The sequence below is a fragment of the Oncorhynchus nerka genome, linkage group LG28 (genome assembly GCF_034236695.1).
Source record: "Oncorhynchus nerka isolate Pitt River linkage group LG28, Oner_Uvic_2.0, whole genome shotgun sequence".
Lineage (NCBI taxonomy): Eukaryota > Metazoa > Chordata > Actinopteri > Salmoniformes > Salmonidae > Oncorhynchus > Oncorhynchus nerka.
Genome location: NC_088423.1, coordinates 60375102 through 60663459, shown reverse-complemented (window position 1 = coordinate 60663459; position 288358 = coordinate 60375102). Strand labels below are relative to the sequence as shown.

The 288358-nt window shown below is 45.2% G+C and overlaps 1 protein-coding gene, 1 long non-coding RNA gene and 1 pseudogene across 2 annotated transcripts; 1 reads left to right on the top strand and 2 right to left on the bottom strand.

Annotated features, from left to right (window-relative positions):
- Positions 1 to 133615: 133615 nt before the first annotated feature.
- On the top strand, positions 133616 to 278210 carry LOC115113458 (neuron navigator 2-like; annotated as a pseudogene).
- On the bottom strand, positions 176993 to 182807 carry LOC115113460 (uncharacterized). Its single transcript, XR_003861112.2, has 4 exons — positions 182740 to 182807; positions 182096 to 182195; positions 181597 to 181778; positions 176993 to 180040 (listed from the first exon to the last, which is right to left on the bottom strand). It is a non-coding gene; the product is annotated as an uncharacterized LOC115113460 (long non-coding RNA).
- Positions 278196 to 282566, bottom strand: LOC115113459 (homeobox protein DBX1-A-like). Its single transcript, XM_029641139.2, has 4 exons — positions 281825 to 282566; positions 281561 to 281668; positions 279718 to 279920; positions 278196 to 279538 (listed from the first exon to the last, which is right to left on the bottom strand). The coding sequence occupies exons 1-4, from the start codon at positions 282192 to 282194 to the stop codon at positions 279203 to 279205; spliced, it is 1017 nt and encodes a 338-aa protein (XP_029496999.1). The 5' UTR covers positions 282195 to 282566; the 3' UTR covers positions 278196 to 279202.
- Positions 282567 to 288358: the final 5792 nt, after the last annotated feature.

The following is a 288358-nucleotide window of genomic DNA, read 5'->3' as shown; positions in this document are numbered from 1 at the left end:
CCTAAGGCTTAAGAGAGTGTGAATGATGCTGAATGGGTATAGACTAGAGGTCGACCGATTAGGATTTTTCAACCCCGATACCGATTATTGGAGGACCAAAAAAAGCCGATACAGATTAATCGGACGTTTAAAAAAAATTATATATATTTTGTAATAATGACAATTACAACAATACTGAATGAACACTTTTATTTTAACTTAATATAATACATAAATAAAATCAATTTCGTCTCAAATAAATAATGAAACATGTTCAATTTGGTTTAAATAATGCAAAACACAGTTTATTTACCTTTATTTAGCTAGGCAAGTCAGTTAAGAACAAATTCTTATTTTCAATGACGGCCTAGGAACAGTGGGTTAACTGCCTGTTCAGGGGCAGAACGGCAGATTTGTACCTTGTCAGCTCGGGGATTTGAACTTGCAACCTTTCGGTTACTAGTCCAACACTCTAAGAAAGTAAAAGTGCAATATGTGCCATGTAAAAAAGCTAACGTTTAAGTTCCTTGCTCAGAACATGAGAACATATGAAAGCTGGTGGTTCCTTTTAACATGTGCCTTCAATATTCCCAGTTAAGAAGTTTTAGGTTGTAGTTATTATAGGAATTACAGGACTATTTCTCTCTATACCATTTGTATTTCATTTACCTTTTGACTATTGGATGTTCTTATAGGCACTATAGTATTGCCAGCCTTATCTCGGGAGTTGATAGGCTTGAAGTAATAAACAGCGCTGTGCTTCAAGCATTGCGAAGAGCTGCTGGAAACCGCAGGAAAGTGCTGTTTCAATGAATGCTTACGAGCCTACTTTTGCCTACCACAGCTCAGTCAGACTACTCTATCAAATATCAAATCATAGACTTAATAAAATTATAATAAACAAACAGAAATACGAGCCTTAGGTCATTAATATGGTCAAATCCGTAAACTATCATTTCGAAAACAAAACGTTTATTCTTTCAGTGAAATACGGAACCGTGGCCCAAACTGCTGCATATACCCTGACTCTGCTTAAACAGAACGCAAGAGAAGTGACACAATTTCCCTAGTTAATATTGCCTGCTAACATGAATTTATTTGAACTAAATATGCAGGTTTAAAAATATATACTTGTGTATTGATTTTAAGAAAGGCATTGATGTTTATGGTTAGGTTCACATTGGTGCAACGATAGTGCTTTTTTCGCGAATGCGCTTGTTAAATCATCACCCGTTTGGCGAAGTAGGCTGTGATTCGATGATAAATTAACAGGCACCGCATTGATTATATGCAACGCACGACAAGCTAGTTAACTTCTTGCGTCGAGCCATCCCGGATCCGGTATCGTGACTACAGCCTCAAGCTCATTACCATAACGCAACGTTAACTATTCATGAAAATCGCAAATGAAATGAAATTAATCTATTTGCTCTCAAGCTTAGCCTTTTGTTAACAACACTGTCATCTCAGATTTTCAAAATATGCTTCTCAACCATTGCAAAACAAGCATTCGTGTAACAGTATTGATAGCTAACGTAGCATTTAGCGTTAGCATTCAGCAGGCAACATTTTCACAAAAACCAGAAAAGCATTCAAATAAAATCATTTACCTTGTAGATGTTTTCAATGAGGAGACTCTCAGATAGCAAATGTTCAGTTTTTCCTGAAAGATTATTTGTTTAGGACAAATCGCTCCGTTTTCTGCTTCACGTTTAGCTACGAAAAAAAACCTGTATCCAGGATTGTGTAAATCTATCCGCAAGCTCATTAGCATAACACAACGTTAACTATTAATGGAAATCGCAAATGAAATGAAATGAATCTATTTGCTCTCAAGCTTAGCCTTTTGTTAACAACACTGTCATCTCAGATTTTCAAAATATGCATTTGAACCATAGCTAAACAAGCATTTGTGTAACAGTATTGATAGCCTAGCATAGGATTATGCCTCTCTTTCAGCATGCAACATTTTCACAAAAACCAGAAAAGAATTCAAATAAAATCATTTACCTTTGAAGAACTTCAGATGTTTTCAATGAGGAGACTCTCAGTTAGATAGCAAATGTTCCGTTTTTACAAAAAATATTATTTGTGTCGACTAATCGCTCCGTTTTGTTCATCACGTTTGGGTAAGGAAAAAAAAAAATATATATATATATTAAGTCATTAAAACGTGAACTTTTTCCCAAATTAACTCCATAATATCGACAGAAACATGGCAAACCGATGTTTAGAATCAATCCTCAAGGTGTTTTTCACATATCTATCGACGATAAAATCCTTCGTGGCAGTTGACTTTCTCTTCTGAAGAAATGGAACGCGCATGGACCTACAGATTACGCAATAATTTCGACACAGGACACCGGGCGGGACACCAGGTAAATGTAGTCTCTTATGGTCAATCTTCCAATGATATGCCCACAAACACGTCACAATGCTGCAGACACCTTGGGGAAACGACAGAAAGGGCAGGCTCATTCCTGGCGCATTCACAGCCATATAAGGAGACATTGGAACACAGCGCCTTCAGAATCTGGGGCATTTCCTGTATGAAACTTCATCTTGGTTTCGCCTGTAGCATTAGTTCTGGGGCACTCACAGATAATATCTTTGCAGTTTTGGAAACGTCAGAGTTTTGTCTTTCCAAGGCTGTCAATTCCATGCATAGTCGAGCATCTTTTCGTGACAAAATATTGCGCTTAAAACGGGCACGTCTTTTTATCCAATAATGACATAGCGCCCCCATAGGTTGAAGAGGTTAAACTAGTAATATCATCAACCATGTGTTGTTAACTAGTGATTATGTTAAGATTGATTGTTTTTTATAAGATAAGTTTAATGCTAGCTAACAACTTACCTTGGCTCCTTGCTGAACTCGCGTAACAGTTGGTCAGGCCTGCCACACAGTCTCCTCGTGGAGTGCAATGTAATCGGCCATGATCGGTGTCCAAAAATGCTGATTACTGATTGTTATGAAAACTTGAAATCGTTCCTAATTAATCGGCCATTGGTCGACCTCTAGTATAGCCAAAGAACAACTCTCCAGTAGGTGCACCAAAATATTCAAGGGCCATTTTCTCAAAAGTGGGGTTACAAGTTCATCCATTTTCAAAGCAGAATTACTTTCCCATTGTTCCTCAACTACAGTGTATGATTTACCATTTTCTATCTCTGAGTCTCTACTTTTATCCAATGTAAAAAAACACAATTTCTAATCTTGCTACATAGACCGAAATTGAGGCGGCCGGTCACATATGAAGACTTTCCCTACAGGCCTAAAACTTTGATGGAGAAATGGGCTAGGGATTAACATGTTGTGACAACCTTAACAAAATAGTACATTGCATGGGACTCGTGTTTAAAAAAAAATATATATATCAGGAAGCAGCTCTATATGTATTGTGATTAGTGATATTTACCATTTCTTATGCTTTTTGAGGTGGAATGACCCATCATGCTTGTGTATGTAAAATGCTGGTATCCAAGAAAACTAGGGTTGTGCACTGCAGAATGAAGTGTGTGTGTGTGTGTGTGTGTGTGTGTGTGTGTGTGTGTGTGTGTGTGTGTGTGTGTGTGTGTGTGTGTGTGTGTGTGTGTGGTCTTAAGAGTGTAGAGAAGGGGTCAGGCTAGTAGTAGACTGACATGCCATGAGACCTAGAGGAGGGGAGAGAGCTGATACACTAACATGTCAAGCCACACACACACACACACACACACACACACACACACACACACACACACACACACACACGCACACTTAATTTAGATGTAGACCATACCAGCAGTCCTGTCTTGTTTAATCCCCTACAGCTGAGGTCACCAGACATGTATGTGATCCATGCCAGAGCTGGCGTTGTATGTCCCTCTGCTTTCCTGTAGTATACATACTGTCGTCTATATTTGTATGCTTGCGTGTATGGGACAGTTTAATATACTGATTAATATTGTATTTTGTACTCCCCTCCCACATATTCTCATCCCCCATTTAGGATATAGTTTAATTCAGACTGTGTAAAACAGGCAGTTTGGAATATTAATGGCGACATTTACACCCAGCATTTATCAGCCTCTGTTTTGTGGTCTGTGCCTCTCTCTGACCAAAAATAATCGTGAAAATGTTGGGAAAAATAGGAGGGGAGATGTAAAGACTGCAGAGACATGAAGAGTGTCTGCTCACAATTGATTTCTGCCTCTGCTCTTTAACTAATTTACTGTGCCCTGGGAATAGCTTATGTGAACCCTAAGAAGTGTGTGTGTGTGTTTGTGCGTGTGTTTGCTTTGTATCTCATTACTAAGAAACCCTGAATATAGTAATTATCTTGGGCCATCCCTACTGTCCTGCATAGTAGTGTGTTTTTGGTGTGTGTAGACAATGTGTTCATATGTGGGTGTGCGTAGGTTTTCCAGTTGTGTGTTAATTTGCTAGACAGGGAAATCAGTCATAACTCCACCTTGATGGTATCTCCTCTTAGCTCATAATTGCCTTTCTTCTCTGTGGTGGGTATAAGGGTAGGTGTGTACAGTACCAGTCAAAAGTTTGGACACACCTACTCATTCAAAGGTTTTTCTTTAGTTTTACTATTTTCTACATTGTAGAATAATAGTTAAGACATCACAACTATGAAATAACACATATGGAATCATGTAGTAACCAAAAACAAGTGTTAAACAAAGCAAAATATATTTTATATTTGAGATTCCTCAAAGTAGCCACCCTTTGTCTTGATTTCAGCTTTGCGCACTTTCGGCATTCTCTCAACCTACTTCACCTGGAATGCTATTTCAATAGCAATAGCAATAGTCTTGAAGGAGTTCCCACATACTGTATGCTGAGCACTTGATGGCTGCTTTTCCTTCACTCTGCGGTCCAACTCATGCCAAACCATCTCAATTGGATTGAGGCTAGGGGATTGTGGAGGCCAGGGCATCTGATGCAGCACTCCATCACTCTCCTTCTTGGTCAAATAGCCCTTACACAGCCTGGAGGTGTGTTGGGTCATTGTCCCGTTGAAAAACAAATGAAAGTTCCACTAAGCTCAAACCAGATGGGATGGCGTATTGCTGCAGAATGCTGTGGTAGCCATGCTGGTTAAGTGTTCCTTGAATTCTAAATAAATCACTGACAGTGTCACCAGCAAGCACCCCCACACCATCACACCTCACCACCTCCATGTGTCACGGTGGGACCTACATATGCAGAGATCATCTGTTCACCTACTCTGCGTCTCACAAAGACACGGCGGTTGGAAACAAAAATCTCACATTTGGACTCCAAACCTAAGGACATATTTCCACCTGTCTAATGTCCATTGCTCATGTTTCTTGGCCCAAGCAAGTATCTTCTTATTATTGGTGTCCTTTAGTGGTGGTTTCTTTACAACAATTAGACTGTGAAGACCTGATTCACAAAGTCTCCTCTGAACAGTTGATGTTAAATGTGTCTGTTACTTGAACTCTGTGAAGCATTTATTTGGGCTGCAATTTCTGAGGCTGGTAACTCTACTGAACTTATCCTCTGCAGCAGAGGTATCTCAGGGTCTTCCATTCCTGTGGCGGTCCTCATGAGAGCCAGTTTCATCATATCGATTGATGGTTTTTGCGACTGCACTTGAAGAAACTTTCAAATTTCTTGAAATTTTACGATTGACTGACCTGCAGCCCGTCTGGTGTTCAACCTTCCCAAGTTCTCTCACGTCACCCCGCTCCTCCGCTCTCTCCACTGGCTTCCAGTTGAAGCTCGCATCCGCTACAAGACCATGGTGCTTGCCTACGGAGCTGTGAGGGGAACGGCACCTCAGTACCTCCAGGCTCTGATCAGGCCCTACACCCAAACAAGGGCACTGCGTTCATCCACCTCTGGCCTGCTCGCCTCCCTACCACTGAGGAAGTACAGTTCCCGCTCAGCCCAGTCAAAACTGTTCGCTGCTCTGGCCCCCCAATGGTGGAACAAACTCCCTCACGACGCCAGGACAGCGGAGTCAATCACCACCTTCCGGAGACACCTGAAACCCCACCTCTTTCAGGAATACCTAGGATAGGATAAAGTAATCCTTCTCACCCCCCCTTAAAAGATTTAGATGCACTATTGTAAAGTGGCTGTTCCACTGGATGTCTTAAGGTGAACGCACCAATTTGTAAGTCGCTCTGGATAAGAGCGTCTGCTAAATGACTTAAATGTAAATGTTAAAGTAATGATGGACTGTTGTTTCTCTTTGCTTATTTGAGCTGTTCTTGACCTAATATGGACTTGGACTTTTACCAAATAGGGCTATCTTCTGTATACCACCCCTACCTTCTCACAACACAACTGATTGGCTCAAACGCATTAAGAAGGAAAGAAATTCCACAAATGAACTTTTAACAAGGCACATCTGTTAATCGAAATGCATTCCAGGAGTACTACCTCATAAAGCTAGTTGAGAGAATGCCTAGAGTGTGTAAAGCTGTCATCAAGACAAAGGGTGGCTACTTTGAAGAATCTCAAGTATAAAGTATATTTTGATTTGTGTTATGTCATATTTTTGATGTATTCACTATTATTGTATTCACTATGTATTCACTATTATTCTACAATGTACAGTCATGGCCAAAAGTTTTGAGAATGACACAAATATAAATTTTCACAAAGTCTGCTGCTTTAGCTTGTATGATGGCAATTTACATATACTCCAGAATGTTATGAAGAGTGATCAGATGAATTGCAATTAATCGCAACGTCCCTCTTTGTCATGCAAGTTAACTGAATCCCACTGGTGGTGCTTGGAATCATTGTTCTTCCTCTGTCAACCATGGTTACCTGCAAGGAAACACATGCCGTCATCATTGCTTTGCACAAAAAGGGCTTCACAGGCAAGGATATTGCTGCCAGTAAGATTGCACCTAAATCAACCATTTATCGGATCATCAAGAACTTCAAAGAGAGCGGTTCAATTGTTGTGAAGAAGGCTTCAGGGCGCCCAGGAAAGTCCAGCAAGCGCCAGGACCGTCTCCTAAAGTTGATTCAGCTGAGGGATCGGGGCACCACCAGTACAGAGCTTGCTCAGGAATGGCAGCAGGCAGGTGTGAGTGCATCTGCACGCACAGTGAGGTGAAGACTTTTGGAGGATGGCCTGGTGACAAGAAGGGCAGCAAAGAAGCCACTTCTCTCCAGGAAAAACATCAGGGACAGACTGATATTATACAAAAGGTACAGGGATTGGACTGCTGAGTACTGGGGTAAAGTAATTTCCTCTGATGAATCACCTTTCCGATTGTTTGGGGCATCCGGAGACGGCTTGTCCGGAGAAGACAAGGTGAGCGTTCCCATCAACCCTGTGTCATGCCAACAGTAAAGCATCCTGAGACCATTCATGTGTGGGGTTGCTTCTCAGCCAACGGAGTGGGCTCACTCACAATTTTGCCGAAGAACACAGCCATGAATAAAGATTGGTACCAACACATCCTCCGAGAGCAACTTCGCCCCAACCATCCAGGAACAGTTTGATGACGAACAATGCCTTTTCCAGCGTGATAGAGCACCTTGCCATAAGGCAAAAGTGATAACTAAGTGGTCGGGGAACAAAACATCGATTTTTTTTGGGGTCCATGGTCAGGAAACTCCCCAGACCTTAATCCCATTGAGAACTTGTGGTCAATCCTCAAGAGGCGGGTGGACAAACAAAAACCCACAAATTCTGACAAACTCCAAGCATTGATTATGCAAGAATGGGCTGCCATTAGTCAGGATGTGGCCCAGAAGTTAATTGACAGCATGCCAGGGCGTATTGCAGAGGTCTTGAAAAAGAAGGGTCAACACTGCAAATATTGACTCTTTGTATCAACTTCATGTAATTGTCAATAACAGCCTTTGACACGTATGAAATGCTTGTAATTATACTTCAGTATTCCATAGTAACATCTGACAAAAAATATCTAAAGACACTGAAGCAGCAAACTTTGTGGAAATTAATATTTGTGTCCTCAACTTTTGGCCACGACTGTATATTTCGATTTGTGTTATGTCATAGTTTTGATGTATTCACTATTATTCTACAATGTAGAAAATGGCAAAAATAAAGAACATGAGAATGAGTTCATGTGTCCAAACTTTTTAGTGGTACTGTACATGTATGCATGCGAGCATTTGTTGTTGTGTTTAATTGACTACGCACTGTAAATCCTGAGTTAGGTTTACTCAAATGGTTTAAGGAAACCGAATGCATTGAACCAAATGAATTATTTGAGTATGCTGTACTGCCAATGTTTGAGTAAGCACAATAAGTGTTCTTGTTAATTGTACTTGTATAAACAATGTAAATATAAAATTATAGAGTGAAGATTGTACTTGAATAAATGACTGAAGTGTACTTAAATTATGTTGTCGACTTTACTTAAATATACTATGTTATTGTAAGTTGACTTACACGCAAATGAGTTAATCTTACTTAAACATGAACAACCTGCTACTCAAGTGGATTAAGGAAACTGAATATATAAATCCTATTAAAAAAGTTGTTTTTTTACAAACATGGACAACATTCTTAAAACAAAGTGATTATATGTCAATGAATCAGTAATCATGAAAATGATCTAAAAAGTAAAGTTGACTCCCACAGTAAGACGTCAGTGGTCATCAAGATAATAGATTCTGTGCAGAATAAAATATCATGGTGACATGCTCCTATTGTTCTACAGAAGCTTGCATAGAATCTGTGCAATAAGAACGCAGCCAATATTCATTGGGAGAATCTCAATTGCATTTCCTTGATTCCTCGCAGCCTCTCTCCTTGATTCCTCACGTCCTCCAATGGGTTTTGAGAAGGAAGTAAGGAGAGAGGACACAAGGAATCAAGGAAATCCAATTGAGATTCTGCCATTGGCAAAGAACGGGTTATTACAAAGCAAAGAAATATGTTCTATCCTCTGAATCCCAAATCAACTTCTTTCTCAAAACCTATTGGATGAGATGGTGAGAGGTCTCCCCTCTGACATTCTCATCCAATGGGTTTTGAGAAAAAGACACAAGAAGATAAGAAAATGAAATTGAGTTTCTCCTCCCTGTAGGTACTCATAAAAATATAGGTGTAAGCATTCATTCACGGGGTGGCATATAGCCTAGCTTTTAAGTGTGTTGGTTCGATATCCCCGAGCCGACTAGGTGAAAAAAATCTGTTGATGTGCCTTTGAAAGTCCCTCTGAATAAGAGTGTCTGCTAAATTATTCAAATGTAAATGTCTATTTATGACAAAGACTTCATTTAATTTAAAAAATCATTTTTTTTACAGGAAGCCAGAGGCACAGTTCAACACTCAGACAAAATTCACAAACGAAGCATTTGTGTTTAGTGAGTCTGCCAGATCAGAGGCAGTAGGGATGACCAGGGATGTTCTCTTAATAACTGTGTGAATTAGGCAATTTTTCTGTCTTGCTAAGCATTCAAAATGTAACGAGTACTTTTGGTTGTCAGGGAAAATGTAAGGAGTAAAAAGTACATTATTTTCTTTAGGAATGTAGTGGAGTAAAAGTAGTCAAAAATATAAATACCCCAAAAAACTACTCAAGTTTAAAGTATTTTTACTTAAGTACTTTACACCACTGCTACTCGGGACAGAGAATATTATGGCGCACAGAGTGAGTTGATAGAGAAAGACCATCATCTACTGGTGTACATGATGTGTTCTTGAAGTTCTGAGTGTCACGGGGAGAAAAGCAATTGCATTTCCTTGATTCCTCGCATCCTCTCTCCTCACTTCCGTCTAAAATTCCATTTGATAAGAAGGTCAGAATGGAGGGACCTCTTACCTTCTCGTCCAATGGGTTTTGAGAAGGAGGCGAGGAGAGAGGATGTGAGGAACCAAGGAAATCCTCCCCTGTACAACAGTTCTGACTAGGAGGAATACAGCTACGACTGGAACTGACTTTTTCATGGCAGGTTAGGATAATTAATGCAGCAGGTTAGGAGAATTAACGTAGAAGGTTAGGAGAATTAGGTTAAGGTTTGGAAAAGGGGTAGAGTTAGCTCAAATGCTCTCCTAACCTGCTACGAAAGGAACTTCCCTTTGAAAAATCAATGTCACAACAGGGCATTATTTTGTGCATCTCAGATATTTAATCCAAAACATACATTTAATTGGTAGCATGAAGTTTAGATGAGCACCAACATCCTTCCGTCCAGCCTGTAGAGAGAAAATATAAATATAACGAGCACTGAGATGCAGTGCCTTAGACCACTGCGCCACTCAGGAGCAATACCCCATAATGACAAAGCATAGGCAGTTTTTTTTAAATGTTTGCAAATTTATTACAGATAAAAACCTGAAATATCACATTTGAAGCACCTTTGGCAGTGATCACAAGGCAGGGGTCAAGGCAGGCAGGGGTCAGAAAACCAGACGTGGGGCAACAGTACCGGGCGGCAGGCAGGCTCAGGGTAAGGCAGAGGTTGGTAGTCCAGAGGGAGGCAAAGGTACAGGTCGGCAGGCAGGCTCAGGAGCAGGCAGAGTGGTCAGACAGGTGGGCTCGGAGTCAAGACAGGCAAAGGTTAAAACCAGGAGGGCGAGAAAAGAGAAACTGGAAAAAGCAGGAGCTGAGACACAAAACGCTGGTTGCCTTGAACAAACAAGACGAACTGGCAACAGACAAACAGAGAACACAGGTCTAAATACACAGGGGATAATGGGGAAGATGGGCGACACCTGGAGGGGGCTGGAGACAATCACAAAGACAGGTGAAACAGATCCGGGTGTGACATATTTAGATTGATGAGGAAAACAATTTATTTAATTCATTTCAGAATAAGGCCGTAACGTAACAAAATGTGGACAAAGTCAAGGGGTCTGAATAGGCACTCTAGATAACATCAGACGTAATCAAGGTCTACTACCCAAATTGTACACAGTAATTGGTTCTAACAAATTACACTCAATCAGAGTACAATCCACAAGAATGAATATTTGAGGAATAACTACTGAGGTAAGAAAGTTTAACTTTTAGTAACCTTTGAGTGAATTGTACTTAATTTATTTAGCAAGATATACAGTTATGTGTTACAGTGCAGTAATGCATTACATTACAGTAAAATAAGGCCTGCAGGGATGAGGTGAGATAGATGAGTAAAAGAGGAATGTAGATGGAGGGGCCAGCAGGTAGCCAGCAGACAAAAGGGGGTGAAAAGAAAAACAAAGTGGGTCAAAGACCAGAGAAGAAAACAGTAAAGGAGGGATACAAGATAGAGACTAAAGTGGGCCAGAGCAGGGTGGCCACTCCCTGTGTGATTGAGTGTGGCAGGAGCACAGCAGGAAGTGCAATGCATGGTGGGAGAAAGGATGCCACCCTGTCAATATTAAGCTAGTGAGAGACCGCACGGACGCACACACAAACACACGAGAAAAGAAAAACAAAGTGGGTCAAAGACCAGAGAAGAAGACTGTAAAGGAGAGAGAGAGAGAGAGAGAGAGAGAGAGAGAGAGAGACTCTAAAGTGGGCCAGAGCAGGGTGGCCACTTCCTGTGTGATTGAGTGTGGCAGGAGCACAGCAGGAAGTCCAATGCATGGTGGGAGAAAGGATGCCACCCGGTCAGTATTAAGGTAGTAAGTCCGCACAAACACACACACTGAGTTTGGGCGATATACCGTTTATACCATATACCGGATGTATGATTTTCAATACTGTTTAAAAAATAAAAAAAGTATTGGGGGGGGGTGTGCTACGCCACTTCTTCTATAAGTTAACTAAGTTAAGTATAACTGTAGGAAATCAAAGATGTGTCTAGTAAATGAAATCCAAGTCAGGGCTCCAGCTATGCATATGTTTTGCTGACTTGCTAGCTAAGTGGCTAGATGTCATGATCAAGCTTCTTGGTTACAGCAGAGACATTCAATCCCCGCCTGGATCAACATCCCTGATGACTAAATTGTTTTGTGCGTCAAAACAGAAATAGCGCCCCCTGTGTGCACTTCCAGTAACACCGTATAACCTGGTATGGTACAGAAACGGTATGACAATCGGGATTCCTGGCCAACCCTAACACACACCCTCTTTAACCATACACACATCATCAGACAACACACACCCTTGTCTAAGAAAGGAGACCCACTGTTCATTCCATTTGGAGATGATACACACACTCCAGGTGAGAGAGTGGTGATACACACTGTATTTGATTGTCTCCTTGCAGTTACAACCGTCTCCCTTATTTATCCTAATATCTCAGTGCAGAACTCGTTCACTATCCACACCCTCTATGTAGCCTGCAATAACACCCGGAGTGTGTTACCATGGTAAAATCCCTCCCATGTCATTTTGATTCTTACACAAACTTAATAGATACAGTGGCTCAATGGAGAGCTATATTGGTTTTACTATTCCACTGTTCCGACCAGCAAAATAAAGTTCTGAACTGGTTAGAACAAAAAAATACAGGTTTATATTGTTCTTTTCTGTTCCTTTTTTAACCTCTGACATATACAGTTGAAGTCGTAAGTTTACATACACCTAAGCCAAATACATTTCAACTCAGTTTTTCACAATTACTGACATTTAATCAGAGTAAAATTTCCCTGTCTTAGGTCAGTTAGGATCACCACTTGATTTTAACAATGCAAAATGTCAGAATAATAGTAGAGAGAATAATTTATTTCAGCTTGTATTTCTTTCATCACATTCCCAGTGGGTCAGAAGTTTGCATACACTCAATTAGTTTTTGGTAGCATTACCTTTAAATTGTTTAAGTTGGGTCAAACGTTTTGGGTAGCCTTCCACGAGCTTCCCACAATAAGTTGGGTGAATTTTGGCCCATTCCTCCTGACAGAGCTGGTGTAACTGAGTCAGGTTTGTAGGCCTCCTTGCTCGCACACACTTTTTCAGTTCTGCCCACACATTTTCTATAGGATTGAGGTCAAGGCTTTGTGATGGCCACTCCAATACCTTGACGTTGTTGTCCTTAAGCCATTTTGACACAACTTTGGAAGTATGCCTCGGGTCATTGTCCATTTGGAAGACCCATTTGCGACCAAGCTTTAACTTCCTGACGGATGTTTTGAGATGTTGCTTCAGTATATCCACGTAATTTTCCTCCTTCATGATGCCATCTATTTTGTGAAGTGCACCAGTCCCTGCTGTAGCAAAGCACCCCCACAACATGATGCTGCCACCCCTGTGGTTCACGGTTAGGATGGTGTTCTTCGGCTTGCAAGCCTCCTGCTTTTTCCTCCAAACATAACGATGGTCATTATGGCCAAACAGTTCTATTTTTGTTTCAGACCAGAGGACATTTCTCCAAAAAGTAAGATCTTTGTCCCCATGTGCAGTTGCAAACCGTAGTCTGGCTCTTTTATGGCGGTTTTGGAGCAGTGGCTTCTTCCTTGCTGAGCTGCTTTTCAGGTTATGTCAATATTTTACTCGTTTTACTGTGGATATAGATACTTTTGTACCCGTCTCCTCCAGCATCTGCACAAGGTCCTTTGCTGTTGATCTGGGATTGATTTGTACTTTTCGCACCAAAGTACGTTCATCTCTAGGAGACAGATATGACGGCTGCATGGTCCCATGGTGTTTAAACTTGCGTACTATTGTTTGTACAGATGAACGTGGTACCTTCAGGCATTTGGAAATTGCTCCCAAGGATGAACCAGACTTGTGGAGGTCTACAATTTATTTCTGAGGCTGATTTCTTTTGATTTTCCCATGATGTCAAGCAAAGAGGCACTGACTTTGAAGGTAAGCCTTGAATTACATCCACAGGTACACCTCCAATTGACTCAAATGATGTCAATTAGCCTATCAGAAGCTTCTAAAGCCATGACATAATTTTCTGGAATTTTCAAAGCTGTTTAAAGGCACAGTCAACTTAGTGTATGTAAACTTCTGACCCACTGGAATTGTGATACAGTGAATTATAAGTGAAATAATCTGTCTGTAAACAATTGTTGGAAAAATGACTTGTGTCATGCACAAAGTAGATGTTCTAAACGACTTGCCAAAACTATTTTTGTGGAGTGGTTGAAAAACGAGGTCTAATGACTCCAACTTAAGTGTATGTAAACTTCCGACTTCAACTGTATTTATGCTTCGGGCATTCTTATCAGGAACATTAGCTCTGCTCGAGGATATAAAAAACAGTGCACGTTTGAGTGCTTGGCCTTGGTGGATGTGTGTGCGTTGGTTGTCAGTGTTATCGGAGTGTGTAACCGGTGTTGATTGCCTCTGCGTTGTGTTTTGGTCGGCTTACATATGACCAGGGATGGTGTCGATCTTTTATTCTCTGATAAGGACAGGAAAAATGTTCATTAACAAATGCTGTGCTGCCCTTATCTGCCAACTCCTCTGCAAAATACAACTGAACGACGAAACGGGGCATGAATAGCCATGCTAATGATGACATATACAGACAAAAGCACATTAACTAGCTACTATGTACAGCATTCACAAAACAACAGATACAAAGTGAATGAATGACTGAAATGGTTACATATCACAATATATTGGTCGGAGACCATTATAACATAATGTAAGTGACCATATAAACGAAATATCAGAGTATTTACACATAGGATTGATTATGATTTTCATGGGACTGTTTTACTGTAATCTACCTCTTCCCCATGGGTACAGTAGAAAGTGAAGAGGTAAGGGGGGGGGGAGCAGGGGATGTTTATGAGGGGGCATGCAGAAGGAGAATGAAATGTGCGATATTAAAAAGGGCAATTACAACAACAAAAGGAATGTACACCCAATATCAGGGATGGCGACTATTCAGATTTTGTGCAATTATTCATCACGAAACTCAATACTTGTTACATGTGTATGGGATGTTACTGTATCTGTGTGTGCGTGTATGTGTGTGTACCAAGATATGTGTTGTGTGTGTGTGTGTGTGTATGTCAGTGTGTGTGCACCGGTATGTGTTGTGTGTGTGTGTGTGTAATGCGTAGGTGCGTGCTAATGTGCATGCGCTTTTGCCTAGCTGTGTGTGAATGTGCCTGTGTATGCCTCATCTCAATCCTGAGCGGTGGGCCTCTCCCTTGGCAACACATTCACCTGAAGACTATAACTGCACCTGCATCCATTAGCAGAAAGCAATCCCCCCAGCTGCAATCTGTGAAGCCCTTGGCGGCCCCTGTGGCCTTATCTACGTATTTAGGTATACACTCTAGCTGCTGTACTTATACATTCGGATGTGTACATGCCTTGGCTGGGAAATGATGACTTCACATTGAGGGGACCGTTGGGGCTTATGAATTGAAATGTGTTGAAATTCTTTATGTATTAGATAGGCTTGCTCAGCCCAGTGGGAGAGAGGGAGAGGGGAGAAAGGAGAGAACGAGGACAGGTAAAGAGCAACGGCGAAGTGAGTATCATAAGGCGAGGAACGAGGAAGACAGAAGTGGAGAGAGAACTAGCATGTATGACACAGAGGTGTATGCATGGGAGTGTTTGGGAGAGAAACAGGGAGGGAGGGAGGGAGATAGATAGGTAATACAGTGGAATCTTCAAATAGACTTTCTACACCTGGAGTGAAACACAGAGGGCCACCCTGTCAGAATGCCATTCCCTTCTCATCCCATCTCATCTATCCCTTACCCCTCGTTTAACTTCCAATCCCATCCTTCAATCCCTCTATCCTCCTCTCCCCCCTGTAGCCTCCTCTCCAAATCTGATCATGGCCTCTCTATCCTCATTAACAAAGATAAAGACTGCGACACACAGAGGTTGGGACACTTTTGGGGGAAATAGGGAGCGAGGGAGGAAGAAGGAAGAGGAGGAATGGTGAAGGGGCAGTAGAGAGGAGAGGAGGAGAGGTCAAGGAGGCAGAGAAGGAGAGGGGGGGGGGGGGGTGTCAAGAGAATACATTTTGGATGAACACAACAACTACCGCCCCCACTACCCATCTGACATGACAACAGAGAAGTGGGGGAAGAAGAAGAAAAGGAGTGACGAGGAGGAAGGGTTTGAGGGAGAAAGTGGTCCTCATTGGTAGGCCACGGCTTAGGGCTCAAAGCGTTCATTAGCAACCATGGCTCAAGCCAATCCGTTCTGCAAATACTACATCCTTATATACTCGCCCACTCTCGCACACACACACACACACTCACTCTGATACCCTGATAGATGAGTATTTAGGGAGGGGAAGAATAATGAGAAACACACAAAACAGAAAGAGTGAGCGTGTCAGGGTTTCCTTTAATTTACCGGTCATTTGAGAAATGTACAGGACCCACATGCATTGGGTGCATAACCCATTAGTGTGTCCACTCACGGTGCTCAGAATGATGGTAATTTTAGATTATTTATCAAAACATGCAACTCATGTAATGAAGCAGCCAATAAAACGTCATTTTTGCCAAATATTTGCCAAAATGCATTTCGCGGGAAAACATCATTCTAAACTGCGCTCCTGGGGAAAGTACCATTCTAAACCGTGCTCCTGGGGGAAGTACCATTCTAAACTGTGCTCCTGGGGGAAGTACCATTCTAAACAGCGCTCCTGGGGGAAGTACCATTCTAAACCGCGCTCCTGGGGGAAGTACCATTCTAAACTGTGCTCCTGGGGGAAGTACCATTCTAAACAGCGCTCCTGGGGGAAGTACCATTCTAAACAGCGCTCCTGGGGGAAGTACCATTCTAAACCGCGCTCCTGGGGGAAGTACCATTCTAAACCATGCTCCTGGGGGAAGTACCATTCTAAACAGAGCTCCTGGGGGAAGTACCATTCTAAACAACGCTCCTGGGGGAAGTACCATTCTAAACAACGCTCCTGGGGGAAGTACCATTCTAAACAACGCTCCTGGGGGAAGTACCATTCTAAACAGCGCTCCTGGGGAAGTACCATTCTAAACAGTGCTCCTGGGGAAGTACCATTCTAAACAGCGCTCCTGGGAAGTACCATTCTAAACCGCGCTCCTGGGCGAAGTACCATTCTAAACCATGCTCCTGAGGGAAGTACCATTCTAAACCGTGCTCCTGGGGGAAGTACCATTCTAAACAACGCTCCTGGGGGAAGTACCATTCTAAACAACGCTCCTGGGGGAAGTACCATTCTAAACAGCGCTCCTGGGGGAAGTACCATTCTAAACAGCGCTCCTGGGGGAAGTACCATTCTAAACCGCGCTCCTGGGGGAAGTACCATTCTAAACCATGCTCCTGGGGGAAGTACCATTCTAAACAGAGCTCCTGGGGGAAGTACCATTCTAAACAACGCTCCTGGGGGAAGTACCATTCTAAACAACGCTCCTGGGGGAAGTACCATTCTAAACAACGCTCCTGGGGGAAGTACCATTCTAAACAGCGCTCCTGGGGGAAGTACCATTCTAAACAGTGCTCCTGGGGGAAGTACCATTCTAAACAGCGCTCCTGGGGGAAGTACCATTCTAAACCGCGCTCCTGGGCGAAGTACCATTCTAAACCATGCTCCTGAGGGAAGTACCATTCTAAACCGTGCTCCTGGGGGAAGTACCATTCTAAACAACGCTCCTGGGGGAAGTACCATTCTAAACCATGCTCCTGGGGGAAGTACCATTCTAAACAGCGCTCCTGGGGGAAGTACCATTCTAAACAGCGCTCCTGGGGGAAGTACCATTCTAAACAGCGCTCCTGGGGGAAGTACCATTCTAAACCGCGCTCCTGGGGGAAGTACCATTCTAAACCATGCTCCTGGGGGACGTACCATTCTAAACAGCGCTCCTGGGGGAAGTACCATTCTAAACCGCGCTCCTGGGGGAAGTACCATTCTAAACCATGCTCCTGGGGGAAGTACCATTCTAAACAGAGCTCCTGGGGGAAGTACCATTCTAAACAACGCTCCTGGGGGAAGTACCATTCTAAACAACGCTCCTGGGGGAAGTACCATTCTAAACAACGTTCCTGGGGGACGTACCATTCTAAACCGTGCTCCTGGGGGAAGTACCATTCTAAACAGCGCTCCTGGGGGAAGTACCATTCTAAACCGCGCTCCTTTTAGTGGTTCCATATGTGACAGAGATGAACATCTCCGTTAGAAACTTAGAAAGAGGGGGAATCTAAAAATGCATCAAGTAGGATGGGTTGCTAATATGACTAAGATTGTTCATATGAAAGAAATCAAATTGATATGAAAATCAATAGAACAGGAGAGAAATTGCATAGCGGTGTGTCCAATAGAGAGGTGAATGGAAATACATTTGCCAAAATTATATAATTACTCACGTCTGAACAGAAATAAATAAAATAATTCTAAATACTTCACCAGAAATGATGACTTAGCGTTGAATTGTGTTTCAAATCATTTGCTCGTAGGCCTATGATTTTGGGATCATAGGCCTATGGCTCCGGTACCGCTTGCCATGCGGTAGCAGAGAGAACATCAATTGCCCATTACATAATATTTAGCCGCCAATTAATCCCTGTCATTTGGTTACATTCATTTCTGTTAATGCATGTATTAATTACAGTCATTTACCGTTCTCTTCAAACAATTTAGTAGGTTTTCAAAATGCATACTGCCTCCAGCTCACATTGTAAAGTGGTGGGTGACACCCTGATAGCCTGTTGCCTGCACTTGAATGTTGAATGGGAGGCGCGCTTCAGTTACCAGTTGAGAAATAAAAATAGTAGCTCTTTTTAAAAACTGTTTTTAACACACGATTGTATTCGGAATTGTTGCACAATGAATGGGCGTATAAAAGCACATGTTTTACTTCACCAGAAACCAGTAGAGGAGCTGCAGGAGAAATCCCTGCACAAAATATTCTCTGTATGCTGTCTGCAGGTGATAGTTGTGTTGGATAAATAAGATACATGGTGACTAACAAAAATATACACAGGCCAATTTAATTCCATTAAATTATGGAAATAAACCTATAGAACGATAATCATTACAGTCAAATGTATTTACATTGACTGGTATTTCCATCAATATTTAAAAATAATTGATTTGCATTACTTTTTGGTTGGCAACAGTATTATTTATCAGCTAGCGGAAACCCTGGTGTGTGTGTGTGTGTGTGTGTGTACACATGGGAGAGTGTTTGCGTGCGTGTGTGCATGCATGCCAGCGTATGATTAGCAAATACAACTGCAATTTGTTGTTGTTTAAAGCCCTCGACACGCAGCTGAATAATGGCTAGTCTTTAGCTCTACTCACAAGGAATACCAAAAGAAAGGGAGAAAACGAGAGAGATAAAGAAAGATAGAAAGAAAAAAGCGTTAAAACTCTGTAATCCTATTGCCGCCTCCCTGGGTGTGTGTTTTAATGGCTGGGATGTGTTTGGCCGGGCAAGGCGAGAGGGAGGGCCGGTGATCAACGATAAACAACGGATCTGAACAACAGAATCAATACCACTTAGCTGACCTGACCCCTATACAGCTAGATACCAGCTGAACAAAACCTATGTACAACACTAATAAAGGGCTAATCAGGGAGACACAGGGTACAGGAAGAGGAGATGGTGCAGGTGTAAGGGAGGAGGAAAAAGGGAGGGGAAAGAGGGGATGGAGGGATCGAGGTCTCTCTTACTATACAGCACGCGTTCCCTCTCTCTCGCCACCTCGCCACCTCTCTTTCTCATTTCCTCTTTGTCTCTACCCCCTCTGACCTTCTCTGCATCTCTCTATGTTCATCTGAAATCTTCTACCACCCTCTTCCTTTCAGTGAGATAATATCGACAGTGGGGTTGACATTCAGCAGAGGTTGCACTGCTTGGGCCTTGCTGTCTGGCTGTGCAGGATTACTCTGGAGAGAGAGAGAGAGAGAGAGAGAGAGAGTGACAGCCAGGGAAGAGAAGAAGATGGCGTATGTGTGTTCCTTCCTGTAGCTTGTGTATTTCTACGAGTATGGATTTACTATTTGTTATTGCGCGCGCACAGATTTCATTTGTGAAAGAGTAAATATAATGTACGCAAACAAATGGTGAGCACTTTGCAGTGCACTGTGTACTTATCTTACACAACTGAGTGTTTACTTTACTGGACAAGTAGTTTTAACATTACCCCAGGGTTAACCTATTCAAAGCCCAATGAGGCTCAACGAGACCAAAGCTGACGGGAGGACCATTCACTGGTGCTGGAACAATGGTTGAACCTTCACTTCTTCTCCAACAGAGACAGACAGAGTTTCAACATGAAACAGACCACTTTACCCTACAACGGGAGTCCTTTGATGACATAGAGAAATAGTATTTTAGTGTGTGTGTGTTTGTTCATGCATGTGGATGTGTGTGTGTGTGTCTGTGTGTGTGTGTATGTGTGTGTGCATGCTGTTTGTGCGTGTGTGTGTACACGTGGATGTGCATGTATGCTTCACACAACCCTCGATGCTGTGGTTTATTTAAGCCAGAGGAGGTCTGGCCATGATGAATACCCATCACAGGTGTATCAATCTGCTCCATGCCATGTCGCTATTAGGGGTCCACTACAGTGAACCAGGGGGGGGCACAGCCATTATGTTATTACTGGGAAAGTAAAGCAACCCAGTGGGTGGGGGACTGGAGTGTCTCTCACTGCCAGGGGGTCATGGGAAACCGATATGAGAAGAGAAGGAAACCTCTTCAGAGAAGGCTAGAGAAGTAAGACAGAGCAGAGAGAGAAAATGAGAGAGAGGGACAGAAAAGGAGAATATAACAAAGGGGGATAAGAGACGTGGGAAGAAGTTACAGGTCTGTGAGAGCCATAAATCTGGCTTGTTTGTAGGTGACCAAATACTTATTTTCCACCATAATTTGCAAAAAAATTCATTAAAAATCCTACAATGTGATTTGTAGGATGTAGTTGAAGTGTACCTATGATGAAAATTACAGGTCTCTCTCATTTTTGTAAGTGGGAGAACTTGCACAATTGGTGGCTGACTAAATACTTTTTTGCCCCACTGTATGTGACTACATCCAGTGCAATCGAAAAAATAAAAAATAAAATTGATTGCACCATAATGACAAAGCAAAAACAGTTTTTTAGAAATGTTTTCACATTTATTAAAAATAACTTACTTGGTACTTTGTTGAAACACATTTGGCAGCGATCACAGCCTCGAGTCTTCTTGGGTATGATGCTACAAGCTTGGCACACCTGTATTTGGGGAGTTTCTCCCATTCTTCTCTTCAGATCCTCTCAAGCTCTGTCAGGTTGGATGGGGAGCGTCGCTGCACAGCTATTTTCAGGTCCCAACAGAGATGTTTGATCCGGGTTCTGGCTGGGCCACTCAGAAACATTTCCCGAAGCCACTCCTGCGCTGTCTTGGCTGTGTGCTTGTGGTCATTGTCCTTTGGAAGGTGAACCTTTGTCCCAGAGGTCCTGAGTACAGGTTTTCATCAAGGATCTCGCTGTACTTTGCTCCATTCATCTTTCCCTATCTGCTGACTAGTCTCCCAGTCCCTGCTGCTGAAAAACATGCCAATAGCATCATGCTGCCACCACCACCATGCTTCACCGTAGGGATGGTATTGGCCGGGTGATGAGCGGTGCCTGGTTTCTTCCAGACGTGACACTTGGCATTCAAGCCAAAGAGTTCAATCTTGATTTCATCAGACCCGAGATTCTTGTTTCTCATGGTCTGAGAATCTTTTAGGTGCCTTTTGGCAAACTCCAAGCGGGCTGTCGTGTGCCTTTTACTGAGGAGTGGCTTCCATCTGGCCACTCCACCAATCAGGCCTTTATGGTAGAGTGCTGCAGAGGTGGTAGTCCTTCTGGAAGGTTCTCCCATCTCCACAGAGGGACTCTGGAGCTCTGTCAGAGTGACCATCAGGTTCTTGGTCACCTCCCTGACCAAGGGCATTTTCCCCCGATTGCTCAGTTTGGCCGGGCGGCCAGCTCTAGGAAGAGTCTTGGTGTTTTCAACCTTCTTCCATTTAATAATGATGGAAGCCACTGTGTTCTTGGGGACTTTCAATGCTGCAGACATTTTTTGGTACCCATCCCCAGATCTGTGCCTCAACACAATCCTGTCTCGGAGCTCTACGGACAATTCCTTTGACCTCATAGCTTGGTTTTTGCTCTGACATGCACTGTCAACTGTGGGACCTTATATAGACAGGTGTGTGGCTTTCCGAATCATGCCCAATCAATTGAATATACCACAGGTGGACTCCAAGTTGTAGAAACATCTCAATAGAAACAGGATGCACCTGAGCTCAATTTCGAGTCTCAATGCAAAGGGTCTGAATCCTTATGTAAATAAGGTCTTTTTAAATTTTTTATTTAGTTTTTATTTGCAAACATTTTTTAAAACCTGTGTTCACTTTGTCACTATGGGATATTGTGTGCAGATTTCTGTGGGGGGAGTTTTTTTTTGAATAAGGCTGTTACGTAACAAAATGTGGAAACTGTGAAGGGGTCTGGATACTTTCCGAATGCACTGTATGCAAGCATACTTTAGGAATGCTACTGATAACAGTACAGGCAAAAACACAGATCTATACACACACACACATGCACACACTTATCCTACACATCAGGGGCTGCCTATCGTTGTAATGAAATCAAAGGGAGACAGTAAGCTCCACATTCCATATCAAAAGCCTTTTGTTCACTTATAAACAAGGATGGAGAGAGCAATCAAAAGACTGACACACTAACATGCTCCTCTCTCTGCTTTGTTAATACACTGCTGCTATCCACCTCCCATCTCTGTGTCTGGGAATAGCTCTGAGACACCCCAGAACATTTACATTCATTTACATTCTCTCTCCATCACACTGAACAGAGGGGTGAAAAGATGAGAAAGAAAAGAGAGAGGGGGGGGGGGGTGAGAAAGAGACACGTGTGGGGGGTAGAGATGGAGAAAGAGCGAGAGAGATAACGAAGAGAAAGAAAGAAGGTGCAAAAAGAGAGGTGAGTAAGAGCGAGAGAAAGAGAGAGAGAGAGAAAAAGAGAAAAGGGGAAGGAGTGCTCCAGCATTGCGTAGGGGTACAGTGCAAGCACCACATCGAAAGCAAGCTCCTTGTCAGTCAGCTCTGTGGCGTCACCAATAAAGACACCTGCTTCTGAATACAACACACACACACACACAGTCAATTACAGGGAGAAAACACAGCAAGGGGTACACCATGCCGGCGGGATCTAGCCAGGGGTGGAACGGAGTGAGAGTGTAGAGTGTCAGGAAGAGGGAGAGTGAAAGAGAGTGAAGTGCTTTAGAAAATGCCACATGCGAAAATAATATGAATACTGAGACTTCGAGAGAGTGAGGGGTGCAATAAAAACAGAGCGTGTGAACCGAGTGGGTGTCAGTGGGGGACAGGAAGAGAAGGGGAGGAAGGCCCATACGGACGTTGTTATGATTCATAAGAGCAGAGGAGCAAATGCAAAGCTCCTAGTGGGTTCATCATAACCACATGGCTTTGACCTGGACATCCCACACACACCACTAACACACACACACAGCTATGTCTTACTATACTTGTGATGACTTTTTGAGGACCCAACTATTGATTCTCATTCAAAATCCTATTTTCCATAACCACAACTTTAACCCTAACTCCTAACCTTCAATTTAACCCCTAACCCATAATTCTAACCCTAACCCTGAAACTACCCCTAAGTCTAATAGCCTTTTTAACGAGTGGCAAAATGTCCTCACTTCTCTGAGTTTTAGTTGGTTTACTATTCCTGTGAGGACTTCTGTTACTCACAAGTATAGTAAAATGTGTCCACACACACACACACACACTATAACATCCTCAATCAGTGGACTGGCTTATCACCGGGCGGATTAGTTTTCTTTGATCTGTCCTGTAAAAATGTCCAGCAGACACTGTTGCTCGTTTGTCCTGCTCTGTCTGACTATTGATTTGTGGGTCAGAGAGGTGGATGAGGCTGATAAAATATTAGGCCCTAAAACAAGATTACGTGAGGTATCAAACCCCAGGTTTTATCACCCCTATGGAGGGACGGAATTTATTTGAGAGAAGGGTTTGGAGGTGGAAAGAGGTAGGAACTGACACTCACACGAACGAACACCCGGACGCACACACACACACACACACGCTATGAACTCTGGGTCTGAAGCGCTGTGTGTGTGTGTGTGTGTGTGTGTGTGTGTCTCTGAGAATAAATGTGCTTGCTTTTGGGAGTCCAGCCAACAGTGTTTAAATCCAGGAAACCTCATTATCTTTCTGAATAATAAAACAAGCTTTCGTCCTGCTATCAAAGTCGTATAATATATGCCATTTAGCAGACATTTTTATCCAAAGCGACTTACAGTCATGGTTGCATACATTTTACGTATGGGTGGTCCCGGGAAACGAACCCATTAGCCTGGCATTACAAGTGCCAATCTCTACCAACTGAGCTACAATTTACTAATTTTCTTTTAATCTTTGTAAAATGTTGAGGTGATTCGACGTCGCCAGGAGACAATGGAACATGCATTTGTCTTTTTTCAATTACTTCCTGCTCATCGCAACATGTTGCTAAAAATGTGTTTTGTTGGGATCAGACCTGGGATCAAATACTATTTCAGATATCTCAATCACTTTCGTATACATTTGAAATAAGTACTTAGATATGTTTTATTTGAAAAGACAATTAGTTGAGTATTTGAAAGTATTTGAAAATAGTCAAATACATTAACTCAAATACACTCCCATGCATTTAACCCAGATTTGAAAACAGTATTTGAAATAACTATTTGAAAATACTCTCAAAAACAATTTGTATTTGAAAATACTCAAATACACAGGAAAAAAGTATTTTAAATTCCAGATACTAAAATACACATGTATTTGAATCCAGGTCAGGATGGGAATGTCTCTTTAACCAAACATTTGGTAGAGTGTGATACAGGGGAACAAATCCGAAAACTGGAAAAGAATGACATATTTCAAGGAACCGAATCAGAACCGGGAACGAAAGTGATCTATATTGTTCTATACTGTTTAAAAGCATGGGAACAGGTTAATAATGTTATTTCACTTTCCAGGCATTTTTTCCAGTCCCACAAAAAAACGTAATAAAGTGCATATTCAAAGCCCTTCCTTAGTCAACCAGAAACCTCTTCCAGTGTCTTCCTGCCAGCTGAAAATCTTGGCCAGTGTGTGTGAGTCTATAGGCTACCTGCCCCTCCCCACGGAAGCATAGACTACTGTAGCCTACTGACGTTACAAGCGTGATTCAGAAAATAGGGAGAGATATTTTTAATTACAGAATAATGGATTAACTTTTTCAATACTAGTTAGGGATACTCTTACAGTTCATGTGGGTCTTATTCAGATAACGCATATCATCACAAGATGCCAATCCTCCTCCTCCACCCTCTCTCGCTCTCTACCCACCCGCAAAATTTCATCACGTTGCACCGCGCGCCCTAGACCTACACTTGTCTTTCCACCACGAATGTAACCAACAATAGCTCGCCCGCTACATAGCAAGCTGCTCTATCCGCACTGATTGGTGAAGTCATTTAATGTCGAACTAAATGTAAAAAACAACAACGACAGAACGAGATAAACCGGTACTTTTTGGGGGTGAGAACCGGTTCAGAATTTTATTCTTCTGGTCAGAACAGTGGAACGGAACGGGAAAAAAAAGATGGTTCTGTTCCAAAACGAAACGATTGGAGAGAAAAAAGCGGTTCCAACCCCTGGTGCAATCTTTTGATTGAGAATGTCCCTTTTTAAAAGTTCACATTTCACATAAGTCTACGTGGCTGTTTATGAGCTATGGCTGTGGCCATTGGCTGTCACACCATTGTATTAATATCTTTATTGAACGTGTCACCCCGTCAATGGACATCATCATCTCCTCCTTTATGTTCACATTTAGCATCATTGGCATTGTGGTTTTGACCTTTCTGTCACCGCACACAGACACACGCACACACACAGCTCTTTTTCTCATCCCGGAGAAGAGCAAAAGACACAGGGAAACTTTACAATTCTGCAGACTGAGATACAACGATTAGAGAGGGGGAGAAAGCGAGATAGACAGAGAAAAGGAGAGCGATAGGATAAAGAGATAAACCCAGAGCCTGTAGAGAGGGATCACACGGACCTCCTGACATTTGAGAGGTGAAGGATTGAAGGATGGAGGGGGGGGGGGGGGGGGGTTTAGAGAATAATAAAAGATGGCGACAATGAAAAGGAGAAAAAAAAAGCGAATAGGTGTAAAAGTGAGCCGATCTCTTTTCTGCGGGTTGCAGAGTGCTACAATAGAGGGAGAAGAGAGCTAAACAGGCGGTGAAATGTCAAACTGTGTGATGGTCAGGTTGCCTGGGCATGCCATTGCCGTTTAGTGTGTGTGAAATGCAGGGGTTATCATCAGTGTGTGTGTGTCTGTTTTGTCCCTGTGTGTTTTTGTCTTTGTGTATGTGAAAGGGAGCCTAAGCACACTGGGGCAGACCCCATTTAGTCGACTATTCCATTGTTTGGTCGATAAGCTGTTGGTCGACCAATACTTTTTTAGTCGAGCAGTGGCAAATACAGTGCGTCCGGAAAGTATTCAGACCTCTTCCACATTTTGTTACGTTACAGCCTAATCCAAAAATCCTCATCAATCTACACACACAAGATTCGCGTACTCGAGATTGAGCTCAGGTGCATCCTGTTTCCATTGGTCATCCGTGAGATGTTTCTACAACTTGATTGAAGTCCGCCTGTGGTAAATTAAATTGGTTGGACATGATTTGGAAAGGCACACACCTCTTTATATGAGGTCCCACAGTTGACAGTGCATGTCAGAGCAAAAACCAAGCAATGAGGTTGAAGGAATTGTCCGTAGAGCTCCGAGACAGGATTGTGTCGAGGCACAGATCTGGGGAAGGGGTACCAAAAAATGTCTGCAGCATTGAAAGTCCCCGAAAACACAGTGGCCTCCATCATTCTTAAATGGAAGACATTTGGAACCACCAAGACTCTTCCTAGAGCTGGCCACCTGGCTAAACTGAGCAATCGGGGGAGAAGGCCCTTGGTCAGGGAAGTGACCAATAACCCTATGGTCACTCTGACAGAGTTCTAGAGTTCTTCTGTGGAGATGGGAGAATCTTCCAGAAAGATAACCATCTCTGCAGCACTCCACCAATCAGGCCTTTATGGTAGAGTGGCCAGACAGAAGTCACTTCTCAGTAAAAGGCACATAACAGCCCGCTTGGATTTTGCCAAAAGGCACCTAAAGACTCTCAGACCATGAGAAACAAGGTTCTGGCACCACCCCTACGGCGAAGCATGGTGGTGGCAGAATTATGCTGTGGGGATATTTTTCGGCAGGGACTGGGAGACTAGTCAGGATCGAGGCAAAGATGAATGGAGCAAAGTACAGAGAGATCCTTGATGAAAACCTGTTCCAGAGTGCTCAGGATCTCAGACTGGGATGAAGGTTCACCTTCCACCTGGACAAATACCCGAAGCACACAGCCAAGACAACGCAGGATTGGCTTCGGGACAAGTCTCTGAATGTTCTTGAGTGGCCCAGTCAGAGCCCGGACTTGAACCCAATCAAACATCTCTGGAGAGACCAGAAAATAGCTGTGCAGTGACGGTCCCCATCAAACCTGACAGAGCTTGAGAGGATCTGCAGAACAGAAAGCGGAGAAACTCCCAAAATACAGGTGTGCCAAGCTTGTAGCATCATACCCAAGAAGACTCGAGGCTGTAATCACTGCCAGAGGTGCTTCAACAAAGTTTACAAACAGAGTACTTATGTAAATGTGATATTTCTGTTTTAAAATTTAATACATTTGCAAAAATGTCTAAAAACATGTTTTTGCTTTGCGATATTGTATGTAGATTGAGGGGGAAAAATAGAATAGAATAAGGCTGTAATGTAACAAAAGTGTTGAAAAAGTCAAGGGGTCTGAATACTTTCCGAATGCACTTGTAAACATAAAAAAAAGTATGGCACTCGAGACACCTGTCAGATTCACGCCTGTCTGTGTGGACTAATCCATTGTGGAGGCCGCGGGGATGGCACACCAGTATCAACAGTCGTACATTTATCGTTAATTCCCATAATTTCTCATCTACGTTTGTTTGGTTACAGTAATTTTTGTTAATTCATTAAATTATTATTATTACAGTCTTACCGTTGTCATTGTAGGAGTGGACATTCTGTTTGCAGAGCGCACAACCTAGGGTACACTTGTGAGAAGAAAGTTTTGGTTTATTTTCTTTTGTTTGGAGCTCTCCTGTCAGTGTTGAGTAAGGACACGCACTTGATTACACATTTAACTAGGCTTAGGCTACCTGGCCTGTGCGCAAATGTAGGCTTATAAATGTGCCAATTTGGGGATCTGGTACTATTTCTGATTGTTTTAAATCACCGTCACTGTGGAGCTTCTCAAATAATTTTTTTCTTTGCCACAAACAGTAAGACAACAAAGTCTGTTTTTACATCCATTGAGAATGACAATAGTTCCTGAATGTAGCCTATTTGAAACATCTTTCAAGCTCTCTCCTTTTCAATAACCAATCAGGATGAGCGGGGAAAATAATATCATGCTCTGGTTGGGTGGAAACGTCGTAAAAGAGGCCTACCTGATTACTTCTTATCCCTTGGGCAAATAGCCTACAGCTGTGTCTATCTGTCCAGAGTTCACTGGCACAGGAATCTCTGAGTGCCCAGAATAATTTATACAATGTTGCAATTTTGCTAACACCATCTTCTGGCTGACCAAGTTAATAGTTGATACAATGTTTCAAGTTCCTTGCAGACAGGCCATGCATAGCCAATGTGATAGGATATATTTTTTTTTATCAGGATATGTTCTACCTGCTGGCTGCAATGTTTTTATTTGTCGGCTTTATGTAGGCTATTTTTATACATTGGCAATGGCAATAGAAGTAACTTTTAGATTTGTATCGTTTTCATTTAGATCGAGTTTTGATTAACCACATGACATTGATTTTGAGGTATAAGGACCTTATTATAAATGAAATGGAACTGTTCCACAAAAATTGCATATGAAACTGATAACTGGCACGCAAATCAGTAGAAATGGGACGATGACTTAGCACTCCAAATGTAAAAAGGTTGCCTCCCACTGGTGTAGCCTATTACTGACAACTTCAGGAGCTTAATAGCAGAATCTGCAAAGACCAGCAGCAGTTTGCATTGGAAGGAGGAGGGTCGGGAACAGGTTATTTTCTTCTGGTTAGGCAATATTGATCTCTGACTCCCTCTTTAGTCATTTGTGTGTCTTCATTTTGAATCGCAGTGCTTAAAGCATCAGACAAGCATCCGGTAGCCTACATATAGTTGATTTTATTCAAACATAGGGTGTGTCAAAAAATTTGAACAGACGACTCTCGGTCGACCGGCACTAGCAGATTGCTAAGGAGTGTTGGTAGTTGTACTAACCTCAGGTCAGGGAGATGGGGTGTGTATGTTTCTGCAGTGTCCCACTAAGCGATCCTAGTGAATATGTGTGCCCTCCTGCACACATACATCTATGGGTTTAACTCGTGCTGCAGGAAGGCTTTGTCACACACACACACACACACACACACACACACACACACACACACACACACACACACACACACACACACCTCCTTCTGCCCCTTTCTCTCTCCTTTACATCCCCTCCTTTTGTCAAGTGAATAGGCTGTTTTCATGACGGCGAGAGAGTCAAATCTCACCGACCAGCTGTGGTGTGGCGTGTGTGTTTAACACCTTACGCGGTAATGTTTAAGTGGCTTTGCTTGTGTGCTTGAGTGTGTGTGTGTGTGAGTGCACTAATGTGTGAGTATCTGTATGTGTGTTGATGTGCTGCTAATGCTGTCGCCTTGGGCTTTACTGTACAGTCTTGTTGTCAAACTATGAGCGTGGCTCCTGTATTTTCTATGTGTTGTGTGCCTGGTGCATGGTGTGTGACTGTGTATGTGTGTATTTGTCTGTATGTGTGTGTGTCTCAACTGCAGACAGAGGCAGGTGGCTCACCTCAGGGAATGACAATTCATGTCATATTGTGTGTCCTGCCGTTGGGACAATGACGGAACACAACACATTATAACCTTTGTATGGTCTAGGAACTAAATATACACGCACACACACATGCACACGCACACACACACACACACACACACACACACACACACACACACACACACACACACACACACACACACACACACACAGTACATACACACAATACATGACATCCTCTCTTTCCCCTCCATAGTATGCCTTGTTTTAAGGGCAGAAAATACACCAGCCTCTTAACTGTCTTTCGCATTCTTCCATCCTAACACAGAAAGCGTCATTTAAATTTGGCAGAGGAGAGATTGCAGTTGACACACTCGGCACAGAGAGAGAGAAAGAGGAAGGGAGATGGGTGCTAAATATTTCCTTTCTGTGATTTAAGAGAGAGTCCCAGGCCACACTGTCAGTGTTTAATCTACAGTCTAAACAGTCTGCACCTCCACTAAGCAGCTTTACAATAGCACTGCCATCTCTGCTAATGGGACACATTATTCCACCCACATTCTCTTTTATTTCTCTCTCTCTCTCTCTCTCTCTCTCTCTCTCTGTGTCTCTCTCTCTCTCTGTCTCTTTCTCTCTCTCTCTCTCTCTCTCTGTCTCTCTTTCTCTGTCTCTCTCTCTAGAGATGTTTGTCTATTGGTACATCAGTACGTCAGGCACGCTCTATCAGAGATACTCTGTGGACCGTAGATGGTCTATTCTCTGACTATGGCATCCTTAATTTATCATCCTTCATCAGTATTGGGATGGGCTGTCATGGGCTGACATAGCAACACTCCCTCTCTCTCTCCCCCCTCTCCCATTCCCTCTCTGGTATCATGTTTTGTTACGGGTGGATCCTATAACCTATCCCTGGTGAGGGCTTGTTAGACATGAGGATAGGGAGAGAGTGTTGAAGAGAAAGAAGGGAGTGGAAGTAGAATAGAGGGGGAAGATAGGGAGGAGGTGGAGAGCAATGGAAGCCCCTAATAGCAACACACACACACACACACACAAAGAGAATGGCGAGGTAAACAGATGCAGGTTGTCAGTCTTCCATCACACAGATAAGACCGTCTCGGCAACCCTCCCCCTCATCGGCTAGCTTTTGCTGTAGCCTATGTCAATGAGGGTTAGCGTTAGGGGGCCTACACACTCATCCACAGGCCAGGGGTATACACACACACACACACGGTTGTGATCAATTCTGTAGTTCAGATGTGAAAGGCTCTCTGCTTTGAGGACTGCTGTGATTCTGCTGTAAGGGGTTGCTGACATCACAGGCTAAACTACACCACATATCGACCGCGTCTTTGATCGGCTCCACCTCAAATCAACCGCGTGTCATGGCGGCTGAGGAGAAGTGTGTGCGCCTGTGTGTGTGCGCCTGTGTGTGCCTGTGGCCCGTGTGTTTCGTGGGAGATGGTCTCTTTTCCCATGTTTCTCACTGTTCTTCAGTGTATAACACTGGAAATCCTGACAGCGAGGCTTGGTTTCTCCATGTACCCGCTTTTGGTCTGATGTTTGGTGCTTGTTATCAAGGATTTCGCAGTGATCTTGTGACACCTGGAACCTAATCTACATCGTCTCGCCCATTGTGAGAGTGAGATGTATTTATTTGGTGTGTGGTGTGCATTACAGTATCCAATATATTTTTGTCAGCACCACAAAGACTAACATTGGACAGTGTCTAGTTCTCGGAGCGAGGAAGGGAGAGGAAGAGGGAGAGAAGAAGAGAGAGAGAGAGAGAGAGAGAGGGGGGGGGGGGGGGGGAGGGGGGTGAGGAGGGAAAGACAAAACAAGCCAACCCAGCAAACCAAAATTGTCTTTGTTAAAGTTCCCAGAATATTCGTTAGGTCTTAGCAAATGTTCTCACAAAAACTGTCCAGTCTTGCTGATATAGCAAGAACGTTCCTAGAACACATTTAATCTGTTCTTTAAAGGTTCCCAGAATGTTTCATTCGGTTGTTGGAACAGTCTGAGGAGGACATAGTGGGGACGTCACAACATATATGTCCCTAAAACTGACCCGTTGTGCATATGATTCTACAATGTTTCTTTTAGGGTGCAAGAAACATTCACCTTATGTTACAAGAACCTTCCCAGAATACATTTTGTCTGTTCTTTAAAAGGTTCCCAGAATGTTTCTTTAGGTTCGGGGAAATTGAGGGGATATGAAAAGAGAGAGATTCCCAAAACACAAAAACTTTCCAGTTGCACTGACATTCAGATAAATTGTGTATCAGTGTGCACAAAACATTCCTTTTGTGGTTGCGAGAATGTTGACAGAACAGCCTTTCGGAGTTCTTTAAAGGCTCCCAGAACATTTCATGAAGGTGTGAGTACGTCACAAGAGAGAGTTTCCTAAAACACAAAATATCCTCAATTGTGATGACATTCATGTAATGTTTAAGTTAGGTTGCTCAGGACATTCCTATAACGTTGACAAAACACCTGGTCAAAGTTCCTCAAATTCGTATCTGATAAGTTCCTTATATCCATATTTGATAAGTGCTTACATCTGTCCTTTTTCACACTCTCCCTGGGAGTGGGGTCAGAGCCAGGGGTCAGCCATGATTTTGACAGCAACCCTGGAGCAATTACAGTTAAGTGCTTTGCTCAAGGACACAATGGTAGATTTTTCACCTAGTCGGCTCAGGGGTTTGAACCAGCAACCTTTCGGTTTCCTCGACCAACACTCCCAACCGCTAGGCTTACATGCTGTCCTTTGAAGGTGGTGTAGAGACACATGGCATTTTAATTGAATTCATAGGACATTTGAACAGAATTTAATCATACAAACATAACCATATATTTTACACTTTACATATTGACAATCTGCACATTATTTAGTTCATAGGACATTTTGAACAGCGTATAATCACACAAACAACCATATTTTTTACACTACATATTATGGATGTGACATTGACCATTTTTGGTCACGTTCATGCGGACATTTCTGTATCAGTTTTCTGCTAAAACAACAAGAATATTTAAAGCAATTCCACATGAAATCATATTGCATGGTATGACCGCTAGGGGGCACACAAACAAAACGCTAGACAAGCTACATTCCTTGCCAAATTATGACAGCTTGATCACAAATTCAAAATGGACGGGTTGATTTAAATAAACACGGGTTGATTTATAATAAAATAGTCAGTTTCCCTTTATGATGATGATCGGGGACCTGTTGGTGGTAGTTTTGGGATAACTGCGCTGTGAAAGAAATTTGGTGGAGGAATTATATATATATTTTTTCGGTTCTGGATTTCATTTTGTTTAAACGTTTTTATGTTCACACCCAGTACTTCTTATGTTGACAGTCTGCACATGAGGTTTGTATCTGCAATGTTTGGTTCCCAAGCCAAGTCTTTTATCCTCTGCGTCACCAGGGAAGCTCGCTTGCGTCTTCTTTTTTCAGTATATACCCATGGCAGTATGGTCAATCAGGAATTCCATGCTTCCATTTAAGCCTTCTTAGATATAACTAACCAAGGGAATTACTGGTAACTGGGTTATTCACCATTACCAAATCCATCCTCTTCATATGCTGGGTACTTCGGGTGAGTTTTGCTGAACAGTCCATTTTTACACAGTGATTTATTTTTTACAGTCTAAATTCTGCATTTCGGACTCGATTTAAACATCTATATAAAGACGTCCTCTCTTTTCGTAGATTGTACCTGAGCCACGATTTAGAAACAGAGAAACATGGTTAAAGAACATGTGGGATTGAACCTGCGAGCTTCAACTTTGCAGTTAGATCATTAACCCTCTGCACCACCAGGGGATAACTGTTGTATTGCAGAGACACAGTCTCTTAAAATCTTCTCATCTGTTTCATATGCACAATAATATTCTTGCAATAATAAGGGAATGTTCGGTGCCACACAGGGCCGCGGAGGTCACAATATTTCACCCTAAATGCATCCTAAAAAAATCGATGCCTTTTGCCGACATTGTCCATTGTGCGTGGTCCGAAGCACCTCTCACTCACACGCCTCTACAACACATTATCAGATCTTTCTCATGGGGACACACAACTGCGCGCGTCCGTATCCAATTCTGAGGTGCATATTGAAGATATTTTGAAAAACTGTCCCCATTTGCTTTTCGTCAGCCAACAAGATGAGTAGAACTAATGAGCCGCAAAAGCACACTAGCCTATGTCAATCTAGTGTCCCCCATAGTACAAAAGTGGACCTATTCTATTCTGTGGGAGAAATAAATATTCCAAACTTAGTCTGGGACAATTGTGGGATGCGATCGATGAATTTCATCACAACTGAGCCTATTTTGTGTTTTGGGACCATATCTCTTGTAATTTATCTACACTGTTCCCACGACCTGCAAACCTTTTTAAAGAACTCAAATGCGGTTCTGTCAACATTCTTGTGTTTTGGGAACATTCTTGCAACATCAAGTGAATGTTTTATACAAACATCATATAACCATCAGCATGACTGGACAGTTTTTGTGTTACGAGAACAATTGCCGCGACCTAACAAATGTTCTGGGAACTCTCACAGAACCAGTTTTGGTTTGCTGGGGAAACATTACTGGTACATTGTGTTAACACATTACCTGGAAACCTAATGAGAACTTTTGGGGAATGTTCTGTGGTGATTGTTACAGATGTTGAGCACATCATTTTCATGAATGTTAGGAGGACAAGGATATTTCGTTTAAAACAAATGAATGTTTCTGGGATGTTATCATCCTGTTAGATAAAACAGATAATACTTCAATGGAATCTTATAGCTAATGTTCTGGGAATGTTCCCGGTTTGCTGGGCAGGTGTTTAGGCTTATTAAACCTTACACAGGTTAATTTGTCTGAAGGGAACATTCCAAGTCAGAGAGTTTAGACTAGAGCCCACCTACATTGAGTTTCCCCTTAGACAAATCACATCCACTCGGTGCCTGTTTTTAATTACCAAACTGAACGAGGTTGCATGGAAAGTATCAGAGTGGGCAGTTTACGCTGTGTAGGCTGTCTACGGGAGCAGGTGGGGAGAAAGGTGTGTTTGTGCGCGTGTGATATGCGTTTGCTATGAGGAGGTCGACACACAAACACACACAGCCATATGTGTTTAACACATGCTTAAAGCTATATCTGTCTCTATAAGTAGAGACAGATTGTAGAAATACCTGTGAAGCTCTACGAAGGCTCTGATGCTGCTGTGTCCCTGTATCTGAGGAGTGCTGCTTTCTTACACGGAACCCAAACCGGCTGCGCTCGTGCTCCAAATCAAATGTATTTATATAGCACTTCTTAAAGTGCTGTACAGAAACCCAGCCTAAAACCCCAAACAGCAAGCAATGCAGGTGTAGAAGCACGGTGACTAGGAACAACTCCCTAGAAAGGCCAAAACCTAGGAAGAAACCTAGAGCGGAACCAGGCTATGAGGGGTGGTCAGTCCTCTTCTGGCTGTGCCAGGTGGAGATTATAACTGTAGCGATTGTTGTCGGGAGAATGAGAAGAGGACCAAAGTGCAGCGTGGTACGTCTTCATAATCCTTTTAATAAAGATGAATACTATAACAAAAACAACAAACCGACAAACGAACAGTTCTGCAAAGTGCAACAAAACACTAAACAGAAAATAACTACCCACAAATCATAGTGGGAAAACAGGCTGCCTAAGTATGGTTCTCAATCAGAGACAACGATCGACAGCTGCCTCTGATTGGGAACCATACCAGGCCAAACACAGAAATACAAACAAAAACATAGAATTCCCACCCCAACTCACGCCCTGACCAAACTAAAACAGAGACATAAATAAGGAACTAAGGTCAGGACGTGACAGTACCCCCCCCGCTCCCACTTAAGTGGCACCCTCGCCGCCGACCTCGGACTGAGGACCCTTGCAGCGGACCCTGAATAGACGGGAGACTCTGGCAGCGCCGGAGTGAAGGGCGACTCTGGCAGCGCCAGAGTGAAGGGCGACTCTGGCAGCGCCGGAGTGAAGGGCGACTCTGGCAGCCCGGAGTGACGGGCGGCTCTGGCAGCTCCTGACTGACGGGCGGCTCTGGCAGCTCCTGACTGACGGGCGGCTCTGGCAGCTCCTGACTGACGGGCGGCTCTGGCAGCTCCTGACTGACGGGCGGCTCTGGCAGCGCCTGACTGACGGGCGGCTCTGGAGGCGCCTGACTGACGGAGACTCTGGCAGCTCCTGACAGGAGGAATACTCTGGAAAGCGCCAGACAGGAGGGAGACTCTGGAGGGAGGAGACGGAGAGACATCCTGGTCTTCGTAGGAGGCACAGGATAGACCGGGCCGTGGAGGCGCACAGGAGGTCTCGAACTGTGACAATAACAGAACATGGCCAAGATGTTCAAATGTTCATAAATGACCAGCATGGTCAAATAATAATAATCACAGTAGTTGTCGAGTGTGCAACAAGTCAGCACCTCAGGAGTAAATGTCAGTTGGCTTTTCATAGCCGATCATTAAGAGTATCTCTACCGCTCCTGCTGTCTATAGAGTATCTCTATACCGATTCCGATTATTGGAGGACCAAAAAAAGCCGATACCGATTAATTGGCCAATGTTTTTACATTTTATTTGTAATAATGACAATTACAACAATACTGAATGAACACTTTTCTTTTACCTTAATATAATACATCAATAAAATCAATTTAGCCTCAAATAAATAATGAAACATGTTCAATTTGGTTTAAATAATGCAAAAACAAAGTGTTGGAGAAGAAAGTAGAAGTGCAATATGTGCCATGTAAAAAAGCTAACGTTTAAGTTCCTTGCTCCGAACATGAGAACATATGAAAGCTGGTGGTTCCTTTTAACATGAGTCTTCAATATTCCAAGGTAAGAAGTTTTAGGTTGTAGTTATTATAGGAATTATAGGACTATTTCTCTCTATTATACCATTTTTATTTCATATACCTTTGACTATTGGATGTTCTTATAGGCACTTTAGTATTGCCAGTGTAACAGTATAGCTTCCGTCCCTCTCCTCGCCTCTACCTGGGCACGAAGCAGAAACACATCGACAACAGCCACCCTCGAAGCATCATTACCCATCGCTCCACAAAAGCCGCAGCCCTTGCAGAGCAAGGGGAACAACTACTCCAAGTCTCAGCGCAAGTGACGTCACCGATTGAAATGCTATTAGCGCGCACCCCACTAACTAGCTAGCCATTTCACATCGGTTACACCAGCCTAATCTCGGGAGTTGATAGGCTTGAAGTCATAAACAGCTCAATGCTTGAAGCACAGCGAAGAGCTGCTGTCAAACGCACGAAAGTGCTGTTTGAATGAATGCTTACGAGCCTGCTGCTGCCTACCATCGCTCAGTCAGACTGCTCTATCAGATATCAAATCATAGATATAACATAACACACAGAAATACGAGCCTTTGGTCATTGATATGGTCGAATCCGGAAACTATCATTTCGAAAACAAAACGTTTATTCTTTCAGTGAAATATGGAACCGTTCCGTATTTCATCTAACGGGTGGCATCCCTAAGTCTAAATATTGCTGTTACATTGTACAACCTTCAATGTTATGTCATAATTATGTACAATTCTGGCAAATTAATTGCGGTCTTTGTTAGGAATAAATGGACGGCCCAAACTGCTGCATATACCCTGACTGCTTTCACGGAACGCAAGAGAAGTGACACACTTTCCCAAATTATAAGAAATTCATGTTAGCAGGCAATATTAACTAAATATGCAGGTCTAAAAATATATACTTGTGTATTGATTTTAAAGAAAGGCATTGATGTTTATGGATAGGTTTGGTGCAACGACAGTGCTAAATCAAGTAGGCTGTGATTCGATAAGAAATTAACAGGCACCGCATCGATTATATGCAACGCAGGACAAGCTAGATAAACTAGTAATATCATCAACCATGTGTAGTTAACTAGTGATTATGTTAAGATTGATTGTTTTTTTACAAGATAAGTTTAATGCTAGCTAGCAACTTACCTTGGCTTCTTGCTGCCCTCGCATAACAGGTAGTCAGCCTGCAGGCTCCTCATGGAGTGCAATGTAAGGCAGGTGGTTAGAGCGCTGGACTAGTTGTTAAGCAAGCGTACCCCGAACGCCGGGATGGCCGGCTAACTTGGCAGAGTGAGCCCACTGAAGAACGGCCAGACGAGTAGGAACGGGAACGAAAAGAAGGTTCCTAGGACAAGCGCGCGGCGACGGAGTGTGAGTGAGTGCTTGCTTTACCTGCCTCTCAATTCCCCAGACAGTCAACCAGACAACACGCCCCTCAGGGAGAATCCCCTCGGGGTCGGTGGAGGCTACTGAAGAACTGAAGAGACGGGACAAAGCATCAGGCTTGGTGTTCTTTGAGCCCGGACGATAAGAAATAACGAACTCGAAACGAGCGAAAAACAGCGCCCAACGAGCCTGACGCGCATTAAGTCGTTTGGCAGAACGGATGTACTCAAGGTTCTTATGGTCAGTCCAAACGACAAAAGGAACGGTCGCCCCCTCCAACCACTGTCGCCATACGCCTAGGGCTAAGCGGATGGCGAGCAGTTCGCGGTTTCCCACATCATAGTTACGTTCCGACGGCGACAGGCGATGAGAAAAATACGCGCAAGGATGGACCTTATCGTCAGAATGGGAGCGCTGGGACAGAATGGCTCCCACGCCCACCTCTGACGCGTCAACCTCGACAATGAACTGTCTAGAGACGTCAGGTGTAACAAGGATAGGAGCGGATGTAAAACGCTTCTTGAGGAGATCAAAAGCTCCCTGGGCGGAAACGGACCACTTAAAGCACGTCTTGACAGAAGTAAGGGCTGTGAGAGGAGCTGCCACCTGACCGAAATTACGAATGAAACGACGATAGAAATTCGCGAAACCGAGAAAGCGCTGCAGCTCGACACGTGACTTAGGGACGGGCCAATCACTGACAGCTTGGACCTTAGCGGAATCCATCTGAATGCCTTCAGCGGAAATAACAGAACCGAGAAATGTGACGGAGGAGACATGAAAAGCGCACTTCTCAGCCTTCACATAAAGACAATTCTCTAAAAGGCGCTGGAGGACACGTCGAACGTGCTGAACATGAATCTGGAGTGACGGTGAAAAAATCAGGATATCGTCAAGGTAAACGAAAACAAAGATGTTCAGCATGTCTCTCAGTACATCATTCACTAATGCCTGAAAGACAGCTGGAGCGTTAGCGAGAACGAACGGCAGAACCCGGTATTCAAAATGCCCTAACGGAGTGTTAAAGGCCGTTTTCCACTCGTCCCCCTCCCTGATGCGCACGAGATGGTAAGCGTTACGAAGGTCCAACTTAGTGAAAAACCTGGCTCCCTGCAGGATCTCGAAGGCTGAAGAGATAAGGGGAAGCGGATAACGATTCTTAACCGTTATGTCATTCAGCCCTCGATAATCCACGCAGGGGCGCAGGGTCCCGTCCTTTTTCTTAACAAAAAAACCCCTGCTCCGGCGGGAGAGGAGGAAGGGACTACGGTACCGGCGTCGAGAGCTACAGACAAATAATCTTCGAGAGCCTTACGTTCGGGAGCCGACAGAGAGTATAGTCTACCCCGTCTACCCCGGGGGGGAGTGGTACCCGGAAGGAGATCTATACTACAATCATACGACCGGTGAGGAGGAAGGGAGGTGGCCCTGGACCGACTGAAGACCGTGCGCAGATCATGATATTCTTCCGGCACCCCTGTCAAATCACCAGGCTCCTCCTGTGAAGAGGGGGCAGAAGAAACAGGAGGGATAGCAGACATTAAACATTTCACATGACAAGAGACGTTCCAGGAGAGGATAGAATTACTTGACCAATTAATAGGTCAAGAGGTCAACAAGGATTATGACACACTAGCCAGGGATGACCCAAAACAACAGGTGTAAAAGGTGAACGAAAAATCAAAAAAGAAATGGTTTCGCTATGATTACCAGAGACAGTGAGGGTTAAAGGTAGCGTTTCACACTGAATACTGGGGAGAGGACTACCATCCAAGGCGAACATGGCCGTGGGCTCCCCTAACTGTCTGAGAGGAATGTCATGTTCCCGAGCCCAGGCTTCGTCCATAAAACAGCCCTCCGCCCCAGAGTCTATCAAGGCACTGCAGGAAGCTGCCGAACCGGTCCAGCGTAGATGGACCGACAAGGTAGTACAGGATCTTGAAGGAGAGACCTGAGTAGTAGCGCTTACCAGTAGCCCTCCGCTTACTGATGAGCTCTGGCTTTTACTGGACATGAAATGACAAAATGACCAGCGGAACCGCAATAGAGACAGAGGCGGTTGGTGATTCTCCGTTCCCTCTCCTTAGTCGAGATGCGAATACCCCCCAGCTGCATGGGCTCAGCACCTGAGCCACTGGAGGAAGATGGTAGTGATGCGGAGAGGGGGGAAACGGATAACGCGAGCTCTCTTCCACGAGCTCGGTGACGAAGATCTACCCGTCGTTCTATACGAATAGCGAGTTCAATCAAAGAATCCACGCTGGAAGGAACCTCCCGGGAGAGAATCTCATCCTTTACCTCCGCGTGGAGACCCTCCAGAAAACGAGCGAGCAACGCCGGCTCGTTCCAGTCACTGGAGGCAGCAAGAGTGCGAAACTCTATAGAGTAGTCCGTTATGGATCGATTCCCTTGACATAGGGAAGACAGGGCCCTGGAAGCTTCTTTCCCAAAAACTGAACGATCAAAAACCCGTATCATCTCCTCCTTAAAGTTCTGATACTGGTTAGTACACTCAGCCCTTGCCTCCCAGATTGCCGTGCCCTACTCACGAGCCCGTCCAGTAAGGAGAGATATGACGTAGGCGATACGAGCTGTACCCCTGGAGTACGTGTTGGGCTGGAGAGAGAACACAATATCACACTGGGTGAGGAACGAGCGGCATTCAGTGGGCTCCCCAGAGTAACACGGTGGGTTATTAATTCTGGGCTCCGGAGACTCGGAAGCCCTGGAAGTAGCCGGTGGATCGAGTCGGTGATTGTAAATATGTTTCGAGAGGTCGGAGACTTGGGCGGCTAGGGTCTCAACGGCATGTCGAGCAGCAGACAATTCCTGCTCGTGTCTGCCTAGCATCGCTCCCTGGATCTCGACGGCTGAGTAGAGAGGATCCGAAGTCGCTGGGTCCATTCTTGGTCGGATTCTTCTGTTATGCAGATGAGTGAGGACCCAACAGCGATTCAACAGAAACAGAGTCTTTTAATGTCCAAACAGGGAAAACATAAATCCTCAATCTTTACAGGAGATGTCCAAACGGGGAAAACATAAATCCTCTATCTTTGCAGGAGAGTCCTCCTTCTAGTAGTAGAGGAGAATTGCAGGGCTAGCGGCAACAGACTGCAGGTCCCTCTGGGTAGGCGCGGGCCGTAGAGGACAGAGACACCTGCTCACACGCAGCATCTGATGAAGAGGCAGATTACGACAGGACGGGACAAGGGCAAAGCAAACAAGAATCCGACAAGGACAGAAGCAGAAACAGAGAGAGAAATAGAGACTTAATCAGAGGGCAAAAGAGGGGACAGGTGTGAGAGAGTAAACGAGGTCGTTAGGAGAATGAGGAACAGCTGGGAGCAGGAACGGAACGATAGAGAGAGAGAGAGTAACCTAATACGACCAGCAGGGGGAAACGAAGAGAAGGGAAAGCACAGGGACAAGACATAACATGACACTAGTAACCGGAAGGTTGCAAAAACAAATCCCCAGGCTGACAAGGTAAAAAATCGGTTGTTCTTCCCCTGAACAAGGCAGTTAACCCACCATTCCTAGGTCGCCATTGAAAATAAGAATGTGTTCTTAACTGACTTGCCTAGTTAAATAAAGGTGTAAAATAAATATTAAAAAATGTAAGAAAAATCGGTGTCCAAAAATGCAGATTTCCGATTGTTATGAAAACTTGAAATCAGCCCTACTAATTGATCGGCCATTCCGATTAATCGGTCGACCTCTACTCTAGAGAGTTGAAAACAACAGGTCTGGGACAGGTAGCACATCCGGTGAACAGGTCAGGGTTCCATAGCCGCAGGCAGAACAGTTGAAACTGAAGCAGCAGCACGGCCAGGTGGACTGGGGACAGCAAGGAGTCATCATGCCAGCCAGGTAGTCCTAAGGCATGGTCCTAGGGCTCAGGTCCTCCGAGAGAAAAAAAAGAAAGCGAGAAAGAGAGAATTAAGGTTCTCCGTCGTGCATACATTTATTTTGTCCCCCAACACCAAACGTGATCACGACACACAGGTTAAAATATCAAAACAAACTCTGAACCAATTACATTAATTTGGGAACAGGTCGAGAAACATTAAATATTTATGGCAATTTAGCTAGTTAGCTTGCACTTGCTAGGTAATTTGTCCTATTTAGCCAGCTTGCTGTTGCTAGCTAATTTGTCCTGGGATATAAACATTGAGTTGTTATTTTACCTGAAATGCACAAGGTCCTCTACTCCGACAATTAATCCACACATAAAACAGTTATCGTTTCTAGTCATCTCTCCTCCTTCCAGGCTTTTTCATCTTTCAACTTATATGGTGATTGGCATCTAAACTTTCATAGTATTACCACGGCAGTTAGTCTTTCAATCACCCACGTGGGTATAACCAATGAGGAGATGGCATGTGGGTACCTACTTCTATAAACCAATGAGGAGATTGGAGAGGCAGGACTTTCAGCGCGATCTGCGTCGGAAATAGAAAGGAGTTCTATTTTAGCCCTTGGCAACACAGACGCTCGTTGGCGCCGCGCGAGCATTGTGGGTGAAATAATAGAATAACATAGATTTCAAAATGTATTTTGCAACGCTCACGCACGCGATGCGAGCGGTGTGGTCAGCCTATTTCTTTCTAACTGCTTCCAGCCTCACACAGATGATAGTAACACATTCATATGTGGATAGCGTGGAATTGTTAGTCGACTTTGTCCCAAGTTTACCACTGCTGTGTGTGTGTGTGTGTGTGTTTGTGTGTGTGTTTGTGTGTATGTATCAGCGTCAGGAATATCTTAACTAAACTCTGTGTGGCATTTGCCCCCTTGAATGTTCTCTCCTGTTTGTATCATGCTCCTTCCCATGTGAAAGTCAAACACTGTCAAACCTAGAGTTTACCCCCAACTCCCACCTCTGTTCAGCCAGCCCACACAAAGTGAAGTGCAAACAGTCCCTCTCAGACATAAATGCCAAAGAGAATGGATTTTACACAGTGTGTGTGGAGGTGTTTCTATGTGAGCTCAAGTGGGTCTCTCTCTCTCATCTGTATGTATCTCTATCTCCCTCTCTGTATGGTCAGATGTCTGTTTAAAACAGTGAGATGAGTGTCCTTTGCTTTCTCAGATCCTTTCTCTTGGCCTGTTGGTTTCTGTTTATCAATGTTGATGTTTTGCAGCTACTTCTGGTCCCGGGACATCTGTGTGTAGTTTTACAGTGAATTACTGGCAACTAGTTGCAGTAAATATACAGTAAATATTATATAGTAGTCTTACTATAATCATAATACAACAATTTACTGTATTTTACAGTTTAATTATCTGCATAATTGCTATGAAATAACAGTATCTTGTTGTATTCTAATTACAACAAAACCCTTGTAATGTATTGTATTTACTGTATTTTTATTGCAATTCAGTTGCCAGTGAATAACTGTAATTTCACAGTGCACAGTTTGACTATGCTACTGATATTGCCTGGGTTTTTTAATGAAAAATTACTTGTAGATCAATGACTGTCACAGTTTTAAGCTTAGTTCGACACTGGGGGAGAGGTCACGTCAGTTGTCACAAAATATTAGGTATTTTTGGAAAGTAGAATGTAGAGGTCGACCGATTACGATTTTTCAACGCCGATACCGATTATTGGAGGACCAAAAAAAGGCAGATATGTTTTTATTTTATTTATTTATTTGTAATAATGACAATTACATCAATACTGAATGAACACTTATTTTAACTTAATATAATCAATCAAATCTATTTAGCCTCATAGTGAAACATGTTCAATTTGGTTTAAATAATGCAAAAAAGTTTTGAAGAAGAAAGTAAAAGTGCAATATGTGCCATGTAAAAAAGCTAACGTTTAAGTTCCTTGCTCAGAACATGAGAACATATGAAAGCTGGTGGTTCCTTAGACCGCTGCTCCACTCGGGAGGCCCATTTCTAATCCTTCTTGAATATGTGCCTTCAAGTGATGAACAACAGAGGTTAAGGTGTCACACCTGACTGCACAAGACTGAACCACACATATTAAGGGAGTGTCACATTGTTGGTGACAATCTCTCAGCACAGACCCATCAGCTTTATTATTTCTATACATATGTGCTTTAAGAGCAGTGAATTTACGGTATGTTCGCGAGCGTTCAGGCACCCCACGTTTATAGTTAAAATGACATGTGTTACCGTGCAGCTTTATGTGCGGAGTGAACTCAAAACCAGTAACAGACACATGGTCACAGGTATTACATTTGCAGTGGAACATTTTGACCAAATGGCTGAGGTAAACAAAAAAACAGAAATAAGACCGGTAGGCAGCAGACAGAACCACTACTAATACTACACCCAAGACTCCCACAACCAATGAAAATTGGCAGCCACTCAGAGCAAGCACACAAAACGTCCTCTTTTTGACCTTTTGTAGTTCAACTTTGGTATTGCTTAGTTGCTTAAACACGAATGTTTCTAAGATTATGTTAGCGAACTAATTATGTTACTTGCTGAAGCATTTACCTAGATAAAACACACCACGTGTCACAGGCACCTAGGCCAATCTTGGCGACGTTACCCAACGTTAGCCTCTCTAACGCCCAACTGCTACAACCCCGTTACACCTTTTTGATAACCACAACTACTCGAATAAAGCCATGTATGTTCAAACGTGAAAACATAACGTCAGCTAGGCTAAGTCATTGTGTCCTGATGAAAGAACTTGTCCGAAACGAGTCTGCAATAAAATCATATTTGAAGGGGGTTTGTTGCAAGCTTGTAAAGTTAGCCTATAACGTTAAGTAATCCAAGCCTTCACTTCTCTTGAATTCAAAATTGGTTTCTGGCTGGCAGTGGCGATCCTTCTTCGATTAGTCATATTTACATAATGCTAAAACAATTACCCAACAGGCATTGCCGTTCACAATAAAACCATGGATACAGTACAATATTGTGAAATGTTATCGTAAAATCACAGCTATTTTGAACAGTGTACACGCATCAATGGTCGCACAAAAACACATACTTACACAAACACAACCACACACACACCACCAGACCCTAGACCCCAGCCACACAGCTGAGCCCAACAGCTGGTGTCTGTACCCCAGGGTGGTGTGTGCGTGTGTGTGACTGTGTTTGTGACTGTCTGTGTGTGTGTCGGGGTGGGGGGGTTTATCTGTCTGGGCTAGAGATGGTTAGCTAGGCAGCCATGTGGATTAAGGGATCAGGGCTGGTGTCAGACAAAAAGTGGATTACTGCTGTAAAGCTGCCCTCTCTGGCCCGGGCCTGAAACTGAGACCAGAGGCTCGCCAAGAGGCCTCCCCCACCGCCTTGCATCCATCCTGGGCCACCTGACTTATTAAGGCCCTGGATTAGCACACAAAGGAGCAGGACATTGGAAGACCCCGGGCCTCTTGGTCTGTAATAACAGTGGTAATTGAGTGTGTTACTGCAGCTTTGCCCATGAATGCTAATCATGCAGGATTGCGTGTGTGTGTGTGTGCGTGTATGCGGTGGGCGTACGTGTGCACGGGTTTGTGTGTGTTTGCATGTCAAGTCATTCATGTTGACAGTATGCTTATGACTATGTGGGCACTGATTGTTTAGTGTGTGTATGTATTTGCACTCTGTATGCCTACTCGTGTGTGTGTGTGTGTGTGTGTGTGTGTGTGTGTTACATCTTGTGTTTCCCTCTCCCCTTCCCCAGAGCTATGGCTGGAGGTCTTATGTAACATGTTTGTTCAAGTGCCCTCCGAGATGCCAAGTCACTGTCACACAGCCCAGCCTGCAGGATAGGAGAGGAGGAGAGAGAGGGATGGGGGCTCTTTCCTCTCATGTCTGTCTTCTGCTCTGTCATTTCCATTAGCCCACCTCCAAGCCTTAGGCAGCAGTAGGGAGGGGGTTGGATGGGTGGGTGGGACACACACACACACACATTCACGCACATATTGTACGAACACCCCCCCTCTCCCCCTATTATTGGATGAACGTGTGTGTGAGTGTGTCTGTCGGGAGGACGCAGCTTCTTATCATAATCCTCCTTACTAAAGAAACGGAGCGGAGCAGAATGAGCCCTCTGTCCCTGACTGTGACTGTGTGGAGCTGCTGGTGTAGGAGAGAGGCAGGAGTGGAGCACTGAGCAGATGTAACAGGGCCTGTTTCTCACTGTAGAGGAGCCACTGACGAGAAGAGATGACATTTAAACTGGACAAACTGTACAGGCTGTTTCACATGCACAGAGAGGCGCTGGATGGTGTGAGCAGGACACGGACATAGAGATGTGGTAAGTGGTTTGAAATTGTAAGAATTGGTCACCTTGCATTGAGTGAATATGATAGTTGTATCGATTGTGTTATCTACTTGTAGTGAGTGAATAGGATATTTTGACTGTATTCGTTCATTTTGAGCTGCGTGATTTGACTGTGGGGTGTTTATAGTGCTGATACGGAGGTTCATTTGCTCTGTAAAACAAAGGGGGATATCTTGGCTGTGGTAGTCTTGGCTGACTCTGGCATGGGCCGTTGGTAGAGTAATTTAGATTTGGCTGTAGTTGGGCGATTTGGCTGTGCTCCATTTTGGCTATGGCTCTGTAATTTAGCTTTGACACTGTCATGTGTCTATAGAGCTGCAATGAGGTTCTGGCAGGTGATTAACAGCCTGCAGAGTTGGTGATGTTTTGGTGATATTAGGTTGACAGCAGAGCAGCTGTCCCAGTGACAGCTGTCAGCACTGGGAATGACACAGTTGCTAATGGCTAGCTGGGTGGCTAGGGAAGTCGCTTACATAGGCTAATGCAGGCGAATTCATATTTGTGCTAAAACAGCTTTGTGCTGAACATTGTTGTCATATCAATTGTGGTGTAATTGTTTATTTGCTCTCCCCTGTCTGAGTTTCATATGGGCCTACACCTGAGTTATTGCAACAGGAGGTTTGTTTATAACCCAAAAACAGTTGGACTATCATCCATCGTATTTACACTTCAGTTAAAGCAAGGCATGCAAAGAAAGTGCTCTTGCTACCCCATCACTTTGCTCTCTTTCGTTCCTTGGCAATCTTTGGTCGGAAATATGAGAGATGGCTGCTCTCCCTACATGTTAGTGAGAACTATCACCCAGCGGCTCACAAATAGCACCATACTAATCCATATTCATCAATCTCATCATCATAATCAGACTGATACGGGCCGTCGCATAAAAGGTGTCGTAAGTGGCAGAGCGGCGCGAGCATAGACCTTACATGTGTCATCACTGTATGATTGGCTGAGTCTTTACAGCACTGAACTTTACAGCACACACTGTGGGGCTTGTACTGTAGCTATGAATCACAATGTTGTGCTGTCAGATTTATACACGAGTCAATTCAGAGGGAAGTGCGAGATAAAGAGAGAGGAGGAAAGAGATAGAAAGAGAAAAGGAAGACCGAAGTAGAGAGGAAGGGAGAGATGGAGAGAAACGGTTTGAAACAATCTTTGTTTTCTGTCTTTTTCACTTCGAACCGTATCTCTCTGTGAATTCGGCTCATTAGCGATGGAATAGGAGGCGAGAAAAGGGAAGAGAAGGGCAAATTAGGAAAGAGGAAGCAACCAGGAATGAGGAAATGTACAGTAAGTCGCTGTCATACAGATGCTGTAACGTAGACGCTGGGAGTCGGAAAGCAAGTGCAGGTGGTGAGTTTAATAATAAACGGAACATGGAACAATATAACAAACACGAGTAGCTTATATATATATATATATATATATATGAAACACATACTAGAGGTCGACCGATTAATCGGAATGGCCGATTAATTTGGGCCGATTTTGCAGAATTTGGTTTTTTTACACCTTTATTTAACTAGGCGAGTCAGTTAAGAACACATTCTTATTTTCAATGACGGCCTAGGAACGGTGAGTTAACTGCCTTGTTCAGGGGCAGAATGACAGATGTTTACCTTGTCAGCTCAGGGCTTCAATCTTGCAACCTTACGGTTAACTAGTCCAACGCTCTAACCACCTGCCTCACGAGGAGCCTGCCTGGCCTATGCCGTCCAGTAGAGATCTGACTGCATAGGCCAGACCCCCCTCAATGTCCGGGGGGGCAGCACCAGGAACCACCGGCCTGAGAAAGGAGACATGAAAAGAAGATTAGATACGATAGTCACTGGGAAGCTGTACCCTATACATCACCTCGTTGAGCCGCCGGAGAACCTTGAATGGCCCCACAAACCGGGGGCTCAGCTTCTTGCAAGGCAGGCAGAGTGGGAGGTTCCTGGTAGAAAGCCAGACACGATCCCCAAGCTGGTACACGGGGGTCTCCCTGCAGTGGCGGTCTGTCTGCTCCTTTTGATGGAGGATGGCACGCTGGAGTCTCACGTGAGCATCGCTCCACATTTCTTCTGCACGCCTGAACCACTCATCAACCGCAGGTGCTTCGGTCTGGACAGGGGTCCACAGAGCCAGGGCGGGCTGAAAACCCAGAACCCACTGGAAGGTGTCAACCCAGTAGAGGAGTGACGTACCGTGTTCTGGGCGTACTCCACCCATGGAAGGAATCGAGCCCACTCTCCCTGCCGGTCCTGACAGTGACTCCTCAGGAACCTCCCCAACACCTAGTTCATCCTCCTGCCCATTGGACTGAGGCCTATACCCGGAAGTGAGGCTGACCGTGACCCCAAGCTTCTCCATAAAGGCTCTCCATACCCGTGATGTGAATTGGGGGCCCCGGTCAGAGATGATGTCCTCCGTAAGGCCATAATGTCCCTGAACACCTTAATGAATGCCTAGAACAGTGACAGAGCATTTGCTAAACCAAATGGCATCACCAAGTACTCGTAGTGATCAGTCATCGACACCATTCATCATCCTCCCGGATACGGATGAGATTGTATGCACTTCGCCAGTGCAGTTTGGTAAAAAACAGGCCCGGTGGAGCTGTTCTATGGCTGCCGGCACCAACGGGGAGAGGGTAACGGTACTTGGTGGTGATTTCATTGAGTCCTCTGTAATCTAAACGTAACCCTCCATCTTTCTTGGCCACAAAGAGGAAACCAGCCGATGCAGGAGAAGTGGACGTGCAGATGAAATCTCGTTGGAGCGCCTCTTGGATGTAATCCTCCATGGCCTGGAACTCAGCTACCGACAGAGGGTAGATGCGTGAGGCGCAGACCCTGGCACTGTCCCAGGGGCGATGAGGAGGAAGAGAGGTGGCGTGGTTCTTGGAGAATACCTCCCGCAGCTTCTGTATTTCTTGGAGTCCCCAATGTTTTTAATATGATACTGTAGTCAGTTGTGAGTCTGAAACTGCACATGCGCACGCACACACACACGCACACGCACACACAGACAGACACACACAGACAGCTTCATGTTAAACCAGTAGCCTGTGGAGCCTTAATATGAATCTGGTCACTCAGCCATAACAGCTCTGGCTCTGGGTTGAGAATGGTTGTCTTTCAATAGGGCCTGATATGGGACACCAATTTCAGGTCTATTGTTGGCATGGACAGATACAATGTTGTCAACAGCAAGCGCCGCTCTCATGGAAGTTCTGATTTTGATTAATATGTAGACAGGAGCCACCAGATTATATTTAGGTGGGAACAGGGGACGTGGGATAGAGGGATTTACTTGAGAAGGCCTGTGTGTGCCTGTATTCCCGCTTGTGTGTGCGTGTGTCTATAAGCTTGTCCCTCTGTGCGTTCCAACACGCTAATTAGTGTGTCAACTTATCTGCTGTCATCCCCCAAAATGAGCTTGGCTGTTAAAACAATATGCTTGTCTTTGTCTCCACTCGAAATCCTCTGTAATCCAGCAACGAAGAGCAGCTGAATGATAGCAGCAGCAGCCTCTGAGCCAAGCGTCTGTATACCCTACCCACAATCCTCAGCATGTCGTCTGTGCCTCCGATTCACTGGGTTACACTCTCCCTCCTTTGACACCTTCCTCGAAAGCGAAACAAGCAGCGGTGAATAAAGGAAACATTCTTTCATATCCTATTCATGTTTGAAGCCGCAAGCTCTCTCTGAGCTTTCTCTCAGAGTTCTCTCTTTTTATCATTTTGCACATTTGTTGTTTTTTCAAGTTCAGTACCCCTCACTGTGCTTGGGAGGCTACAGCTGTTGTTGCCAGCTCTGCGGTTTCTAGGGTAACACAGGTTTGACAGCTGTTGTTCCTTCAAATCAAATCAAATGTTATTGGTCACATACACATGGTTAGCAGATGTTATTGCGAGTGTAGCGAAATGCTTATACTTTGGTTTTTCATAACGTTGAGCTGCGAGGGGATTGCCGGTAATAGGATGTCAAGAAAGTTTTGGCAAGAAGAGTCGCTTTGGATCAAGACCAGACTTTAAATGAGTGAGACCATCTCAGAAACATGGCTAACACTATCCAGTGTTAGCATGCAGTTAGCATTCTGAGGAGAAGTGCTAATTTGAAAGTATTTGCTCCTGGAGAGTGGTGTTAGCTTCAAACCCAAGCTCTTTAGCTGCACACAGGGTGAAATGTCAATGTTCTGACGCAATTCCAAAGCCTGCTAAATGAACATTTGTGCTAATTGGAACTGACCAGTGTTGGCATGCTGTTAGCATTCTTTGGCAAAGACAAGTACTAATTAATTAATATACCTAGGATAGGATAAAGTAATCCTTCTCACCCCCCTTAAAAGATTTAGATGCACTATTGTAAAGTGGCTGTTCCACTGGATGTCTTAAGGTGAACGCACCAATTTGTAAGTCGCTCTGGATAAGAGCGTCTGCTAAATGACTTAAATGTAAATGTAAATGTAATTTGAGGCTCCTGTAGTAGAGCTGTGAAGTCTAAATGTAGACTATGGGAGTGCACAGGGTGAAATGTTGAAGCTGGCTAATAAATGGTGAATACCATTTGAATCCTAATGGTTAACTGAAAAGTTAGTTTGAATCGTTTGGTATTAACGATAGCATTCCGAAGTGCTAATTTCAAGGATTCAACTTAACCTTTTCACGTGTAAGTTCCAAATATCTCTAACGGTCGCCCCCAGCATGAGTTTTTGTATGCACATGATGTCAGAATGCACTCACTGTTCCAAAATGTGATTGTTACGCAACAGGACAGTTGGCACGCGCTGCCCTCAAACCAAGGCTGGAACTGGATACCATACATCCTGAGGCTGCATTACTGTAGCTGGTGATTTTAACAAAGCTAACCTAAGTACCATACTTCCTAAATTCGAATGCGCGACAAGAGCTGGTAGCTTTCTGGATTATTGCTACTCGATCTTCCGCGATGCATACAAAGCCCTCCCCCGCCCTGCCATCGGCAAATCTGACCATGACTCCATTTTGTTGCTCCCAGCCTATAGACAGAAACTAAAACAGGAAACGCCCATGCTCAGGTCAATACAACGCTGGTCTAACCAATCGGATTCCACGCTTCAAGATTGCTTCGATCACGTGGACTGGGATATGTTCCAGATAGCCTCAGACAATAACATTGATGTATACGCTGACTCGGTGAGCAGGTTTATTAGCAAGTGCATCGGAGATGTCATACCCTCTGTGACTATTTAAACCTTCCCTGACCAGAAATCGTGGATTGATTGCAGCATTGCGCAGAACTGAAAGTGCGAACCACCGCTTAAAATCATGGCAAGGTGACCGGAAACACGACCAAATAGAAGAGGACGGGCCACCCCTCATAGCCTGGTTCCTCTCTAGGTTTCTTTCTAGGTTCTGTCCTTTCTAGGGAGTTTTTCCTAGCCACCGGGCTTCTACACCTGCATTGCTTGCTGTTTGGGGTTTTAGGCTGGGTTTCTGTACAGCACTTTGTGAAATCAGCTGATGTAAGAGGGGCTTTATAAATACATTTGATTGAAATTGACACATTTCAGCTATTCCTTCCTCAAGGCAATTAAACAAGCAATGCATCAGTATAGGGACAAAGTAGAGTCGCAATTCAACGGCTCAAACACGAGACGTATGTGGCAGGGTCTACAGTCAGTCACGGATTACAAAAAGATAACCAGATCCGTCGCGGACATCGACGTCTTGCTCCCAGACAAACTAAACAACTTCTTTGCTCGCTTTCAGGACAATACAGTGCCACTGACACGGCCTGCTACCAAATCCTGTGGGCTCTCCTTCTCCGTGGCCAAAGTGAGTAAAACATTTAAACGTGTTACCCCTCGCAAGATGGCCCAGACGGCATCTCTAGCCTCGTCCTCAGAGCATTTGCAGACCAACTGGCTGGTGTGTTTACGGACATATTCAAGCAATCCATATCCCAGTCTGTTGTCCCCACATACTTCAAGATGGCCACCATTGTTCCTGTTCCTAAGAAAGCTAAGGTACCTGAACAAAATGACTATCGCTCCATTGCACTAACTTCTGACATCATGAAGTGCTTTGAGAGACTGGTCAAGGACCATATCACCTCCACCCTACTTGATACCCTAGACCCACTCCAATTTGCTTAATGCCCCAACAGGTCCAGCATTTTACACCATAGTACCCTCCAAACTTGTCATTAAGCACAAGACCCTGGGTCTCGACACCGCCCTGTGCAACTGGGTCCTGGACTTTCTGACGGGCCGCCCCCAGGTGGTGAAGGTAGGAAACAACATCTCCACTTTGCTGATCCTCAACACTGGGGCCCCACAAGGGTGCGTTCTCAGCCTGTTAAACAGCCATCACTAACATAGAGAGGCTTCTGCCAACAAACAGACTCAAATCTCTGGCCACTTAAATAAACAGACTTAATAAAGGTATCACTAGTCACTTTAAATAACGCCACTTTAATAATGTTTTCTTAGAGGTATCACTAGCCACTTTAAATAACGCCACTTAAAATTGTTTACATATTGACTGTATGTTTGTTTTACTCCATGTGTAAATGTTGAACTTTACTTTATCTTGGCCTACATAAATGAGAACTTGTTCTCAACTTGCTTACCTGGTTAAATAAAGGTGAAATAAAAAAATAAATAAATAAATAAATAAAATTCTACACCAGCTACTGCATCTTGCCTATGCCATTTTGTGCCATCACTCATTCATATATTTATATGTACATATTCTTATACATCCCTTTACATTTGTGTGCATTTGTGTGTATAAGGTAGTTGTTGTGAATTTGTTAGATTACTTGTTAGATATTACTGCACGGTCGGAACGAGAAGCACAAGCATTTCGCTATACTCGCATTATCTGCTAACCATGTGTATGTGACCAATAAAATGTGATTTGATTTGAAGGCACGCTGCCTGCTAATTATCTATAGACCATGTTTCAACTTGTCAATTTCAAATCATTTTCTAACAAGTTTTATTTTCTAATAGTTTGAATTGAGGAGTGTTCCGCCTCATTAATTCACTTAAGAAGTAGCCCATTTCACCGTTGCGGACAATTTATGTTCGAGGCTTTACTGAGCCAGACAAACTTCTCTCGTCAACGAGAGCCTAAGCACTTCCCCAGATCACGTATGAAGACATTGCGCATCTCTAGTTAAAACAGGCCTTGCACAAACCTTTTCCCCATGTCACATTTTCTGGCTGGCGTCCACATTGCCTTCATCGTTGTTTTCTTTACAAATAATAACTTTGGACATGTGTACGTTCCTATCAAAGTAAGTGCCTTATTTTCTGTATATTGTGTTGTCGTTTCTACTGTAGCATACCGTATGTATGCGTGTATGGAGCATAATGTATTTACTGTTTTATTCACGTTTGCAAGTACTGGTTACAAATCATGCATTCCGATTCTTGCATAGATTGTAATGGACACATGATGTGTGTAAAATACTTTTTAAAAAGGTTTTTACTGATTATCATGAGCTAATCTTAAGCTATTTTCCAGCTATGTGTGGTGCCATGTTTGTTGACATCATACAATGCATTCTGGTTGTCACGTAAAGTGTTTGTTAGACCACAGATGTTATAAGAAGGGATAGTTCACTCGACTGAGTTATGGTGCTTTCAAGACAACTGGGAACTCGGAAAAATACGAAGTCAAATCATGACGTCAGTGATCTTCAGGTCGGAAGGTTTGAGCTCGAGAAAGAGGCCCAAGTTCCCGAGTTGTAATTCCGAGTTGGTTGACCGTTTAAAATGATTTTCCCCAGCTGGCGCTAGTTTTTTCCCAGTTGTCTTTAACGCATTGAAGTGGAACGCGGCATTAGATCGTTAGAACTATGGTGTGCCAGAGCCCCCTTTCCAAGGGTTTAATAGTTTTTTTGCATATATATTTCTCCTGTGTTTGCCCCCCACTTATTGATAAATCCCTCATCCCCACAATACCTTAACCCCCCCACAAACCCCCCTTAAATGGTTTCATCTCTGTTTAGCTACCGCACTACGGTTACGCTAAGGCAGTAGGCTTATATAACATTTTATTTGCTTTGTGATTTGTCAAAAACGGTCAACAACTTGTCAAGTCATGTGCTCCGGTTCTTCTATACACTGTAACAAGTACATCAACGATTTGTAATATGCTGAAAAGGTAATGGAATCAGTCATCTTTGACTTTGACTTTGTTAATTTGCTTCTTATAGTGGATGGCATTCTGGGATTAGGAAGTTTCCGCTTGTCAAACATAAACAAACAACATAAACAAACAACTGAAGTTGGAGACTTATATCTTCCTCACTAACTTTAAGCGTCAGCTGTCAGAGCAGCTTACCGATCGCTGCAGCTGTACACAGCCCATCTGTAAATAGCCCATCCAACCAACTATCTACCTCATCCCCATATTTGTTTTTCTGTCTTTTGCACACCAGCATTTCTACCTGCACATTCTCGTCTGCACATACAGTGGGGAGAACAAGTATTTGATACACTGCCAATTTTGCAGGTTTTCCTACTTACAAAGCATGTAGAGGTCTGTAATTTTTATAATAGGTACACTTCAACTGTATATCCCCACTGTATATCACTCCAGTGTAAATTGCTAAATTGTAATTACGTTGCCACTATTGGCCTATTTATTGCCTTACCTCCTTCATTTGCACACACTGTCTACAGATTTTTCTATTGTGTTATTGACTGTACGATTGTTTATCCCATGTGTAACTCTGTGTTGTTTTTGTCGCACTGCTTTGCTTTATCTTGGCCAGGTCGCAGTTGTAAATGACAACTTGTTCTCAACTGGCCTACCTGGTTAAATAAAGGTGAAATAAAAATTTTAAAAAATCCTGACGTCATAAAGAATTTAGCTGCTGTTAGCTTTAGCTGCTGTTAGCTGACACCCATCTCTTTTCTAAACAATATTACATTTCTCCCTTGTGCTCAACAGAGATGTGGTACAGTGTAAAGAACTCTAGCTGTTAGATCGCTAACTTATGTTTAGTGTTTTGTCAGCGCAACCTTTAGGGAATGAGTTTGGCTGTGGATGTGTTCCGTGTGATGTTTGCATGATGTTTATTAATGACACACACACACACTCACATCTCCTTCACCCCAGAGCACATTGGTTGGATAAACACTACACATGTTGTCAAATGGTTCAGCTAAACAGCCTCTACTACAGCCAATAAATAGTGTAGGTAGTGCAGGGTCACTAAAACACACCTCCTTCACAGCCACCCCCTGCCCCCCTTTACACGGTCTCTTCAGTATGGCAGAGAGACGGTGTGGGCTCTCCAAAATAGTTTTCCGAAATGCATTGCACACACACATACACACACACAGCTGCTAGGGAACCAAGTAATGAGTAGGTATGGCAACTGACTTATTCTGAGTGAATAACACAACAAGATCCAAACATATGAAAACATCCAAGCAAGCAGGACAATACACCCACACAGCTACAGAAAGAGACCTGTATTTTAAACAGTCATTTAGTTATGCATTTATTTGTTATTTAAAAACAAAACAAATGGAAGTCCTTTAGTATATTGGTGTTTGGTAGTTGCAGCATATTATTTGTTCAATTGATATGTAACTTTATTGCAATACTTACCGATGGTGAAGTCGATGGCCTAAACACTTCAACCTCGTCCATCCATTTAGGTTAGTGGCTTTCACGACGTTTGCCCCACTGTCCGTTGTGATGCACACCTGCTTCTCCTTTGGCTGATCCCAGGCTGCTAGCGAGTCAAGCAGCCCCTGGGCTTTTACCTCCCCAGTGTGGTCCTCTGGAAAGTAGGAGTTCTGCAAGCAGCTGCTGCACAGCTTCCAGTCGGCATCGATGTAGTACAGCATCATGCTGCGGGGATGTTTTTCAGCGACAGGGACTGGGAGACTAGTAAGGATCGAGGCAAAGATGAATGGAGCAAAGTACGGAGAGATCCTTGATGAGAAACCTGCTCCAGAGCACTCAGGGCCTCAGACTGGGGCGAAGGTTCACCTTCCAACAGGACGATGACCCTAAGCACACAGCCAAGACAACGCAGGAGTGGCTTCGGGACAAGTCTCTGAATATCCTTGAGTGGTCCAGCCAGAGCCTGGACTTGAAACTGATCAAACATCTCTGGAGAGACCTGAAAATAGCTGTGCAGCGACGCTCCTCATCCAACCTGACAGAGCTTGAGAAGAATGGGAGAAACTCCCCAAATACAGGTGTGCCAAGCTTATAGCATCATACCCAAGAAGCCTCAAGGCTATAATCGCCAAAAAATCTTCAACAAAGTACTGAGTAAAGGGTCTGAATACATATGTGAATTTGATATTTCAGTTATAGTTTTTTTTAATCATAAATTTGCTAAACTTTCTAAAAAAACATTTTTGCTTTGTCATTATGGGGTATTGTGTGTAGATTGATGAGGAAACCAAATGTAATCCATTTTAGAATAAGGCTGTAACGTGACAAAATGTGGAAAAAGTCAATGGGTCTGAATACTTTCCGATTGCACTGTATGTACATGTAGGTAGGGGTAAAGTGACTATGCATAGATAATAATTCAGTGCCTTTGTGAAAGGCTGTAACGTAACAAAATGTGGAAAAAGTCAAGGGGTCTGAATACTTTCCGAAGGCACTGTATATATAACAATAAGGGGGGGGGTATGCAAATAGTCTGGGTAGCCATTTAATGAATTGTTCAACGGTCTTATGGCTTGGGGGTAGAAGCTGTTAACGAGCCCTTTGGAGTTATGAATTTGACCTCCTGGTGGTGAAATTCACAGACACATCTCTGAAGCCCCCCAAGCAGAGTTGTCCACAGGGCCGGCATTGGACAATTCTCTATCAGTGACAATACATAAGGAAGCCTGTGTTAGGAAGACCCCTGCTGGTCACCATTTCACAGCACTCTCAAGCAGCTCACCCACCTACCCATCCCCCACACCCGAAACAAGTAGGGATGAACTCTGGCTCTCTCTCTCTGGAACTTTCCTTAACTTCTTGTGTGCGATTGGTTGCCAAGATCACAACTTGGGACTTGACACTGTGTACTCTCTTTGTTACAATATGCAATGACAATTTGATGGCCAAATATTAGAACAAAGTTTCTGTTCATGAATAGTTTAAAGTCTATATTTAAAGGCCTACAGTTATAGTCCAGGAAAAGGTTGGCTAGCCAGCTATATATAGCCAAGTTATTGTTACTCATTGTGTATTTATTACTACTTTTCTATTATTTAGCCTTTTTTTCTCTCTGCATTGTTGGGAAGGACCCGTAAGTAAGCATTTCACTGTTAAACTACACCTGTTGTTTTATGAGTCATGTGACGAATAAAACATAAATGGGGCAAGTCTCTTGTGTTTATCGAATGGGATCAAATGTCAAAACAAAACTCTTTCTTTCTCTACCTAGCACTTTTCTCTTTCCCTTACATTACTAACATTCTCTTAAACTGTCTTTATTCTCTCCTAACCTCCTTCTTTCACTTTTTCCCTTCTCTCTCTCTCCCTCCATCTCTTCCATTCTCTTCCTCTCTCCCATTATCTTCCTCTCCATCCTCTCTCTCTCCCTCTCCCTCCCTCCCTCCCCCTTCCATTCTATTCCTCTTTCCCGTTATCTTCCTCTCCATCCTCTCTTCCTCTCTCTTTACAGGCTGATGATAAGCTTTAGGTCTCTGTCTAACAGAGAAAGGGAAGCATGGGGGTAGAATGGGTGTTCTATGGTACTTCCTTCTCCCTGGCCTACCTGTTCCAATTAGTTGGCTTTAATTCTATTAGCCTGCAATTCTGAGGGGTGCTCTCAGAAGAGAGCTGCAGAGGAGGAGGAGGAGATAGAGAAACAGAACAGGGGGGGCGGGTGGAATCCCTGTCTCTCATTGTGAAACATTCTCATATCTGTATCCATTAACGTGAATTTGTCATTAATTTCCCTATTGTAATCTTCAGGCAGATGTAATGGGCTGGCCTAAGCCTGTTTGGGGCAAATTTGTACACTATCAATACCACAAATGGAATCAATTAGCCTTTAATGAAGTCTTCAATGAGATCTTTTGTCTAGTCGTGACTGCTGCATTATAGTAAACGAACTGTATGGAGAATTGTGAAGGCGCCATTTGAAATGTGTGATAATATTGCGGGCGTACAAATACATGTGTGTGTGAGAAAGCGAGAGACAGAGAGAGACACTTAATAAGCATGTGATTATTTAATTAAAATACATTTATATTAAATAAGGGGAAATCAGCGGCATATCTTTGAATTACGAAGGGAACCAATACAGATTGGCTGGCTGCCTTTGACAAAGACACACAGAAGAATGTACATTTGGCTCCACAGTGCCATATCTGTTCAGTATGCAGTGACAGCGAGTGTGGGCGGCAGTGATGAAAAACTCACAATATTGCCATCAGCAAAATGGCGTTATGAAATAGCGAGTGCAGATAAGTCGGTGTGTATCGCAGTCCTTGTTTTCATATTGTGAGAGGCCCGAAGAGAGAGTGGCAAAAAGGAGAGTAGAATATGAATGAGAGAAGGATGAGGTAGAGAGGCAGAGATAGATGAGGTTTGCTAAGAGCTCCTCTGCTTCCCTCAGCTCGCCATGTATTTGAGCAACACTGCCACTCGACATGGAGTGCAGGCATTCATGTATTCATACGGGCTAGTCATGGTATTCATGCATGCTCTTTCTGTCTCCACAGGTATCTGTTCCTATGAGATTTCCGTGTATTCATGTGTGCTCGGCCCTCTTCCCTCTTCTATGGGATATGCATTCATTCGTACTCCAGGTGTCGCTTGTCTCATGTTTGTGCGCTGAGTTAGTGATGCAAGAGGGCCACTTCTTATTCAGGCAAGCTTGCTGTCTGACTGTTGAAGCACTCTGGGGGTCCAGAGATGATGCGGCCCTACTTGTGTTCTCCCATCTACTGGTCTGTGAGTACACAGGAGGATCTGCGTGTGCTTACATGTACACACGCACACACGCACACAGCAGGGCTGGGGTCAATTCCATTTAAAATCCAGTCAATTCAGAAAGTAAACCATATTCGAATTTGACTGACACACACACACACACACACACACACAGAGGGCGATGCCTTCTTTCCTCCTCTCTTAGCTGACTGGAGTAATGAAAGATCAGAAGTTAACCGGGAGTAAGTGACTGAGCTGGTGAAGTTGGCACACATCAACACATTTTCACTGTCACCCCCCCGCTCTCTCCTCTGCCCAAAGACCTTGTTGTCTTGTTTTCTGTTTGGTTTTTATTGCCTGGATTTTATGGCCTGATGTCATCCTGCACTCTATCTATCATCGTCCTATTTAATATTTAACGCCCAGCTACGCTAGCAGAATGGTACAGCACTGTAGGTACTTACAGTAGACAGACAGCAAACAATGTCAAGAGCTATCAGGAAACAAGGGTTAGAGATTAGAAACGTGGGTTCAAAGTTGAAATCAGTACCTGACGTGGATTGGTTGATTCATGAACGTTTAATTTCAAGCTGTGTCTGAGGTTGATGACCGGACTGATGAGGTGATCCCTGTGCAGTTGAGGTAGACCGTACCTCTCCATTCTGCACCGAAGTATCTCGACCACAGCAGCCATTGGACTCGTAGGAGAATTTCAGAAGATAGGTAGCTATGCAGATTATTCTACCATGTCTTCGTTGATGACTACGTTCTGATTGGTACAGGTGACCATAACGGGTGGCTTCAGTCCATTCTCTGTCCTGTTACCACCACTGTTTCTTCTGTTGCTCGTTTTGTTAGAGCATGGCGCTTGCAACGCCAGCCCAGGATAGTGGGTTTGAATCCCGGGACCACCCATAGGCAAAACATTTATGCATGCATAACTGTGAGTGGCTTTGGATGAAGAGCATATATATTATTATTATTATTATTTGTGAGTATAAATCAGAGAAGGCTTTGCCTAAGCAATAACTGTAGTTCCTACTTAACTAAGTCTCATGAGAACAGAGCCATGTTTGAAAGACCTTATAACTGCTGTGACCCAGTCCATGTGATTCTCCGGGGGTGTTTATTGTTGTGGTTGTAAGGAAAAAGATGTGTGTGTGTGTGTGTGTGTGTGTCTGTCCCGGCTCTACCAGTGTGGAGTATAGCGTGTACCTGGACCCCCGTGGTCATGCACTGTGTCCCTCACATAATTGAATTATGTGTCACAGACACGGCACTGACACCCCAGGGAACGGAGGGGGGGAGGCAGGGAAAGAGAAATGGAGGACCAGGTAAGATGGAGAAAGACGAGGGAACGTAAAAGTGTAAAAGATTGGGACAGAAAACGAGGGTAATTGAACCAACGGTTTGAGGGTCCACTCGTCTGCCCTCGCAAAAGAGTCCTCTTCTTAAGCTCAACAGACAGATAAACCCGGTGCAGCTACTGTAGTGTTGAAGGACATTTTATTGCCACCGCTTCGTAGGTGCAGTAGTAGTGACTGAAATGAGTAAAAAAAAAAAAAAATGCTTCTACAAAATCATAGCAAGAAGGATGGAGTTTGATAACGTCCACAGCTCCACAGTGTAACTTTCACCATTTTGGAATTTAACAATTCTTCTTCTATAGGATTTAGCACATTAAACGAACAACACACATCAACACAGGACAGTGGTCCCCAAGTGGTCAACAATGGAATTACACAATAGCCTAAAGGAACTCAAACCCAACTACAGGGGCCAGAACATTCATAGTTCATGCAGCATAACAGGGATGGATAGAAAGAGAGCGAGAGAGAGAGAGAGCAATTAGACTTCTATCTGACCTTATTGGACATGTCCGAGCTGATATCTTCTCCTCGAGGGAAAGGGAGAGAACAGAGGGAAGAGTCGGAAGGAGAGGGAAATGAACAAAAGCAGTGGTGTGAGAGGAGGAAGAATAAAGCAAGGTGAGGTGATCAATGGGATGAAGACAGCCTTTTATTGTGAAGCGAAGCCTTTACTCTGCTGTCATAACTGATCCGGGAGGGAGGGAGGGAAGAGGGAGGGAGGGTAGGTAGGTAGAGGTGAAGAAGTGGTGCGAGGGGATAGGAGGTGATAGAGATAGGGAAGCAAGTTGTAGAGAAGGAGATGGAGACATTGGAGAGGAGAGAGCGTATGTACAGAAACGTGGGCAAGGTAGAGAGGATAGGGAGGAGAGAGAGGTGAATTCCTAGAGGAGGGAAATACTCTTTTTAAGGGGGATTCGTGAGGGAATGTTGGGTGAGATTGGCAACTTGTTTTATATTTTAGCATCTTCAAAGTAGCCACCCTTTGCCTTGATTACTGCTTTGCACACTCTTGGCATTCTCTCAACCAGCATTCATGAGGAATGCTTTATGATTCATGAGGAATGATTGTCCTGTTGAAAAACAATTGATAGTCCCACCAAGCCAAAACAGATGTATCACTGCAGAATGCTGTGGTAGCAATGCTGGTTAAGTGTGCCTTGAATTCAAAATAAATCACTGACAGTGTCACCAGCAAAGCACCATCACACCTCACTCCTCCATGCTTCATGGTGGGAACCACACATGCGATTTCCACCTGTCTTAATGTCCATTGCTTGTGTTTCTTGGCCCAAGTAAGTCTTTCTTATGTCGTGGAAATTCATACTGATAGAGACTTTGTCATTTCTTCAAACAATCATCTTTATTTAATGTTGATGAATTATTGCAATAATGAAGCTAGTCAACCCAACATTCTTGACTGTTGGGTCGAGCAGCCTAACCTTTACAGAAAATGCTGTTTCTTATATGGCTGACACTAAGAACACTTAGTCGTGGCTGGTTTCACCCCTCCCATGCAGATCGGGGGGCACCACGAGTCATTCTGGGTTCATCTCCTGGTTATCTGCCTCTGGTGTTGTTTTAACCCCACCTCGGCTTAGTTTCCCAGATGCCAGGATGATTTTGAGACAATGAAGGATTATGTTCTACTCATCCAGGCTATCCCTATCTCGATTACACCCACCACATCTTATCTCTGGAATGCAGTCTTTAACTCATTTGTCAGCTCAAGCCATCTCTAGTGACCATACGCCCATATTAGCTGCAGGGAGTGAAAACCATCCCTTTACAGAAACAAAGCATTAGTAGAACAGAAATGTCTTACTATTTGTTAAGCATTAATTGTTAACTACTAATATTGAACAAATCAGGTAAATACGTACTTTTTCTTTCACACTTCTTATTGGTGTCCTTTAGTAGATGTTTCTTTGCATCAATTTGACCATTGAAGGCCTGATTCACGCAGTCTCATCTGAACAGTTGATGTTGAGATGTGTCTGTTACTTGAACTCTGTGAAGCATTTATTTGGGCTGCAATCTGAGGTGCAGTTACAGTAACTCAAATGAACTCTGCAGCAGAGGTAACTCTGGGTCTTCCTTTCCTGTGGTGGTCCTCTTGACAGCCAGTTTCATCAATGCGCTTGATGGTTTTTGTGACTGCACTTGAAGAAACTTTCAAAGTTCTTGAAATGTTGATTTCTTTAACACTTTTTTGGTTCCTACATGATTCCATATGTCTCCACTATTATTCTACAATGTAGAAAATAGTCAAATAAAGAAAAACCCTGGAATGAATAGGTGTGCCCAGACTTTTGACTGGTATTATATATATTTACAAATAACTGTCCTTTTTCTGGCCCGCAAATCAATTTTGACAAACAAATCAGTCATTAAAAAAAATCTGTGTGCCCCTCCATTGAAATTCGATGTGGCCCTCTAGCCCAAACGTTTCAGTAATGGGATATTTTTGTTGTTGCTTTAACCTTATATTAATATTCAAGATTTCAGTATTGGTCGTTGTAGGCCATTAATCTGGCCACTGATGGCGCTTGAGGGGACGGCTGCCGTCTTATCGGTTCTTTACCAAACATGCCATTTTGTTTGTTATTTCGCGTTGTTCGTAACTTGTTTTGTACATAATGTTGCTGCTACCGTCTCTTATGAACGGGAAGAGCTTCTTGACATGAAAACTGCGATTACTCACCTCAGATTAGACAAAGAGTTTTTCTTCAAGGAGTCGGTCTGGAGGGATTTACTACAGACACCCGATCAGGCCCAGATCCCAGGCATTCGCTGGAGAAGGAAACAGAGATTTCTCAGAAAAAGATCAGGGTGCCTTCTGAGGATCAGGTGACAAGTGGCTAATCTGCCTTTGCCTTCCGTCCTGCTAGCTAACGTTCAATTGCTGGAAAATAAATAGGACGAATTGAAAGCACTTATATCCTACCAACAGGACATTCAAAACTGTAATATCTTATATTTCACCGAGTCGTGGCTGAACAACGACATTAAGAACATACAGCTGGCGGGTTATACACTCAATCGGCAGGATAGGACAGCAGCCGGGGCCTATGCATATATGAAAACAACAGCTGGTGCATGATATCTAAGGTAGTGTTGAGGTTTTGCTGGCCTGAGGTAGAGAATCTCACGATAAGCTGTAGACCACACTATCTACCTAGAGAGTTTTCATCAGTATTTTTCGTAGCTGTCTACACAGACCAATGCTGGCACTAAAACCGCACTCAATGAGCTGTATACCGCCATAAGCAGTAATCAGCTGCTCACAAGCAAAAATGAAAGCAGGAAGCACCAGTGACTCAGCCTATTTTTAAAAATTTAACTAGGCAAGTCAGTTAAGAAAAAATTCTTATTTTCAATGACGGCCTAGGAACAGTGGGTTAACTGCCTGTTCAGGGGCAGAACGACAGATTTTTACCTTGTCAGCACGGGGGCTTGAACTGGCAACCTTCCGGTTTCTAGTCCAACGCTCTAACCACTAGGCTACACTTCAGATGAAAAATTTGTTCTAGGATTCTTCCGATTGCATTGAGGAGTACACCACATCAGTCACTGACTGGCTTTATCAATAAGTATATCGAGGACGTCGTCCCCACAGTGACTGTACGTACATACCCCAACCAGAAGCCATGGATTACAGGCAACATTCTCAATAAATAACTTCTATGCTCACTTCTAGGCAAGTAACACTGAAAGATACATGAGAGAGTCAGCTGTTCCGGACGACTGTGTGATCACTCTCTCCGCAGCCAATGTGATTAAGACCTTTAAACAGGTCAACATTCACAAGGCCGCAGGACCAGACGGTTTACCAGGACGTGTACTCCGAGAATTAGCTGACCAAGTGTCCTCACTGCCATTTTAAACCTCTCCCTGTCTGAGTCTTTAATACCAACATGTTTCAAGCAAAACACCATAGTCTCTGTCCCCAAGAACACCAAGGTAACCTGCCTAAATGACTGCCGACCCGTAGCAGTCACGTCTGTACCCATGAAATTGTTTGAAAGGCTGGTCATGGCTCACATGAACACCATTATCCCAGACACCCTAGACCCACTCCAATTTGCATACCGCAACAACAGATCCACAGATGATGGAATTTCTACTGCACTCCACACTGCCCTTTCACACCTGGACAAAAGGAACACCTATGTGAGAATGCTATTCATTGACTATAGCTCAGCGTTCAACACCATAGTGTCCTCAAAGCTCATCACTAAGCTAACGACCCTGGGACTAAACACCTTCCTCTGCAACTGGATCCTGGACTTCCTGACAGGCTGCCCCCAGGTGGTAAGGTAACAACACATCCGCCACACTGATCCTCAACACCAGGGCCTCTCAGGGGTGCGTGCTTAGTCCCCCCCTGTACTCCCTGTTCACTCATGACTGCATGGCCAGGCACGACTCCAACACCATCATTAAGTTTGCTGATGACAACAGTGGTAGGCCTGATCACTGACAATGACGAGATAGCCTATGGGGAGGTCAGAGACCTGACCGTGTGGTGCAAGGACAACAACCTCTCCCTCAAGATGATCAAGACAAAGGAGATGATTGTGGACTACAGGAAAAGGAGCACTGCGCACGCCCCCATTGTCATTGACAGGGCTGTAGTGGAGCAGGTTGAGAGCTTCAAGTTCCTTGGCGTCCACATCACCAACAAACTAACATGGTCCAAGCACACCAAGACAGTCGTGAAGAGGGCACAACAATACCTATTCCCCCTCAGGAGACTGAAAAGATTTGGCATGGGTCCTCAGATCCTCAAAAGGTTTTACAGCTGCACCATCGAGAGCATCCTGACTGGTTGCATCACTGCCTGGTATGACAACTGCTCGGCCTCTGACCCCAAGGCACTACAGAGGGATGTACGTACGGCCCAGTACATCACCGGGGCCAAGCTTCCTGCCATCCAGGACCTCTTTACCAGGCGGTGTCAGAGGAAGGCCCTAAAAATGGTCAAACACTCCAGCCACCCTTGTCATAGACTGTTCTCTCTGCTACCGCACGGCAAGCGGTTCCCGGAGCACCAAGTCTAAGTCCAAGAGGCTTCTAAACATCTTCTACCCCCAAACCATAAGACTCCTGAACAGCTAATCAAATGGCTACAAACTATTTGCATTGCCCCCCCCCCCCCCTTCTAGAATGCGGCTACTCTCTGTTAATATCTATGAATAGTCATTTTAATAACTCTACCTACATTTACATATTACCTTGACACCGGTGCACCCGCACATTGACCATCACTGTATTCGGCGCATGTGACCAATACCATTTGATTTGTACTTCAGGGCAGTTTAACAATGACCAAAATGTGGGCAAATTGAATACTAGCGACTAACATGAAATTCTGTTATATACCACATGTTTTGTTTTGGTCAGGATCAATAAATGTCAATCTAAATGATGACAGGGGCCATGACAGGACCCTGGAGGAGGTGTCTGTACAGCTGCCTGTCAGAAATAGACTGTTGTCTCTGGCTGTTCTCGAGCCATTGTGTACATAAGGATATGTGAGGGTTCCTGTGCGTCTGTACTGTACCATCTAATTGCAGACCAGTGACATGTCTGTCAGTCTGTCAGTCTGTCAGCTCAGGATCTGGAACCAGAAGAAAAGCCCTCAGAGAGACAGATAGGCTAAACAAAAAGCTTGGCTAAACGCTAACTGCTAAAAGCGTTGTGTTTGTCTCTGTAGCGTGCAGTCGTTCAATGAGATGTTTACCTTTTAGCACTAGCGCCAAGCGCTATCACCTGCCTCCTGAGTCTAATTGCAGATACACCATTATCTTTTAGTAAACTTTTGACTGGAAACAAGCTGGTTGTTTTTGTGATAGAGGAGGAATATTGTAATAAAGAGTGGACACAGTATATACTGGTGGTCTGTTTCCTTACACAGCAAGGACAGGGTGTTTTTTTCTCTTGAGGGTTTAGGGTAAATTATAGTGCCCGTGATATTTTTTGTGCACAAATACGGCCGCATCATCTCTGGACCCCAGAGTGCTTCAACAATCAGACATCAAGCTTGCCTGAATAAGAAGTGGCCCTCTTGCATCACTAACTCAGCGCACATACAAGTCCAGAGGTGCCTGTCTCTATAGTTACCAGGGCTCAAGCCGTAGCACGGCTGGTTTATGTTGTTTTGTGTTTGTGTGTGTGTGTGTTAGTTTCAATGTGTGTGGGTGCACAGTCTTTCCACGGTTGCGTGTTGTGCAGGGATACTGTAATGATAGAGGTAGATATGTATATGGGTAAGGTGACTAGGCATCAGGATATATGATAAACAGAGTATCAGCAGTGTACTGTAATATGATGATTGTATGTAGTGGGTGGGCATGTGTGTAGAGTCAGTATAAATGTACTGTATGTGCGAGCATATTATGAAGTGAGTGTTTGCGCGTGTGTTGGAGTGTCAGTGTGTGTGAGTGTGTAGGGCCCTGTGAACGTGCATAGAGACAGTGCACAAATAAAATACAAGTAGATAGTCCGTGTAGCCATTTTCTTAGCTACACTTACATGACCAAAAGTATGTGGACACTTGCTTGTCGAACATCTCATTCCAAAATCATGGCCATTAATATGGAGTTGGTTCCCCCTTTGCTGCTATATCAGCCTCCACTCTTCTGGGAAGGCTTTCCACTAGATGTTGGAATATTGCTGCGGGGACTCAGTCACAAGATCATTAGTGAGGACGGGCACCGATGTTGGGCGATTAGGCCTGGCACGCAGTCGGCGTTACGATTCATCCCAAATATGTTCGATGGGGTTGAGGTCAGGGCTCTGTGCAGGCCAGTCAAGTTCATCTACACCAATCTCAACAAACCACTTCTGTATGGACCTCACTTTGTGCACGGGGGCATTGTCATGCTGAAACGGGAAAGGGCCTTCCCCAAACTGTTGCCACAAAGTTGGAAGCACAGACACGTTTAGAATGTCATTGTATGCTGTAGCGTTAAGATTTCCCTTCACTGGAACTAAGGGGCCTAGCCCATTATTCCTATTCCACCAAACTTTACAGTTGGCACTATCCATTGGGGCAGGTAGCATTCTCCTCGTGTTCGCCAAACACAGATTTGTCCATCGGACTGCCAGATGGGGAAGCGTGATTCATCACGCCAGAGTCCAATGGCGGTGAGCTTTACTCGACTCCAGCTGATGCTTGGCATTGCGCATGGTGATCTTAGGCTTGTGTGCAGCTGCTCAGCCATGGAAACCCATTTCATGAAGCTACCGACAAACAGGTATTGTGCTGATGTTGCTTCTGGGGGCAGGTTGGAACACGGTAGTGAGTGTAGCAATCGAGGACAGAGGATTTTTACGCGCTACAGCACTCGGCGGTACCATTCTGTGAGCTTGGTTCCTACCACTTCACGGTTGAGCCGTTGCTGCTCCTCGAAGTTTCCACTTCACAATAACAGCACTTACAGTTGACCGGGGCAGCTCTAGCAGGGCAGACATTTGACGAGCAGAAAACTGACTTATTGGAAAGGTGGCATCATATGCACGGTGCCACGTTGAAAGTCACTGAGCTCTTCAGTACGGCCATTCTACTGCCAATGTTTGTCTATGGAGATTGCTGTGTGCTCGATTTCATACACCTCTCCGCAACGGGTGTGGCTGAAATAGTCGATTCCACTCATTTGGAGGGGTGTCCACATTTTTATATATATATATTGTATTTAGTTAGCTATTTAGTTTTCTTATGGCTTGGGGATATAAGATGTTCCGAAGCCTGTTGGTGTCAGACTTGATGCACCGGTACCGCTTGCCGTGCGGAAGCAGAGAGAACAGTCTATGGCTTGGATGCTTGGAGCCTTTAAAGATGTTTCTTGGCCTTCCTTTCACACCGCCTGATATAGAGGTCCTGGATGGCAGGGAGCTCAGCCCCAGTGATGTACTGGGCTGTCCACACCGCCCTGTGTAGCACCATGCGATCGAGGGCGCTGCTGTTGCCATACCAAGCAGTGATGCAGCCAGCCAAGATGCTCTCAATGGCGCAGCTGTAGAACATTTTGGGGGTATGAGAGCTTATGCCAAACCTTTTCAACCTCCTGAGGGGGGAAGAGGCGCCGCCGCGCCTTCTCTACAACTGTGCGCGTTTGTGTGGAGCATTTTAACTCGTTAGTGACCGAGGAGCTTGATGCTCTCGACCCACTCCAACTGCAGCCATGTCGATGTGCGCGGTAACGGTTTTGTATTTAATGAGGTCGGTGTCCTCTCTCCAGGGGATCGTAGTTAATTATAAACCCTTGTGATTATAACCTTCCTGCCCCAGGCTAGAGTACAGCAGCAAATTCAAATGTATGAATGTTGTTGTTTATGGACGATTTTAAGAAGTATTTATTTGGTTTTATTTGCCTGTCAGAGCATATTTTAACACTCATAGTGTGAAATTGGCAATTTCTGCTCCAGCCACGGGGCGTATGAGTTTTTATTGAAAAGAGCAGACCTGGACAAATGGAACATGATACAGTATAATGATATTGGATTACATTTGAATATAGCACCGTACATGAAAGGACCGCAAAGCTCCTTCCATATTCAATAGCTCTTCACATAGGCAGTCCAGTCCTATGTGTGCATACATATGTTCTCTCTTTGAATGGACATCATTTACTTAACCGTGGATTGGTGGGAGACTGCGTTCTAGGATAAGGAATGTATGGCAGCTATCTTTGAGAGTTAATTAGGCACCTATAAGGTCTGACAAGGAGGCTGCAGTTTAATTACCGCTTGCCGAGTGCACAGACACCCTCTGTATCTGACAAACCAATTCTCACCCGTGTGCCTATGTGTTAATCAAACACATAACAGCTCCATGGGCTTCTCTATGCAGAGGAGCTGGTGGGAAGAGCTGTTCTAACGATAGGTCTGCAGCTGCTGTTTTAGAGATACCTCCACTAGGGAGACTCATACTCTACCACTGTTTGGGAGGGTGTGGTATTTTGAAGTTTGTGCTTTGCTATATTTAAGAGGATCTTTGAGACTTGAAGCTGCAGAGTGCCAGACTGGTCTTTGCTTTGCTCTGCTTTGTGTGTGTGCGACGTTGCCCGTGTTTGTGAGTGTGTGTGTGTGTGCGACGTTGCCCGTGTGTGTGTGTCAAGAAGCATTTAATCTGTGCATGGTGGACAACAGCAACCAGATCTCATCTCTGCCTAATAGAAATGCAGGCGGCCTACCATGAAGGGAAAAACTCATCACATGACAAGCCGTGTTCTTCTGCACCAGTGAATATGAATATCACAGACCTCTGGAGGGATGAGGGAAGACAGGGAGTGTGTCTCCAAAGGAATGTTCACTCAGTTGTTTGTGTCAGACTGTGTCTATAACAAACAGTTGGCAGGAAACAACACTGGTATCAGTCTTAGTCTGTGGTTTGGTTCCTCAGTAGGGATTGTTTGGCTTCCATGGTCAAATAGATCCCCAAAGCCCCCCTCCCCAATTTTGAGTAAATTTCTGGACCCTGCCTATATGAATGAGTTCTATTTGCCATAGCAATTGCCTCCAACACCCTCCATCCCTTTAAAAGAGTGGTTTAGTCTGCCCTAATGATTGTCTCCATAGCCGTTTCAACCATGTTAAGTGAAAGGTTTAGTCTTGTGGAGATGTTGTCTTGAGGCAGCAGGCCCAGGCAGGGACTCTGTGTCACAGAGCTGTAATAATGGGGCAGGACTCCTTACTGGGAACAGAGAGAGACAGATGCTAAGCAGGGAGGATTCAACATGCACCCTCAGGGGGTACAGGGTCTCTCTCCTTTACTCTTTCTCTCTCTCTTACTCTCTCTCTAACTCTCTCTCTGCCTCTCTCTCTCTCTCTCTCTCTCTCTCTCTCCCTGTCTCTCTCCCTGTCTCTCTCCCTCTCTCTCTCTCTCTCTCACACACATTATGAGAGAGTGAAATTGAGGGAGCAAGAAAGAGAGAAATTAAGATAGAACGTAGGGAGAAGGGGGAAGAGTGTGTAATGAGAGTGTTCGACTCCCCCTCACACTGCTGCTGTCAGCCAGGCAGGTGATTTATCAGTCCTAGGGGAGGTGACTCCCGGCCCGGGGAGCCTATCACTGCGCTTCTCCTCTTTGTAAAAATGTAATTTACCTGTACTGTATATAAGAATATTAATATGTATAAATAGTATTTTTGTTGTCTCTGTGTCTTTCCATCACTTATTTTTTGTATATTTTTTAAACTGTTCTGTACTTTGTCATGTATTTGTAGCCCAGGAAGAGTAGCTGCTGCATGTGCTAATAAACTAATCTCTAGTCCTAGGCTTCAACCGTGATGGAAGCCGCCGCAGCCTCTCTTGACAGGCTCTCTCCCTGAGGATGTCTTCTCTGCTCCCCCCGAGTTGTGAGTTATCACTAGGGGCCAAGGCTCAGCTCGACACATCTCGTCTCATTTCAGACCAAGCGCTGAATTATGAGCCAATTTTCCCTGTCGTCACTGTGTCTCCATTCCAGAAGAGCCCCTTCAATAGGCTTACAGATGTCCTGATTCTTAGTACAATACTTTGTGTACGGTTCCTCCCACTAGATTGCTTTTGCCATGAACCAAATTGGTTCTCATCATTGTGTGTTGAAGGTTCATTTGGTTTTCACCTTTTTAGATCACAATGAATAGGATTATGTGGACAGGTTGTCGGGCGTTTCAAACGGGGCAGTTCAAGTGGGTACTACGAAATGAATGTCAAAACGTTGTTTTCTTTGCCCTATTTCATTATAAATGGCATAGAATTAATCATTACATTGTTCTCTACAATATTATAATCTTAATAGACTTGTACTTGTCAGTGTTTATGAAATAAGAACGTTCATTTTCTGTGACCGTTGCTAGTTTAGATCGCGCCATTCACCATATTTGGTGTTATGAGGTTGTACCATTCTGAGGTTTTCGCTGGTTGGACCAATCAAAACCAACTTACCTTCATCATTTTCACCTCCAGATCCTTGGTTTTCATTACCTAAAACCCGCAAACAATCTACGTTGAGAGGGGCCGTTTCTATGGCGTTTTAAGGGGGAAAGACTCAGAAATACACAATGAAAACTGGGACAGATTGACTTCGCGGAGGGTGGATACTGAAATTCAGTCTGTTAGCTTGGTAAATAAATCTATATTTTGTCCCTATTTAGTTTTGTATTCGGCAATTTCATTTAGAAAAATCCCATGTTTTCACTCACGAACCCGCAGCCACTAGGTAGCTCGGGAGTTGATTTTCGAAGTCGGCTCCGTTCTGCCACGGAGCAGCGCCACAGAGTTCTACGTAGCAGTAACCACTTGTTGATCATGCCTGTGACATTCCATTCACTCTAAACATGCTCAATTCTCAGAGTAAACCATATATGGTAGAGACGTGGAGTTTGGACTATTGTTTTTCTGACTGATTTTCTATTGAATGGACCTGTTTGTATAAACCTTAAATTAATTAAGAATTTTATGGGTGAACAACCTAGATTTTGGTATCTGATCCTAGATCAGCACTCACACTTGAGTTGCTTTGTGGGTATGGGCCCTTGCCATTATTGTCTGTTGGTAGCCCTAACATCACCAACGTAGAGCCACAGCAAATACTGGGAAGTGGCACTGTGTATGCTTTCAGACTGATTCATTCTTTCAGCCACAGGCTTGAGTCCTGTGTGAAGTGAGAAAGAACTGGAGAGAAAATAACCAGCTAAATCTAGCACCATAATCGATCCCAACTCTTCTCAAAACGCCTCGTGTCCCGCCACCCATTTTCATAAACGTTACCGTAGTAATGGGCTACAGAGGGTAATATCTAACAGTACTCCCTCCCTCCTCTCTCCTCCTTCCCTCTTCTCATCGCTCTCTCGCTCCCACACATGCCAATTGGGACTTGATGCGATGTGACACTAAATAATATGTGACAAGATTCAATATGAGCTGCCGCTCTTGAAGACGAGGCTTGCAAGGCTAAATCCGAGAGCTTACATAGTCACCTTTTCTCCTCAGAGAGAGCAAGGGTACACAAAGTACAGTGCCATAATGTGTTTCTAAGGTCAGGTTTATTCTTCCGCAGAGCTCCTCTGCAGTGCAGACTTTTTGCCTGTTTGGGATGTGCAAGCTAAATCTCCTTGCTTGTGGTCCCTGGTTGATGTTCATTAATCGGTATATTTTTGGGGGATGCATTGATGTCAACTTTTACGGAGGGTGAGTAGCCCCTCTAAAGATAACTGTCATGCTCTCTCTCTCTCACTCCCCCTTCCCCCCCTCTCATTCCCTCTCTCTCTCTCTATTCGTATACCCCCCCCCTCTCTCTTTCAATTCAAAGGTCTTTATTGGCATGGGATACATGTATACATTGCCAAAGCAAGTGGAATTAGATAATAATCAGAAATGAACAGTTAACATTGCACTCTCAACAGTTCCATTTAAAATGTTATATTATGGCCATGTGAAATAGTATGGAAGGGAAAATAAATAGACCGATAAGTATAGTTTGTATTTACAATGATGCTGGTGCTTCACTGGTTGCTTTTTTTCTTGTGGCAACAGGTCACAAATATTATTGCTGTTATGGCACATGTGGTATTTCTCCTAATAGATATGGAAGTTCATCAAATTCTTTGTGGGTCTGTGTGTATAATCTGAGGGAAATATGTGTCTCTAATATGGTCATACATTTGGCAGAAGGTTAGGAAGTGCTTCTCAGTTTCCACCTCATTTTGTGGGCAGTGGGCCCATAGCCTGTCTTCCCTCGAGAGCCAGGTTGTCATGTACGTGTGTAGAGACGGACCAAGGCGCAGCGGCTGTTGAGTTCCACACAATTTATTAATAGTGAAACTTAGCAAGAACAAAACAATAAACTAACACCGAACCGTGACCACAGCAGTGCTACGTGCACTAACTCAAAACAATATCCCACAAAACACAGCTGGAAAAAGGCTACCTAAATATGATCCCCAATCAGAGACAACGATTACCAGCTGCCTCTAATTGGGAGTCATACAAGTCACCAACGTAGAACTATGAAAACTAGAACACAACATAGATATAGAAACACTAAATCACCCCCTAGTCACGCCCTGACCTACTACACCATAGAGAAACAATGGTTCCCTATGATCAGGGCGTGACACAGGTCTGCCTACGGTGGCCTCTCTCAATAGCTAGGCTATACTCACTGATTCGGTACATAGTCAAACCTTTCCTTCATTTTGGGTCAGGTATTCTGACACTATTTACTCTCTGTTTAGGGCCAAATAGCACTCCAGTTTGTTTTGTATTTTGGCTAGATCTTTCCAATGTGTCGAGTAATTAAGGCTGACCCCATTTGGAACTGGTCGATTGTTTGGTCAATAGGCTGTTGGTCGACCAAGATTGTTTTAGTCGAGCAGTGGCATATATATATTTTTTTAAATTATGGCACAAGAAACACTTGTCCAGTGGTGATTTTAGCATGTACATCTTGGTGGAGCAAAGCCACAACACAACACTAAACAATACATGAATTGCACTATAACAGTGACAAACGGTACCACAAACTGTTAGGGCCTACATAAAGCTGTCCCAATAGCAGAGCTTTCTTTTCAGCACCGTGGAGTGAATCTTTACCACCTGGCTGTCAGGGGAGCCTTGTCTGGCAGCGAAACAGTTCATTCAGCCTCATTTACTGCCTTAAAAAAAAGATAGCTGATATGGCTGACTTGCTTCAACTTATGTAAAGTTAGACGAAATTAAGAGGTGAAAATCGACCAAAGTATTAGGGTGAGGCACATGGGCTACTAACAGCTTACTACACAACATACACTTAGTATTACTTTCTTAGATACAGTATACATATCTCCCTGGCATATTACATCATCATACATTTTTGGACTCACCTTGATGTACTGTGATCACTTGAACAGGAAGGTGGCTCTGCGGTTGTGATGGGCAAGTTTTGTCATCAAAGTCTGTCATTCTCTGGATGTATGGTACTTTCAAGACAACTGGGAACTTGGGAAAAAACAAGGTAGAATCATGACGTCAGTGATCTTCAGGTCTGAGCTCTAGAAAGAGGCCCGAGTTCCCGACCTGGAATTCCGAGTTGGATGACCGTTCCAAATATTTTTTTCCCAGTAGGAGCTAGTTTTTTTTCTCCCGAGTTCTCAGTTGTCTGAAGTCAGAGATTTCCCAGTTCCGAGTTTCCAGTTGTTTTGAACACAGCAGAAGTCATGCTGGATTGACAGCATGGCCAATGTATTCAACCTTCTCTGGCACATGGTGTTGAATGTTGGTCTCTTTTCCAAGTTTAAAAGGACACTTAAACATAGACTTGGACCACACACCCACTCCACTGAATAGCAGGCTAGTGTGATTGCATTGCAACGCTTGCAGCTAGCCACCGATTCCTTCCAAACCACTCATTGTTGAATTTGAGATTTCTTACTCGTTGTGTAATGTTTATGTCCAATGGTCGATGCGCACCTATACGTTTTATCTAAAAATGTATCTTCATATGACAAGGATTGAAAAGGATTTGCCAGTAGATTGTCGACATGATTCATGATGGTGACTGCTTGTCTAGCTTGTGACAGAACACTAAGCCAATCACAGCGCAACTAGAGAACATTACCAACCCCTATGCTCCGTATTTTCCGCTGGCTGCCCCACCACCACAGAAAGTACTGAGCTAGGCTGAAACACATGCATTTTTGGAGCTGCTTTACTCAAGAAAGCAAAAAAAAGAGACCATGTTTGTATGCAGCTTTATTAACTCAAAGTTATTTTTTATCAAAATAAAAAAAACTATATATATAATTAAATTTTTTAGGTAAACAGGTGGGGCCCTGAGTGACAGGTCGCCACTGCACCTTGTGGACTAATCCATTGTGGAGGCCCCGGGCTGGCATACCAGTATCACCAGTAGTTACTGTTAATTACCATTATTTTGAATCTTCAATGTTTGGTTGGGGTCATTTCTATTTATGCATTCAATGTACAGAATTATTACAGTCTTACTGTTGTCATTGTAAGAGTGGACACGTTGTTTGCAACCTAGGCTACACTTGTGAGATCTTGAGTAAGGACACGTACATGATTACGCATTTAACTAGGCTTAGGCTACATGGCCTGCGCGCAAATGTAGGCTTATAAATGTGCCAATTTGGGGATCTGGTACTATTTCTGATTGTTTTAAATCACCGTCACTGTGGAGCTTCTCAAAGAACATGTATCTTCGCCTCAAAAAGCAAGCAAACCAAATGTTTTTGTTTTTGTTTTTTTTACATCCATTGAGAATGACAATAGTTCCTCAACATTGCATATTTGAAAATCTTTCCATCTCTCACCTTTTCGATAACCGCTCAGCATGACAGGGGAAAAAATGTCATGCTCTGATTCGGTGGGAATGTCATAAAAAGGGACTCCCTGATTACTTGTCCCTAGTGCAAATAGCCAACACAATCTCACACTCAATTCGCACGAATATGTACAAAAGTATTTCAGCAGATTTCGTGGGGTTTTGTGTGGCATAATTTGTGTGTAAATACACATTTGCGTGACTTAATTAATAGGAAAATACACATTTTTGTGCGACTTCATTGGAAAATACATTTTTTGGGGGAAAACTTCGGAACAATTATTTGAACATTATTAGAGCAATGCATGATGGGCAAAGGTGTTCTACGCTACGTTTTTTGTGTCCCACATTTATATTAAAAAAAACATGTTAACAACCTAATATTGTTAATCAACAAGGTTGTCACCAAAATAAGTAAAATATAATAGTAGCACATTTGTTTTTTTATGCCACTACTGTTTTCTATCCTTGTTTTCGCTTAATACTTTGGGATACTGGTGCCCCTGTAGTCAGAAAGGCCTTTTTCTCATGTATGCAACAGTACGCCTACACAATTTTCTCATAACACGTTTCATATTTCTTGGAGCCTACATTACACCATTTTCTTCATAATACATTTTATACAAGGCTATGTCGAATTTTATGAGGGTTGCCAGATTGGAGAAAAAGATGCCGATGTTTCATATATATATATATATATATATATTGGTATTGATGAAGGTGTTTGATTTGGGAATGGGGATACATTTTTATGATGGGAAAATATAATACACACCATAATGCACACACATGCACACAAACAGTTACACACATATACACACACTCACTTTGTTTGTACTTCTGTTACAGCAAACTCTTGACTTTTGCCTGAATTATTTTGAATCCAATATTTGTATCTAGTTGCCATGTATTCATTATTTATTAACTTGTTAAGTGTAGTAGTTCATCCCTGCTTGATTTAGCTTTTGGTATATTTGGCATTTTTACACATGTCCTGTATTTCCACTGAAGAAAGCGATAATTAATCTACACACTACTGTAAATAATTGGACACTACCTGTTATAAAACGAAAATTGCTCTCCGTAAATAAAGGGTGAGAAATGTTTAGTCTGAAGCCATTCGGCTATAGATTTCACAGGCCTATAATAATGATAGCTTAAAAAGGGGTTTATTTCCAACCTATGGGGTATAGGTGGTATCGGATTGGGAAGAGTGGTATAGGAGAGTCTGAAATGAAATAAATACCCTGACGTTAAGCTATGTTCAATGTCAGAGGCAATTGCCAGTGAGAAATGCTCAGTCTGAAGCCATCCGGCTATGGGTTGCACAGCCCTGTAATAATGATACAAGTTATATCACCTTAACCTTTCCACAAGTGAGTTCCAAATATGTCTAACGGTCGCTCCCAGCGCGAGTTGTTTTACGCACGTGATGTCAGAAGGCACTCACGGTTCCAAAATGTGATTGTTTACGCAACAGTATAGTCAACACGCGCTGCCTGCTAATTATCTATAGGCTATGTTCCACTTTTCTAACACGTTTTATTTTCTAACAGCAGTTAGAATTGAGGTGTGTACGCCTACTCATGAATTCACGTAGAAGTAGCCCATTTTAGTGTTGTGGACATTTTTATGTTTGAGGCTTTACTGAGCCGGACAAACGTCTCTCTTCGAGGAGAGCCCAAGCACTTCCCCAGTGTTTCCACAGATCAACTATGCAGACATTTGCGTAGTTTACACGAACTGTCACATTTCCTGTCTGGCGCCCGCATTGCCTTCATTGTTGTTTTCCTTACAAATTATAACTTTGAACATGTGTACGTTCCTATCGAAGTAAGTACCTTCTTTTCTGTATAACCTGTTGTTGTTTCTACCTTAGCATACAATGTGTATGCTATATGTGTTCAAGTGGCGGTGACAAATAATGCATTGCGATTAGATTGTAGTGGACACCTATGATGTGTGTAAAATACGTGAAGGTTGTACTGATTATAATGAGCGAATGCTAAGTTATTTGCAAGCTCTGTATGGCGACATGTTTGTTAACATTATACAAGGCATTCTGGGTGTTACGTAAATGTCTGTCAGACCAAAGATGTTATAATGGGGTGAAGGGATGGTTCAGTGATCTTTCATCTGAACCTCCAGAAGTGAATGAAGGGAAGTGAATGATCGTAGGCGACACACCCTCTTCAACGTGCATACGGCAAACAGACCAAACTCTTCTTGTCTCCTCCTCTTTGGTTGACGTGAAAAAGCGGCGTGCACAAACTACCCATCGTCGGATTACTTTTGATTTCTAGAAAGTGTTTTGCTCAATTATTTCGATCCATGGTGAGCTCACCTGTGATGTGATGAATTATAAAAAATAATTGCTATTAGCTAATTCACATTGTGGTTTCTGTCAGCCAAAGGTTCTCTAAATATGACAGCTTGTGTTATGTAAATCTTTCCTCAGTAAGCGCTAGGACTAATGTAGCCTATATTTTCCGGTTTGGATGATTGTGTTATGCTGTCATACTTCTGTGAATGGCTGAACATTGCCATCCAAAAATAAACTGGTCACATTTAGGACATAACTTTGTAAGGACTGTGTTCTTGCAAAATGTTTCTGTGAAAAAAAACAGCGTGGCTCGCTCAAATGCTGACTGTTGCATCAATCTAAACTACGTTCTAAATAAGCGCTGTAATGATTTTCCTCCTCTTCTGATGAGGAGTATGAAGGATCGGACCAATGCGCAGCGTGGTAAGTGTTCATGTTATTTTTATTTAAACTGAACACAAAACAAAATAACAAAGAGAATTAACGAAAACGAAACAGAAAACAACTACCCACAAATCATAGTGGGAAAACAGGCTGCCTAAGTATGGTTCTCAATCAGAGACAACGATAAACAGCTGCCTCTGATTGGGAACCATACCAGGCCAAACACAGAAGTACAAAAACATAGAACAACACATAGAATGCCCACCCCAAACTCACGCCCTGTCCAAACTAAAATAGAGACATAAAAAAATAACTAAGGTCAGGACGTGACAAGCGCTCTAATCACACCAGTTTGAGCGTACGTACGCTGCGGGGACCACTGTAGAATGATCACACCGGTTTGAGCGTACGCTGCGGGGACCACTGTAGAATGATCACACCGGTTTGAGCGTATGCTGCGGGGACCACTGTAGAATTGTCACACCCTGGTCTAAGTATTTTGTGTTTTTCTTCGTGTATTGAGTCAGGCCAGGGTGTGGCATGGGGTTTTTGTATTGTGGTGTGTTTTGTCTTGGGGTTTTGGGTGTGTATGTATTGGAATTGTAGCTAGTGGGGTTATCTAGCAAAGTCTATGGCTGTCTGGAGTGGTTCTCAGTCAGAGGTAGGTGTTTATCGTTGTCTCTGATTGGGAACCATATTTAGGCAGCCATATTCTTTGAGTTTGTCGTGGGTGATTGTCCTTAGTGTCTTTGTTCCTGTCGCTGTGTTAGTTGACAAGTATAGGCTGTTTCGGTTTTCGTTATGTTTATTGTTTTGTAATGTTTGTGTTATTTCGTGTTTACGTTTGTTTGATTAAACATGGATCGCAATCTACACGCTGCGTTTTGGTCCGACTCTCCTTCACCACACCTAGAAAACCGTTACAAGAATGATCACACCGGTTTGAGCGTACGCTGCGGGGACCACTGTAGAATGACCACACACGTTTGAGTGTACAGGGTGTGGCATGGGGTTTTGTATTGTGGTGTGTTTTGGGGACCACTGTAGAATGATCACACCCGTTTGAGTGTACGCTGTTTTGTAGGGGACCACTGTAGAATGACCACACACGTTTGAGTGTACGCTGCGGGGACCACTGTAGAATGATCACACCCGTTTGAGTGTACGCTGCGGGGACCACTGTAGAATGATCACACCGGTTTGAGCGTACGCTGCGGGGACCACTGTAGAATGATCACACCGGTTTGAGCGTACGCTGCGGGGACCACTGTAGAATGATCACACCGGTTTTGAGCGCTGCTGCGGGGACCACTGTAGAATGATCACACACGTTTGAGTGTACGCTGCAGGGACCACTGTAGAATGATCACACCGGTTTGAGCGTACGCTGCGGGGACCACTGTAGAATGATCACACCGGTTTGAGCGTACGCTGCGGGGACCACTGTAGAATGATCACACCCGTTTGAGCGTACGCTGCGGGGACCACTGTAGAATGAATGCGGGGACCACTGTAGAATGACACACGTTTGAGCGTACGCTGCGGGGACCACTGTAGAATGACCACACACGTTTGAGCGTACGCTGCAGGGACCACTGTAGAATGATCACACCCGTTTGAGCGTACGCTGCGGGGACCACTGTAGAATGATCACACACGTTTGAGTGTACGCTGCGGGGACCACTGTAGAATGATCACACCGGTTTGAGCGTACGCTGCGGGGACCACTGTAGAATGATCACACCGGTTTGAGCGTACGCTGCGGGGACCACTGTAGAATGATCACACCGGTTTGAGCGTACGCTGCGGGGACCACTGTAGAATGATCACACACGTTTGAGTGTACGCTGCAGGGACCACTGTAGAATGATCACACCGGTTTGAGCGTACGCTGCGGGGACCACTGTAGAATGATCACACCGGTTTGAGCGTACGCTGCGGGGACCACTGTAGAATGATCACACCGGTTTGAGCGTACGCTGCGGGGACCACTGTAGAATGATCACACCGGTTTGAGCGTACGCTGCGGGGACCACTGTAGAATGACCACACACGTTTGAGTGTACGCTGCGGGGACCACTGTAGAATGATCACACACGTTTGAGTGTACGCTGCAGGGACCACTGTAGAATGATCACACCGGTTTGAGCGTACGCTGCGGGGACCACTGTAGAATGATCACACCCGTTTGAGCGTACGCTGCGGGGACCACTGTAGAATGATCACACCCGTTTGTTGGTATGTGTGAAAAGGTTAAAAGGGATTATATTTACAACCTCTGGGGTATAACATGTTGGGCAAGGTGGTAGAGGAGAGACATATAACCTCTAACTTGAGTTCAGTCGTCGCCATTGAGAACCTAGATTGGCCTAGCTTCGTCCTGCAGGACTGGAAAAGACCTGGATTCTAGGAAATCCTACATCCATCTCATTAGGTCAGAACAGGATGGATCAACAGTGATTCATATTACTGGTTTGCATCCTAAAAAAAGGATAGTTGTGTTTTGCTGCACAACACACTTACATTATTTGTCGACCCATATGATGTGGATCATTGTCTATTTGATATATAAGCTTCAGTAACAACAGAACACCATGGTTGTAATAACACTTTAAGCAGGTCGTTTGTAAGTGTGTAGAGTGTGTTTGCTTTGTATCCACACTGTTAAGTTAACCTAGGTGTCTGGTTAGACTGGTTAGACTGTAAACACTCCTTCCAGACTCTCCTTCCAGACATTAAACATCTCCAATCCAAAATTAAATCTAGAATCGGCTTCCTATATCGCAACAAAGCATCCTTCACTCATGCTGCCAAACATACCCTCGTAAAACTGACCATCCTACCGATCCTCGACTTTGGTGATGTCATCTATAAAATAACCTCAAACACTCTACTCAACTGGATGCAGTCTATCACAGTGCCACCCACTTTGTCACCAAAGCCCCATACACTACCCTCTCGTTGGTTGGCCCTTGCTTCACATTCATCGCCAAACCCACTGGCTACAGGTTATCTACAAGTCTCTGCTAGGTAATGCCCTGCCTTATCTCAGCTCACTGGTCACCATAGCAGCACCCACTCGTAGTACGCGCTCCAGCAGGTATGTCTCACTAGTCACCCCCAAAGCCAATTCCTCATTTGGTCGTCTTTCCTTCCAGTTCTCTGCTGCCAATGACTGGAACAAACTGCAAAAATCTCTGAAGCTGGAGACTCACATCTCCCTCACTACCTTTAAGCACCAGCTGTCAGAGCAGCTCACAGATCACTGCACCTGCACATAGCCCATCTGTAAACAGCCCATCTATCTACATACCTCATCCCCATACTGTATTTATGTATTTATCTTGCTCCTTTGCGCCCCAGTATCTCTACTTGCACATTCATCTTTTGCACATCTACCATTCCAGTGTTTAATTGCTATATTGTAATTACTTCGCCACCATGGCCTATTGTCTTAACCTCATTTGTTCTACTGTATTATTGACTATGTTTTGTTTATTCCATGTGTAACTCTGTGTTGTTGTATGTGTCGAATTGCTATGCTTTATCTTGGCGAGGTCTCAGTTGCAAATGAAAACTTGTTCTCAACTAGCCTACCTGGTTAAATAAAGGTTAAATAAATAAATAAAAGTACGCCACAGTTCATTACCTCAGACCAACCCTGAGCATAGGTGCCCCCCCCCACCCCTGTAATGACCTCTTCCATCCCCATTATGTCCACTTCATTACCCTCCACCTGCGCCCCTGCCAAACCCCCAGTGGCTAGGATGAGAGGGGCAGGGCAAACCAGGCCAGAACATTTCATGTGACTCCGTGTCCACAACTTTCGCGCTCTCTTTCTCTGCTCTTTTTTGTCTCGTTACCTTTTTCTAGCGCTCTCTGTCCCTCTCATTCTTTTACACTTCTCTCTCTTTCTCTACCCACTATCTTTCCATCTATATACAGATACCCTCTGTCTTTTCACCCTCTCCCCATGTGTCCCCTGCTCTCCAATCCCTCTCTCCCTTCCTCCCTCTCCTTCCCTCTCTCTCCCTCCATGTCTTGGGGCAGGGTTATACACAGTAGCAGGAGTCAGTGGGGTGGTTGTGTAGGAGCCCCATTTATTAGCTACTCATGTCGTTAAAGGGCGAGAGAGGAGCGAGGGGGGGAGAGGGGGCGGTGGCTAGATCAATCTTCTGTATTAACGTCGGCTCGCTGTCAGCAAGCCTGAGACTGGACAGGGGAGAGAAGGGAGGGGGATGCGGAGGGAGGGGTTGAGGGCGTGCCCTGTCATCCGGAAAAATGTTATTTTATCGGGATGAATCGACGGAGCATTGCGGAATATCAGGAGAGAATAGCTGTCGCCTAGCTGTAGATAAATGACCAAATTGGAGGTGGAAAGAATGGCATTCCAGGCTCATTTCATTCGAAAAGAACAGCCAAAAATTGATTCATGAGATGAAGGTTTTATTCCTGGCCTGGGCCTGGCATCTGTTGTAATTCCTGTTTGGAATGGTAGGCTGATTTAGGGAAATCCCTGCCTGGCACACGCTGGAAGGGGAGAGAGAGAGAGAGAGCGTAAGAGAGAGAAAAGAGAGAGAAAGAGAGGGAGAGCAGTAGGAAGAGCAGGCGGTGCTGAAGAAATGGAAGGAGAGAGGGAAAGAGAGAGAGACTGACATAGCCTGGAGCAGGACACTGTTTTATTTTGTTACCAGGCTATCGGAACCAGAGTGGAACCTCAGGCGTTGCAGCCCCTCCACAGTTAGGGCAATAAACAGTGTGTGTGTGTGTCTGTGCGTAGCTCTGTCTGAGTACATCAGTCTATGTGTGTGTGGCCTACCCTCTATAGTGGTCCCTATCCCTGAGGAGCGTCTATTGTCGGTAAAACCTTGTGTCTCTCCTCTACTGTGATAAATAATGAATGAAGGCTTGAGACCAATCCTGACAAGACAAGGGCAGGGATGGAGAGATGTGAGAGAGGAGAGAGGAAAGAGAACAGAACAGGGAGAAGAGATAGTGGTGGAAGGACACAGGTGAGACAAAAGACAAGAGGGAAAGAGAAGGGTTGAAGAAATTGCATAGACAGAGAGAGAGAGAGAGAGGAGAGGAAGAGTGGACGGATGAGGGAGGAGGATGCTGGTACAGTCCTGAAACCATAAACCCAGGAAAAGGAGAATGCCCCAGAGCCTCACAGACGAAGAACGATGAGCAGTGTGTGCGTGTGTGTGCACCACTGGCACAGAACTGGATATCTGGTTGCAGACTGAGACAGGAGCCAGATGGAGGGGGAGGAAATGTCTCCGGGAACACCTGACAGCAAGAACCGACAAATTCTTATTTACTGCATCTGATTTATTTACAGTCTGCTGCTCACTTACAGCAAAATTGTAATCTGGCAACCCTAGGCCTAATCTCACTCTATAAATACAATGTTGCCAGATTGACTGCTTTCTCTTACAGCCTAAGTTAACCAGCTGTGGGAGTGGGAGATTCAGATTCAATCTAGCAACCATATTAACTCAATATATCTCAATCACAGACTTGATAAATCTGTCTTTCAACATGACTTGTCTTCTAGTCAAGGCTTTCAACCGTCGATATCCCCATATTAGCTTTATCTTGATAGCATTAGCCCAGACTCATTCCCATTCTGTGTAGGTTCTCAAGGCATGTGGAGAAAATAGCATCAGAGCCAAAGATCAATGTCAGGCTTTGAAGCAGTGTGGGTAAATGCTGCACCCTGAGCATGTTAATCTAACTTCACTGGGCTGTGTGTGTGTGTGTGTGTGTGTGTGTGTGTGTGTGTGTGTGTGTGTGTGTGGTGTGCGTTTGTGCAATTCATGTGTTTCAGCTGATAATCCTGAAGTTTTAGATGCAATAAAAGGCTGGGGTGTAGAGGAGAGGTGATGGAGAGAGGAAGAGGGACAGAGCAGAGATGGGAGTTGGAAGAGGAGATGTCAAGAGAAGGGATAGGAGGTAGAGAGAGAGACGGTAGGAAGAAGAGAGGGCAGTAAAGTGATACCATTAAACCATGATTTAGATTGCTCCTTATCCTATGGCTTGCACTGGTGTGTGTCTGAGGTGCAGTAAAGCTTCATTATCCCTGTGTGTGTGTGTGTGTGTGTGTGTGTGTGTGTGTGTGTGAGATAGTCCGTGTCGCTCTTCCCCTTCTCTTCATCACCCAGAGGCCATTAGTGGTCTCATTAGGTCGATCCCCTCCCACCACCTATACCCTGGGGTCATTTAACCCACAGCCATCACCCTGTACCGTAGGTTTTTCCGGCATCTTGGACATATTCCCTTTGGTTAGTACCCGTTTTAAGTCTAAATCCCAGCATCGTTTACCCCTCCCCTCTGTAACCATCCTTCTCCGTCACTCCACCCATTATTCTCTCTCTGAAGACTGCTGGAGTGAGACGAGGCCCTTTAGCTCTGTACACCACCAAACCCCATAGACCATTTCTCCCCTTATTTATGTTTCCAAGGCTACCCTGCATCTCCCTCTCTCCCTCTCCCTCTCCCTCTCTGTCTCTTACTAGCTCACTCTCACTCTCTCTCTCTCTCTCGCTCTCTCACTCTCTTTCTCTTGCTCAACCAGCCAACCGTATCGGTGCTAAAACATCACTGGAGTATTTTAATTGGGTCCACCCTCCTCCTCAACTCCCTCCTACCTTCTTTTCCTTTGCCCCGTAGCGGGAAGAATAAAACCCTGCCTGCCCGTGTGGAGAAAGAAAAGGCGGGATTGAATTGCACTGCGAGCAGGAGGCTGATGTAATGTCATGTTGCGGGACCCTTCTGCTGGGCCCTTACTTCTTGTTGAAGTTCTACAGGGGTACAATACTTCCTTTTACATGGAGACCCCTCATCTCCCCCTACTGCATTTGAAAAGGTGCTTCACCGAGTGTGTGTGTGTGTGTGTGCGTGTGCGTGTGCTATAAACTATTTTGGAGAGCCCACACCATCTCTCTGCCACATTGAAGAGACCGTGTAAAGGGGGGCAGGGGTTGGCTGTGAGGGAGGTGGGTTTTAGGGACCCTGCACTACCTGCACTATTTATTGGCTGTCGTAGAGGCTGTTTATCTGAACCATTTGACTACATGCGTCGTGTTTATCCAACCAATGTGCTCTGTGGTGAAGGAGGAAGCACATCTCTCTCTCCGTTACTTGTTCTCCCTCCTGCGCGATCCCCCCCCTCTGTCTCTCTATCACATTCCCTCTGTATCAATTGCCAGACCAAATCACCAAATCTCCTTTCACCTGTGACCGTTGTCTGCTTTTCTCTGTAACACTGACCCAGAAACAGTTTCTAGAGTCGTCATTCCTCCCAAAGTAGACCAACGTTATGTGTAACCTGCTCATTGGTTTATGACCATTATCTGTTGTCTACTGCCGCCATGTGGTAGATAGTGGTAACTGGTAATTATACCTCAGATGCATTTATAAGCTCTATTTCAGCTGGCGCATTTTGGTATAACAACATCAACCCATTAGAAATCCAGTTGACCCTCAGCAGGAGATTTTTCATTCACAACTTCCAGTCAAGGTTAATCTAATGTGAGGTCAGCCATGTGTTTTGACAGGATTGTGATGGAATTGGGAACACAGGACTTGGTATAGCTACATTTTACATTCACTGGGCAAAGACGTCAGTTGAGCGTCTAATTTTGATTTGCATTTGATCGAGTTGTTGAAATGTTTGGAGCTCTGAGTTACTGAGATGAAGTTTCACAACACCAGATAGCACTATGTCTCCAAATAGCCCATTGTAGAAGGGCAATTCCATTGTAACAGCATGACAAGTATGGAAATATATATAAAACACAGGTAATCAATTTTTTTTATGCACAGGGCCTTTAAAATGTAGTGCCTTCAGAAAGTATTCACACCCCTTTTCCCACATTTTGTTGTGTTACAGCTTGAATTTAAAATGGATTCAATTGAGATTTTGTGTCACTGACCTACACACAATACCCCATAATGTCACATTGGATTTTTTTTAAATAAATGTGTACAAAGTAATTAAAAATGAAAAGCTGAAATGTCTTGAATCAATAAGTATTCGACCCCTTTTGTTATGGCAAGCCTAAATAAGTTCAGGAGTAAAAATGTTGCTTAACAAGTCACATAAGTTGCAAGGACTCTGTGTGCAATAATAGTGTTGAGCATGATTTTTGAATGGCTACTCCAGTTCTGCACCCCACACAATTATCTGTAAGGTCCCGCAGTCGAGTAGTGAATTTGAACCACAGATTCGACCACAAAGGCCAGGGAGGTTTTCCAATGCATCACAAAGAAGGGCACCTAATCGGTAGATGGGTAAAAATGTTTAAAAAAGCAGACATTGAATATCCCTTTGAGCATGGTGAAGTTATCAATTACCCTTTGGATGGTGTATCAATACACCCAGTCACTACAAAGATACAAGCGTCCTTCCTAAGTTGCCGGAGAGGAAGTACACCGCTCGGGGAGTTCACCACGAGTCCAATTTTAAAACAGTTACAGAGTTTATTATTGGCTGTGATAGGAGGAAAACTGAGGATGAATCAACAAGATTGTAGTTACTCCACAATACTAACCTACATGGCAGAGTGAAATAAGGAAGCCTGTACAGAAGTAAAATATCCCAAAACATGTATCTTGTTTGCTATAAGGCACTGTAAAAAAAAAATGTAGCAAAGAAATCTTTTTTTTTGTCTGAATACAAAGCGTTATGGTTGGGGCAAATCCAACACATCACCGAGTACCACTTGTCATATGTTCAAGCGTGGTGGTGGCTGCAACATGTTATGATTAAGCTTGTCATTGGCAAGAACTAGAGAGTCTTAGGATAAAAATAAATGTAATAGAGCTAAACACAGGCAATATCCTAGAGGAAAATCTGGTTCAGTCTGCTTTCCAACAGACACTAGGAGATAAATTCACCTTTCAGCAAGACACTAAACTAAAACACGAGGCCAAATATACGCTGAAGCTGCTTACCAAGACAATATTGAATGTTCCTGAGCGGCCTGGTTAGTTTTTACTTAAATCTACTTGAAAATCCATGACAAGACTTGAAAATTGTTGTCTAGCAATGATCAACAGCCAACTTGACAGAGCTTGAAGAATTTTTGAAAGAATAATGTGCAAATATTGTACTGTCCGGGTGTGCAAAGCTCTTAGATATTTACCCAGAAAGACTCACAGCTGTAATCACTGCCGAAGGTGATTCTAACATGTATTGACTCAGGGGTTGAATACTTATCTAATCAAGATATATTTGTGTTTTATTTTCCATTAATTAAAAAGAATATACAAAACGTTCTTCCACTTTGACATTACAGGTTATTGTGTGTCGATCGTTGAAATAAAAGACAATTAAATCCAGAGCTTGAGAGGATCTGCAGAGAAGAATGGGAGAAACTCCCCAAATACAGGTGTGCCAAGCTTGTAGCGTCAAACCCAGGAAGACTGAGTAAAGGGTCTGAATACTTATGCAAATGTAATATTTCTTTTTAAATTTTATTATCAATTTGCAACAACAAAAAATGGACATGTTTTTGCTTTGTCATTATGGGAGCATTGTGTGTAGATGGAAGAGAATACTTTCCGAATGTGCTTCTGATGACCATAACACTTTCTCAAGTTGCTGTAAAAACTCCAAACGATTTTTAAATACAGTTGTATTCACCCATGATGCATCATCACCGGGGCGGCAGCGTAGCCTAGTGGTTAGAGCGTTGGACTAGTAACTGGAAGGTTGCGAGTTCAAACCCCCGAGCTGACAAGGTACAAATCTGTCGTTCTGCCCCTGAACAGGCAGTTAACCCACTGTTCCCAGGCCGTCATTGAAAATAAGAATGTGTTCTTAACTGACTTGCCTGGTTAAATAAAGGTAAAATAAAAAAAAAAAAAAAAAATCTAGTGTAGGGTTTTCCAAACTTGGTTCTAGCCCCCCGGGTGCACATTTTGGTTTTTGATTCTAGCACTACACAGTTGATTCAAATAATCAAAGGTTGATGAGAAGTTGGTTATTTGAATCAGCTGATTACGATCTGCATTTATCTATTTCATAATTGTTGTTTTGTTTATTGATCATTTAACCAGAATTTCCACAGCAAGGGTCTTAACCTCAACATTGATGTGTTTTTGTTGGATTTCTCATACCGTTTAAGACTTTTTCTGGTAGATGTTTTCTAAGACTCTTTTTCCATCTGTTTGACCAGAAATCAAAGCCGTTGCTTTTTCCCTAATTTCAGAATAGAAAATGGTGGGGAAAAAATGTATTATTGCCTTAATAAAAAATATAAAAAATAGACTCTTAGCTTTCATTTGACACCAAATTTGACACGCTACTATGAACTTCACATGTTGGTGCCTTTTAGATGGAAATGGCTAAAACCTGACTTTGTAGCCCTCAGTCTATCCTACCGATGCTTCTCTTGTACAGTATCACTATATAAAGCTATAGCAGATCCAGCGCAATATTCCCCTCTATTCCAATACGGTCCTGTTGAATATTATTCTGGTCTATTCCTATACAATCCTGTTGAATATTCCCCTCTATTCCAATACAGTCCTATTAAATATTCCCCTCTATTCCAATACAGTCCTGTTGAATATTCCCCTCTATTCCAATGCAGTCCTGTTGAATATTCCCCTCTATTCCAATGCAGTCCTGTTGAATATTCCCCTCTATTCCAATGCAGTCCTGTTGAATATTATTCTCGTCTATTCCAATGCAGTCCTGTTGAATATTATTCTCGTCTATTCCAGTGCAGTCCTGTTGAATATTATTCTCCTCTATTCCAATGCAGTCCTGTTGAATATTATTCTCGTCTATTCCAGTACAGTCCTGTTGAATATTATTCTCGTCTATTCCAGTACAGTCCTGTTGAATATTATTCCCCTCTATTCCAATGCAGTCCTGTTGAATATTATTCCCCTCTATTCCAATGCAGTCCTGTTGAATATTATTCCCCTCTATTCCAATGCAGTCCTGTTGAATATTATTCTCCTCTATTCCAATGCAGTCCTGTTGAATATTATTCTCGTCTATTCCAGTACAGTCCTGTTGAATATTATTCTCGTCTATTCCAGTACAGTCCTGTTGAATATTATTCCCCTCTATTCCAATGCAGTCCTGTTGAATATTATTCCCCTCTATTCCAATGCAGTCCTGTTGAATATTATTCTTGTCTATTCCAGTACAGTCCTGTTGAATATTATTCTCGTCTATTCCAGTACAGTCCTGTTGAATATTATTCTCGTCTATTCCAGTACAGTCCTGTTGAATATTATTCTCGTCTATTCCAAGAAAGTCCTGTTGAATATTCCTTTTCATCTGAGACTGAATAAGAAGAATTTAATCCTGCTTTTGTGGCAAAAACAATGAGTATGAAATGATATCATGCCCGGATGTCTTCAGGCACACTATAATCACATTATACATGCTTAGGGGGGAGACTGCGTGTGTGTGTATCTTTGTGCGTGTGTGTCTGTGCAAGCGTCTGTGCACTTGTGTGCATGCATATGTGTGTGTGTGACGCTGAAGGGGATTTCCATAAATTCCAGGTTTATAATAATAATTAAGACAGACTGTACATGCAAATCAGACTGTATTTTTCGTATTTTTTTTCCATGAGGGATTTCCTATCTTTTTCTTTCTTACGCTATCTAATCTCTTATCATGTTTAAGCATATTTCTGGGACTTTCTTAGAGTAACGGATTCCATCGGGTTTCCAGGAAGAAGTGGAGTTAATGACATTAAAACCGCCACCCTCGACCAGAAGCGCTTTCCACTTTGTGTTGGGTGTGATTGGAATTAATAGGAAAATACGTTACGTCTGTTAGCATTAGCGCTAACAGCCATCTTCTGTTGCATTCAGAGAAAGTGTGTTTGGTTATTAATGAGATCTGTGTGATTAGAATACAGTGACTCCACCCCGCCTCTACTTCCCTGAAACACATGACACATCTAAGGCAGCTTATAGTGATCAGTGTGTTAGCTACACCACCCAAGACACTAAAACAAAATATGTGTTAGTATTGGCTGCAAGAAGCTTTCATATTCAGGTTGTGGAACCAACCAAGTCAGGGCTGTGTCAGGGCTTAATACTGCCTGTTAGAGTTTATGTTTGAGCTTGTTGATTTTGATAGATTACGTATGTAAAAAAAAAACAAAGCAAAGAGGCCCTGCATTTGAAGGTAGGCCTTGAAATACATCCACAGGTACACCTCCAATTGACTCAAATGATGTCAACTAGCCTATCAGAAGCTTCTAAAGCCATGACATCATTTTCTGGATTTTTCCAAGCTGTTTAAAGGCACAGTCAACTTAGCGTATGTAAACTTCTGACCCACTGGAATTGTGATACAGTCAAATAATCTGTCTGTAAACAATTGTTGGAAAAATGACTTGTGTCATGCACAAAGTAGATGTCCCAACCGACTTTGCCAAAACTATAGTTTGTATATATATATATATATTTTACATTTAGCTCAACATTTAATTACTTCACCAATCAGTGCGGATAGAGCAGCTTGCTGTGGAGCAGGTAAGTGGTTTAATCTGTATAGGAAAGTCGTTAACAGCAAATTGTATTTTGCCGTAACAGCATGGTTTAATCATAATGACAGACAAACACACATACACTGTGCTGCCATTCAAAGTGTAGGACTCAAGATGCAACTGAAATGTTTAGGGTGAGGAGAGAGCGAGAGAGGATGGAGGAATTTAGCTTTGAGGCGCTGGGAATCTTGTCATGTCCTGCATTATCTGAATTAGGCCCACATTTATTATACCTCCCGAGGAGCAGCTTCTATGGAGGAACATTTAATGTCTTTGAACTTCCGAGTTGGTTTAATGTTGGACCAGAGCAGACGTTAGCGAGCTAGCTAGCTAACAAGTTTGTGTGTGCAGAGCAGCACTAGAATTAAAAACAGTGTAGAGCGTGAGATGAAACTGAAATTTTGAGGGTGTGGAGAGGACAAGAATTAAAAACAAGAATTATTCAATAAAAATAAACATTAAAAAAAATAAAAAACACATTTTACCACTGGCAAAGATTTCCAACTGGCATGCAGACACTGGAATATGTTTCTGAGTTACAGAGCTAGGGCTTTGCATAGGTGCTTAGTTGCTGTGGAACCCCAAAAAAATATAATGCCAGAACGTACAATAACATTATTAACCGGTTCCCATGCTTTTAAAATAACAGTTCTGTTCTGGAACAGTATGGATCACTTTCATTTTCGGTTGGGGTTCTGTTCCTCAAATAATTTTGTTATTTTCTTCGTGGTTTTTGGTTCTGTTCCCTGAACCAGTTCCAACCCTTGGTTGTGGGACTGAAAAAAATGCCTGGAACGTAAAATAACATTATTAACCGGTTCCCATGCTTTTAAAATAATGGTTCTGTTCCGGAACAGTATGGATCACTGTCGTTCCAGGTTCCGTTTCTGTTCCTTACAAAGGCCATTTTTTTTTTGTGCACCAGCAGTGCATTGCGTTGCAGATGCAGTTGCAGTGCGTTCTGCGTGGTGCATGCGAACGTATGCGTCAAACTGATGGCTTGACATAAATGGTAGCAGAAGATGAATGTTCAACTTTTGTTGTACACATATCATGATGATACTGTGTAACATTTTGCGCAATGACGCCGTGTGTGATCAAGGCAGTAGTCTGTTGAATATCCATATAGTGGAGCTGTGTAATGTACCTGTAGTTGCATTGTCTGACAACTAGGTGTAGCTGTAGCCCCTCCCTGTCAGATGGTAGACTGCTGATGTGATCTGAATGAAAAATGACCTCAGTAATTGTCCTTGACTTTCATTGTCTCTCCCAGATACCTGTCTCCGTGTGTGGGTTAGAGAGGGAAATGGAAGGGGGAGATGGAGAGAGATGGAGACGTTTTTCTCTTAGAGAGAGGAAGTGTGTGTGTGTCTAATGCATTTAGGAAATGATAGAGTGAGAGGGAGTGTGTATGTGTTTCAGTGACAGGGGCACAGCAGAAGTGTGTGTGTGCGTTAATGCGGGCGGGCGGGCGGGCATGTGTGTATGTGTGTGTGAGAGAACAGGTGTGAAGGTTTGCTATTTTCAGGAGTCAATCCCTGGTGTTTCTCAGGTTAATAATCTGCATTTTCTGTACATTGTGTGCCTGCGTGCGTGTGTTTTCGCTCACAGGAATATTTGGCTCTTGATATTTTTGCTTCCCAATGACCAATAACCTTAATTTGGCATTCACTTTAGACACCATGTTTTCTCATAAAGACCACCCACATGGTGAACTAAAGTGAATTCAACTTGAAATCAACAAAACATTTCATCATGTCATTGGATTTAGGTAAAAAAATAAAAAATAAAAATCCCTTACATTGATTACTTTTTGTAAATCACATTGCATTTGTTTGTTGAAACGACGTGGAAACAACGTCGACTCAACCCGTTTTTGCCCACCGGGCAGTTCTGCTTGACCATTTTACCGGTAGCATCCATTGTTTACAGATAAGGCCTTGCTCGTTTCTAGCATAAACTTAGCACTCCCAGTAGAGACAGATAACTACATGTTTCTCTCTGAGCTGAGCTAGCATACTACAGTAGGTACCGGTGGGAAGTCTGTTTAGCCCAGAATCGATTTAAAAAGTTTAGGAAACGTCTTAGACTTCTCAGTCCTGTGAGTGTTTAGAAATAGCCTACCGATAAGGTGCTTCGGTAGGTGGTTGTCTAATTGGTTGAATAGTTTTGGAACAATAGTTTCTAGAACACACAAGGTAGGGTGCTCTATTCATATGCCAATGCAATATTTATTAGGTGTCCAGGGCTTTAAATACTGGAGTTGACAGAAAAAAGTGATGTCCTTCAGAGTTTTTTACTCTTGAATGGTTTCCTCACCTTTGTCTCCTACCTGACTATGTCAATCACCTGACTGAAACCCCCGTGTCACTTCCACCATTTAGCTTTTTCTCTGAAACTGTAGCGTATACTCATATCGAGGTGAGATGCTGTTGACTGGTTATTCAAATATTGTTCAACTTGGTACACAGGACATGACACGAAATCTGTTTTTCTATTTTTACCCTCTCCTCTGCTTCTGTCCAATCTTTCCTCTGCTGCCGTGGGCCTTCCTGAAACAGGTAAGGGTGATTTGTCTATTTTGTCATTTCTTTTAATGGGTAGCTGCATCCATTTCCTCCCGAATCTAAAAACCGCTGCTGATGAAAGCTAGCTACTTTTCTTCTTACGTCATAACTTTACTCTAGACACGCAGAGAAAGGGTGTGTGCATCTGTGCCCTCATGTGCCATGTGGGAGTGTGACCTCTGAAGTCTCCAATAAAAGCAACCTTTTATCTAAACGTGGTACCTCGCAGTAAAGCCTCTGTTGTAGTAATGCCCGATTTACCGTAACACTGACCAGGTCTAGACACCTCCCGTCTGTCTTTTTTGTTGTTGTAACACAACGACATCATGGAATTGAGAATGAATGAAAGGAATTGTTTTTTTCTATCTTAAGAGCTGGAGGAATTTGCTAAATAGTTATTTTCATTTCCATGCAGCGCAGGTGAAAACACAGCCTCTAATATTGATCCATATGTCACATGTAGCACACTATATGACAAGAGTAGCCTATGCAGAATACATTCAATTCTCCTGACATGGGACTGTACTACATACGAAGACACATTTCAGTTGAATGCATTCAGTTGTACAACTGACTAGGTATCCCCCTTTCCCTTTCCCTTATACTGTTGTCATATACACTACATGGCCAAAGGTATGTGGACACCCCTTCAAATTAGTGGATTTGTCTTTTTCAGCCACCCCGCAGGGCTTACAGATGTCTAAAATTAAGCACACCGCCATGCAATCTCCATAGGAAAATATTGGCAGTAGAATAACCCGTACTGAAAAGCTCAGTGACTTTCAACATGGCACAGTCATAAGATGCATGCTTCCCAACAAGCCAGTTAGTAGAATTTCTGCCCTACTAGAGCTGTCCCAGTCAACTGTACGTGCTGTTATTGTGAAGTGGAAACATCTAGGAGTAACAACGGCTCAGTCGCGAAGTGGTAGGCCACGCAAGCTCACAGAACAGGACCGCTGAAGCGAGTAGCGCATAAAAATCGCCTGTCCTCAGTTGCAACACTCACTACAGAGTTCCAAACTGTCTCTGGAAGCAACGTCAACACAATAACTGTTTGTAGGGAGTTTCATGAAATGGGTTTCCATGGCCGAGCAGCCGCACACAGGCCTAAGATCACCATGCGCAATGCCAAGTGTCGGCGGGAGTGGTGTAAAGCTCGACGCCATTGGACTCCGGAGCAGTGGAAACACGTTCTCTGGAGTGATGAATCACAATTCTCCATCTGGTCGTCTGACGGACGAATCTGGGTTTGGCGGATGCCAGGAGAACGCTACCTGCCCGAATGCATAGTACCAACGGTAAAGTTTGGTGGAGGAGGAATAATGGTCTGGGGCTGTTTTTCATGGTTCGGGCCAGGCCTTAGTTCCAGTGAAGGGAAATCTTAATCCAACAGCATACAATGACATTCTAGACGATTATGTGCTTCCAACTTTGTGGCAATAGTTCGAGGAAGGCCTTTTCCTATTTCAGCATGACAATAACCCTGTGAACAAAGTGAGGTCCATACAGAAATGGTTTGTCGAGATCGGTGTGGAAGAACTTGACTGGCCTGCACAGAGCCCTGACCACAACCCCATCGAACACCTTTGAGATGAATTGGAACACAGACTGCGAGCCAGGTCTAATCGCCCAACATCAGTGCCCGGACCTCACTAATGCTCTTGTGGCTGAATGGAGGCAAGTCCTCGCAGCAATGTTCCAACGTCTAGTGGAAAGCCTTCCCAGAAGAGTGGAGGCTGTTATAGCAGCAAACGGGGGACCAACTCCATATTAATGCCCATGGTTTTGGAATGAGTGCAGCTGTCCACATGTCTTTAGATTGCTGCTGTCAAGTTTTAAGGAAGTGAAGCATGGCTAATGGTTGGACCATGAGCTCCAAGCCATGGGAGCTAATTGCTTGTCAAGGGAACGGCGAGGTTGGTGGGGATGCTGAACAACAACACCATTGATTGACAGACGAAGAATTGCTATAGAAACGAGGGGGATTCCTTTGCTCTGCCTGTCGACCTTGCTCAGGTGTCGCTGTGAGAAAGCCTTGTCTTGTTTTCTAGGGTGTCTGTGTTCCTCTGTGGGTCTATGACCTGAATGTGCTATCGGCTATCACCTTATTCACAAGTGATACACACACACACACACACACACATGCTTGCAGTGGGAGCTCTAAAGATACAGTTTTATAGGCAGAGCTGGGTTTTTTGTCTCTCTCCTCCGTATATTTAGTCTCGGCTATAATGCTTCCTTGCCCTCTATAACCACTCTCTTTTTTCTCCATCTTTCCTTGTCTCCATATTTTTCCCCTTTCTCCCTCTCCATTTTTGAATCTCTTTTATCTTCTCCTCCCTCCCCTTTCACTCGCTCGCTCTCTCTCTCCATCTTCACCTCTGCGTGTTAACCCATTCCTTTTTCCTTACTGCGTTGCTTCTTCCTTCACCCCCCATGGTTCAGTGGACTGGAGTAGACTTGTGTTAATATCTAAGGAGGATGTCACTGCCAGCCCTCTCCAGTACCTTAGTGTTGTCTCCGCTGGTGGTCTTGTCTCCTGCCATGGGGGGGGGAGTCTGTCGCCATGGGTCTGTGTTACAGGTCGACCGATTATGATTTAACCGATTATAACGCCGGTACCAATACCGATTATTGGAGGACCAAATAAAACAACTGAACAATACTGAATGAACAATTAACACTTTTATTTTAACTTAATATAATACATCAATACAATCAAAGTGTTGAAGAAAGTAAAAGTGCAATATGTGCCATGTAAAAAAGCTAACGTTTAAGTTCCTTGCTCAGAACATGAGAACATATGAAAGCTGGTTGTTCCTTTTAACATGAGTCTTTAATATTCCCAGGTAAGTTTTAGGTTGTAGTTATTATAGGACTATTTCTCTCTATACCATTTGTATTTCATATACCTTTGACTATTGGATGTTCTTATAGGCACTTTAGTATTGTGTAACAGTATAGCTTCCGTCCCTCTCCTCGCCCCTACCTGGGCTCGAACCAGGAACACATTGACAACAGCCACCCTCGAAGCATCATTACCCATCGCTCCACAAAAGCCACGGCCCTTGCAGAGCAAGGGGAACAACTACTTCAAGGTCTCAGAGCGAGTGACATCACTGATTGAAACGCTATTAGCGCGCACCCCGCTAACTAGCTAGCCATTTCACATCGGTTACACCAGCCTAATCTCTGGAGTTGATAGGCTTGAAGTCATACATTGCGAAAAGCTACTTGCAAACGCAGGAAAGTGCTGTTTGAATGAATGCTTACGAGCCTGCTGGTGCCTACCATCGCTCAGTCAGACTGCTCTATCAAATCAAAGACTTAATTATAATATAATAACACACAGAAATACGAGCCTTAGGTCATTAATATGATCAAGTCCGGAAACTATCATTTCAAAAACAAAACGTCTATTCTTTCAGTGAAATACGGAACCGTTACGTATTTTATCTAACAGGTGGCATCCGTAAGTCTAAATATTGCTGTTACATTGCACAACCTTCAATGTTATGTCATAATTACGTAAAATTCTGGCAAATTAGTTCGCAACGAGCCAGGCGGCTCAAACTGTTGCATATACCCTGACTCTGTGTGAAATGAACGCAAGAGAAGTGACACAATTTCCCTAGTTTAATATTGCCTGCTAACATTATTTATTTTAACTAAATATGCAGGTTTAAAAAAATATACTTCTGTGTATTGATTTTAAGAAAGGCATTGATGTTTATGGTTAGGTACATTCGTGCAACGATTGTGCTTTTTTCGCAAATGCGCTTTTGTTAAATCATCCCCCGTTTGGCGAAGTTGGCTGTCTTTGTTAGTAAGAAATGGTCTTCACACAGTTTGCAACGAGCAAGGCGGCCCAAACTGCTGCATATACCCTGACTCTGCTTGCACAGAACGCAGGAGAAGTGGCACAATTTCCCTAGTTAAAAGAAATTCATGTTAGCAGGCAATATTAACTAAATATGCAGGTTTAAAAATATATGTTTGTGTATTGATTTTAAGAAAGGCGTTGATGTTTATGGTTAGGTACACATTGGTGCAACGACAGTGGTTTTTTTGCGAATGCGCTTGTTAAATCACCCGTTTGGCGAAGTAGGCTGTGATTCAATGATAAATTAACAGCCGCCGCATCGATTAAATGCACCGCAGGACACGCTAGATAAACAAGTAATATCATCAACCATGTGTAGTTAACTAGTGATTATGTTAAGACTGATTGTTTTTTATATGATACGTTTAATGCTAGCTAGCAACTTACCTTGGCTCCTTGCTGCACTCGCATAACAGGTGGTCAGCCTGCCACGCAGTCTCCTCATGGAGTGCAATGTAATCGGCCATGATCGGTGTCCAAAAATGACGATTACCGATTGTTTTGAAAACTTGAAATCAGCCCCAATTAATCGGCCATTCCGATTAATAGGTCGACCTCTAGTCCCGTGTTTATCAAATTTTGTTCAACTGATGCCTGGCAGGCCGGCAAACGAGGTTAGTATTTATATAACATCACACACACACTCCCTCTTCCCAGCCCTAACATATTAGGCACTGGCAGGGTTTAAAACAACGAGGTGAAACATTGAAATGATGCATCCAGTTTGCCCTGGCGTTTGTTTGCCCTGTCTGGTTTCGCAAACCATCTTAGACTCCGTAGCCTTGGCTTAGTGCTTTTATTGGCCACTGAGGCATAAACCAGAACATCCAAATACGTCCGTCCCCGGCCTGGCCGCTGGGTGTGCAGAAGTGACCGAGCGGTCGGCGTTACAATGTGAAAATAGATATTCTCTATGTTCTCTATTGCTTTAGCGAAGACTTGTTTGGCCTGTAAAGAGACAGAGTGGGTGCTGATCGGGTTGTGTGTGTGTGTGTGTTTGAGGGAACCCACCCCCCATCTCTCCCCCAACCCCAGCCCCACCCATGCCACCAGGAACACCCTCATTGCCCCTCTGTCTATTTTTACCCTCATGTTAGACGTCACTCCCCCTGGCTCTGGTTGAAGATTTCCTGGCAGGGCCCTCTGAGCCGTACCAGTCCAGGAAAAGAAATGCTCGCGTCAGGCCCAGCCATCCTGTAGCGGATAGACTCTGGAAGCGATGGTCTTGAATTCTGAACTGTGTAGTCTGTTTCCTATATATATGTTATGTCATGATGAACTCACTCGTTACACGACTTACAGCAGGACTGCCTGGGTGAAGTCTGTCACGACAATTCAAACGTGCCACTATAATGGGGCCTTGTTGGCGTCGGGGGTGAACTCTTTTGGAGTACACACTAGCAGAGGAGTGGAGGGAAGAGGAAATGAAGGGATCCGTCCCCGCTGTCAGAGCGACAATTAGGGTAGATGGCAAAGGGGGCAGAGGATGGCGGAGAATGGAGGGAGAGTAGGAGGTGGCAGAGGGAGGACGAGGGTGGGGGGTTGAGTAGAAGGTGGAGGAGGGTTGAGGGCTGGTAGGGAAGAGGGTAAGTGGGCTATGGGCAGAGGGAGGAAGGAGAAGAGAGGTGGAAGGAGCGTGAGGCTAGAGGGTGAGAGCCAGATGTTTTGTCATGGGATGTGTAGCTGTAGCAGCAGCTGTAGCAGCAGCTGTAGCAGAGCTGCTGTGTGTAAAATGGAAAATAAGAGGAGCTAAACATGTGAGGCTGGCTAAGTCCCTTTATGTGGTCCCTTCACCCCGCCTCCCACTCTTTCATTAAGGATTTTAGGGCCATTATGGTGGAAATTGGGACTTTCTAAATCGTCGTTGGCTGCTTGCTTGTGTGGCAATGTGTATGTGTGTGAGGTTGGGGACAAAGTTGACTGGTTGCATCCGAGGCTGATAAAAAAGATAGGCATACAGACAGAAATATACGGACAGAAAGAAACTGTCTCCGTTGGGTCAAAGGGCAATGACGCCATTGCTAATCTGTCCAATCAGAGTGTCTATTGACTGAGTGAGTGGATAAGTGGTGGTGCGTGTCCGGACACCGATCTGCCAAGACTACTTATTGCTCTACTACACTAAGACTCTCATAGTGGGTGAACACACAACCTGTGAGCACCGTACCTGCGCCATGTCTGTCTCTGTGGTAAGAGGATTACTGCCCTCAAATGTGAGGAGCAGCTGGCGTGTGCATGCGCGTGTGTGTGCTTGCCTGTTCGTTAAGGAAAGTGTTGCCTTGAAATATCTATGGGTCATCCACTCTTAAGAGCTAAAAAGGTATCTCATCCTTTGAACTGTATCTTGTTCTGTCCTCTTAATCTGTTCTGTCCTGCTGTTTCCTCTCTACTCCCCCCCCCCCCCCCTCTCCCTTTGTGCTTTGTCTACTTTCATTGAGTCTGTGATGGTGTGACTTTTTGTCATATTCACTAAGCTGAGGTGTGCGTGAGTGGAGGGGGTCTTCTGAACTCTTGTGAACCCTCACAGCAGTCAAGCATCACTGTCTGCTGTCGCCTAGCAGCCTTAATAGCATTAGGGGATGCCCTGAAAAATTTGGTTCAGCTGGACAACCCTCTCTCTCTCTGCTCTTTTTCTTTCTCTGACCTCCCAATGCCCTCTCTTTCTTGCCTTCTCTCGCTGCCCTCGTCTCTCTCTTTCTGATGTTCAGCCTCTTTCTCTGTCTCTCTCTGTTCCTACCCCAAAATTAGGCTCAGCTGGACAACCCTCCCTTTCCTCTCTTTTTCTCTCCATGCCCTCTCTCTCTCTCTCTTTCTCTGCCATATTCTCTCATCTCTCTCTGGCCTTTCACTCTGTCTCCACAAATCTCAGTGGACAGGTTGGAGCTTCAGAGCTAACAGGTCTGGAGTGCTTCTCACAGAATGAATAGCAATGGTAGCTACCGGTGTAGTAATAATTCAACACTTTCCCACTTCTTAAAACAGACCGCTCTCCCAGACCAGATGTGATTGTGAACCCATCTGCAACTCATTAGCCTCTTGGATAACTCTTGGTTCTATCTCTCTCTCTCTCTCACTCACTCACTCACTCACACACACACACACACACACACACACACACACACACACTGCTCTCAGCTGTCGTGACCCCTTGCGGTTACTGTACATTAGGGCTGTCACTGACTAAAGAAAATCTTGGTCCATACGAAAGTCTTCTGTTCTTTCGACCAATTGATTGGTCTAAATGTTTAAACGTGTATACTATTTTTCCATATATAGACACACCCTATGTGTTTTAATAAAATCAACTATATGCATTGAGCTTGTCTGATGCTTTAAATGGACTGTTTCATCAAATAAGACACAAATGACTCAAGAGGAAGCCAGAGATCTAGATATAATAAAATTGAATAAACTTCTGCTCCTGCTGGCTTTCGCAGATTCTGCCATTTACTCTACTGAAGTTGCCGGTAAAAGGCTACACGAGGAGTCGGCAACCTTTCCCATGTGGAATGCCAATTTATCTTTCAATTTCTACCGATCTGCTTGCCAGTTCTGGTTTTCGTATGCATATTTCTGTGAAACATTTTAATTTATAATAACATTCTTCATATCTCTAAATCATTGTCATGTGGTTAATACAAATTATATCCAAATCTAAATGAAAATTATACAAACCTAAAACAGTTACCTCTATTGCCATTGCCAACTATGTAAAAATAGACTACATAAAGCCAACAAACAAAAACATTGCAGACTGCAGGTACAGTGGGTCAAAAAAGTATTTAGTCAGCCACCAATTGTGCAAGTTCTCCCACTTAAAAAGATGAGAGGTCTGTAATTTTCATCATAGGTACACTTCAACTATGACAGACAAAATGAGAAGAAAAAAATCCAGACAATCACATTGTAGGATTTTTAATTAATTAATTTGCAAATTATGGTGGAAAATAAGTATTTGGTCACCTACAAACAAGCAAGATTTCTGGCTCTCACAGACCTGTAACTTCTTCTTTAAGAGGCTCCTCTGTCCTCCACTCGTTACCTGTATTAATGGCACCTGTTTGAACTTGTTATCAGTATAAAAGACACCTGTCCACAACCTCAAACAGTCACACTCCAAACTCCACTATGGCCAAAACCAAAGAGCTGTCAAAGGACACCAGAAACAAAATTGTAGACCTGCACCAGGCTGGGAAGACTGAATCTGCAATAGGTAAGCAGCTTGGTTTGAAGAAATCAACTGTGGGAGCAATTATTAGGAAATGAAAGACATACAAGACCACTGATAATCTCCCTCAATCTGGGGCTCCACGCAAGATCTCACCCCGTGGGGTCAAAATGATCACAAGAACGGCGAGCAAAAATTGTGTGGGGGGACCTAGTGAATGACCTGCAGAGAGCTGGGACCAAAGTAACAAAGTCTACCATCAGTAACACACTACGCCGCCAGGGACTCAAATCCTGCAGTGCCAGACGTATCCCACTGCTTAAGCCAGTGCATGTCCAGGCCCATCTGAATTTCGCTAGAGAGCATTTGGATGATCCAGAAGAAGATTGGGAGAATGTCATATGGTCAGATGAAACCAAAATATAACTTTTTGGTAAAAAGGACAAAGAATGCTGAGTTGCATCCAAAGAACACCATACCTACTGTGAAGCATGGGGGTGGAAACATAATGCTTTGGGGCTGTTTTTCTGCAAAGGGACCAGGACGTCTGATCCGTGTAAAGGAAAGAATGAATGGGGCCATATATCGTGAGATTTTGAGTGAAAACCTCCTTTCATCAGCAAGGGCAGTGAAGATGAAACGTGGTTGGGTCTTTCAGCATGACAATGATCCCAAACACACCGCCCGGGCAACGAAGGAGTGGCTTCGTAAGAAGCATTTCAAGGTCCTGGAGTGGCCTAGCCAGTCTCCTGATCTCAACCCCATAGAAAATCTTTGGAGGGAGTTGAAAGTCCGTGTTGCCCAGCAACAGCCCCAAAACATCACTGCTCTAGAGGAGATGTGCATGGAGGAATGGGCCAAAATACCAGCAACAGTGTGTGAAAACCTTGTGAAGACTTACAGAAAACGTTTGACCTCTGTCATTGTCAACAAAGGGTATATAACAAAGTATTGAGAAACTTTTGTTATTGACCAAATACTTATTTTCCACCATAATTTGCAAATAAATTCATTAAAAGTCCTACAATGTGATTTTCTGGATTTTTTTTCTCATTTTGTCTGTCATAGTTGAAGTGTACCTATGATGAAAATTACAGGCCTCTCTCATATTTTTAAGTGGGAGAACTTGCACAATTGGTGGCTGACTAAATACTTTTTTGCCCCACTGTAGATGATCCGTATAAGAGAAAAAAAATCATTTTAATCACGGTGGCTACTCATGGTCTGTCTGCAATGAACTTGAAACATTGTATCAACTATTAACTTGGGTCAGGCCTGAAGCTTGCTAGTGAATTTGCAACATTGTATCAAATATTCTGGGCCCAGTGAAAAGTATGCAGACAAAACAGGCCTTTCGCAATATTGTAAATACAATCGCAGGAAACCAAATGGCTCCTGCAGAAAAGAGTCTAATCTGTCTGCTGTAGGCGAACTAAATATTTGATCAACTTCCAGTGAGTGAGTTATAAGCTTTAGGCTCGAACGCATCGGCCATCACCGGTGAGTAAGAGAAACTGGATGGCAGTTTTAGGACTATAATTTCCTCCTCATATTGTCGCATATTGTCTCCGCACACCTTGGCCTATGCCATTGGTGGATTCAATGTTGTTTTTATTGATCTCAGATCCTCAGTTTGTCAGTGTCAAAGTACCCTGTCATTTCGATCATTTGTGCGCTATAAAAAATGATAATTCTGCCAGTCTCCAGCCGTGTACAATGATGTACAATTGCATGAAATGCGTTTATAAAAGGCCACATTTTTTCCTGAACCCTAGGTTACTAAAATGTTCCTCAAGTGTTCATCTTCTGTAGTCTCTACTCCAATGCTCTGTACCACTATGCAAATGAGATGATATACATGCAATGCTTTATTTTACAGGTGCTAGTCCTTACTCAACATTGACAGGAGTATTACAAGCAAAAGATGACTAAATTGATGACTAAATTACTAAATTGAATTGACAAAACTGTTAAATGGAATGAAATAAACCAAAACGTATTTCTCACAAGTGTAGCATAGGTTGGGTGCTCTGCAAACAACGTGTCTACTTCGACAATGAGAACGGTAAGACTGGAATAATAATACATCGAAAGTATTAACAGAAATGACCAAAACCAACAAACCTTGTAGATTAGAAATGATATGAATGAACTGTAAATGTACTACTGGTGATATATGTAATGGCGAAGTGATATACACGAACAATCAAACACAAACAATTCACACAATGAAATGATGAAAAATGTATGTGCACAAATTGGCAGGAGAGAAGCGCATTCTGGAGAGAGAAGTGCATTGTGAATCTAGGCGCTGCATGGTCAATCTGACGTCTGCATTGGCCATGCAGCATTTACGGCCTCTGCAGAAGCCAGGGCATTCATACTTCTTTTGCAGAGCAGTTGTGAAGGAAGTTATCTAGGAAGTGAGTTTGTGTTTATACAGGATGCATCGCCCCCACCTACCGTCAACCAGTCATATCAATGCGGAGCTATACAGAGCCAAATCAAATCAAATCAAATTTTATTTGTCACATACACATGGTTAGCAGATGTTAATGCGAGTGTAGCGAAATGCTTGTGCTTCTAGTTCCGACAATGCAGTGATAACCAACAAGTAATCTAACTAACAATTCCAAAACTACTGTCTTATACACAGTGTAAGGGGATAAAGAATATGTACATAAGGATATATGAATGAGTGATGGTACAGAGCAGCATACAGTAGATGGTATCGAGTACAGTATATACATATGAGATGAGTATGTAGACAAAGTAAACAAAGTGGCATAGTTAAAGTGGCTAGTGATACATGTATTACATAAGGATGCAGTCGATGATGTAGAGTACAGTATATACGTATGCATATGAGATGAATAATGTAGGGTAAGTAACATTATATAAGGTAGCATTGTTTAAAGTGGCTAGTGATATATTTACATCATTTCCCATCAATTCCCATTATTAAAGTGGCTGGAGTTGGGTCAGTGTCAATGACAGTGTGTTGGCAGCAGCCACTCAATGTTAGTGGTGGCTGTTTACCAGTCTGATGGCCTTGAGATAGAAGCTGTTTTTCAGTCTCTCGGTCCCAGCTTTGATGCACCTGTATTGACCTCGCCTTCTGGATGATAGCGGGGTGAACAGGCAGTGGTTCGGGTGGTTGATGTCCTTGATGATCTTTATGGCCTTCCTGTAACATCGGGTGGTGTAGGTGTCCTGGAGGGCAGGTAGTTTGCCCCCGGTGATGCGTTGTGCAGACCTCACTACCCTCTGGAGAGCCTTACGGTTGAGGGCGGAGCAATTGCCGTACCAGGCGGTGATACAGCCCGCCAGGATGCTCTCGATTGTGCATCTGTAGAAGTTGAGTGTGTGAGTGCTTTTGGTGACAAGCCAAATTTCTTCAGCCTCCTGAGATTGAAGAGGCGCTGCTGCGCCTTCTTCACGACGCTGTCAGTGTGAGTGGACCAATTCAGTTTGTCTGTGATGTGTATGCCGAGGAACTTAAAACTTGCTACCCTCTCCACTACTGTTCAATCGATGTGGATAGGGGGGTGCTCCCTCTGCTGTTTCCTGAAGTCCACAATCATCTCCTTAGTTTTGTTGACGTTGAGTGTGAGGTTATTTTCCTGACACCACACTCCGAGGGCCCTCACCTCCTCCCTGTAGGCCGTCTCGTCGTTGTTGGTAATCAAGCCTACCACTGTTGTGTCGTCCGCAAACTTGATGATTGAGTTGGAGGCGTGCGTGGCCACTCAGTCGTGGGTGAACAGGGAGTACAGGAGAGTCAGGAAGTCCAGTACCCAGTTGCACAGGGCGGGGTCGAGACCCAGGGTCTCGAGCTTGATGACGAGCTTGGAGGGTACTATGGTGTTGAATGCCGAGCTGTAGTCGATGAACAGCATTCTCACATAGGTATTCCTCTTGTCCAGGTGGGTTAGGGCAGTGTGGTTGAGATTGCATCGTCTGTGGACCTATTTGGGCGGTAAGCAAATTGGAGTGGGTCTAGGGTGTCAGGTAGGGTGGAGGTGATATGGTCCTTGACTAGTCTCTCAAAGCACTTCATGAATATGTCCGTAAACACACCGGCCAGCTGGTCTGCGCATGCTCTGAGGGCGCGGCTGGGGATGCCGTCTGGGCCTGCAGCCTTGCGAGGGTTAACACGTTTAAATGTCTTACTCACCTAGGCTGCAGTGAAGGAGAGACCGCATGTTTTCATTGCAGGCCGTGTCAGTGGCACTGTATTGTCCTCAAAGCGGGCAAAAAAGTTATTTAGTCTGCCTGGGAGCAAGACATCCTGGTCCGTGACTGGGCTGGGTTTCTTCTTGTAGTCCGTGATTGACTGTAAACCCTGCCACATGCCTCTTGTGTCTGAGCCGTTGAATTGAGATTCTACTTTGTCTCTGTACTGACGCTTAGCTTGTTTAATAGCCTTGCGGAGGGAATAGCTGCACTGTTTGTATTCGGTCATGTTGCCAGACACCTTGCCCTGATTAAAAGCAGTGGTTCGCGCTTTCAGTTTCACGCGAATGCTGCCATCAATCCACGGTTTCTGGTTAGGGAATGTTTTTATCGTTGCTATGGGAACGACATCTTCAACGCACGTTCTAATGAACTCGCACACCGAATCAGCGTATTCGTCAATATTTTTATCTGACGCAATACGAAACATGTCCCAGTCCACGTGATGGAAGCAGTCTTGGAGTGTGGAGTCAGCTTGGTCTGACCAGCGTTGGACAGACCTCAGCATGGGAGCCTCTTGTTTAAGTTTCTGCCTGTAGGCAGGGATCAACAAAATGGAGTCGTGGTCAGCTTTTCCGAAAGGGGGGGGGCAGGGCCTTATATGCGTCGCGGAAGTTAGAGTAACAATGATCCAAGGTTTTACCACCCCTGGTTGCGCAATCGATATGCTGATAAAATTTAGGGAGTCTTGTTTTCAGATTAGCTTTGTTAAAATCCCCAGCTACAATGAATGCAGCCTCCGGATAAATGGTTTCCAGTTTGCAAAGAGTTAAATAAAGTTCGTTCAGAGCCATCGATGTGTCTGCTTGGGGGGATATATACGGCTGTGATTATAGTCGAAGAGAATTCTCTTGGAAGATAATGCGGTCTACATTTGATTGTGAGGAATTCTAAATCAGGTGAACAGAAGGATTTGAGTTCCTGTATGTTTCCTTCATCACACCATGTCTTGTTAGTCATGAGGCATACGCCCCCGCCACTCTTCTTACCAGAAAGATGTTTGTTTCTGTCGGCGCGATGCGTGGAGAAACCCGTTGGCTGCACCGCATCGGATAGCGTCTTCCCAGTAAGCCATGTTTCCGTGAAGCAGAGAACGTTGCAGTCTCTGATGTCCCTCTGGAATGCTACCCTTGCTCGGATTTCATCAACCTTGTTGTCAAGAGACTGGACATTGGCAAGAAGAATGCTGGGGAGTGGTGCGCGATGTGCCCTTGTCCGGAGTCTGACCAGAAGACCGCTACGTTTCCCTCTTTTTCGGAGTCGTTTTCTGGGGTCGCTGCATGCGATCCATTCCGTTGTCCTGTTTGTAAGGCAGAACACAGGATCCGCGTCACGGAAAACATATTCTTGGTCGTACTGATGGTGAGTTGACGCTGATCTTATATTCAGTAGTTCTTCTCGACTGTATATAATGAAACCTAAGATGACCTGGGGTACTAATGTAAGAAATAACACGAAAAAAAAAAAAAAAACTGCATAGTTTCCTAGGAACGCGAAGCGAGGCGGCCATCTCTGTCGGCGCCGGAAATGTCCTCTAGTGCCCGGAAATGTCCTCTAGCCCTGAGTATTGTTGCGGTACGGAGCACGATTTGGCCTCTGCGTGCCTCAATAGGCTCAGTAAGTCCTACACACTCTTTATATGAACCCTTTAACTTGGCTTTTCGTCTAGGCCTCCGCGATGGATGAGTCAACTGAGATGGACGCAAATTTATATCACAGGATGTTGGTGGCACCTGAATTGGGCTCGTGGTAATGGCTGGAGCAGAATTGGTGGTTTGGTATCAAATACGTCAAGCACATGGTTTCCATGTGTTTATGCCATTCCATTTGCTCCGTTCCGGCCATTATTATGAGCCGTTCTTCCCTCAGCAGCCTTCACTGATATATATATATATACTGTATATATATATATATACAAAAAAATCTTGGTCAACCAACTGCCTATTGACCAAACAATCGACCATTTGACTAATTGGGGTCAGCCCTACTCTACATACTGTATATAGGTCAGTGTGTAACCTTGTCTCCAGGCTGTTGCGCACAGTGCCTGTAACATTACATTTACATTTAAGTCATTTAGCAGACGCTCTTATCCAGAGCGACTTACAAATTGGTGCATTCACCTTATGACATCCAGTGGAACAGTAGTGCATCTAAATCTTTTAAGGGGGGGGGGTGAGAGGGATTACTTTATCCTATCCTAGGTATTCCTTAAAGAGGTGGGGTTTCAGGTGTCTCCGGAAGGTGGTGATTGACTCCGCTGTCCTGGCGTCGTGAGGGAGTTTGTTCCACCATTGGGGGGCCAGAGCAGCGAACAGTTTTGACTGGGCTGAGCGGGAACTGTACATCCTCAGTGGTAGGGAGGCGAGCAGGCCAGAGGTGGATGAACGCAGTGCCCTTGTTTGGGTGTAGGGCCTGATCAGAGCCTGGAGGTACTGAGGTGCCGTTCCCCTCACAGCTCCGTAGGCAAGCACCATGGTCTTGTAGCGGATGCGAGCTTCAACTGGAAGCCAGTGGAGAGAGCGGAGGAGCGGGGTGACGTGAGAGAACTTGGGAAGGTTGAACACCAGACGGGCTGCGGCGTTCTGGATGAGTTGTAGGGGTTTAATGGCACAGGCAGGGAGCCCAGCCAACAGCGAGTTGCAGTAATCCAGACGGGAGATGACGAGTGCCTGGATTAGGACCTGCGCCGCTTCCTGTGTGAGGCAGGGTCGTACTCTGCGGATGTTGTAGAGCATGAACCTACAGGAACGGGCCACCGCCTTGATGTTAGTTGAGAACGACAGGGTGTTGTCCAGGATCACGCCAAGGTTCTTAGCGCTCTGGGAGGAGGACACAATGGAGTTGTCAACCGTGATGGCGAGATCATGGAACGGGCAGTCCTTCCCCGGGAGGAAGAGCAGCTCCGTCTTGCCGAGGTTCAGCTTGAGGTGGTGATCCGTCATCCACACTGATATGTCTGCCAGACATGCAGAGATGCGATTCGCCACCTGGTCATCAGAAGGGGGAAAGGAGAAGATTAATTGTGTGTCGTCTGCATAGCAATGATAGGAGAGACCATGTGAGGTTATGACAGAGCCAAGTGACTTGGTGTATAGCGAGAATAGGAGAGGGCCTAGAACAGAGCCCTGGGGGACACCAGTGGTGAGAGCACGTGGTGTGGAGACGGATTCTCGCCACGCCACCTGGTAGGAGCGACCTGTCAGGCAGGTAGGACGCAATCCAAGCGTGGGCCGCGCCGGAGATGCCCAACTCGGAGAGGGTGGAGAGGAGGATCTGATGGTTCACAGTATCGAAGGCAGCCGATAGGTCTAGAAGGATGAGAGCAGAGGAGAGGGAGTTAGCTTTAGCAGTGCGGAGCGCCTCCGTGATACAGAGAAGAGCAGTCTCAGTTGAATGACTAGTCTTGAAACCTGACTGATTTGGATCAAGAAGGTCATTCTGAGAGAGATAGCGGGAGAGCTGGCCAAGGACGGCACGTTCAAGAGTTTTGGAGAGAAAAGAAAGAAGGGATACTGGTCTGTAGTTGTTGACATCGGAGGGATCGAGTGTAGGTTTTTTCAGAAGGGGTGCAACTCTCGCTCTCTTGAAGACTGAAGGGACGTAGCCAGCGGTCAGGGATGAGTTGATGAGCGAGGTGAGTTAAGGGAGAAGGTCTCCGGAAATGGTCTGGAGAAGAGAGGAGGGGATAGGGTCAAGCGGGCAGGTTGTTGGGCGGCCGGCCGTCACAAGACGCAAGATTTCATCTGGAGAGAGGGGGGAGAAAGAGGTCAGAGCACAGGGTAGGGCAGTGTGAGCAGAACCAGCGGTGTCGTTTGACTTAGCAAACGAGGATCGGATGTCGTCGACCTTCTTTTCAAAATGGTTGACGAAGTCATCTGCAGAGAGGGAGGAGGGGGAGGGGGAGGAGGATTCAGGAGGGAGGAGAAGGTTGCAAAGAGCTTCCTAGGGTTAGAGGCAGATGCTTGGAATTTAGAGTGGTAGAAAGAGGCTTTAGCAGCAGAGAGAGAAGAGGAAAATGTAGAGAGGAGGGAGTGAAAGGATGTCAGGTCCGCAGGGAGGCGAGTTTTCCTCCATTTCCGCTCGGCTGCCCGGAGCCCTGTTCTGTGAGCTCGCAATGAGTCGTTGAGCCACGGAGCGGGAGGGGAGGACCGAGCCGGCCTGGAGGATAGGGGACATAGAGAGTCAAAGGATGCAGAAAGGGAGGAAAGGAGGGTTGAGGAGGCAGAATCAGGAGATAGGTTGGAGAAGGTTTGAGCAGAGGGAAGAGATGATAGGATGGAAGAGGAGAGAGTAGCGGGGAGAGAGAGCGAAGGTTGGGACGGCGCGATACCATCCGAGTAGGGGCAGTGTGGGAAGTGTTGGATGAGAGCGAGAGGGAGAAGGATACAAGGTAGTGGTCGGAGACTTGGAGGGGAGTTGCAATGAGGTTAGTGGAAGAACAGCATCTAGTAAAGATGAGGTCGAGCGTATTTCCTGCCTTGTGAGTAGGGGGAAGGTGAGAGGGTGAGGTCAAAAGAGGAGAGGAGTGGAAAGAAGGAGGCAGAGAGGAATGAGTCAAAGGTAGACGTGGGGAGGTTAAAGTCGCCCAGAACTGTGAGAGGTGAGCCGTCCTCAGGAAAGGAGCTTATCAAGGCATCAAGCTCATTGATGAACTCTCCGAGGGAACCTGGAGGGCGATAAATGATAAGGATGTTAAGCTTGAAAGGGCTGGTAACTGTGACAGCATGGAATTCAAAGGAGGCGATAGACAGATGGGTAAGGGGAGAAAGAGAGAATGACCACTTGGGAGAGATGAGGATCCCGGTGCCACCACCCCGCTGACCAGAAGCTCTCGGGGTGTGCGAGAACACGTGGGCAGACGAAGAGAGAGCAGTAGGAGTAGCAGTGTTGTCTGTGGTGATCCATGTTTCCGTCAGTGCCAAGAAGTCGAGGGACTGGAGCGTGGGACATCAACTAATCTAAATTGGCCTTAGTGGGAGTGTCCATATAATTCTATGGGAGTAACCTTACTCAGTAAAGTAATTGTCATTATTTAATTTTAGCAAATCAAATGAATATGAGACGTGGCTCAGGAACGTGGTAAGCTAGCAAAAACATTCCCCCTGGCCTCAAAGGGAGAAAAAAGCCCTACATTCCAACTAGCTAATTAGCAAAGGACGTTGCTAGCTAGCAAAATCAAATCAGATTTTATTAGTCACGTGCCGAATACAACAGTTGAAATGCTTACTTACTACAAGCCCTTAACCAGCAATGCGGTTTTAAGAAAATACCTTAAAAAAAAGGTAAGAGGTAAGAAAAACAAATAATTAAAGAGCAGCTAATAACAATAGTGGGGCTATATACAGGGGGTACCGGTACAGAGTCAATGTGCGGGGGAACTGGTGTCGAGGTGCAGCTGTAAAACCTTTTGAGGATCTGAGGACCCATGACAAATCTTTTCAGTCCCCTGATGGGGAATAGGTATTGTTGTGCCCTCTTGCGACTGTCTCGGTGTGCTTGGACCATGTTAGTTTGTTGGTGAAGTGGACGCCACGGAACTTGAAGCTCTCAACCTGCGCCACTACAGCCCCGTCAATAACAATGGGGGTGTGCTCGGTCCTCCTTTTCCTGTAGTCCACAATCATCTCCTTTGTCTTGGTCACGTTGAGCAAGAGGTTGTTGTCCTGGCACCACATGGTCAGATCTCTGAACTCCTCCCTATAGGCTGTCTAATTGTTGTCGGTGATCAGGCCTACCACTGTTGTGTCATTGGCAAACTTAATGATGGTGTTGGAGTTGTGCCTGGCCGTGCAGTCATGAGTGAACAGGGTGTAAAGGAGGGGACTGAATACTCACCCCTGAGGGGCCCCGGTGTTGAGGATAAGCATGGTGGCCCGCCACCTGGGGGTGGCCCGTCAGGAAGTCCAGGATCCAGTTAGGAGGGCCCTATGGTGTTGAACGCTGAGCTGTAGTCAATGAAAAGCATTCTCACATAGGTGTTCCTTTTGTCCATGTGTGAAAGGGCAGTGTGGAGTCCAGTAGAGATTGCATCATCTGTGGATCTGTTGGTGCGGTATGCAAATTGGAGTGGGTCTAGGGTTTCTGTGATAATGGTGTTGATGTTGCCTTGCCTTTCAAAGCATTTCATGGCCACAGATGTGAGTGCTACAGGTCGGTAATCATTTAGACAGGGTACCTTAGTGTTCTTGGGCACAGGGACTATGGTGATCTGCTTGAAACATGTTGGTATTACAGACAGGGAGAGGTTGATGCTGATGCTCATGCTTGTTTCAGTGTTGCTTGCCTCAAAGCGAGCAATAAAGTTATTTAGCTCGTCTGGTAGACTCGTGTCACTGGGCAGCTCTCGGCTGTGCTTTCCTTTGTAGTCTGTAATAGTTTGCAAGCCCTACCACATCTGACAAGCGTCGGAGCCGGTGTAGTACGATTCGATCTTAGTCCAGGGCATAGCGGGATTTCTTATACGCTTCCAGGTTAGATTCCCGTCCCGTGAAAGTGGCAGCTCTACCCTTTAGCTCAGTGCGAATGTTGCCTGTAATCCATGGCTTCTGGTTGGGGTATGTATGTACAGTCACTGTGGGGACGCCGTCCTCGATGCAATTATTGATAAAGCCAGTGACTGATGTGGTGTGCTCCTCAATGCAATTGGAAGAATCCGGGGACATATTCCAGTCTGTGATAGCAAAACAGTCCTGTAGTTTAGCATCTGCTTCATCTGACCACTTTTTTATAGGCTGAGTCACTGGTGCTTCCTGCTTTAATTTTTGCTTGTAAGCAGGAATTAGGAGGATAGAATTATGGTCAGATTTGCCAAATGGAGGGCGAGGGAGAGCTTTGTACACGTCTCTCTGTGTGGAGTAAAGGTGGCCCTCTGGTTGCACATTCAACATGCTGATAGAAATGAGTTAAAACAAATTTAAGTTTCCTGCATTAAAGTCCCTGACCACTAGGAGCGCCGCCTCTGGATGAACATTTTCCTGTTGGTTTATGGCAGTATCCAGCCCATTGATTGTGGTTTTAGTGCCAGCATCGGTCTGTGGTGGTATGTAGACAGCTGCGAAAATACAGATGATAACTCTCTAGGTAGATAGTGTGGTCTACAGCTTATCATGAGATTCTCTACCTCAGGCGAGCAAAACCAAGAGACTTCCTTAGATATCGTGCACCAGCTGTTGTTTACATATATGCATAGGCCCCCCCTGTGTCTTACCAGAGGCTGCTGTTCTATCCTGCCGATAAAGTGTATAACCCGCCAGCTGTATGTTCAGAAACTCCTCGGTGTAACACAAGATTACAGTTTTGAATGTCCTGTTGGTAGGATATATGTGCTTTCAGTTCGTCCCATTTATTTTCCAGCGATTGTACGTTAGCTAGCAGGACGGAAGGAACATTGATCTTTTTCTGCAAAATCTCCATTTCCTTCCATATCCCTCCCATTTGACTCATTGAAGAAAAACTCTTTGTCTAATCTGAGGTGAGTAATCGCAGTTCTGATGTTCAGAAGGTCTTTTCGGTCATAAGAGATGGTAGCAGCAACATTATGTACAAAACAAGTTACGACCAATGCAAAAAAATAAATAAAATAAGAGCCGATAAGACTGTAGCCATCCCCTCTGGCACCATCATACATACTGTTTTTTTTTGTGAATTTTACCCTCTTTTTCTCCCCAATTTCGTGGTATCCAATTGTTAATAGCTACTATCTTGTCACATCGCTACAACTTCCGTACGGGCTCGGGAGAGACGAAGGTTGAAAGTAATGCATCCTCCGATACACAACCAACCAAGCCACACTGCTTCTTAACACTGCGCGCATCCAACCCGGAAGCCAGCAACCTTGGTTAGCGTGCACTGCGCCCGGGCCGCCACGGGAGTCGCTGGAGCCTGATGAGACAAGGATATCCCATCATTACATACTGTTATGGCTTCACAGAGAAGAAAAAAGACTTCACTATCGACTATCTGTGGTCGATGAGTGTCGCTCTTGTTGGGAAAACGATCCCAATTAGAGTTACAAAGACAATCGCTTCATTGCCAAGAGGTCTGACCGTTCACCAGACTCTCCCCGCATTTGGGTGAAAGTGAGTCTGTGAATGAGTGTGACCTTTGACATCAATGTCTGACCCAAACAGGATGAAGCGATAAGGGGGTTGGGGGGGGGGGGGGGGGTCAACAGTAGCTTAGACAGACGGTGAACACCCACCCATCGGTCCCACGTGTGTTACTCTCTCTAACCATATTAAAAACACAGTGACCACTGGCTGTCACTCCTTTTCTCCTCTCTTTTTTTTTACCTCTTTCTCGCCCACACAGAACAGCGCAATAGCAGGTTTATGAGGAAAAGCCCTTAAGAGGAAAAAGGAAGAGTGTACTGTGTGTGTGTGTGTGTGTGTGTGTGTTGAGAGAGAGTGTAACATTGTTACCAGTTAATCTATACAGTATAGGTTTACACTGAGTTTGCAAAACATTAGGAACACCTTCCTAATATTGAGTTGAACCCCCTCTTTTGCCCTCAGAACAGCTTCAATCCATTGGGGCATGGACTCCACAAGTTGTCAAAGGTGTTTCACAGGGACGCTGGCCCATGTTGACTCCAATGCTTCCTAGAGTTGTGTCAAGTTGGCTGGATGTCCTTTGGGTGGTGGACCATACTTGATACCCACGGGAAACTGTTGAGCGTGAAAAATCCAGCAGCTTTGCAGTTCTTCACACAAACCGGTGCGCCTGACAACTACTGCCATACCCTGTTCAAAGGCACTTAAATATTTTTTCTTGCCACTTCACCCTCTGAATGTCACACATAAACAATCCACTTCTCAATTGTCTCAAGGCTGGGGCTGTGGCGGTCGACAATCTATATCGTCTGGATTTACTGTGTATGACCTTGACTGTTTGGACTTACCTGTTGACGTTTGGACCTGGACCTACCGAGAACCCGATTAGTGTACCGAACCCTGCTATCCTTGAACACGCTTGCGGCCTGGGCGGACCAGGATGGAGAAACCAACATACATGTACTGTCCTGTTTGAAAGAACTCTCATTCTGGGGTGATATTGGTGACGGTCTCCTGCTTAATTTGTAACAAATTCTCCTAACCTTGAAGAGGTTTGTCACAATGTTTGGATTTTTAATACATTCTAAGACTACATAAGGATGATTTGAAAAAAGTTGCATGAAAGGCATGACACCTTCTTCGTTTTTTGAGCAGGCTGTACACACTTCATCAGTCTCTCATTCACAATTTGATTAGCACTTGATAATGCCTGGAATTTCCTGACATTATTTCCCCCTAAAAAAATTCACGTAATTTGCGGCCAGTGGTCATTGTGCCCTTGGGCTGAATATAATAATTATAATTCCCTTCTCCCGGCTGCGTGCTCTGAAGCACCTCTCACTCACATGGCTCTCCCACTCACATGGCTCTCCATCACGTGATCGGATCTTTCTTACAGGCTACAAGTGAAGACAGACACATCGGGGATGCATCCTTATCCAATTCCGAGGCGCATATTGGAGATATTGGAAGAACTGTCCACATTTACTTTTCGTCAGCCAACAAGATGAGTAGGCCTAACTAACAGCAAAATCACTAGCCTATGTCAATCTACAATCCCCATAGTACAAAAGTTAACCTATTTTATTCTGTGTGAGAAATAAATATTACAGTAGGCTATACATTTACATTTAAGTCATTTAGCAGACGCTCTTATCCAGAGCGACTTACAAATTGGTGCGTTCACCTTATGACATCCAGTGGAACTGCCACTTTACAAATATAAGCGCAAGTGTTCCATTAGCGGGGGAAAACATTCTCAAAGGTGACAGCAAATGCGATTATGTAATTATTTTATTATAAAGGTGCATTTTTATGGTGACAATTATCTTCCCCAAACTTGAAAGTCACGCGTAAGTACGTATGCTAGTTAGGTTACTGTGCTTAATTTTAAGAAGTTATTTGGCCACTTTAGTTGTGAAACAAACCTTATCAAAACATACTGTATGGGCTAGCCTACATGAGGTGTGCGACTATGATTTGAAATATTTGAGGAGAAAAAGGCATGCGCTGTTTCTTACTTTAAGCTGGGCATCATTCACAAGTGATAATATATCATTCTAATAATATTGTCACCCATCAGACTATTCTTTATTTAACCTTTACGTTCACTAAATAATATGTGTGAAATTTGTTTCGATTTAGAATGGACCATTATCATGCGACTGTCTCGGAACAGGGGCAGAGGGAAAATAAGACGTGTAATCTATGCACTTAAATAGTGAATGGAGGACGCTTTTCCCCGTGGTTCATTTTCATGCCAGCTAGGTAGGCTATACTCCTGTTGTAAAGAGAAGCAATGTGCTTAATATTAGGGAAGTTGAGAAATAAATATAGTAGGGCTAGCCTATAGAAAGCTGATGGGATCCTCCTCTTTTTAATAGAGGCCATCACTCTGTTTTCTCAATTGCATAGCCTATAGAAATGTTGCTCAACATGAGCACATGGGCTCTCAAGAAGTGTTTTGATTAGATTTTTGATTACATTTGCGTTGATGTCAGAGTGATTCGAGGGACAATAGAGTGCTGAGTTTGGGAGGCTGCTAATGACCAGCAGCAGCATCAGAGCGTGGAGAAGCCTAATCACCGTGACTAAACGGTCGCACGGAATTTGACTGCCGTAACAGCCCTACTCAAGCCTTAAAAATCCTTCTTTAATCTGTCTCCTCCCCTTCATCTACACTGATTTAAAGGGGGATTTAACAAGTGACATCAATAAGGGATCATACTGTAGCTTTCACCAGGACTGTCTATGTCATGGCTTTCACCTGGACAGTCTATGTCATGGAAAGAGCAGGTGTTCGTATTGTATTGGACACTCAGTGTAGATATACCACGTGGAATATTATTGTCTGGAGCTCTGGGTTCTCCATCTCCAGCCTCCCTCGCACTTCTCAATTGGCCTGTTCTGTTGACTGTATGAATGAAATATAGCTGCTGGTTGGTATGGAGATGTATGGACTCAATAAGAGAAACTAGGTTGTGTGGGATGCAGTATGTCCACTAAAGCTGCATCTGTTGAATACAGAGAGACTCATTACTATGGCTGTATGTAATGTGATTCGATAATAGCATATAGTTCTCAGATACAATATAGACTCGGTTTGAGCTGTTTTCCTCCAATATGTAGGCCCTTTTCTTTCCTAGGAAGGGAGATTTCTGCTCTGCTTCTTGAAGGAACTTTGTGGTGTTGGAGAGTGTGTGTGTTCAGTGTGTGCCCACAGCACAATGTTAGAGGGATGGGCCTACGGCACAAGTGTGTACAGTATTCGAGGTAGTTGAGTTCTAAAGACATCTGTGCATGAAGTCATTAAGACTCTCGACAGCATTCACACTGCCTGACTAATGACCAGAAATAGCTGTTTTCAAGTTTTTCTGCTTTTTACATTCGTACGCCGAGGATTATGGTGGCTCGTTGCCATGGAAACTGCAGACGAAAATAGCGAGAGTAGATGTACTCTATACGAGTGGGAGAGCGAGTTCTCGCTTGTGTATAACAATGTTGTGTGTGTGTGTGTGTGTGTGTGTGTGTGTGTGTACATGTGTCTCAATGTGTGTATCGACTCACTATTGAACGCGGGTGAAAGTTTTTTGGTCACCCTTGCGTAGTCCCTCACCCAGCAGTACCTGCTTCTATAAAACATATTTAAACTCATACAATATTAATGGTGTGTGTGTTTGGCCTTGGCGTTTTATGTATACAATATAATATAAACATACGAACAACAACATACGGACACTCACAAGCATCCACAACATCAACCCCTGCCCATAACCAGCTGCTCACACCCCAATCTCCAGCATCCGCATCATTCTCCGCACATGGCCTCAAACGTCACCATTTTGTTTCTCTCTGTTTCCATTGTGTTAAAAATGGAGGATTGGTTGTTTTCCAGTTTGTATAAGTGTATGTTTTTTCAAGATGATGAGAAAAGTATCGTCCGACCCCATCGGGTATCTCACTGCACCCTCATATGTCACCTCTTGAAATATGCAGACAGACTGATTTAAAGGTACATTTATATTGTAACACTTCTGACAGCCAACTTTCTAACTCCGCTCATAACTTTTGGACTTTATAGATTTCCCAGAAGGCATGGATTATTACGTCCTTGTTAGTTTTACATTTTAAGAGAATTTGTGAAATTTTGGCTCTTATGTAATACATTCTTATACAACGGTTTATACTGGATTAAGCATACATTTTCCTTAACGGTAATTTAGTTAGTTAGATTCCAACATTCCGTCCATCTTGTGCCAATATCAGATTTGTGTTTTATAATAACACACGGGGTCAGAAGTGCTGTACATCTGGAGAATTGCATGACAGGGCAAGCCACCTGTCAGTTTTATTGTCCTGTTTGACGTTTCCAAAGGGCGCCCTGGTTAAGAGGCATGGCAGCCTGTACCCTTTATGACAGCAGTGTTGCTGGAGAGTGAACGTGTTCTCTTCCTCTGACATCACACACTCACACACACACACACACACACACACACACACCTCTAAATCTATCTGAGAGTGGAGTGGCTAGGGATGAGCTTCGCTATGGGAACCTGTGATGGACCTTTGACTGAAATTATGCAGGCCTGCTCTGCTTATATGTTAAGTTTCCTCTCTTGATGTTGAAATCTATGTGTTTAAATGAACTATCACTCTAGAGATGGTCGATTCGTGTATACTTACACACATATTGGAAGTATGACAGAGTATGGCTTTGAACGAAGTCTTTATGCACTTTCAGGGCCTCGATCAAGGAATTCCAGAAACCGTCCAGAATGAAAATCAATATCTACCCTGAGAGATCAAGCACTTTCCATCTTCACGACTTCCTCTCACCACACCCAATCACGAGCTACAGCATCTCCCATAGTCATGCTATTGAAGGGTTGAAATGTCACAGGCAGAATCCGAAATAGTATTTGTATGTCTGATTTTACTGGACCAGCCCTGATTTATAGCGTCATTAGGATTATTATTGCCTCCCAGTAAATCAAGTGATCAGATACGGAGTGCTAGGCTTACTAATGATTGAGCCCAAGGTCTTGATAAAGAACACAGCCGCAGAGAAATACGAGTTTCAGACCAATGTGGTGAAATGTGTGTAGATAACAGTAATTACTGTATTGGTGGTTTCACGGACAAAGAATGTTCCTCAAAGCCTTTTATGACCCAGTAGTGAAGGCAACTGTAGGCCGTTAGTACACCACTATTCGCTTCAGTAAGTCTTCTACTAGATGGGTTTTCAAGTGAAACCCAGGCTTTTAAAATCTTTAACACTACACTAAACAAAAGGTGCTGTCTAGAACCGTAAAGGGTTCTTTGGCTGTCCCCATAGGAGAACCATTTGAAGAACCAAAGCCTTGATTTCTGGTTCACCGGTCTCTACACTCTTAGAAAAAGGGTTCCAAAAGGGTTCTTCATCTGTCCCCATTAGAAAAACCTTCAGTTCCAGGTAGAACCCTTTTTGGGTTCCATGTAGAGATCGGTGAACCAGATATCAAGACGAATATAACCCTTTTTTATCTAGTGTGTGACAGAATAACTATACTTCAAACTGATTGGGCTCGGAGTTTGATTGCTCTCCCTATTCAGGCTTAGCGGTGTCTCTGGTGCGTGTAATCATCCTGGCACTGCAACCATCTCTCCAAATCACAACTACAGTGGCTGAGCTGTACCCCTCTGAGTGCAGGAGGGATGAGTGCTCCAAGAGAGAGGCTCATTTACACTTCAGGCTGCTCTTAAAGAGGAGCGATGGAGCCCCACCTGAACTCCTGGCACGCTCTGTCCCATCCCAGAGAGACAGTTGGTGGATGGAATCAGAATGCATGACGCCACACTCAGTCACACACACCAACTCAACCGTGTCAGAATGCCAGTACCTTCTACGAGAAAATTAGGATTAATTTCCTGTAGACACAATATGCTATTTTGAGTAGTGAAACTGACAAACTGTGTTTGCCGTGATTAATGAAATTGTCTTGATGTCGAGAGAGAGAGAGAGAGCTGTGTTGATTTGATTTAATGGCGGAAATCTTATCAGGCGCCATGATTTATACTTTACAGATTACCGTGACAACCAGCTGTGAGCACGGTGACATCTGTATTGAGGAGCGCGTCTGATTTCATGCAGATTTTCTTATCCAGGTCGCCCTAATTCAATTTCCTCAACGTTTCTGAATCAAAGATCTGTTGCAATGAATAAATCAGGTTTGGAGAGAGTCACAGGCCAGGTTGCGCGGAGGAACGGAGAAAAGAGGTACAGTATTCAACTGTAATCAACATAAGATCAAGGGAAGTAGGGCACAGGACAAGTATCCAACTCACAGATTGACACTGCATGGTTCGTCACTGCAATGAATTAACCTAGGAACGAAACAGCATCATAATCTGAAACCAGGTCACACAAAGGGTATTTATCCAACATTTTGAGACGTTGACAAAGTAAGTAAGTAATGACATCAATAGGAGACATTTCAATTTTGTGGTTTTAAGGAAGTCTCAACATAACCACAGACTCCACTAGTAAACCTCTATTAAAGTCAAAGGAAGAGCTGTGTTTGACTCCGGCTTCTGGCTTGATGTCAGTTTGTCGAATCCCTGGACACCAGTCGATACTCTGTGAGAGGCAGCGCAGATTAAAAACAGTGTTCAGTCTTTCGAAAGCTTTAGCGCTGAACTCTTTACCCTCTCCCTACCTCGGTGTCCCCACTCTGTTGTGAGTAGAACTTGAGGCAGCCGGGGAGAACCAGCAGAACATTGCCAGCTGAAGAGATCTTGTCTTGGGTTCGAGCCAGGACAGTCTGGGATGGATTCCAGAGCTGGGCATCAGACCTGCTTAGACCCATATGGAGCCGCCGTCCTCGTAATCTGCACTGTCCTCCTTTCCCTGTGGAGAGTCCAAAACACACACACACACACACACACACGCGCGTGGTAGTACGGAAAAATGAGCACACACACACACATAAACAAACACACTTAATTGGACTACTGTGACCGACAGCAGATCTATCCTTTCCAGAGATATTGAACTCAGAGTAATCTTCCCTTCTTGCTAGAGAGCAGTATGTGATTTGCTGTGATCTTTAGTCCGATGCTCTCGTTCTTTGAGACTTCTCTTTGATTGGTTCCCGCTTATCCAAGCATCACCAACCATCCCCTAGAGCACACTGGATTGGAGGTGAGCAAGTTCACAAATCCATTGTCCCCCTTCCCCATTTACTCTCTTTCCCTATCCATCTCCACTACCTCTCCACTTCGACCTCTCTGCTACTATACCTCTGCCCCGCTCAGCAGATCCAGAGGTGACGGTGGTTATGGTGTGACCCTAACTCGGAGTCAGGGCTAATGAAGAGGGACGATGGTGGTCCTCCAGGCTGCAGTAATATCCTGGCGGTGTGTCTGACTGACAGACTGACTGACTGAGTGGAGTCCCACAGCAAGGGGTTTACGGAGACAGCCTAACTTACTTTATGACCCAATAGACCTGTTATCGCTCTCCCCGTAGGCTTCCGCCCATTTGGGTGACTTGAGATTGTGTGGTGTAAACCGTCAGTTGATGTCAATGGGGGTTAAAGGCTAGCTAGCCCGTGGGTCGTTCTGACTTACGATTCTTATAACCAGCCCTGTTTTTGCAAGTTTCCCTTAAACGTAATGGCAGCTTGGTAGGGATTATATCTGCCCAGCTCAGATGTTAACCATCACAAGATCAACAGACCAATTGATTTGAAAGTCTGAGCACAGTCAATGAGTTGGCCATAGCTAACTCTGACACGGGAATGGAATATAGTGCCACCTTATGTTCACCAAACACTGGATCCACCCCCCCCCCCCCCAAATGACAACATGATTCCATTGTATATTTGAGGTCATTTGAATTAAAATGGAGATATTTTCCCCTCCATTTGTTGCATATTCAACCGTTTCAGTTCCAATCAGCTCTCAATTTCCCTGACTTTAAATTGTTTTAATCCTCTTTTGCCATTTTAATTCATGTCCGTTGCACTAAAAGTCTTCAGGGTGGTAAGTCGCCGTCCAAACGTTGGAGCAAAATCTACAACTCCCCCTTTTCTCCATTCTTAATAGGAATAGGAAGACATAGAGGGAAACAGGAAGAGGGAGAGAGAAACTAATGTTTTCCAGCCTGTTGTTCAGTAAACATTGATTTGGTAGCCAGGGTAATATCACCCTTTCTTTTCACTGGCTTTGCTTCCTCAACTTATTTTGTGAGACTTGATGACATTTGAAAGTTTAGTGAGAATTAATGAGAGTGGCTTCAGCATTGGTCTTATAGTTCTCTACTGTTGGGTAGATAATGGAAGTCTACTTTCTCTCTCTCTCTCTCTCTCTCTCTCTCTCTCTCTCTCTCTCTCAATTCAATTCAAGGGGCTTTATTGGCATGGGAAACATGTGTTAACATTGCCAAAGCAAGTGAGGTAGATAATATATAAAGTGAAATAAACAATAAAAATTAACAGAAGTTTCAAAACAATAAAGACATTACAAATGTCATATTATATATACAGTGTTTTAACAATGTACAAATGGTAAAGGACACAAGATAAAATAAATAAGCATAAATATGGGTTGTATTTACAATGGTGTGTGTTCTTCACTGGTTGCCCTTTTCTCGTGGCAACAGGTCACAAATCTTGCTGCTGTGATGGCACACTGTGGAATTTCACCCAGTAGATATGGGAGTTTTTCAAAATTGGATTTGTTTTCGAATTCTTTGTGGATCTGTGTAATCTGAGGGAAATATGTTTCTCTAATATGGTCATACATTGGGCAGGAGGTTAGGAAGTGCAGCTCAGTTTCCACCTCATTTTGTGGCAGTGTGCATATAGCCTGTCTTCTCTTGAGAGCCATGTCTGCCTACGGCGGCCTTTCTCAATAGGAAGGCTATGCTCACTGAGTCTGTACATAGTCAAAGCTTTCCTTAATTTTGGGTCAGGTATTCTGCCGCTGTGTACTCTCTGGGTAGGGCCAAATAGCATTCTAGTTTGCTCTGTTTTTTTGTTAATTCTTTCCAATGTGTCAAGTAATTATCTTTTTGTTTTCTCATGATTTGGTTGGGTCTAATTGTGCTACTGTCCTGGGGCTCTGTAGGGTGTGTTTTTGTTTGTGAACAGAGCCCCAGGACCAGCTAGCTTAGGGGACTCTTCTCTAGGTTAATCTCTCTGTAGGTGATGGCTTTGTTGTGGAAGGTTTGGGAATCGCTTCCTTTTAGGTGGTTATAGAATTTAACGGCTCTTTTCTGGATTTTGATAATTAGTGGGTATCGGCCTAATTCTGCTCTGCATGCATTATTTGGTGTTCTACGTTGTACAAGGAGGATATTTTTGCAGAATTCTGCGTGCAGAGTCTCAATTTGGTGTTTGTCCCATTTTGTGAAGTCTTGGTTGGTGAGCGGACCCCAGACCTCACAACCATAAAGGGCAATGGGCTCTATGACTGATTCAAGTATTTTTAGCCAAATCCTAATTGGTATGTTGAAATTTATGTTCCTTTTGATGGCATAGAATGCCCTTCTTGCCTTGGATCTCAGATCGTTCACAGCTTTGTGGAAGTTACCTGTGGCGCTGATGTTTAGGCCAAGGTACTGTATGTGTAGTTTTTTGTGTGCCCTAGGGCAACAGTGTCTAGATGGAATTTGTATTTGTGGTCCTGGTGACTGGACCTTTTTTGGAACACCATTATTTTGGTCTTACTGAGATTTACTGTCAGGGCCCATGTCTGACAGAATCTGTGCATAAGATCTAGGTGCTGCTGTAGGCCCTCCTTGGTTGGTGACAGAAGCACCAGATCATCAGCAAACAGCAGACATTTGACTTCGGATTCTAGTAGGGTGAGGCCGGGTGCTGCAGACTTTTATAGTGCCCGCGCCAATTCGTTGATATACATGTTGAAGAGGGTGGGGCTTAAGCTGCATCCCTGTCTAACCCCACGACCCTGTGTGAAGAAATGTGTGTGTTTTTTTGCCAATTTTAACCGCACACTTGTTGTTTGTGTAAATGGATTTTATAATGTCGTATGTTTTACCCCCAACACCACTTTCCATCAGTTTGTATAGCAGACCCTCATGTCAAATTGAGTCGAAGGCTTTTTTGAAATCAACAAAGCATGAGAAGACTTTGCCTTTGTTTTGGTTTGTTTGGTTGTCAATTAGGGTGTGCAGGGTGAATACATGGTCTGTTGTACGGTAATTTGGTAAAAAGCCAATTTGACATTTGCTCAATACATTGTTTTCATTGAGGAAATGTACGAGTCTGTTGTTAATAATAATGCAGAGGATTTTCCCAAGGTTACTGTTGACGCACATTCCACGGTAGTTATTGGGGTCAAATTTGTCTCCACTTTTGTGGATTGGGGTGATCAGTCCTTGGTTCCAAATATTGGGGAAGATGCCAGAGCTAAGTATGATGTTAAAGAGTTTTAGTATAGCCAATTGGAATTTGTTGTCTGTATATTTGATCATTTCATTGAGGATACCATCAACACCACAGGCCTTTTTGGGTTGGAGGGTTTTTATTTTGTCCTGTAACTCATTCAATGTAATTGGAGAATCCAGTGGGTTCTGGTAGTCTTTAATAGTTGATTCTAAGATCTGTATTTGATCATGTATATGTTTTTGCTCTTTATTCTTTGTTATAGAGCCAAAAAGATTGGAGAAGTGGTTTACCCATACATCTCCATTTTGGATAGATAATTCTTCGTGTTGTTGTTTGTTTAGTGTTTTCCAATTTTCCCAGAAGTGGTTAGAGTCTATGGATTCTTCAATTACATTGAGCTGATTTCTGACATGCTGTTCCTTCTTTTTCCGTAGTGTATTTGTGTATTGTTTTAGTGATTCACCATAGTGAAGGCGTAGACTCAGGTTTTCCGGGTCTCTATGTTTTTGGTTGGACAGGTTTCTCAATTTCTTTCTTAGATTTTTGCATTCTTCATCAAACCATTTGTCATTATTGTTAATTTTCTTCGGTTTTCTATTTGAGATTTTTAGATTTGATAGGGAAGCTGAGAGGTCAAATATACTGTTAAGATTTTCTACTGCCAAGTTTACACCTTCACTATTACAGTGGAATGCTTTACCCAGGAAATTGTCTAAAGGGGATTGAATTTGTTGTTGCCTAATTGTTTTTTGGTAGGTTTCCAAACTGCATTCCTTCCATCTATAGCATTTCTTAATGTTACTCAGTTCCTTTGGCTTTGATGCCTCATGATTGAGTATTGCTCTGTTTAAGTAGACTGTGATTTTGCTGTGGTCTGATAGGGGTGTCAGTGGGCTGACTGTGAACGCTCTGAGAGACTCTGAGTTGAGGTCAGTGATAAAGTAGTCTACAGTACTACTGCCAAGAGATGAGCTATAGGTGTACCTACCATAGGAGTCCCCTCGAAGCCTACCGTTGACTATGTACATACCCAGCGTGCGACAGAGCTGCAGGAGTTGTGACCCGTTTTTGTTGGTTATGTTGTCATAGTTGTGCCTAGGGGGGCATATGTGGGAGGGAATTATGTTGTTTGTCCCCCTGTGTGCTGAGGGTGTCAGGTTATCTCTCTCTCTCTCTCTCTCTCTCTCTCTCTCTCTCTCTCTCTCTCTCTCAGTATACTATTGTCCTCTCTCATATATCTCTTCTGTAGCCCAGAGGGAGTCTGTCTGTCAGAGCCACCATGGCCCCTCCAATACAGTGCTCCAATACGTCATGCTCCACAACAAACGTTACACTACCCCTTGCTGCCGCTCTGCCTGGTGGACTTGTTCACCGGTGATACAGGGGCGTTAGGATCCGGAGGAAGGGGCAGGGATGGCGAGCAGTAGGGGGAATTGAGTTTTCATGGTAAGCTGTAGCTGTGTGATTGGGCCCACGGGGTGGGGGGTAAGGAGGGACAGGAGGGAGGCTGAGTTTGGGTTCAAGGAGTGTGTGTATGTGCCATCGTATTATGAAGACTTTCTTAAGGAGATTGGCTCTCGGTAAAGCAGCCTTAACCCTCTCTGTCTCCCGGGGGGACACAGGCTTTGCTGTCGCCTCTGTGGCTGTGTGTGTTTGTGTCCACATGCGTGCATCTGTGTGGGTGTGTGTTTATGTTTGTATGCGTGCGTTTATGTGTGTGTATGTGCTTGGATGCTGGCAAGGACACTGATGTGATCTGACATGGTTGAGGCTTCCAGAGGATGCTGCAGGGCTTCTGTGGCTCCCAGCACAAACAGCACAATCCCCCCCCCCATTTCGTGGCGGTTTTTTAAAATGGGTGCCTTTCCTATGTCACCTGTGTCTCTCTCGTTCTTTCTTTTTCTCTACCTCTCCCTCTCTCATTTTTCTTTCTCCCTCCGTCCCTCTCGCTCTTCCTCTTTCCGTCTCTCTCCTCAGCCTCCCGTGAGCGTCGTCAGTGCCATACGGGCGTGACAGTCGGAAGTGTAGTGAAACGAGTCACCCGTGTTGGGGGTGACGGGACTGTCTCTTTCGACCTATTGCTGAAACCGGGGACATTCCAAACATTGAAATGTTTGGTATTCCCACAAATGTAAATACGTATTGTGATAAACATGAATGAATCATGTTTGCCTGTAAAAATGTGAATGTAAATGGAAGACAAGCGTAATGTTAGAAATTCCGACATTAAAGCGTGATCATTTGGATGACATCGCAGCCCCTGGAGCGTGTGTGTGCGGTGCTAGTGACTCGTCTTGTACCCTATCGCCCCCGAGACTCATCCCTTTGCCCTCTCTACACATAAACACACTTGTCATTTGTCTTTCTCCTCTTCCTTACACTGAACTTGGGCTGCATGTGGTGGTGCGAGCTACGGATGACACACACACACACACACGCACACCACTCTCTCCACGGAACAGGATTAGTCCTAAGACAAGCGTGCGGAAAGGGGGCGAGAACTGACTTACTGACCCACCGTAGCGTTAAGACTCCTGCCACGGCTGCCCGTCCGCCTCCCTAAGCTCTTTAAGGGATTGCTAGACTGACTGAGCACTCGTAATCTGATCACAGGCTTGCTGCTAAGCGATCAGTTGGGCTACTGTCGTCTTACTGACTGTTGCATCTGGTGCAGAGAGACTGAGAGTAAGTTCTGGTTAGTTATTTAGTTAGTCAGTCAGTTAGTTAGTTAGTTTGAGCTGGGAGGAGATTGTTATGGGGCCTGGGTGGTTTTGTTGTTTTGATCTGTCGTTCCACGAGACAAGGACACAGTGGTAGCTAATCTTTAAGCTTTGAGCGTACACCTGGCAACCATGGGAGCCTTCTCCTCCAACTTTATCATAGGATAGTTTAAAACAGAGGTAGCCAACCTGGCAACTGGATTATTTGAAATACTCTATGGTCTTTCAGATTGACAGACTAAGACACTAGTGCCAATGAGTGCTCTCTAGGAGTGTGAGAACAGGATGAAACATTCATCCACAAGGTTGTATTCTCTCCCCCTTCCATGACTGTATTCCTGGCAACCTATCGGCTAAAACCAAATTCACGGTTGCCAGATTGGCCTATGCAGAGTTGAGGCAAGAATTAGAGAATGGTTTCTGCCATTGACCTGAATTGTGTTTTGGTCTTGGCGGGGTGGATTTCCGCTTGTTTTTTGCCCCTTTGTTTTGGCTGGGTTTCTGCCAATCTGGCAACCCTGATGTTCACAGGAAAGGCCTCTGTTTTCTCACTAGTGATTCTCTATTAGAGCTGGGAGCCAGGACACGTTTGGACGCACTGTGGGGTCCCTGTTAGAACAGGATGCACGCGCACACATTCTCACTCAACCTTATACCCATTCAAACTCAAACCAATCTTTAATTTGATTCATTACTTTCATAAAAAAAGGCCAATCAACAACGTAAACCTTTCAAGTGTCTGGGGAGGCTATTGCTCTAGTTTTAATACGAACTCTTCCTGGGTTTGACTGGTGGAGTGGGCTGAGTAGAACCATCCTGGCGAGCGTGGGGCCAAATCTGACGGTTTAATTGTTGTTCCGTTTTGTGGCTGCGATTCAGTGTGTTTTTTTTCGATTTCATTCATCCCAAACCGTTTGAAATTGATCATTCTCAGAGCCCTGCGTTCAAACTTTATGGCTTTAATACATTTGATCAAGCAGCGTTCGCCAGTACAGAGCTGGCATCAAAGACCCAGGGCAGGAAATGAGGCTAATAACAATGCCTCAGAAGATTTCCTTTCTGGTTAACTGGTGTGTGTGTGTGTGTGTGTGTGTCGTCTGCCCTTTTGCTTCCGTCTCATTTCATTTTTACCTCGTACGTCCCACAATAAAGGATGTGTCTATTCAACCCCTTCTCCCATAGTGCTTTACACATTAGGTAAACATCACAATAATGCATAACCAGGCATTATATTCGCACGGCATGCTAAACAGGTGTGTAAACAGTTCCCGTGGCGTTTATTTCCCACGTCATAAAAGCGTTTAATTGGTAATACATCGCCATGCAAAAGCACTATTACCTGACGAATGGAAGCTATGAGTAAGAGCTATAAAACAGGAGGCCATAATGGAGGGTTTGGGTGGGCTTTAGTTGGCAGTACGTCTCTGAGGGTTGGCACCTGGCGGGTGTGAGCGGGTCATAAATGTGATTAGATCTCTCACCTGAATGACCTCAGCTAAAGGGGAGTTGGCTCACTGGGCGAGGGCGAATAAGGTTTCCTTTCATTTTCTCCTGAAAGTATATAATCGGGGTAAGCTGTATGACAATTACCACACTTTTTTATTTGTTGTTGACTTAACTAGGCAAGTCAGTTAAGAACAAATTCTTATTTACAATGACTTCCTACGCCGGCCCAAACCCGGGACGGCGCTGGGCCAATTGTGCGCCGCCCTATGGGACTCCCAATCACGGGCCGGTTGTGATACAGCCGGGAATCGAACCAGGGTCTGTAGTAATGCCTCTAGCACTGAGATGCAGTGCCTTAGGGAAAAGAACCACACTCTCGAGTGGAATGTTGATCCTCTTGCTTTCCCCACTCTCTGTAGCCGCGGCTGTCCTATCAAAGAGACCACGTTGATTTGGTTATTGAAACGTTGTTCGTTCCTCACGTTCTTGGTTTATTGTGAACATTTTCAGTTCAGGCCATGACTAACTAACTGACCAATCTGTTTTCTCTCTCTTTTTTTTCTCTCTCCTACTTCTTGGTCAATCCTTTCCTCTGATGCTGTGGGCCTTTATATAACAGGTAAGCACATTTGATTTGATTTTTTTAATCTACTTTCTTCTATCTGCATCCATTTCCTCCTGAAGCTGAAATCTGAGGATGATGATGAAAGCTACCCTACAAGCATTTAATTGACAACCGCAGACAGTTGCGGTCGTTAATGGTTTGTGTGTGTGTGTGTGTGTGTCCTCTCCTGTGAATGCTCTTGATAACGCCATGCCTTTGATTCGATGTGAGAATTCTTGTGACGGCTTTGGGTCAGCACTGCCATCCACAGAGTGGGGTCTCTCTCATCTCTCTGCAGTGGCTCACACACACATCCGTTTGCCATGATGGGGGTGCCGAAAGGACGCTGGTTCGAATCCCTGAGCCGACTAGGTGAAAAATCTGTCGATGAGCCCTTGAGCAAGGCACTTAGCCCTAATTGCTCCTGTAAGTCGCTCTGGATAGGAGTGTCTGCTAAATGACTAACATGTAATGTGTGTGTGTACACTTCTATGTATGTGTGTGTGTGTGTGTGCATCTATGTGTGTGTGGCTGACCCTGGGAGGAGCTTAAGCAGGTTTCACCTCACAGCAGGTTTGTGGTCTCACCTCAGTTCCACTGATACATGGAGGCACACTCACATGCACACACATCAGTACGCCATTCTTCCAAACTACCTAGTAAACCAGGTTTATTCTTTCATATTCTTGACAGTTCTGTCATAAACGGCAGTGTGTGAATGCATGGTTTCTATAATTAGCTCAGTGTGTGTGAGTGTATGTATTCCCTTGTGGTATTGCTCTAACATGTGACAGGGGACCGTCTTTCTGAGGTCCTTTGAAGGATGCATCTGTGCTGGTAGAGAATGGAATGTTTACCTTCGTTAGGCTGCCGCTCTATCACCCTTCTCTACGGTATTTTTTTTATCCCTCATGCCTTCTCTTCTCTTTCTCTCTCTCGTCTCTTTCCACCTCTCTCTCTACGGTGTTTTTTTATCCCTCATGCCTTCTCTCCTCTTTCTCTCTCTCTCGTCTCTTTCCACCTCTCTCTCTATCTCTTTCTACCTAATTTCCTCATTTTCAATCACATTTTCGTTCTGTCTCATTCTGTCTCACAAAGACAAATGGAATGACTGACTGTGACATTGGTTGAGGGTAATAGGCTTATAGCTACTCTAGCTTACGGGCTGCGGTTACTGGCTAGATGGTGTATTTTGTGGCTAATAGGTTCTTCATTATCATTCTCAGGAGAACAGTGTCCCCCCCCCCTTTTTATTTCAATTAATGCACTTTTGAAAGGATAGTGTAATTAGAAAGTGTGTGTGTGTGTTCATGTGTGTGTGTGTGTGTTTGCATGTGGATATTAGATGAGGTAATGCAGTCCTTATCAATTATGCCAGTTTCATTAACACCTAATATGGAGCAGTCTCTCTCTCTGCAAGTGGACATTCCGTTTTTTAACGTTTTCCACATAAGAAAACAGATACACACACACACACACACACACACACACAGCGGGGAGTCCTATGTCCCCCGCTTGGCCTCCTTGTGGTTATTGGATGTGATGTGTTGTTTAGGTGCTGCTGGGAGTGTTGTCTGTGTTTATGCCGCCGTGTGGTTTGTGTGTGTGTGTGTGTGCCCGGGGTTGGGGGCTTGTTTGGAAAGAGAAAACACACCCCAGAGTGATGACCTTCATAGGCGACATGTGACAGGAAGGGACTGGACTCCCCATTGCTCTCTGTCTAGCCCCCCCTCCCACACACACACACAGCTATATCCAGACCGATACACACACTTTCCCTTAGTGGCCTGTTTTCTCTGTGGCCTCAGTTGATTTTCTAGGTCATCTCCCTCTAAGTGTGAGTGAACAATCAAATGTCAATTTTTTTTCTTCCTTATTATCTCAAAAGAATCCTAGACCTTCGCTGTGGGGATGTGATATGGCTGTGTGTTGTGACAGTGAGCTACAGTGGGGAGAACAAGTATTTGATACACTGACGATTTTGCAGGTTTTCCTACTTACAAAGCATGTAGAGGTCTGTATTTTTTTGTTGCTTTTCTGATGTATCAAATACTTATGTCATGCAATAAAATGCAAATTAATTACTTAAAAATCATACAATGTGATTTTCTGGATCTTTGTTTTAGATTCCGTCTCTCACAGTTGAAATGTACCTATGATAAAAATTACAGACCTCTAGATGCTTTGTAGGTAGGAAAACCTGCAAAATCGGCAGTGTATCAAATACTTGTTCTAGTATGTTCAGTGCGACACCCAGAGACAGAGCCATGCTTGACATTTTCACTGTGGTGCTGGTGAATCTACAGCTCGACCCAGCCCAACCGATCTATTCACTCACCAACCCAGGACAGATGGAGAGTATCACGCGGGCGCGCACACACACACACACACACACTTGCTACACACACACTTGCTACGATTAAAAAGGTCTGCCACTCGGATTAAGAAAACAACATGGAAGTGTGTGTGTGTGTGTGTGTGTGTGTGTGTGTGTGTGTGTGTGTCTTCTTTTGAGAAGATGGCTTGCACTTTTCAGTTGACCGAATCATCAGAGAAGTCCATGTTTGGATAAGGGTTTAATGTAAGCCAACACACTGGTTTAACTCAACAAATACCCCGCCTTTTATCTTCCGACACACACAATTGTAGGCTATATGAATAGGGAGGTAAATAGATACATAGTAAATATATTCACATTGGTGTCATTGTATCTCTATGGCTGTACTAAGGGGTGTTCGTTATTACATTGGAAATAACATATTTTACAGTAGGCTTGATGTATTATCAGAATGTATTATTAGAATGCACTGGACTGTCATCCAGCTAACTTCAAAGATGAAATCACATAAAGACAGTGGGTTTTTTTCTTTCTTCTTCTCTCATTTCCTCCGGAGAGTTTTTCCAGAGCTTGGCTGTGACACATGTTGGTTGCTAGGAGTCGTGGGGAAATCATGGAATAGTGGAACATTCCGTTGTTATGGTGACACTTTCTTTAGCGGCACACCTTACATTGTCAGCGTCACACACGCTTGGGCTGTCACGGTCATGGAATTTTGTATGATGGGTTATTGGTCAGCCGAGTGGCTGCGGTCAACGTAATATCCATTCAAATACCAACAACAACAACAAATGACCTCCGCTCCTGTCTGCATCTGCTGGTGCTGCTGCAGGGAGGGGACGTTGCCTTGGCAACCGAAGACATCTTTCAGCAAGGAACATTTTTGCAACGCTTTGACCATAGAGATAGACACACACACACACACTCATAATCAGATATGAGGGAACGTTTCCATGATTTAGGATTATGCTAATAGGATGTATCATTAATATACCAAGGGGGATGGGGGGGGGTACTGCCTCACCTCTCCAAAAATGACCCAATGATGTCATCGCCCAAATCTGCATTCACTTTGTGTGTGTTTTGTTGCGTTCTTTCATTCTCTCCCTATGCCTTGTGATTAGAGAGTGTCTTTTAATGCGTTTAGGCTACGGCTCTGCTGTTGCTGTTATCCCTTCACATTGAACTTTAGCTCTCGAGAAGATTAATCCTCTATCATTTGCATAAGCTTTGTAGCCTGATATAGAGTAAGATTGTTAGTACATTAGGGCCTATCTCTATTCGTGGTCTAGTCTCCTCTCACTGGGCACAGATGAGAGAGAGAGAGAGAGAGTAAGAGAGACAGGGGAGAGAGACAGGGGAGTGAGAGTAAGAGAGTAAGAGAGTGAGAGAGTGAGAGAGTGAGAGAGTGTGAGAGTGTGAGAGAGAGAGACAGACAGACAGACAGACAGACAGAGACACACACACACACACGCGCGCGCGCGCAGGGTAGTGCAGTCCCGAATTGCTCATCCTTTCCTAGCAGAAATCTAACACATGAGTGGCCCAGATCCCGACAGTCTCGAACAATTAACCTTGTGGGTGGACACAATTCATTCCCATTCAAAATATTATTTTCCCTAACCCTAAAGCAAACCCTAGCTCCTAATACTAAACTTAATGGGAGTCTAACCCTAAACCTACTAGAAAAAGCGTTTTGACCTTGTGGGGACTAACAAAATGTCCCCAGTTGGTCAAATGTTTTTTTTTTCTATTCTTGTGGGGACACACACACACACACACACTCAGAGCTATTTACATACACACACACACTTTTTTGTGTATCTCAATGTGTATCTCAGCAGTTGGTCTTGGTCTGCACAGTGTGTATGACTGTATGGAGTGCATTGCCTGCGTCTACAGTGGCTACAACTCTCGCTCTAGTCCTCTCATCCAGTCTTACAAAACTGGAATGAGGGAAGGAGACTGGCAATGGAGACGAGAGATAGAGAGAGGTAGAGAGAGAGAATGCCTAAGGCTGTCATCCAAACATGTCTGTCCTCCACTATCCCTAAGCCACACCTGCTACAGGGCCAATACTGGGGAGGGAGATAGAGAGGAGGAGGAATAGAGAGAGTGCAGTCACAGGCAGAGCGGTCGCCGACGCGAGTGGTCCTCTGTTGCTGTTCTCTCGTTTTTTCCTTTTCTTCTTCCTTTCCCTCGTTCCCTTCTTCCTCCTCATTTCCTCGAGGGAAGCAAAGAGTTTTTCCGTCTCTCATCCGGAGGAGATAATTAACTCCGCTAAACCAGGAAGAGAATACGAATACTCACTGAATCCGGGGAAATGGAACACTGCCAGCTCCTCCGTCAGAGTACAGGGAATTCCCAATAAGAGACTGGGAATACCGGTATTCCTAATAAACCAGAGCAGGGATTAGAGCCAGGGAACAGGTAGGGTCTTAGGGAGGGAGCTGGACCTGGACTATTGCTCCCACTGTCGGATAAAGACTCCACTGATCCCTCCTCTTATAGATAGGAGCGTCAGGATTCAGAAAGACCACACGGACACTTCCCAACACATTGACTGTGTCCCATTATCCCACTCTTTTATTCCAGCTGGTAAGACCGTTTGCTTACTGGGAGGACGGCGTCGGCTTAACTGCTTAAGTGTGGTCGGACATTACCGTGTGTGTGTGTGTCTGAGACTATTTGGTGCCCCGGAGGAAGATGCCTGCCATTCTGCTGGCCTCTAAGATGAAGTCGGGACTGCCCAAGCCGGTGCACAGCGCTCTTCCCATTCCACAGGTGCCCTCGCGACCCCTCACCCTGCCCCTACCACTGCCCGTGCCCCTCAAGCCCTCCGACAGACACGTTCTCGCGGTGGGCCCCCAGGGGGGCTCGGGACACCACCAGGGGCGCCCCAAAACCAGGCGCGCTCCAGCGACAGACGGTGGTATTGACACTCAGGTTAGAGAGCGTGAGACCCTGCTTCGTCGTTCTCGTCTTCTGTCACTCCGGTTTTCCTCTTTCTCCCTTTGCCTCCGTCCCTCCTCGCCCTGCTGTCTGTCTCTCTCTATCACTCCCTTTTATCCCACACCTCCTTCCCTCGCTCTCCCTCGCTCTATTCCACAAAGGTATGTGTGTTTGCTCTGCTGTTTTCACTGTGTAATAGGAAGTATCTGTGGGTGGTTCTGCATTGATGTGTTACCCCTTCAGGGAAGTGATGTGATTCCCTGAATGCTCTTGAAGGGGAGACTGCCTCCGTGAATGTAAAAGTGTCTTGGCATTTGACTCTGCCAGTGTCCAGGCAGTCTAGCAAGGCCAACTGACTCTCAGGATAGCAGGGGGTGGATGTTTTGGTTTGTTTGTGAATTATTGGTCTGCTTAGCAACGCTGAAGAAATGCCTCTGTGGAGAGAGCGATCGCTTGAATGCCATGTAAGGCTGTGCAGTGGGGGGAACGAGACGCAAGCGTGTTTGTGTGTGCGTGCGCATTTGAGTGTGTTCCCGAGCAAGTGCTTGGCAACGTGTCCGTACCAAAACGTGACTTGGAGCGACTTTAAAAATAGAGCAGAAATATCGTCACCATAACATTTTAATAACACACTGTCCACAATTCATCCCTTTCGTTATTACATGTACCTTACTGATTGTGTGATGTGTTAAGGTAGCTCATCGCGTTTTCTCTCTCTGTCTCTCTGTCTCTGTGTGTGTGACGTTGATACGGCAGCAGTCCTCACCATCAACTGGCTAGATTAACCCCTGATCACCCACACTTCTGTTGTGACTCGGGGATATGGAGGTGGTATGGTTTAACCCTACAGAATATCAACTGCTAGGAAAGGATGAGCCATTCGGGACTGCACTACCCTGCTCGTGTCATCATATTTTACTCTCTCTCTCTCTCTCTCTCCATATGCACCTTTTTCAAGATTCAGATTCAGATGTGTGTGTGTGTGTGTGTGTTGTAGTTCCTTCTTTACTGGAGGGTTGTGTATTTTAGGTGGCTGGTTCTTTACTGGGGTGACATTAGCTCAGTCTAACAGAGAGAGACAGCCATGCCACTGCTGTGACTATAGGCCATGGATCACTACCCACAGGCTGCATCTGCGTGTGCATGTGTTTAGAGTATACGTGTGTTAGTCGAGTCTCCAAAAAAGCGAGACATCTCCATCCAGTCCTGTCAGAGGGTGCTGTGTGGTGGCCCAATCCCTCGGAGACTTGTAGACTTTGCCTCTGTACCAGAATTCAGGAGTTAATCTACCAAGGCCAACCATGGTTTCCTTCACTACAGCCTAATTACACAGACTAATTGCCTGGGAACAGCATGCTTCCCTCAGCCTCATCAATTTCTTCTCCCTTTTCCTCTCTCCCCCGTTGTCTTTACTCTTTTCTCCTCTCCTTTCCTCCCCATAGGAGAGCAGAGGCAAGAGAGTTGGGAACAGAACATTTGTATTTGGTCCAGAGATAACACAATTCTCCATGGCTGCGTGGGGTCTGGCCATGGCCTCTCTCTGCTCTCTCTATCCCCTCCTGGGTGAATCCGATCACAGTCTCTGATGGACAGACACTAACCAGGTGATAAAGAGGGAATGAGATGATAATCTCTAGAGGGTTCTGATTGCTGTGGGGCTTCCATTCCCTCGAATAATTGTACATTTCTCTCGCTCCCTCTCTCGCTGTTTGCTTCCGACTCTTTCGGGCCCCCTCATTCTCTCTCCCTTTCTCCTTCAATTTTCTTGGATTAATATATGTTATTGAACTTTTCTGTCCTCGTTTGCAACACTCTTTTCCTGAGTTCCAAACTGCCTCTGGAAGCAAGACCTGTTTGTTGGGAGCTTCATGAAATGGGTTTCCATGGCCGAGCAGCCGCACACAAGCCTAAGATCACCATGCGCAAAGCCAACCGTCGGCTGGAGTGGTGTAAAGCTCGCTGCCACTGGACTCTGGACCTGTGGAAATGTGTTCTCTGGAGGGAAGAATCACTCTTTACCATCACGCAGTCCGACAGACGAATCTGGGTTTGGCGGATGCCAGGAGAAGGCTACCTACCAAAGTTTGGTGGAGGAGGAATAATGGTCTGGGGGCTGTTTTTCATTGTTCGGGCTAGGCCCTTTAGTTCCAGTGAAGGGAAGTCTTACCGCTACAGCATACAATGACATTCTAGACGATTCTGTGCTTCCAACTTTGTGGCAACAGTTTGAGGAAGGCCCTTTCCTGTTTCAGCATGACAATATCCCCGTCCACAAAGAGAGGTCTATACAGAAATTGTTTGTTGAGATTGGTGTGGAAGAGCTTAACTGGCTTGCATAGAGCCCTGACCTCAACCCCATCGAACACCTTTGGGATGAATTGGAACGCTAACTGCAAGACAGGTCTAATCGCCCAACATCAGCGCTCGACCTCACTAATGCTCTTGTGGCTGAATGGAGGCAAGAGCCAGCAGCAAATGTTCCAACATCTAGTGGAACGCCTTCCCAGAAGAGTGGAGGCTGTTATAGCAGCAAAGGGGGGGGACCAACACCATATCAATCCCCATGATTTTGGAATGAGATGTTCGACAAGCTGGTGTCCGCATACTTTTGGTCATGTAGTGTAGATTGTCAATGATTGAGGGGGACATTAGCTGTAATCTGGGATTAGGAAGAGAGGAGTATCAGTCATATACCAGGCCACATGACCCTTCGCTGTCATATGCACTGTTTGTAAAATATAGTCTACACATGCACACACACACACATGCACTCACTGTCCCAGACCGGTTGGGTTAAATGGGGGAAATGTCTACAAGTTTCTAAAACGCACATTCACACACTCTCTTCTCTCTGAAAGTGCTCTCTGAGATCATGCATAATGCAGAGAGACGGAGAGAGCGACGTGGTTGACCAGATGGCCATAAATATATACCGCACATAGCGTGTGTGCACCTTTACATGTGTGTATGTGTATCTCTCGAATGAAAATGTTTAAGATACAAGTGCAGGTCCAAACCAATCCAAATCGTAGCATGCACTGACCAGAAAATCGATTCAAATGTTTCGAATCGCCGGTTCGCTCAAATGTTTTGCTGATATTCCATTCGTTCTTACCTCTACCTTCCGAAAATACCTCCCGTATTTTGTGTCGAACTGCATGTCACTGTGTTGACAGTAATGTTGCATGCCGAACAACCCCAGGCAATATCCCAGAAGAGTGAGATATAGTCAAACTCAAAGATTAAACTGTGCACTGTGCCCCAGTTTCGCTCGCCGAACAACGAGAGCTCACCAGCCGTTTGCTGGTTTATTGTTATCTATGCCTGTTGAAAATTGTGTTTAACAGGAACAGGTGTTGTGCCGGAAAATCTCCCCCTGACAGAATTGTCTCCCCCCCCCCCCCCCCCCCGCGTGAAAGCGCGCACACACTCAATTCTTCATTGCTGTGACTTGCTTGCTAGTTGAGATTTCTGCTCTTTCTCTCCGTTGTCAGTTTAGTCTATATTTCACTGATTTTAGTAGCAGAACGCATTTTTACAGACGAATACATTTGAAACAAATAGCCAAACCGTAAATGGCAGACATTACTAGTGCCTCCCCCGCAATGAACCGCCATAAAAATACAAATAAATTAAACGCAGCCTAACGTAATCATTGACAGCTGCCTTGAAGGACACACACAACATGCTTTCTGCTACTAAGATCCGTGAAATACAGGCTAAACTGACAACGGAGTGAAGAGCAGAAATCTCAACTAACAAGCAAGTTGCAGCATTGAAGAATTGAGTGTGTGCGTGTTCACGCGAATGGGTGGGGGGGGGAGATTCTGTCGGGGAGATTTTCCGGTTCACAACGGAATAAAAGTAAGCTACCCGAGGCACAACTCACATCTGGCTACATGCGGAACGGGGTTTACAATATATTTTATTTTGATTGTTGAAGTTCACCATCAGCAATAGTTTTGGTAGTTTTGCTTAAACAATCAGTGTATATGTACATTTTTTGATATAACGAGGACAACAAGCACTTTTGTGCAGCGCACTGTATGGTTGAAGCAAGATGAGAAGAGAAGATTACTCTCTAAAAACTCCCTAAGCAGTCAAAAACATTCGATTTTGAGACCGGGTGAATCCAAAGTCCTTTATATTCATTGGCCATGTCATAGCTAATTTGTAAATGATAAATATTGATACATTACTAGCTAAAACACTTAATCTGCAAAAATGACAAGTTAGTTAGTGGGTGCTGGTGATTTCAGAACCAAAGTGGGGGAGACAAAAATAAAAGGGTACATTGTCCCCCTAATCTGATAGTGGCCGATGCCTTTATGGCTCAGCTCAGGTGCCTACATAGGTCATACACCATATACATATATACAAAAGTATGTGGACACCCCTTCAAATTAGTAGATTCAGTTATTTCAGCAACACCATTGCTGACAGGTGTATAACACCGAGCACACAGCCATGCTATCTCCATAGACAAACATTGCCAGTAGAATGGTGTTACTGAAGAGCTCAGGTACTTTCAACATGGCACCGTCATAGGATGCCACCTTTCCAACAAGTCAGTTTCGTCACATTTCTGCCCTGCTAGAGCTGCCCCGGTCAACTGTTAATGCTGTTATTGTGAAGTGGAAATGTCTAGGAGTAACAACGGCTTAGCCGCGAAGTGGTAGGCCACACAAGCTCACAGAAAGGGATCGCCGACTGCTGAAGTGAGTAAAAATGTTGTCTGTCCTCAGTTGCAACACCACTACCGAGTTCCAAACTGCTTCTGGAAGCAACGTCAGCAAAAGAACTGTTCATCGGGAGCTTCATGAAATGGGTTTCCATGGCCGAGCAGCCACACACAAGCCTAAGATCACCATGCGCAATGCCAAGAGTCAGCTTGAGTGGTGTAAAGCTCGCCACCATTGGACTCGGGAGCAGTGGAAACGTGTTCTCTGGAGTGATGAATCACACTTCACCATATGGCAGTCAGATGGACGGATCTGGGTTTGGAGGATGCCAGGAGAACGCTACCTGCCCCAATGCATAGTGCCAACTGTAAAGTTTGGCGGAGGAGGAATAATGGTCTGGTGACTGTTTTTTGTTGTGGTAATTTACACACACCACACACGTACGCACACACACACACAGAAGTCAGCTCAGACAGATCCATCTCAGAGAGACCCGGTTTATGAGCTCCATCAGCAGCAGATTTTGAATTTTAGATTTGGAAAATGTTCATGCAACAAATGTTGGTGCATCAAATCGTATCACGTCGAACCAAATCGCAACGACTCGTCCTCTAATCAAACCTAACCGCATCGAATCGTTTTAAAACCAAAACGTATCGTTGCTGTATCGGAGCCTATGTATCTAGATATCTATAGAATTGAAAGGAAAATATGCACATCCCTAGTCTTTATGAGAGAGGGAAATCATCTTTCCAGGCAAATGACTTGGCACACTGACATATTTGCTTGCAATGAACAGTACACATGCAGACTCTACTGGCCTCTAGTGGTGTGCATACGTTATGTACTGCATCACCTCTCCCTCTGTTGCTGAGCAGTGGCACAATTGCCAAACCGGCAGGAAGGAGGTAGTCAAGGCCATCAATGCTGTTTGTGTGTGTGTGTGTGTGTGTGTGTTTGTCACAGTCAAAGGGCGTCACTGCCACTCCTTGTCTATGGTGTATAAATGCTGCTCACTATACAAAACATTGCCTGTGTATTTAGAGAATGCCTCTGAACGAGGATGTGTGTTGTGTATAAAGTGAAAGGAGAATGTGTGTGTGTGCATGGGGGCGGGGGTTGTCTTCACTATGCATTCATAGCACTTCTTTACAGAGTATTTTCAGGAGTGTGTTTTCTTTGATCTCCAGGGAGCACATCACACCCCCCTTCTCCCCTATTGTTTCTCTGTCTCTATTTCACTTCCTCCTCTCCTTTCCCTCTTTCTCTCCCTCAATATCTAACTGCAATGTTGCTGGTTCATTTATCCTTGGCTGTGGAAGTGACTGTATACAGCCTTGTTATTGTTATTCTTATTGTGTTACTTTTATTCTTACTTTTTTTATTTTAGTCTTCTTGGTAAATGTTTTCTTCTTCTTGAACAGCACTGTTGGTTAAGGGCTTGTAAGTATACATCTCACGGTAAAGTCTACACTTGTTGTATTCGGCGAATGTGACAAATACAATTTGATTTGACAGAGAGAGGAGGTTGGAAAAAAGCACAATGGCAGTAGCTTCTAGGAGCGTTGAGGATGCTGAACACCTCAGTCTGTTTATGGGGGTGACTAGGAATGAAGTCTAAGCATTGACAAGAAGTTAGAACGTATCGATAATCGTAGAAATTGTTGCATGTTGTGTTTATATTTTTGGAGATAATGAACCTTCCTCCTTTCAGCCATTCACACATTTTTGTAATTATATCTTATTCCATTTCTCCATTTGTAGCATTGATCTGTCTGTCACTCTGTCACAGTTAGAGTGGTAAGTGAACCTTGCCTATTGTGGCAGCTTGTCAAAGACCTTTCTGATGGACATGTCCACACACACACACACACACACACACACACACACACACACACACACACACACACACACATGGCAGGTGCAGCGAAATGCTTGTGTTACTAGCTCCAGCAGTGCAGTAGAATGTCTTGCAAATACAATACAAATGTCTATTTCTTATTTTATCGAATGAGAGTGAGAATATAAAGACTTTATGTGATGTGTATAATTTGGAAAATATTTGTATTTCTTTTTTAAAATTGTATTGTCACATACACTGGATAGGTGCAGTGAAATGTGTTGTTTTACATGGTCCCCTGTAGTAGTACAGCGTCCCTGGAGCAAATTAGTGTGTTATGTACAGTAGTAGGTATATTAAGGTATGTCGACAATATAGTATATACAGTATCATTCAAAAGTTTGGACACACCTACTCATTGAAGGGTTTTTCTTTATTTTTTACTATTTTCTACATTGTAGAATAATAGTGAAGACATAAACTATGAAATAACATATGGAATTATATTTGAGATTGTTCAAAGTAGCCACCTTTTTCCGTAATGAAAGCTTTGCACACTCTTGGCATTCTCTCAACCAGCTTCACGAGGTAGTCACCTGGAATGCATTTCAATTAACAGGTGTGCCTTGTTAAAAGTTCATTTGTGGAATATCTTTCCTTCTTAATGCGTTTGAGCCAATCAGTTGTGTTGTGACAAGGTAGGGGTGGTATACAGAAGATAGCCCTATTTGGTAAAAGACCAAGTCCATATTATTGCAAGAACAGCTCAAATAAGCAAAGAGAAACGACAGTCCATCATTACTTTAAGACATGGAGGTCAGTCAATCTGGAAATTTTCAAGAACTTTTGAACATTTCTTCAAGCACAGTCGCAAAAACCATCAAGCACTATGATGAAACTGGCTCTCATGAGGACCACCACAGGAAAGGAAGACCCAGAGTTACCTCTGCTGCAGAGGATAACTTCATTAAATAAATGCTTCACAAAGTTCAAGTAACAGACACATCTCAACATCAACTGTTCAGAGGAGAGTGTGAATCAGGCCTTCATGGTCGAATTTCTGCAAAGAAATGACTACTAAAGGACACCAATAATAAGAAGAGACTTATTTGGGCCAAGAAACACGAGCAATCGACATTAGAACGGTGGAAAACTGTCCTTTCGTCTGATGAGTCCAAATTTGACATTTTTGGTTCCAACCGCCGTGTCTTTGTGAGACGCAGGTGAAAGGATGATCTCCGTATGTGTGGTTCCCACCGCGAAGCATGGAGGAGGAGGTGTGATGGTGTGGGCAGGGGCGTTGCCCATGAAAAAAACTTACCATGCCCCTAACATAGAAATCAGAATGTTTCAGATTAAAATAACGTACTGAACAATATGTGTTAGTACATTTAATAACTATAAGCTTCTGCTGCTCTATACTCCAATTGTGCAGATTCTAGTTTCCACCTTCATCCTTTGCCTATATTAACATTAGGAACCAAAAATGTTTGCAATACTGTTAACAAAAACTGTCTGTGTCATGAGATTTTTATGACTCTTTATTACACTGCTCAAAAAAATAAAGGGAACACTTAAACAACACAATGTAACTCCAAGTCATTCACACTTCTGTGAAATAAAACTGTCCACTTAGCAAGCAACACTGATTGACAATAAATTTCACATGCTGTTGTGTAAATGGAATAGACAACAGGTGGAAATTATAGGCAATTAGCAAGACACCCCCAATAAAGGAGTGGTTCTGCAGGTGGTGACCACAGACCACTTCTCAGTTCCTATGCTTCATGGCTGATGTTTTGGTCACTTTTGAATGCTGGCGGTGCTTTCACTCTAGTGGTAGCATGAGACTGAGTCTACAACCCACACAAGTGGCTCAGGTAGTGCAGCTCATCCAGGATGGCACATCAATGCGAGCTGTGGCAAGAAGGTTTGTTGTGTCTGTCAGCGTAGTGTCCAGAGCATGGAGGCACTACCAGGAGACAGGCCAGTACATCAGGAGACGTGGAGGAGGCCGTAGAAGGGCAACAACCCAGCAGCAGGACCGCTACCTCCGCCTTTGTGCAAGGAGGAGCACTGCCAGAGCCCTGCAAAATGACCTCCAGCAGGCCACAAATGTGCATGTGTCTGCTCAAACGGTCAGAAACAGACTCCATGAGGGTGGTATGAGGGCCCGACGTCCACAGGTGGGGGTTGTGCTTACAGCCCAACACCGTGCAGGACTTTTGGCATTTGCCAGAGAACACCAATATTGGCAAATTCGCCACTGGCACCCTGTGCTCTTCACAGATGAAAGCAGGTTCACACTGAGCACATGTGACAGACGTGACAGAGTTTGGAGATGCCGTGGAGAACGTTCTGCTGCCTGCAACATCCTCCAGCATGACCGGTTTGGCGGTGGGTCAGTCATGGTGTGGGGTGGCATTTCTTTGGGGGGCCGCACAGCCCTCCATGTGCTCGCCAGAGGTAGCCTGACTGCCATTAGGTACCGAGATGAGATCCTCAGACCCCTTGTGAGACCATATGCTGGTGCGGTTGGCCCTGGGTTCCTCCTAATGCAAGACAATGCTAGACCTCATGTGGCTGGAGTGTGTCAGCAGTTCCTGCGAGAGGAAGGCATTGATGCTATGGACTGACCCGCCCGTTCCCCAGACCTGAATCCAATTGAGCACATCTGGGACATCAGATGGGACATCTCGCTTTAGTCCAGATCTGGAAGGAGATCCCTCAGGAGACCATCCGCCACCTCATCAGGAGCATGCCCAGGCGTTGTAGGGAGGTCATACAGGCACGTGGAGGCCACACACACTACTGAGCCTAATTTTGACTTGTTTTAAGGATATTACATCAAAGTTGGATCAGCCTGTAGTGTGGTTTTCCACTTTAATTTTGAGTGTGACTCCAAATCCAGACCTCCATAGGTTGATAAATTTGATAATTTTTGTGTGATTTTGTTGTCAGCACATTCAACTAATGTAAAGAAAAAAGTATTTAATAAGAATATTTAATTCATTCAGATCTATGATGTGTTATTTTAGTGTTCCCTTTATTTTTTTGAGCAGTGTATAAAGAACTATACAATTGGTGACGTATTTTTTAAGATATGGCATTGTATTCAATTTTAATGAAGAAATTACCAATGATCCATGTTTCAGATTAAATAATTTATTTACCTATTCTTATAAACAAGGCTAACCCTCTTCTGCCCTATGCATAATTCCTAAATATATGCCTAAATAACATACCCAAAACAAAGAAAATCCTGAACCATGTGGACTGCAAACGTAAATGGGGTACCTACAGAGAAACTGCAACTGTGGTGTCAAGACATTATGTGGGCATTCCTGAGTAAGTTCAACAGAAGATAAACCATAGCAGAAAATACTCTGAAACAGTATCTTGGGATGGTTGGGTAGAGATGCCTGATCTGATTATGGTTATACGTATTCATTTTCATCACAGATTTAAAAACAAATGATAGACAAATAATTCTCTAAACATTTAGGGGCCCCTACCAGGCTAGGTGTAACAGGGTGAGTGACGGGTTGCCCGGAAGTCAGGCGCAGGAGAGCAGAGATGGGTGATAACAGGAGAACTTTAATATACACCCTGGCCCAAAGGCACAGGCAAGGCAGCACAAAGCACAGCCACGGTAACATGAACCGGATTAAACAAAACAAACAAACCTAAGTTAGAAACAAACCTAGAGCAAGCCAGCCTGTAACGTAACACCCTACACAAAGAACAATTCCACACACAGACATGGGGGAAACAGAGGGTAATATACATTTAGTCTGATGAGGGAATGTGAACCAGGTGTGCGGGAAAACAAGACAAAACCAGTGGAAAATGAGAGGTGGAGCGGCGATGGCTAGAAGACCGGTGACTTCGACCGCCGCCTGAACAAGGAGAGGGACCGATTTCGTCGGAAGTCGTGACACTAGGGCACCATGAATCATTAATGTCCCCCCCTTAACGCCCTTGGGTGTGGGGGTGCTTTTCGGGTGACACTGTCTCTGATTTATTTAGAATTTAAGGCACACTTAACCAGCATGGGTACCATAGAATTCTGCAGCGATACGCCATCCCATCTGGTTTGGGTTTAGTGGGACTATCATTTGTTTTTCAACAGGACAATGACCCAACACACCTCCAGGCTGTGTAAGGGCTATTTGACCAAGAAGGAGAATGATGGAGTGCTGCATCAGATGACCTGGCCTCCACAGTCACCCGACCTCAACCCAATTGAGATGGTTTGGGATGAGTTGGACCGCAGAGTGAAAGAAAAGCAACCAACAAGTGCTCAGCATAGGTGGGAAATCCCTCAAGACTGTTGAAAAAGCATTCCAGGTGAAGCTGGTTGAGAGAATGCCAAGAGTGTGCAAAGCTGTAATCAAGGTAAAGGGTGGCTACTTTGAAGAATCTCAAATCTCAAATTTATTTTCATTTGTTTAACACTTTTTTGGTTACTACGTGATTCCACATGTGTTATTTCATAGTTTTGATGTCATCCCTATTATTCTACAATGTAGAAAATAGTAAAAATAAGAAAAACCCTTCAATGAGTAGGTGTGTCCAATCTTTTGTCTGGTACTGTACACAGTGAGTAAACAACAGTATATAAACAGACTATGAGGGACACGCACGTGCATGCACACATACACGCACGCACGCACACACACACACACACACACACACACACATACATCCATCTGCCAGTAGTGTGATAGGGAGGTCTTATCTTAATAAGCATTTCTCCAGATAAAGGCTTTAAGTCTGCCTTTATGAAAAGCCTGGTTCTCATTAAGAGTCATAACCAAGGCTTAGGGCTTATCTATGTTAGTGTCTGAATGAAAAGCACACCGCAATGACCGCCTATTGGAGAGGTTTAATTTCTCCCAGTATTTGCTCAAATGATCTCAAAGCAAGTATCGATTCAGGATGTAGAGGGACCTTCAGTTAAGAGAGAACGAGCTTTGCTGAGAGCGATATTAAAATCTTAACTACATTTCTTTATTATTGTCTGGGACGTCGGAAGGCTAGTTCATCTATCTCTCCGCGTGAGATTTAGCATCGGCACGGAGTTCCATTAATCAAACCATTAGATTAGAGCATGCATAATGTGTTGATAATGACTCTAGTCATTTGAATTATTGTAATTGGGTCTAATTTAATTCACACTCAATTTAATTCTCAGACTTTGAACTTGATCAGGTGCTGGGTTCAGAGAGCGACTAAGTTTTTGATTGGTGGCATTTGTGAATATATTACCGTGTGGATTCATATCTAATTAATTGACCCTAATGGAATGATATTGACTGGCGGTAGATGTTTTTCTCCGCTACTCCCTTCCTCCTCCATACTCTCTTTACAATCAACAGCCTTGGAACCCTCTTAACCTCTAGTATTGTCTCAGGGACCATTGACTTTAATGGTGTCTGTATTTTACCAGTTGTTTAGGCCTTCTAGAGACACATAGAGCCCAGTGGGTGAGAATGAAAGGGAAGAGGGATTGGACTCTATTTCCTGCTGCATTAAATTGCTAATTTCCCCTCACAGTGGATAAACTGGCTGGAGGTCTGGCTGACTTCATTGCTTTTTACCATGACAAAGGGGAAGGAGAAGGGGAATGCATTCCCATATCAAATCAAATTTTATTAGTCACATGCAGTGTAGACCTTACAGTGAAATGATTACTTACAAGCCCTTTAACCAACAATGCAGTTTTCTTTAAATACACCTAAAAAATAAATGAAATAAAAGTAATAAATAATTTAAGAGCAGCAGTAAAAATAACAATTGTGAGGCTATACACAGGGGGTACCGGAACAGAGTCAATGTGCAGGGGCACCGGTTAGTCGAGGTAATTGAGGTAATACTGTATGTACATGTAGGTAGAGTTATTAAAGTGACTATGCATAGAGAATAAGCAGAGAGTAGCAGCAGCGTAAAAGGGGGGGGGGACAATGCAAATAGTCTGGGTATCCATTTGATTAGATGTTCAGTAGTCTTATGACTTGGGGGTAGAAGCTGTTAAGAAGCCTCTTGGACCTAGACTTGACACTCCGGTACTGCTTGTCATGCGGTAGCAGAGAGAACCGTCTATGACTGGGGTGGCTGGAGTCTTTGACAATCTTTAGAGCCTTCCACTGACACCGCCTGGTATAGAGGTCCTGAATTACAGGAAGCTTGACCCCAGTGATGTACTGGGTCGTACGCACTATCCTCTGTAGTGCCTTGCGGTCAGAGGCTGAACACTTGCCATACCAGGCAGTGATGCAACCAACCAACCAGTCATGCTCTCGATGGTGCAGCTGTAGAAACTTTTGAGGATCTGAGGACCCATTGCAAATCTTCTCAGTCTCCTGAGGGGGAATAGATTTTGTTGTGCCCTCTTCACGACTGTCTTGTGTGCTTGGACCATGTTAGTTTGTTGGTGATGTGGACACCAAGGAACTTGAAGCTCTCAACCTGCTCCACTACAGCCCCGCCGATGAGAATGGGGGTGAACTCAGTCCTCCTTTTCCTGTAGTCCACAATCATCTCCTTTGTCTTGATCACGTTGCAGGAGAGGTTGTTGTCCTTGCACCACAAGGCCAGGTCTCTGGCCTCCCTATAGGCTGTCTCGTCATTGTCGGTGATCAGGCCTACCACTGTTGTGTCATCAGCAAACTTAATGATGGTGTTGGAGTCGTGCCTGGCCATGCAGTCATGAGTGAACAGGGAGTACAGGAGGGGACTGAGCACGCACCCCTGAGGGGCCCCTGGGTTGGGGATCAGCGTGTTGGATGTGTTGTTACCTACCCTTACCAACTGGGGGTGGCCTGTCAGGAAGTCCAGGATCCAGTTGCAGAGGGAGGTGTTTAGTCCCAGGGTCCTTAGCTTAGTGATGAGCTATGAGGGCCCTATGGTGTTGAACGCTAAGCTGTAGTCAATGAATAGCATTCTCACATAGGTGTTCCTTTTGTCCAGGTGTGAAAGGGCAGTGTGGAGTGCAATAGAGATTGCATCATCTGTGGATCTGTTGCGGTGGTATGCAAATTGGAGTGGGTCTAGGGTTTCTGGGATAATGGTGTTGATGTGAGCCATGACCAGCCTTGTGAGCCATGACCAGCCTTTCGTAGCACTTCATGGCTACAGATGTGAGTGGGTCGGTAGTAGCCTAGTGGTTAGAGCGTTGGACTAGTAACCGAAAGATTGCAAGATCGAATCCCCGAGCTGACAAGGTAAAAATCTGTTGTTTTGTCCCTGAACAAGGCATTTAACCCACTGTTCCTAGGCCGTCATTGAACATAAGTATTTGTTCTTAACTGACTTGCCTAGTTAAATAAAGGTTAAAAAAAATAGGCAGGTTACCATAATTTTATTGGGTTCAGGGACTATGGTCGTCTGCTTGAAACATGTTGAAAATGTCAGTGAAGACTCTTGCCAGTTGGTCAGTGCATGCTCAGAGTACACGTCCTGGTAATCAGTCTGAATGTTGACCTGTTTAAAAGTCTTACTCACATCGGCTACGGAGAGCGTGATCACACAGTCATCTGGAACAGCTGATGCTCTCATGCATGTTTCAGTGTTACTTGCATCGATGCGAGCATAAAAGTAATGTAGCTCTTCTGGTAGGCTTGTGTTACTGGGGAGCTCGTGGCTGCGCTTCCCTTTGTAGTCTGTAATAGTTTGCAAGCCCTGCCACATCTGACGAGCGTCGGAGCCGGTGTAGTACGATTCGATCTTAGTCCTGGTTCGTCGGGGGGGCATAGGGGGATTCCTTATAAGCGTCCGGGTTAGAATCCCGCTCCTTGAAAGCGGCAGCTCTACCCTTTAGCTCAATGTGGATGTTGCCTGTAATCCATAGCCTCTGGTTGGGGTATGTACGTATAGTCACTGTAGGGACGATGTCATCGATGCACTTATTGATGAAGCCAGTGACTGATGTGGTGTACTCCTCAATGCAATCGGAAGAATCCCGGAACATATTCCAGTCTGTGCTAGCAAAACAGTCCTGTAGTTTAGCATCTGCTTCATCTGACCACTTTTTTTATTGACTGAGTCACTGGTGCTTGCTGTTTTAATTTGTTCTTGTAAGCAGGAATGAGGAGGATAGAATTATGGAGGATAGGAGGATAGGAGGATAGAATTATGGTCAGATTTGCCAAATGGAGGGCGAGGGAGAGCTTTGTACAGGTCTCTGTGTGTGGAGTAAATGTGGTCTAGAGTTTATTTTCCCTCTGGTTGCACATTTAACATGCTGGTAGAAATTAGGTCAAACCGATTTAAGCTTCCTTGCATTAAAGTCCCCGGGCCACTAGGAGCGCTGCCTCTGGATGAGCGTTTTCCTGTTTGCTTATAGCCCTATACAGCTCATTGAGTGCGGTCTTAGTGCCAGCATCGGTCTGTGAGGGTAAATAGACAGCTACGAAGAATATAGATGTAAACTTTCTTGGTAGATAGTGTGGTCTGCAGCTTATCATGAGATACTCTGCCTCAGATGAGCAAAACCTAGAGACTACCTTAGATATCGTGCACCAGCTGTTGTTTAGAAATATACATAGACCACCCCTTGCCACCCCTTGTCTTACCAGAGGCTGCTGTTCTATCCTGCCGATACAGTGTATAACCCACCAGCTGTATGTTATTCATGTTGTCGTTCAGACTCTGTGAAACATAAGATATTACAGTTTTTAATGTCACGTTGGTCAGCTATACATGCTTGTAGTTCGTCCACTTTATTATCCAGTGACTGTACGTTGGCCAATAGTACTGATGGCAAAGGCAGATTAGCCACTTGTTGCCGAATCCTTACAAGGCACCCCTATCTCCTTCCGCAATATCTCTGTATTTTTCTCCTGCGAATGAAGGGGATGAGGGCCTTTTCGGGTGTCTGGAGTAAATCTCTTTCGTCCAACTCATTAAAGAACAATTCTTCGTCCAGTTCGTGGTACATTTTTTTATTAGGGCTGGGAATTGCCCTTACCAAACGATAGTATCACGATACTTAGGTGCCGACACAAAATGTATTGCAATTCTTACAATTCTATATGTATTGCGATTTGATATTGTTCCAAACATATTGCTCACTAAATGTCTGCTGCAAACAGACAGAGCATGAGAAAATGACTTTTAAAATTTAATTTTTATTTTTTATTAGCCCTTTTCTCCCCAATTTCGTGGTATCCAATTGTTGTAGTAGTTACTATCTTGTCTCATCGCTACAACTCCCGTACGGGCTCGGGAGAGACATGCGTCCTCCGATACACAACCCAACCAGCCGCACTGCTTCTTAACACAGCGCACATCCAACCCGGAAGCCAGCTGCACATTGTGCCGGAGGAAACACTGTGTACCTGGCAACCTTGGTTAGCGCGCACTGAGTTCGTCCCGCCACAGGAGTCGTTGGTGCGCGATGAGACAAGGACATCCCGGTCGCGACCGGTTACGACAGAGCCTGGGCGCGAACCCAGAGTCTCTGATGGCACAGCTGGCGCTGCAGTACAGCGCCCTTAACCACTGCACCACCCGGGAGGCAGGAAATGACTTTTAATCAGTCGTGGAAATAAAAGTACTGAAAACACATTGGCTCACTATTTACAAAGAAGATGGAGAAAGAGCTATAGGGTGAAAAATACCAGAGTTTTTACGTAGGTACAGCTGACTAGCACAACTAACGCTACCTATCACTTTATATTACAAGGTTTTTCTTTATTTTTACTATTTTCTACATTGTCAAATAATAGTCAAGACATCAAAACTATGAAAAAACATATGGAATCATGTGGTAACCAAAAAGTGTTAAAAAAATCAAAAAATATTTGAAATTCCTCAAAGTAGCCACCCTTTGCCTTGATGACAGCTTTGCACACTCTTGGTATTCTCTCAACCAGCTTCATGAGGTAGTCACCTGGAATGCATTTCAATTAACAGGGGTGCCTTGTTAAAGTTAATTTGTGGGATTTCCTTCCTTCTTAATGCATTTGAGCCAATCAGTTGTGTTGTGACAAGGTAGGGTTGGTATAGAGTAGATAGCTCTATTCGGTAAAAGACCAAGTCCATATTATGGCAAGAACAGCTCAAATAAGCAAAGTCAATCCGGAAAATTTGAAGAACTTTAAATGCAGTCTTCAAATGCAGTTGCAAAAACCATCAAGCGCTATGATGAAACTGTCTCTCATGACGACCGCCACAGGAAAGGAAGACCCAGAGTTACCTCTGCTGCAGAGGATAAGTTCATTAGAGTTACCAGCCTCAGAAATGCAGCCCAAATAAATGCTTCACAGAGTTCAAGTAACAGACACATCTCAACATCAACTGTTCATGGTCAAATGGCTGCAAAGAAAGCACTACTGAAGGACACCAATAAGAAGAAGAGACTTGCTTGGGCCAGAAACACAAGCAATGAACATTAGACCGGTGTGTTTTTGATTCCAACCGCCGTGTTTTTGTGAGTCGCAGAGTAGGTGAACAGATGATCTCCACATGTGTGGTTCCCACCGTGAAGCATGGAGGTAGGATATGTGATGGTGTGGGGGTGCTTTACTGGTGGTACTGTCAGTGATTTATTTAGAATTCAAGGCACACTTAACCAGCATGACTACCACAGCATTCTGCAGCGATACGCCATCCCATCTGGTTTGCGCTTAGTGGGACTATAATTTGTTTTTCAACAGGACAATGACCCAAAACACACCTCCAGGCTGTGTAAGGGCTATTTTACCAAGAAGTAGAGTGATGGAGTGCTGCATCAGATGACCTGGCCTCCACAATCATCTGACTTCAACCCAATTGAGATGGTTTGGGATGAGTTGGACCGCAGAGTGAAGGAAAAGCAGCCAACAATTGCTCAGCACATGTGGGAACTGTTGGAAAAGCATTCCAGGTGAAGCTGGTTGAGAGAATGCCAACAGTGTTTAAAGCTGTCATCAAGGCAAAGGGTGGCTACTTTGAAGAATCTCAAATATAAAATATATTTTGATTTGTTTAACATTTTTTTTGGTTACTACATGATTCCATGTGTGTTGTATCATAGTTTTGATGTCTTCACTTTTATTCTTCAATGTAGAAAATAGTAAAAAAATAAAGAAAACCCATTGAATGAGTAGGTGTGTCCAAACTTTTGACTGGTACTGTATGTAATAAATGTTTTGACAAATATAATGTCTTCCAAAATAATATTGCGTAAATATACATTTAGAATACAGGCATTGCTCGCTCAATGACCGGCTATGTCCACTGTGGAATCTTATCAGATCAGAAAATAATAGAGTATAATATCAGAGTGGGGGTGTGTGTGAAATCTTGGATATGTGTGTCTTTTTAACTGCTTCTATCTGGATTTGTGTCTTTGTCTTTTTGTGTTTGCGCCACAATGAAAGCCTCAGACAGGAGCCTATATTGGCATTGATAAAGCCGGCGACAGCACGCCTCTTTGCTCGCTCACTGAGTGAAGGCTAGATCGCTATCCCAGAAACCATCAGTCCAGAGCGCCACAGCCCTGCCTCCTTCTCCAATTCACACACAGACGTCACACACTGCTAATACGCCATTTGATTCTCTACACTGTTGAAGTTAGACTCTGTTTCACCTATTTCAGGATAAGGATCTTGGCTTTTCCCCTTAGAACTAGCAGGTTATTTCTACAAAGAAGATCAATGCAGAAATGTATACATGGAAAATATAATGTACTATTCAATTGTTAATTGGCGTGGACCTGTTCCTGTTTCTATCATTCTTAAAAGCGACACAAGGGACCGGCCTCTGTCTGCTTTGATATCAGATGTTTTTGTTTTAGAAGTGTTCATTCGGTTTTGTTTGGGTAGAGTTAGTATTCTAGCCTGGGTGGTGTCAGTCTGTTTCTGCTCTCTTGACAACTCTTCATGGAATTGTCATGCCAAACATGACAGTGTGTTTGGAATAGGAACGAAGCACAAACAGGTCCGGGACCAGGCTATGAGTATTCCTCTGTGACAGAGTATCTAGCCTAACAGTCACAAGCAACACACACTTTTTTTATTGTCGTTTTTATGAGCCAACACACTATTTTATGAGTAGTGTCTTGGCACGGTTATATGCAACAGACTGCTCTTGTGGCTGTTGTCATCCTATATTCATATTGAATGCTGCATTACATTATATCAATGTCAACAAACACAATATACTGTAGGTATTATGCCCACAATATACCCAGAAATGTAATCTTATACGGTGCATTCGGAAAGTATTCAGACCCCTTGACGTTTTCTATTTTTAAATCGTTTTTTTTACCTCATCAATCTACACACAATACCCCATAATGACAAAGCAAAAACCTGAAAAAAAATAACCATTTACATAAATATTCAGTTTACTCAGTACTTTGTTGAAACAACTTTGGCAGCGATTACTGCCTTGAGTCTTCTTGGGTATGACGCTACAAGCTTGGCACACCTGTATTTTTGGAGTTTCTCCAATTCTTCTCTGCAGATCCTCTCAAGCTCTTACCAGAGAATCTTGTTTCTCATGGTCTGAGAGTTCTTTAGCTGATTTTTGGCAAACTTCAAGCAGGCTGTCATGTGCCTTTTACTGAGGAGTGGCTTCCGTCTTGCTACTCTACCATAATGGTCTTATTGGTGGAATGCTGCAGAGATGGTTGTCTTTCTGGAAGGTTCTCCTATCTTCACAGAGGAACTCTGGAGCTCTGTCAGAGTGACCATCGGGTCACCTCTTTGACCAAGGCCCTTCTCCCCCGATTGCTCAGTTTTGCCGGGCGCCCAGCTCTAGGAAGAGTCTTGGTTGTTCCAAACTTTTTCCATTTAAGAATGATGGAGGCCACTGCGTTCTTGGGGATATTCAATGCTGCAGACATTTTTTGGTACCCTTCCCCAGATCTGTGCCTCGACACAATCCTGTCTCTGAGAACTACGGACAATTCCTTCGACCTCATGGCTTGGTTAATTCTCTGACATGCACTGTCAACTGTGCAACCTTATGTAGACAGGTGTGTGCCTCTCCAAATCATGTCCAATCAATTACCACAGGTGGACCCCAATCAAGTTGTAGAAACATCTCAAGGGTGATCAATGGAAACAGGATGCACCTGAGCTCAATTTTGAGTCTCATAGCAAATGGTCTGAATACTTATGTAAATATTTTTTATTTTACCCAATTTCATGATATTCAATTGTGATCCAATTTACAATCTAGTTTCATCGCTGCAACTCCCCAACGGGCTCGGGAGAGGTGACGGTCGAGTCATGCGTCCTCCGACCTCCATCTTAACACCCGCCCGCCCGCCTAACCCGGGAAACGTGCCACATGTGTCGGAGGAAACACAGTTCAACTGACGACTAAAGTCAGCCTGCAGGCGCCCGGCTGCCACACGGAGTTACTCGAGCGCGACGAGCCAAGTAAAGCCCCCTCGACCAAACCCCCCCCCCGACCTAACCCGGACGACGCTGGGCCAATTGTGCGCCGCCCTATGGGACTCCCGGTCACGTCGGGTTGTGACACAGCCTGGGATCGAAATCTGGGTCTGTAGTGATGCCTCAGGCTCTGTAATGCATTGCCTTAGACTGCTGCGCCACTCGGGAGACCCGTCTTTTCACTTTTAATCCATTTTAGAACAAGCCTGTAACGTAACAAAATGCGGAAAAAGGGAAGGGGTCTGAATACTTTCCAAATGCACTGTATTTCCAGGTATATTTGTATTTCCTGTACCTGTGCTAGAATCAGATAGAGAAGGATTAGACAGTTATGTCATACACCTCAAGATTATTCAGGAAGTATAAAGGAACATCCTCACCAATGATGTCGTGTGTGTACATTATGTCTGTGTGAACTGAACAAAATGATTGGACTCTCATGTACACTTCATGACATAATGTCAGTCTGATCCTGCCTTACCTAATTCCAGTTCCTGTGTCTCAACCCTGTCTTTCTGTGTGAGGTCACAGCCCCCCCCCTCCCGGTCCGGGATAACCATATTAATTAGTTCTGCCCATCTGTTTCTACTGGGCTAACGTCAATTCAGAGACCTCCCTTAGATGCCCTTCTCGCCTCTTTCGCTCCTTTCCTGCGTTAGTGTCACAAAGAGCACGTCAGTCAGACAAAACGGGGCCATTGAATGTGGTCACTCCTGGGACCATTGGACCATGGCTAGGCTAACACAATCGGACACCGTCGTCATCTAAACCGCGTGTGGTGGCGTCGATAGGGAAGCTGGGGCCATGAGGTAGAGGTCAGGGTAGGGTTGGTGGGGATGTCACATGACCTGCAGAGGTTAGGTCGTAAGGTCACCCTCGAATGGGATGGTGGTAGGACTGAATAACCATTGTAGGCTGACCAAAGAGATAAGACATTTTTTTTACACAGAATTCATGGCTGTAGCGACGAGAGGTTTCTGGTTTGTCGCCGAAAGGTGCTCAAGTTGCTGGTCTATGTTGTATGTTTTGTCCACTTTCTGAATGATTCAAATCTGATTGGTGTGTGATTTGATATACCTATCTGATCCTTTCATTTCCCTTCCTCAATATGAACTGGGATGTGGGTAAGTGCCCCAGATGCTGCCAATGCGTGATTATGGTAGCTCTGTCTTCTGCTGTGTTAAACATTCAGCACTCAGCACCTGCTGCCTCAGGGAATGTTCTGAGCTGTTTCAATGGCTCCGATTTCTACCTGTGCGGGGATCACAATGGCGCTCAACTTGACGTCGCGAGTCACTGTGTGTGTGTGTGACTCATTCACTGAGATGCTTTTAATTGCAGTGCTTTAGATCCCCACTTAGGATTTAGTACTCATCAGGGGAGGCTCAGGGATTGCCTGTTTCTGAATAGAGGGAACAGACACAGACACACCACACACACACACACACACACACACACACACACACACCCAAAAGATAACAGAAACAACCCAGCGCAACCACTTAGTACCAAACACCCTTTTATTTACCTCTACAGTGACAAAATTGTTATGTAGAACCTTGTTGTTTACAGGGATTAAGTTTATTTATTTATACACATGCCCCCCCCACACACACACACACACACACACACACACAGACAGAGCAGGTGAAATCTGACCAGCCGGCTCACTGCAGCATATTTAGATGTTCTTTCATTAGCAGGGTCACAGCTGGTACCCATAGCAACCAGGCCCAGATGGCATTCCGTGATTTTGAGTGTTCCGCCTGACTGCACCATAATGTGAACTAAACTGTGTTATAATCATACATCACGTTATTATGGTAATGCAACACTGGCTTTCCTATTAGGTCTGTGAGTTAATGGAGCACAGTCTACAGAGAGAGAGAGAGAATTTGAAATGTGGTGAAAGTGTTATAATGCACTGAATTGATAGTGGTCTATCGTTTCTTGCCATTTCTCCTCTCCATATTTTTTTTAATACCCCCCCACGCACACACACCCTCATCCCATAACAGCCAGCATCAGGACCACCCCAACCCCCCACTCCCCACCTAACCCTTCGAGAACCAGGCAGCGGGGGTCCTCCAAAACAAAGCCCCCTTCCGCAATGGGGCTTGGGCCCCATTGTCCAGGGGACACGGAGATTAATCTCCCCCTCACAGGGTTCTGAAACAAAGTACACCCTGCGATTCTCTGCTCCACCACTTAATGAGCTTCTTTTCTTTTTTTTTTGCTGTTAAACACATGTCCTAAATGGCCACATCTTCTCTGCCTCTATATGGCCATAGAGCACAGTCATTAAATCCACAGATGTGTATATGACTTATAGGAATTGGATGTGTTATAAGGTGAGTTGACAGACTAGTAGTGAGCTGGAGTTGTGTGTGTGTGTTGTGCTGCGCGCTGCGTTGGTGTGGGAGAGTGCAGTAGAATTCGATGCATTTGTATGAGAGAGAAAAGTGTGCTTCTACTGTATTGAAACACCATTTGGGAGCATGAGTTCAGTAGCTATGTTGTTGACACAAGCTTTTGGGGTCTTCGGGGCGATGGTAGTGTTGTCGATGCAACATAGCTAAAAGCGTGTTTTGAAAATGTGCCGAGACGGGGCAAGGATCGTGTATCCAGTAGTTTGGAAACTTTCGCTACATCTTGGGCGATTCCCAAAGTTCAAATTCGGCTTGTAATTTGTGGTTAGCGGCGGTGTGTGTGTAAGGGGTTGGATTGTGCTCAGATGGAGGGCATTGCGCGTGGAGCCGCGCTCACGCACGCACATGTGTACACACACACACACACACACACACACACACACACACACACACACAAGCTGTGGTTGAATGGTGATCAGAGACCAGACTGTTCCGTGTTTGGTTATGGATAATAAAACCTTTCCTCTCTTTAAAAAAAAGGAGGACTGGTTAAATAAAGAACACATAGAAAACAGAGAGGGGTAGTTAGGAGGCCAATGTGGTTTGTCCTCTAACCTACCCTCCTTCACCCACTATTCACCCCCTTCTAGTATTATCATGCACCAGAATCCACCCTTTTTTTGTGGGGGTGATCACAGAGGGTAGGAGGTTAAGAGGTCTCTCTCCTTTTCTCTTCTTTTCTCTCCTTTCTCTTCTCTCTCTCCTCCCCATATGACGGATGGCCCATTGAAGAGCGATAGCACAATGCCCAGCGTTGCCGAGGGCGTCTAGGGGAGGGATGCGGGAGGTGGAGGAGGAGGGGTGGAGTGGGAGGCGGAGAAGAAGGGGGGGTTTCCCTCCATTGGTCCTCCTTCTTTTTCTCCCTCTGTGTGTGTATGTGTGTTTGGTTTGGCTAGCCCTCAGACAGAGCAGTGGTACAGCGGGAGCGGTGGTGGACCTCCTCTTGACTGAAGCATTTATTTCCCTCCTCCAGCTGCGGACCCAGAGGGGGGTGGAGAGAAAGGAGGGAAAGGGGGAGGCTGTGAGCACCGGCCCCAGGCCCAGTGAGACCTGCTGGGCTAGAGATAGGTGCAGGAGCAGGCTCTTTATCTGGATATATATATCGAGTGGATTTTGTGGATCTACCACTTTACATATTTCTCTGGAACTTTCTGGGATCTCTCGCTCACCTTTCTTCTTTCTTTTCTCAAAACCTTCTCTCGTTTGATCTATCTCTCTCTACCTCTCTACTATACCCATCTATCCTCGTTTTCTGTGGATCTCTTCTTGGTTAGTTGGCCTCCTCTGACCTCAGTCCTGTTTCTTCCTTTGGCTCTGATGGATTCTGTCTGGTCCTGGCTAGCCGTTGGCCTGCCCACCCCTACCTAAGACAGGTGTGTGAGGGGGGGGGAGAGAGGAGGAGAAGGAAGAGCGAGGAGGAAGATGAATGTGCTGCTGTGTCGCTGGGAGCAGAACAACGTCACCATGAAGCTGGTAAATATGTCCAGGTCAACCCAGGGGTCAATCTGGGCGGGCTTCTTTTTGAGGTTTTTAAAGGAAGTAGTTATGAACAGGTTTTTGGGGACAGAAGGAGATCTCCTTCAGAGGATTGCACTTGCGACTGTATCTGTATGCATGCGGTACAATTCTCTCACCACCTGGCTAGATGTCTCACTCTCCTCTTGTTGTGTCCTTTCTGCGAGTAGAACACTTCCTTTCTATTTCAAAGCTCCAGAAAAGGACACTGCCGTTGCTGTAAAAGAAAAGCTCATTGAATGACGGTCCCCTCTTTTCCCTCCACTTGATTCCAGTCATTCCACAGCCCAGCACAGTTCTGTCCCTATGATGTTGACCTTGTGTTCATTTCTGGTTGGAAACGCTCGTCTCCTCGCCTACAGCGTTCACTGCGGCGTCAGGTTACACAGACGAGCTAATCGATGTCTGTCGGGGGGGTGCTGAAGCCATGCGTGTTTTACCCTCGCCTAGTGTTGCTGTCTTGTACCGATGCTTCCATTGTCTGTATGGAAAGTCCAAACGGGCTTAGTAAGGTATTAGCCACCGGAGGTTGAAGAGTGTTGAGCGTGAGACCCTGAGAGAGCATGTGGGGGGAATTATTCTTAGAAATTGACAGAGTCATAACAGAGAGACAGGCTGGGCCCGGCTGGGCAGACAGGCAAGTAGAAAGACAGTAGACAGATGGACGGACGGACAGCACGGACAGACAGGAGGGTTAACTGCGTTACTTGTCTGTGTTTTTTGCGTCACACAGCGCTGACTGTATTAATAGTGGTGAACGGGATCTGGGGCCCACTGATAGACACGGCATCAGTCAGGTACAGAGAAGTCATGTGGTGTGAGCTGATGGGAAATAGATCTCTATATTCATTGAATGACATTACACCTTATGCCGTATAGGAGGAGATCTGAGTTACCTTTGCTGTTACGAGCTACCCACGGACTCTTCCCAGGTTAACAGACTTGAAAGGAGGAGTAGGATCTCTCTTCCCTTCTCCTTCCTCTCCGTACTAATCCCTAGTTCTTATCTCATCTTCAGCGAGTGACTAGTCAGACAGTCGGTAAATCAGTCAGTGATAGGTGGAGCAGGCAGGTTATTGCTAGCCTGGAGAGGAGAGATGATAAGACGGTTTAATTATATACCACTGCCTTCACACAGCATGACTGACAGAAGACCCACATGGTACAGGGGTCAGGCCTGTGTGTGTGTGTGTGTGTGTGTGTGTGTGTGTGTGTGTGTGTGTGTGTTTTTTTTCTCTCTCTCTCTCTCTCTCTCTCTCTGTGTGTGTGTGCATATTTTCACATGTGTGAGTGTGCGTGCATGCTCGTGTGTGCGCATATGCACATTTGTGTGTGTGTGTGTTTATGTATTTCAGAAATTAAAATTATTTTATTTTTATGATGTGCAGTCAATGTCTACACCTACTTCGTCCTAATAAAGGACTATTGATTATTGACTGATATGACCTTTTCTGAACTTATTATGGACAAATGGGCCATGCAACATCAATCACAATGGAAGATTTATACCAGAACACAAGCAGTATCTTATTGAAATTCTGGGGATGAGAGACTAGGGGGGGTGTAGAGCGAGGTAAAGGAGGGAGGACGCTTTTAGGGATGAAAGGAAGCTTTCTCATTCTCAAGGATGGAGTAGTAGAGATTTTGAGAAATATATATGTGTGTGTGTGTGTGTGTGTGTGTGTGTGTGTGTGTGTGTGTGTGTGTGTGTGTGTGTGTGAGAGAAAGTGAGAGTGACAAGATGGACAGTGTGTGCGTGTGCACGCTTCCATGTATGCATCGCTCTGTGTGTGTAGTGTGTGATAAGTGTAAGCTAATTAGCTGTGTATTGTTTGTGTTGCTCAGATCAGACAGCTGTCTGTATTGGTTTGAGTGGAGGAGGAGGAGGGGCTAATGTGTTTAAGATGGCACTCTGTGCCAAAGAGGGAGGGTTCCGCACTAGCCGCTAACACACTTGGCCTTGACAGCCGTGCTGCTGCCACAGGTCTGCAAAATAGCTACAGGTGTAGCCTGAACACACACTCATGCACGCACGCACACACACAATCACTCACACGCTTGCACGCACCCATGCACACACCCCATCAGATAATAAATAACTTCAGTCTTTCCTGTAGATTTGCCCGCTTCATAACTAGGTCCATATGTTTACCATCAGAGTAGAGTGCAGAATAAGTACACCATCTCAACCTGTGGTGGGGTTTGAAAAGAAGGAGATGAGATGAGAGGGGGAAGGATGGAGGAAAGAAGGGGGGGGGGGTATCCGTTTTGGCTTCCCGGCGTTGCTGACCACAGCTCTTTCATATTACAGAGTACAAGCTCAGACATGACAAGGGTCATTTAGGGTGGGCCTGATATCGTTCTGTAGCTATACTGTAAGCTGTGGGCTTAAACCACTTAAAAGAGCTGTGTGTGTGTGTGTGTGTGTGTGTGTGTTGTGTGTGTGTCCACCACAGAGTGCAGAGAGAGAACATGCAGTGTAAGAAGCCATCCTCAGCCCTAAACCCCTACGCTACAGAGGCCAGGAGATCGAGATCTCTGCCCTGGTCTGTGGTGGGGGGGGGTTTGGTTCCTCAAAGAGTTGGACAACTGTGCTTGTAGAAAGACCTCCCCATCACCCTATTTTATAAGCTGAATACATTCTCGCTTTCTCGCTCTTTCTGTCTCTCTCTCTCTCCCCCGCCCTTTCTCGTCTTCATTACCCATTTATTCCCTACGATGAGTTGTGACAGGTATCGAATGGTTAGCAGCAGCAGTTAGACAGACAGCCCCAACCCCCCTCTCCCTGCAGTACAAATTGTTGTCACATCATGCAGCGGATGAATACTGATTTCCCATAAGCCGTCTGTTTGTTAAGGTACTCACTGATTGGCTGATACCTATGAGAGCTCTGGGTTCAGGGTCTGGCCTGTCACTCAAATAATGTTTTTTGAATTTTTTTATTGTACTTTCTAGCGTGTGTGTTTCGGGTGGAGGTGACGTCATTCAAAATAGGACCAGTGTGTGTGTGTGTGTGTGTGCGTGTGCGTGTGTGTGTAACAAGGGTGAAATAACACTTCCACGGGCCACTCTGTGACAGTGGTAAGCGATTTACCCTAAACACTGCGGTTACATCTCCTCCTTTTCTGGGTCCTCCCCTTCAGATGGGAATTGGGTAGCGTTGGATAGTTATCCATCATTCTCCCATCAGACATCTGGTGCCTGCCCTGACATTGGCCTGAAAGTGTCGCCACATGTTATAGCGCCAGCCCTAGCCGTATGAACGCTGAGAGGGCAGAATTGGTTTGAGGGTGATGGAGAGGTGAGGTAGCATGTTAGGCTATGACTGGGAAGTGGAGGTGCGTGTGTGTGTGTGTCCAGGACACTATGCCGTTGATGTGATCCTTTACAATGGAAAACACTAACACGCATATTCATACTCTTCAGATTCACTGCCAAAGGCAAGTAGTGGTAGTTTAAGGACAGGGAACCTTCTTTCTGTGAAGACGACATCATATAGCTTGGAGATGATAGATGGGGAAATCTCAGGGTTATGAGGGTAGACGTTCCCCTTTTGTCCACCTGTCTCCGGGTTCTCAGATGTGTCAGACCTCCCCTGAACAAGTGTGTGTGCCTGTGTGTGTTCTCTATGAACAGTGCCAGGTGTGGTGGGTATACGAGGAGAGTTAAAAGGCTGTCAGAGGTATTGGCCTGTCACTCTGTGACCTCTGACACGTAGGCATTCACCTTGTTGACACTATCTGTCTGGGGGGGTCTGAGCCTAGCCGCACCTTGGGAAGGGGAGGAGACTATTGAGCTGGGATGGGAGGGTCATGGGTTGGGAAGAGGGGGGATGAGAGAGGGCGGCTGAGTGGTTGAGTGAGTCATAGAGAGAGGGAGAGAGAAAGAGTTTAAAAGTCGAGTGCATTTGCGCCGGTGACAGAGAGCAGGTTGGTGGAGAGCAGAGACAGCGTGCGACAGAGTGAAGAGAGGTATAATAAAACAGGAAGTTGGTCAACAGAGCGGGTTGTAGAAAGAGAGAGAGAGAGAGAGCGACGTGAGAAGGAAAGTAGCGAGTCGCCAGGCGTGGCTATATTTACCACCGACAGAGCGCCGCTACAACGAGCGCTCATCTCTAGTCCTGTCTTCTTGGGGAGCTTTCTGGACGTACAGCCTCTTTCCCTATCCCTGTCCCCCTCTGCCCCACCCGCGCGGCCTGGATGGCGGTGTGCGTGGGCCTCAGGGTGCCTGTCAGGGGACCCAGCCGCTTCTCCTGTGAGCACTTTAAAACGGTGAGGGCCTGGAGTGGCTTGCTGAGAGAGGGTTACGATCTGGGAGTAAGAGACACGGGGGAACGTAGAAAAGAGGAAAAACATGAAAAATAGATCATGTATTAGAAAAGTGGGGAAAGTGAGAAAGGAGGGGGAAGAAAGAAGTGACGAATGGAACAGGGAAGATGAGAGGAACAAGGAGAAAGAGAAGAGAGAGACCAGGCACTGATGGTAACATCTCAGTGAGAGAAAGAGAGGACTGATAAACAGAGGGAAAGGAAAAGAGAGGGGACCGGAGGTATAGAAAGTGAAGAAGAGGGGTCAACCCAAAATAGCTGGTCTGGCGTTGAGCCAGGTCCCTCTGAGCACGAAATTGTGTATATTTATGGAGAGGGGCGGACAGGGGCAGGTAGCATGCTGTGTGTACAGTATTTGTATTTGTGTTTTATTCCGGATCCCCATTAGCTGCTGCCAAGACAACAGCAACTCTTCCTGGGGTCCAATCACAATTACATACAATACAATACTACATAACAGAACACGTTATTACACACTACTCTACCATAACATATCTACAATACAAAATCAATAATACAGCAAAATAATAATACTTAAATGTATGTGTGAGGCCCCCCGAGTGGCACAGGGGTCTAAGGCACTGCATCGCGTATGTGTGGGGCCCCCCGAGTGGCCCAGCCTCGTCCGGGTTAGGGGAGGGTTTGGCCGGCTGGGATGTCCTTGTCCCATCGCATTCTAGCGACTACTTGTGGCTGACCGGGCACATGCACGCTGACTTCGGTCGCCAGCTGTACAGTGTTTCTGGGTTAAGCGAGCAGTGTGTCAAGAAGCAGTGCGGCTTGGCAGGATCGTGTTTCAGAGGACGTGTGGCTCTCGACCTTCGCCTCTCCCGAGTCCGTACGGGAGCTGCATTGATGGGACAAGACTGTAACTACCAATTGGATATCAAGAAATTGTGGAGAAAAAGGGGTAAAAAGTTTTCAAAAAAACACTTTTATTTGTCACATGCGCCGAATACAACAGTGAAATGCTTACTTACAAGCCCTTAACCAACAATGCAGTTTTAAGAAAAATAAGTGTTCAAATATTTACTCAAATAAACTGAAGTCAAAAATAACAAAATAGAAAAATAACAAAATAACAAATAATTAAAGAGCAACAATCATCTAACAGTAGCAAGGCTGTATACAGGGGGTACCGGTACACAGGGGGTAGAAGCTGTTAAGAAGTCTTTTGGACCGAGACTTGGCGCTCCGGTACTGCTTGCAGTGTGGTAGCAGAGAGAACAGTCTATGACTAGGGTGGCTTGAGTCTTTGCCATTTTTTAGGGCCTTCCTTTGTCTCCTGAGGGGAATAGGCATTGTCTTGCCCTCTTCACATACATATATAAACAGTATATGTATGTGCGTGTGTTAGCATGTGTATGTGAACTATGTGTGTGTGTGTGTGTGTGTGTGTGTGTGTCTCTTCACAGTCCGCGCTGTTCCATGAGGTGTAGTTTTATCCATTTTTTTTCTTCTCCCAAATCAGATTTTACTGCTTGACTGAGTTACATGACGTGGAATAGAATTCCACGTTGTCATGGCTCTATGTAGCACTGTGGAATAGAGTTCCACGTTGTCATGGCTCTATGCAGCACTGTGGAATAGAGTTCCACGTTGTCATGGCTCTATGTAGCACTGTGGAATAGAGTTCCACGTTGTCATGGCTCTATGTAGCACTGTGGAATAGAGTTCCACGTTGTCATGGCTCTATGTAGCACTGTGGAATAGAGTTCCACGTTGTCATGGCTCTATGTAGCACTGTGGAATAGAGTTCCACGTTGTCATGGCTCTATGTAGCACTGTGGAATAGAGTTCCACGTTGTCATGGCTCTATGCAGCACTGTGGAATAGAGTTCCACGTTGTCATGGCTCTATGTAGCACTGTGGAATAGAGTTCCACGTTGTCATGGCTCTATGCAGCACTGTGCGTTTTCACATTTTTCTGGACTTGAAGAGACCGATGGTGGCATGTCTTGTGGGGTATTGTATGAGTGACCGAGCTGTGCGCTTAGTTGCTTAAACAGAAAGCTCGGTGACTTCAACATGTCAATACCTCTGGCAAAGACGAGCTGCAATGCAGTCGATTTGGGACAAGGGAGAGAGGGGGAAGTATGCATGAATGCCAACACATCACAGAGGCTCAATATGGAGAACACACAGGAGAGAAGTTTGAGAAATCTTGGTGTACTGTACTTGCAAAAATCACACAAGTTACAGCATTTTGTCAGTTGTTCTTTAACGCACCTGGGAGTAGAAACCTCGCTTCAGGAGCACAAAAGTAAATGAGTGAAATTGTATTTTCCGCGCCCAGTGCTATGCCATTAGGAAATTGAACAGAGTTGAACTTCCTGGCGAGATGCCACTGTATGTGGCGGGTGTTGTTTTAACGTGGTTCTCTTTCACTTCACTAGATTAATACATAATGGTATGTTAAGTGCTGTGCTGTTTTAGGCCTCTTTGTGAATGCTGTGGGTGGGTGGGTGGGGGTGTACCTGTTTAACTATACTTGTGGGGACCAAAAGTCAAACGCTATTTCTACGTGGTTTAGGGTTCAGGTTAGAATTATGGTTAGGGTTAGGAGCTAGGGTTAAGGTTATGTTTTTGGATTAAGGTTAGGGTTAGGTAAAGGGAAAATGGGATTTTGAATGGGACTGAATTGTGTGTCCAAGGTTAGTTATACAAGACTGTGTGTGTGTGTGTGTGTGTGTGTGTGTGTGTGTGTTGCACACAAGTCAAAGGATGTATGGCAAACAAAGTGAAAGATGAAAGAGTAAATTAATCCCTTCTCTTTACACATGCATGTACACACACACACCCTCACCTGTTTAGCATCCCCTACTTCAATCAGTATGAAATGACTAGCTGTGAGAGTATGCCTTTGACATCAAAGCATCCACTCCAATCACCATCTCTTCTCTTCCCGAAAGTGCCTACCAACACAAGTAAAAGGCATGTCAGTGTGATGAGCTGCCTGTCCTCTCCCTCTCTCTCTACCTCCCCGGCCCATGACCCAGCGCTGTAGGGGGAGGCCTGTGTGCGTCATGCCCTCTGCGGGGCATCATATGCTGGATTGATGAGTCGGCAGGCCTGGGTGGTGTTTGGAGGCTGGTCGGAGAGAGTGGGAGAGAGACAGTTGTGTGTGTTTGTGTTCATAGAACGTTGTTGCTTGTTTACTGGTCCGAGTGTGTGACCCTTTAGACCGCACACACGCACGCACAAACATGCACGCACGCACGCGCGCACACACACACACACACACACAGGGGTCTTGTAAAGGGTACAGTGAGTGGTCAGAGACTGTGTATGAATCAGATCCCAGCTGCTCAGTGTCATATTGCATTCCCTTGAGGAGGGAATGTCCCTCTTACCGATTTACAGCTCCCAAAAAATAACCCCAATCCTGGGATTAGAGGGTGGGATTACTGGGAATTTTTGAGAATGATGCTGATGTGGGATTTCCCCTCCTGAAAGAATCATTGATTAACAAGTAACAAACACAACACTGATGAAATAGAAAATCCGCTCATCTTTTTCACAATTTGACATTTTAGGTCTGTCTTCCCTGCTGATGTTATTATACGAACACACAGTATGGTTGGTGGGATGCTGTCAGTACGGTTGGTGGGATGCTGTCAGTACGGTTGGTGGGATGCTGTCAGTACGGTTGGTGGGATGCTGTCAGTACGGTTGGTGGGATGCTGTCAGTACGGTTGGTGGGATGCTGTCAGTACGGTTGGTGCGTATAGTTGGTGAGGTTAGAACTAATCAGATATTTTCTGGAAGAAAGGGGCTTTTCCCTGTGATGTGGAGATTTCCCAGAGTGGCTGACAGTGCGCAGTCAGACACGGATCAAAGGCATCTTCTGGTGTGTTAAGTGCTGTTTTAGGCTTCTTTGCTAACAGGGTAATAACCCTAATAGTTGACAGGTTATTAGTGTAAGTGGGTTGGAAAGCACAGACAGGCCTTTTTAGTGTGTCTGTTCTGGTTAGTTCTGGTTAGTGTGTGTGTTCATTTTCCCTCCCTCTGTGTTCCCTATTCTCAGTGCCCCATACTTCTTCATATACCCTCAGGGTTTGGATCTTCAGTCCTACACTATGTGTTGTTATTGTGTGTGATTGTCCTTCCAGTTCAATAAGTCATGAAATCCAGTGATCCACTGTATCCTTTAACCTTTGGTGTCAGTCATTGATTGGTATCAATCGTGAAAACACATTATTTTGGTTGAAAATACGTCTTTTCGACACCTTGTGCTCGATGGTTTGATATTCCCCAGATACAGTGTGTTACAGCATTTCATCCCCATGGAGAATGAACGCATATTACCAGCTTTATTTTGTGTTTAGTATATCCCCTTCAAATCAAGGGCTATTGATCGAACAATGGATTTTACAATACCGATGGGGAGCATTCAACTAGGCATATGTTTCATCTCCAGTAATAATGATGAGCATAGATGAGCTCCTGTGTATGGATCTGGATAGTTTGGATCCACCGTACTGCCCCTCCTCCCTTTACACCTGCTGCATAAAACTGCTTCAAAGCACCCCCACATTCCTCTTCTTACTGCAAAACCCCCAGTGTTTTGAGAGAATGTTATCCTTTGCTTAAAGGTTTGTTTAGCACTGTCTGAGCCATGATATAGCTCTCTCTCTGTGTGTGTGTGTGTGTGTGTGTGTGAGAGAGACTACTTAAAATAGTGTTTGAACCTTGCTGTGTGTGTGTGTGTGTGTGTGTGTGTGTGTGTGTGAAATGAAGCATTCAGAGCAGTGATTCATATGATGAGTAACACTGAATTGGTCCCAGGTCTCTTTACCTTTAAAAACACAGAGAACTGGGGTCATATTGTGTGTGCGTGTGCACGTGTGTGATGCTTAATTTAACTGGTTGAAATACTGAAGTGATGGCTGCAACAAAACAATGCTCAGATTCATCCAGGATGCCTCAGACAAAACACTTATGTCAGACTCAATTCGGTTACTCCAGAATTTTATTGACGATTTGCTTTGAGATATTGAACAACTTTCCACATGAAACGGTTCTTTAGCGTCATTTTCTGAATATGTTCAGCATCCCCTCTCCTACCTAATTGGCGTTATTTCTAATTAAGCATCACTGTGTCCTTATTTCAGTTCTTTTGTTTGTTACCGACATTTGTAATCTCAAATCTCTCTCTCTCTGATCATTTGCATCTTTCTCTTCCTCTGCTCTTGCTTGTTTTTATTTTATTTACCCAAATAAATCCCTCACCGGCCTTCAACCCGGGAGAGGCAAGCAGCCTTGGAGAGTGGGAGAGAGAGAGTTGTCTGCAACAACCAATTACAAGCGAAACTATTCCGATTATTCAGACACTTAAATCAAATCCCCGTACCCCTCCCTCGGGCACTCTGAAGGGCCTTTTCTGTCGTCGAGCCCGTGATGTCAGCGCCTCATTGAAACCGTCCACTCGCTCTGCTGCCGGAGCACAATGGTCCCAATTTGAATACCAGGCGGATATATGCCAGCCCCGAGCCCCAACAAAAGAAAACGGGCTGCGCGGGTCCTATTTCAACCATGTTCTTATTTTATTTGACTCGTAAATTTATTTTAATTCGATTCCTTTTGTCCTTTTTAAAAGTGTGATGGGATTCGAAACACCCGCATGGCTTCTTAAAAATAAAAAAAAACAGGGGCGCAAAGACTTGTGTTTTGCTTTTGATATTACTCGTTCCCCGGGCGTCTAATACGTGGACGCTGGTGTTTTTGTGTCCCGAACAGATCTATACGGATTGGGCCAACCACTACCTAGCCAAGTCAGGACACAAGCGACTTATCAAGGACCTGCAGACTGACGTCACAGACGGAGTGCTGCTGGCGGAGATCATACAGGTTGTCGGTAAGGGGTACACTTTTTAAAAAATCAACCGTTTCTTCTCTTGAAGCCTTATTATTACCGTTACTGCGCATGGGTTCAGTTGCAGGACTAGACTTCGCATGCAGATACTATATTTTTTATACTTTGAAGTTGTAACGCTACGTATACTCATGTGTATGTGTACAGTAATCGCCATAATGTTAAATGCTATTGGCGACGAAGTTATTACTTTCAACATCGTATGTTATTAACGTATCATCAACAAGTTATTCTTCTTCAAAACTGAGTTGGGGAAATCCCTCGTTGCGCCCCCTGAAATATTTGACAATGGTGCAGTCAGAGAGAAGTTTGACTGAGGGAGAGTTTTGTAATGACATGTCATTTTGCGCCCCCCTCCCCTTAAGTCAGAGTCCTGTAATTTCCCCACTTCACAAGCTGCCCTGTCATCTTTTAAAGAGGACGGCTGGTGGATGGGGGAGACAGTGCCCTGAGGTTACAGCACTGTCACATCAACGTATCACTCCTCTGCTTTCCCAAAGTTCCTGTAGAACTGCATCGGAGAATATAGATGACATTTCTTTGTATACAGAACACTGCCTCAAATCGCAGAACACATGCAGAACATCATACAATACTCATGTAGAGCACACACAGAATTGGGAATAAGAATAAATTAGCGCAGAACACATCGTGGTCCCCACGTCGTAGAACATTTGCGTAGACTAGAGTCTTCATAGAATTCGGACTGGAACCTGGAGTAGAGAACAAGAAAGACCTTATCATTTTTGATCATGCTTCTCTGAAAGTCAAGAGTAGGCTGACGGGTCTTTAGAGCGGAAGATGGATTTTTTTGTTTGTTGTTGCGTCAATGGCAGGATGGGTGGGTTTGGAGACACCGAGTCCTCTGTTCCCTTTTTCTTTGTCTCTTTCGATGCTCAGATTGAATCTCAACAGTCACTGGATGGCGAGCTTCATCACGGATGTGCGTCTGACATAAGCACACGTCCTTGGTGGTCTGTTATGTGACAGGGGGGGATATCACACCAGACACCAGAAATATTGCACCAATTTCTACTGAAATCTGCCCATGAAGCTCAGTGGGTGTGAAGCAGGGGGTGGGAAACACAGGGTCGGGGACCTGGCTGGGATGAGCAGCACATTATTTTGGTAGGAGACAACAGTGGAGGCCGGATGACAGATTAATGGCAGGGTTTAGAAGAGTCATAGTACATACTGGACGAAATGATAAACGCAACGTGCAAAAATGTCAACGATTTGACCGAGTTACAGTTCATATGAGGAAATCAGTCAATTGAAATCAATTCAATAGGCCCCAGTCTATGGATTTCACATGACTGGGAATACGGATATGCATCTGTTGGTCACATAACTTATAAAATGGGCCTCAGGATCCCGTCAGGGTATGTCTGTGCATTCTAATTGCCATCGAGGAAATGCAATTGTGTCCGTAGCGCATGCCTGTCATACCATAACCCCACCGCCACCATGGGGCCCTCTGTTCACAATAGCATCAGGAAACCGCTCACCTACATGACGCCATACACGTCGTCTGCGGTTGTGAGGCCGGTTGGACGTATCGCCAAATGATCTAAAACGACATATGGTAAAGAAATGAACATTCAAAAATGAACAGCTCTGGTGGACATTCCTGCAGTCCGCATGCCAATTGCACGCTCCCTCAAAACTTGAGACATCTGTGGCATTGGGCTGTGTGACAAAACTGCACATTTTAGAGTGGCCTTTTATTGTGCCTAACACAAGGGACACCTGTGTAATGATCATGCTGTTTAATCAGGTTCTTGATATGCCACACCTGTCAGGTGGATGCATTATCTTCGCGAAGGAGAAATGGTCACTAACCTTGACGTGAACATATTTTGTTGCACACAATTTGAGAGAAATACGTTTTTTGTGCTTATGGGAACATTTCTGGGATCTTTTATTTCAGCTGATGAAACATGGGACCAACAGTAGGTGGTAGTCAGGTTCCTGTGGCGGAGATCCACAGTGGGCCCCACCAGGCTGTAGTGTTGGCACAGTTGTCAGCTGTGAGAGAGAGAGAGGACAACCTTGTCTCAGCTGCTGTGGGCTGGGCCTCTAAGGGAGGGGGGAGCCACACACACCCCTTCTCCCAGCCAACTCTGCCTGGCCCCTAGTGGCCCCACACACATTTGCTATAACTAGATTGGGTTTCATCTCTCAGAAGAAAGAGGGGGCAGTGACCCTCTCCACCAGTCATAGGCCTGCTCTCCTCACTTACTCTCTCTGGCACTGAGTAGGAACATGCTGGAGACGAACCAGGGATATCACTAAGAACACATTTTTTCTCTCTCTCCCTCTCTCTCTCTCTCTCTCTCACTCTCACTCTGTGTCCCTCTCTCTGTGTCACCCTCCGTCTCCGTCTCTCTCTCGTGTCTTTAGCCAATGAGAAGATTGAGGACATCAATGGCTGCCCTAAGAGTCGTTCTCAGATGGTGAGTGACCCTCCTAGGGTTTCCTTCTATTGGTTTGTGTGTTTGGCAGCATCACGTTATAATCCTTGTGGTGGTGGTGTGTGTGTGTGTGTGTGTGTGTGTTTGCTTGTATGTATGGGTGAGTGTGTGACGTAAAAGTTGCTTTTGATGTCTTGGGTAACCACAGTAGAGTGTTTGTGTGTTTGCTCATACGTGCGTGTGGACTTGAGCGTGTACATGCTTGTGCGTACGTGCAGGGCCTTATTTAAGCAGGACATTTCGAATTTAGCTCTGTCTCAGAAGACATCTGTCCAATTTAATGGGTATGGATATTACTCTTGTTATTTTTTTACATATGTGGCTTTGCGGTCAGTCTTTGTAAAACATCTGGCCTATAGACAGGCCATTGGCTCTCACTTTAAAGGTCCAGGGGCTGAGGTTTGGTGTCTGGAAGAGAACCAAGCTTGCTTCATCGCATTGCTACTAGAAATAAAAATGATATTTATGTTATCTAGGGGACAAAATCCAGACAGAGGATTCAAGTTGCAATGACAATGAAAGCGTTAGCAGGGATGGCGATGTTGTAATGGCTGTGGCTACTATATAAGGATTCCCTTTCGGAGAGGGCTTTGGCAAGCATACTCTTTTCCCAGGCTAAGGCTTAGTTCTACTGTATTTTCATTTCTGTGTTTATTGTGGTTTGTTGTGGCAGTTTAACATTTACAACCCATGAAAGTGAAATGGGTACACCTTGTCAGTTGTCCAACTGAATGTATTCAACTGAAATGTATTTTGGTCATTTAACCCAACCCCTCTGAATCAGCGATTGCCTTAATCGACATCCACTTCTTTGGCACCCCGGGGAACAGTGGGTTAACAAGGGCAGAACAACGTCTTTTTACCTTGTCAGCTCGGGGACTCGATCCAGCAACCTTCCGGTTACTGAGTGTGAGAGAGAGTCCATGTTAAGATGCGCGTTTTAATAGGGGTAGGTATTTGAAAGAATGTCTCATTTTGATAGGGCTGACCACAATTAGTCAACTGGTCGGTTGTATGGTCGATAGGCTGTTGGTCGACCAAGATTTTTTTAGTCGAGCAGTAGCAAATATATATACAGTGCCTTCAGAAAGTATTCAGGCCTCATTACTTTTTCCACATTTTGTTACGTTACAGCCTTATTCTAAAATTGATTAAATAAAAAATAAAAATTCCTTAGCAATCTACACACAATACCCCATAATGCCAAAGTGAAAACAGGTTTTTAAAACATTTTTTCCAATGTATTAAAAATAAGAAACAGATACCTTATTTACGTAAGTATTCAGACCCTTTACTATGAGACTCAAAATTGAGCTCAGGTGCATCCTGTTTCCATTGATCATCCTTGATGTTTCTACAACTTCAAATCAAATCAAATTTATTTATACAGCCCTTCGTACATCAGCTGATATCTCAAAGTGCTGTACAGAAACCCAGCCTAAAACCCCAAACAGCAAGCAATGCAGGTGTAGAAGCACGGTGGCTAGGAAAAACTCCCTAGAAAGGCCAAAACCTAGGAAGAAACCTAGAGAGGAACCAGGCTATGTGGGGTGGCCAGTCCTCTTCTGGCTGTGCCGGGTAGAGATTATAACAGAACATGGCCAAGATGTTCAAATGTTCATAAATGACCAGCATGGTCGTATAATAATAAGGCAGAACAGTTGAAACTGGAGCAGCAGCACGGTCAGGTGGGCTGGGGACAGCAAGGAGTCATCATGTCAGGTAGTCCTGGGGCATGGTCCTAGGGCTCAGGTCCTCCGAGAGAGAGAAAGAAAGAGAGAATTAGAGAGAGCATATGTGGGGTGGCCAGTCCTCTTCTGGCTGTGCCGGGTGGAGATTATAACAGAACATGGCCAAGATGTTCAAATGTTCATAAATGACCAGCATGGTCGAATAATAATAAGGCAGAACAGTTGAAACTGGAGCAGCAGCACGGCCAGGTGGACTGGGGACAGCAAGGAGTCATCATGTCAGGTAGTCCTGGGGCATGGTCCTAGGGCTCAGGTCCTCCGAGAGAGAGAAAGAAAGAGAGAAGGAGAGAATTAGAGAACGCACACTTAGATTCACACAGGACACCGAATAGGACAGGAGAAGTACTCCAGATATAACAAACCCTAGCCCCCGGACACATAAACTACTGCAGCATAAATACTGGAGGCTGAGACAGGAGGGGTCAGGAGACACTGTGGCCCCATCCGAGGACACCCCCGGACAGGGCCAAACAGGAAGGATATAAGCCCACCCACTTTGCCAAAGCACAGCCCCCACACCACTAGAGGGATATCTTCAACCACCAACTTACCATCCTGAGACAAGGCTGAGTATAGCCCACAAAGATCTCCGCCATGGCACAACCCAAGGGGGGGTGCCAACCCAGACAGGATGACCACATCAGTGAATCAACCCACTCAGGCGACGCACCCCTTCCAGGGACGGCATGAGAGAGCCCCAGTAAGCCAGTGACTCAGCCCCTGTAATAGGGTTAGAGGCAGAGAATCCCAGTGGAAAGAGGGGAACCGGCCAGGCAGAGACAGCAAGGGCGGTTCGTTGCTCCAGAGCCTTTCCGTTCACCTTCACACTCCTGGGCCAGACTACACTCAATCATATGACCCACTGAAGAGATGAGTCTTCAGTAAAGACTTAAAGGTTGAGACCGAGTTTGCGTCTCTGACATGGGTAGACAAACCGTTCCATAAAAATGGAGCTCTATAGGAGAAAGCCCTGCCTCCAGCTGTTTGCTTAGAAATTCTAGGGACAATTAGGAGGCCTGCGTCTTGTGACCGTAGCGTACGTGTAGGGTGAGGCGGCAGGGTAGCCTAGTGGTTAGAGCATTGGACTAGTAACCGAAAGGTTGCAAGTTCAAATCCCCGAGCTGACAAGGTACAAAATCTGTCGTTCTGCCCTTGAACCCACTGTTCCTAGGCCGTCGTTGAAAATAAGAATTTGTTCTTAACTGACTTGCCTAGTAAAATACAGGTAAAATTTAAAAAATGTACGGCAGGACCAAATCAGAGAGATAGGTAGGAGCAAGCCCATGTAATGCTTTGTAGGTTAGCAGTAAAACCTTGAAATCAGCCCTTGCTTTGACAGGAAGCCAGTGTAGAGAGGCTAGCATTGTAGTAATATGATTAAAAAAAATTGTGGACAACTTGATTGGAGTCCACCTGTGGTAAATTCAATTGATTGGACATGATTTGGAAAGGCACACAATTGTCTATTTAAAAGGTCCCACAGTTGACAGTGCATGTCAGAGCAAGAACCAAGCCATGAGGTCGAAGGAATTGTCTGATAAGCTCCCAGACAGGATTGTGTCGAGGCACAGATCTGGGGAAAGGTACCAAAACATTTATGCAGCATTGAAGGTCCCCAAGAACACAGTGGCCTCCATCATTCTTAAAGGGAAGAAGTTTGGAACCACCAAGAGTGTAGAGCCCGAACTTGAGTCCGGACTTGAACCTGATCGAACATCTCTCGACCTGTAAATTGCTGTGCAGTAACGCTCTCCATCCAACCTGACAGAGCTTGAGAGGATCTGCAGAATAATGGGAGAAACTCCCCAACTACAGGTATGCCAAGCTTGTAGCATCATACCCAAGAAGACTCAATGCTGTAATCACTGCCAAAAGTGCTTCAACAAAGTACTGAGTAAAGGGTCTGAATACTCATGTCAATTTGATATTTAAGTTGTTTGTTTTTAATACATTTGCAAACATTTCAACAAACAAAAAAAAACTGATTTTGCTTTGTCATTATGGGGTATTGTGTGTAGATTGATGAGGAAAAATCTATTTTTTTAAATAAGGCTGTAACGTAACAAAATGTGGAAAATGTTCTGAATACTTTCCGAATGCACTGTATAAATGTGCCCATTTGGGAATCTGATAGTATTTCTGATTGGCTTAACGCACCCCCACTAATGAGCTGTGGAGCTTCTCAAAGTAATGTTTTCTTCACCTCAAACGGCAAGCAAACAAAGTCTGTTTTTACATCCGTTGAGAATGACAATAGTTCCAGTGGAAACGTCATAAAATAGGCCTTCCTGGTTTACTTCTAATCAATGCTTGACTTGGACTGAAATAGGTTCCGGTCCTCATTTTGGGTGCTGGTACTGTTTATATTTAGGTGCAGGAGCTACACAATACTTTTGAGCTAATATTCTTTAAGTGGAACAGGAGCTCAAGCAGTAGAAAATGTGAGGTGCCAGTACTCAGCTCCGGTGAGTTCTTGCCCAAGTCAAGCACTGCTTCTTATCCCTTGCGCAAATTGCCAACACCTGTGTCTGTCTCAAACACCACTCTGAGGGCCCAGAATATTTTATACAATGTTGCAGCGCAAGCTTCTGCTGGACCAAATTTAATCGTTGATACAATGTTCCAAGTTCGTGGCTACGCATGGCCTGTCTGCAAATGTGATTTATAGGATACGTTTTTAAAATCAGGATATTTTCTACCTGCAGGCTGCACAGTTTTTATTTGTTGTCTTTATGTATGCTATTTCTACATAGTTGGCAATGGAAATAGAAGTAACTTTTTTAGGTTTGTATCATTTTCATTTAGATTTGGATAACATTTTGATTAACCACATGACAATGATTTTGAGATATGAAGACGTTATTATAAATTAAATTAAACTGTTCCACGAAAATGTGCATATAAAAACCATAACTGCCCCGCAGATCAGTAGAAAAGGTAAGATAAATTGGCATTCCACATGAGAAAGGTTGCCGACTCCTCGTGTAGCCTGTTACCGGCAGCTTTAGGAGAGTAATGGCAGTATCTGTAAAAACCACCAGGAGTAGGAGATTGGTTGGTTCAGGTTAAAGTTTTTTTTCTTCTGGTTATCTAGATCTCTGGCTCCCTCTTGAGTCAGTTATGTGTTATTTCATCAAACAGTAAGCTTAAAGCATGAAACAAGCGCAATGCATATAGTTTATTTGATGAAAACACATAGGGTGTGTCTATATATGGAAAAATTACCAATCGATTGGTTGAAGAACGTCTTTCGGTCTACCAAGATTTTTTTGGCCGACAGCACAAAATTGAGAGTACTCACATCTTAGCGAGAACCGAGCAGAAGGCAGAAGTTGTTCCAATTACTGGTTGTTCTGATACAAATCTGATCACATTTTCACTGCACTTGACTCACTCCAAACAATAAACACATCTTAGCGCTATACATTTTGTCAGTGCTTATATTTTCCTGCTAAATCATTTTACATTTGTACATTTCATATTCAATCATACTGGTTGTGATTTCTGTGTTTTTTTTTTTTACTGCAATGGGAAAATAGCCGGTATCCCTCCTCTGAATGTGGAGGGTTGTAAAATTGGCCAGTGTGCCAGTTGAAGGCAGATTTGGGCTGCTAGCCAGACCCCCCCAACCAAAGCACACACACACACACACACACACACACACACACACAGAGGAATCAGTCAGCCGGTCCTCTCAAGTGTTCCGTCTCTCTGTCTCTCCACTATCAATTAGCCGGGTCCCAGTAGAGGTTGATTATGCCCTCCAGTCACCAGTAATTGAGACGTTCCAGGCTGCCTCTTGTCTCTGTAGTCCCTCTCTGGTCTCTGTTCCTCTCTGTGTCTTTGTTCTGTACAGTGATTAGACCCTTCTCTAAAACCTCTCTTAGCTTACCTCTGACTCCCACTGTTAGCATTTTACAGTGAGAGGTGGACAAGACGGTGGGCTGACCCTGTGTGTTTAAGTGTGTGTGTGTTTTTGTGTGTGTGTTTCTCTGTTTGGCCTGAGCTGAGAGATATTTGATGGGGGTGCATGTATTTGTGTGTCACAACTGTGTGTCGTGTGTTGTGGCAGCTTGCGTGTGTGAGCTCTTCAGCTGAAGCACTCGAGCAATGCTGGAGGCAGGCGCAAACTGTCATTGTGCACATGTCTGCTGCTTTATGCATTTTAATACAGAGTGAAAACACACACACACTTTCCCTGTTAGCCGGCCACTCAACACCCAGGACCTACTGAGAGCTCCATTAACGACACTTGACTTGATTGCTGTGGTAAAGCTGCATTCAAAACACTGAAAAGCTGCTGGCAATTAACAACTCTACACTTAACCTCTTGTTTTAAACCAGCAAACATGTAAACAAGCTTAGGACATATAATGGAGTGATATAGTGCCTTCTTTTGTCACCATCTTGCTCATTTTTAATGTTCATTCTTGTAGCATCTCTCTGTGTTTCAGATGAGTGGGGAATAGGATTGCACATTTTGAGGAATATTCAGAGGTGGAAACTTTCCGTGGGAATTAACGGGAATATATGGGAATTAATGGGAATATTATTAATATTAATACTATTTAAATGTAGATGTTTTTTGCATTGGATATAGTTACCATATCATATGGAGACAGAAACATAAACCTTTTACCTTATCATAAGTAGACATAATTGCAAATGATTAAATCCTTTCAATAGAACAAAAAAACATTTAGTTACGAATTGAACTTTAATTAAGTGAGTTGACTCTTCACATGGGATGATTTCACTAAACAACAAAAGAAAAGGAATATTGAATGATCCATCGCATCTCCCAAAAACGTTTTCAACAAACATCTGTAAAATGATAGACTAGAAACTAAAGCTTTGGTTGTCTTCCTCTCAGGCTTCCATGTCTTCTCCCTGGACCTCCTTAATGTCCACCTCTTGAACATCAGACTGAGGCCTCATCTTCACTGTCACTTTCCAACCTTGTTGAGGATGGCTCGTTGTCAGGCTCAAAAAGACTCAAATTTGCCCGGATGGCCACCGATTTTTCAACCCTTGTATTGGTCAGCCTGTTGCGGGCTTTGGTGTGTGTGTGTGTGTTCCCAAACAAGGACCAGTTGCACTCTGAGGCGGCTGATGTTGGTGGGATTTGCAGGATGATGGAGGCAGCAGGGGAAAGAGCCTCAGACCCACAATGTCCCTTCCACCAGGTGGCTGATGAGATATGTTGGCACGACTGCCATATTGCATCTCCATCCCAAAGCCGTTGCTTGGAAGTGGCAAGAACCTTGCCCTCATCCAGGCCACGGTGGCGAAACACGGTAGTGATGACACCATAGGCCTTGTTGATCTCTGCACCAGACAGGACGCTCTTGCCAGCATACTTGGGGTCCAACATGAACGCTGCAGTGTGTACGGGCTTCAGGCAGAAGTCTTCACGCTTTATGTATTTCAGAACTGCAGTTTTCTTTGCTTGGAGCAACAGTGAAATGGGCAGGGTGTTACTGATTTCTTCTCTTACATCTGCAAGCAGAGTCTGAACGTCAGACGGGATGGCATTGTCTCCTTCAATCCGTGTAATGGCTACTGTTATAGGTTTCAGGAGTTTCAGTCTGCTTACCACTTTCTCCCAAAATACATAATCCAGGAGGATCCTCTTGATGGGGCTGTGATATGGCAATTTCTTGGAGAGACTCCTTTCCCTCCAGGGAACTGTCAAACATGATGACAACCCCACCCCCAACGGGTGTTGCTGGGCAGCTTCAATGTGGTGCTCTTATTCTTCTCACTTTGCTTGGTGAGGTAGATTGCTGCTATACCTTGATGGCCCTTCACATACCTAACCATTTCATTGGCTCTCTTGTAGAGCGCATCCATTGTTTTCAGTGCCATGATGTCCTTGAGTAGCAAATTCAATGCATGAGCAGCACAGCCAATGGGTGTGATGTGAGGGTAGGACTCCTCCACTTCAGACCAAGCAGCCTTCATGTTCGCAGCATTGTTTCGGTCACCAGTGCAAATACCTTCTGTGGGCCAAGGTCATTGAAGACTGCCTACAGCTTATCTGCAATGTAGAGACCGGTGTGTCCGTTGTCCCCTGTGTCTGTGCTTTTGTAGTATAATGGTTGAGGGGTGGAGATGATGTAGTTAATTATTCCTTGCCCACAAACATTTGATCCACCCATCAGAGATGATTGCAATACAGTCTGCTTTCTCTATGATTTGCTTGACCTTTGCTTGAAATCTGCATCTAGCAAATGAGTAGAAAAAGCATGTCTGGTTGGAGGGGTGTATGCTGGGTGAAGAACATTCAGAAGTCTCTCCCAATACACATTGCCTGTGAACATCAGAGGTAAACCAGTTGCATACATAGCTTGAGCAACATATTCATCAGCATTTCTCTGACTACGTTCCTCCATTGAGTCAACAAATTCTGATTCCAGCAGGACCATGAGCTGTTGCTATCGATAAGGTGTCCGATTCACCATTTTCACCTTAAATAGAAGTAGAGGGTCTTTTGCCAGAGGTTGCTTGTTGTGAGCGCTGGGGGAACTTTATGCACTTGGCCAGATGATTATCCATCTTTGTTGCATTCTTCACAGATGATTTGGCACAGTATTTGCCCATGTACACAGCTTTTCCTTCTACATTAGCTGCAGTGAAATGTCTCCACACATCAGATAGTGCCCGTGGCATTTTCCTGTAAAAAATGAGTAAAAAAATCCCAAAGACAATTCCATGTAGATAAATAGTTAAGCGGTTAGATTAAACAACTCATTTGTAAGAAAAATGTTTAAAATGAAACATGTATGGAAACATGTCAAGACTGACGCCGGAGATGAGAAGCAGGTACGGGGAGTCAATATTTAACAATGAACAGACATGAAACAAGACAGGAATAACATCAGCACACGGGTATACAAGGACATATGACAAGCAATGCTGAAGCGGGGAACAGAGCGGGGGAACAGACAGATATAGGAGGTTAATAACAGAGGTGAGTGAGTCCAATAATCGCTGAAGTGCGTGATGGGGGGGAGGCAGGTGTGCGTAATGCTGGCCTGGCGCTCGATGGCAGGAGTGCGTATTGCTGGGGAGCCTGGCGCTCAATGGCAGGAGTGCGTATTGCTGGGGAGCCTGGCGCTCAATGGCAGGAGTGCGTATTGCTGGGGAGCCTGGCGCTCGATGGCAGGAGTGCGTAATGCTGGTGAGCCTGGCGCTCAATGGCAGGCGTGCGAAATGCTGGGGAGCCTGGCGCTCGATGGCAGGAGTGCGTAATGCTGGGGAGCCGGGCGCTCAATGGCAGGAGTGCGTAATGCTGGGGAGCCTGGCGAGAGGGGGGGGAGAGAGCGGGAGCAGGCGTAACAGAAACAGGTGAGTTAACACTCCTCAGTTAGCAGGCTCAAGCAAGCTAAAACCCACAAGGTAGCAAAAACTAACTAGCAGAAATTGTTAACAAGTTAGAAATGATTTAAACACACTTTGCTGTCGGCTACTATTTACTAGTTAACAAAAAATCATGTATGTCATATCAAATATATTCACCCCACCCAGTATTGTAATCAAAACATACCAGAAAGCATGTAGTCCTTGGCTCAGACAGTGTAGTAGTGTGGGCTCAATAGCATCTCATTAGTGTGCAAGAGAATCAGCTGTACATGTGATGGAAGAATGCACTGTGCATGCAGAGGGTTGCAGTTCCATTAAACTGTGGAGAGTTTAACAAAAATATGCCACAAGACCTAGAATTGCCTTATGTGTATCCCACAAAAAAGGTTCTGTTATAAGCTAACTTTTTTGATGAATTTAAGCAAAATTCCCCAAATTCCCTGGCGTAACTTCCGACCCTATGCAACCCTAGTGGGGAATAGTTGTTTTTACAACTGTCAGATCCTGCAACGGTGCCCCTCACACAAAACACACACACACACACACACACACACACACACACACACCTTTTATTGCTAGTCCCTCCCAGTCTCATACCCTTGCCACCCAGGAAGTAACCATAGCTTTCTGAGTGACATGCTCTCATCGGGGTAGTGTTGACACAGAGGTGCTAAAACCACACAGGACGCTCCCTCTACTGCACCCCCCCCTCACATACCCCTGAATTGCTTTAGGTCTGTCAGAGGCCTACTTCTTACTGTGGAGGGACACATTAGTGTCACACTCAAAGTCACACACACTGCTCTGTTGTTCGGGTAGATTTATTGGTGTGCATTGTTTAATTGCAGTGTGTGTCGTGTTTCTGGGTCACAATGTTTTATTTCCAACTTCCTGTTTCGCCCTCAGTTTGGTTCTAGTTCGGAGAGATCTGTTTCTCTCTCCTCTTCCGGGAACAGACATTATTACTAGCTCCATACAGGTCGAAACCAGTTTAAACCCGTCTTCCCAGTAAGCCTTTCTGAATGGGGATGATGAAAACAAGGCCTTCGGAGGCTTCATAAGCCCTCAGAATGTCAAATGGAGTTTCCTCCTCAACATCACGGCATTGTCCGTTCTAAACTTCAACCCGTGTTTCACCTTCAGGTGCCACTCAAAGCCACGACAGCTGTAAGTCTGCCAAAACAAGTGCATGCTGTTTTATACAGCGTGAGGTTATCATGACTGACATTCCTTCCGTGTCCCCAACGGTTCAGTACTAAGGCCATGGTCGTTCATAGATTTATGTGACTAATATATTTACATATTACATGACCATAAAGATTGTATTGATTGGTAATGTGAGTCGCCACAGGTGAGTACGGGAAGCAGGATAACACTAGCAGGATACGGTCTGAAGTTAATGTGTAATCGGGTGTGTGACAGCTAGGGGAATAACTGCGTCAGGCCACTGTGTGTGTGTGTGTGTGTGTGTGTGTGTGTGTGTGTGACACCCACCTGTATCAGCTGTTCAAACTCCATGTGATCAAATGCAAGTGCAGCGCAATCACAGGTGCCGTGACCGCACAGTGTTGCTAGGCAACCCCGCATGGAGGAGTGTCAGCCGTGTGACCACAAGGTATAGGCTGGGGCCACTGTTTGGGTCAGCACTGCTCCGGGCCTCCCTCTCTCCTCCTCATCTGCGGGTAGAGAATTGGATCTCATTTCTTGTCGCTCCGTGTCCTCTGATTGTTTCACAGTAAAGTACTGTAGTATTGGTGTTATTGTTTTTTGCTGTTGTTGTGTGCGTTGAGTTACGTGCCACTTGGGTGCCAGTACTACCACCTTTTCAAAGAAGGTAGATGTGTAACACGATGAAACTGTTTAGTTGAATTAAAAGGGGCGGGAGGTACAGTGTGTTAAAGTTGTGTTGGCCGACTACAGGGCTGTTGACTCTCCAAAACCATAATGTACGGGTGTTGTAAAGAGAGAGCGGTATTTACGGGGTTAGTGTTACCTTGGTTCGGAGGTCGAAGTTTCACTGAGATTACTGTCTGAGAGAGTGAAAGGCGGGAGCGCAGAAACACGCACGCCGACTCAGTCACAAGACAGGACTCCTTAAGACATAAACAAAGCTTCCGGTGAGGGGGCACACACACACACACACACACACACACACACACACAAACAATAGATTCTCTTCGATGTAAAAAAGTGTTTGTCTAAAGGGCAGTTGCAGGGCCGGCCCTACTGTGCTGCTAGCTGGCTGAGACCCAGCATGTGATGACAACCTTAGAGAGAGGTGTGTGTGTGTCTGAGAGAGAGCCACAGTACAGTAGAACAGTGTTTAGTGTGATACTGTATTTGCTGGGATCGTGCCTTCAACACAGGCTCTGAGAACTTGCTTAGGTAAGAGGGAACTCTATGGAAATATTGCAGTAGAATTGTATCTCTGTATTGGAAGTTGGATTTTGCTATTACGACGGTTGTTATTTTGTAATAATAATGGTCAATTTAAGGCCGTGCAATTTCGCATTATTGTTGATTTAATGACCTAATTATTGTCGCTGTCTAGGTGGCCATATAACTGAATGATCCAGTTTTTTTTTTTTATAATTGGGATTGCAAGTTATTCAGTTGCAGTGTAGTTTGAGTACTTACTTTTGTCCCGTGTTCAATCTACCTGCAGGGCTTAAAGTAACTGTTGCCGTGACACGTCTCATATCCAGTGTGTGTTCTTAGTGCACAGGGTGGAGAGGGAGAGGCTTATATACTCCCATCACGGTTACGTGTGTTGTCCCCATGACGTCGAAGCTCGGCACAACACCTATCGACTCGGTGGCGTTATTACATTCGAATGAATAACCAGACTGCATTCACTCGAAGGTTTATTAATCATGCACATTGTTGATGAGAAGAGCAACTGTCTGATCAGAATTAGCAGGAGGTATAAAAAAAAAGAGTGGAGATACCGGAAGAGAAGACAGGAGAGGATGAGGGGAATACGAGAGAACTAGAAAAGGGGAAGATAGGAGTGGACAATTGACAGATAGGCAGTTGTGTTTGAAGTAGAGAACTTATTGTCAGAGCACCTGTGTCTCCCTATTTTGTTTTACCCCTTTTTCTCCCCAATGTCGTGGTATCCAATTAGTAGTTACAGTCTTGTCCCATCACTGCTACTCCCGTACGGACTCGGGAGAGGCAAAGGTCGAGAGCCGTGCGTCCTCCGAAACACGACCCAACCACGCCGCACTGCTTCTTGACACACTGCCCGCTTAACCCGGAAGCCAGCCGCACCAATGTGTCGGAGGAAACACCGTACACCTGGCGACTGTGTCAGCGTGCATGCGGCCCGGCCTGCCACAGGAGTCGCTAGAGCGCGATGGGACAAGGACAGTCCCTCAAGGCCAAACTGCGCCACTCGGGAGGCCCTACTTTGATGTTCTATTCCAACAGTTTGATTTCTCACTTTTCCGCACTACACTGGAATTCCCAAAGTTACAATTCTGAATCGATCCCCTGTTTGAATGCAGATTAAATGTGTTTTCTAAAGTTTGAGCACCATGTGCTCTCTCTCAGCGGGTGTTTTTATTTAGCCAGAAGAATCTTTATTTTTACCTCCTCAGTACCAGGGGTATTTGGGTCAGGGGTATATCAGAGAAGAGGTCAGGGAAGTATTTTAGTAGTGTTGACGTGTGTGTGTGTGTTCGCGCACGCGCACATTAGTGCCTGCGTGTGTATGTGTGAGGGTATGTCACATGGAAGATGGGGACTTTTAAGAGGAGGGGTATCTCAGTCAAGCTGGGGGTATTTTAGTAGGGTCTGGGGGTATTTCAGGGTGGCTCGCGGGTAGTTCAGTGAAACGATGGTGGCATATGGGTCTGGGGTATTTTAGTAGGGTCTGGGAGGGTATTTCAGGGTGGCTCGCGGGTAGTTCAGTGAAGTGATGGTGGCATGTGGGTCTGGGGTATTTAAAAGACAGGGGGTGTTTTAGTGAGTGGGGGATATTTTAACTTTGTAGTGAGCAGAGCCTGGTCTAAATTCCTTCTGGTTCTCAGTCTGTGTCCTCCCTGACCTCCCAGCATGTGTCGCCATAGAACAGCTGTTCTGGGGTCAGCGGCTCACTGACCTGGAGTCTGCTTCTGATTCGTCGTATGACATCATTGAAATATCTGATGTAGAATCAGAGGGCTACTGTGGAAGGATGATATTGATATTAATGTATTAAATAGCTAGTGTTATTTTAGTTTGTTCTCCATAAAGTACGACGTCTTATTTTTCTAAATTGAACCGCTGCACTCTGCTCAGTCGAAACCCGTTTCACACTAATAGACTGTCGGGTGGGTGCTAGCTAATACCGATGGGGGAGATGAATTGCGCCTAGGTGTATATTAGCATGAGACGGATTCCGTTTCGATGAGGTTCCCTTGATTGAACAGTCGAGTATAGTCTCAATGGCCGCTTCTCAACAGCATGAACAGTGAAAATGGCTGCTGCTGTGGCATATGAATCAATTGTTATATTGCTCAATTCCCTCCCCTGTTTGTTCACCTGAAACTGACCGTTGGCAACCCTTGAACTCTCCTTTTTTTTTATTGATGATGTCATTCGATGACTCTGTTTTATTTTGTTCACCTGGGGGTTGACATTTTGCGGCCAATGGGCTGTATCGAAGTAGGGTCACATAGTGAGCTTGTAACTAAGCAAATTCTGTCGACCAATCACATCACCTGGCTGTTGATTGTTGACAGCTCAGCACAGCTGGGTCGGTATGGTAACAGGGCCAAAGTAGAATGCTTTTGTCATCTAAGGTACTCCAGTGGAGGTGTATGTCTGGCTTATTTTAATGTTGCTTTGACCAGGCTATGTCATTAAACAATCGACTCACCTTACTCAGGTCGGCACTCTGCGAAGTCAATCCCTGTAAGCATGTCCCGAAACCCTAAGGCGGGCGATGTGTTTGCGATGGCTATTTTTGAGTAGGCTGCTGATAACTGCCTATGCGTTACTGACTGTGTGATGAGTTGAGTTACATCTGAATGTAAAATCGGTTCTCTCTGTCTCTCTTCTCCTCCTCCTCCAGATTGAGAACATTGATGCCTGCCTCCGTTTCCTGGCAGCCAAAGGAGTCAACATACAGGGCCTGTCTGCAGAGGGTAAACGCTCACCAGTCACACACACCTGCCGAGACTACATTGACTGACTGTAGTGGCTAGAATACTGTGTAGTGAGCTTGTAACTTTCCTCTCTGTATCTCATATCTCTCTCTCCTTCTTCCTACCTCTTCATCTCATTCTCTTTTTCTCTCTCTCTCTCTCTCTCTCCGTCTATTTACCTCTCTCCCCTGCTCTCCTTACGCAGAGATCCGGAATGGGAATCTGAAGGCCATTCTGGGGCTCTTCTTCAGCCTGTCTCGCTACAAGCAGCAGCAGGCCCACCGCCAGTACTCCCAGCCCCACCTTAACCCCCAGCCCCAGAGCCCTCAACCTCCCCTGATCCAGCAAACCGGCGCCCCTGCCCAGCTCAGCAGCCACCCTGTCCCCCCTACGCATGAGACTCCGGCCCCCACAGCACAAGCAGCCCAGAAAACAGCACAGGCCGAGATGCAGTCCAGGTAAGCCTGTTGGATCACCGCTACACTGATGCATTCTGGGAAGATGTAGTTCGTAATACTTCGAATTTGAAATGTCTTCCCTCTTTCGCTCCTAGTTGATGTCATCAGTGTTCAATTTACCGTCTCGGTCTTATTTCCTCTCTCTTTCCAGTTGTCTTAGCTCCGGTCTTCTGTAAATGTCAAATGAGTCTTTCTGTCTCTCCCGTCCTCCATTGCGCTCTCCTTCTCTTTCTTTCTCTCTCTCCTCCTAGGGCTGGGTCTCAGAGTAAACTGCTCAAGTTTTCCCTTGGTCAGAAAAAGTCCTCTAGGTCAGCTCTTTTTCTCTCCCTCTTTCTCCCGCTCTTCTTTGTGGTCATGCATCTTCCTCCTCCACTCCTCCTCATCTTCTAATTCCCCCCCTTTCCTCACTATTTCCAGAGTAGCTAGAGGTTGCCCATAACAACTGATACAGGGTCAGATTTGTTTCAACAGGTAATAGTTATGGTTACTATAGAGGTGTTATTAATATGATCCTAGATCTGTGGTAAGGGCAACTTCTACCTGAAACTACTATTCTACTCTGCATGAGTTTTGAAGAGAGGGGACTCCAAGGCTCCATTTTGGAAAGTCCTGTTTGACTCTGGCATCACGCCTCATTTGGCATGTCTGCTTAATGGGGTGTGAGGGACCTTTAGATAACCCTTGTGTGTGTGTGTGTGGTTGCCTGCGTGTGATGTGCATGTGTGTGCGCTCACTCAAGAACGTGAGAGAGCGTCTCACTGTGAGTATGACCTTAATAATTAACTGAGATGGAGGAGTGGATGGCTTGAATTTGGTTGTATGTTACGATAACGGATTGGATAGGCCACTACTACTATCCTCCTCCAACTGTACTGTGTTCTGTGAGATAATGTTCAATCAGTGATGTCACACACTTTCTACGTTCGTCTGGGCCCATATTCATAAACTGTCATAAAGTAGGAGTACTGACCTAGGATCAGTTTAGCCTTTTGTGTCATTATTAAAAAGAAAGGCCTAGTCCTAGAGTAACACTCCTACTCTGAGAGGTTTTTATGAATAGTGGCCAAAAACGTTGTTTTACAAGCATGAAATGAAATGAAGTGAAGTTGAGGATGTGTTGTTGCGTGCTGCCTAAACCCAACACAGCAGGCATAAAAAGATGCCTGAACGGAGGCCTCACGTCCGTTTTTCAGGGGAAAACAGAAGATAGGTTGAAAATACTGTATCCCTAAAAAACGGAAACATCCGCTTTTTGCCTGCCCAGAGGAGTGCATGCTGTCCATCCCTTGTAGTTTTGCACCTGCTTCTAGTCTAATTTACAAAACAATGCAGTAGCGCCGCCCTCTGGTCAGCATGTGTAACTGCAGGCGTAAGTACATTCAATATCTGGAATGGTGTTTTTCTCCTTTTCAGATTGTAATGCGTTTCTCCTCCAATGCTTTTCCTTTTCATCTTTATGCTTTATTTTCTTTCTCGGCTTGAATGAAAACGGTCTTGATGTGCATCCAGGGGGAGCATAGGTGACATTAGGATAATTTCATGATTACGATTTAATGTGGCCACATCCTGAATGAGAACAGACAGAAGACGTTTCATCATGTAAACAGTGTATATCATGAATAGGCTAGCAGTGAAGCCTGTGACTTAATATCTCACTCAGAATTAAATCATGTGTTACATTTTGCAGCTCAGTTGGTAGAGCATGGTTCTTGCAATGCCAGAATAGTGTGTTTGATTCCTGGGATCACCCGTACGCAGAATGTATGCATTGCAAGTAAATTGACCCTAAGTCCCTTTAGATAAAAGTGTCTGCTAAATGGATATTTTTGTATTTTTATAATAGAAAGCTTGTTTATACACTAATAACATTTTCAGTGTGTTCATTTAGGAACGCTCATACCATCATGGTCTTTGTTGTCGGACAGGAACTTAATGATGACTTATAGCCCAGTTGAATTCATAAGACAGTTAATTCATGGGCTAACAACAGTCTTTCTACTCAACATGATTGAAAGTCTAATGAGCAGGACCTATTCTCCCAATAACAAAAGCCCATGCAATCCTGCTTGGTCATGTAAAGGGAATGCCTTTAAAAAAATTAAAAAATAAATGTTTTACACCAGTATTGAACTACCGGTCATATTTTGTTTATCAGACCAATGCCGACAGCCACAGAATTATGTTTCCTCCACCGATGTTGAATTAGCAATTTATAGGCCTATGTGAAAGACGGACCCGGCTCGAACGCTGCCTTTGACTCCCGGCTATGGCTGCGCAGGAGATTAGCTAACAATATGTGGTTACAGATGGGTGGAAAATTATTGGACGTTTAATGAACGTATTGCCTAATCCTTGCTGTTTGTGCCATTGAGTGTAAACGCTCTATTGCTCTCCCGCTCAGACTTCCAGGCCCGAGTGCGAGGGTGTCCACTGCTGGCAGTGACATCACACCTCGCGGGTCGGTTGGCGCCGCCGGCAACCGGCGAAGTCAGGGCTTCACAGACAAGACCAAACCAGCCGCTCACAAAGGTACGTCTGTCCTTCACACGCACGCACACTCGAAAAAACATACATACATACACTACCGTTCAAGAGTTTTTGAACACCTACTCATTCAAGGGTTTTTCTTTATTTCTACTATTTTCTACATGGTAGAATAATAGTGAAGACATCAAAACTATGAAACATTTATTTTATATTTGAGATTCTTAAAATAGCCACCCTTTCCCTTGATTACAGCTTTGCACACTTTTGGCATTCTCTCAACCAGCTCAATGAGGTAGTCACCTGAAATGCATTTCAATTAACAGGTGTGCCTTCTTTAAAGTTAATTTGTGGAATTTCTTTCCTTCTTAATGTGTTTGAGCCAATCAGTTGTGTTGTGACAAGGTAGGGGTGGTATACAGACGATAGCCCTATTTGGTAAAATACCAAGTCCATATTATGGCAAGAACAGCTCAAATAAGCAAAGAGAAACAACAGTCCATCATTACTTTAAGAAATGAAGGTCAGTCAATGCGGAACATTTCAAGAACTTTGAAAGTTTCTTCAAGTGCAGTCGCAAAAACCATCAAGCACTATGATGAAACCGTCTCTCATGAGGACCGCCACAGGAATGAAAGACCCAGAGTTACCTCTGCTGCAGAGGATAAGTTCATTAGAGTTACCAGCCTCAGAAATTGCAGCCCAAGTAAATGCTTCACAGAGTTCAAGTAACAGACACATCTCAACATCAAATGATCAAATAAAATTTTATTGGTCACATACACATGGTTAGCAGATGTTAATGTGAGTGTAATGAAATGCTTGTGCTTCTAGTTCTTACAGTGCAGTAATATCTAACAGGTAATCTAACAATTCCACAACCACTACCTAATACACACAAATGGATGGAATAAGAATATGTACATATAAATATATGGATGAGAGATGACCAAGCGGCATAGTTAAGATGCAATAGATGGTATAAAATACAGTATATACATATGAGATGAGTAATGTAAGATATGTAAACATTATTAAAGTGCCATTATTTAAAGTGGCTAGTGATCCATTTATTTTTTATTTTTTTGAGGGTCAGCTTAATATTGCCGAAAGAATGTGGCTTCTAATGTAATTGTCTGCATAATTTCCAATCCCCCATATTTTTTTGGTAAATATATATATATATCTATACACGCATGCATATATATACACATATATACATACACATACCTATATAGACATAATACTTTTTGAAAGAATATACCTTTATTATTATTCCCCGCAAACCCTTCCGCCGATCCCCCAATTGGAGTAAACTAATAAACACTTCTGCTTCTACCTTAAATCCATACATCTTATACACATTCTACAGACACAGTCTACTTTACAATAGTTCTCTCTTGTTTGTTCTTAGTCCTTCCTCTATTTCTGATGCCCATCCAGTTTGATGATTTCTATTTGTAACTATGCTATTTCACAAAAGCTCCGAACCTATATACATTCTACAGATCCCTTATGCCCTACATTGTTTATCTTGTTATTAGTCCCACCCTAGTCCCATCAGCTCCACTCAACCCCTCCCATCTGTCTCTCAACACCATCCATTTCAGATTTCTACTTGCCATATATTTTTCAACTGTGCTGTGATGCTTCACAAAATAATTGAACCTTCATATTCTCATAGCTTCTACAGATTGTAAATTTAAAAACTTTTTTTTTGCTAAAATAATTATTATATTATTGATTGATTGACTATGGCTTTTCAAATCACCCAGTATTGCTATCTGTAGTGTTAGTTCTAGGCAAATGTTGCAATTCTTCAGCCATTCCTGGACCTGTGACCAAAAATGAGCTACATATGGACAATACCAAAATAAATGATCAAATGACTCTGCCTTCTCACAGCAGAATCTGCTGAGCTGGGAAGATTGTATCACCCATATATATAACATTCTATTAGTTGCAAGAATTTTGTATAGTGATTTATATTGAAAAATTCAAAGTTGTGAATCCGGCGTTGTTTTGCGTATCAATTCATAAACCATGTGCCATGGAATGGGTACATCGAAAATCTCTTCCCAACTATTTTGCAATTTTATATGGCACAGCTGCCAGTTTTTTGGTCCTTAAATGAAATTGGTATATGTTTTTATTTATCACACTTTAACCATTTATGTTCTTTAATACAGGGCCGACATACAAAGTTCTTACTTTTTTCCCCTTCTACTTGCCTCTTCCATTTTTGTGGTAATGCTGCATTTAATTGGTTGTAATTTTTGGTAGAGCAGACATTTCCATATGTCTGTGTTTGCTGCATGTGATCCATTAGTTAAAGTGGCCAATGATTTGAGTCTGTATGTATGCAGCAGCCTCTCGGTGTTAGTGATGGGTGTTAAACCGTCTGACGGCCTTGAGATACAGTTGATGTCGGAAGTTTACATACACCTTAGCCAAATACATTTATACTCAGTTTTTTCACAATTCCTGACATTTAATCCTAGTTCATTAGAACGTGCGTTGAAGATGTCGTTCCCATAGCAACGATAAAAACATTCCCTAACCAGAAACCGTGGATTGATGGCAGCATTCGCGTGAAACTGAAAGCGCGAACCACTGCTTTTAATCAGGGCAAGGTGTCTGGCAACATGACCGAATACAAACAGTGCAGCTATTCCCTCCGCAAGGCTATTAAACAAGCTAAGCGTCAGTACAGAGACAAAGTAGAATCTCAATTCAACGGCTCAGACACAAGAGGCATGTGGCAGGGTTTACAGTCAATCACGGACTACAAGAAGAAACCCAGCCCAGTCACGGACCAGGATGTCTTGCTCCCAGGCAGACTAAATAACTTTTTTGCCCGCTTTGAGGACAATACAGTGCCACTGACACGGCCTGCAACGAAAACATGCGGTCTCTCCTTCACTGCAGCCGAGGTGAGTAAGACATTTAAACGTGTTAACCCTCGCAAGGCTGCAGGCCCAGACGGCATCCCCAGCCGCGCCCTCAGAGCATGCGCAGACCAGCTGGCCGGTGTGTTTACGGACATATTCAATCAATCCCTATACCAGTCTGCTGTTCCCACATGCTTCAAGAGGGCCACCATTGTTCCTGTTCCCAAGAAAGCTAAGGTAACTGAGCTAAACGACTACCGCCCCGTAGCACTCACTTCCGTCATCATGAAGTGCTTTGAGAGACTAGTCAAGGACCATATCACCTCCACCCTACCTGACACCCTAGACCCACTCCAATTTGCTTACCGCCCAAATAGGTCCACAGACGATGCAATCTCAACCACACTGCACTGCCCTAACCAACCTGGACAAGAGGAATACCTATGTGAGAATGCTGTTCATCGACTAGAGCTCGGCATTCAACACCATAGTACCCTCCAAGCTCGTCATCAAGCTCGAGACCCTGGGTCTCGACCCCGCCCTGTGCAACTGGGTACTGGACTTCCTGACGGGCCGCCCCCAGGTGGTGAGGGTAGGCAACAGCATCTCCTCCCCGCTGATCCTCAACACGGGGGCCCCACAAGGGTGCGTTCTGAGCCCTCTCCTGTACTCCCTGTTCACCCACGACTGCGTGGCCACGCACGCCTCTAACTCAATCATCAAGTTTGCGGACGACACAACAGTGGTAGGCTTGATTACCAACAACGACGAGACGGCCTACAGGGAGGAGGTGAGGGCCCTCGGAGTGTGGTGTCAGGAAAATAACCTCACACTCAACGTCAACAAAACTAAGGAGATGATTGTGGACTTCAGGAAACAGCAGAGGGAACACCCCTATCCACATCGATGGAACAGTAGTGGAGAGGGTAGCAAGTTTTAAGTTCCTCGGCATACACATCACAGACAAACTGAATTGGTCCACTCACACTGACAGCGTCGTGAAGAAGGCGCAGCAGCGCCTCTTCAACCTCAGGAGGCTGAAGAAATTCGGCTTGTCACCAAAAGCACTCACAAACTTCTACAGATGCACAATCGAGAGCATCCTGGCGGGCTGTATCACCGCCTGGTACGGCAACTGCTCCGCCTCAACCGTAAGGCTCTCCAGAGGGTAGTGAGGTCTGCACAACACATCACCGGGGCAAACTACCTGCCCTCCAGGACACCTACACCACCCGATGTTACAGGAAGGCCATAAAGATCATCAAGGACATCAACCACCCGAACCACTGCCTGTTCACCCCGCTATCATCCAGAAGGCGAGGTCAGTACAGGTGCATCAAAGCTGGGACCGAGAGACTGAAAAACAGCTTCTATCTCAAGGCCATCAGACTGTTAAACAGCCACCACTAACATTGAGTGGCTGCTGCCAACACACTGTCATTGACACTGACCCAACTCCAGCCACTTTAATAATGGGAATTGATGGGAAATGTTGTAAATATATCACTAGCCACTTTAAACAATGCTACCTTATATAATGTTACTTACCCTACATTATTCATCTCATATGCATACGTATATACTGTACTCTACATCATCGACTGCATCCTTATGTAATACATGTATCACTAGCCACTTTAACTATGCCACTTTGTTTACTTTGTCTACATTCTCATCTCATATGTATATACTGTACTCGATACCATCTACTGTATGCTGCTCTGTACCATCACTCATTCATATATCCTTATGTACATATTCTTTATCCCCTTACACTGTATAAGACAGTAGTTTTGGAATTGTTAGTTAGATTACTTGTTGGTTATCACTGCATTGTCGGAACTAGAAGCACAAGCATTTCGCTACACTCGCATTAACATCTGCTAACCATGTGTATGTGACAAATTTGATTTGATTTGATAGTAAAAAAATCCCTGAGGTTTACATACACTCAATTAGTATTTGGTAGCATTGCCTTTAAATTGTTTAACTTGGGTCAAACGTTTCAGGTAGCCTTCCACAAGCTTCCCACAATAAGTTGGTTGAATTTTGGCCCATTCTTCCTCACAGAGCTGGTGTAAATGAGTCAAGTTTGTAGGCCTCCTTGCTCACACGTACTTTTTCAGTTTTGCCCACAAATTTTCTATAGGATTGAGGTCAGGGCTTTGTGATGGTCACTCCAATACCTTGACTTTGTTGTCCTTAAGCCATTTTGCCACAACTTTGAAGTATGCTTGGGGTCATTGTCCATTTGGAAGACCCATTTGCGACCAAGCTTTAACTTCCTGAATGATGTCTTGAGTTGCTTCAATATATCAACATCGTTTTCCTCCCTCATGATGCCATCTATTTTGTGATGTGCACCAGTCCCTCCTGCAGCAAAGCACCTCCACAACATGATGCTGCCACCCCCGTGCTTCACGGTTGAGATGGTGTTCTTCGGCTTGCAAGCCCTCCCCCTTTTTCCTCCAAACATAATGATGGTCATTATGGCCAAACAGTTCTATTTCTGCTTCATCAGACTAGAGGACATTTCTCCAAAAAATACCATCTTTGTCCCCATGTGCAGTCTGGCTTTTTTATGGTGATTTTGGAGCAGTGGCTTCTTCCTTGCTGAGCAGCCTTTCAGCTTATGTCGATATAGGACTCATTTTACTGTGTATATAGATACTTTTGTACCTATTTTCTCTAGCATATTTCCAAGGTCCTTTGCTGTTGTTCTGGGATTGATTTGCACTTTTTGCACCAAAGTACATTCATCTCGAGGAGACAGAACACCCTCTTCCTGAGCAGTATGACGGCTGCGTGGTCCCATGGTGTTTATACTTGTGTACTATTGTTTGTACAGATGAATGTGGTACCTTCAGGCATTTGGAAATTGCTTCCAAGTATTAACAATTTTTTCTGAGGTCTTGGCTGATTTCTTTAGATTTTCCTATGATGTCAAGCAGAGGCACTGAGTTTGAAGGTAGGCCTTGAAATACATCCACAGGTACACCTCCAATTGACTCAAATGATTTCAATTAGCTTATCAGAAGCTTCTAAAGCCATGACATCCTTTTCTGGAATTGTCTAAGTTGTTTAAAGGCACAGTCAACTTAGTGTATGTAAACTTCTGACCCACTGGAATTGTGATAAAGTGAATTAAAAGTGAAATAATCTGTCTGTAAACAATTGTTGGAAAAATTACTTGTGTCATGCACAACCAACTTGCCAAAGCTATAGTTTGTTAACAAGACATTTGTGGAGTGGTTGAAAAACAAGTTTTAATTACTCCAACCTAAGTCTTTGTAAACTTCCAACTTCAACTGTAAATGCTGTTTTTCAGTCTCTCGGTCCCAGCTTTGATGAACCTGTACTGATCTCGCCTTCTGGATGGTAGCGGGGTGGCTCGGGTGGTTGATGTCCTTGATGATCTTTTTGGCTTCCTGTGACATCGGGTGCTGTAGGTGTCCTGGAGGGCAGGTAGTTTGCCCCCAGTGATGCGTTGTGCAGACTGCACCACCGTCTGGAGAGCCTTGCGGTTGAAGGCAGTGCAGTTGCCGTACCAGACTGTGATACAGCCCGACAGGATGCTCTCAATTGTGCATCTGTAAAAGTTTGTGAGGGTTTTAGGTCTCAAGCCAAATTTCTCAAGCCTCCTGTGGTTGAAGAGGCGCTGTTGCGTTGCCTTCACCACACTGTCTGTGTGGGTGGATCATTTCAGTTTGTCTGATGTGTACGCTGAGAAACTTGAAACTTTCCACCTTCTCCACTGCTGTCCCGTCGATGTGTGTGTGTGGGGGGAGGGGGGGGTGCTCCCTCTGCTGTTTCCTGAAGTCCTCGATCATTTCCTTTGTTTTGTTGATGTTGAGTGAGCGGTTATTTTCCTGTAGGTTGTTTTCCTATCTCGTCGTTGTTGGTAATCAAGCCCACTACTGTTGTGTCGTCTGTAGACTTGAGGATTTAGTTGGAGGCGTGCGTGACCATGCAGTCATGGGTGAACAGGGAGTACAAGAGGGGGCTGAGCACGCACCCTTTTGGGCCCCTGTGTTGAGGATCAGCAAAGTGGAGATGTTGTTTCCTACCTTCACCACCTGGGGACGACCCGTCAGGAATTTCAGGACCAAATTGCACAGGGTGGGGTTGAGACCCTGGACCTCAAGCTTAATCATGAGCTTGGAGGGTACTATGGTGTTGAATTGCTGCAAAGAAACCACTACTAAAGGACACCAATAAGAAGAAAAGACTTGCTTGGGCCAAGAAACACGAGCAATGGACATTACACCAGTGGAAATGTGTCCTTTGGTCTGGAGTCCAAATTGGAGATTTTTGGTTCGATCCGCGGTGTCTTTGTAAGACACGGTGTGGGTGAACAGATGATCTCTGCATGTGTTTTTCCCCCTGTAAAGCATGGAGGACGAGGTGTTATGGTGTGGCGGTGCTTTGCTGGTGACACTGTCTGTGATTTATTTAGAATTCAAGGCACACTTAACCAGCAGGGCTACCACAGCTTTCTGTAGCGATAAGCCATCCCATCTGGTTTGGACTTAGGGGGACTATCATTTGTTTTTCAACAGGATGACCCAAAACACACCTCCAGGCTGTGTAAGGGATATTTTATAATTGAATCCATATGTTATTTCACAATTTTGATGTCTTCAAAATGGTGTGTCATACACTGCACTCCTAACCAGCCCTGCTGGCAACAATTTCATTGCGCTTTTTTGCAGACGTTTACTGACACCAGCCATATTCAACGGGTGTTGTACACATGTCACGTAACGTTAGCTAACGAGCTAGCTAATGCTAGCTAGTTAAACAACAATGAACAGTGCCAACAATGCCACAGTGCTGGGAGCTAACCAACCATGTTCAATGTTAGCTAGCTAACATTAAGCTCTAATTAGAAAAGCAAACAGATCTGGGAAACAAATAATAACGTCAGCTAGGGATCCAGCCAGCTAACTTTAGCTAGAGCCAGTGCACTTTAGCTAGAAATGAAACCACTTTGTCAAAATTAGAAACTTGTAATATCTGAAAATGTAGCTAGCTAATGCTAGACTATCTTACCTGTATACATCAACATGCATGATGGACGCGTCTCCCTGTCAGGAATGCCATACCACGGTTGCCCTTAGTTTGAAGATGTAATCCGGAGACAGGTGTTTTCTCCATCTCTAGCTATCATACTCCAATTCCACTGATTTCATAACTTGATCCTCCAGAAAGTGGAGAGCAACACTTAATGCAGCTCCACTACACAATACATTTTTAGAAAAGCAGCGTTCGACAGGATTACCAACACAGACTGACGAGCTCAAATAGACAGAAGCCTTCTATATGGCAGACCAATCTGAACTCCTCTCTCGGCATGTCCAGCCCACGCATTATCTCAGCCAATCATGGCTAGCAGGAAGGTAGCCCCCTTTTTCTGTGGCTTAAACAACTAGGCTCGTAATTTAACAATTTTATTTGTATTTACAGATGGTGTACAAGTTGGTTATTAAGGCACTTGAAAGTTCACGTTCGAGAAGGTATTTCTGCAAAAAAAACATTTTTTGCTAAAAAAAACGTAGTTTCCTGAATCGGGTCACAAATGCCTAAAACCACCTGTCAAGTCATTAACGCTGACAGACTGTCATGGTCATGATGTGGATGATGATGTCTGTGAGTATGGCAGCTATCCTAATCAGGCCGTTATGGTGTGGGAGGCCATAGGTGTCACCCTTTCTCAGAATAGACCAGGGCCTATCCACAAAGCGTCTGAGTACAGTAGGAGTGCTGATCTAAGATCTGTCCATATAACATTATTCAAGATGATCTAAAAGGCTAAACTGATTCTAGATCAGCACTCCAACTTTGAGATGCTTTGTGGATACGGGTCCCTGAGTGCAGACACTCTCCCACCCACAATGCACTCCATCAGTGCTGGAGCACTTTACTGACATGCGAGTGAGTTGAGCCACAAAGTAGAGTATTCATCTTTGTTACCTATATTGAGGGCATAAAAGGTTATTCGTTAGATAGTCAATATGATTTCTGGTGCCCAGAAGCTTCACCTGTTTATCTGGCTGATCATATGATCTTCCCATCTTTGGCAAAGGGAGCTTTTGGGATACAGAAATGAACAGTACAAGCTACAATGCCGTGTATTTCGAGGACAATCGAAACACTGTGTGTGGTTATGTGTGTGTGTGTGTGTGTGCCTGCGTTCATTTGTGGGTTACAAGGTTAGGCGACAGTGTGTGATTTATAGAGGTGTGCGTGCGTGTGTGTGTGTGTTAGATTTAGTGTTGAGCTATAAACGTTACCATGACCTCTAGTTGTTCCCTGGTATGACCACTATGCTCTGTCTAAGCTTCACATGTGCTTGCCTATAGTAGGACACTGCGAATGACCTATGAGTACTGTAGGGGCTGTGGCGATCATGACATGTTGTCCTCTGGGTTATTGTCATGCAAAAGTCTGCCGGGTCTCACGGCAATTGACCTTTTAATGAGCATAAACGCGTTCGGCATCGCCAGGCCTCCGTGCTTTTATATCGTTATGATGTGCCCTGAATCAATTTCCTAAATTGCTCGGCCTGCGTCTTGTTGGTGTGTAGTCACACATATCCCCGGGACACACTTTCTGGGCTGAGACAAGAATGGCATTATTCCTGCAGGGGGGAGAGAAAAAAAACATGGTTAAAATGATACTCAGCTCAGAGTTCGTTTTTTATTTGGGTTAACCTTGCTGTCACACGGCCTCTAGTCTTCTCATGTTGCTTTGAACTCACACTGTACATTCTCCATAGCCCAGGGACTGTTACTGTGGAAATATCATTCTATTTCTATGGTGATTACTGTGTGACTGGTGTCTGTCTACTGTATTCAGACGGCCTGACACAGTTTACCCGTATTGACTTCATTGCGTCTCTATTGTCTGCTGTGTTTAGCCAGGGGGAATCCGTTTGACTGTGTATTTAGTGCGAGGTTTTATATAGCTTCTCTGCACTGCTGTCACCACTCAGCTCGTCTACTGGGTTGTTTATAGACTCACTGTGTTTGTCTTCTACAGTCTAAACGCATTACCCTGTATTATACTGTATGAAAGATGGGGGGGAGATGGAGGGATGAGAGAAAGAGAGGGTGGTGTGTGTGTGTGTGTGTGTGTGTGCGTGTGCGCGAGAGTGATCTGAAGGGTGCAGAGGGACAGTCAGCAGGTAGGAGGGGTGGAGGTTTTGGAATCATCTCCCCCCTAAACCACCTACCTTCCCCGTTGAGTCGCTGCCAAATCCCTCCCGCCTCCCTCACCCAACTCACTCCTGCACAACAGTTCCACTCAGGCTGCACTACGTGGAACATCTATCAGAGTTTGGGACTCTACTTCTTCTCTCAGCTTCTTTTGGTCTACTCTACTGGGACCGTGATACAGCAGCACTTACGAGGTTTGTCATCGGTCTTTTCACCGCTCTCCCCGTAGCCCCACGAAGTGCTGAAACTCAACTTGAGATGAGTGCACGCCAGTCTAGCTTTCTCCTAAATCATACATTATGCCGACGTGAGATTTGTATGACCGCTGGGATTCGCTGCGATTACTCTTTTAATACAACATTTTACTTAGTAAGCTTTACTGTACCAAGTTAGCAACAATGTATTAGCGGGAACATTCAGTGTTTTACTGTCTTGAAATAAAATGCTGAAGATGCTGAGGCTCAGTAGAAACTGCCGGTTCTATTGTCTGGCCTGAATTGTTCTGTGTCAATGGTGCTGACAGTAGAATGGAGAACGTGTCACTGGAAGCATCCTGTTTTATACAGTAGAGAGACATGAGCATACAGTTGGCCTTCCTCTTATGCTTTACATTAACACAAGGTGACAGCAGCAATGTAGTCACAGAGGGAGAGAGATGTGTGACCTGTTGCCACAAGGAAAGGGCGACCGGTGAAGAACAAACACCATTGTAAATACAACTCATATTTACTTTTGTTTATTTTACCTTTTGTACTTTTTTACTATTTACACGTCGTTACAACACTGTCTATAGCCATAATATGACATTTGAAATGTAAACATATGTTTCCCATGCCAATAAAGCCCTTTAAATGTAATTGAGAGAGAGTGTGGTGTGTATGCGTGCGTGCATGTGTGGACAGTGCTGAATGAATGGCCAGTTGATGAGCTGTAGCCTCTCTGTTTGACTCTATTCATGTGGAGGAACTTTAAAAGGTTCATTCCAAACAAAGACTGGCTGTCCCACTCACTCACAAGGGCACAATGAGTGAGGTGTGTGTGTGTGTGTGTGTGTGTGTGTGCTATCTGAACTTGGGAATATGAGTAAGCAGTTTAAACAAATGACATATTGTTCTCCTTAATACAAGTCATCTATATTAAATGAAATCAGATTAAATTTACTAATTGAAAATATAAGCAACAACATAAAACAAGTAACTTTCAGTGGTAATTTATTTATAGGGTACTTCTGGCGAAACATCTGTGTATAGCTAAAACACGATTGCTCTGTGGGCAGTCCTGGCAATATGTTTTAAGCTATTTCAATAAGTGTCATACTGTATGTTGCTAAAAAAGGCTCTTCCTGAATCTGGACACATTCATAATCGTATGTTTAGGCCGTGTGTCATTCTAAACTGTATACAGTGTCTATAAGTATGATACTGCTCTTTCCCCCCCCAGACTCAGTGTCATGGTTTTATGTTTAGGCTTTATTTATCTCTATACCGTGCCTACGGAATGTATTCAGACTCCTTGACTTTTTCCACATTTTGTTAGGTTACAGGCTTATTCTAAATTTGATTAAATTGTCCCTCCTCCCCCCTAATCTATCTACACACAATACCCCATGTCCTTGTTTTTTGAAAGAAAAGCCCCCCAAAAATTGTCCATTTCAAATAACATCAACTTGATCGGTGTTAATGTTGTAAATGACGATTGGAGCTGGAAACGAATGATTTTGTAATGGTATATCTTCATACAGTAGGCATACAGAGGCCCATTATCAGCAACCATCACTCCTGTGTTCCAATGGCACGATGTGTTAGCTAATCCAAGTTTATCATTTTTAAAAGGCTAATTGATCATCAGAAGACCATTTTGCAATTATGTTAGCACAGCTGAAACCTGTTGTGCTGATTTAAAGAAGCAATAAAACTGGCCTTCTTTAGACGAGTTGGGTGTCTGGAGCATCAGCATTTTTGTGGGTTTGAATACAGGCTCAAAATGGCCAGAAACAAATTACTCTCTTCTGAAACTTGTCATAGTTGCAAAAGGGTTTTCTAATGATCAATTAGCCTTTTAAAATGATAAACTTGGATTAACTAACACAATGTGCCATTGGAACACAGTAGTGATGGTTGCTGATAATGAGCCTCTGTACGCCTATGTAGATATTCCATAACAAATTGGCCATTTCCAGCTACAATAGTAATTTACAACCATTAACAATGTCTACACTGTATTTCTGATCAATTAGATGTTATTTTAATGGACAAAAATGTGCTTTGTGTGACCCCAAACTTTTGAACAGTGGTGTAAGTATTCAGACCCTTTACTCAGTACTTTGTTGAAGCACCTTTGGCAGCGATTACAGCCTCGACTTTTCTTGGGTATGAAGCTTGGCACACCTGTATTTGGGGAGTTTCTCCCATTCTTCTCTGCAGATCCTCTCAAGCTCTGTCAGGTTGAATGGGGAGCGTTGCTGCTGAGATGTTGAATTGGGTTCAAGTCCGGGCTCTGGCTGGGCCACTCAAGGAAATTCAGAGACTTGTCCCGAAGCCACTTCTGCGTTGTCTTGGCTGTGTGCTTAGGGTCACTGTCCCCCAGTCTGAGGTCCTGAGCGCTCTGGAGCAGGTTCTTTTTTTTCTCCTTTTTTTCTTTTATACCCCTTTTTCTCCCCAATTTCGTGGTATTCAATTGGTAGTGTCTACTGTCTTGTCTCATCGCTGCAACTCCCGTACGGACTTGGGAGAGGCGAAGGTCGAGAGCCATACGTCCCCCGAAACACAATCCAACCTAGCCGCACTGCTTCTTGACACAACGCACATCCAACCCGGAGGCCAGCCGCACCAATGTGTCGGAGGAAACACCGTACACCTAGCGACCTGGTCAGTGTGCACTGCGCCCGGCCCGCCACAGGAGTCGCTAGTGAGCGATGAGACAAGGATATCCCTGCCGGCCAAACCCTCCCTAACCCGGACAGCGCTGGGACAATTGTACGCCGCCCCATGGGCCTCCCGGTCGCGGCTGGCTGCGGCAGAGCTTGGGCTCGAACCCAGAATCTCTGGTGGCTAGACTTAGACCACTGCGCCACCCGGGAGGCCGGAGCAGGTTTTCATCAAGGATCTCGCTGTACTTTGCTCCGTTCATCTTTATCTCGATCCTGACTAGTCTCCCAGTCCCTGCTGCTGAAAAACATCCCCACAGCATGATGCTGCCACCACCATGCTTCATCTTAGGGATTGTGCCAGATTTCCTGCAGATGTGACGCTTGGCATTCAGGCCAAAGAATTCAATCTTGGTTTCATCAGACCAGAGAATCTTGTTTCTCATGGTTTGGGAGGCCTTAGGTGCCTTTTGGCAAACTCCAAGTGGACTGTCATGTGCCTTTTACTGAGGAGTGGCTTCTTGGTCACCTCCCTGACCAAGGCCCTTCTCCCCCGATTGCTCAGTTTGCCCGGGCAGCCAGCTCTAGGAAGAGTCTTGATGGTTCCAAACTTTTTCCATTTAAGAATGATGGAGGCCACTGTGTTCTTGGGGACCTTCAATGCTTCAGACATTTTTTGGTACACTTCCCCAGATCTTTGCTTCGACACAATCCTGTCTCGGAGCTCTACGGACAATTCCTTTGACCTCATGGCTTGGTCCCACAGTTGACAGAGCAAAAACCTTGTATAGACAGTTGTGTGCCTTTTCCAAATCATGTCCAATCAATTGAATTGATTGTTTTCGCCTGGTCATTATGGTGTATTGTGTGTAGATTGCCTATGGATTTTTATTTATTTAATACATTTTAGCATAAGTCAAGTGGTCTGAATACTTTCCAAAGGCACTGTATATTTCTATAGGCAGGGAATGCCTAGGTCACAACTGACTGACAAGTCTAACTTAGTATTTTGACCGTGAAACAGTCGAGAGGGCTAAACAGTGTCAGACGACGCTAGCCCCTCTAATGCATCTAAGCTTGTTTTTGTGTGTGTGCGTGGCTGCGTTGCGGGCTCCACCATGTTTGCCTCCCGGTTTAGTTTGTGATGGGGGCGGCATGGGCCTTTTTGAAGGGGCTGTGCTGAACAAGCATGTCTCTGACACACGCATGCACATACACACACACACACACACACACACACACACATATGTTGAGGACGCTTGTATTGTACACTTGGTACTGGCACATATAGACAGTAACACAGACACAGTGGAACACACACACACACATACGTTGAGGACGCTTGTATTGTACACTTGGTACTGGCACATATAGACAGTAACACAGACACAGTGGAACACACACACACACATACGTTGAGGACGCTTGTATTGTACACTTGGTACTGGCACATATAGACAGTAACACAGACACAGTGGAACACACACACACACATACGTTGAGGACGCTTGTATTGTACACTTGGTACTGGCACATATAGACAGTAACACAGACACAGTGGAACACACACACACACATACGTTGAGGACGCTTGTATTGTACACTTGGTACTGGCACATATAGACAGTAACACAGACACAGTGGAACACACACACACACAGGCGTGATGATCTGTGAAAAGGGCTCTATGTCCACTGTGCCGGGCGGATATCCCAGAAGCCAGTGATGTTATCAGGACAGAGGGCAGCTCAGGGTAGGACCCAATCCCAGAGAGAGAAAGTTGATAGAGAGAAAGGGGAGAGGCAGAGAGTCAGAAATAGAGGGGCACCGAGAGATTATAGAAAGATTATAGAACATCTAATCATGGGCATTAATAAGGAGTTGGTCCCCCCTTTGCTGCTATAACAGCCACTCGTCTTTGAAGGCTTTCCACTAGATGTTGGAACGTTGCTGCGGGGACTTCCTTCCATTCAGCCACAAGAGCATTAGTGAGGTCGGGCACTGATGTGGCGATTAGGCCTGGCTCGCAGTCGGTGCTCCCAAAGGTGTTCGATGGGGTTGAGGTCAGGGCTCTGTGGAGGCCAGTCAAATCCTTCCACGCCGATCAAGACAAACCATTTCTGTTCTCGCTTTGTGCACAGGGGCATTGTCATGCTGAAATAGGAAAGGGACTTCCCAAAACTGTTGCCACAAATTAGGAAGCAACGAATTGTCTAGCAATGTCATTGTATGCTGTAAAGTTAAGATTTATTTTCACTGGAACTAAGGGGCCTAGCCCGAACAATGAAAAACAGCCTCAGACCATTATTCCTCCTCCACCAAACTTTACAGTTTGCACTATGCATTCGGGCAGGTAGCATTCTCTTGGCTTCCACCAAATGCGGAGTTTTCCTTTGGACTGCCAGATGGTGGAGCGGGATTCATCACTCCAGCAAATATTTCAACTGCTCCAGAGTCCAATGACGTCAAGCTTTACACCACTCCAGCCAACACTTGGCTTTGCTCATGGTGATCTTAAGCTTGTGTGCGGCTGCTTGGGCATGGAAACCCATTTCATGGAGCTCCCTATAAGCAGTTCTTGTGCTGATGTTGCTTCCAGAGGCCGTTTGGAACTCGGTAGGGAGTGTTGCAAACGAGGAAAGCTCTACCTGCTTCAGCTTTCGGTGGTCCCGTTCTGTGAGCTTGTGTGTCATTGTTTCCACTTCCCAATAACATCACCTACAGTTGCCCGGGGCAGCTCAAGCAGGGCAGAAATTTGACGAACTGACTTGTTGGAAAGGTGGTATCCTATGACGGTGCCATGTTGAAAGTCACTGAGTTCTTCAGTACGAGCCATTCTACTGCCAATGTTTGTGTATAGAGATTGCATGGCTGTTTTATACACCTGTCAGCAACAGGTGTGGCTGAAATAGATTAATTCACTGATTTGAAGGTGTTTCCACATTTCAGACCCCTTATCCTTTTCCACATTTTGTTACATTACAGGTTTATTCTAAAATGGTTTACATCATTGTTTTTACTCATCAATCCACACACAACGTCCCATAATGGCAAAGTGAAAACAGGTTTTTAGAAATTTCTGAAAAGGTATTAAAAGAAAAAACAGATACCTTATTTACATAAGTATTTAGACCCTTTGCTATGAGACTCGAAATTGAGTTCAGGTGCATCATGTTTCCATTGATCATCCTTGAGATGTTTCTACAACTTGATTGGAGTCCACCTATGGTCAATTCAATTGATAGGACATGACTTGGAAAGGCACACACCTGTCTATGTAATGTCCCACAGTTGACAATGCATGTCAGCAAAAACCAAGCCATGAGGTCGAAGGAATTGTCTGTGGAGATCCGAGACAGGATTGTGTCGAGGCACAGATCTGGGGAAGGGTACCAAAACATTTCTGCAGCATTGAAGGTCCCCAAAAACACAGTGGCCTCCATCATTCTTAAATGGATGAATGGAACCACCAAAACTCTTCCTAGAGTTGGCCACCCGGCCAAACTAAGGCAATCGGGGCAGAAGGTCCTTGGTCAAGGATGTGACCAAGAACCTGATGGTCACTCTGACAGAGCTCTAGAGTTCCTCTGTGAAGATGGGAGAACCTTCCAGCACTCCACAAATCAGGCCTTTATGGTAGAGTGGCCAGACGGAAGCCACTCCTCAGTAAAAGGCACATGACAGCCGCTTGGAGTTTGATAAAAGGCTCCTAAAGGACTCAGACCATGAGAAACACTATTCTCTGGTTTGATGAAACCAAGATTGAACTCTTTATCCTGAATGCCAAGTGTCACGTCTGAAGGAAACCTAGCACCATCCCTATGATGAAGCATGGTGGTGGCAGCATCATGCTTTGGGGATGTTTTACAGTGGCAGGGACTGGGAGACTAGACATGATCAAGGGAAAGATGAACGGAGCAGAGTGCAAAGAGATTCTTGATGAAAACCTTCTCCAGAGCGCTCAGGACCTCAGACTGGGGTGAAGGTTCACCTTCCAACAGGACAGCGGCCCCAAGCACACAGCCAACACAATGCAGGAGCGGCTTTGCTGAACAAACAAGTCTTTGAAGATCCTTGCGTAGCCCAACCAGAGCCCGGACTTGAACCCAATCAAACATCTCTGGAGAGACCTGAAAAAAACTGCAGCGACGCTCCTCATCCAACATGACAGAGCTTGAGAGGATCTGCAGAGAAGAATTGGAGAAACTCCACAAATACAGGTGTGCCAAGCTTGTAACGTCAAACCCAGGAAGATTGGAGGCTGTAATCGCAGCCAAAAGTGCTTCAACGAAGTACTGAGTAAAGGGTCTGAATACTTATGTGAATGTGATATTTTTTACACATTTACAAAAATGTATAGATACCCGTTTTTGCTTTGTCGTTAAGGAGTATTGTGTGCAGATTGATGAGGGAAGAATACACTTGAATCCATTTTAGAATGGCTGTAACTTAACAAAATGTAGAAAAAGTCAAGGGGTCTGAATACCAGAGATTTTGGTTTGTTGCAAACAGGTTTTTGGTATGAAAGAGGCTGTGTAGACTAGAGTTGGAGAGAGAGAGAGAGAGAGAGTGTGTGTGAGAGAGACAGAGTTGGGTTATGGCAGGAATTTCACTGGTGGTCTGTGGTTAAGTCCTGAGGGCCTCTGTCTGTTAGACTCAGATTTCAGACTACTAATTGACTGCACTAATTGAGTAATTAAGATTTAAACACTAAAACATGTGTCTTGTGTAAACTACGAGATTGCACAAGTCATATAGAGGCACAAAGATGTGTGTGTGCGTTGGTGGAATTATATTTTTGTCCCAAGGTAGTGAACTTTCTCACAGTGATCTTAGCCAGGTCAGGAGGTCTATGACCTCTTATGAGTGTGATGTCAGCAGTCCATGTGTTTGGGATATTGGACGAGACGACAGTGCCACACAGTGAACTCTTTTGGTTAGAGAGAGGGAGAAAGAATGCAGGTCTGTGGCTCAGGTGTGAGTGGTTACGTATATTGATACATTGTGTATCAATATAGGCAATTGTGTGTCCAAAACAGGCAATTGTGTGATAAAATAAGGGGATTCAATTCAGTACAACTTTATTGACAACCATGGGCCAAGGGGTTCATAGCAATTTCACATCTGACCCAGGATGTGAAATGTGGATCTCCTTTTCATTCAAACTGGGGCATCTTATGTGGTCATCTGGTTCTGGGTCATCCCCAGACATGCTCTGTGTTTTTCTTGTGTCCAGTGTCCAAGCCAACACAATGTCCACTTCTGAACCAAAACCCCAGCTGGTTTCACCCCCTATTCTCCCTCTGGGTCACAGGCCGCTCTGTTGGCATGATGTAAGCTTCTCAAAGTTCCCCTTTTCCCACATCCCATTCTCAGTGAGTCTGAATCCCTCTCTTTCTCTTTCTCATTATGTCTCTTTCTCTCTCTCTCTCTCTCTCTCTCTCTCTCTCTCTCTCTCTCTCTCTACCTCTTCTGTAATTCCTGCTGGTCCTCCTCTCTCTCATTCAGGCCCTCCTCCAATAGGAAGCCAGCTATTAGCAACCTGACCCACTTTCCGCTAGCATGGCTAATTGGGCCCTAATCACTTCCTAATGGGCAATTTTTTTCAATGCGCACACAATAAATACTGAACTGGGGAGAAACGACAGTGGCATGAAAAGAAATTAGGGCATGAAAGGCGCTTAAAAAAAACAGGAATAAATGTGGTGGAAATGGGATGTGGCATAAAGATGCGGAGTGTTTAATATTCCTAGTAAATACTTCCTTACCAAGGCCCGAATGTGTGAATATTAAATTAGTCGTTTAAGGAGTTACCACAATAAAGTCCAGTGTTTAGAGTCATGTTAATGCGGTATACTGAAAAAAGGATTGCAAACTGCACTGTAAGTAGGGTTCTTCGGCTGTCCCCATAGGATAACCGTTTTTGGTTCCAGGGAGAACCCTTATTGGTTCCAGGTAGAACCGTTTTGGGTTCCATGTAGAACCCTCTGTAGAAAGCATTCTACTTGGAACCGAAAAGGGTTCTACCTTGATCGAAAAGGGTTCTACCTGCAACCAAAAAGGGTTCTTCAATGGGTTCTCCTATGGGGACAGCCGAAGAACCCTTTTAGGTTCTAGATAACACCTTTTTTTACTAAGCGTGCATTGAAAAGGAATTGCAATGGATTCAATTTGAGATCATTACTTAATTGACAGTGTTTGCGAAAGTATTTGTGCAGCAGGATAGTAGCTTCTGTTTTGCTGTGTCCGTCTGCTGTACTGGCTGGCTAATGGGTTGGGCATGGGAGTGGCCACAAGGGCAGTTTGGCAGTTTGGCTTTGAGTGTTCAAGGTAACGCTAGCAGTAAGTAGGCTCTGGGAGACTCTACAGGCACGCAACAATAACTACACTCTATTCTTGTACTGTACAGTATTAGCCTCTTGAGGAAGAATATTTTAGCTACTTTATGAGTTCTGTGTCTACGTGGGTTTTGGATTTGATTGTGACTGTTATTGGTAAGTCAAACATTATTGATTTAGAGGGGTAACAGTATAAACTTTTTTTTTTAAGTGCTTTGTTGGTTTTCGTGTGCTCTGTAACAGTGACAGACTGTTGTGTGTCTCCTGTAAAAACCTTAATTTAGACAAAATAGTCAAATGAACGAAAATATTTTGTGTTTTTGTGTTTTAGCTAGCTCGTTTCCACAGTACTTCAGAATACAGCCTTGGAGTGGAGCAAGTCTTTCTGTGAATTGGAAGATAATGACCAGCATCAATCCAGACCTCCCAGGGGGTGTCAGTGGCAGTGTTGTATCTCAGCTCAAATTCCTCGGCCTAACTTTAAAGCTCTTTCCCTCATTGTTTTTATAAATAGTTTATGATGGGCACTCTCATTGTTATTGTCCAAGGTCTCTAATAGTTTGCAGAGTGTCGTGGGTTCGCTGGCATTAAGTCATGACAGGGTTTGACTGTGTCAACACAGGCTAACCTGAGCTTTCCACAGTGCAGGACCTTATATGGACAGTTAGTGTGGGGTCTGTGAGGATTGCTCTGTCTAACCATCTCTTATTTCTCTCTTTTCCCCTCTTCTTATCCTCTCTCCCACTCCTGCTTTCCCCCTTCTCTTCCTCCTCTTCATCTTCTTCACTCCTCATCTCCGAATCCTCTCTCACTCCTATTCTCCTCTCGGTTATCCTCTTCTCACTTCCTCCTTTTCTTCATCCCTTCCACCTCTTCATCCTCTCCTTTTCCTCTTCCTCCTCTTCCTCACAGAACCCTCGGAGGGCATGACTTCACAGACTCTGGTAATGACTGAGCATGCTCCGTTGTCCCCAGCGGCCGTCTGCACTTCCACCAACAGCGCCTCTACCTCGGCTCCCATCCCTCCAGCCTCCTCCTCCTCGGCCATCCCCCACCCCAACTCCAGCAGCAAGCCCTGGAGGAGTAAGTCTGTGAGCTCCAAGCACACCACCTCCTCAGCCATGCTCTCTGTCAAGCAGGAGAAGGATGCCTCCTCTAAGGCCTCCTCGTCCACCGAGCCCCCCCCTAAAGTCATCCAACAGAAGTCTATGCTGGAGAAGCTCAAGCTGTTTAACAGCAAAAGTGGATCTAAGTCCTCGTCCTCTAGCACTCAGGGGGCTCAGGCGGACTGCGGTGCCCCCGCCCGGCAGCTCGGGGCTGGTGGAGTGGAGAGGGCAGAAGCAGGGTCCAACACCGACTCCCTGGAGGAGGCGGAGGGGAACGCCCGTCCTGGCGTCAACGGGACCGGTAACGGGACGACCCACGCTGCTGCCCCAACCCATGTCCCTACCGTCGCCACAACAACCAGCAGCCCCAAGATCGCACTGAGGGGAATCGCTCAGCGCACATTCAGTAGAGCTCTGACCGCTAAAAGAGCTCAGTGAAAGGACTGGAGAAGGAGAAAGAGAAGGAGAGGGGGAAGGAGAAGGAAAGAGGGAAAGAGGCGGGGAAACACATCACCACAGAGAGGATGGAACTCAGGGGGGAGGAGCCTAAGGAGGAAGCGACTACAACTGTCGCAATGGAAACGGAAACCTCTTCCAATAAGAGGACTTCTAAAATCGCCAGTTTCATACCCAAAGGGAGCAAAGTGGCCAAGAAGGAGAGTTCTGTCCCTGCACACAGCGGCATACCAAAGCCAGGGGGTAAAACCTCAGGGGTAGGCGGGAAGGCCCCCTCGGCAGGGGGGAAGGAGGGTGGGGAGCGTCCCCGGAGCATGCGGTTGGGGGGGGGTCTGGTCCTGCACCGCGGACACCTGGACAAGGACAGGGACAGCAGACACTCTAGCTCCACCTCTAGTCTGGCTTCCACAGAGGGCAAGGCGTCACAACAGGGCAACAGCGCCGCCCCGGTGGTGGATGGTGGAAGTGGTGGCGCCACACAGAGCACAGCCTGCAACACGGTCAGCGTCCAGCTACCTCAGCCCCAGCAGCACCACAGCCACCCCAATACAGCCACTGTAGCACCCTTCATGTACAGGTGAGTGATGTACATACTCTGGACTGACAAAACTGTCAACTGTAACATTTGTCATGATGTGTCTGCCCGACCAAGCCTTTGTGAATCTGTCATAGTATCCTGAGAAAGTCTGAAAGGATCGTGATCATTAGTGAGCATCTGCAAGCTGTTTGCTAGGAATTTCCCCTAGAGTCACTTTCCCACTGTGTGTTTGTATGCTCACCCCACCCCTGACCACTGTATCTCAGTCCCAGTGTGATATGGGTGGAGCCACTGAATGGAGCCATTCTAACCACCTCTAGTTATCCAACACCCTGTGCTGCTGTTGCGAGGGCTCATATCTCACTGGCTGTCCACTGGTTTCAAAAACAATAGGCAGCGTAAACTTCTTGAATTCAACCATTATTGGGTTCAGATATACATTTAGATGTGTGAACAGCCGTCCACAACAACCATAATCCGTAAGGAGCAAATAGCTAAATGAGAGAGCGGCATTGTGATTCACATCAATGCGCTATGTAGATATCAATAATAAGGGATATCCGTGTCACCGTAGACTACACCACTGCTTTCATCATTACCTCCAAGCGTTTATTCAAGTTGAATAATCTTCGGATGCCGACTGCAGTCGCACCACTGGAAGACATAGCTTGGACTGTAGCCTACAAAAGTATATTCCTTCTCTTTTCCCGCGATCCATCAAACACATTTGTTGTGTCATCATAGTGTTCACTGACTTGTGGTCTGACTCGCCCACGTGGAACAAACTTTAACTTGCGCCTTTTTTCAATGCTGAGTTGACTGTCGTTGAGAAATCACAGAAGCGTCAAAGATTTTTTTGTTGTTGTTGCTAACATCCTTTTCTGAATGTATGTATGAATAGCCCCCCCCACTGCCTTACCCTTACACTCACATTACACTCACCACTTAGGAACTTCCTCTCCTGTCGTTAGCCGGTTATAGGGCATTAACGGCAGGATCATACGTCTCTGTTTTAGAAAAGGGGGGGAATTGACATTGACAATCCAGATATTCCTTTTGACATTTGACACTTTGTTATCATCTAGGTCACAAACGGACGTGGACGGTATCATGGCGACAGAGGCAGGGTCAGGAGGAATGGGTGGAGAAAACGTCCCCTTTAAAACCAGCCAGCCATCCATTGAGGACCTTTCAGGTAGGCCATCGACTAGTTCAATAAAGAGAAAACAATACCTTACATTAATGGAATTTTTATCATTCGTGTGCAATTTATATCTATAGGCAACGTTGAGCGTTTTCCTTTCATTATTTTAGGCTATCTGGCATTAGCGTGTAAGCCTATTTACCGACACCAAATAGCCTACACACCATTTGCCAAATGTTTTTGGGAATGGCAAAGAAAAAGTCAACGTCGAGCCACGCGGGCAAAAAAGGACGTCGGAGTTTGACTCTGACTGTAGCCTACGGCGCATTTTCTATATTAGCCGGTTTAGGGTCGGGTGTGGGCCTAAGATTTTCACTTTATAACATATTGTCCGGAGGTTGCTGATGGGTTATTAGCAATTGCGGGCGGGTGAACAAACAGTTGACCCGCGCACCACTAGTGCCTATTTGCTCAGTCACCATGTTTGTTCTGTACAGCAGAAGACCCAGAGACACGGCGGCTGCGGACTGTTAAAAACATTGCAGATTTGCGCCAGAACCTGGAAGAGACTATGTCCAGTCTACGGGGGACTCAGATTTCACACAGGTAAGAACCCCCCCCCCCTGCAATGAGAATGGACAGATCCAGAACATGTGTCCAATCCAGTATCCAAACAGACTCCATATTGCAGATTCAATTCTACATTCTGTGTGTTCAACAAGTTCCACTGACATCCATTAAGACATAACACACTGACAAACCTCCTAGAAAGAGACCACAATAGTCATCACAATAAAGCTATTCTTAAGCAATGATCCAATACACTTTCTCTTGTAAAAATCCCAAAAGCAGGCTGTTAATGTAAGGTTAGTTAGCACGTCTGTTTTTTTTTTTTTAATTTCAAGGGGTTGGATCAGCTTAATATTTCGTAAAGATTGTTGCTTCCATCAATCTAATTGTCTGCATCATTTCCAATCCCCCATATATTTTGGGGTTAAATATATATATATATCCATATACATACAGTTGAAGTCGGAAGTTTACATACACCTTAGCCAAAAACATTTCAACTCAGTTTTTCACAATTCCTGACATTTAATCCTAGTAAGAATTCCCTGTCTTGGGTCAGTTAGGATCACCACTTTTATTTTAAGAATGTGAAATGTCAGAATAATAGTAGAGAGAATGATTTATTTCAGCTTTTATTTCTGTCATCACATTCTCAGTGGGTCAGAAGTTTACACACACTGAATTAGTATTTGGTAGCATTGCCTTTAAATTGTTTAACTTGGGTCAAACGGTTCGGGTAGCCTTCCACAAGCTTCCCACAATAAGTTGGGTGATTTTGTCCCATTCCTCCTGACAGAGCTGATGTAACTGAGTCAGGTTTGTAGGCCTCCTTGCTCGCACATGCTTTTTCAGTTCTGCCCAAAAATTCATTAAAAGTCATTAAAACTTGTTTTTCAACCACTGCACAAATTTCTTGTTAACAAACTATAGTTTTGGCAAGTCGGTTAGGACATCTACTTCGTGCATGACACAAGTAATTTTTCCAACAATTGCTTACAGACAGTGAATTATAAGTGAAATAATCTATCACAATTCTAGTGGGTCAGAAGTTTACATACACTAAGTTAACTGTGGCTTTAAACAGCTTGGAAAATGACAGAAAAGGATGTCATGGCTTTAGAAGATTCTGATAGGCTAATGGACATAATTTGAGTCAATTGGAGGTGTAACCTGTGGATGTATTTCAAGGCCTACCTTCAAACTCAGTGCCTCTTTGCTTGACATCATGGGAAAAATAAAATAAATCAACCAAGAGCTCAGAAGAAAAATTTCAGACCTCCACATTCTGGTTCATTCTTGGGAGCAATTTCCAAACGCCTGAAGGTACCATGTTCATCTGTACAAACAATAGTACGCAAGTATAAACACCTTGGGACCACGCAGCCATCATACCGCTCAGGAAAGAGATCTGTCTCCTAGAGATGAAAGTACTTTGGTGCGAAAAGTGCAAATCAATCCCAGATCAACAGCAAAGGACCTTGTGAAGATGCTGGAGGAAACAGGTACAAAAGTATCTATATCCACAGTAAAACAAGTTATATATCGACATAACCTGAAAGGCCGTTCAGCAAGGAAGAAACCACTGCTCCAAAACCACCATAAAAAAGCCAGACTACGGTTTGCAACTGCACATGAGGACAAAGATGGTACTTTTTTGAGAAATGTCCTCTGGTCTGATAATAGAACTGTATGGCCATAATGACCATTGTTATGTTTGGAGGAAAACGGGGGAGGCTTGCAAGCCGAAGAACACCATCCCAACCGTGAACCACAGGGGTGGCAGCATCAAGTTGTGGGGGTGCTTTGCTGCAGAAAATAGATGGCAACATGAGTGAGGATAATGATGTGGATATATTGAAGCAACATCTCAAGACATCAGTTAAGGAAGTTAAAGCTTGATCGCAAATGGGTCTTCCAAATGGACAATTACCCCAAGCATACTTCAAAAGTTGTGGCAAAATGGCTTAAGGACAACAGTCAAGGAATTGGAGTGGCCATCACAAAGCCCTGACCTCAATCCTATAGAACATTTGTGGGCAGAATGGAAAAAGTATGTGCGAGCAAGGAGGCATACAAACCTGACTCCGTTACACCAGCTCTGAACTTTTGCGGTTTGAGACTTCTCTGTCTGATGCTCTATTCTAGTTTGTATGTAATGGAGGGCTTGTTCTCCAACCCTTCTAGACTGTGTCTTGTGTCTGGTTCTTTCAGCATGATCCCCCCCCCCCCTTTTTTATGAGAGTGTCAGTGTCTTTGATCCAGTAGTGGCTTGATGGAGCAGTGGTCTTGTCTTTGGATTTTGATTCAAGCTCCTGACCCAGTCTCTCTCCCTGCTGCTTGCGCTCCCTTTCAAAGGATTAGAGAGGTCTTACCCACTGTCTAGTCTAGTCCAGTTTAATGCTGCTCAGCTAATGTCTCGTCTTACACTCAGTCTTTTTTTCTGCTTCCCCCCCCTCCCTACCCCAGCACCTTGGAGACAACCTTTGACAGCAACGTCACCACGGAGATCAGCGGTGGCGGCGGGAGTGGGCGGAGCATCCTCAGCCTCACTTCCTCTCGGCCCTCCCTGTCGTCATGGCGACTGGGCCAGTCCAGCCCTCGTCTGCAGGCGGGGGACGCCCCCTCCACGGGGAACGGTTACGGGAGTCGTGCCTTGGGAGGAGGGGGGCAGGGGGGGCGCTACTTGTACCCTGGCCCCCTGCGGAGACAGCTGGCGGGGCGGGGAGGTGCCCTCGGTATGGATCTGGGGGAGAGAGGGGAGGATATTGACCTGGAGGGCATCGCCATGGAGGTGACGGGCTACATGAGTGACGGGGATGTGCTGAGCAAGAACGCGGCGCGCCCTGATGACGTCACGAGCGGGTGAGTATTCTGAGAGAACTCTCATATGGTGACAGGGTCAAAACATAGAAATTGTGTTTTGCAAATTGCAACTCATCCCTTTTGGGGCTGGCTTGGTTGGTTTTGCGCCCTTTCTCATAGGTTTCGGGAATGAATGCGTTATAAGCGGCTGTCGTGTCACAAGAGGGCGCCAGTGTATTTGTAATCTCTCCTATGTGTACAAACGTGAACATGGTTTCAGCCAAAAGTAGTATGTAATAAAGGGAAAAATACTGTTGTTCTTTTTCTTGTGAGACATTCTGTAATAGCTTTTTGAGATGGTTTACATTTAGATAAGCATATGTCTTTGGGGACCAGGCCTCGTATACGCAAAGCGTCTCAGATTAGAAGTGCTGATCTAGGATCAGGTTTCCCCTGTCCTTATCATTTTATGAATTATGATCTGAAAGACAAAACTGATTCTAGATCTGCACTCCTACTCTTCGTGAATACTGGCCCAGATCAGATGCTACCTCTGTCTCCCGGAGGACAGTAGCTCCACTCTGTGAGTTCAATCCAGTAGCGTTGTGCCACATAACCTGTTGGTTTTCTAGTCAGTGTCCATGTTGTAACAGGCCCCCTGCATACCTTGGCTGTCATACTCTGCAATTTAAACCAATTCTGTCATCGTTATTATCATATTAATTTACACACTGGGAGCCAACTCTGCTGCTGATGCCAGAATCGGGAGAGTGAACGGCCAAAAAGAGAGAGAGACTAAGACTCTCTCTCTCTTTTTGGCCGTTCACTCTCCCCGATTCTGGCATCAGCAGCAGAGTCAAACATCAACAAGCAACAGCAACAAAAATCCTAAACTGCCTCAAAATGTTAAGAGGAAGGAAAATAGCCTTGTTTAAGAGCACATAATTCAGGGGTTACCAAACCTTTCTCGACCCCACCATGTAAAATGAAAGGGGCTTAATTGTGGCTATACTTCTGACAGTATTTCAATCTATAGGAAGTATGGTTTGAAGTGACGGAAATGCACCAGAAAGGTATTGGGAAGTTCAGAAGATCATCAGGCGATACTTTTGTATGCTCTTCTGTGTAGAACAGAACATCATCATTGGTAATGTTATTTTCCTCCCTCTCCCCAGTCTGATTTAGTGTCTGGTCCAGTCCACTCTGTTCTAATGAGTCCTGTGCGGCTTAGGGGCAATGTAGAGAGTCTTGTCTTTCAGTAATGGGGTCATAATATTTTGTAGCTTAAGCCTTTTACTGCGGTGGGCTAAATCAGGGTCAGTTTCTCGGGTAGTCTTAAACAAATCTACTTTGAAACAAAAGTATACACCTCACACACATGGTTATGGGCTTAAACAAAAGAACAAACAAGTCCCATGTCCGATATAGAGTTGAAATGTCTTCAAATATGAGTTTGCATCCCAATATGACACTTTATATACATATAACAAAACCGTTTGACATAGAAACACTGGACTTTCGGTCAGGTAAAAAAAAAACAAGGTATATTAATTATGAAATTATGAAAAATATGAATAACATTCCACCCACGATGCCACTAGAGGGCGATCTGTTCATTTGACTGCAGGAAAGGGCTACACCATTCAAAAGACAGAGCCACATTGGTAGGAAGGAAACAGAAACCGCTTTGTTTATTACAACCGGCATCTAGCTACCGGAGTTTACCGACGTAACCCCGGTTCTATGAACTCAAAGCTCAAAGTTTCTCTTGCGACATAATCACTTCTGCAGAGCCACCTGCCCTGAAAGTGGTGGGGTTAAGTGCTCCCCCTGAAGCATTCAGATAACGCATCTCAAACAAAACACACACACACACACCTGGGCAGGTGAGTGTTATGAAAAGAAAGAGCCCAACCATTCCCCTGCTAGTGCAGTATGATATTCTACATCTATGCTTAGGGATTGGCTCAGGGTGGGACGCCAGCCAAAGTCGTAGTGAGATGAGCGATCAGGCGCTGCTCAGTATTATACTACGGTTGGGTCTAATGCTGAATAAAATCGTCTATTCCACAAATGACCACCGGCTCAATCTATGACGTTAAAATGCCTATGTACTCTGTTCCATCCGACTGCACAATCCACGGTCTCATCAGCCCAGCCAGGCAATTTATAAACTTGATCTCCACTATAAAAACCATCTAGCCATTATCTCACATTTCTTTTAGACTAACATTTTGTTTTCAACTGCGGAGATTTGTTTAAACCTTGCTGTCTGTCTCTCCGACATTTGCCACATTGTTAAATATATTCAAATTCCATCTCCAGCTGTCCCATAGAAATGAACGTGTCGGGACGTCATGAATCAGCAGGCATCCTTTTTTATGGATATATACCAAGAAATGTCAATAGAAAAAAAGGTTGAACGAAACGAAGTGCATCTAGTTTGCAGTCTTTCCAGACGAGTGAGCACATTTTATATGCCAGGCGAAATCGTGCCACAAATCTAAAGTGAAAGAATGGAATTAAGAAATATATAAATATTAGCTTGAGCGATGTCGAAGTGGCATTGACTAAAATAGAATAGAATACAGTATTTTAGTCAATGCCACTCCGACATTGTTCGATCTAATATTTATATAATTCTTTGACTTTTAGATTAGTGTGTATTGTTGTGAACTGTTAGATACTACTGCGCTGTTGGAGATAGGAACACAAGCAGGTTAATGAAGCAATACAAATGTAATGTGACTAAAATGAAAGGCCATTTAGTTGAAGGGGGAAAAATGGCCAATTGTTTTCGTCATTTTGATAATAACTACACCAAATTGTTATTCAAATGACAACAATTTTACTGAGCCTTAATGATATTTTAGTCAAAATGACTTTAGACTAGACTGAATCTATAAAAGGGTGCCAACATTAACACTGCACCAGGAACAACATCTTGGAAAGGTAGGCGAAGTACGGGTCTAGCTGCACTTGTGCGTGTCTGTGTTCTTCTGTGCATGTGCAGAGCTCCAGTGGTGTGGAGTTAATGACCGGTCCAGTCGACCAGCAGCCATTTCATCTGATTGATGAGACTGGTGCCTGGGCCGGACAAACAAGATGGATGTTCTTTCCTCTCCTAGTTGGTTTTATTTAGAGCAAGAAGGAACAGCCATCTTGTTTGTTGTTGGCTCTCTCTCTCTGGGGTGTTAGACAGAGCACGGCCCAACACTCGATCTTCTTCTTCCTGGCTTGAAAGCTGACACGAAAAACGGCCTTCTTTTAGTCAAACAATTTCAGTTTTTGAATCCGTCAAGAATGAACTGATTTCCAGCAAAAGTGTTGTGCAATTTTAACCGTGAGCTTTGACTTTGAAAACCTTGTGTTTTCTGATGTGACCTTTGACCTTTTCTGATCCCAGCTACATGACGGACGGCGGTCTGAGCCTGTACACGCGGCGACTAAACCGTCTACCTGACGGCATGGCGGCGGTACGAGAGACCCTCCAACGCAACACCTCCACGGGCCAGGGAGACGCTGACAGGTAGGACACACACACAGAACATTTCTCTGCATCATTGGGAGAGAACCTTACATTGGGTCACATTACAAAATGGTTGGATTTGTGTCCTTGTGACCTGCGTGGATCAATGGAAAGGATAACAGGGCAGCAGTTTGACCTCTTTCTGGAAGAAAGAGGAGGGAGAAAGCGGAGGGAGGGGTTTAATGTGAATAATTGACAGCGGGAAATGGATGGAGGCATTATACCATTAAGATAGAGTGTGTTCGTATGGAAGAGAAGCGGACGGGTGTATGGGACCGAAGTGGGCTCTGTAAGAAAGAGTGACGCTAAGACTGCAGCTATAACTCCTCTCAGTCTGCAGGTGTGAGTGATTTCCTGTTTTTCCCACCTTTTGACCTCCATCTCCCCTCCTTCCCTCCTCCTCTCTCACACCCCCTGAGCCCTCACCTCTTCTGCCCTTCTCCCTCACCTCCGAACCCCGAAGGTGAGAGAGGAAAGCTTCCAGTCTCTCTCTCCTCGCACCGTGCACTGAGCCATCTTGACCTTTTGCCTGGCTCTTTCTTCTACCATACTGTATCTTTCTCACCTCTGCCCTTCGCCTCTCATACAGGGTCCTAAAGAGACCCCTCAAAGGTGTGTGTGTGAGAGAGCTTTTTCCTATTGGCAGTTGTTGATGAGAGAAAAAGGGGAGAGAGTGGAGCGAGAGAGTCTGAAAAGCAATTCAATGATAACAATGTTTGGGAATGATGTGGTATTTTTCACTTTCATCTGTCTGGGAGTTAATTGTGTTAATAGTGCATCACTGCTTGTGCCAGTAGTCTCTCTTTGTTGATATTCCCGACTGATCTTCAAAGAGCGTTCCACTCCTTTCTGAAAAAGGGCCGAGGTGGAGGGTTGGTGGAGGGTTGGTGGAGGGTTGGTGGAGGGTTGGGGGAAGGATAGAGGCAGGGGAGGGTACATTTGGAGCAGCCCTCCTGAAGGAATGTCTGATAAATGTGGTTACTGGTTTTGGTTTGCATTAATTGGAGAGTTGGAAAGTGGTGGATAACTGCATTAACAGAATATAGCAGGGCTGAAATGGATTCAGGGTAAAGTGTGTGTGTATGTGGCGTCGGGGGGGCTCAAATGAGATCAGTCTAATTTAATAGATGACTGGGAAGGGGGGTGGGGGGGTTAATGGAGCTGATTTGGGAAGGTGGGGAGTTGGATTTGATAGCTGACCACCTTTGTGTGTGTGTGTGTGTGTGTGTGTGTGTGTGTGTGTGTGTGCGCGCACGTGGCATCCAGCTCCTTAGCTGGCCACTCCGTAACGGGCTGTGGTAGACCACTGGATTGGAGACCTATAAAACAGATCAGCTTTTAATGTCTTAATGATGCTGCTATGGACACCAGCATCTTAGCCTGCCGTTAGGGCCCAGTCAGCGATAGGGTTGGGGGTTGGGGTGTCAGATATCACCATGGCAATGGGGTAAAAGCCTTGTGACCTCAGGCTAAGCGCTTCAATGTGTCATAGTGCACAAGGGGGAGGTTGCCTAAAGACAGGAGATTCTAACTCAAGAACTAGAGTATTTAGTGCCGTGGACTCCAACCCTGCCTCCTGGAGAGCTACAGATGTGTGCAGGCTTTTGTTTCAGCCTAGCACTAACACACATGATTCAACTTATCAAGGTATTGATGAACGCTGCCGTTGATGACGTGAATAAGGTGTTTCCTTGCTGGGTTGGAACAAAAGCCGGTGTTTTCTGTAGCTCTCCAGGACACCGACTGGTTTCTGATAAAGGAACTAAAACGCCTCATCAGAAGATGAAGAAGGGATAGTCACTACAACTGCCTCTGTTTTCACGCTCAGATGTGTGCAAATTACATTTCAAACTGGCACTATCGTTGCCGAAGAATCCCTTTTAGTTATGGGACGACACAGACCCATAGCGACAAAGGACTGTGAGTGTCACATTGAATTAATGTGTGTGTGTCTTTCAGCTCACATTTCATTTCACGGCCAGAGAAAGAGGAAGTAACTCATCTGTAACAATCCGTCCGCTGATTTGAATTCCTTTTGTCCGACCAGACAAAGAGACACTCTTTTCTGTGGTGTGTGTGTGTGTGTGTGTGTGTGTGTGTGTGTGTGTGTGTGTTCTTGCAGATACAGTATGAAACAGATAGGAGGGAGAAATAGGAAAGCCCCAAACCACCCTTTGAACGTTACAATAATAAATACAGTATATCCCTCGGTCCTCTCCTTCGTCTCTTATTTCTCTCCGTTCTTCACTCGTTGTGTGTGTGTGTGATGTTAGTGGATCTCTGGGTAGGTTTTACACCTTCCACTCCCCAGGGTGTGTGTGTGTGTGTGTACAGCCCTAGGAGTTATTTCCAGCACCCTCTCAAACACCCCAGCACCACAGCATCCCCAATGCCCGGGCTCTCGTACCTGTCTTGACTTGACTAGGTCCCTCAGGCAATTGAGGAGAAGGGAGGTGCTCAGGTAAAGGTTGCACCTGGCAGTAAAACGGGTGGACAGGATCGCTTCCTCCCTCTCTCTACCCCTCTCTCTTCCTCTCTTTTCGCTCTCCTTTGAGGAATCCTCATTCCCCCCCCCCCCCCTTGCTCTGTCTCTCCCTCCTCTTTCCTCGGTCTCTCTCTCTCTCTCTCTCTCTGTTGTGTGGTGTGTGTTTCCCTGTTTCCCTCTATCCGGCGAAGAGGATGCTGTGGTTTTGCTCCAGGCTCTAAACATGTACAGTCGCAATCTTTTCTCTCTCGTTCTCCAGGCATTTCATGAACCACCGATCATGTTTGTCTGATAACCAGGAGGCCTTTTTGTATGATATTACACTGCGTGTGTGTGTGTGTTAAACCCAATAACATTTCTATGTGTCTGGTGCTTAGACTGTTCACGTAACGTCACCCTCTAGGATCAGATCCAAAAGTTATTCCTCTGCGTTCATTTTGAGAGTCTCGTGATTCCGGCAGGACGTGTTCTCTGGTCCGGAATACCAGGAGTATTTTGGATAGTGAGGCAAGAGGAGAAGATGGGTTGCTACTGGCTTAATGCTATCATCGGTGTGTCTTTGTGTTTGGGTGGCGCTACTACTGACAGCTTTCTACCTGCGTGAGTTCTTCAATGGTTGGAGTAGCGGATACGGCGACGTCTGCAGTCATTGTTTTTGGGAGCACTCTTACATTGGTTTGATCAGCTGAGAAAATGGATCAAAGGACCACTCCCACCCTTTGTCTGCCTCTAGGCTTCTCTCTGGCTCTCTTTTCCTCAGTCTCTCTCCGTCTCTCTCTCACACACACACACACACACACACACACACACACACACACACACGCTTCTCGACTTATACATGGAATGCAAAATGCTACAAATCCCCTTTTGACATTTTTTATGCAAGAACAGCACTTTTCCCCGTTTCCCCTGTGGCGTGTCTGATATCTGGAGCTCCACTTTGAGCATCGGGCTCTCAACACCGTTCTACCCAGTGTCTGATATCTGGAGCTTCCCTTTGAGCGTCAGGCTCTCAACACCGTTCTACCCAGTGTCTGATATCTGGAGCTCCCCTTTGAGCGTCGGGCTCTCAACACCGGTCTACCCAGTGTCTGATATCTGGAGCTCCCCTTTGAGCATCGGGCTCTCAACACCGTTCTACCCAGTGTCTGATATCTGGAGCTCCCCTTTGAGCGTCGGGCTCTCAACACCGTTCTACCCAGTGTCTGATATCTGGAGCTTCCCTTTGAGCATCGGGCTCTCAACACCGTTCTACCCAGTGTCTGATATCTGGAGCTCCCCTTTGAGCGTCGGGCTTTCAGCTGAACCGCCCAAGTCACCGATACCCAACCCCCAAACACACACCCACGTACCCCAGCTGCAGAGGTGCTCCTGAGCTTGCGCACCCTTGCCTTCTCCGGTGCCTGGGAGTGTATGGGAGAAGACTGGGTCATAGGTCATAGTTCAGATGTAACAGTATATTACCAGAAAGGGAGAGAGGATACAACTGAGACAACGAGGGCGACGTATTGCGGAGGAAAATGGACAGAAAGAGAAGGGAAAGATGGACGGTAGGACTTAACAAGTTGTAGTGGAGGAGGGGAATCTGAGGTGTGTGTGTGTGTGTGTGTGAGAGAGAGAGCTGGATAGAGAGAGACGCCTAGGAGTGTTTACTGATGTAGCTGTGGATACTGGTGCATCTATGAACCCCCTCTTCCCCTTGGACTTCCCCTCTGTCACCAGCACACTTAGTATGGGAGGGAGGCTCACACACACACGCACATCGAGGGTGTGGTTCTTACACACAGTTATCTCCTCTCTCTCTCTCACACTCACTCACTCACTCACTCACACACTCTGCTGTAATGGTCTATGCCTTTGTCTCCGGCTGGCTGACTCCTATTGGATAGTGCTTAGGGAAGTGTGTTGAGCCTTGCTGTGCCAGAGAGTGTGGCAAGGATTTCACCACGGGGACACACTGACTGCCTGCCATCAGGACACTGCATCGCAATGATAGAAAGACTGAAAGAGGGAGAAATGAAAACACCTTCCATCCCCTGCCACTTTGGAGGATGTTTTCGTTAAAAGTTTATAGACGGATTCTGCTGTGAGGGGTTGCTGAGCCCCACCTGTCACCTTGGCCTGCGTAACGTGGCAAAGGTTAAGTGGTACCCTCCTCTACCTCACGGAGGGGTTGAAAGACATTTTGCTGAGTGGGGGTAAAAATGTGCAGGTTTGTGGCGGTATCCAAGATCAATGTGATTTATCCACACTTAGTATGGGAGGGAGGCTCACACACACACACACAAACACCTGAGGACTGGAGAAATGAGATGAGTTGTGTGTGTGTGTGTGTGTGTGTGTCGTCTGGTGTGTGTGTGTCTTCAGTCAATGTGAAATTCCACACTTGTCTGCCTCCCACTGGGTCCTTACGATCAGTGTGTATGTGCATGCAGTGTTCTGTATCCCACATCTGTACTTTGTTTTATGGATCAGGGTCAGTCGGTTGACTCAAAGCAGCGCACCGTTTACTGAGAGAGAGAGAGAGAGAGAGAGAGAGAGAGAGAGATATGCAAAGAGTCAAAGAATGTAACAGAAATGTCATGTAGTTTTTAGGTAATGTTTGTTTCATATCTAAAATATGTTTACTCGAGCTAGTCAAATGAGAAATGAGGCTAGAGGGAGAGATGCATTTCTGACCCTGTAGTCCAGTCGCCGTGTCATTTCTCTGTGCTGCGGGGACCAGCTGTGTCATTTAACCACCCCACAACTCCAGCCCGGAATGTCCACAAGAAGGAATGCACCGAGTCCTGTCCAAGATCCTCTCCGCCGCTCCTTTGCCCTCTCTCTTACCCTGTGCCTCCCCGTTCTCTACCTCTCCCTCCCTCACTCCACCCGCCCATTCACTCCCTCACCCTGTATCCCTCTCTCCCGTTTCTCCCTCACCCCCTCCCATATTCTCACACCCAATCCCCAGGGTCCTGTTCAAACTGCCCTCCCTCATTCCCTCTCCCTTCCCTCTCCCTCCCTCCCCGTCTCCCTCACTCCTCCCTGTGTATAGAGGGGTCAGAGGTGGTGTTTACACAGGGACAGCCAAACAGTGGTTGTGTGTAGAGTCTGCTCAGTCAGTACACACAGCCCAGGCCCAAACACATGCTTTAGATACAACACACACACACACTGGTTTGTGTTCCTACTGGCGGTCTACACTACAGAATAGGTTGGGAGGAGGTTTGGGGGTCAGGGTTAGTTGTGTCGAGGCAGTAGTGGCGAAGCCAAGCTGGAGTCCTCATGATGGGACACTCCTAAAAACACATTGGTTTTGTTTGAGCCTGTCGCAGCGGTCGGTGATACGACAGACGGAAATGCCTCCTCGAGGCTCTCTTTTCTCATCCTCGGTTTGATTTCCGTAAAACAAACGTGTCTGTCTTTTTGAAAGCAATACTTGACGGAGTAAGGGTGTGCGTGTGTGTCTCTGAGTGTGTAAGCCTCACCTCTGTCTCTTTCCCCATGACGTCATCTGTGACCTATATATTAGAGGGAGCTCATGTTTTAGTGTGTAAACCCATATCCAATCCACTCACACTGTCTCTGACAGCAGTCGACAGGACTAAGTCATCTGATCCCACAACGGTCTTGAGTAATAGTAGCTCCCCCTTTAAACGGAGGAAATTCCTTATCGTCCCGAGGTTGCCAATGTTTGAGCGCGTGTGTGTGCGTGCATGCGTAATTTTTTTACATTTTTAAATGTGGTACTTTTACCACAATTTCGTGATATCCAACTGGTAGTTTGTCTTGTCCCATCGCTGCAAGGAGAGGCGACGTGCGTAAATGTATGTAAGAGTCGGAGTGAGCATAGCTGGGAAAACCGTATGGGCAGAGCTAAAAAAACAAAAAATAAAAGCCTCACTTCCCCAGAGACCACATAAGAACAACTAAACAAACAGAGAACAATGTAAACACAAGGTTTTCTCAGGACGCTGTCGGACACTCCCATGGGTCCAGCCCCAACGGCAGCTCTTTCTCATTGGCCAGCGGTCCCAGTTGAATGACAGCAGGGTTTATGACCCCTGACCTGTGTGTGAAAACAGAGGGCGGTCTTCTGGGACACGGGGGGAAGAATCTAAGGCGGTAGCCCAGGAATGTGTTGATTTGGGTCAGTTCAGAGTCTATTCTCTCACCTACAGTCACTCTCCCCAGCTGTCTCTCTCTGTCTCTCTCTCTCACCTACTGTCTCTGCCATCCCGGGATTTACGGTATTACCGGCATAGCACACAAGGGGGCACTAAAAATGCAACAACAAAAAAAGCCACCTATTACCAAAACTCTAACAAGATTAGCACACGTAATAGCGAAATACAGTAAGCTGTTAGCTAAATGCTATAGAACAAAAATGCACATAAACTAAATGCAAAGACAGGCAAATCCAGCTTATAAAGTTATGCAAGCACAGTTAGTAGCTACCGACTGTCATTTTCGGGTGAGTGTGGACATTTACAAGCGAAAGTGAACGAGAGAAATTGTGCAAATAAACAAAGTTGTGATGCAGGCTTTTCTGAAGTAATCGCAGCATGTGTACTCGGCGCAGAGGGGAGAAGAACGGAGGAAGGGGGAAAAACGCTAGTAGGAAGCACAGGGAAAGAATGGCATCTGCACAGTTAACTCGGATGACAGAGCTCTTTGACTTCTAAAACACGGCAGAAAGCCGTTCCAAGCTATTCAGTAGTGAACTGCACAAGTGTGACTCCACCACCTCATGTGCGCCGCACAGCAGAGACTTACCGATAGAACGCTAGGAGCTCACGCTTTCTCTTGTTGTGCCCTTAACGACGAACGTGTGACTGGCTCAACTGTTCTGGGGGAACTACGGTAAGCTTCATAATGTAAAACAATGTGACGGATGAAATGATGAACACAATCTACTTGATCTCCTATAGCGTATTACACAAGTTGATTGCAGGTATTAACTTCAAAAAGTCAATATTCACATTTATTGAAAGTAAATAACTTGACTGTGTTGATGGTATTGAAAAACCATCCCGTGACTTTTTTCAAATAACCCGGTATATGGTATACCGCCTAAACCTACGTTGTCTCTCCATCCACCTACTGTCTCTCTCCATCTCTCTCTCCACCTACTGTCTCTCTCCATCTCTCTCTCTCTCTCCACCTACTGTCTCTCTCCATCTCTCTCTCCACCTACTGTCTCTCTCCATCTCTCTCTCCACCTACTGTCTCTCTCCATCTCTCTCTCCCACCTACTGTCTCTCTCCATCTCTCTCTCTCTCTCCACCTACTGTCTCTCTCCATCTCTCTCTCTCCACCTACTGTCTCTCTCCATCTCTCTCTCCCACCTACTGTCTCTCTCCATCTCTCTCTCCCACCTACTGTCTCTCTCCATCTCTCTCTCTCTCCACCTACTGTCTCTCTCCATCTCTCTCTCCCACCTACTGTCTCTCTTCATCTCTCTCTCTCTCCTACTGTCTCTCTCCATCTCTCTCTCTCTCCACCTACTGTCTCTCTCCATCTCTCTCTCTCCACCTACTGTCTCTCTCCATCTCTCTCTCTCTCTCCCTACTGTCTCTCTCCATCTCTCTCTCTCTCTGTCTCTCCCCTCTGTCTCTCTCTCTCTCTCTCTCTCTCTCTCTCCCCTACTGTCTCTCTCCATCTCTCTCTCTCTCTCCACCTCTGTCTCTCTCCATCTCTCTCTCTCTCTCCACCTACTGTCTCTCTCCATCTCTCTCTCCCCACCTCTGTCTCTCGCCATCTGTCTCTCTCTCTCTCCACCTACTGTCTCTCGCCATCTCTCTCTCTCTCCACTCCATCTGTCTCTCTTCTCTCTCTCTCTCTCCACCTACTGTCTCTCGCCATCTCTCTCTCTCTCCACCTACTGTCTCTCGCCATCTCTCTCTCTCTCCACCTACTGTCTCTCTCCATCTCTCTCTACCACCTACTGTCTCTCTCCATCTCTCTCCCACCTACTGTCTCTCTCCATCTCTCTCTCTCTCCACCTACTGTCTCTCTCCATCTCGCTCTCCACCTACTGTCTCTCTCCATCTCTCTCTCTCTCTCCACCTACTGTCTCTCTCCATCTCTCTCTCCACCTACTGTCTCTCTCCATCTCTCTCTCCCACCTACTGTCTCTCTCCATCTCTCTCTCTCTCTCCACCTACTGTCTCTCTCCATCTCTCTCTCTCTCTCCACCTACTGTCTCTCTCCATCTCTCTCTCTCTCCACCTACTGTCTCTCTCCATCTCTCTCTCCCACCTACTGTCTCTCTCCATCTCTCTCTCCCACCTACTGTCTCTCTCCATCTCTCTCTCCCACCTACTGTCTCTCTTCATCTCTCTCTCTCTCCTACTGTCTCTCTCCATCTCTCTCTCTCTCCACCTACTGTCTCTCTCCATCTCTCTCTCTCCACCTACTGTCTCTCTCCATCTCTCTCTCTCTCCCCTACTGTCTCTCTCCATCTCTCTCTCTCTCTCCCCTACTGTCTCTCTCCATCTCTCTCTCTCTCGCTCTCTCTCTCTCCCCTACTGTCTCTCTCCATCTCTCTCTCTCTCTCCACCTACTGTCTCTCTCCATCTCTCTCTCTCTCTCCACCTACTGTCTCTCTCCATCTCTCTCTCCCACCTACTGTCTCTCGCCATCTCTCTCTCTCTCCACCTACTGTCTCTCGCCATCTCTCTCTCTCTCCACCTACTGTCTCTCGCCATCTCTCTCTCTACTGTCTCCACTGTCTCTACTGTCTCTCGCCATCTCTCTCTCTCTCCACCTACTGTCTCTCGCCATCTCTCTCTCTCTCCACCTACTGTCTCTCTCCATCTCTCTCTACCACCTACTGTCTCTCTCCATCTCTCTCTCCCACCTACTGTCTCTCTCCATCTCTCTCTCTCTCCACCTACTGTCTCTCTCCATCTCTCTCCCACATACTGTCTCTCTCCATCTCTCTCTCTCCCACATACTGTCTCTCTCCATCTCTCTCTCTCTCCACCTACTGTCTCTCTCCATCTCTCTCTCCACCTACTGTCTCTCTCCATCTCTCTCTCTCTCCACCTACTGTCTCTCTCCATCTCTCTCTCTCCACCTACTGTCTCTCTCCATCTCTCTCTCCACCTACTGTCTCTCTCCATCTCTCTCTCTCTCTCCACCTACTGTCTCTCTCCATCTCTCTCTCACCTACTGTCTCTCTCCATCTCTCTCTCCCACCTACTGTCTCTCTTCATCTCTCTCTCTCTCCTACTGTCTCTCTTCATCTCTCTCTCTCTCTCCTACTGTCTCTCTCCATCTCTCTCTCTCTCCACCTACTGTCTCTCTCCATCTCTCTCTCTCTCTCTCTCCCCTACTGTCTCTCTCCATCTCTCTCTCTCTCTCTCCCCTACTGTCTCTCTCCATCTCTCTCTCTCTCTCTCCCTACTGTCTCTCTCCATCTCTCTCTCTCTCTCCACCTACTGTCTCTCTCCATCTCTCTCTCCCACCTACTGTCTCTCTCCATCTCTCTCTCCCACCTACTGTCTCTCTCCATCTCTCTCTCTCTCTCCACCTACTGTCTCTCTCCATCTCTCTCTCCACCTACTGTCTCTCTCCATCTCTCTCTCCCACCTACTGTCTCTCTCCATCTCTCTCTCCCACCTACTGTCTCTCTTCATCTCTCTCTCTCCCCTACTGTCTCTCTCCATCTCTCTCTCTCTCTCCCCTACTGTCTCTCTCCATCTCTCTCTCTCTCTCTCTCTCTCTCTCTCCCTACTGTCTCTCTCCTCTCTCTCTCTCTCTCTCCACCTACTGTCTCTCTCCATCTCTCTCTCTCTCTCCACCTACTGTCTCTCTCCATCTCTCTCTCCCACCTACTGTCTCTCGCCATCTCTCTCTCTCTCCACCTACTGTCTCTCGCCATCTCTCTCTCTCTCCACCTACTGTCTCTCTCCATCTCTCTCTCTCCACCTACTGTCTCTCTCCATCTCTCTCTCTCTCCACCTACTGTCTCTCTCCCTCTCTCTCTCCACCTACTGTCTCTCTCCATCTCTCTCTCCACCTACTGTCTCTCTCCATCTCTCTCTCCCACCTACTGTCTCTCTCCATCTCTCTCTCTCTCCACCTACTGTCTCTCTCCATCTCTCTCCCACATACTGTCTCTCTCCATCTCTCTCTCTCTCCACCTCTGTCTCTCTCCATCTCGCTCTCCACCTACTGTCTCTCTCCATCTCTGTCTCTCTCTCTCCACCTACTGTCTCTCCATCTCTCTCTCCACCTCTGTCTCTCTCCATCTCTCTCTCCACCTCTGTCTCTCTCCATCTCTCTCTCTCTCTCCACCTCTGTCTCTCTCCATCTCTCTGTCCACCTCTGTCTCTCTCCATCTCTCTCTCCCACCTCTGTCTCTCTCCATCTCTCTCTCCCACCTACTGTCTCTCTTCATCTCTCTCTCTCTCCTACTGTCTCTCTTCATCTCTCTCTCTCTCTCCTACTGTCTCTCTCCATCTCTCTCTGTCTCTCACCTCTGTCTCTCTCCATCTCTCTCTCTCTCTCTCTCCTATGTGTCTCTCCATCTCTCTCTCTCTCTCCCTCTGTCTCTCTCCATCTCTCTCTGTCTCTCTCCCTACTGTCTCTCTCCATCTCTCTCTCTCTCTCCACCTGTCTGTCTCTCTCCATCTCTCTCTCTCACCTCTGTCTCTCTCCATCTCTCTCTCCCTCTGTCTCTCTCTCGCCATCTCTCCTCTCTCTCCACCTACTGTCTCTCTCCATCTCTCTCTCCACCTACTGTCTCTCTCCATCTCTCTCTCCCACCTCTGTCTCTCTCCATCTCTCTCTCTCTCACCTCTGTCTCTCTTCATCTCTCTCTCTCTCTCCTCTGTCTCTCTTCATCTCTCTCTCCTCCTACTGTCTCTCTCCATCTCTCTCTGTCTCTCCCCTACTGTCTCTCTCTCCATCTCTCTCTCTGTCTCTCTCCCTCTGTCTCTCTGTCTCTCTCTCTCTGTCTCTCTACTCTCTCTCTCCTCTCTCTCTCTCTCTCTCCACCCCTCTGTCTCTCTCCATCTCTCTCTCTCTCCACCTACTGTCTCTCTCCATCTCTCTCTCCCACCTACTGTCCATCTCTCCATCTCTCTCTCCCACCTACTGTCTCTCTCCTGTCTCTCTCTCTCTCTCCACCTACTGTCTCTCTCCATCTCTCTCTCCACCTACTGTCTCTCTCCATCTCTCTCTCCACCTACTGTCTCTCTCCATCTCTCTCACCTACTGTCTCTCTCCATCTCTCTCTCCACCTACTGTCTCTCTCTCCATCTCTCTCTCTCCACCTACTGTCTCTCTCCATCTCTCTCTCCCACCTACTGTCTCTCTCCATCTCTCTCTCTCTCCATCTGTCCTCTGTCTCTCTCCATCTCTCTCTCTCTCCCCTGTCTCTGTCTCTCTCAATCTCTGTCTCTCTCTCTCTCCACCTCTGTCTCTCTCCATCTCTCTCCACCTACTGTCTCTCTCCATCTCTCTCCACCTACTGTCTCTCTCCATCTCTCTCTACTGTCTCTCTCCATCTCTCTCTCTCTCCATCTCTGTCTCTCTCTCTCTCCCCTACTGTCTCTCTCCATCTCTCTCTCTCTCTCTCCCCTACTGTCTCTCTCCATCTGTCTCTCTCTCTCCCTCTGTCTCTCTCATCTCTCTCTCCACCTACTGTCTCTCTCCATCTGTCTCTCTCTCCACCTCTGTCTCTCTCCATCTCTCTCTCCCACCTACTGTCTCTCTCCATCTCTCTCTCTCTCTCTGTCCTCTGTCTCTCTCCATCTCTCTCTCTCTCCACCTACTGTCTCTCTCCATCTCTCTCTCCACCTACTGTCTCTCTCCATCTGTCTCTCTGTCTCTGTCTCTCTCTCTCTCTCTCCCACCTCTGTCTCTCTCCATCTCTCTCTCCCCTCTCTCTCTCCATCTCTCTCTCTCTGTCCCTCTGTCTCTCTCCATCTCTCTCTGTCTCTCTCCATCTCCATCTCTCTGTCTCTCTCATCTCTCTCCCCTACTGTCTCTCTCCATCTCTCTCTCCACCTCTGTCTCTCCTCCTCTCTCTCCACCTACTGTCTCTCTCCATCTGTCTCTCCACCTACTGTCTCTCTCCATCTCTCTCTCCCACCTACTGTCTCTCTCCATCTCTCTCTCCCACCTACTGTCTCTCTCATCTCTCTGTCTCTCTCCTCCTACTGTCTCTCTCCATCTCTCTCTCTCTCCACCTACTGTCTCTCTCCATCTCTCTCTCTGTCTCCTCCATCTGTCTCTCTCTCCTCTCTCTGTCTCTCTGTCTCTCTCCTGTCTCTCTCCATCTCTCTCTGTCTCTCTCCCTCTGTCTCTCTCCATCTCTCTCTCTCTCTCTACTGTCTCTCTCCATCTCTCTCTCTCCCTCTGTCTCTCCATCTCTCTCTCTCCACCTACTGTCTCTCTCCATCTCTCTCTCTCTCTCCACCTACTGTCTCTCTCCATCTCTCTCCATCTCTCCTCTGTCTCTCTCCATCTGTCTCTCTCCTCTCTCCCCTGTCTCTCTCCCTCTGTCTCTCTCTCTCTCTCCATCTGTCTCTCTCCTCTCTCTCCCACCTACTGTCTCTCTCCATCTCTCTCTCCCACCTCTGTCTCTCTCTCTCTCCTCTACTGTCTCTCTCCATCTCTGTCTCTCTCTCTCTCCTACTGTCTCTCTCCATCTCTCTCTCTCTCTGTCTCTCCTCTGTCTCTCTCCATCTCTCTCTCTCTCTGTCCTACTGTCTCTCTCTCCATCTCTCCTGTCTCTCTCTCTCCACCTCTGTCTCTCTCTCCATCTCTCTCTCTCCTCTGTCTCTCTCCATCTCTCTCTCCACCTACTGTCTCTCTCCATCTCTCTCTCCCTCCCACTGTCTCTCTCCTGTCTCTCTCCCTCCTACTGTCTCTCTCCATCTCTCTCTCACCTACTGTCTCTCTCCATCTCTCTCTCTCCCACCTCTGTCTCTCTCATCTGTCTCTCTCTCTCTCTCCTACTGTCTCTCTCCATCTGTCTCTCTGTCTCTCCACCTCTGTCTCTCTCCATCTCTCTCTCTCTCATCACCTCTGTCTCTCTCCTCTCTCTCTCCCACCTCTGTCTCTCTCTCCATCTCTCTCTCTCCACCTACTGTCTCTCTCCATCTCTCTCTCTGTCTCTGTCTCTCTCCATCTGTCTCTCTGTCTCTCTCCTACTGTCTCTCTCCATCTGTCTCTCTCCACCTACTGTCTCTCTCCATCTCTCTCTCTCTCCACCTCTGTCTCTCTCCATCTCTCTCTACTGTCTCTCTCCATCTCTCTCTCTCTCTCCTCTGTCTCTCTCCATCTCTCTCTCTCTCTCTGTCCTCTGTCTCTCTCCATCTGTCTCTCTGTCCACCTCCACTGTCTCTCTCCTCTCTCCATCTGTCTCCACCTCTGTCTCTCTCCATCTGTCTCTCTCTCTCTCCACCTACTGTCTCTCTCCATCTCTCTCTCCCACCTACTGTCTCTCTCCATCTCTCTCTCTCTCCACCTCTGTCTCTCTCCTCTCTCTCTCTCCACCTACTGTCTCTCTCCATCTCTCTCTCTCCACCTACTGTCTCTCTCTCTCTCTCTCTCCCCCTACTGTCTCTCTCCATCTCTCTCTCTCTCTCACCTACTGTCTCTCTCCATCTCTCTCTCTCTCCACCTACTGTCTCTCTCCATCTCTCTCTCTCTCCACCTACTGTCTCTCTCCATCTCTCTCTCCACCTACTGTCTCTCTCCATCTCTCTCTCCCACATACTGTCTCTCTCCATCTCTCTCTCTCTCCTACTGTCTCTCTCCATCTCTCTCTCTCCTACTGTCTCTCTCCATCTCTCTGTCTCTCTCCACCTCTGTCTCTCTCCATCCTCTCTCTCTCTCCTCTCTCTCTCTCCATCTCTCTCATCTCTCTCTCCCTCTGTCTCTCTCCATCTCTCTCTCTCTCTCCCCTCTGTCTCTCTCCATCTCTCTCTCTCTCCACCTACTGTCTCTCTCCTCTCTCTCTCTCCACCTACTGTCTCTCTCCATCTCTCTCTCTCCACCTACTGTCTCTCTCCATCTCTCTCTCCCACCTACTGTCTCTCTCCATCTCTCTCTCCCACCTACTGTCTCTCTCCATCTCTCTCTCTCCGCCTACTGTCTCTCTCCATCTCTCTCTCTCTCTCCGCCTACTGTCTCTCTCCATCTCTCTCTCTCTCTCTCCGCCTACTATCTCTCTCTCTCTCTCCGCCTACTGTCTCTCTCCATCTCTCCATCTCTCTCTCCCACCTACTGTCTCTCTCCATCTCTCTCTCCCACCTACTGTCTCTCTCCATCTCTCTCTCCCACCTACTGTCTCTCTCCATCTCTCTCTCCCACCTACTGTCTCTCTCCATCTCTCTCTCCCACCTACTGTCTCTCTCCATCTCTCTCTCCCACCTACTGTCTCTCTCCATCTCTCTCTCCCACCTACTGTCTCTCTCCATCTCTCTCTCCCACCTACTGTCTCTCTCCATCTCTCTCCCACCTACTGTCTCTCTCCATCTCTCTCTCCCACCTACTGTCTCTCTCCATCTCTCGCTCTCTCTCGCTCTGTCTCTCTGTCTCTCTCCATCTCTCTCTCTCTCTCCGCCTACTGTCTCTCTCCATCTCTCTCTCTCTCCGCCTACTGTCTCTCTCCATCTCTCTCTCTCTCTCCGCCTACTGTCTCTCTCCATCTCTCTCTCTCCACCTACTGTCTCTCTCCATCTCTCTCTCTCTCCACCTACTGTCTCTCTCCATCTCTCTCTCTCTCCACCTACTGTCTCTCTCCATCTCTCTCTCTCTCTCCTCCTCTGTCTCTCTCCATCTCTCTGTCTCTCTCTCTGTCACCTACTGTCTCTCTCCATCTCTCTCTCTCCTCCTACTGTCTCTCTCCATCTCTCTCTCTCTCCACCTACTGTCTCTCTCCATCTCTCTCTCTCCACCTACTGTCTCTCTCCATCTCTCTCTCCTGTCTCTCTGTCTCTCTCCATCTGTCTCTCTCTGTCTCTCTCCCCTCTGTCTCTCTCTCTCTCCACCTACTGTCTCTCTCCATCTCTCTCTCCCACCTACTGTCTCTCTCCATCTCTCTCTCCCACCTACTGTCTCTCTCCATCTCTCGCTCTCTCTCCGCCTACTGTCTCTCTCCATCTCTCTCTCTCTCTCCGCCTACTGTCTCTCTCCATCTCTCTCTCTCTCTCCGCCTACTGTCTCTCTCCATCTCTCTCTCTCTCTCCGCCTACTGTCTCTCTCCATCTCTCTCTCTCTCTCCCACCTACTGTCTCTCTCCATCTCTCTCTCTCCACCTACTGTCTCTCTCCATCTCTCTCTCTCCCACCTACTGTCTCTCTCCATCTCTCTCTCTCCCACCTACTGTCTCTCTCCTCTCTCTCTCCCCACTGTCTCTCTCCTCTCTCTCCCACCTACTGTCTCTCTCCATCTCTCTCTCTCTCTCCACCTACTGTCTCTCTCCATCTCTCTCTCTCTCTCCACCTACTGTCTCTCTCCATCTCTCTCTCTCTCCACCTACTGTCTCTCTCCATCTCTCTCTCTCTCCCTCTGTCCTATCTCTGTCTCTCTCCATCTCTCTCTCTCTCCACCTACTGTCTCTCTCCATCTCTCTCTCTCTCCACCTACTGTCTCTCTCCATCTCTCTCTCTCTCCACCTACTGTCTCTCTCCATCTCTCTCTCTCTCCACCTACTGTCTCTCTCCATCTCTCTCTCTCTCCACCTACTGTCTCTCTCCATCTCTCTCTCTCCACCTACTGTCTCTCTCCATCTCTCTCTCTCTCCACCTACTGTCTCTCTCCATCTCTCTCTCTCTCCACCTACTGTCTCTCTCCATCTCTCTCTCCCACCTACTGTCTCTCTCCATCTCTCTCTCTCCACCTACTGTCTCTCTCCATCTCTCTCTCTCTCTCCACCTACTGTCTCTCTCCATCTCTCTCTCTCCACCTACTGTCTCTCTCCATCTCTCTCTCCACCTACTGTCTCTCTCCATCTCTCTCTCTCTCTCCACCTACTGTCTCTCTCCATCTCTCTCTCTCTCCTGTCTCTCTGTCTCTCTCCACCTCTGTCTCTCTCTCTCCACCTACTGTCTCTCTCCATCTCTCTCTCTCCACCTCTGTCTCTCTCCATCTCTCTCCCACCTACTGTCTCTCTCCATCTCTCTCTCTCACCTACTGTCTCTCTCCTCTCTCTCTGTCTCTCTCCCTCTGTCTCTCTCCTCTCTCTCTCTCTCACCTCTGTCTCTCTCCATCTCCTCTCTCTCTCTCCACCTACTGTCTCTCTGTCTCTCTCTCCACCTCTGTCTCTCTCCATCTCTCTCTCTCCTCTGTCTCTCTCCATCTCTCTCTCTCCACCTACTGTCTCTCTCCATCTCTCTCTCCTCTCTCTCCCACCTACTGTCTCTCTCCATCTCTCTCTCTCCACCTACTGTCTCTCTCCTCTCTCTCCACCTACTGTCTCTCTCCATCTCTCTCTCTCTCCACCTCTGTCTCTCTGTCTCTCTCTCTCCCCTACTCTCTCTCTCTCTCTCTCTCTGTCCCTACTGTCTCTCTCCATCTCTCTCTCTCCACCTACTGTCTCTCTCCATCTCTCTCTCTCCACCTCTGTCTCTCTCTCTCTCTCCTCCTCTGTCTCTCTCCATCTCTCTCTCCCACCTCTGTCTCTCTCCATCTCTCTCTCTCTCCACCTACTGTCTCTCTCCATCTCTCTCTCCACCTACTGTCTCTCTCCATCTCTCTCCCACCTACTGTCTCTCTCTCTCTCTCTCTCTCCACCTCTGTCTCTCTCATCTCTCTCTCCACCTACTGTCTCTCTCTCCATCTCTCTCTCTCCCACCTACTGTCTCTCTCCATCTCTCTCTCTCCACCTACTGTCTCTCTCCATCTCTCTCTCTCTCCACCTACTGTCTCTCTCCATCTCTCTCTCTCTCTCCCACCTACTGTCTCTCTCCATCTCTCTCTCTCCACCTACTCTCTCTCTCTCCATCTCTCTCTCCACCTCTGTCTCTCTCCATCTCTCTCTCTCTCCCACCTCTGTCTCTCTCCATCTCTCTCTCCACCTCTGTCTCTCTCCATCTCTCTCCCACCTCTGTCTCTCTCCATCTCTCTCTCCACCTACTGTCTCTCTCCATCTCTCTCTCCCACCTACTGTCTCTCTCCATCTCTCTCTCCCACCTACTGTCTCTCTCCATCTCTCTCTCTCCCACCTACTGTCTCTCTCCATCTCTCTCTCTCCACCTACTGTCTCTCTCCATCTGTCTCTCTCTCTCCACCTACTGTCTCTCTCTCTCCATCTCTCTCTCTCTCTCCACCTACTGTCTCTCTCCATCTGTCTCTCTCTCTCCTGTCTCTCTCCTGTCTCTCTCCATCTCTCTCTGTCTCACCTCTCTCTCATCTCTCTCTCTCTCCACCTCTGTCTCTCTCCATCTCTCTCTCCCTCTGTCTCTGTCTCTGTCTCTCTCCATCTGTCTCTCTCTCTCTCTCTCCACCTACTGTCTCTCTCCATCTCTCTCTCTCTCTCCACCTACTGTCTCTCTCCTGTCTCTCTCCTCTCTCCACCTACTGTCTCTCTCCATCTCTCTCTCTCTCCACCTACTGTCTCTCTCCATCTCTCTCTCTCTCCACCTACTGTCTCTCTCCATCTCTCTCTCTCCACCTACTGTCTCTCTCCATCTCTCTCTCTCCACCTCTCTGTCTCTCTCCATCTCTCTCTCTCTCTCCACCTACTGTCTCTCTCCATCTCTCTCTCTCTCCACCTACTGTCTCTCTCCATCTCTCTCTCTCTCTCACTGTCTCTCTCCATCTCTCTCTCTCTCCACCTACTGTCTCTCTCCATCTCTCTCTCTCTCCACCTACTGTCTCTCTCCACTGTCTCTCTCATCTCTCTCCCACCTACTGTCTCTCTCCATCTCTCTCTCCCACCTACTGTCTCTCTCCATCTCTCTCTCTCTCCACCTACTGTCTCTCTCCATCTCTCTCTCTCTCCACCTACTGTCTCTCTCCATCTCTCTCTCTCCACCTACTGTCTCTCTCCATCTCTCTCTCTCCACCTACTGTCTCTCTCCATCTCTCTCTCCCACCTACTGTCTCTCTCCATCTCTCTCTCCCACCTACTGTCTCTCTCCATCTCTCTCTCCACCTACTGTCTCTCTCCATCTCTCTCTCTCTCCACCTACTGTCTCTCTCCATCTCTCTCTCTCTCCACCTACTGTCTCTCTCCATCTCTCTCTCTCTCCACCTACTGTCTCTCTCCCTCTGTCTCTCTCTCTCTCACCTACTGTCTCTCTCCATCTCTCTCTCTCTCCACCTACTGTCTCTCTCCATCTCTCTCTCTCTCCACCTACTGTCTCTCTCCATCTCTCTCTCTCTCCACCTACTGTCTCTCTCCATCTCTCTCTCCCTACTGTCTCTCTCCATCTCTCTCTCTCCACTTACTATCTCTCTCCTCTCTCTCTCCCTACTGTCTCTCTCCATCTCTCTCTCCCTACTGTCTCTCTCCATCTCTCTCTCTCCCACCTACTGTCTCTCTCCATCTCTCTCTCTCCACCTACTGTCTCTCTCCATCTCTCTCCCCCTACTGTCTCTCTCCATCTCTCTCTCTCCACTTACTATCTCTCTCTCTCTCTCTCCCCCCTACTGTCTCTCTCTCTCTCTCTCACCTACTGTCTCTCTCCATCTCTCTCTCCCACCTACTGTCTCTCTCCATCTCTCTCTCCACCTACTGTCTCTCTCCATCTCTCTCTCTCCACCTACTGTCTCTCTCCATCTCTCTCTCTCCACCTACTGTCTCTCTCCATCTCTCTCTCTCTCTCCACCTACTGTCTCTCTCCATCTCTCTCTCCCCTCTGTCTCTCTCCACTCTCTCTCTCCACCTACTGTCTCTCTCCTCTCTCTCTGTCTCTCTCCACCTACTGTCTCTCTCCATCTCTCTCTCCACCTACTGTCTCTCTCCATCTCTCTCTCCACCTACTGTCTCTCTCCATCTCTCTCCCACCTACTGTCTCTCTCCATCTCTCTCTCCCACCATCTCTGTCTCTGTCTCCATCTCTCTCTCTCCTCTGTCACCTACTGTCTCTCTCCATCTCTCTCTCCACCTACTGTCTCTCTCCATCTCTCTCTCCCACCTACTGTCTCTCTCCATCTCTCTCTCCCACCTACTGTCTCTCTCCATCTCTCTCTCCCACCTACTGTCTCTCTCCATCTCTCTCTCTCTCCACCTACTGTCTCTCTCCATCTCTCTCTCTCTCTCCACCTACTGTCTCTCTCCATCTCTCTCTCCACCTGTCTGTCTCTCTCCATCTCTCTCTCTCTCTCCCACCTACTGTCTCTCTCCATCTCTCTCTCCCACCTACTGTCTCTCTCCATCTCTCTCTCCACCTACTGTCTCTCTCCTCTCTCCTCTCTGTCTCTCCACCTCTGTCTCTCTCCTACTGTCTCTCTCTCTCTCCACCTACTGTCTCTCTCCATCTCTCTCTCCCACCTACTGTCTCTCTCCATCTCTCTCTCCCACCTACTGTCTCTCTCCATCTCTCTCTCCACTGTCTCCATCTCTCCCTCTGTCTCTCTCCATCTCTCTCTCTCTCCACCTACTGTCTCTCTCCATCTCTCTCTCTCTCTCTCACCTACTGTCTCTCTCCTCTGTCTCTCTCTCTCTCCCACCTACTGTCTCTCTCCATCTCTCTCTCTCTCTCCCACCTACTGTCTCTCTCCATCTCTCTCTCTCTCTCTCCACTCTACTGTCTCTCTCCATCTCTCTCTCTCCACCTACTGTCTCTCTCCATCTCTCTCTCCCACCCACTGTCTCTCTCCATCTCTCTCTCTCCACCTACTGTCTCTCTCCATCTCTCTCACCTACTGTCTCTCTCCATCTCTCTCTCTCTCCACCTACTGTCTCTCTCCATCTCTCTCTCTCTCTCCACCTACTGTCTCTCTCCATCTCTCTCTCTCTCCACCTACTGTCTCTCTCCATCTCTCTCTCTCTCCACCTACTGTCTCTCTCCATCTCTCTCTCTCTCCACCTACTGTCTCTCTCCATCTCTCTCTCTCCACCTACTGTCTCTCCATCTCTCTCTCTCCACTCCTACTGTCTCTCTCCATCTCTCTCTCTCCTCCTATGTCTCTCTCCATCTCTGTCTCTCTCCACCTACTGTCTCTCTCTCCATCTGTCTCTCTCTCTCTCCACCTACTGTCTCTCTCCATCTCTCTCCCACCTACTGTCTCTCTCCATCTCTCTCTCCCACCTACTGTCTCTCTCCATCTCTCTCTCTCCACCTACTGTCTCTCTCCATCTCTCTCTCTCTCCACCTACTGTCTCTCTCCATCTCTCTCTCCACCTACTGTCTCTCTCCATCTCTCTCTCCACCTACTGTCTCTCTCCATCTCTCTCTCCCACCTACTGTCTCTCTCCATCTCTCTCTCCCACCTACTGTCTCTCTCCATCTCTCTCTCTCCACCTACTGTCTCTCTCCATCTCTCTCTCTCTCCACCTACTGTCTCTCTCCATCTCTCTCTCTCCACCTACTGTCTCTCTCCTCTCTCCACTGTCTCTCTCTCTCTCTCCCACCTACTGTCTCTCTCATCTCTCTCTCTCTCCACCTACTGTCTCTCTCCATCTCTCTCTCTCACCTACTGTCTCTCTCCATCTCTCTCTCCACCTACTGTCTCTCTGTCTCTCCATCTCTCTCTCCATCTCTCCACCTACTGTCTCTCTCCATCTCTCTCTCCACCTACTGTCTCTCTCCATCTCTCTCTCTCTCCACCTACTGTCTCTCTCCATCTCTCTCTCTCCACCTACTGTCTCTCTCCATCTCTCTCTCTCCACCTACTGTCTCTCTCCTCTCTCTCTCTCCACCTCTGTCTCTCTCCATCTGTCTCTCTCCATCTGTCTCTCTCCACCTCTGTCTCTCTCTCTCTCCACCTGTCTCTCTCCATCTCTCTCCCTCCTACTGTCTCTCCATCTCTCTCTCTCCACCTACTGTCTCTCTCTCTCCACCTACTGTCTCTCTCCATCTCTCTCTCCACCTACTGTCTCTCTCCATCTCTCTCTCTCCCACCTACTGTCTCTCTCCATCTCTCTCTCCCACCTACTGTCTCTCTCCATCTCTCTCTCCCACCTACTGTCTCTCTCCATCTCTCTCTCCACCTACTGTCTCTCTCCATCTCTCTCTCTCTCCACCTACTGTCTCTCTCCATCTCTCTCTCCCACTGTCTCTGTCTCTCTCCTCCATCTCTCTCTCTCTCCACCTACTGTCTCTCTCCATCTCTCTCTCTCCACCTACTGTCTCTCTCCATCTCTCTCTCCCACCTACTGTCTCTCTCCATCTCTCTCTCTCCACCTACTGTCTCTCTCCATCTCTCTCTCCACCTACTGTCTCTCTCCATCTCTCTCTCCACCTACTGTCTCTCTCCATCTCTCTCTCTCCACCTACTGTCTCTCTCCATCTCTCTCTCCCACCTACTGTCTCTCTCCATCTCTCTCTCTCCCACCTACTGTCTCTCTCCATCTCTCTCTCTCTCCACTGTCTCTACTGTCTCTCTCCACCTCCTCTCTCTCCATCTCTCTCCACCTACTGTCTCTCTCCATCTCTCTCTCTCCCACCTACTGTCTCTCTCCATCTCTCTCTCACCTACTGTCTCTCTCATCTCTCTCTCCACCTACTGTCTCTCTCCATCTCTCTCTCTCCACCTACTGTCTCTCTCCATCTCTCTCACCTACTGTCTCCACCTACTGTCTCTCTCCATCTCTCTCTCTCCACCTACTGTCTCTCTCCATCTCTCTCTCCCACCTACTGTCTCTCTCCATCTCTCTCTCTCCCACCTACTGTCTCTCTCCATCTCTCTCTCTCCACCTACTGTCTCTCTCCATCTCTCTCTCCACCTACTGTCTCTCTCCATCTCTCTCTCCCACCTACTGTCTCTCTCCATCTCTCTCTCTCCCACCTACTGTCTCTCTCCATCTCTCTCTCCACCTACTGTCTCTCTCCATCTCTCTCTCTCCTACTGTCTCTCTCTCTCTCTCTCTCTCACCATCTGTCTCTCTCCATCTCTCTCTCTCCACCTCTGTCTCTCTCCATCTCTCTCTCTCCACCTACTGTCTCTCTCCATCTCTCTCCACCTCTGTCTCTCTCCTCTCTCTCTCACCTCTGTCTCCTCCTACTGTCTCTCTCTCTCTCACCTACTGTCTCTCTCATCTCTCTCTCTCCACCTACTGTCTCTCTCCATCTCTCTCTCTCCCCTACTGTCTCTCTCCATCTCTGTCACCTACTGTCTCTCTCCATCTCTCTCTCTCCTCCACTGTCTCTCTCTCTCTCCTCTCTCTCCACCTACTGTCTCTCTCCATCTGTCTCCACTCTGTCTCTCTGTCTCTCTCCACCTCGCTCTGTCTCTCCTCTCTCTCTCTCCACTTACTATCTCTCTCTATCTCTCTCTCCCCTACTGTCTCCATCTCTCTCTCTCTCCATCTGTCTCCTCTCTCTGTCTCTCTCTCCACCTACTCTCTCTCCATCTCTCTCTCTCCACCTACTGTCTCTCTCTCTCCCCCTACTGTCTCTCTCTCCATCTCTCTCTGTCTCTCCTCTCTCTCTGTCTCTCTCCATCTCTCTCTCTCTCTCTCCCTACTGTCTCTCTCCATCTCTCTCTCCACCTACTGTCTCTCTCTCTCTCTCCACCTCCACTGTCTCTCTGTCTCTCTCTCTCTCCATCTCTCTCCACCTACTGTCTCTCTCCCATCTCTCTCTCTCACCTACTGTCTCTCTCTCTCTCACCTACTGTCTCTCTCCATCTCTCTCTCTCTGTCCCTACTGTCTCTCTCTCTCTCTCCCTCTGTCTCTCTCTGTCTCTCTCTCTCTCTCTCTCTCTCTGTCCTCTCCTCTCTCTCTCTCACCTACTGTCTCTCTCTCTCTCTCCCCCTACTGTCTCTCTCTCTCTCTCTCTCTCTCTGTCTCTCTCCCTACTATCTCTCTCTATCACCTACTGTCTCTCTGTCTCCATCTCTCTCTCTCACCTACTGTCTCTCTCTCTCTCTCTCTCTCTCTCTCCTCTCTCTCTCACCTACTGTCTCTCTCCCTCTCTCTCTCTCCCTACTGTCTCTCTCTCTCTCTCTCCTACTATCTCTCTCTCTCTCTCCTCACTATCTCTCTCTCTCTCTCTCTCCCCCTACTGTCTCTCTCTCTCTCTCTCTCACCTACTGTCTCTCTCTCTCTGTCTCTCTCTCCACCTACTGTCTCTCTCTCTCTCTCTCCACCTACTGTCTCTCTCTCTCTCCATCTCTCTCTCTCCCTCTGTCGCTCTGTCTGTCTCTCTCCATCTCTCTCCACTGTCTCTCTCCATCTCTGTCTCTCTCTCACCTACTGTCTCTCTCTCTCTCCCTACTATCTCTCTCTCTCTCTCTGTCACTCCATCTGTCTCTCTCCATCTCTCTCTCTCTCCATCTCTCTCTCTGTCTCTCTCCATCTCTCTCTCTCTCTCCCTACTATCTCTCTCTCTCTCTCTCACCTACTGTCTCTCTCCATCTCTCTCTCTCTCACCTACTGTCTCTCTCCATCTCTCTCTCCACCTACTGTCTCTCTGTCTCTCCATCTCTCTCTCCACCTACTGTCTCTCTCCATCTCTCCCTCTGTCTCTCTCCCCTACTGTCTCTCTCCATCTGTCTCTCTCTCCACTTACTATCTCTCTCTCTCTCTGTCTCTCTCTGTCTCTCTCTCTCTCTCTCCCCTTACTGTCTCTCTCCCTCCCTACTACTGTCTCTCTCCATCTCTCTCTCCACCTACTGTCTCTCTCTCTCTCTCCATCTGTCTCTCTCTCTCTCTCTCTCTCCACCTACTGTCTCTCTCCATCTCTCTCTCTCTCTCCACCTACTGTCTCTCTCCATCTCTCTCCATCCACCTATTGTCTCTCTCCATATCTCTCTCTCCCTCCTACTGTTTCCCTCCCTCTCGCTCTCCTTCTCTCCTTCTGTTACGTAGCTTTTCTAATCTTTCAAATTAAATTTGCCGAGCGACCATCATGCCTGATGCTTACAAAGGCAGTGTGTTGTTGTTGTTTAACATTTTATTTTCACCATACACTTTTAAAAAGAGAATAGTCTGTCTGTACACCTAACCTCATCCTAAAGGCCAATGCTCAAATGAATCCATTTAACTCCATTTCCGCAAGCCACCACACAGCTGTGAATGTCTCCGTCTTACGAAGAGAGATTTCCCTGCTCAGAAATCGACGCAAAAGTCAATTGATTGTGGAATTACACACACAACTTAACTTTCTGGCGTTTCGCTGTTAGCTTTTCCGTGCTTGGGACTGCTCCTCTTTCAATTGGGGGGGGGGGGTGGCTGTGGTTAGTGTCGCCGTCCTTTCTGATGGGCTCTAAATGGCTGGGCGGTAGTTAATAGGTAGGTTGTGCTGCCAGTAGGAGGCTATGGGTTCGGGCCATGTTTGCTGGGCTGATCTCTAATTAGTAATGGGCTGGCAGTTAGTCAGGGTGGATCTGTCTGGGAACTCCGGGGATCGCACACAACGACATGGATGGGGAAGTTGGGAATGTTGGATTTGGAAATGTCTTAGTTGATGATAGTAAGGAATGATGTTTTGAATGGGCGTGTGGTCGAATCTGTCTGTGTGGCTGTGATCCATACTGTAGCTTCATACTGCTGTTGGGTCCTTTGAGGATGACTTATTTTGGTTCCGTAGGATTTGAAAGGTTGCTGGATCGAATCCCTGAGCCGACATGGTAAAAAATCTGTCGTTCTGCCCCTGAACAAGACGGTTAACCCACTGTTAGCGGTAGGCCATCATTGTAATTAAGAATTGGTTCTTCACCGACTTGCCTAGTTAAATAAAGGTTACATTTAATTACAACAACGACACAAACATTTGGGAGAGTTTGTCATTGTTGCCGTGACGTTACTGGTTCGGCTGCGGCAGTGAGCTGGTTAACTGGGCTTGGGTAAGGTCAGGTTACATGCACTAGGAGGGAACACTCTCTCTCTCTCTCTCTCTCTCTCTCTCTCTCTCTCTCTCTCTCACGGTTCCCTCACTCAGTCCAGGGAGAAAGAGAGACTGGGGAATATGCAAGAGGAGATAAGGCAACAGGAGAGAGAAAAGAGGGAGGGATGATGAGTGCAGAAGACAGTCAGAAACACAGAAAGGGCCAGAGTGAGCATGGGATAAAGGCAGAGTGGGAGGGAGGAGGCAGACACAAAGAGAGAGTGAGACTAGCAGAGGGAGAGGCAGAAGGAGAGGGATAGAGTGAGAGAAGCAGAAAGAGAGAAAGGGAGACTGGCGGAGGCAGAGGGAGAGGGATAGAGTGAGAGAAGCAGAAAGAGAGAAAGGGAGACTGGCGGAGGCAGAAGGAGAGGGATAGAGTGAGAGAAGCAGAAAGAGAGGTTGGCTAGCTCAGTGTGTAACTTAGCGGTATGGACTCATGAAGCTCTCTGTCCAACTCGGCATTCGTCCCCACCCTCCAGGTTCCCACCGCCTCCCAGGAACTCTGGCCAGGTAAGAGAGTGTGTGTGATGGCTATTTTTCCTTTTGAAAATGGGCTAATCTACATCTTCAGAAGGATACTAGATTTTAAATATGGACAAGAACCTTATATTCTCAGTTGGTCTGTGATATTTCTCTCTGTCTCTCTCTCTCTGTCTCTCCGTCTCTGTGTGTGTGGGGGGGGGACTATCCCCCATATGGCTGTGTGAACATGTTTAGACGGCTGTGGTCAGTCTAAGTCTCTCACCAGTTCGCTCTGTCTGCAGTCCTGTCCAGAACAGACATACTGTGGGTTTAAGGCAACTTCAAAGCTTCCGAGCCTCGGCACTTAAGCTACAGACTGCAGTGCTTGTGATAGATATCAGATCTGCATGATGATAGTTTGTTAATGTAAGGTCCCCCAGTATGTTGTAAAGGGCCGTGTGTGTGTGTGTGTTTGAAGTATGATTCATGACATCATCCTGTCTGCAGATGAGGGACAGATGCTTCCTGGGGCTTAAGCCAAAGTCAGTGAGGACACGCTGATGTGTTTCAGTGTGTGCGTCTGTAGCGACAGGGCTGCGTGTGTCTATCACATTAGAGGTGACGGATCTGTCCCTGGATGACACTAATCCAAACACCAGGAGACAATAGCAGCTGTGTGTGTGTGTGTGTGTGTGTGTGTGTGGGCACGCGCGCTTGTGCGTGGTCTTGAATAGTTGTCAAGGCAGCTTTTAACTCTTTCTCCTCCCTGTAGTCCTGTCTCATCCATAGTCTCCCTAGAGATCACTCTAGTCTCTCTTGCAGCCCCCCCCCCCCCCCACATACACACACACACATACTCTAGTCTCCCGGGCGACCACCCCCCCCCCCCGTCGCCTACCCCGCTTCAGGGTTGGGGATAGACAAACACAGCCTGTATAATTGTTCAAAGTGGGGTTAAAGACTAGTGTGTGTGTGTTGTAGAACCTTCCTGTTCAAGGTTAGTCTCCTGTTCAAGGTTAGTTGTTTTGACGGACAGCCTCCAGTCAGTGTGTGTGTGTGAGACTGAGATTTCCAGGCAGCTCGGGGCTCTATGCTGCTGCCCGACTGTGAGCCGAGTCGTACATTCACCCTGCCTCTGAGCAGGGCTTTTCTCCCTGGTGCAGAGAGCGACTGTGTGTTATCACCCGGGAATTACGCTCACACATAAAATATCCCTCCCGTCTCCGTGGGTTCACCAGCTTGTACGGTCACGGAGCTTTAGCCAGGCTAGTAGGGCGTCTACACTGTCAGGGGATTCCTATTCCGAGCCAGAGTGAGCGATACATTGCCGTCGTCCGTCTCGAGCAGCGCTCTCCAACCCTGTTCCTCGGAGAGCTACCCTCCTGTAGGTTTTGGCGCCAACCCCAGTATCTAACCCGATTCAGCTTATCGACCAGATGATTATCAGAAGCAGGCGTGCTAGATTAGGGTTGGAGGGAAAAGGTACAGGACTGTAGGAAGTGGGTTGGAGAGCCCTGGTCGAGCGTATGTGTCGCTTCATAGAGGAATGGTAATGAAATGTGAAATATTCACAATATTCGGCCGATTCCTCGGCTGGAAATAAGACAAAGGCTCTGAAGTAGAAAATGTAACACTGATTTAATTGGAGAGTCCTCTTCGGTTGCGCCCATTCAACCACACACTGAACCATTGTTCAACTCCGTTTACAAATGAGGTATCTGTTTATTAAAGGCACATTTTGTACCGTTTTTCTTTTTTTAAACGAATCCCTTTTGGGTATACCCTTGCCGCTCTTCTCTTTTGTCGTGGCTGGCATGTCACCTCTCCTCTCTTTACCCTGGTTAAAATGGTGCTGTTTAATTCCAGCTATCTTTTTCTCCTTTCTCTCCCAGCTGGGATGACAGCAGCTCAGTGAGCAGTGGCGTCAGTGACACCGTCGACACAGATGACATCAACACCAGCTCCTCCATCAGCTCCTACGCCAACACACCGGCCGCACAGCGCAAGGCCCTCAACGGACAGGTCGGTGTGGAGGCTAGACACAAGCACGTATGCGTGAACGGCACCCACACACACACACACACACACACACACAAGTGCACGCACACACACACACACACACACACACATACACACACACGAATACAGCCCCAGGCGCTGAACGGACTCACAGATAAACTCTCAAGTACAGTCTCACAGTCCCGCCCTCCCCCCCCTCTTTCTCCTCTCCCCCGTCCCTTCTCTCTCCCCCTTAGCTCCGAGCGTGTTAATGATATTGGCATCCCTCACAGTTCGGAAGGGAATTATGAGCCTATGGTGGCAGACCTGGGAACTGACTAGACTAAAGGCGGATGTTTTGAACTGGCCTCAAGTCATTAAATACCCATTTTAAGAAGCCACCTTTAGACCAACTTTCTGAGCGGTGATTCTACCCTCAGCTCGTTTTTGGGTGGCTTTGGGAAAGGGGTTGGGTGTCTGGATAACGCGCCCCCACTATACAATAACACTCGTTTAATATACTGGTTATTTGATGTAGGATAACTGAGGTGGCACAAAGACCGTCACTCTCCCAGTAGTAGTTGACCGGACACCTAGATGAACATAGTCTCTTTCTGTCGAAACTGCCTCCAGGTTGGATCCACATAGAGCGGAGGTTATCGTATGCTGAGTAGTGTGTCGCATATGGTCAGTATACTCTCATACCACTATCATCACAGCCCTACAGGCACATGTGGAGGTTACTAACTTCAGCCCGATTTAGCCGTTTATTCCCATATATACCGGAGCACCATAAAATAGATCACTCTTCTCTCATCTTGGGGCGGCAGGGTAGCCTAGTGGTTATAGTGTTGGACTAGTAACCGGAAGGTTGAAAGTTCAAACCCCCGAGCTGACAAGGTACAAATCTGTCGTTCTGCCCCTGAACAGGCAGTTAACCCACTGTTCCTAGGCCGTTATTGAAAATAAGAATTTGTTCTTAACTGACTTGCCTAGTTAAATAAAGGTAACATAAAAAATAAAAATCCTCTGTGTGCCCCCCCCCTTCCACCAGCCGGTAACGGATGCTGAGAAGCACTCGTCCTCCACCACCCTGAACCCCGCCTGGTCAGGTGACGAGGTCAAGAGGTCAGACGGGTTGTCGGACAGTGAGGTCAGCAGGATGGACCAGGGCTCCAAGTGGGCCCGCCGGAACCCCTCGGACGTGTCCGACGAGTCGGATAAGGTGGGCTCGGGGCGGAGGACTCCCTCAATGACACACACAGGGTCCTGGAAGGGGGGCATGAGTGCTCAGGTAGGGGTGACCAGCCCCAGGACTAAAGCTACTGGAACATCAGGGTCCGCTGTGATGAAGACCCACAGTGCAGGTAATGGGTGTTTTCTGTCCTGGCAGTGTTTTGCTGTCTCTGTAATTGTCTCATTTGCGGTTTGGGTTCCTGTGCGGGCTCGTGTTTCCTCGTCTCTGGCAATGCCTCGCCTTATGTCCGTCTGTGTGAATCTGTGTGTATGTGTATACACAGATACAGTGCAATACTGTACGTCTCCCTCTCTTCTATGTGTGTCTCTCTCTCTCGCCCTCTGTGAGTGTGTCTGTGTCGTCTTCTCTCGTGTGTTGTCTGAATCTTGAGCCGTTAACCTTCTCAAACACCACAACTATGACAAACTCTCCTCTGACCTAAACTCCTGCTGTGTGTCCCGCCCTGTGTACCTGTAGGTAAAACAGACGACGTCAAGGTGTCCGAGAAGGGCCGCCTCTCCCCTCGCTCCAACGGCCTCCGCCGCTCGCCCTCCGACGCCGGGCGCAGCAGTGACGACGAGGCCAAGAGAAACACACCCTCTTCCACCTCCGCCGCTGCCTCCGCCCGCACGTCCCACACACACCCCCTCACACACGCCCTGTCCGAACCCCACTCCCAGTCTCACACACTGACCTCCCGCACCCCCACCAGCACATTTGGCTTCAAGAAGCAGAGTTCCGGGATGGTTACTATGGTTACCACCAGTGGCGCCACCATCACGAGTGGGTCAGCTACTCTTGGGAAGATGCCCAAGTCCGGGACGAGATCCTTAGCCGTTGGGATAAAGGTCGGAGGTCAAGATGTGGGGTCCGGTCTAGGTCACCATGACGACGGGTACCTCCAGGTGAGCACCCGCTCCACACTGCAGTACCGGAGCCTCCCAAGACCCAGCCGGTCCGGCGCCGCCGCGCGTAACGGAAACCGGTCGTCGACCAGCAGCATCGAAGCGGCTGTGCTTTCCGTTACCACTCACAGTAAAAGCAGAGACACGGGAAACACTGGGAAAATGAATGGAAGTGGGACTGGGGTCTCGCCAGCCAATCAGACGGATCGAGAGAAGGGCGTGTCAGAGGGCGTGGACAACCTGAGGGGAGGGGCTTCCACCGTACCTCTCACAGGGAGACAGCAGGTTGCCTCACCCACACTGCGCAGGTGAACAGACTCACACACACACACTCACATACATAGATATATAATGTCACTCACACTTAAACGTGGTCATTAATGACACCCATTGACAGTACAGTGTCTGAAACCTATTCCTAGTGTGATGCAACACACACACACACACACACACACACACACTCATTCACATCCATACACAAAGGTCACATCAGTCCACCGTATGAAAACGAACCCTTCAGCATTTCTGTTCAGCAGCCAGGTTTGAGCCCACACTTTTTCATAGTGCCAAGTCTTTGTATGTGCACAGTAACACGAGCGGAGTCTTACCTCACCACTGCTGGGCTGGCTCATTAATCTCTCTGGGTAATAAGGCTTTGAAGACCCGGCTCTATATTATCACCCTGCCTACCGTCTTAACCGCCAACGCGCTCTGGTCACGTCCCAAATGTGGTGCGCTAAATGAGGATTAGGGAGCCATTTGGGATGGAGCCACTGTCTTTTGGCTTAAGGCAAGGGGGTATGCTAACGTGATGCTTCAAACGTTACTCAGATATAATCCCCCAAGCCTTTACTCAATAGTGTGAAATAGGGGCGGTTACTAGAAATGACTTTAAAACAGAAATGCGTCTACAATACTCTACATGTTTCGTGTCTCTCTCTCTCTCTCTCTCTCTCTCTCTGTGTGTCCGTCTACCTACATTTTATTTACATTTGAGTCATTTAGCAGACGCTCTTATCCAGTGCGGTTTACAGTTAGTGCGTTCATCTTAAAATGGCCAGGTTGGATAACCTAGCCATTCCATAATCATGGGCATTAATAGGGAATTGGTCCCCCCTTTGCTGCTATAACAGCCTCCACTCTTCTGAGAAGGCTTTCCGCTAGATGTTGGAACATTACTGCGGGGACTTGCTTCCATTCAGCCACAAGAGCATTAGTGAGGTCGGGCACTGATGTTGGGCGATTAGGCCTGGCTCGCAGTCGGCATTCCAATTCATCCCGAAGGTATTCGATGGGGTTGAGGTCAGGGCTCTGTGCAGGCCAGTCAAGTTCTTCCACACCGATCTCGACAAATCATTTCTGTATGGACCTCGCTTTGTGCACAGGGGTATTGTCATGCTGAAACAGGGAAGGGACTTCCCCAAACTGTTGCCACAAAGTTGGAAGCACAGAATCGCCTACAATGTCAGTGTATGCTGTATTGTTAAGATTTCCCTTCACTGGAACTAAGGGGCCTGGCCCGAACAATGAAAAACAGACCATTATTCCTCCTCCACCAAGTGTTACAGTTGGCACTATGCATTGGGGCAGGTAGCGTTCTCCTGGTATACGCCGAACCCACATTCATCACTCCAGAAAACGCATTTCCACTGCTCCAATGCATAGTGCCAACTGTAAAGTTTGGTGGAGGAGGAATAATGGTCTGGGGCTGTTTTTCATGGTTTGGGCTAAGCACCTTAGCATTCAATGACATTCTAGGCACAAATTTGTGCTTCCAACTTATCGCAACAGTTTGGGGAAGGATCTTTCCTATGTCAGCATGACAATGACCCCAATGGCGGCAAGCTTTACACCACTCCAGCTGACGCTTGGCTTTGCACATGATCTTAGGCTTGTGTGCTGCTGCTCAGCCATGGAAAACATATTTTATGAAGCTCCCAACGCACAGTTCTTGTACTGAGGACCAACCAAGGACAGGCTATTTTTTTTTTTACTTCAGCCCTCGGCGGTCCCATTCTGTGAGCTTGTGTGTCCTAAAACTTTGCGGCTGTGCCATTGTTTCTCCAAAACGTTTCCACTTCACAATAACAGCACTTACAGTTGAATGGGGAAGCTCGAGCAGGGCAGAAATTTGAGGAACTGACTTGTTGGAAAGGTGGCATCCTATGACGGTGCCACGTTGAACGTCACTGAGCTCTTCAGTAAGGCCATTGTACTGCCAATATTTGTCTATGGAGATTGCATGGCTGTGTGCTCAATTTTATACACCAGTCAGCAACGTGTGTGGCTGAAATAGCCGAGTTCACAAATGTTCCTTAATAAAGTAGCTATCAGCCAAGTCAGAGCTAGTAAGAGGGAAGAATGAAGCGTGAGTGTTCGTCCACGAAAGGCTTTTTTGTTGTGAGGGTGCTGTGCTGTGTGATAATTTAAGAGACTCTTTGAAGAGATATTTTTTGCAAGTTCTCCTTTTCAACTTTCTCCTTCTCTTCTCCTTCTCCATCAGGTTGTTTGGTGGTAAGTCCACTAAGCAGGTTCCGGTCACCACAGCAGAGAACATGAAGAACTCAACGGTGATCTCCAACCCTCACGCTACCCATGCCGCTCTGGACTCCCCTGGGGGTGTAGGGGGGGAGAGTGAGGGCAGCAGCCCTCTGTACGGAGGACGGAACCTGAGCACGGGCCATAACACGCTGGGTAGCGAACAGGTGAGATAGGCAGACTAGCCAAACCAAATTACATGAGCAGGCAACATTTTTGTGGCCTCTTGATAAGCATCGGTGTCCATGAACAGAGTTTATACTGGCACAAAGAAAATAGCCAACTTCAGCTACCAGCGCCGATCACGATAGGTAGCCCTGTGATACAATAGTTGGCTGTGATAGCAAGCAACCATGTAACTAGCAACAGCAGATCGCGACATGAATAACACTGTAAGAAGGCAGCAGACATGATTTGACCTTGGGGAGTGGAAGCGTAACCATTAAATGTAACATATGAAAATCACTCGATGAATCCAGAATTCCTCCCCCCCCCCCCCCCCCAGAGTGCGTCCAGCCCCGGCTCTGTCTACTCCTCCACGGGGCCCTCCAACAGCCTGACCTGGGGTACCACCATGAGCACTGGCTCCTCTGCCCAGAGCAGGGAGGGTACCCTGGGTGGGCACAGCGGGCACGGTGGCGGGGCGGGAAGCCTGGGCTACCCCTCGGTCAGCAGCATGCACACCAGCAGCGAGTCCATCGACATGAGCGTGAGCAGCGCTGGGCATGGAGGAAGGGACAGCAGGGAGGACACCCTCTCAGCTCTGGGCAGGACCAGCAGCGTCAAGACGGGCATGTCTGAGAGGTGAGGACAGGTGGGGTGGAGGGAGGGAGGGAGGAGGGAAGGGAGGGTTTGAGTGGTAAGAGTGGGATGTTGGGGTATCTGCTCTGATCTTGGTCATCATATCTTTATATGGACAGAAAAAACAAGGAGCCTGTCAGCTGTTGCCATGGCATGCACTGTCATATTGTGTTTGTTCAGTGTGTCGTTATGAAACATCCCCGCGTACACGAATGTGTACGTGACCGGAATGTATCAGCCACATTATCACCAGAGATACTGTCCAAGCATCTCCATGGAAAGCATTGTTGAAGGTATGCCGTCATGCGATGTCATTTCAGATCTATTCTGGTGTTACCTTCTCTGACACATCTCATTATCTTTACTTACTAGACCAGTAGAGGAGATTCATTGGTGAGCATCTGGTGGTGATTTTCGCTTGTGGCAACGGTTGGACTCAATGCGGCTCTCTCCTTCAGAGGATTCTTCTCCCTCTCTTTTCTTTCTAATGTTCTTTCTCTCTTTGTCTGTTGTGCCCCCCTCCCCCTTCCTATCAGCCCCCTGTCCTCCCCCTCCGCTAGCCCTAAATTCAACCGAAACACCTTACCTCGGAAACAGGAAAGGTAAAAGTGTGTGTGTGTGTGTGTGTGTGTGTGTGTGTGTGTGTGTGTGTGTGTGTGTTACAGGCTCTCAGTCCCCCATCGCTGTTTATATGCTGCCATCTTGTGGCCAAACTTAGACTTGGAGCTTGATAAAATTTAAAAACACCAATCACTGCTATGACATGATACAACACTAAGATGTGTCACATTTTTTCAGAAAAGCGATAGCATATACAGTACCAGTCAAAAGTTTGGACACACCTACTCATTCCAGAGTTATTATTTATTTTTACTATTTTCTACAGTGTAGAGTAATAGTGAAGACATCAAAACTATGAAGTAACACATATGGAATCATGTAGTAACCAAAAAAGTGTTAAACAAATCAAAATATATTTTATATTAGAACTTCTTCAAAGTAACCAGCTTAGCCTTGATGACAGCTTTGCACAATCTTGGCATTCTCTCAACCAGCTTCATGAAGTAGTCACCTGGAATGCATTTCAATTAACAGTGGTGTTAAAAGTTAATTTGTGGAATTTCTTTCCTGAATGCGTTTGAGCCAATCAGTTCTGTTGTGACATAATAGGGGTGGTATACAGAAGATAGCAGAAGATAGCCCTATTTGGTAAAAGACCAAGTCCATATTATGGCAAGATCACCTCAAATAATCATTACTTTAAGACATGAAGGTCAGTCAATATGGAACATTTCAAGAACTTTGAAAGTTTCTTCAAGTGCAGTTGCAAAAACCATCAAACGCTATGATGATACTGGCTCTCATGAGGACCGCCACAGGAAAGGAAGACCCCGAGTTACCTCTGCTGCAGAGGATAAGTTCATTAGAGATACAAGCCTCAGAAATTGCAGCCCAAATAAATGCTTCACAGAGTTCAAGTAACAGACACATCTCAACATCAACTGTTCAGAGGAGACTGCGTGAATCAGGCCTTCGTGTTTGAATTGCTGCAAAGAAACCACTACTAAAGGACACCAATAATAAGAAGAGACTTGCTTGGGCCAAGGAACACGAGCAATGGACATTAGACCAGTGGTTGGTTGTAACCGCCGTGTCTTTGTGAGACGCAGACTAGGTGAACGGATGATCTCTGCATGTGTGGTTAACCAGCATGGCTACCACAGCGTTCTGAAGCGATACGCCATCCCATACTTTGAAGAATCTAAAATATATTTTGATTTGTTTTAACACTTTTTTTGGTCACTACATGTGTTATTTGATGATATTTGATGTCTTCACTATTATTCTACAATGTAGAAAATAGTACAAATAAAGAAAAACCCTGAAATTAGTATGTATGTCCAAACTTTTGACTGGCACTGTAAATATTTTTTACAATTGCAATAGTACACTATCCACATTCCTCCTTTCCTCTCCTCCTTTCTTCTCCTCTCCCTGAAGTGTTTTTCTCTGCCAATCCCGCAGGGGTCCACACAGTGATAGAAACACTCTGCCCAGGAAGGGACTCAGGTACCTACTGTATGACCACTCAGGCACTGTCTGCCATGCTTAGCACCCTCCTCTCTCTCTCTCTCTCTCTCTCTCTCTCTCTCTCTCTCTCTCTCTCTCTCTCTCTCTCTTTCCCTTTCTCACAGCTTCAGCTACACCAATGCTGGTGTCGTTGTTATTCTTTTTTTGCACTTGGCACAATGTTGTGTTGCGCTCCAGTGTAAAGGCACGTCACCTGTCACTACTGTATGTGCGGAGTTGTCATGGTTTCACGTCATACGCACTTTGATTTTCGGGCACCGTTTTGGATTTCTTTTGGACACCGTTTTGGATTTCTGTTGACTGTCCGCTTGATTTGTGTCGCTCTCGGTTGAAGAGAAGTACTTGCACATTATGTGACATTTTCCTCGGGACATAATAATCAGTTGCTCTTGGTAAAAATCGAATCACTATATGAGGAATCAAAGTTCTGCCCGGTAAAGATGAAATCAGGATGTAAAAACCGCACCGGTTTGCACCCTACTCACAAAACCTTTACCCGCCAACCTATAACCTCTTGTGTTTGGTACTGCAGGTATGCCCCATCGCCCCAGCTGCGAGGTCATGAGGAGGCTGCGCGCGATTGGCTGCGCTCCCATTCGCAGGGCGGGCTGCAAGACTCGACCAGTAACTCCCCCTTCTCACCTGGATCCAGCCTCACCTCACCCTCCGGGACACGCTTCAACTTCGCACAGCTCTGTACGACCCACAGTATAAACACCTTTACAAGCCACTGTACCTGTGTGTGTGAGTGTGTGTAAGCTGACCTGTATAGTTGTGTCCGTTGCAGCGGGTAGCCCCACCACAGCTGCTCAGATAAACCTGGCCAGCCTCCGGAACAACACTCTGACCAATCAGGACATCACCTTTGACCCCTGTGGCGACACCCGCCTGAGGAACTCCTGCGTGTCATTGGACGAGAAGACGCGCACCATGAGCCGCTCTGGTTCCTTCAGAGATGGCTTTGAGGAGGGTGAGTACAGGGAGAAGAGGGAGGGAGGGTAGCGACAAGAGAAGAGAGATGATTACTCATGGTGAAGTCTTCCGTCCTTAGATGGTCAGGGCCCTCCCTATGCTTCCCAGGTGGTGGTGTCAACCACGGTGAGTGTGGATGGTAGCTACAGGGTTGGGGAGCCCTGGTCTAAAGAAATGATGTCAAATGAGGTTTTAACGGTTCTCTATCTCCCACCTGAAAGGATCTCATGTCTCGTGGGTTCCCTGCGTTCGTCAGACAGTTCTGGTTGCGCTTCAGGAAGAACTTGAGGAAGAGCCTGGAGAGAGACGAGACAAGAAAACAGTCAAAACACTCACGCGTCAGTGTTTTTGGGCTCCTGACTGAATAGAGCTGCTTTGAATCGTATAGCAATGCGAGCAGCAACACACTCGTGTGTGTGTGTGTGTGTGTGTGTGTGTGTGTCCCTCTCTTTAGCAGTGTGAGGTAATCCTGTGCTGTGGGGTGTTTAGTCTATCAGGTCTGTCTTCAGTGAACAGCTGTGTGTTAGTATCTAAAGCCAGGAGTTACAGACATGGAATATGTAGTCTGCATGCTGTTCTTTCCTGTGTGTGTGTGTGTGTGTGTATAGACACAAATACTTTGGTGCATGAGTCTCTATTGTGCGCTATTATAGTCTACAATCTCCACTATACTGGAACAGGGGGAGAGAGAGAGAGAGAGAATAAGAAACAGGGAACCCAGTGACACCAAAACAGAGTTGTAAATGCCCTCTGGATAAAGTGTATGTGTGACCTCATTAAGAACCCAGTCGATCCTCACACGTTCCCGCAAAGCATTACTCTACAGGCCCTCCAGTGCCACTGTTTTATCCTCTGTTGTGCCCTTCCTCTCTCTCTCTCTCTTTCTCTCTTCTCTCTCTCTTCTCTCTTTCTCTCTTCTCCTCTCTCTTCTCCTCTCTCTCTCTCTCTCTCTTCTCTTCTCTTCTCCTCTCTCTTCTCCTCTCTCTCTCTCTCTTCTCCTCTCTTCTCCTCTCTCTCTCTCTCTTCTCCTCTCTCTCTCTCTCTCTCTCTCTTCTCCTCTCTCTCTCTCTCTCTCTCTCTCCCCTCTCTCTCTCTCTCTTCTCCCTCTCTCTCTCTCTCTCTCTTCTCTCTCTCTCTCTCTCTCTCTCTCTCTCTCTCTCTTCTCCTCTCTCTCTCTCTCTCTCTCTCTCTCTCTCTCCTCTCTCTCTCTCTCTCTCTCTCTCTCTCTCTCTCTTCTCTCTCTCTCTCTCTCTCTCTCTCTCTCTCTCTCTCTCTCTCTCTCTCCTCTCTCTCTCTTCTCCTCTCTCTCTCTTCTCCTCTCTCTCTCTCTCTCTTCTCCTCTCTCTCTCTCTTCTCCTCTCTCTCTCTCTTCTCCTCTCCTCTCTCTCTCTCTTCTCCTCTCTCTCTTCTCCTCTCTCTCTCTCTTCTCAATTCCATTCTTCCCTCCAGGGTTTAAAAACCCAGAATAATTGCATCAAGAAACATGAGGACATGCAGGAAAGCGTATGTGTGTTGAGTGTGTGGGTGTGTTCATATTAGTATGTTATTGTGTGTGTGTGTTCATATGTTTTCCTGGTGATAAGTTACTTTAATGTTATTAATTGTGGTCTGGGACATGTATAGCAGCACACTTTAAGTTGCCCTATGTTGAGACGACTACACTTACACACGGTGTCACTTGACCTAGAAATGTAGCTATTGTTTATTAACCATCCCTCACACACACACAGGATGAGTCAGTAATTTCATAGATGGCCAGATTCAAGGGGAACTCTCTTTGAATGGAACTGAATGAATCTTTCAGGACAGTTTGCCTACCATTACGTAGGCGGGGTACCGCCTTATTTTTATAGGCCTTTTGCGCCCCTCCCGGAATATAATCTAGGGGAAACACCTCTCGTGCGTAGACCTTCTTCCTGGTCTCCTCTATGACATCTCTATCTGATCCTAGCCTTCTAGCCTGTAGACAGGAAACCACCGAAATTATATGCAGGACACGCTCTTACTGCATTGTGTCTGGACGTTGGTGTTAAGATCAGAGACGGAGTTGTTAGTCAATAAGATAAACCCTCTCCCATCATAACCCTGTACAGTACTGTGTGGAGGCTAGACACGCGCACACACACTAACACACACACAGTATACCGCCGTATGTGTTAGCGGTCTCTATATAGGGCTGTTATTAGGACTTTCACCACCGTGGCGGCTGGTCGAGTCAGGGCAAGTGAGAGGGGGTGCATAATGGGTGGGTGACTGGTGGATGGAGCGAGGTGGTTGGTGGGAAGAAGGGATTTGCATCTTAGGGAGATTGTCGGGGCTCAAATGTGTTATGGCGTGCGGTAGTTTTTCTAGATTTAGAGATCGTTCGTATTTTTCCCTCGTTTGGTCACGAACATGCGCGCAAGTGTGTCTGATGTGTGTGTGTGTTTACTACAGCACCTTTATGTAGTGTGTGTTGTGTACAGTACTGAGGCCTCGTCCCTCTTTTGTCCTGTGGCTTTGTCTCTGCAGTTCACGGCTCCTCCCTGTCTCTGGTCTCCAGTACCTCCTCTATCTACTCTACGGTGAGTCCGAACAAATTTTCGTTTAGATTTAAATATCGCTCCTAACGCCCAAATGGTAAAGCTGTCACTGTTCCGCTAGTTTACTGTTTTGCTCTATATGTACCGTGTATGTTTGTTCAGGAGTTGTAGTAGTCAATGTTTTAATACCACATGAATGCCTCATATAAAGACCCCAACTCACTAACCAGGCCAGGTTGGTCTAATGCATTTATGTAACTGTTCGGAAAGCTCATCTTAAATCAGTTGTTTAAGGTAGAAAGTCACCAGAGTCCTTTGAAATGAGAGTTTCTGCTTGACACTGATCTAATGTCAGTTTTGTGTTTCTCTTCCTACTGGTTAATGTTAGGATTTAGGCTACGGTAAGTTGATCCTAGATCTGTGCTTGGGGGCAACTTTTGTCCTTTACCTGAGATAGAGGCGTGGCTGCTCTTACTCAGATCCGGGGAGATTCACGCCCACACACAGCCCAGCCAATCAGTAAAACGTTTTTTAAGGTGGCCCCTCCCCTCCCCATCGCCAGGTACACTCCCCGAAGCAGGTGTCGGGGCAGGGTTTGTGTTGTAGAAAGAGTGAGAAAGAAAAGAGAAGACGTGCGACTGAGCTCTCAGACGAGTTGAAACTGCAGAGCAGATCTGTGGCAGATCACTCAGGAGACAGAGAGAGAGAGATTTACCAAAGGAGGGGAAAAGAGGATTAGGAGTTACAGAAGCTATCAAGATGATGACCGCTTTAACCATGACAGGAGCGGTCACAGCTTGGGACGTACGCACGGTAGGGATGGGATGGAGGAAGAGGAGAGGAGGATGTTCCAGATTCAGACAGATTGGGACGTACGCACGGTAGGGGTGTGATGGAGGAAGAGGAGAGGAGGATGTTCCAGATTCAGACAGCTTGGGATGTACGCACGGTAGGGGTGGGATGGAGGAAGAGGAGAGGAGGATGTTCCAGATTCAGACAGATTGGGGATTTGTTTCTTTTCAACAACCGTTTTGAAATTAATTGTTTTTTTAAAATGAAAATAACGACGATTCAGTGGAAAGGAGGATGATGATGATGATGATGATGATTCTTTAGCAATTGTAGCGCCGTCATGTGTTTTTTTTGATCGACTGCTATTGACTTGGGGTCACAGCGAGAGAAAGATCCTTTTTTTTCCTGTCAGTTTTGTTTTGTCTGTGATGAATATGAGAGAGAGGTCTGTTTGTGTGTCTTAGATTGTTTGGCTATGCCTCCGATTTATCGCTTCATCCCCCAACCTTAACCATGAGGATGGAAATGCTGAACTGAACTTAGGTTCGTGTCTAGGAAGCAACTGTGAACGACAGCTCTGTTTGTGTGTGTAGACGCTGTGTTGACAGGCTGCACTTTGTCACCGCCCCATCACACTTGCGTGAGAGTGGAACAAAGCGCATGTACACACACACACAGCTTTGTTTTTTATGAATTGTCTGGACTTTTTTCCAACGTGAAAATTCGTATTTTCACTAACCCCTAACCCTAACCCTTAATCTAACCTTAACCCCAAACCCCTAACCTTAACACTAAACCTAACCCTTAAGCCTAAAATAGCGTTTTAACAAATTCAGGACATGAAACATGTGTGTTCTTGTTTTTCTTCCTTGTCAGGGCGTTCTGGTGACTGGTCAGGGCGTTCTGGTGACTGGTCAGGACGTTCTGGTGACTGGTCAGGACGTTCTGGTGACTGGTCAGGACGTTCTGGTGACTGGTCAGGACGTTCTGGTGACTGGTCAGGACGTTCTGGTGACTGGTCAGGACGTTCTGGTGACTTGTCAGGACGTTCTGGTGACTGGTCAGGACGTTCTGGTGACTGGTCAGGACGTTCTGGTGACTGGTCAGGACGTTCTGGTGACTGGTCAGGGAGTTCTGGTGACTGGTCAGGGCGTTCTGGTGACTGGTCAGGGCGTTCTGGTGACTGGTCAGGGAGTTCTGGTGACTGGTCAGGACGTTCTGGTGACTGATCAGGACGTTCTGGTGACTGGTCAGGACGTTCTGGTGACTGGTCAGGACGTTCTGGTGACTGGTCAGGGAGTTCTGGTGACTGATCAGGACGTTCTGGTGACTGATCAGGACGTTCTGGTGACTGGTCAGGGAGTTCTGGTGACTGGTCAGGGAGTTCTGGTGACTGATCAGGATGTTCTGGTGACTGGTCAGGACAAGCAAACCTGTCAGAGCAGCTCTTAACACATTACAGCGCAGGACCAGGGGGTGAAAAAAACATTATTAATTGAAGTTTGTTATGTCACAATAACACGGCCACTACAGGTTCCTTTATTTTGGTTGACATCAGGGCCTACCTAGCAACCGCCCACACACTGCACAGGAAATCACAGGTAGACAATACAGAGATATGTAGGAACAGAATAGGGTCGATTGGTGTTTTGGTTTGAAAATGTAGACTGTCACTGTGTGGAGACGTACCTGTAAAGGGGGGGTATTGTGTGTTTGGGTTGGTCTGTGTGTATGGGGTTTACATGCATGCATGCCTTTGCGTATGTACACAGTATATACTGTATGCGAGCAAGTGTGTGTGGGCATGAGGCCATATATGTCTGCTTGCGCGTTTGTGGTTTCTCCTGTGTTACCATTGTTCAGAGTGTGACTATGGGGAGACAATGCCTCTCAGCAGAAAGACACACTCTGCCTCCTCCCACCAACGCTCTCTAAAACGCCTCCAGGAGCATACATCTCTGCTTTCCAGACCCATTACACCAGACATCTATAATCACCATGTTTCTGTAACTTATAAATCATCCGGGAGTTTGAACGAGAGAAAAAACACAGAGCCTGGAGACAGTGTTCTGGAGCCATGCTGGGCTGGTGTAGTCTGTTACCCCCAGGTGCTGTAGAAGTATATCAACTTTCAACCCTCCCTCCCTTTCAGGCCTGGCTTGAATAATACTGCTTTCTTCCTTTCGATCCATAGATCATCTAATCATTCTCTCATTTTGTCTTCACAGACTGAAGAGAAATCCCAGTCAGAGGTAAGACTTGAACTCCCTTTCACCTTCTTTGTAAAGAAGTGCACTCTTTCCCCCTTTCTTCATTCCCTCTTTCTTTGTGCTTTATCTACCTCTCTCTCTCTCGTTCTGTCTTGTTCTCTCTCGTTCTCTCTCTCTGTCTCTCTCTCGTTCTCTCGTTCTCTCGGTCTCTCGTTCTCTCTCTCTCTCGGTCTCTCGTTCTCTCTCTCTCTCTCGGTCTCTCTCGTTCTCTCTCTCGATCTGTCTTGTTCTCTCTCATTCTCTCTCGTTGTCTCTCTCTCTCTCGTTCTCTCTCTCTGTCTCTCTCTCTCGGTCTCTCTCGTTCTCTCTCGTTCTCTCTCTCTCGGTCTCTCTCGTTCTCTCTGTCTCTCTCGTTCTCTCTCTCGTTCTCTCTCTCTCTCTGTCTCTCTCGTTCTCTATCTCTCGGTCTCTCTCGTTCTCTCTCTCTCTCTTGTTCTCTCTCTCTCTTGTTCTCTCTCTCTCTCGTTCTCTCTCTCTCTCTCGGTCTCTTGTTCTCTCTCTCTCTATCTCTCTCTCTCGTTTTCTCTCTCTCTTGTTCTCTCTCTCTCGTTCTCTCTCTCTCTCTCTCGTTCTCTCTCTCTCTCGTTCTCTCTCTCTCTCGTTCTCTCTCTCTCTCTCGCTCTCTCTCTCTCTCTCATTCTCGTTCTCTCTCTCTTATTCTTGTCTCTGTATTCATATGACATGTTGGAACATGGGGGCGTATTCAGTATTGTGTCTAGTTACACATGTCTGTGTTGTGGGTGACCATGTGACAATAAGCCCTGGTTCCAGACACCTGTGTGCTCCTTTATGAAGCCATGACACATTGCTTCCTTTCCCTAACCCCTTTCTATCAGAGAATAGATCAGGGATTTTTCCCTTGTATTGTCACACCGACACAATCTTCTCAGCCTGTCAAACCTTCTCAGCCCGTTGTGTGTTTTGGTGATGAGGTGTGTTTTTGATGCGTGTTTTATATTTAGATCCGTAAGCTGCGTCGAGAGCTGGATGCCTCCCAGGAAAAAGTCTCGGCCCTGACAACACAGCTGAGTGCTAATGTAAGCACAACAGGAGGGGAAACCTAGATACACACACACACACACACACACACAAATGTGGAAACATACGCCCACACAAACATACAGAGACAAATGTGTAAACACTAGGGCTGTTGCGGTGAATTCTGCCACACCGGCAGTCATGAGTCATGACCGCAGTCAAATCTCACATGACCGTTGAGTCACGGTAAATCTCCTCCTATACTCTTTGTACAACAATGGCGCTGATGCGTTGGTAGTACCCAATTCGCCAATGAGTGTCAGGTCGCTAATGGCCTGGTACTCGGGGTTCTATTGTTCCTCTAACCACTCTGATATTAATGCAAATGCAATCTAAAATCACTTATCTTCAAAACAATATTGTGCTTTTAAAACTCACTGTTAGGCGACATTGTTTGCCCTCACTGTGGTCGATACATTTTTAGGAAAGATGTTCAGCAACAGGTTGAAACTGAGTGGAAAGCATTGTTGTGGATCTTGTTTCAAAGCCAAATCAAATCACATTTTACTGGTCACATACACATGGTTAGCAGATGTTAATGCGACTGTAGCGAAATGCTTGTGCTTCTAGTTCCGACAGTGCAGAAATATCAAACAACTTCACAAGAACTACCTAAAACACACAAATGTAATGGGATGGAATAAGAATATGTACATATAAATATATGGATGAGCAATGGCCGAGCGGCATAGGCAAGATGGTATAAAATACAGTATATACATATGAGATGAGTAATGTAAGATATGTAAACATTATTAAAGTGACATTTTTTTAAAGTGACTATTGATCCGTTTATTAAGTGGCTAATTATTTGAGTCTGTATGTAGGCAGCAGCCTCTCTGTGTTAGTGATGGCTGTTTAACAGTCTGATGGCCTTGAGATAGATGCTGTTTTTCAGTCTCTCGGTCCCAGCTTTGATGCACCTGTACTGACCTCGTCTTCTGGATGGTTGCGGGGTGAACAGGCAGTGGCTCGGGTGTTTGTTGTCCTTGATGGTCTATTTGCCCTTCCTGTGACATTGGGTGCTGTAGGTGTCCTGGAGGGCGGTGATATGTTGTGCAGACCGCACCACCCTCTGGAGAGCTTCGCGGTTGAGGGCGGTGCAGTTACCATACCAGGCGGTGATACGGCCCTACAGGATGCTCTCAATTGTGCATCTGTAAAAGTTTGTCGGGGTTTTAGGTGACAAGCCACAATTCTTCAGCAATCCTGAAGTTGAAGAGGTGCTGTTGCGCCTTCTTTACCACACTGTCTGTGTGGGTGGACCTTTGTCTTAAAACTTTCCACCTTCCCACTGCTGTCTCGTCGATGTAGATAGGGAGGTGCTCCCGCTGTGGTTTCCTAAAGTACATGATCATCTCCTTTGTTTCGTTGACGTTGAGTGAGAGGTTGTTTGCCCTCACCTCGTCCCTGTAGGCTGTCTCGTCATTGTTAGTAATCAAGCCCACTACTGTTGTGTCGTCTGCAAACTTGATGATTGAGTTAGAGGCGGGAATGGCCTTGCAGTCATGGGTGAACAGGGAGTACAGGAAGGGGCAGAGCACGCACATTTTTGTGGGGCCCCAGTGTTGAGGATCAGCGGTGTGGAGATGTTGTTTCCTACCTTCACCACCTGGGGGCGGCCGTCAGAAAGTCCTGGACCTAATTGCACAGGGCGGGGTCGAGACCCAGGGTCTCAAGCTTAATGATGAGCTTGGAAGGTACTATGGTGTTGAATGCTGAGCTGTAGTCAATGAACAGCATTCTTACATACGTATTTATACCTCGTGTCCAGATGGGATAGGGCAGTGTGATGGCAATTGCATCGCCTGTGGACCTGTTGGGGCGGTATGCAAACTGAAGTGGGTCTAGGGTGGCAGGTAAGGTGGAGGTGATATGATCCTTGACTAGTCTCTCAAAGCACTTCATGATAACAGAAGTGAGTGCAATGGGGTGATAGTTATTTAGTTCAGTTACCTTTGCCGCCTTGGGTACAGGAGCAATTTTTTTTAATTTAATTAATTTCACCTTTATTTAACCAGGTAGGCTAGTTGAGAACAAGTTCTCATTTGCAACTGCGACCTGGCCAAGATAAAGCATAGCAGTGTGAACATACAACAGAGTTACACATGGAGTAAACAATTAACAAGTCAATAACACAGTAGAAAAAAAGGGAGTATATATACATTGTGTGCAAAATGCATGAGGAGGTAGGCGAATAATTACAATTTTGCAGATTAACACTGGAGTGATAAATGATCAGATGGTCATGTACAGGTAGAGATATTGGTGTGCAAAAGAGTAGAAAAGTAAATAAATAAAAACAGTATGGGGATGAGGTAGGTAAAAATGGGTGGGCTATTTACCGATAGACTATGTACAGCTGCAGCGATCGGTTAGCTGCTCAGATAGCAGATGTTTGAAGTTGGTGAGGGATATAAAAGTCTCCAACTTCAGCGATTTTTGCAATTCGTTCCAGTCACAGGCAGCAGAGAACTGGAACGAAAGGCGGCCAAATGAGGTGTTGGCTTTAGGGATGATCAGTGAGATACACCTGCTGGAGCGTGTGCTACGGGTGGGTGTTGCCATCGTGACCAGTGAACTGAGATAAGGCGGAGCTTTACCTAGCATGGACTTGTAGATGACCTGGAGCCAGTGGGTTTGGCGACAAATATGTAGCGAGTGCCAGCCGACTAGAGCATACAGGTCGCAGTGGTGGGTGGTATAAGGTGCTTTAGTGACAAAACGGATGGCACTGTGATAAACTGCATCCAGTTTGCTGAGTAGAGTGTTGGAAGAAATTTTGTAGATGACATCGCTGAAGTCGAGGATCGGTAGGATAGTCAGTTTTACTAGGGTAAGTTTGGCGGCGTGAGTGAAGGAGGCTTTGTTGCGGAATAGAAAGCCGACTAGATTTGATTTTCGATTGGAGATGTTTGATATGAGTCTGGAAGGAGAGTTTACAGTCTAGCCAGACACCTAGGTACTTATAGATGTCCACATATTCAAGGTCGGAACCATCCAGGGTGGTGATGCTAGTCAGGCGTGCGGGTGCAGGCAGCGAACGGTTGAAAAGCATGCATTTGGTTTTACTAGCGTTTAAGAGCAGTTGGAGGCCACGGAAGGAGTGTTGTATGGCATTGAAGCTCTTTTGGAGGTTAGATAGCACAGTGTCCAAGGACGGGCCAGAAGTATATAGAATGGTGTCGTCTGCGTAGAGGTGGATCAGGGAATCGCCCGCAGCAAGAGCAACATCATTGATATATACAGAGAAAAGAGTCGGCCCGAGAATTGAACCCTGTGGCACCCCCATAGAGACTGCCAGAGGACCAGACAGCATGCCCTCCGATTTGACACACTGAACTCTGTCTGCAAAGCGTGTGGGGACAGTAGACTGGGATAGGGAGTGATTGAATATGTCCGTAAACACACCAGCCAGCTGGTCTGCGCGTGCTCTGATGACGCGGCTAGGGATGCCATCTGGGCCAGCAGCTTTGCGAGGGTTAAAACAAGGAAATTGACAGAGCTTTCTAAGGTGATGATCATTTCAACACATTTAAGATGTCGCATGTACAACACACAGCCTAATAGCCTACCACATATTACACACGGACTGATTTTTTTGTAAATTATATATATTTTTAAACATATTTTAGATGTCTTTGGTACATAATTGGTCTACTCCAAAATTAAACCAATTCTAATAACCTACTTTGAGTGTGGACTGTGTTATTATGCGTATCGGATGGACTGGTTACCTTGTGCTACACTCCAAACCTTATATCCATGAGTCTGGGAGAGAACGTATAGGCCTAGGCGATGCTGTTGGCTCATTGATTGGGTTGCTTATAGAGTACAGTTAGCCTACAATTATGGTGTATTTGTATTTGATTTTGAATAGCCTAGTAATAAGGCATTTTTTTGATTTTCATAATTAATAGGCTGCCACGTTACCTTTTAGCTACAGAAAATGATGGTTACCCCTAAAAAGAGGAGGATCACAGCTTTCTACTGCTGCTATGTTTATTTTTCAGCTGCTAATGTTAATCACCTTTCTCTGATGTAAAACATGAGTAGTCTACCCAGCATGATTGACACTGTGGGAAAGCGCAGCCTCCATTCACCATTCGAGTACATAAGGAGGAAATTAGGAGGAAATTTTTTTCACCCCCTGCCCTTGCTCCTGCCCATTTGATAATAGCCTATTTGAAATCTTAGTAAAGACAATATTTAAATTGAGAAGAGTGAGAGCATTATCACTTGATAAGAAAAGAGCGTGAGGCAAGGAAAAAAGCTGTTTTTGTGACTTTTTCCAAATCTCCAATATAGTTAGATGTATTCTCATTACTGGCCTCTAACATGCCCAGGGCCCACTTTGGGTCCCAACCCATTGTTTAAGAAACCCCGAGCTAGCTGACTATTTGTAGTAGATGATGACTATATTGGTTTGGTACTGTGTGTGGGTTGTGGTATAAAAATGGACCATTCCCCTTCAACCTTTTTGCTTTGCCTTCTAGTTTTTAAATGGAATGTAGGCTAATCGATGCGCTACATCAGCTGTTGGCTTTGAGATGAGAGAACTGTTGTTATTCGGTAACTCGGTTTGGATTCCTGTCAGTTGCTCTTGTCTTATCTACTACTAGTTCTGTCCTTGGAGCAGATCATCTGGGAGTACAGCTACTGTTGCTCTCATCACTCTCATCCTTTGACAATAAGGATATTTGGCCATTCCAACTAAGTTGAACTATAATATAACCTCTTTGACATTATTCTAACCTGCGTTATTTCCCTGTGCAGGCTCACCTGGTGGCAGCGTTTGAACAGAGCCTGGGTAACATGACCATCAGACTGAAGAGTCTCAGTATGACCGCTGAGCACAAGGTGAGGCATTTTCACAGCACCACGTTACATCATTTAAGGCACAGTTGAATTATGTGCGTCTCGGCCCAAGGGAAACCAAAATATGAAAATACGATCGTGTATATGGATTTTTAGATATGTGAATGAATACGTGTTGTCCTTGCAGGACTGTGAGCTGAACGAGCTGAGGAAGAACATTGAGCTGCTGAAGAAGCAGAACAACGTGGCCCAGGCTGCCATAAACGGAGTCATCAACACACCTGAACTCACCTGCAAACAGAACAGGACAGGTAAGGAGAACCGAACCAAAACCATAGCAATATCTCCAACAACCTCTAACAGTTCCTTAGGGGTACAGTAGACTCAGAGAAATTATGTTTCCGCGAGCAGCACCGCAGATGCAATACATATACAAAGGTATGTGGACACCCCTTCAAATGAGTGGATTTGGCTATTTCAGCCACGCCCGCTGCTGACCGGTGTATAAAATCAAGCGCACCGCCATGCAATCTCCATAGACTAAACATTGACAGAGCTCAGTGACTTTCAACGGGGCACCGTCATAGGATGAAAATAAGAATTTGTTCTTAACTGGCATTCCTAGTTAAATAAAGGTAACATAAAATGCCACCTTTCCAACAAGTCAGTTCGTAAACTTGCTTCCCTATTAGAGCTTTCCCGATCAACTGTAAGTGCTGTTATTGTGACGTGGAAACGTTTAGGAGCAACAACGGCTCAACAAAGAAGTGGCAGGCCACACAAGCTGTAAAGATCGTCCATCCTCGGTTGCAACACTCACTACCGAGTTCCAAACTCATCGGCACAAGAACTGTTTGTCGGGAGCTTCATGAAATCAAATCCAATGTATTTGTCACATTAAAAAAAACAAAATACTGCACAGTTTCCTAAGAGCTCGAAGCGAGGCGACCATCTCCGTCGGCACCATCGTGATGTTTTGGGTTTCCGTGGCCGAGCAGCCACACAAGCCTAAGCTCACCACGCTCAATGCCAAGCGTCGGCTGGAGTGGCGTAAAGCTCACTGCCATTGGACTCTGGAGCAGAGGAAATGCGTTCTCTGGAGTGATGAATCACGCTTCGCCATCTGTAAGTCTGACGGATGAATCTGGGTTTGGCGGATGCCAGGAGAACACCACCTGCCTGAATGCATAGTGCCAACTGTAAAGTTTGGTGGAGGAGGAATAATGGTTGGTGCTGTTTTTCATGGTTCGGGCTAGTTCCCTTAGTTCCAATGAAGGGAGATTTTAACACTACAACATACAATGACATTCTAGGTGATTCTGTGCTTCCAACTTTGTGGCAACAGTTTTGGGAAGGCCCTTTCCTGTTTCAGGATGACAATACCCCCGTGCACAAAGTGAGGTACATACAGAAATTGTTTGTTGAGATCGGCGTGGAAGTCTGTTGTCTCAAACTTGCTCAGAAAACTTGGGGGGCCAAATAAAATCACCCGCGCCCCACCAGTTGGGTGACCCTGCACAATGCTGTTCATTTTATGCATCTACATCATATCGCTGAGTCTACCTTGAAGCTTACCCCTGGCGAAGGGAAAGGTGAAGTTAAGGACTTCCCACAATGCTGTGATACTGTATTATTTATGAGTCTTGAAAAAAAAGTCTCTCTCGCTCTCTCACTTTGTCTGTCTCTCAAACCCCCCCTCTCTCTCCTCCCCTCTTTCTCAGGTTGTGGTGGTAGTAATGGCAGCCCCCTGCAGCAGCAGCAGCAGCCAGACCTACGGATGAGGAGACAGCACTCGTCAGACAGCGTCAGCAGCATTGCCAGTGCAACCAGCCACTCCAGTGTGGGATCCAACATGGACGCCGACGCTAAGAACAAGAAGAAGAACAAGAAGAACTGGGTATGTACAGTCGTAGACATGCAGACGCATTCAAAGCGCACACTCGCAGTCGTGATCGCTCACTAACACACACAAACATATCTTATTCCAAATTAAATCTAACACCTGTATGTAGGTTTGTCTCTGTCTCACTTGTTTCATCTCTCTCTCTCTCTCTATATATATATATATATATGTATGTATGTATGTATGTATGTATGTATGTATGTATGTATGTATGTATGTATATATATATATATATGTATGTATGTATGTATGTATGTGTGTGTGTGTGTGTATTTGTGTGTTTGTAATTCACACTCTGGGGTCTCGTTCTCAGGCATCTTGCACAGGGGCCAAGGTGAATGCAACGCGATTAGCTTTCCTTGTAGACTCCAGTTCCTGTTCAAAAATAGTGTACAGTATAGGGAATAGTGTGTCATTTGGTATGTTACCTAGATCTAAAAGTTGTAGAGGTGGTGTGAAATAGAGAAAACATGTTTAGAACATTTTCAATTCCCTGTTAATACAGGGAGTTAACGTTGCTCCATTTCTTGTTGTGTTCCCTCTTGCTCCTTGTTGCTGACAGATCGTGTCTTGCACAGGAGGACAGGTTGAAGACGACGATGTATGCATCCTGTTGGTGGTTTGGTTAGTGTAGATGCTTTTAGGCTGCGCACCTTTTCTGTTGGTGTCTGTAGGCAGCAAAACAGCGATCAACCTGAAAGCTTTCGCGCCAGGTAATTGTATTTGTACCGCTTCAGAGCTGCTCGATGGAAGCGGCTCGTCTTGAGACTCTCTAAAGATACTACTGAACTCTGTTTTGTTGCCTGCATCTACAGTATCTTGACGAGCTGATTGTTGCTGTAAGAGCTGCTTTACATACCCAGTGTGTCGCTGCTGTAGTGGTTGTAAGCAAATCTATCTCCGTGTCAATCCTCCAGACGTGGGCTCAATTCCAATAGCATTTCAGGAATTGTATTGCATTCCAATAGAGGAATTTGGTTTCCGACAGGGTTTGAATTGAGCCCCGCTCTAATTGCGTTACGGTATTGGCTAGAGGTCCACCGATTATGATTTTTTTCAACGCCGATACCGATTATTGGAGGATCCCCCACACACACACAAAAGCCGATACCGATTCATCGGCCGATTTTAAAAAATAAAACAAATAATGTGTTTTTAATAATGACAATTACAACAATACTGAATTAACACTTATTTTAACTTAATATAATACATCAATAAAATCAATTTAGCCTCAAATAAATAATGAAACATGTTCAATTTGGTTTAAATAATGCAAAAACAAAGTGTTGGAGAAGAAAGTAAAAGTACAATATGTGCCATGTAAGAAAGCTAACGTTTAAGTTCCTTGCTCAGAACATGAGAACATATGAAAGCTGGTGGTTCCTTTAAACATGAGTCTTCAATATTCCCAGTTAAGAACTTTTAGGTTGTAGTTATTATAGGAATATTTATCTCTATACGATTTGTATTTCATATACCTTTGACTATTGGATGTTCTTATAGGCACTTTAGTATTGCCAGTGTAACAGTATAGCTTCCGTCCCTCTCCTCGCCTCTACCTGGGCTCGAACCAGGAACACATCGACAACAGCCACCCTTGAAGCAGCGTTACCCATGCAGAGCAAGGGGAACAACTACTCCAAGTCTCAGAGCGAGTGACGTTTGAAACGCTATTAGCGCTCACCCCGCTAACTAGCTAGCCATTTCACATCGGTTACACCAGCCTAATCTCGGGAGTTGATAGGCTTGAAGTTATAAACAGCGCAATGCTTGAAGTATTGCGAAGAGCTGAAAAGACGCACGAAAGTTCTGTTTGAATGAATGCTTACGAGCCTGCTGGTGCCTACCATCGCTCAGTCTGACTGCTCTATCAAATCATATACTTAATTATAACATAATATAACATAATAACACACATATGGTTGAATCCGGAAACCGTCATTTAGAAAACAAAACCTTAATTCTTTCAATGAAATACGGAACCGTTCCGTATTTTATCTAACGGATGGCATCCCTAAGACTAAATATTGCTGATACATTGCACAACCTTCAATGTTATGTCATAATTACGTAAAATTCTGGCAAATTAGTTCGCAAAGAGCCAGGCGGCCCAAACTGTTGCATATACCCTGACTCTGTGTGCCACAATTTCACCTGGTTAATATTGCATGCTAACCTGGATTTCTTTTAGCTAAATATGCAGGTTTAAAAATGTATACTTGTGTATTGATTTTAAGAAAAGCATTGACGTTTATGGTTAGGTACACGTTGGAGCAACGACAGTCCTTTTTCGCGAAAGCGCACCGGATCGATTATATGCAACGCAGGACACGCTAGATAAACTAGTAATATCATCAACCATGTGTAGTTATAACTAGTGATTATGATTGATTGTTTTTTATAAGATAAGTTTAATGCTAGCTAGCAACTTACCTTGGCTTCTTACTGCATTCGCGTAACAGGCAGGCTCCTTGTGAGGCAGGTGGTTAGAGTGCTGGACTAGCTAACCGTAAGGTTGCAAGATTGAATCCCTGAGCTGACAAGGTAAAAATCTGTCATTCTGCCCCTGAACAAGGCAGTTAACCCACCGTTCCTAGGCCATCATTGACAATAAGAATGTGTTCTTAACTGACTTGCCTAGTTAAATAAAGGTGTAAAAAAGAACATTTGGCAAAATCAGTCCACAAATACCAATTTCCGATTGTTATGAAAACTTGAAATCGGGCCACAAAATTAATCAGCCATTCCGATTAATCGGTCGACCTCTAGTATTGGCTGCTATTGAACCTGTCTAGACCCTAGTGATTTGTGTCCCTGTCCTCTGTCCCGTAGACGTAATGACATTGAAGTGACCCTGTATAAGCTGACTTTAGCTTTGAATGTCTATATGTGTAGCTCCAGCGATTTAATCATACAATACTCCTGGCCCAATCCGAGGACTTTGTGAGAAGGAGTAGACTGGTGTACGGTCTTATATGCAGTTTCGTCGAGCGAAAGTCATGTGACATGTTTTAGGACCTAGTGACAATAAGCTATCTTCAGATAGCCCGTGATTCTCATGTGCTTTTTGCACAGACAATAGGTGGTCCTTTGATAATATGCGGATTGGATAAGCCGCATGTGGAAGAGTGTTGCATGTAGGGTGTATGCGGTCTGTCTGTGAGGTATCGTGGTAAGAAGGGTAGTGGACCGTAAACGAGCCCCCTGTTAGAGGGACATCGGTATGGCGCCAGTGTGGGTTGAAGCAAATGGCCTAAGAGGCTTACGTTGCAGAGCAGCTGTGTTCCTATTCAAGTGGACACGTTATATTTGAATTGCCTTCCGTTCTGTACCCTGCTCAGAGATTCTAATGATACAAGTTCTAAGAAGTGTAGATCGCTCTCTCCGATTCCTAGGATTTGACTTTTGATATTCCTTAGAGCATTTTCCACTTTTCACAGTACACCTTCTGTAGCCTCCACTGGCTATGTCCCTACCACTGACACACTCACACACTCTCCACTGAACCTGTGCTGTTTTGTGTGTGTGTGTCTCTCTCTCTCTCTCTCTCTCTCTCTCTCTCTCTGTCTTCCTCTGTGCTATCGCTTCATGTGGCAGGTCTATGAGGTAAGAGTGGATTCAAAAAAAAGAAAGGCAGCTTAACCTCGAGCTGACCTTAACCTAACCCCAGCACTCTGTAGGTTACTAACGCAATCCCTCTCCTTCCTCTCCCGTCCTCAATCATCCCTCTGCTTTCTTCTCCGGTCGTGTTCTTTATCCTGCTTCCTTTCCTGGTGTGACTTTGAGCCTGCTCTGAAACAAAAACGTAACACAAGGCTCCATTATAAGGCAGTCATTTCCTGGTAATCGTGTGGCGAACATACGTTACCCTTCTCGCTGTGAATTAAAGGTACATGAAACTGATTGTCTCCATGACGGCCTCTTTTCTAGTCTTATTCACTGCAGTGCGGTTCTTCACTGCAGTGCGGTTCTTCACTGCAGTGCGGTTATTTCTCTCTGCAGTCTACAGTGCATTGTGTATTTATACACATACACAGTAGGTCAGGTTAGTGGACTGGATTTATGTGACCACACACACACACACACATACACAATAACCACCTGACACTCACTCACACGGACACCTCTTAGTGTTTGTGTTCGGGGCATAAAGCTCAAGTCACGATCTCCCTGTAGCCCTAGTCCTTTTCCCCCATTGCTTCTCCTTCCCTTCTCTCTTTTCTTGGTCTGTTTCTCACTTACTTGGGCACTCCCCTCACCACTGCCTCCCTCCGATTTCCCTTGCTCCCCCGCCTGTTTTGGGAGACACTCACCCGCCACTCCTCTCTGCCTCTCTCCCGCCTGCAGTTGCGCAGCTCCTTCAAGCAGGCGTTCAGCAAGAAGAAGTCCCCTAAGTCTGCCTCGTCCCACTCTGACATAGAGGAGATGACGGACTCCTCCCTCCCCTCCTCCCCTAAACTCCCCCACAATGGGTCCACAACCTCCAGCCACATGCTCAGGAACTCGCACTCCAACTCACTGTACGTATAAGGTGTGGTGTGGTGTGGTGTGGTGTGGTGTGGTGTGTGTGTGTGTGTGTGTGTGTGTGTGTGTGTGTGTGAGAAAATATGTAAAAGTTATATCAATTGAGCATCTGTGTGTAGGCTGTCGGACGGTGAGGCAGAGACCGTCATGCAGCTCCGCAGCGAGCTCAGGGAGAAGGAGATGAAGCTGACGGACATCCGCCTTGAGGCTCTCAGCTCGGCCCATCAACTAGACCAGCTCAGAGAGGCCATGAACCACATGCAGGTAACATTCACACACACGGGGAAACGTACGTGCATGCACACACACACTGTTTTGTTGACCTGCTGTTGCTATGGCTTCCTGTGTTTTCTCTCAGGGGGAGATAGAGAAACTGAAGGCAGAGAATGACCGTCTGAAGCTGGAGAGTACGGGGAGCAGCAGAGCCCCCTCCCAGGCCTCCATCTCCTCTTCGCCCCCTCACCATACACACACCCTTGCACCAGGGCCTGTCCTGTCCCAGCACAGCATCAACCTCACCGAGTCCACCAGCCTGGGTAAGAACAGCATGTTTTGATGTGGGTATCTGTACAGTTGGGTAAATGTGTGAGCATGCGTTTTTTTAAGTGTGTGTACGTCTGTATTTGTGTTTGGGCATGATGGCCTTTTGAGAGTGTGTTGACCTGATAGCTGTTTCTACTGTGAATGGGTGTATTGTGTGAGTCTCACTCTCCTCCCCCTCTCTCCTCTCAGACATGTTGTTGGATGATACAGTGGGAGATGGAGTGATGAGGAAAGAGGGACGACACGTGAAGATAGTGGTCAGTCTGGACGATGACCTCTCCCAGGAGGCCAGGGCTCGCCACTTCCTGATTGGCTGTATCGGTGTTAGTGGTAAAACCAAGTGGGACGTCTTGGACGGGGTGGTCCGTCGCCTCTTCAAGGTAAACACTTTGAAGGAATGACTTCATTCGTGGACAAAGGTTTCATTAATTTGATTTATCTTTCCATTATCCAAATAAGTGACACAAGAAATTCACAGTAGAGTTGCATGTCACCGAACCCTTGGCCTTTGCCCTCCTGCTTCCTTAGGAGTACATCACCCATGTGGACCCAGTGAGCCAGCTGGGGCTGACCTGTGACAGTGTGGAGGGATACAACATTGGGGATGTGCATCGCCATAGCAACACTGGCGTCTCTCACCCCCCCGAGCTGCTGCCCTGCGGCTACCTGGTTGGAGACAGCGACACCATCAACATCAGGCTCAAAGGTATGAGCGTGTGTGTTTCTCTAAATGTCTGCGTCTCTCCTCACAATCTGGTGTGTATTGTGCTCTCTGTGTAAAGTGTTTCCCTCTCTCTCTCTCTGCCTCCCTCTCTCTCCCTCTCTAGGTGTGAGCAGTGAGAGTGTGGACTGCCTGGTGTTTGACACCCTGATCCCCAAGCCCATGCTGCAGCGCTACGTGTCTCTGCTGAGGGAGCACCGCCGTGTCATTCTCTCTGGCCCCAGCGGCACCGGTAAAACACACCTGGCCAACCGTCTGGCAAGACACCTGCTCCTGCAGGAGGGCCGACCCCTGACCCCTCACTCCGTCGTCACCTTCAACGTGGACCACAAGTCTAGCAAGGTACGTAGCGATGCCCCTGAAGCACCGTCGCTGCAGCATGGGGCACCGACTGGCGAGGCGATACACTGTGTGATGTCACCATTCATTTGCCTTTTTTTCTCTGTTATATTAGACGTGTCTTTAGAGGCAGAACTCAACAGTTGGTCTATGTTAAAACAACTCAGTAGGGTTTTTGTGCATTGAAAAAAAAGACTTGATGTGTAAACCTCTGTCTCTCTCTCTCTTTCTCTCTAGGAATTGCGTCAGTACCTGTCAGGCCTGGCTGAGCAGTGCAGCGGTGACAGACTAGAGGCAGAGAGCCCTCTAGTGGTCATACTGGATAATCTGCACCACGTCTCCTCTCTGGGAGAGCTCTTCAACGGGGTGTTCAACTGCAAATACCAATGTTGGTGAGTACACACACATGCGTGCGCGCACAAACACTTGTGTTTATTGTAAATGTGTTGATTTTCTGTGTGTGTGTCCCCAGTCCCTACATCATCGGTACTATGAGCCAGGCCACATCCTCCGCACCCAACCTACAACTCCACCACAACTTCAGGTGGGCTAACTCAACAGCCGTAATAAAACTAGATATACCAGTTGAAGATCAATAGCAGCTGAAAGGAAACCCAGCAAAATGTTTGAATTTGAAATGCACTTTACATGATTCATCACTAGGTGGCAGCAACAGACTGGGCAGCAATCCATTGCCCTCTCCATTCCTTCCGAATGGAAAGATGGAGTGTCTTCATTGGCTGTATTCATGAATGAATCACTACCAATTAACTCCTCCTCTCTGTCGTTTGCGTATGTGATCAGATGGGTGCTGTGTGCCAATCACTTGGAGCCGGTGAAGGGCTTCCTGGGTCGCTACCTGAGGAGGAAGCTGATCGAGACGGAGATCGGCAGCCGCAAGCGCGTCCTGGAGCTGGTCAAGATCATCGACTGGATCCCTCGCGTCTGGCACCACCTCAACCGCTTCCTAGAGGCACACAGCTCCTCTGACGTTACCATCGGTAGGTAGAATGCACAACGACGTCATAAACCAGCTATATGCCCCAATCTGAAAAAATAAAAATGGAAAAGATAATCACAGTAATTTTGAGATTTGTGGCGCTTATATTTTCTATTAATTTGGGGTTTCAGGCATATAGCTGGATCTACAAAACCGATGGGGTGGGATGTGGACTAATCTTGACATTAGGCAAATTTTGTGGTCTGAGAACATCTTTATGCACGTTCTTGTGCTTTGGTCACAATATTCTCAATATTCATAACCTCAATCTGGCCATAAACTAATTTTCAAATGAGGATTTGGAAGGAAAGGCACAGTGGCACTATTTAACATCCATCTGACCTTTGACCTTTGCCTCCCCAGGGCCACGCCTCTTCCTGTCGTGTCCCATGGACGTGGCTGGCTCCAGGGTGTGGTTCACTGACCTCTGGAACTACTCCATCATCCCCTACATGCTGGAGGCAGTCAGAGAGGGACTGCAGGTAGGCTAAGTACATAAAGCCATGCAACAGACGTGCAAAACATGCATATCCGTTCACACAGGCACACTGAAACATATCGGTCACAAAAAAATATATGCACACACACACTCACTGTGTTAACATATTATTATCATATATCTCCATTGATACTTACAATGCTCTCTCCCCTCCATCCGTCTCCGTCTCTGTAGCTGTACGGCCGTAGGTCAGCGTGGGAGGACCCAGCACGCTGGGTGATTGACAGCTACCCCTGGTCAGCTACGCCCACACCTGCTGATTGGCCCCCGCTGCTGCAGCTCCGCCCAGAAGATGTGGGTTTCGACGGTTACTCCGCCCCCAGGGAGGGCATCAGGAAGGAGCCGTCGCAGAGTGACAGTGACGCAGACCCGCTGGTGAGATAAAGGCGCGCGCGTACACGCACACAGATGCTCAAAACAGGTCAAGTGTACACACAGCACACACAAGCAGGCACTGCAGATCCATGAGACAACACAGACATACACACACACAGTCACACTCACGCTAACCTTTGACCCCGGCGTCTTTGTCCTCAGATGAGTATGCTAATGAGGCTGAAGGAGGCAGCCACTTCCTCCAGCCCTCAGAGATACGACAGCGACTCTAATACCAACAGTCACCAACATGACATCCTGGACTCAACACTAGAGTCAACATTGTGAGCCTACGACTCCTCCTTCCCAAGAAGACAAAAAAAAAATGCATTCAGTTAACGTTTTTATGTTCAGCTAATGCAACATTTCTTTTGAATGCGTTTTTCCAAGCTCACGCCACAAAAATCAAGCCACTCTAATTGTCATATCAGGAACACTACGGGTGCAGGCAACCCAGAACGAGAGGAGAACTGAACAACAACAAAAAAGGAGCGAAACAGAAAGCTGCTGTTGCTCTGTTCTATTTTTGCACCGTCGTGGCCAACCGCTCTCCAGCTACTCCTCATGTACTGTTTAGACAAACAACTGACAGAAACCAGCGTTTTTACACTGTGTATGGAGCATCATCTCCATCTTCGTTATTTTCCTTATCAGCATCAGTACTGTGGTCTCCTTATTTCAGAAAAGAAAGAGACTGCGTCGTGGAGCCAAAACCACCACATCAACAAGCCAGGCTCCTCGCGGCTCTTCCCCAGCTGCAATGCTCCAAACTGGGCTACAGATTGAGCTACAGGCCCTCTCCTCTGGAGCATGGTGCTGGAGGTGTCATCTTTGTCATCTCCACAGAGACCAAATTCACTGGTTCCCAATGCCCCCCAGTGACACACACACACACCTATCACCATTCACCTGCCCCTACATGTGACTCCTTTTGTCCCAAACGGGTCGCCGTAGCATAAGCTTCTTCTCCAGAAGAAAAGTCTCTACTTTGGTGCTGGACTGAACTTTAAAAAGATGCCTTACTTTTTTAAAATTTAGTCTTTTTGGCTGTGAACTTACAGGGCTTTAAAAGTCGACACTCTCTTTGCGTTGTGCCTCGGTAGGTGGGCTTGTAGAACTATCCTCATATCAAACACCAATGCCATGTTATTAAGAGGTTATTTGGGCTTGAATAGGGAAAGGGACTTGGGCTTTAATGACATGTCATTCATTGTATTACTCCCAATGCTGAGAAGTTTGGATATAACTTATTAAGGACGACCCCGTGAGATAGAAAAGTACATTTGGTTGGTGCTCAAAGTAAAGAATAATTTTGTAATGGATATGTCATGGATATGGGGGAGCGATTTATTAAGGAATTGTTTTGGTCTCTGTACCTCATCTACCTTCTATACACCCCTTTGCGCCTTTGCCGTGCTTGTCGTCTGTTTTGATCATGTGATGTGTAATGATCGTCGTCGTCATGACAAAATGTCGAGTGAACATGTAACAACGTGTATAATCCTGTCATTTTTTACTTGAGCTCATGTTTTAGTCATTTTTTTTACTTGAGCTCATGTTTTAAAGTCATTTTTTACTTGAGCTCATGTTTTAAAGTCATTTTTTTTACTTGAGCTCATGTTTTAAAGGTACAAATGAGAGAGTACAAAATGAGAGAAGTGAAAGATTTAGAATGGTTATGGCTTCAGGTCGAAACATAATAGATTTGTTTTCTTGGCTTCAGAAATGTGTATATTGTCCCGTTTCCTCCAAACCTTCATCCTAGGAGGGGCAGGGGGAGTGTGTTTTTTTTGGTCCGATAGTTATTTGTTTCCAGCATCGCTTCCGTTATCTTTCAATGTTTTGGGTGTTTCTTAGTCATCAATCCTATGCAACATTCATTTTGAACTCAAAAATTGAAGCCAAGCCTTAAGGTCAGTTCTTTGAGGTTTTTCAGCACTGCCAAGAGATGTACAGTAAGTGAAAGATTTTGTGAATCATTTTTGGGGAGCTGGTACAGTCTTTCGTCATTTACATAATGACATCAAAGTTGTGTCTGTACGCTTGGAGGGGGTCTCTTGTCATAGTCAATGCAAGCACACAAAAACAACGGATACGTGGATACGTAATGTGTTTGTCAGTCTGTATATCCACTTGCAAAAACCCTGCTCGCTTTGAGAGGTTTGGATGGTTGAAATGGATGTCGCTGTTGAATTCACATGTTCTTAAAACTCAATGAATGTGTAGCATTCTGTGCTATGTAAAAAATATATATATATGTAACATAAGTGTAAATACTTGATTACCTTGCGACATTTTGATGACTTTTCTAGCCAATTTGTAACTACTTGAACATCAGTATTTTGTGTACAGTCTCTTTTGCATCAGAGCAGGCGTGTGGAGTTTATCATCAATGTTCTCTCCAGAGCTTGGAGAACTGATTCTCAAGGTCACTGTGCTAGTCTTAAGTTATTTGTGATTCAATAAAAAAAAAAACATGGTTATTTATTAATTAATGCAATGTGACTTATCAATTATGGCTCTCTACTAACATAAACCTGTCTATATATTTAATGTTTTTTTTTTTTGTCAATTTCCACTTTGTAATAGAAGATATACCATGTAACTGTTACATTTTATTTGGTATTTGTACAAAACATCGTGAAATATACACACAATACATTGAAATAAAACATGGTGAAATATTAACACATATATATACACACACACACACACACAATACATTGAATTAACAAAATCGTATAAATTATGCACAAAATTTCTACACTTTTCAATAAAAACTCTAAGTAGTCCAGGTAACTCAATTTTCTTGGCATAAAATTTCCATACAAATAGTTGTACAAAATACTGTACAATTGAAAGAGCTGTGCAAAACAGCAAATCATTTCTAAGTATATCCTATAAACAGGGACAGCTCCAGGCATAAGCGATATAAGTGGTCGCTTAGGGCCCCCGGCCACTAGGGCCCCCCCATATTTAAAAAAAAAAACTCAGTCAGGTTCTCAACTTACTGTTGAGAGTTAGAATAGTAGAATACACAAGGTGCAAGTTTTAAATTTGGTTGTGCATCAGCAGCTCTTGTTTTGTCAGTCACTGACAGTCACTGAATTAGCCATTCCTGCAAACTATTTTTAGATCGGTAAGTTAGTCTAGGCAGTTATTAAAACTTGTAGAAAATCATGGCCGAATACCGACCGGGCCCAGGGCCTCATTAATTTTGTTAGTCACTCTCACTCTGATAGCATTAACATGACATGTCATGGCAAAATGAATGGAACTGAATGACATAACATTTCAACAGGTTCTCTCTGCACCATGGCAAAATGTGTAGAACTGCAGAAAACTTGCTTTAAAATGGCAAAAAATGTTTCTCAGCCCCATGGCAAAATGAGTAGAATTGCATGAAATGTATAATAAAATTGCAACCTTTTCTTTCCACCCCATGTCAAAATATATAGAACTGCTGAAAACTTGCTTTAAAACAGCCTCATTTTCCATATGCCACATGGCAAAATGTGTAGAATTGAAGGAAATTGACTTTAAAACTCTGCTGTCAAAGGCAAGCGCCGGCCCTTCCTATAAAATAAACCCTGCAGTTATTTTTAAAAGAAATAATCATGGATATAAGCTTAAATTGTTTGGACAGAAGTTCATTGTTTTAAAAGTTGGTGGAACATGAAAAAAAAAATCTTAGTAGTTGGGTCTAAATGAAGGGATACAGCCTCTGGCAAACCTGGTCACACAGGTACAGTTAATATGTGGATAACCATTTTATAAGCAAATAAATTATGAAACTGTGATTTCTTCTTCATCCGATTCTGAGAACTCCGAGTGCTTGCTGGAGAGAGATGGCGACGAGAGGTTCGATCCGGCGCTGTTAGACAACTCGCGCCCCGCCGCGGGGGAATGGCAAAGGCCAGGCGCGCCTCTAGCACCGAATGGGTCCTCTTCCATCTCGTCCTCCTCTTCCTCCGCGGAGGACTTCTTGCCGACGTCGCTGAGATCTGGGTGTGGGTTCGTTTTAGTGGGCAGGGTCTGCTCTCGACAACCTCCTGACGACAGGAGCTCCCTCTCTTTGGAGTTCCTCCACTTCATTCTGCGGTTCTGGAACCAGATTTTAACCTGGCGAAGAAAAAGGAATAGTATAGCCAGTTAGTTCTGTTTCAGTTTATAGAGGTTGACTTTATTACAGAGTTTCAATAATACAAAACAGAATCAACTTTAGCATGCATGCGCGTTAGCATAAATACACGCGCATTATGCACAGCTTAGCCCTGGGCAAATAAAAGTACGTGATTTACCTGTGAGTCTTTGAGGCCGAGCTTTGAGGCCAGCTTCTTCCTGTCTGGTTTGCTGATGTATTTCTGTTTCTGGAACATCTTCTCCAGAGCTTTGCGCTGCACGTCAGAGAACACCGCCCGTCTGAGCATCCCTCTCCTCGGCTTCCCTCTGTTGGCCAGTGGCCAAGAGAAGGTCCCGGGGATGGGCACGACCGATGAAGAGGCTGTGGTTAGAAGAGGGGGAGACGTTAATTCAGCAAATAAACACAGTTCATTCATTTAAAAAAAAGCATGCCAAAACGTAGCAATAGGCTTAAAATAGACGTTAACATCGGTCCCCTGGAAGGCTATTTCCTTAGCCAACTAGCCTACTTTTTTTTTTTTTTTTTTACACTTGTCTACAAACTTTGCAATCTGTTATGATTGAATATGCTTCCCCCCTTTGGCCGCGGAATACGTCTCCTTTTTGAGTGAAATGGCACGAGGTGACTAATTAGCACATTGGTCGGTCCCCAGCCGCATTGGTATGGTAAGGAGGCAGCGTATCCTTTAAGGAACCCCGCGAGGACGGATAGAGGAGTTAATAAACCGTGAACGGTAATTGTGTAGTAATGAACTAACGCAGAAAAGATTTTGGACAGGCTGCGAATGCCATATATTATCGCGACAAAAGGAGATTTACACTTTCAAACTAAACACCACTGCATACCTGAATACTGATGCCGAGGGGCCCAGGGTGCATTTGTTCTGCCCTCAAATCATTTTCATTAAATGAACACGAACCGCTATTCAGGCCGCTCGAGCTGTTTCGTGAAGGTATTCAGCGCATCCCATGAAAAGACTCCCAACTCCCATTATGATTCGTCTGAATGAAAGCTTGGACTAGCGACTTTATAGACTTTTCTAAAAGATTATTATTTATTTCGTCCTGTTGATTGGCCCCAGAGTTTAAAAAAACGGAGAGGCGAAGAAGGTCGTTTTAAGGCATGATGTGTTTTTCAGGTCAGGGATATAGAAAAACACTGAACATTTGTAGTGTGCACTGATTAGATTATTGTTCATGCAAAGAATAATTATTTACAAGCCACTGAATTATTGCACACTTGCACATGTATGCCTATCTATAAGCCTACCATGTATTGCCAAATAACTTGGGCTAAGACCACCTTCATATCCACCACTCATGGTTGCACTTCCCATAATCAGGCACAATAACGAGCTATGTGGTCTTGTGAGAATATTGAAAGCTGTGAATGGCGCCTAATAGGGAAATTAGTGTATGACTGGTCTACGCCTCTTGCCCGCCTGGTAGAAGTCACTCTGGGGTGCGTGGGTGGCTTGCGGGGGGGGCTGACCAAATTGGTTATGGTGCTGAAAGCATTGTTGGCAGCCAGTGGCCCAGTGCCCCTGCCCTGTGGGAAAACGCGGTACCTTGCGGAGGAGACACCAAAATGGCCTGAGTCCGAACCGCAGCCCGTCTCGAAATTAAACCGTGATGATTCCGGATAATGGGTTAACTAGCAGTTGGGGGAAAGAGGGCTATGTTAGCAACCAGTGAGCTCAGCAGCAGAGAAGTCAGTGCAAATGGAACCAATTCCACCCAACCACACCACACCCACTCTGAAAGCACTGAAAGGTTCGCAAGCTAAGTTGTGCAATGATATGCGTGCCTATACAGGGCATGTGCAAAAAGGTGCAACTTTCAGAGCTTTGCAGAAAGCATTCAAAGCATTATTTGGAAAAGTCGTTCTATAAAACATTTTTATATGAAAAGTTCTGAACGCTGTCCCAGTCGAGAGGTGAGTATGAACTGTGCGCAAAGTGCAATTAAACGGTGTCTGAACGTGCATGATTAGTTCTTTACCTGGGAAATATGCAGACCTGAAGAAGGCGGGGTGGAAGGATCCGTCGAAGTAGGGGAGAGAGAAGGCCTTGGGGTGCATACTGTGGTGGATGGCGGGGAGCAACGATGCTGTAGAGGAAAATACCATGTGTCAATGAACGCCAACAATCAAGACAACACTCATGAAGAGACAAACAAGTTTTTGTCTCTTTTACAATATGCTAAGTGTAAAGGAACTGCTAAAATTACCAATTAGAAAGAAGGTAGAACTTTGTTCACACTCACCGGTCTTTGGTGATGGTGCAAGAATTGCGCTGACTCCAAACTTAAGATACGTTGGATCTTTACTGCTCGGTTGTGACGTTTTCGGCGCGCATGATTCGCGCCTCAAGACAGTTGGAGAGACGATGCGCTCCAGTGGCATGGCACTGAAGGACATGGTGGTGGTGGTTGTCGCCGGGGAGACGCTTGCTGAGGGGAGCGTCCGTCTGAGGTGGTACCCCGCCGGCCTGCTTATCCGCAGCAGGTCCTCCACTAGGAAGCTGGAATGGGTTGGAAATGCGTTCTGCAGGGACTGGTGTACCGGCAAGGAGGCGGAGGGGCGGTAAAGGCCTGGGTACATCACATTAGGCGCAAGGATGCTTGGGATCATCATGGTCCTGTCTGTAGTATAACGCAACACGAAACGATCTGTTGAAATACTCCGTCAAGAACAAATGAGGATCTGATAGGTTCCAATCTGAATGACTAGCTTTACTCCTCTGGCTCCTCTACTCTGGGGAAGGCGTTTTATAGCAGGCTGCCCCAAAGCTCCTTTCAGAACTGTCAGCCTCAACAATGAGGTTCAACAAAGTTCTCTACATGGGTCGCTTTCAAGCGCCGTGCCGGGAGCGCTGATTGGCCAGAGAGTGCAATTTATGATTGGATTAGACTCCATAAGCAAGGAACACACAATGTCCCTTCCACAAAAGAGGCATAGTCATCAATTTTGCATATTGACCACGTTCCATTGAGGCTCTGCAATTGGGTTTTGTTTAGCGGAGACGCACGCAAGGCTAATTAAAAAGCGATCCTAAAAGATTCAGACATAATTTGGAGCTTCTGAATGAGGGCTTAACCCAGAAGAAGCAACTATATTTATTCAGCTCCCCTGCTGTTTTAATAGATCAAAAGTTCGAATGAAAGCTACAGCGCACTAAAAATGATACTATAATAACTCGATCATAACGACGACAACAAACAGCAAAACATTCGTATTACAACAACAATGGTAATACAATAAATATCGCATGAATAATGCATCAATAACATAGGCTATGAATATTGACAATCATTCTCGCAATCATGATAACACAGATAGGCTCAATCTAATCGCCGTGGTTTCATTTAGCATCCCTTATAACTAGCCTACTTTGAAGTGTGCATTTATTTAGGGATACGTGGATTGCGTAAAATGCATATTGGCTTCGTGTTTCACCGGATTCTCAACACTCAATCTGGACCTCGTCATGGAATAATGTCTTAAACGGATTTCTGCTCTCGGAACGCTTTAACAGATGTGTTAAATATCACGGGCTTTGCAAAGTCTTCATTCGGTTGCGCCAGACCCAGGCCCACTGCACATTTGAGCGCAAAGGAGAAGTGTGCGGCCCTCACCGTGACACTGCTGATCCTGTTAACCATGAACTAACTGTCACCCTCAGCTGCCATGGCGCCCCTCTCTCCCTTTCTCTCCCTCGCCTTCAAAAAGCCCTACTGGAATAAAAGCTTTATTTCTATAGACGTGGTTTGTTCTGCTGTTTTATCCAGCTGAATAAAAGTGCATCTGTGATTTGATTTAAAACGCATTCATATGAGCGCACATTGAAAGCTGGTATAAAACTCATATTAAAGCGAGATTTGAGCCGGTTGCCGTCGCGTTTAGTTTGCTCTGTCTTTTAACCAGGTATTAGCATTAAACAAAATCCATTTCCAAACCGAAATTCATTCATGTTACCGTCGCGTTGATTCTGCTCTTGTCTTTTTACCAGGCATTAGCATTAAACAAAATCAATTTCCAAACAGAAATTCATTCATGTTACCGTCGCGTTAATTCTGCTCTGACTTTAACCAGGCATTAAACAAAATTAATTTCCAACCCGAAATTCATTAATGTTTACCGTCGCGTTGATTCTGCTCTGTCTTTAACCAGGCATTAGCATGAAACAAAATCCATGTCCAAACCGAAATTAATTCATGCTACTGTTTTTTTTTGTGCCAAAATAGTGTTATAGGCTAAAATAGTAAGCATATTCTAACAATGTCAAACGAATATAGGGAAAAACGAAAACATAGCCTGTTGTCAAAAAATCCTAAGCTTGTAAGACGCATTTGTTTATTAAAAACAAAACAAAATATAGGCTAACGAAATAAAACAACATATCAGGGAATGGAAATGGGATACCTAGTCAGTTGCACAACTCACTGTGCAACTATTCAACCTACCAGAACTGTTTAATTCATATTAGCCTAAATATATTCTTATCAAGTTAGGCTATAATTTGCTTTCAGGACAAACAATGATAATTCGATTTTTGAAAGCATAAAAAACAAACGAAAAACGAATCTTATGTTAGTTTATACTTTCTTGCTTCATAATTAAATGCATTATTTTAAGCACGTGATTTTTAATGTAGCCTAGGTTGAATCGACATTACAGCCAATATATTTAGCCTATACGTGATATAAAAGTTATTCGAGAAGTATAGCCTAAGTGGTTAAACATTCATCGAATGTAAAGTGATCACGATCGGTTAATTAAAACCGAACGCCTCCGGTGAAATGATTCCCTCGTGAAAGAAAGCGAACGCTTATCAGACGCGCCGGGAACCCCCCCCCCCCTCAAAAAAAAAAAGAAAACCTGCGGTAACACCGTCACCATTCACAACGAAAGTAACTAGACCTTCAAAGCTTTTTTATGAGCCTATATATCTTTAATTTGCTCCAAAAATCCTCCCTTTGTGACTGCAAGCAGATGGTTTGCAGGAAGCCTCGATCACCGAGACTAATTTCTACTAGCTTTGCAAGCTTGCCACGTCTTGGCCTCTTTTACCAAACAGAGCAAAAACAGCTGGCTCCGGCTGAATTAATGCCATTAAAAGCACATCTCTAAAATATTACAGGACCCACCACCCCTCCCCCCGCCGTGTCCCACCCTCGAATTGACACAAGACAGACTGCTTCTGCATTGAAACGGAAAAAGGGTCTACTGAAAGACCCGGACCTCAGGTCCTTAACGCTGCCTCCACATCTCAAAACAATTTACTAAATAGATTAAGTTAACCATTGTCTTGCGTCACTTTCTGCTTCGTTAAGTGAATGGGTTGAGTAAATATGTTACCCATGCATGAACGCTTCTGTATGGCCCGTTACATTGTATCCAGGGTCCGACAGGTGGTTAGCTGTTTATTATTCTACCATTATATGTTGGTGACGTCAAGGAAAAGGACATTTTCATAGCGCGGATGGACAGATTGCTCTGACTGGTACGCATTCTCCCGAATGACACCAGTCATCTAGCTACCCCTCTTTAGTGTCTGACGAGGAGGTGTCCAGTTTCATTTTCAAAGTGGGGGAATTCTCTTTTCATTACTCCATTATGGGCCTATAAATTCGCCCTAAGGGAACATTTATTTCACTCTTTCAAGAAGAATGAAGATGATATGACAATGATCCAAAATGATATCCGTCTTCTACAACAAAAAAAGTACCCGGTCTACTCTATACAGAACTGCAGATAAAGAAGTGATTATAAACACATTTACATTACATTACATTTAAGTAATTTAGCAGACGCTCTTATCCAGAGCGACTTACAAATTGGTGCGTTCACCTTAAGACATCCAGTGGAACAGCCACTTTACAATAGTGCATCTAAATCTTTTAAGGGGGGGGGGGGGGGGGTGAGAAGGATTACTTTATCCTATCCTAGGTATTCCTGAAAGAGGTGGGGTACAACAGCCCCATAGACATAATATGCTACCCTTCCTTAAACCAGTTCTGAAAACAGGCCAAACACCCAAAAGACTAGGTTACGCACAGCGGTTTGTTGACTTTCATTGCGAATCCAACGACTGCACATTTCAATTGACTGAACAATGTCCTTTAATGTAGCCGAACTACCTCAGAGAGTCTACAATGCGGCTGTGTATGGACAGGCTCTCCGGTGAGGGCTAAGCTAACCTTTATGCAGTGCAACAAAAAAAAAAACGCAGAACAATCCAGGGAATTCGAAATGCCACAAGATTCAGAGGAGCAGTGACAAGCATTAAATCGATATTAACTTTGTATTAAACATAGACCCCTCCTCCCCAAACGGAGTAAAGCCATATCTCCTCGGGACAATGCGCTCTGTTCAGAGATTCCCTTGCACCTGTTCTTTGACTGCTGAGCAGCCAGTCCCGTGCGCTCAGAGGGCGATGGGAGAACAAAATGTTCTTTTCATCCTAGGGCGATTATTTAACTCATGCTTGTCGGACATGATCTTTCAACGTTGTAGTCTTGAAGTGTACATTGATTACTTCATGTTTAATTCAGCATTCGTTTGCAAAATATACTGCATGTCAGTGGTCTAGCCTATGCATTGCACTGCCTAATTCATTAATATATAGTTATGCTATGATATCATCTGTATCGTCAGTTTATAAGCATACCTCTGAATAGGTAGGCCATATTTGTGCCCTCAAACCTATGTAAATGTAATGTGTGTATTTTACTGTCACCATATTGCCCAGTACTGGGACAATGTGTGTAATGTCAACCTTTCCCCCATCTTTTGGCACTCTTATATCAGCACCTCGCTGCCTGCATCTCAAGTGGTGTTCTAATCCTCTTAAGGACATGTTGGTACAGTTTGCATATCATTCACCCATCGAAGAGAAAGACCATAACACGCTCCATTCACCAGGATCCTCAGCCTCCTTTCACCAGGGTCACAGCCACCAGCATTAGCATCATCTGACAACCAGTACTATTGTTTACGACCTTGTATGCCAAGTTAATTGCTCATTAATACCAGACAAACCAGAGGGGTGAAGAGGAAGCAGGAGTAGTCAGATTCAGCTGGTTTGAAACAGGCAGGTAGTAGTTATTTGAAATACGTGTATTTTAACTGAAAACATCAGGCAATGTACATGTATTTCACAACCAGACAGCCCCACACCCCATAATTAAAAGGGGAAGACATGCCACATCTCTGTTGCCTGCAGTTATGGCATTTTCTTTAGAGGTTGAGTTGCAAAATAGATATAACCAGATGCTTTTTATGTTATTCGATTTCCATGTTGTCTCTGTTTGGAAACAGAAACAAATCAGTGAGGTAGCCTATGTCTCAGAGAATGGACATGGATAGCAGTGAAGTTATTCAAACTCTTCAGGGTCTTTTGCATTTCAAATGTATAATTTTTTTTCGGGGACTTGTTTTTTACTCCTTTTCAGGTCTAGCATGTAGGCCTTAAGCAGTAAACACACACACACACACACACACACACGCACACGCACACGCACACGCACACACTCTCCCCCCAAAAGCCTTAAATTCGTCACAGTGGCTCAACGGTAATCAATTGCAAATGTATCTCACTCTGAGTTTAATCTCATCTGGCCAACAGTTTCACGGGTGCAGGACGATTTGCAAGAGGGGCCCACCGTACCCCCTCAACACACCCCCTCAGCACCTGGCAGGCTTTTGGGGTAGCATCTTGTAAACGCCCACTGCTTAAACGGGTGCCCCCTCTAAGCACCCAAGCGTCCCTGCGCAGCACAGAAAGAGGGGTGAGCTCTGTGGTTGTCAAGACCGGTTTAGATTAGAGGTCCTGTAGTGACATTAGCCATGAGTCCCATAGTCAAACCAACACTGGGGTAGTAGGATTGTTTAATTTAGATATTGAGCCAATAGAAATAGTGGTGATTAGAGTGTGGGCGGGGAATGAAATGGTTTTGTGTGACGTTACATGTTTTTTCCATCTAATAATGTGTGAAAATCCCATGTAGACTGGGCACACACAGTGCCTTCAGAAAGTATTCACACCCCTTGACTTTTTCCACATTTTATTGTGTTACAGCCTGAATTTAAAACAGAGTAAATTGTGATTTAGTGTCACTGGCCTACACACAATACCCCATAATGTCAAAGTGGAATTATGTTTTTTGACATTTTTACAAATTTAAGAAACAATGTATACTTCTGTATACTTCCGGCCCTTCTTTGGACACTGTGTTAACAACCCTCCAGGCAAGCTTCAATGCCATACAACTCTCCTTCCGTGGCCTCCAATTGCTCTTAAATACAAGTAAAACTAAATGCATGCTCTTCAACCGATCGCTACCTGCACCTACCCGCCTGTCCAACATCACTACTCTGGACGGCTCTGACTTAGAATACGTGGACAACTACAAATACTTAGGTGTCTGGTTAGACTGTAAACTCTCCTTCCAGACCCATATCAAACATCTCCAATCCAAAGTTAAATCTAGAATTGGCTTCCTATTTCGCAACAAAGCATCCTTCACTCATGCTGCCAAACATACCCTTGTAAAATTGACCATCCTACCAATCCTCGACTTTGGCGATGTCATTTACAAAATAGCCTCCAATACCCTACTCAACAAATTGGATGCAGTCTATCACAGTGCAATCCGTTTTGTCACCAAAGCCCCATATACTACCCACCATTGCGACCTGTACGCTCTCGTTGGCTGGCCCTCGCTTCATACTCGTCGCCAAACCCACTGGCTCCATGTCATCTACAAGACCCTGCTAGGTAAAGTCCCCCCTTATCT

Bases quoted from the DNA above. Each gene is read 5' to 3' on its own strand.
- LOC115113459 (XM_029641139.2), bottom strand. From the start codon at position 282,194: ATGATGATCCCAAGCATCCTTGCGCCTAATGTGATGTACCCAGGCCTT. The intron at 281,669-281,824 runs GTGAGTGTGAAC...TTTCCTCTACAG, and splicing joins TGCACCATCACCAAAGACCG to CATCGTTGCTCCCCGCCATC. The intron at 279,539-279,717 runs GTAAATCACGTA...TTTCTTCGCCAG, and splicing joins TCGGCCTCAAAGACTCACAG to GTTAAAATCTGGTTCCAGAA.